General features: G+C 40.6%; 5 protein-coding genes across 11 annotated transcripts; 3 read left to right on the plus strand and 2 right to left on the minus strand.

Annotated features, from left to right (window-relative positions):
- Positions 1 to 19,859: 19,859 nt before the first annotated feature.
- LOC129702944 (uncharacterized) lies at positions 19,860 to 34,606 on the plus strand. Its single transcript, XM_055645050.1, has 5 exons — positions 19,860 to 21,445; positions 22,028 to 22,360; positions 22,460 to 22,534; positions 32,311 to 32,406; positions 33,639 to 34,606. The coding sequence occupies exons 1-5, from the start codon at positions 21,391 to 21,393 to the stop codon at positions 33,764 to 33,766; spliced, it is 687 nt and encodes a 228-aa protein (XP_055501025.1). The 5' UTR covers positions 19,860 to 21,390; the 3' UTR covers positions 33,767 to 34,606.
- A 42,074-nt stretch (positions 34,607 to 76,680) lies between these two features.
- On the minus strand, positions 76,681 to 88,298 carry n6amt1 (N-6 adenine-specific DNA methyltransferase 1). 7 transcript variants are annotated; one of them, XM_055645053.1, is made up of 7 exons: positions 88,273 to 88,298; positions 83,740 to 83,847; positions 83,173 to 83,259; positions 82,549 to 82,639; positions 79,097 to 79,180; positions 78,431 to 78,572; positions 76,681 to 77,379 (listed from the first exon to the last, which is right to left on the minus strand). In XM_055645053.1, the coding sequence occupies exons 1-7, from the start codon at positions 88,281 to 88,283 to the stop codon at positions 77,273 to 77,275; spliced, it is 630 nt and encodes a 209-aa protein (XP_055501028.1). In that variant the 5' UTR covers positions 88,284 to 88,298; the 3' UTR covers positions 76,681 to 77,272. The 7 variants fall into 7 exon arrangements, with proteins under 7 accessions (XP_055501028.1, XP_055501033.1, XP_055501032.1 ...); XM_055645058.1 differs by lacking the exon at positions 88,273 to 88,298 and adding an exon at positions 87,544 to 87,660; XM_055645057.1 differs by lacking the exon at positions 88,273 to 88,298 and adding an exon at positions 87,045 to 87,576.
- On the plus strand, positions 87,764 to 164,691 carry urb1 (URB1 ribosome biogenesis homolog). The gene is made up of 39 exons (XM_055645051.1): positions 87,764 to 87,977; positions 91,530 to 91,669; positions 93,013 to 93,164; positions 94,761 to 94,893; positions 97,580 to 97,676; positions 98,108 to 98,193; positions 98,394 to 98,520; positions 99,961 to 100,087; positions 101,840 to 102,035; positions 102,599 to 102,736; positions 104,489 to 104,662; positions 105,951 to 106,095; positions 108,087 to 108,209; positions 109,805 to 109,917; positions 110,733 to 110,852; positions 111,621 to 111,737; positions 115,970 to 116,108; positions 117,781 to 117,951; positions 118,525 to 118,724; positions 120,528 to 120,752; positions 121,008 to 121,178; positions 123,017 to 123,881; positions 125,670 to 125,877; positions 129,081 to 129,267; positions 129,373 to 129,431; positions 130,048 to 130,238; positions 133,719 to 133,829; positions 135,229 to 135,292; positions 138,433 to 138,601; positions 138,747 to 138,831; positions 147,735 to 147,895; positions 150,781 to 150,892; positions 155,206 to 155,312; positions 156,194 to 156,337; positions 156,478 to 156,587; positions 157,421 to 157,576; positions 158,477 to 158,718; positions 160,476 to 161,060; positions 164,420 to 164,691. Exons 1-39 carry the CDS (start codon positions 87,842 to 87,844, stop codon positions 164,623 to 164,625), a joined length of 6,792 nt encoding a protein of 2,263 aa, XP_055501026.1. The 5' UTR covers positions 87,764 to 87,841; the 3' UTR covers positions 164,626 to 164,691.
- Positions 164,692 to 177,376: 12,685 nt separating this feature from the next.
- Positions 177,377 to 201,001, minus strand: LOC129702948 (melanocortin-2 receptor accessory protein 2A-like). The gene is made up of 3 exons (XM_055645059.1): positions 197,014 to 201,001; positions 187,205 to 187,304; positions 177,377 to 178,909 (listed from the first exon to the last, which is right to left on the minus strand). Exons 1-3 carry the CDS (start codon positions 197,147 to 197,149, stop codon positions 178,675 to 178,677), a joined length of 471 nt encoding a protein of 156 aa, XP_055501034.1. The 5' UTR covers positions 197,150 to 201,001; the 3' UTR covers positions 177,377 to 178,674.
- Positions 201,002 to 204,216: 3,215 nt separating this feature from the next.
- mis18a (MIS18 kinetochore protein A) lies at positions 204,217 to 213,238 on the plus strand. Its single transcript, XM_055645060.1, has 5 exons — positions 204,217 to 204,469; positions 206,340 to 206,403; positions 208,258 to 208,380; positions 212,062 to 212,161; positions 212,675 to 213,238. Exons 1-5 carry the CDS (start codon positions 204,268 to 204,270, stop codon positions 212,753 to 212,755), a joined length of 570 nt encoding a protein of 189 aa, XP_055501035.1. The 5' UTR covers positions 204,217 to 204,267; the 3' UTR covers positions 212,756 to 213,238.
- The last annotated feature ends 23,535 nt before the right edge of the window (positions 213,239 to 236,773 follow it).

A 236,773-nucleotide genomic window follows, 5' to 3' on the forward strand; every position in this document is an offset into this window, starting at 1 on the left:
CATTTCCTGCGGTTGCAAGGGAAAGTACCAGGGGAGGAGGTCGTTTGGGTGGGAAGGGACAAATTGGCCAAATAGTTACGGAGGGAGCGGTCGGTCTCTGCCAAAAGCCGAAAGGGGAGGAGATGGAAAGATGTGGCCAGTGGTGGGATCCCATTGGGGGTGGTGAAAATGTCGGAGGATAATCTGTTGTATGTGACGGCTGGTGGGGTGCAAGGTGAGGACAAGGGGGACTCTGTCCTTGTTATGAGTGGGGGGAGCGGAGCTACGGGACATAGAGGAGACCCTAGTGAGAGCCTCATCTATAGTCGAAGAGGGGAACCCCCATTCCCTAAAGAATGAGGACATCTCCGATGCCCTGGTTTGAAACACCTCATCCTGGGAGGAATTGGGAGTAAGGGATAGAGTCCTTACAGGAAGCAGGGTGGGAAGAAGTGTACTCCAGATAACCATGGGAGTCAGTGGGTTTGTAATAGATGTCGGTCAGTAGTCTGTTACCTGCAATGGAGATAGTGAGGTCTCGAAACAGTAGGGAGATGTCCGAAATGATCCAGGTGATTTGAGTGCCGGATTGAAGTTAGTGGCGAAATGGATGAATTCAGTGAGTTCTGCATGGATGCAGGAGATAGCACCAATGCAGTCATCAATGTAACGGAGGTAGAGTTCGGGGATAGGGCCACGGTGTGCCTTATTTTGCTTGGGTAGCTTACAACCTAGTGGGACGAACATTGAATTCTCTCATTTTAAGTAACTTCCACCTACACAACCATCCCCTTGAAAATGCTTCCTTGCCCCCTTTCTCCCCCCTAGTCAGTTAACCAGTTCCTCAGCTCTCCACACAGTATCCCTTTTGAGATGACACCTCCCCTGGCCAACAATAGGGCCTACCGGGGCACCAACCTGCCAGGGGTCATTTACAGTACGACAGGCGCTGATCACTCCTGGTCTTTTCTCGCATCCAGCTCTTCACGGTGTCCTGACCCAAAACGTCACCTGTCCTTTTTCTCCAGAGATGCCGCCTGACCCACTGAGTTACACCAGCACTTTGTGTGAACCAAAGGGCCGTTTCTAAGCTCTATAAATCCGTGTGATTATGACAATGTAACATCCTCCTCCCCTCCCATCTGGAGAAATAAGTAGAAGTTTATTCTTGCTTTGACATTTGGGGTAGATGGATAATGATGTTGTTATTGTTCGATTTTGCTTCATGAGAAGCAAACACCAATTTATTTAATGGAGTTAACATCAATTTGATGTTATTTCTGTCCAGAATCTATTCAAGACAATTGTGTTTAATGATGTTGTCTCTTAAAAATGGCTGAATAAAACAATTTTCCCTGTCCAGCTAATCAGTGCAACACGATTAGCAATTTAGATTCATTTAGAGAATAGAATTATAAACAGATGCACAGAGTTTTAGTTGCTTAACTTTATTCTTTTGAGAACTGTCTGATAGGATAAAAGTTCTGTTTGAAGATATCTTTCAGAGTTGGTGAATTGAGAAGTCATGACGTTGTAATTCCAGCAACAGTTTTATAAATTATAATTTTCTTTATTGAACATCCATAATGATTTCCATTATATATGTGATCAATCAAAGAACATTCAATAACAACTTTCAACCTGTGGAAAATATTTTCTAAAATTCCAATTTTGTTTCCTTTTTCAGCTTTGAAAGAAGATATATAATTTCAAGAATAGTGTAAATGTGACTGTTAGGCATGACATCCATTAGTACAATGAATCCACCTCAACCTGGTTTTCTTTCGTTGTCGGATTGGAAATTGTAGAGAAGATGAGAGTATTGTGCTGATCTATGTTAAGTGCAGCTCTGGCCCATGGCAAAAGGCACCGTATAGAGAAACAATTTGCACCTTCCAAAAATAAATCTCTAATAAATAGTCTGACAGTGAGAATGTTGATAAATCAGGAAAGGTTATCACCCTCTCAGATACAAAGGGCTTCCACTTTCTCGAAAGGAGCATTCTGGCCTCCAGTGCTGTTTATGGGAGTTTGCACGTGCTCCATGTGACCACATGAGTTTCCTCAAAGTTGCTCCAGTTTCATCCCGTGCATCATTGATGTGTTGTCTGGCAGGTGAATGGTAAAAGCAAGTCGCCACTGGTGATGATTTGAATGAACATGCAGGAGAAAAACAAGCGTGTACACGGTGCTTAATGGTCAGTGCAATGTGGTTAGCCACAGGCCTGCTTCCGAGCTGTATGGCTTTATGACTCTAAACCAGGTGGGCAACTGCTGCCCGCAGTGTTAGGAGAAAGCAGAGTGTTATATCTTAACATCTATCACCTTATATCTTAACATCCTCCAAAGCTGGAGGCTGGAGTTTCAAAGTTCAGATCATTTATGTATCCTCGTCAAGCCTGCTGAGTGCCCTGCTGCAACAAAAAACCTTCAGAGAGACCAACCAAAATGACATGCCAAATATCAAAACATTTGCACAAGGTAAGTCTCAAAAGCACTGTGATCCAGTTGGCTTGGAGAGCAACAATTACTGATTATATCTGCATTTCATTTGTTAGGACCTCTACTCTATCCCTCACTCCTAAGCTATTTTATTTTTAAGCCTTCAAATATGCCAGAGATCTTCTCCCTCTGATAAACCTTCCACCCTTCCTCTTCTCCAGTCCTCATTCCTTCTTCCTCATCTTCCCACCGGGCGAAAGGTACAGAAGCTTCAAAGTGTGTTTGAGTCACCTCCACTGTGTCCATTGGAGAGGATGAGATATAACAGACTTAAGAGCATTAGATAGACATAAAAAGCTGGAGTAACTCAGCGGGACAAGCAGCATCATGGGAGAGAAGGAATGGGTGACGTTTCGGGTTGAGACCCTTCTTCAGACATTGTTAGATTTTGTAAAAATTTATTAAGGTAATTCATCAATCTGAGATATGCCGTCAGTTCAGTTGCAGTAATGGGTCGAGGAGCATTGGTCATGACTTCTGCCTTCTCTTGAACCTTTAATGTCCACACAGTGCCCCAACTACTGTACTTCATTCATCAGGAAAGCACACTTCATTCATTTTAAAGCAGATCCGCATTTGCTGGAAGGTTCAGCACTTAATCCAGATTCTGCAGGTTTTCATGTGCAGGAGATTCCATAACCAGGACATCATTGAGTATATAGCGGCCCAAGCAATTTCTTGCAGCAACCCCCTCATGATTCTCTAAGAGATGCAGAACTCCACAGGGTAGTCCGTTATATGTGCATGTGTTGACAGTCCATTGCTTAAAACTATTCCCCTGTGCAACTACCCGTTAACATTCTTAAACTATTTGTTAATGTGCATGACTCAACTAAGTGAACTGCTGTTCTCCAGATAGAGCTGTGAATAAATTATCTGCTCTAGGAATGCAACCCTGTCCCAGAAATAAGATTTGATGAACAGTTGGTTTATAATCTCCACAAATCCAAAACGATCTGTTACACTTTAACATTAGAAGAGTGGATCTGTCCATTCAGATACTTGATGGGTTCAATTTTGAAAATCTAATTATCTTGCTACTTTTTTGATCCAATTTTGCTTTCAATGCATAGCTCACTTGCAGGCCTGCACTGGGCTACAAGGATCAGCTTGCATTTCATGTTTGGTTGCCCTTCAAAGAACGCGACTCATCGTTGTAAAGCGTCTCTTGAAAGGTTACAGCCTCAACCATTCTAACGAGTTCAGGAGAAGATCTTCCACACAGCCTGATCGCGACAAGATCAGCCCGGGCCCAGCAACATCTCCTAGTATAAAACAATAAACTGCCGGAGGAACTTAATGGGTCAGGCAGGATCCGTGGAGGAAAACATCCGTGAATGATGGCCTTTCATGTTCGTTTCCCTCCACAGATGCTGCCCGAGCTGTTGAGTTTCTCCATCAGTTTGTCTTTTACTCAAGAATGCCATCTCTTGCGTCTGGTATGATTTTAATCTGTCTGTGGTATTTCTCTGTCTCATTCTCCTTTTACACACTCCATCTACGACAACACTTCCACCTGGATGGGTTTTCAGATTTTAACTGTGCGTTTAGAAAGTCAAAAGTAGTGTTTCTGGTCATCCAACAGCATGTTCAATCTGGCTTGTCAATATAATGCTTCCCCACTGTGTCAAGACTTTGTCACTAACCTTCAGAAAAACGATCATTGGTTCTACTTTTGTGAGGTCAGCTTCATCCTCATTAAACATTATCTTTTTTTCAAGAATAACAAGGAGCTCATTCAGCCCTTCAAGTCCATGGCAGCTCACAAGGTAGCAATCTCATTAATCTCATACCCCCTCTCATGGAGTCATAGATAGAGTGTAGAGTCTTACAGGCCTATCCCACTTGGCCGTCATTTACGCGACAGGCCAGTAGTGACTGACGCACGACGGTCGCCGCGTCATCATGCGTCCGCGCAGCCGTCTGGAGCGTGTGACGTCATTTGAAGATGGACACAAAATGCAGGCGTAACTCAGCGGGACCGGCAGTATCTCTGGAGAGAAGGAATGGATGATGTTTCGTGTAGAGACTCTTCTTCAGTCTGAAGAAGGGTCTCGACCCGAAACGTCACGAAGATTTCCTACAGAACAAAATCCTGGAACGCTGCGCGATACCACGCGGAGCTCCACACTCCTCCACGCCACTCCATGCGCCCGTCCCTCGCTACCCACACGCTACCCACACGCTACCCACACGCTACCAGGTCCCGTAAATGGCATGCAAATTATGGCCAAGTGGGACAGGCCCTTTACAATGTGGAAACAAGCTCAACTTGCCCACACCAGCCAACATGTCCTACATACCTGTGTTTGGCCCATATCCCTCTAAACCTGTCCTATCCATGTACTTGTCTAAATGTTTCTCCAACATTGTTTCTTAAACATTGCAATAGTACCTACCTCAACTACCTCCTCTGGCAGTCATTCCATTCACCTACCACTCTTACCCCCTCAGATTCTTATTAAATCTTTCCCCCCCTCACCTTAAACCTATGTCCTCTGGTTCTTGATTCCCCTACTCTGGGCAAGAGATTCTGCACATTTACCCGAACTATTTATCTCATGATTTTATACACCTCTATAAGATCACCCCTTATCCTCATGTGTTCCAAGGAATAGAGTCCTAGCCTGCTCAACCCCTCCCCATAGTTCAGGCTCTCTCAGTCCTGGCAAAATCCTCATAAATATTCTAAGCACCCTCATACCCCTGTAAGCCTGCAACTTATTCTTTCTCACACATGATCGAGACCTCTATATTTCACTTGTTTCCATTATGTGGTGAGAACGGTTGGAACATCAGAAACTTTAAGCATCTTCTTTTAAATTTCTTATTTTCATTCTGTTGCTTTATGTTTATTTTCACAATCTCTGGTGATGTGGCTTTATAAACCGCATACGTGACAATTTTAATTTTGATGAAACAGCGTTTAGACGGCATATGCTTCCTCCTCTGTGCTAACAGCCTCTATTTACCTTTTTAAAATAGTGTTTAATTTTGTTTCAGAGCAATATGTTTTGCCACTTGTCCCAAGTGGCATGTTGTTATAAGAAACAGCAGGTCCCACTTGCAGGTTTTGCATGTTTTTAATATGAAATTCCACTGTTGGGAAATTTTCTGTGCCACCTCCGATAAAAGCTGCTTAGTTTCCAGCCATTGATGATGAACACTAATCTATTCCTTAGTTTCTCAGAGAGTGCATTGCTATAATTAAATGTGGGGTAAATTCTTCAATTTGCCTAAATATTCAGCCACTGTTTCGGTAGATTTTCCAGACTCTAAATCAAATTTCCACCTTTGCACAATTTTGAAGATACACAGTAGCGTATGTATTGTGCTGGTCAAAATATAGTTGTTACAGCATTACTGTTGCTGTAAATATCTATGGAACCAAGTTGGATTATCATTTTGTGTAAATATCTATGGAACCAATTTGAATTATCATTTTGTTAAATCAACCGAAAGTTCCAATCACACGTGGTTTTATTTTATATTCAGGAAAGTCCAAAAGCGGTGAAGGAAAATTAAAAATCCCCACCACCCTCCCGTCTCCCCCCCACCCCCCCACCCTCCCGTCTCCCCAGGCCAGTGATATGATGGACGCGGGGGTCTGGAACATTTGGGCAATCCCTTCCCCAGAGACAACGTGTCCGTTTGGTGGCTTTTTGACGTCATGTCCGTTCTGCGTATTGTCCTTTCGGCGTGGCGTCCGTTCGGGTTTGTATCCTTTCAGCGTCATGCCCTTTCGGTTATTTGGCTTTTCGGCGTCATGTACGTTCGGTTATTTGGCGTTTATGCGTCGTGCCCTTTTGGTTATTTGGCTTCTTAGCGTCATGTTTGTTCGGTTATTTGGCTTTTAGGCATCGAGCCCTTTCGGTTATTTGGCTTTTCGGCGAAGTTATTTGGCTTTTCGGCGTCGTCTCCGCTCAGTTATTTGGCTTTTCGGCAGTGTCCATTCGGTTATTTGGCTTTCTGGCGTCGTTTCCGTTCGGTATCTTGGCTTCCACTTCTTCGCTTCGGCTTCTCGTCCTTCGACGTCCCGTCCGCACACGAAATTGCACATTGTGCCTAGTGTGTAGGACAGTGCTGGTGTATGGGGTGAATGATGGTAGGCGCAGACACTTTGAGGCGCAGCCACTTTGGGCCGAAGGGCCTGTTTCCACGCTGTATCACTACAGTCTAAAAGTCTAAACCTTCATCTGACTGACTTTGACCCACTAAGTTCCCCAAGTTTCTCTCCATTTTAGCTCCAGTTTCTAACATCTGCAGATATTTTGTGATTCCTTATTTATCTTATTATCATATTTCTCCTAATTCATTAGGTTTAAACTCTATGCAGAGACTCCAATGACATTAGTCAGGTTAGTCCTCTGTTTATTTTCATCATCAATGTTTGCAACAACAAAAAAGTGCAAAATTACACTCATGTCTAGGTTTAAGAGTCAAATGCTGCAATGAAGTGTATTGTCGTGGCTAATCTTTCCCTTATAATTTTTAAAGTAAATAGATGTTAAGCTTTTCTTCTTTCTACTTTTTTTTTTGAAAAAGGTTTTCTTTTGAGACCAAGCTAAATACAGGAACAATTTTCCTATCACCAGTATAGTATATCTGAATGTGCAGAAAGATGGATGCCAAGTTTTCTCCTTCAGGGAGTGTGTTTATTTTTTCAAGCTCTCTGAGTACACTCGTCTGCCAACACAACTCATTTTGAGGGCAACACAATGGCAAAATGCCAAGGATTGAAACAGTGACATAGGTTAAGCCCACAAATACACCATGGCCACTGTTGGCTTGAAGGAGATCAACTTTCAACTATATACATTCAATGATAAACATTACACAAATTGTGCTCTTTACCGCAAAGAGGACTGGAGATTTGGATTGTGAAAGTATTTGTAGCTAACCAAGCAAATTCTGAGAAAGTTATCATCAAAGGGTCAAGGAGGAAAATGTATGAGGAAGCCAGTTAAAATGGTATTAGAATTATTCACACGAACAACCACTTTTCACTTGTGAATGGGAGTGGGGGCTGCAAACACCACCAACAGATAAATACCGTGTGTTAAACACATTTGCATTCTTAGGAAAGAGCCTTAGTTTTTAACAAAGATATGCATTCATCATATAGACATCAGGAAAACACTCATTGGAAGGTAAACTTCTGATTCAAGGAAGCATCAAGAAAAGAACAAAGTTCTCAGATGGCGCCGAGCTGACAGGAGATAAACATAAGAACATCCACTTCCTCCCGTGGATAGGAAGCCTTCCAACTCTGCTGGCACAGGGAAAAGTTTGAAGGTTATGGGAATGCCAGGAGTGATGAACTCCAGGGAGTTGCTGCTATTGCCAGAAAAAGTTGAGTGATCTTTCTTGAGTAGTTGTGGCAAGCATCACTCTGTCCACGATTACTCGTGTTACAGAGTTGCTTCAACTTGAAGGTTTTCTGAATATACTTCAGAATAACACATCATGCAAGTTTTGGGGGCATGTGTACAAACCTTTGGTAGAATGCTTTTCTTATTTCATTTCCAGCCTCTCCATTTCACTTCTGCATTCAAGCTGAAATCCAGGTTCACAAAACAGACAACCACAGTGTGGCTCAAATGCATTACCAGTCTTAGAGTCATAGAGTCATACAGCGTGGAAACAGGCCCCTTGGCCCAACTTACCCACACCGCCTAACATGTCCCATCTACACTTGTCCCACCTGCTAGCGTTTGACCCTTATTCCTCTAAACCCGTCCTATCCATGCACCTGTCTAAATGTATCTTCAACGTTGCGATAGTACCTGCCGCAACTATCTCTGGCAGCTCGTTCCATACACGCACTACCCTTTTTGTGAAAAAGGTACGCCTCATGTAATACTATCGTGCAACACTTGGTGCAACCTTTGTGTGACATTCCCAGCAATGTTCATATTGTTCATGTGTGTATCTAACTCACACAAATCATCTTACCTGAATGATAAGTCCAATGGTTCAATGGTACTATATTGTCACATGTACCTAGGTACAGTGAAATTATTTTTTTGTTTACACTTCAGTAAAATCTTAGTATACGTAAACGCAATCAGACGTAAGCACAAGAGTGTACGAATAGTAGATTACACTGAGGCAGTATGCGAGAGTCGCCATATTGCTGCCGCCATCTTTCATCATACACAAATCATTAGTTAAACCTGGCCAATGTGATGCATTACTTAGATCCACAAGTGATCTTGGTCCGTTTTTGATGGGACAGGCTGATATATGCAATCGCAATGTAGAGAACATTCATTACAATACATCGCAATGTAGAGAACATTTTTCACACAGAGAGTGGTGAACCTCTGGAACTCTCTGCCACAGAGGGTAGTTGAGGCCAGTTCATTGGCTATATTTAAGAGGGAGTTAGATGTGGCCCTTGTGGCTAAGGGGATCAGGGGGTATGGAGAGAAGGCAGGTACGGGATACTGAGTTGGATGATCAGCCATGATCATATTGAATGGCGGTGCAGGCTCGAAGGGCCGAATGGCCTACTCCTGCACCTAATTTCTATGTTTCTATGTTTCTATTAATTGAACTTGTTTTCATCAGTTTGTGTTTAGGCTGTCCAATGAATTCAAACCCCCTGCAGCAGTTAATTTTGAATTGCACTTGTTCCCTTTCAATATCATACCATGTTACAAAATAACAATGATCAGTCATAGTCATTGCAGTTACCATCACAACATTTAGTAGGTACTATCACAACATTTAGCAGGTTCTATCATAATTTTTAAGAAACATTTAGACAGGTGCATGTGTAGAAGAGGTTTAGATAGATATGGGCCAAACCCGGGCAGGTGGGACTAGTGTGGATGGGGAATGTTCGTCGGCGTGGGTCAGTTGAGCTGAAGGGCCTGTTTCTGTGCTTTACTAACGTCTACTATCACAATGCTTAAGAAACATTTAGGCAGGTACATGGATAGGATTGGTATAGAGGGATATGGACCAAACGCAGGCAGGTGAGACGTGTGGATGGGGCATGAGGGTCGGTATGGGCAAGTTGGGCCGTAGGGCCTATTTCCACACGGTATAACTATATGTCTCTCTATATCAATGATCTAAAGCAATCAGACTTTATTTTGCTGTCAGAGAGGATCGAAATGTATTGTAAATGCATTCCCGTTAACGATGGAAGGAAATGTGATGGGGCAAGTACACTTACACCCACTCATGGTGACTCCTCACGCAAATCATTTCCATCTGCGTTGGGGGAAAAACCCATCTCTCAGCAACTACAACTGTAGCTGATCCCCGTGGAACTGCCCGATGAGGGCAAGTGATGACTTTTCATTGGCACCTTATTCTTACATTGGGGGAAAAATGCTTGAAATTGGTGAAACAAGGCAAGTACTGAATAAAAGACAAGACACAAAACAGAGATGTCAATAGAAATATTGGGTCACACCCATTCATGAAAAATATAAAGAGACAGCGTACTTTTGCTTACCCTAGAAATGAGATTTTAATACAGTCCCTCAGTACATGTTAGAGAAATGTGGAAAGAAATATTTTTTAAGAACTACAGATACTAAAATGATAGAAAAACTCAGCAAATTCAGCAGCTTCCGGGCAAAGAGAAACGGAGTCAATGTTTCATATCAGCGACCCTTCATCTGGATTGCAAAGAAAAACATTATAAAAGGCAATTTGTGATGCGGGTGACAGGTTATGCAAAATGCCCAGCTGAGAGAAGTGACAGGGATTCACCTGAAAGATTATTTGATTTGCGTTTCCCTCTTTACGGGATTTTCTTTCTCCATTTTTAGATTTTTGTTGGATTAATCATGTTTCCACCGTTTTATGCTGCATGCCCCTCTACGTAGAATAGGGCATCGCTTCTTTGATTAACATTGTTTTCTAACCGTTAATGCTCAAGTCTTTGAGCAGTGCAGGTCTCTTGTTCCAACATCATTAAGAAAAATTGTTGACATACAAATAATGTCCGTCAGCATTCGGGGAAAAACCCATCTCTTCCTCAGAATTCATAAAATTTTCTTTTCCTCTACTCATGCTAAGCTCTTCCACTCCAATGTTTATAGCACTAGAAAATGTTGTACTGAAAACACCAACGAGCTGCTGGCTTATGCACACTGTTAATGAGCTGACCTGACCTGCCAAGTTAACATTTGTACATGCCAATTCCAAAGAGATACTCAAGCATTTTGCAGCACAATTGTCGACACTGAACAGCAAGCAGAACTATTTTATTTATTCTTTTTTTTTTAGGATTTTTGCATTGTTGGCATGGCCAGCATTTATAGCACATCCCTAATCGCCCTTAAGTTCTTGAATCATTCCATTCCTTCAGGCGGATGTTCCCCAACAGTCTGCTAGTTAGGGAGTTTCACAATTCAGCTCAAATGATGGCGAAGGACAAACAATCTATTTCCTAGATAGGATGATGTGCAATTTGGATGAGCACCTACAGTCAAGTAGCGTTCCCATTGCACCTCCTGATTTGAATGCTTTTTTCGAGATTGCTGATCTGTGCTGTCAGAATCAGGGATGTCTTGTTGAGGCTCTATAAGATTATGACAAGGCCACATTTGGAATATTGTGAGCAATTTTGGGCACTATATCTGAAGGATGTGCTGGCTCTGGAGAAGGACCAGAGGAGGTTTACAAGAATGATCCCAGGAATGAGTAGATTGACCTATGCTGAGTGTTTGTCGGCACTGGGCCTGTACTCACTGGAGTTTAGAAGAAATAGAGTAGACTTGATGGGCCGAATGGCCTAATTCTACTCCTGTTCCTTATGACCATATGACCTAATTAACTGCCATGAACTTTTTACAAAGTACACACTGGAATAGGGAATGAGTCCTTAGGGTGGGGCAGTTGTGTGCAATTGTGTTTACCATATTGCAGGAAAGATGTGGAGACTTTGGAGAGGGTCAGAAGACATTTGCCAGAATGCTGCCTGGATTAGTTGGAATTAGCTACAAGGAGAGGTTGAAGAAGCTTAGACTGTTTCCTCCAGAACGTCAGAGATTAAGAGGAGACTAGTAGAAGACATTTTTTTTTCTAGAAAGCATAGATAGGGTAGATAGTCAGACCCTTTATCCCAGGCTGGATATTTTAAAGACTAGGGAGCATAGCTTTAAGGTGAGAGGGGCAAAGTTTAAAGGAGATGGGTGGGCGCATGTTTTAACATGTCCCATCTACACTAGCCACACCTGCCTGTGTTTGCCTCATATCCCTTTAAACCTGTCATATCCATGCACCTGTCTAATTGTTTCTTAAACTTTGCAATAATTCCTGCCTCACCAACCTCCACTGGCAGCTCATTCCATCCACCCCACCACCCCTTCTGTGAAAAAGTAACCCTTCAGATTCCTATTAAAGCTTTCTCCCTTCACCTAAACGTACAGTATGTCCTCTTGTTCTCGATTCCCCTACTCTGTGCAAGAGACTCTGCGTACATGCGATCTATTCCTCTCATGATTTTATACACCTCTATAAAACACCCCTCATGCTCCTGCGCTCCAAGGAATAAAGTCCCAGCCTGTTCAACCTTACCCTATAGCTCTACCTCAAGACCTGGCAACATCCTCGTAAATCTTCTCCACTCCCTTTCCAGCTTGACACAATCTTTCCCGTAACATGGTGCCTGGAGCTGCATGGTGTCTCGCTTGCAGCAGAGATTCCCACAAAAGACTGCACCTTGAGCCAAGTTCAAACAAATATTGTCATTCCTGGATAGCCTGCCAGCATTCCCAGGGCACAGGAATTTCAGCCTTTATGTATCCTTTGTGGACATTATAGATCCCACGGCACTATTTAGAAGAACAGGGAATTTATATTTGGTGCCCTGACTAATATTAGTCTTTCTGTCTGCAATAACAAAACAAGTAATCACATTGCTTGCTACCTGTGGGAAATTACTGGGTGCATGCTGATTCCAGTCGTGAACTAGCCTTCCAGAAGCACTTTATTAATTGCAAAGAACTTAGATATTGTATGGTCGCAATATAATTTTACATCTTTCTTTTTCTTCTGATTGTTTTCGGTCGTAAACCATTGGAAGAAAAAGAAAGGTGTTTCCAGTAGCCTTCCAATAGTACAGTGGTGGCGCTAGAGACCCGGGTTCGATCCTGACCTCGGGTGCTGTCTATGTGGGGTTTGCACATTCTCCCTGTGACTATGTGCGTTTTCTCCGGGTGCTCCGGTTTCCACCCACATCCCAAAGACATGCAGGCTTATAGGTTAATTAGTCTCTGTAAATTCCCCCGAGCATGTGGGGAGTGGATGCGAAAGCGGGATAGCGTAGCAATGTTACAAAATTTTGAGATTTAAAAAATCAAGTCTGCAATTTATCCCATCAGATAAAGCATAACAATAAGTTTAATTTGACACCAAATTCACTTTCATATCTCAAGTATTAAAAATGTTATGACCATTTTCATACTCGGAAATTAGCATCTTGTTCCCTATTGATTTTCAATGGATATTACAAAAAAGCTGTGATCTTGGATAATCAAACGCCCATTTCTTAAGGAAAGATTAACATTTTTAAATAGCCTATGTGTCCAAAGATTATTCACAAATAATTCACAATATAACATGATTTTTATATCTAATTTACATTAATTTATAGGCCAAATGGAAGGAATTTAGTGTTCAATTGCTGTAAATAAATGCCCATTTAAATCGGCTTTCTAGTGGGTTCATGTGAACGCGCGCTGGTTTAGAATGTTGACATAGCGCTGGATTAGTGCCCTCAAATGCCGAGAAAAATACTGCGGGATATAAAAAGCCCAAAATGAACTATTCGTTATAGATAATTTGATATATAGGGTTATATATATGCCCCATTTAATGTAAAAATAAGGTACATACCTTTAATTGTTTGCTTTATAAAACCCTGGGGCTGCGAGAGATTGCGGAATTAAACAGTAATTTTAAAACTATTAGAACTATATTATCGAGGCCTATAAAACTAATAATACCTTTTGCGACCGGGTCTTGCAGCGATTTTTCGTTAATGATTTACTAGGCTGAACATGTGCGATTAGTACAGCCTAGTAAAAATCGCGTTTTAAACCCGCCCCCTCCAAACAGTGCCAAAATCGCCGACATGGCTGAGGGCAGATTCCCAATGGCGATTCAGGTAGGTTTTGTAACATACCTACTATGATAGCGTAGAACTGGTGTGATGGTTGGCATGGACTCGATGGGCCGAAGGCCCCGTTTCCATGTTATGTCTCTCTCTAAACTAAACAATAGCTCATTATATCATTAAAGGTTAGTCAGCATTCAATTACCGAATTTTAAGAAATGGTGAATGCATTTTTTGTAAAAGATATTTTTATACTTTTTTTCATTTCAAAATAATAACTGCTACTTTAAAGGTACTCAGAAGGGCGGCTGGGGGCAAAACAAATGGCATCTCAATTTAATGGGCTTCAAATCATTTCCTGGACACTGTTAATTTTTCCCAAAACCCCAACTAAAATAGTAATTGGTATATTAATTCACAAGATGTTATTTTCATCATTTCATAGAAACATAGAAACATAGAAAATAGGTGCAGGAGTCGGCCATTCGGCCCTTCGAGCCTGCACCGCCATTCAATATGATCATGGCTGATCATCCAACTCAGTATCCCATCCCTGCCTTCTCTCCATACCCCCTGATCCCTTTAGCCACAAGGGCCACATCTAACTCCCTCTTAAATATAGCTTTCATCATTGCAACGATAATAAACCTTCAAGATGTTGCTATCGATACCAAAACCATGCCTTGTAAAAGGTAAGTAAGTGGAACAATAATCATTTGGCTTTTTGATAATTGCACGATTCTCCATTGTTAACTTGCTGATTCAGTAACAAATAGACAAAGCATTTGATTCATCAAACCTACATAATAGCGTTGTGCAAATCATTCATGGTTGGCAGTTAGTCCTACTCTGAGTATACAAACCATATAAGCATAAACTGGTCATAAAATAATATGGCAAGAACTAATTATATCCACCCGCCTCACAATTTCCAACCACCATACCAAACTATAATTGGAACATGGTGCCCAAATAAGGCTTTCGGTTCGCCTACACATTTCCACATTTTAGTCAAAAAATTGAGATTGTCAAATCAACTCCTGGAATGGCCGTTTGCTAACATAATAATGTCAGAAGGTTAGAGGAAATCTCAATATTTTTGGGAGGTGATGTGATGTGCCTAAGCTGTTTCAGAAGAGTGCCACCATCCATGATTTTAGATTTTACTCTTTGGAGATGCAGCGTGGAAACAGGCCCTTTGACCCACTTGGTCCGCGGTGAACATCGATCACCCCCTACGCCAGCACTATCCGACACACTAGGGACAATTTATAATTTTATAAAAGCCAATTAACCTACAAACCTGTACGTCTTTGCAGTGTGGGAGAAAACCGGGACACCCAGAGAATACCTATGCAGTCACAGGAAGAATGTACAAACTCCACACAGATAGCACCCGAGGCCAAGATTAAACCCGGGTCTGTAGCGATGTAAGGCAGCAACTCTACCGCCTGGTCACCGTGCCGCCCATGGGGTTCCTTGTGTCTCCTGTTTAATGCAACATCCTGTTGCTCATCAACTTTCTATGCATGTTGCTGCTCCACCTTTTGGTTTCAGTTTTAATGACGCCTATTGTCAGGTTCTTTTTCAAACACCTTTCAAATATCTATATAAACATCAATTGAATTTGCCTCTATCCTGCTATCGCGTCAAACAATTGTATTAAGTAAGTTAAACACACCAACCACAGCAGCCAGAATTCCCCAATCACCCTCCATAATGTTTCATTTCCCCCTATCTGCACCCATGATCTATTGAAGAAGGCTTCTAATCTGATGGACCATCGATCAAACTGCCCGTGAGAGGAAACCCTCACATAAATGAACCTTGCAGTTATTTTCTGCAGCTTCTGAGGAGCACCTGTTTTGGTTTCTCAATTTCCTACCAGTCACCATGTACCTTAGTTTTCACATTCCCAATCCCATGTTTAATTCCAACCATAGCCTCCCTTCTCAAGTCATAAATTCATAGTCATATAGGGCAGAAATAGGCCCTTCGGCCCAACTTGCCCATGCCGACCAACATGCTCATCTACTCCAGGCCCACCTCCCTATGTTTGTTTATATACTTCTATAACCTGTCCTATCCATGTACCTATGCTTCTTAAAAGTTGCGATAGCACCTGCCACAACTACCTCCTCCGACAGCTGGTTCCATACACCCACCACCCTTTGTGTTAAAAAGTTACCTTTCAGGTTCCTATTAAGTCTTTACCCCTCACCTTAAACCTATGTCCTCCGGTTCTTGATTCCCTTACTCTGGGTATAGACTGTTCATTTACCCTACTTATTCTTCTCATTATCTTATACCCCTTTATAAGATCATCCTTTATCCTACTGGGCTCCAAGTCCAAGCCTGCTCAATGTCTCTCAAAAGCTCAGGCCCTCTACAAAGCTTCTCTGTACCCTTTTCAGTTTGACAACATCTTTCCTATAACAAGGTGACCAAAACTGAACACAATACTCTAAATATAGCCTCACCAACGTCTTATATAACTGCAGCATGACCTTACACCTGCTATACTGATCTCTTCTGATTTTCCTCAGACATCAGTTTGCCTTGCCACTGACATCCAGCCACCGCATTTGATAATTCAATCTCAAAAAAGCCTCCACCACACCAGCTTACTCTTCACTTTTTAAACCCTCCTCAGCACTCTTCTTTCTTATCTAATCTTCTTTGGCTTGGGATCCACTATTTCTCACTAAGGTTCTGCGAAGGCGTTTAAGATAGTTCCACATGATAAAATGCAAAACATTGGTGGTGTAGTAAACGTGAAAGAAAGGCTGTGCTACTAACCCAGATTTTCACACCAGATAGAGCAGAAAACTGAGAAAAATAGTTACTCTGCTCACAGCCCACAGTCATTTTCAAGATTTCCTCTCACTGACTGCTTCCACCTTAATACGGGCACACACACACACACACACACATTCAATAACCCATCTACAGACCAGGAAACGTCGTATGACACATTTCCTGTCATTAGCAGGAACAGCAGAACGATTGGCATTTTAAAGTGAGGAGTATTTAGCTGCAGCTACTTGGTTCTAAGGTTACTTCTGAGCGTACAGGGCAGACTGGAAAGATGTTGTCATGGGTACAAACGAGCGAGAGAGAGAGAGAGATGTGGCAAGACATGAAGGGCGTGTAGGCGAGGAACATACTGGGAAGAAGACACATGATAGGCGGGGAAGAAAGTCAGCAGTTTCAGTGATAGCGAGGATAGTTAGTGTAAGTAATGCAGGAGGCTTCAGAGTGTCGGCTTCTCGCTCTGCCAAGTCCATTATGGGCACACCCTCCACCCCAGCATCCAAACTATCCACATGAACCGCTGCCTACAAAAGGGGGCATCGATCATCAAGGGTCCCCACCATCCACGCCGTGCCCCCCACACGGGGGGGGGGAGGAGAGGGGGGGACGAGAGGGGGGGGGGTGACGAGAGGGGGGGAGGAGAAGGGGGGGGGGGGGGGGGGGGGGGGGGAGGAGGAGAGGGGGGATTGGCACACCTGTGACGGAGGGGGGCTCTGAGCGAGGTGGCCAAAAATGACGGCCGTAGGTGGCGGCGTACTCTCGGAAACCGCAGCACAGAAAGCCAAAACCGGTCAAGAACAGAGTTTTAGTAATATAGATATATATATATAAAACAAATAATAATAATAATAATAATAATAATAATAATAATAATAATAATAATAATAATAATAATAATAACATCCTATGTAGTTCAGAGCTTAATGGTTGCAATGTTTATTAGCCTGGTGGCTGTAGGGATGAAGCTGTTCCTGAACCTGGACGTTACAGTTTCAAGGCACCTGCACCTTCTTCCCTATGGCAGGGGTGAAATGAGAGTGTGGCCAGGATGGTGTGAGTCTCTAACGACACTGGCTGCCTTTTTGAGGCAGTGACTCCTGTAAATCTCTTTGATGATGGGGAGGTCAGAACTTGACATAACGTGTAAGGTGCAAAGAAGCTCCCAGCGAGACCAAGAACGGGTGGAGAGGGTGGAGGGAGTTAGTGATGGCGGCGGACGCAAACAAAGGGCCGTTTTCAAGATGGCGGCCGGGGAGGAGATGATCAGTGTCGCCAGGCAACGGGCTAAGACAAGACTGCACTCTTAAGAACTTTGAAACTTTGTGGGCGCCAGAAATGTGAACTGTCTTGTGAACTCTTTGTGAACTGTGCTAGTGAACAGGGCGATTGCTGGCCAGTGCGGACTCGGTGGCTGGAATTACCACACTGTATCTATACACTAAACTAAAAGGAATGGGTAATTGTGAATGCTAAAAAAGGAGTAATTCTAGTATTGGCCTGCTGGGTAATTTCATCATCAAATAAGGGGTCATCAGAACAAGCGCTGTCAATAATTGCTTACTCTGAATTAATCCTCTGTCCTATAACTCAATCTGAAAACTTGAAAATCACGAACAAAACTTTAAATCTCAAGGTTTTAATTCAATAAGAGTATATCATTAAGGGCCTGTCCCACTTTGGCAACTTAATCCACGAGTCCAGAAGAGTGCCTTCGACCTTCAAGCTTGAGGGCACTCGCCTGGAAAGCCTCGAGCTGGATCGACCGTCCGCATTGAAACCACGAGCTGGAGCAACCGAACCGCGAGCTGCTGCATCTACACACACACACACACACACACACACACACACACACACACACACACACACACACACACACACACACACACACACACACACACACACACACACACACACACACACACACACACACACACACACACACACACACACACACACACACACACACACACACACACACACACACACACACACACACACACACAGCGAAGGTGGGGCCAGGGACACCGGAGAAGCACTGTCTGCGCGATGAAGAGTAAGATAAACGGCTACAGAGTACCGTAAAGTCCTTTACAGAGCGCGGGGGGGGGGGGAGAAAGGGGGAGAGATGTAGAGAGAGGGGAGGGAGGGGAAACAGAAGTGGAGACAGGGGAGGAGAAGGGGGGGGGGGGGGGGGAGAGAAGGAGTGGAGACACTTTTAAGAAGTATAATAAAATTAGCGGGCAAATAGGTCTTCCTAGGTCGTGAAACTCCAATGAGCTAATCAAAATCAAAAATGCTATAGCGGAGCAAGATAGACCACTCCATCTAAATGCAATGGGCTGAAGCGGAGTAAGCAACGGAGCAGAACGTGGCCTTTTTTCTCATCAATTAACCAGTTTCCGTCTCCACACTAGTATCTTTGCTCCGTTATGGGACCTTTGGTGCGGAGACGGAAGCCGGTTACGGAAATGGGGCTGAAAATTACCCAATAATCTGCCCATGACCGTACTATGTCTTTTTCATCGAGTGATCTATCTTGCTTGCTATAGGTTCTTTGATCAAAATGGCCGTTCAGCGAAGGAGATGGCCTACGGCTGCCCACGAGTGCCTGTAAGTAAATAGCTACCCCACTCCACTGCACTACGAGTGAAAAAGACCCATGCCGACCAAATTTTACTAGGGGAAAATGTTTCAATATGCTGAAAATTTTTCCGCAACCTAGCTGAGGCCGCGAGTAGGCAGGAACCTCCTTCAAGCATGAAGGAGAGTTCCAGCCACCTCATACAACCTCCTAGGATCTCATGTCGACCATGCTGTGAGTTTGAGTCCTGGGCAAACTCTTCTAAACTTGCAGCTTAGGTCGCCCAAGTGGGACAGCCCCTCGCAACATGGACCCGTTACAATTCGCATACCGTCCGAACAGATCCACGGACGATGCGGTCTCCCAGGTTTTGCACACCGCTCTCTCTCATCTTGACAGCCAGAAGGGGGGGCTACGTGAGGATGCTGTTCATAGTTCCACCTTCAACACGATAGTCCCCACCAGACTGGCCAAGAAGCTACTGGAATTAGGGCTCAACACCCCCCTTGTGTGCCTGGGTCCTGGACTTTCTCACCGCCAGGCCAAGGTAATCAAGATGGGAGGGAATACATCGAAGTCCCTCACCCTGAGCACAGGATCCCCCCCAGGGTTGCGTCCTCAGCCCCCTACTGTACTCCCTGTACACACATGACTGTGTGGCTAGGTTCAGCTCCAACTCAATAATCAAGTTTGCTGATGACACTGTGGTGGTGGGCCTGATCTCAGACAACGATGAGAAGGCCTACCGGGAGGAGGTGGCTGATCTGGCACTCTGGTGTCAGGACAACAGCCTCCTCTTGGACATCAAAAAAACTAAGGAGCTGATCGTGGACTTTAGGAGGGCACATCATCCGAGGACGTACACACCATTGAGGGGATACTGTGGATAGGGTGAGCTTTTTTAAATACCTGGGAGTCCACATCTCTGAGGATATGACATGGACATCACACGGCGCAGCACTCGTGAGTAAGGCAAGGCAGCGCCTTTACCACCTCAGGCAATTGAGGAAATTCAGAGTGTCTCCGAGGATCCTCCAGTGCTTCTACTCAGCGGCTGTGGAAAGCATCTTGTCCGGAATTATTACAATCTGGTTTGGGAATTGCTCTGCCCAGGACAAGAAGGCTCTTGCTCGGCCGAACGCATTATGGGAACTTCACTCGCCCCTTGCAGGAGATATACATCAAAAGGTACAACTCCAGAGCCAATAAGATCATGGGAGACCCCTTCCACCCCTGCAACGGACTGTTCCAGCTGCTACGGTCAGGCAAACGCCTCCGTTGCCATGCTGTGAGAACGGAGAGGTTGAGAAGGAGTTTCTTCCCAGAGGCCATTAGGACTGTAAACTCCTAACTTCACTGTAGCACTCTGCTGCTTTTTAAAAAATTGTTGTTTTTTTTCCTTCCGCCCATAACATTTAATATGAAAAAGAATATGTGATTCTGTTCCATTCTGTTTGTAGTTTGTTATTTTTTATTGAATTTTTTAAATCATCAGAACAAAATCATATTGTAAATTAAAAGTGAAACCTCTTTTAAAATCCAATATTAATAGGTTTTAATCTATCTGAGAAGTAAGAAAAGGATTACACAAATAACCTTGCTTTATTGCTGGTTCATATAACTAGATTAAAAAGTTTCAGAACCAGCAGTTAGTGAGATGGATGCTGTTTTAAAATGCAGTACAATTCTGGTTCAATACCAGGTCAATGATTGAAAGTTGAATTAAACATTCCAGTGCAGTTGTGCAGCAAGTAAGCAGTGTAGTGTAAAGCATATTGAGAAGGTAACTCCTCATGATTCCAGATTCTCAATTAGTACGGGTGTCAGTGGTTATGGGGAGAAGGCAGGAGAATGGGGTTGAGAGGGAACGATAGATCAGTCATGATTGAATGGCAGAGTAGACCTGATGGGCCGAATGGCCTAATTATGCTTCTGGAACGTATGAACATGATTCCAGCATTACTCAGTTGTCAGTCTCAATCCGTGAACTGTTAGTTTTTGTTCCATTGCGATGGTTATTATTCTGATTTAAATATATTTAAAAATGACTTACTTTGGAAAAAAATGACTTACTTTGGAAAATGTGCATTCCTGTGAAAACATGATTCTTAAATTTGATCACGATGACACTTTTTTTAATTGACATTATCCACATATGGACTAGTTGGTAGTGCGGATTCTGGCCTGTGTGACATTACATTGAGATCATCGTTTCGGTTCTCGTTCTTTTTATAGCATACAGAGTTAACTTTATATTCCTTTCCCCTTGCAGAGAAACACGAATGGCAAGAACTAATCGCGCTGTGTTAATGTGTGGGTGAGACAGCGTCTTGACAAAGCTGGTCTAACCACACATGCACGCGTCAGCTTTACTAAAATCACCAACGTCGTTTTTCACCTTGTTTCAGTGCAGAACTGCGGTCTCGGCAGCATGACATATATAATTAAAGCTGTAATGTTCAAGCTCTGCATTTTGTTATTTAAAAGTAAGTGATAATTTTCTTTCTCAAAATCGGGGATTGTTTTTCCTTGGAGCAGAGAAGATTAAGGGGAAAATAGATAATATTTTTAAAAAGGAGGAAAGAGTTTAATGTAAGGAGACAACATTTTAAATGATTGAGGGGCACATAGTCAAAGAGTGCTGATTTAAGGTATGTGCAGGAAGGAACTGCAGATGCTGGTTTAAACCGAAGATAGACACAAAAAGCTGGAGTAACGCGACTGAGTTACTCCGGCTTTTTGTGCCTGTCGCTAACTTAAAATAATAGGCGAATGGTTCTGAGGGGAGTTAAAGAGAACTTTCTTAACACGGTTAAGTATTAAGCCCTGAATCTCTGTTTGAAAGCATGTGGCACAAACTTTGCCTTACAGTGTACAGCCACATTACTTTATCTGGTTTCTGCTTTCGAAATAATTTGATACAAATGCTGCATTTAGCGTTGGCAAAGGCAAAAGATGGTGTACACGATCGTATCACTTTGTCTACCTGTTGGATAATTAATTATTCTGATCTTTTAATCAGTAAAACCAGATTAAATCACAGCCGGTGTTTTTGTTTTGGATTGCAGATCAGATCGTGGCCCCATCGAAAGCCACTGAGACGGTAGAGCTGATCAACGCCACCATTGGAGGAAATGTGCTATTTTCTGTGAACTGTACATCCTACATGAATCGATCAATAGAATGGAAGATGAACGGGTCAATCACAAAAAGTATCATGGTCCATGACATCGCAGGCGGTCACACCATCTTTGCCGATTACGAGGGACGGGTGGAAGATTTTAAAAATTGCTCCTTTTTATTAACCAACATTCGACTAAATGATACAGGGTATTACACTGTGACACTGGTGGACACTGAAGGAAAGGTAATCACAAAAACAAAAAAGTTGTTTGTCACTGGTAAGTTTTTCACCTGTTTGGAATAACATTTAAAAAAAAAAGAGACTTTGTTTTTCCTGGGCTGTTCCAGTAACAGACGTCTATATCCTCTTTTCAAAGCAAATGGTCGCAAAGATGACCACTATAAGCATGAAGGAAATACGACCAAGGGCAACAAAAGTTGGAAATTCAATGGTATGTTTATTACATCATTTATTCAATCTGACTGGTACGGGGTGTACTTTGAATGGTACTGACTTAAGTTTCTCAGAATAATACAGTATAATGAACATTAGTTTGGTTTAGTTTATTGTCACATGTACAGAGGTATTGTGCAAATATTTTGTTGCGTGCTAACCAGTCAGCAGAAAGACAAAGCATGATTATGATCGACCCATTTATAGTGTATAGATACATGATAAGGGAATAACATTTTGTGCAGGGGAAAACCAGCAAAGTCCGATCAGGGATAGTTCGAGGGTTACCAATGAGGTAGATTGTAGTTCAGCACTGCTCTCTGGTTGTGGTGTTCAAGAAATTATTTAACTGAGATGTTTAAAATAATAACATTATTTTGTCTAGATAAACAGAGAAGGTTTATCCGCTGGAGAAAAGGAATAGGTGATGCTTTGGGCCGAGGCCCTCCTTCAGACTGAGAATCAGGGGAGAGCAAAACCAGATGTATGCCTCATTTTTATCTGGTTTCATACCTCTAGTCTCCCTCTCCCATCACTCTGAAGAAGGGTCTTAACCTGAAATGTCACGCATTCTTTTTCTCCAGTGATGCTGCCAGTCCCGCTGAGTTATTCCAGCACTTGAGTCCATCTTCGGTTTAAACCAGCATCCGCAGTTCCTTCCTACACAAGCTTTACCCGCTACTAGTTAAACCAACAAGACCATAAAATCTTATAACTGAGCTAGATTTTATTAAAATGTAACTAGATTTTATTTAAATCTTATAACTTTACAAGAATGTGTATTGGATTAAGGAGTATTAGGAGTTTAATTGTACTGTACACTGACAATGATTAAGGAGTATTAGCTTCAAGGAGAGGTTGGACAGACTTGGACAGTTTTCTCCAGAGCACCAGAGGTTAAGGAGTGTTTTGATAGAAATATGTAAAGTTATGAGAGACATAGATAGACAGTCAGAACCCTGGCCCTACGGTAGAGATGTGAAAGACTAGAGAGAAAAGTTTTAAACTGAGAGGTACAAAGTTTAGAGGAGATGAGTGTGGCATGTTTCTTTGCATAGAGGGTGGTGGGTGCCTGTAACACGCTAAGAGGGGTGGGGTGGAGACAGATACAATAATGGCATTTAGATCAGCACATTTAGATCAGCACATGGGTTATGCAGAGAATGGAGGGATGTGGATCATGTTCAGCCAGATGAGATCAGTTTATCTTGTCATCACGTCCGGCACTCTCATTGTAGGTCAAACGGCCCGTTACTGAGCTGCGTAGTAAGGAACTGCAGATGCTAGTTTAAATCGAAGATAGATATAAAATACTGGAGTAACTCAGCAGGACATAGTGTCTTGACCTGAAACACCACCCATTCCATCTCTCCAGAGTTTCTGCCCGTCCCGCTGAGTTACTCCAGCATTTTGTGTCTATCTTCTGTATTATCCAATGTTCTATGTTCTGTTCTAGAAAAAATGTTTCTAGCGGAAATCAGGAAGCACATTTTTACACAAATGATTGTGGTAGTTTGAAGTTCTTTTCTCAAAGAATAGTGGATAGGGGTTCACTTGAAATTTTCAAAATTGTGTTTAGAGGATTTTCAATAATTGTTTATCAGGACAACTAAATCAATAATACGTAAGCTGAGTTGAGACATGGATCAGTCTCCATTTAAGCAAATTGTTGGATAGCATTAAAGGCCTGACTAACATATTCATGTGCCTGCATTCATTTATATAAGCTAAATAAATCATATACAAAAACCAGATAACAAAATTAATAGTACCTTTTTTTAACGGTTTAAATATTTGCCACTTAAAAGCAGTCAGGGCTAACTTGCAAGTGATCTAGTACCTCCAGCTCAATATTCTGCCCACCCGAATGTTCCAAGGAATTAAATAACAAATGTGAATTAAATTAAAGTTTAGTTTGATACAAAGAAATATCCAGGTATTACCAAGAAAGTGATGTACATGACGGACCCAAGTTACTTTGTAGAAAATAATATTGCATTAAAGCAATAATGAGTTTATTTTAGTTCAATATATTAATGCCAGGTGTATCGAGCTACAGTGAAAATATTTTGTTTACGTGCTATCCAGTCAAAGAAAAGAGTATACGGGAATACAATCAAGCTGTCCACAGAGCACAGATGAAGGATAAAGGGTACAACATTTAGTACAAGATAAAGTCCGATTAAAGATAGTTCAAAGATCTCCAATGAGGTACCATAGATGAAGGTCAGGACTGCACTCTGGCTGATGAGAGGCTTGTTCAGTTGCCTGGAAGAAACTGTCCCTGAATCTGGAAGTAATTTATTGACTCAGATTTTAAAATGATTGACCATGCTTTACAGCCTGACATTAAACCAGGTATAACCTATGATTATTTTGTTTATTTACTTGGAGAAAGGCAATGATTTTTTTATCATTATTTTTCCACCGAATGGGGCAAATCAATGTCATCGCAGTTCATATAATGATAATATCATATTTCATGTTTTGAAATTCTCAGTGGAGCAAAGGAAAAGTGGATGGAAATTTCACTACCTGCTCAGATTCATTGTGAACAGAGGGAAGTTTGGGAATTTACATCCATGTGGAACTTCTACCTGCAGCCTCAAAGGAATAATGTTTAAACATTTTTAGCTGCTCAACAGTGTTACTTTGCTGATGGGGCATTGTTTACATTAGGCTTATTGCTTAAACCAGTCTGAACCTTTCGATACAACATAGAAACATAGAGTCATAATGGAAACAGATCCTGCAAACCAACTCGTCCATGCTGATCAAGATGCCCCATCTAATCTAGTTCCATTTGCTAGTATTTAGCCCTCTAAACCCTTCTTATACATGTACCCGCCCGTGTTTTTTAAATGCTGTTATTTTACATGTCTCAACTACCCTCTTCAGGCAGCTCGTTCCATATACCCACCACCCTCTGAGTGAAAACATTGCCCCTCAGGTTCCTATTAAATCTTGGGTAGGATGCTGGTTTACACCTAAGATAGACACAAAATGCTGGAGTAACTCAGCGGGGCAGGCAGCATCTTCGAGACCCTTCTTCCAGTCTGAAGAAGGGTCTTGACCCGAAACATCATCTATTAAATCTTGCCTCTCTCAATGTAAACCTATGTCTTCTGGTTTTTGATTCCCCTACTGTGGGTAAAGAACTCTTTTAATCTGGAATAGATAGGGTGAATTCAGGATAGAGTCTGGGATATTCTACAAGAAGGATTTTAATTTATGGAAGACTGGTGAATTAGGGTAGGAAGATTGAAAGATGGAGACACTAGAGACCGCAGATGCTGGAATCTTCAGCAAAACACAAATTGCAGGAGGAACTCAGTGGGTCAGGCATAATCTGTGGGTCAGCCGGGAATCTTCAGCAGACTGATGAAGCTTGATTGAAATACATTTAATTTTTTTTTTAAGCTTTAGGGCAGCACGGTGGCACAGCGGTAGAGTTGCTGCCACAGCGCTAACAGAACCATAGACTTGGGTTTGATCCCAACCACAGGTGCTCTCTGTATGGAGTTTGTACATTCTCCCCGTGACCACCTGAGTTTCCTTTCCTTAAACCTATGTCCTCTGGTTTTTGATACCCTTACCCTGGGTATAGACTGTGCATTTACCCTATCTATTCTTCTCGTTATCTTATACACTTCTATAAGATCATCCCTTATCTTATTGCACTCCTATCCTATTTACAATCAGATGAATCACTGGTTCAGTCTGAAGAAGGGTCTCGACCCAAAACATCTCCCATTCCTTCTCTCCAGAGATGCTCCCTATCCCACTGAGTTCTTCTAGCATTTTGTGTCCACCTTTGATTTAAACCAGCATCTGCAGTTCTTTCCTACACATCCTTGGAAATCTTCTCTGCACCCTTTCCAACTTAACAACATCCAGGCAAGTGGAGAGTATTTTGTTACACTCCTGATTTGAGCCTTGTAGATGTGTAGAAAAGAACTGTAGATGCTAGTACTGCATATAACCAATCATAATGCCAAGTATCTGGGTCATACAAATCCATTATTTTTAGTCAAAATTATTAAAATTAGAAGATTTGGTTACATTCAAAACAGCTCAGATAATGTCTAGGGCCAAAACTAAATATTTACCTGGAAACATTCAAAAATTATTTAACGAGCGTGTGGGGGGGTTACAATTTAAGAGGAATATTTAATTTTGAGAAACAAAGAGTCCGTACGACTAGAAAAAAACTTTTGTATTTTGGTTTGTGGAGTAGGAGTGTGGAACAAATTGAACGAGGAATTAAAGCAATGTACAAACATGAATCATTTTAAAATGATATATAAAAAAATAATTTTCAAGGGGTGGTTGACAAGTGGGGGTTAATGTTTATCTATTGCTTTACAATTGTTTACTTATGTTTGGTTACTTCATATATGAAGTTTGTATGTGTATAATAGTTGTATGTATATATATGTCTGTAGGTATTATGGGAAATTGCCTGGGGTAGTATTATTATTATTAATGAATTGATTTTTAAATATGGTAGAAGTGTTGGGGAAAAGGGGTGAGATTTAATAAGTTATTCTTCTTCTCACTCCTTTTCGAGCTTGTACAGACACAGAGTTGGACATTGGAAATTTGCTTTTTGTTCTTTTCATTGCTTGTAAATATTGATTGTAATGTCCAATTGTTTGATAATTTCGATTTTGTTACTATTAATGTCTTTAATGTCTTTACTTGTTCGGAATAAATAAATAAAATAAATAAATAAATAAATAAATAAATAAATTACCAAAGATAGGCATAAAGTGCTGGAGTAATTCTGTGGGTCAGGTAGCATCTCTGGAGAAAAGGGATGGGTGACATTTTGGGTTGGGACCCTTTTTCAGCCCCTTGTAGATGGTGAACAAACTTTGTGGAGTTAAGAGGTGAGTTACTCACCAATGTGTATGAAATAGCAACAGTGTTTTATTAGTAAGCTTCCCTGCAGTTGATGTTGTCAAATTGTAAAGTCAAAAAACAGCTTTACTAACTTTGCTTTTAAACAACTAGTTTCAAGAACGTTTGGGGTAGCTCAGTATTGTTGGCTTTGTGCTATGCTGAATATGACATATTTTAGTGTATGAAAATCAAAAAGTTGTACTCGTTGGAAATCTGAAGTAAAAACAGAATATGGGAGAAATCCTGACCAAGATGTTCTGCTTTAAAAACATAAAACAGTACAGCATAGGAACAGCCCTTCAGTCCAGCAGGTCTGTATCGAATATAATGTTCCAAGACCAACTCTTATCTATCTTATGAAGAAGGGTCTCGACCCAAAATATCCCCCATTCCTTCGCTCCAGAGATGCTGCCTAACCCGCTGAGTTACTCCAGCATTATGTGTCTGTCTTATCTATCTTCACTATCCCATGCCTATCCATGTGCCTATCCAAAAGTGTTTTAACTGCCTCCCTCCTATATGCCTCCACCAGCACCCCTGGCAACACTCACCATTCTCTGTATAAAAAAAAGGTTTGCCGTGCACACATCCTTTAAATTTTGCCCCTCTCATCTGAAGGCTATGCCCTTTACTATTTGATATTTCCATCCTGGGAAAAGGGTTCTGACTGTCTACTCTATATGTGCCTCTCATAATTTATATATCAGGTCTCCCCTCAACCTCCGATGTTCTAGAGAAAATAATCCAAGATTGTCTCCTTGCCGCTAATACCCCTAATCTAGATTTTTAATGTTAGGGTGTATTTTTTTTTATGTATAAAATAATAAGATCAATATCATCACCTGGTAATACGTTACTAAACCAAAGCAAGATTTCGTAAATATAAGATCCAAAATATTTGGAAGCTTCCAAGTCTTCAGTCTGTACTTTTGCTTTGACATTTACATTGCTAACTACATGAAAATCGCTATTATTTTCTTAATTCAATTCAATTCAATTCAATTCAACTTTAATGTCATCGCACAAAATACAAGTATCAGTACAACGAAATGCAGTTTTGCGTCAGTCCGTAGTAGTTGTACATAAAGAGAAAAAACAAGAGAAAAATAGAAAGAGAGAAGATACAGAATAATCAGGAAATACAGAATGATTAAACAAAGGGGGACGGAGGGACCAGAGAAGTCTATCGTCGGGACTCCGAGTTCAGCAGTGTGATTGTGTTGTTATAGAAGCTTTTCCTCATCCTGCTGGTACGTGACCTGAGGCTCCTTTGACATTAATTGACATTATTTTCACTAAGATTCACACAAAAATCTGGAATAACCCAGCGGGACAGGCAGCATCTCTGGAGGGAAGGAATGGGTAACTTTTCGAGTTGAGACCCTTATTCACTTATACACGAGAGTGTCTTAAAGCTCTTTTCAAACTATAATAAAATCGGTGTTGGTTGCATTATCTGAGCTACACGTCCTAAAAACATGCATGGCACATTGACACAGACTGTAGTAGACAGCAAGTAGAATCTCTACAAGCAAAGCTTGCGTAGGCTAAAGTAGACATAGAGTTGATATAAAGTATTTTAACATGAGGCCATCTTGGCTGGAAACATCACAATTTGGTTTGGGAATTGCTCTGCCCAGGATAAGAAGGCTCTGCAGAGAGTAGTGCATTCGGCCGAACGCACTATGAGAACTACACTCACCCCCCCTGCAAGAACCATACATCTGAAGGTGCAAATCTCGAGGCCACAAGATCATGGGAGACCCCTTCCACCCCAGCAACAGGCTGTTCCAGCTGCTACGGTCAGGCAAACGCCTCCGTTGCCAAGCTGTGAAAGCGGAGAGGATGAGAAGGAGTTTCTTCATGGAGGCCATTAAGACTGTAAACTCCTATCTCACCAGGGACTAAACTACTGTACCAATTTGCTGTTGTGTGGTGTCTTTTTAAATTGCTGTTTCTTCTTCTTTTTTTTCTCTCCCACAAATATGTAATTACTGATTCTGTTCCATTCTGTTTTGTAGTTTTTTTGCACAATCTGCAAGCATTGCCACTTTTCATTTCACTTCATATCTTGTATGCGTATGCGACGAATAAACTTGACTTGACTTGATCCAATCTATCTTGCTTATGCCAGCGTAAAATAACTATCCACTATAATCCCACCTTCCAGCATCAGATCTGTAGCTCTGTACATCAGAACTTTTCAAGTGCAATTCCAAGTACCTTTAAAAGATGAGAGTGTTTCTCCGTCCACTATCCTATCCAGTCTCTGGTTGCATTTCTTTCTCATGTCTTCTCTATTCCTTCATTTAATGACCTTAAAATTATATCCATTAATTTTTGAACCTCTCCTTAGTCTGGTAGATTTTCCTATATTTTATCACAAAGTCCTTCATAATTTTGAATTAAGTCTTTCCTCCCATGAAAGCAGCTCTACCTTAGCCAATCTTTCCTTTTAACTAAAGCTTTCCATTCCTGGTGATATTTTTATCAATCTTTACAAAGTTTTTAAGAAGATGTGCATGGCAAGTGTTTTTTATACACTGGCAAGTTTATTTTTAGTGCCTGGAACTCGCTGTCTGGGGTGGTGGTGGAGGCAAATAGGAGACTTATTAAGAGACTTTTGGATAGACATACGGATATGCAGGGAATGGAGAGATGGTCTTGGCATTATGTTCGGCACAGATATTGTTGGTAAAAGGGCCTGCTCTTGTGGTGTACTGTTCTCTGGTCTATGTCCTCTGCATGTTCTCCAGTACAATTACATCTCTCCCGTGAGGTAATGACAAGAATTGCCTGCAATATTCAATCTCTATACCAACTAGCATTGTATAGAATTATTTCATATCTTCCCTGTTCTTATATTCTGGGCCACGGTAAATAAAATAAAGTATCCAATTTGCCTTTTTAATTCTATTATTGGCCTGTCCTGTTACCTATATAGATCTGTGAACCTAACAATATAGTCTTTTAGTACTTCTCCAGAATTAAACAACTCCATAATCACAATAGTCAATGTCCCCCCCCCCCCCCCCCCCCCCCCCCCCCCCCCCCCCCCCCCCCCCCCATTTATTGTACATTACCCTGCTATGTAACACCTCTATACATGGAAAATTTCACATTTCCCAGATTCAATTCCATTATATTTCATCCGTATATCCCAGCACAATGCAACTTCCATCCTTACTGATGATGACACGGACGGTTATTGTATCATCTGCAAATTTCCTTGCCTTGCCCCTCTTGTAAGTTGAGTAGTTGAATTCAGGTAACCCCAAATATTACTTTAAAATTGGTCAAGATAATCAGTCAAGAAGTCATTAATATAAACTTATGAATACATTTTAAGTTCTTAAGGGATATGTGTAGATTTGGACCATTCGGCCCATCAAGTCTACTCCACCATTCAATCATGGCTGATTTATCTCTCTCTCCTAACCCCATTCTCCTGCCTTCTCCCCATAAGCATGGTGCTGTTTAATTTATACCAAGCCACGTAATAATCCAAAAATTCAAAATTCAGTTTGATGTAACTCTGAAAATTGCAATAATAAAGGAACATTTGAGAAGATGTCTTTTTTCCATCACTGGCTTTCTACAAATGCAACATGGATAGAGATATATAAATAATTTTCCAGTCATTGATCAAAGTAAGTTACAAAATGGAAAAGAGAGGCCCTGACCTGAAAAGTCACCTTTCCGTGTTTTCTGGAGATGCTGCCTGACCTGCTAATTTGCATCAGCATCTTGTGTCCTTTTTTTTCAAAATGTAAAGGTTTCATATAGCAGTCCTTCCAGAAACCCCATTTAAAATAATTAAAAAATTCAAATAATTTTCTAATCCAACTACTTTTAATAACAAAGTTTGACTGTAGCTGTTATCCAAAGTAGAAATGGAGTTTATGTGTAGAAAGGAACTGCAGGTGCTGGATTACACCAAAAATAGACGCAAAGTGCTGGATCTCAGCTGCAGGCAGCATGCAGCAGCTGCCTGACCCAATGAGTTACTCCAGCACTTTGTGTCTATCTTAGAAATGGAGCTTAGTTCAGCTCCATTCCTTCCATCAATGTGGAATGGTCTTGGGATATGATGTTTTTCTTAGCTTTTTGCTGAGGCAGTTAAGTGAAATATGGCATGGGATCTTCAGATCAATGCTGAAAGATAAGAATAATTACATGCAAATCCAGTGTATCAGAAGCTCTTTACATATTTCAGAGCGCTGAGTCCTGTATATCGGCAGCTGAGATCAGTAAAGGATTCTAATCAGTAAAGGATTCTAATCAGTAAAGGATTCAAGGGTTTTTGGGGAAAGGGCAGGCCAATGAACAGAAAATTGGCAGATCGTCAATTATCTTTTGAATAATGTAACAGCCTCAGGGCTGAATGGCCTTCCAAGTTTCATGGTCGTTTGCTCTTGGTACGATCAGGCTAATACACACCAACAATAAACTATGCCTTCAGAGTTCACAAATGCACACGCACTTAGGGTATTGCTAAAATGAAATTGTTATAATGTTTTTTCTTGTTTTCAACATTTGACGGGGACAATAAATGAATGAGTCATAGGTTGTTTCCACCGTTAAAGAAAATATAAAGAGTCTTTGCCGTTCTTTGAATAAGAGGAAGCATTTCTTAATCATTTTGGCACTTTTTGTTCATCTTGATAATAGGATGCTATTTATAACTGTTCCACTTAAGATCACCTATTTCCTTGGATGTCATTTGGTAGGACTCCCGAAACTTGAAGCTGCTAAAAAAATTTGCATCACTGGAAAAGCATTGCTGGAGTTTCAGATTTACTAATTTAGCCCTTAGGCACGCTATCTACTTTGTTTGCGTTGACATTGAATTTTGTGTCTCCCCCGTAGCCATTATCATTGGTGTCAGTCTGCTTGGAGCAATTGTAATCTGTGTCACACTTGCATACTTCATATGGAGAAGACTGCAGAAAAATACAGAGACTGGTGAGTCTTTCCAAACATATATAATGCCCTGCGACCTAATAATTTGTTTATATGGTGACATTTTAAAAATGATTTTTAAATCTAGTTTTATGCATTTGTGATGTGAGAGCACATATGCAAATTTAAATCTTGTGGCAGTAGGAGGGTTTCATAACTTCCTTTATTAATTTCTATTTCCACTGTTCGCTCATCTGTTTGGAGGATGGACATTAAGGTGGCCGCCAACCTTGGCTATATAATGAGATGTTAGGGAAGACACCACAAAGAAACAATCATTGTTGACTCTAAATGGGGAATACATATCACAGACTAGAGTGTGGATTTGCCACATGAGTGGCCAGGGTGGGGGGAAAAATGGTGTAATTTGTGTAAACTGTATTGAATGTATGTAAAGCCTCCGAGAATGTCGGATGGAGTTTTGTAAAGATCATGCATTGTATATATTTATTTCTCGATTAAGTCTATTTTGAAATTTAAAAAATGAGAGTTTGGATTTGCAAAGCGAGTCTGGAGAAGGATGCAAGGGTCCTTGTCACGGTATATCCCGAACATCTCCGCAACAGAGGGCTCTGATTTATGGACTGTACCCAGGGATACATTCAGAGACGGACGGCTTGTTGACCATCCAGCAGAGCAAGATGTCCGTCCAGGAATGCTACCAACTGGCCTGCTGCAGACTGCAGGAGTACGTGCTGAGGGACGCACTGAAGCTTGGTGCAGTCAACGGCAAGGCTCTGTGGGGGAGGACCACAGTCTAGGCTCCTTCTGCTGCTGCACATTGGGGGACAGGGTGTGATGAAGACACCCCTCAAAAAGTAAAGGGATATCACCCGCAGCCTGTTTCAGCAACCTTAACACCCAGGAACATAGGAGATTACATAAAGTGGTGGACACTGTCCAGTCCATCACGGGTACTGATCTTCCCACCATCAAAGGGATCCACAAGAGGTGCCATCTCAAAAAGACAGCCAGCATCATCAAGGACCCACAGCAGCCTAGCAACTCTCATTTCAGTCCTGCTATTGAGAAGGTGGTATAGGGATTTGAGAATTGTAACATGCAGGTTTAGAAACAGCTTATTCCCAATAACTATCAGACTATTGATCACTACAAATGATATTGTAATTTCAAATGATATTGGTCCTGAAGATGAACTTGGTTTCTACTTTGAAATCTAGATGTGAAGAGAATGATTACAATGAATTTCATGAATGTCATCATTTTTATTGCAGATGGTCAAGATGTGAAGAGGAACGAGAATCAAAATAGCTATGTCCCAGAGATTGTTTATTCAACCTATGTTGGTGCTTTTGTTAACTATGGGAAGTCATATCAAACAACTTCTTTGGATCAAACATGACAAGACAAGAAATCCACTGTGAAAATTATTTGATGAACTTGTCTGTTATTTAAAAGAGCACAGTAGAACGTCTGAGCACATGTGGACTCCTGTTATCCATCTTGTTAGTTATTCTACACAGATTTGTGTTGTGGGGCAGCTTAAATATAAGCACATCTGCCTGCCCAGCACCCACCTGCAAATGGATCCATCACCTCCCCAAAACAGCATAATAACTTTCTCCTCGGCAGTTGCAGCCAGCAATATCCACAGTGCTGAGATGAGCACAGTGTGCCTGTTTGAATGGGCCAATTTTTGACTGGTGTACTGCGCACACACAGGGGGTTGTTTCTATTCTAAATCCACCCAGAGAAGAAATCAGTGCGGTCAGATCAGCACTGACCAGCATTTTGAATCTTGTCATAAAGTCAATGGTAAGTAGGACTGGATGGTTAAAATGAAGAGACGTCAGCTCACAAGAGGATGCCAAAGGAAACATTAAATTGATGCTTCCTTCTGCTGTAACTAACACCACCCGTTATAGCTGAAGTCAAATATTTACCAGCACAGAACATGTTCATTTAAACAGGCAGTCTGTGCATTGATTTATATTGCCTTTCTACAGAGCTGATTTTAGAGTCGTAGAGTCATAGTCATGATACAGTGTGGAAACAGGCCCTTCGGCCCAACTTGCCCACACCTGCCAAAATGTCTCAGCTACACTAGTCTCACCTGCTAGCGTTTGGTCCACATCCCTCCAAACCTGTCCTATCCATGTATCTGTCCAACTGTTTCTTAAATGTTGGGATACTCCCAGCTTTAACTACTTCCTCTGGCAGCTTGTTCCATACACCCTCCACCCTTTGTGTGAAAAAGTTACCCCTCAGATTCCTACTAAATTTTTTCCCTTTCACCTTAAACCTATGTCCTCTGGTCCTCGATTCACCTATTCTGGGCAAGAGACTGTGTGCATTTACCCGATCTATTCCTCTCATGATTTCAGTGGGGTCACAATTGCTGCAGCCTCAGTTGTCTTTGTAGTTGGGAAGCTTATGGTTAGCACTGGAGAACGTATTTTGACCTATCCATTTTCAATTAGGATTGGAGATTTCTGATTAATTTTACTGATTGTATGCTCTTTATCACTTTTCTCTCAGTTAACAGCGATCCATTCTGCATTTCCTTATCTTCGTCTGCTTTGATATGTCGTTTTCAAACCTTACCCCTCCATAAGTAAGAACTCTCTCTCAAGTCAAGTCAAGTTTATTTGTCACATACACATACGAGATGTGCAGTGAAATGAAAGTGGCAATGCTCGCGGACTTTTGTGCAAAAAGACAAACAACCAAACAAACTGACTCTCTGTCTGAAGAAGGGTCTCGACCACAAAATAGAGAGAGTACAGAGGAGATTTACTAGAATGTTGTCTGGGTTTCAACAACTAAGTTACAGAGATAGGTTGAATAAGTTAGGACTTTATTCTCTGGAGCGCAGAAGGTTAACGGGGGACTTGATAGAGGTCTTTAAAATGATGAGAGGGATAGACAGAGTTGATGTGGACAAGCTTTTCCCTTTGAGAATAGGGAATATTCAAACAAGAGGACATGACTTCAGAATTAAGGGACAGAAGTTTAGGGGTAACATGATGGGGAACTTCTTTACTCAGAGAGTGGTAGCAGTGTGGAATGAGCTTCCAGTGGAAGTGGTGGAGGCAGGTTCATTGGTATCATTTAAAAATAAATTGGATAGGCATATGCATGAGAAGGGAATGGAGGGTTATGGTATGAGTGCAGGCAGGTGGGACTAAGGGAAAAAAAGTTGTTCGGCACGGACTTGTAGGGCCGAGATGGCCTGTTTCCGTGCTGTAATTGTTATATGGTTATATGGTTATATGAAATGTCACCCATACCATCTCTCCAGAGATGCTGCTGAGTTACTCCATCATTTTATGTCAATCTTCGAGAGTAAGGGAACTGGTCAGTGATCTGTTCAGTTTTAGGAAATATTGCAAAGTCATGAAGGAGGTTACTTGTGTTGAGCTCTCCGGGTCGAATTTGTAAAGAAATGGCACATTTAATATTTAAACCACTGATTAAATGCACCGCTTAAATTAAAATGTTTAGATTTAATGCCTGGTTACATGGGGTTTTTTTTCTCACCAAATTGATCATGTTGATGTTACCTTAGAATAATGAACTATCTTGTGACACACACAAATATAATGTTGCCTTATCTTGGCTGTTAGAAAGACAGCAAACAAAATGTAAAGTTACAATGCTGAAAATGAACATGTTATGCACACTAAAATATTCAACTATGTGAAAGAAATTGTGACTACATATAAAGTGGAGCAAAATGTGCAAAATAAAATGAGATTTTCATATTTTTATTGGTAGTTAACTGTGTGCTGTGTTATGAGATCTCTCATGTTGAAATATAAAGCAGGACACATCTGTTTAAACCACGATTAACACTTTCCAGTTTATACACTATTCACAAGATACAATAGAACTTTAGTGCCACACAAAACCGCAGCAGTGCATGTATAAATTGTCCCGAGTGTGTGTAGGATAGTGTTAATGTGCGGGGATCGCTGGTCGGTGCGGAGTCTTTGGGCCGAAGGGCCAGTTTCTGCACTGTATCTCTAAACAAAACGAAACTAAACTAGATTCTACCACTCACTGACACATCAGGAACAATTTAATATTACAACCCTGGAGTCACAAGAGGCTGCAAATGTTGGAACCTTGTGCAAAGCACAAAGCACTGGAGGAACTCAACAGGTCAGACAGCAACTACTGAGAAAATGGACAGACAACATTTAGGGTTGGGACCTTCTTCAGAAAAAGGGTTCTGACCAGATTCTGAAGTCTGTCCATTCCCTCCCCATATGCACCCTAACCTGCTGAGGTCTTCCAGCAATCTGTGTTTACAACATGACAAAATTGATGTCCTCGGAATGTGAAAGGAAACTTGGGCACACTGAGGAAAACCCTTGCGGTTACAAGAAGATTTGCAAACTCCCAACAGACAGCACCAGAGGTGAGGATTTAACCCGTGTCACTGTATCTAGAAGCAGCAGCTCTACAAGCTACAAAACTGTGCCACCTATTTGATCATGCATGCCCATTAACACCTTCAAGTTTCTCCCACCAGCCACCTGCACTCGGGGTAATTTACAGTACCCACCTACCGAATGAAATGTCTTTGGGGCGTGGGAGGAATGGACCACCGAGGAAAACCCAAGAAACCACAATGAATATATTATATACATGCTCAGTCTAGACGACAGCAGTGGTGGTCAGACTGAAACATAGGCAACTGCTGCTGCTAAACCAATGCACTACCAAGAACACTACTGAATTGTCCTAACCAATATATTGTTAAGATACTCCCTTTACTTTTGAACTCTCTTCCTGTACCCAGGAACTTATGTTCCGTTTTAATAGTCTTCTCAACGACTTCTACCATGTTCAGAGTCTTATATAAATAACGTTGCTAGGTCTGCTCATTCCTACACGTGCTGTAAAATTGTGCCAGTTAGTTTATAACTGCACTTTTTATTGTTCTGACTAAAATGAATCATTTCAAAATGAATTATTTCACACCTCTAGTTTAAATTGCACATTATGTTCCTGTTCATTCCAGTGGTCTGTTTATGACATTTGCTGTGTTCACAAACATTTAAATTCTCCCCTTTCTATCCAAATATACGTTTTATATATATTTTGAAAAGCTCCACATACCTAAAAAGGTCCGATACACTTGCTTCCATTTTTTTTAAATCGGCATCCATAATTTCCTTTCTCAAACTACAAAGCATTTATTGTTCCCTCCTGTCTTTTATAAATATGTATGGCAATTATTTTATTACAATGCAATACATTGTCTTAAAATGATTGGTTTTGGGTTTTTTTTGTTTAAATAACTTTATCCTTTCATAATAATAATTATTCATATGGCTTACTACATGAAATACTCCCAGCCTAAGATCTCGCGATGCTTTAACATTGTAAGATGATAAAATTGGAAAGTTGCCAAGACTAAACTATAATCCACTACTTCGAATGATTCCACCGTAGCTACACCAGGAAGTGGGTGGTCAATGAACAGGATGGACGTGTGACTTTAAACTGGAGCCCCGAAGGATATGGTCAGAATGTGCTGCAATTAAATATTATAAATGTTCTATTTTCCAGCTCCATTTAATGTGACACTTTGTCCATGGTGTCTTTCCATTTGAGGAAGGACACCCTTGCTATTGAGGGAGTACAGCGTAGGTTCACGAGGTTAATCCCTGGGATGGCGGGACTGTCATATGAGGAAAGATTGGAAAGACTGGGCTTGTATTCACTGGAATTTAGAAGGATGAGGAGGAATCTTATAGATACGTATAAAATTATAAAAGGACTGGACAAGCTAGATGCAGGAAAAATGTTCCCAATGTTGGGGGAGTCCAGTAACCAGGGGCCACAGTCTAAGAATAAAGGGGAGGCCATTTAAAACTGAGATGAGAAAAATCTTTTTCACCCAGAGAGTTGTGAATTTGTGGAATTCTCTGCCACGGAAGGCAGTGGAGGCCAATTCACTGGATGAATTTAAAAGAGAGTTAGATCGAGTTCTTGGGAATCAAGGGGTATGGGGAGAGGGCAGGCATGGGGTTACTGATTGTGGATGACCAGCCATGATCACAATGAATGGCGGTGCTGGCTTGAAGGGCCGAATGGCCTCCTGCGCCTATTTTCTATGTTTCTATAGCTTCCTCATCACCTAATCTTTCCTAAACCATCAAATGGCAAGGATACTCAAATATATTATTTTATTTACACCCATACAGTCATAATAGTCCAAGGTCTATTGTTGCAAGCAATCCTGTCACACCAGGTACCGTCATATTAGTCAAAACACGTACCCAGTCAATTTCTTTTATTGGCTATCCATTCATGTGATTAGATGAATGGCTAACAGAGTGAATGAATATTCCTGATTTCACTAAGACTGTTGTTTTCCTGCATAGTACTCCAAATAACTGCTTCAGAAGAAATAATCTCTTCTGCTGCATCTCTGATCAGTCTGGCTTTTCAGTCACATGCTCTCGATTGCAAACTGGTCATCTGACTAGGTTTCTCACATGTCAGATGGTGGCAACCTCCATTTTTATCAACACAATGCTGAAACCTAAGACTCCAAAGAGGTTTGTAGGTTAATTGGCTTGGTATTAATGTAAATTGTCCCTAGTGTGTGTAGGATAGTGTTAGTGTGTGGGGATCCTGGTCGGTGCGGACTCGGTCTTTCCGCGCTGTATCTCTAAACTAAACTGAACTAACAAGAAAGACTCTACTTTAGATTTTAGAGATAAGAGTTAATGTTAGTTTAGAGATACAGCATGGGAATAGGCCCTTCGGCCCAATGAATCTGCACTGACCAACAATCCCCATACACTAACACTATCCTACACAGACTAGGGACAATTGACATTTATACCAAGCCAAGGACAAGGCTTGCTGCAATGTCTGCCATTTTAAGGAGTAGAATTTCATTAAAAAAAATAAAAATTTACAAAAAAAGACTTGCACAATCCTACACATTCAGACAATTCACAATCTTACCACTGCACCATTGTGCTACCCCCTAAGATATGTGACTCAAGACAGAAGTCAGGTCCAAACACATCCACGTTATTTCTACTCTGGGTTTTATTGCTATTTCCAGTACATTTCTGAAAATGTAAGAGTCACATTTGCTCTGATTGAGTACTGGGCTAACTAAAAAATGCTTCTCTTGGGGTTACAACGTAGAAAACAATTGCCATTTGGTAAATGCCAAAGCTTATATTGAGTCAGGTCACATTTACGTTGCTAGCAATGGTTGAATGACTGGAATGTGAATCAACAATATACGGTATATTGGCAACATGATGGCAAATTAAATTTCTGAACTCTAGAAATTACAATAGTAATAAATTGAAAGACATACCTTGTAATGGCTCTTCATTAATGACTAATTCTTAAACAAACAGGAAATAATAAGTCAATGGAAAAATAATAACCACCCACAAGTGATGGAAAATAAGAAACTAGGATTAGTTATCGGCTAGTCATCACTTTCGAACTAATCACCAATAGTAGTCATTATTTTCTGTTAACGTATTATTTCCTATTTATTTCAATGGATGCTGATCTGTCTGTAATATTACCATTTTGGTTAGTAGTATTCCTCTTATATCTATATTCATCTGTGGTTCTGACAGAACATCTACAGATATTTATTTTATTTTGATAGGAAGTGCTTTAGAAAAGTTCCATGAAATAAAATCCTATGCAGAAATATTAGGTTTTATTAGTACCATGTTGTTAAATTAATGTATTTAAAATCAAGTCTCCGTTAACCATCATTTTCAAATCGATTACTGAAATGGGAAGAGAAGATACTAATTAATTAATGTAATCACAAACTCTTCACCCTGTTCTGACTCAACATTTTAAATAATATAATACCACTATGAAAATAGAAGTAAAGGTATTTCAGGTGAATCATATAAGTATTAATATCAGTATCTGATTTAGATACCATGAAGATTTATTACTAAATTCATGAGGTTGATTTTATTTATCAGTGTGAATGTGGTCGCAACATTAGTACATAAACAGCACATCGGATGAAAAAGGTTTCAGTTTCATCTTATTATTGGCTAAAGGATATTATTAGCATTTTGCATAACCGATACAATAATTTCTTTGTGTTTTCATCTATATCCAGCTTTGATGAATCATTGGCATCAGGGACCATCTTGAGGAACATCCACCAACTTACTGAGATCGCAAAGAAAGGGGAAGATACTGATGCCTGGCCAATTTGAGAAGACCAATACAAATGAAATGAGGTCAAAGGAGCATGATGGCATGTCAGGCCCAGTCCCACAGGGCAGCCAATCTGATAGACCGGCAATTGATTCTTAAAGGGTTGACGGTGGAAATGCAATGGAAGGCATTTAAAGACTGCATGGATGAACGACAAAAATTGTTCATCCTAGTTTAGCAAAAGAATAAATCAGGGAAGGTAGTGCATCCGAGGATAACAAGGGAAATCAGGGATAGTATCAAAACAAAAGATGAAGCATACAAATTAGCCAGAAAAAGCAGCCTACCAGAGAACTGGGAGAAATTCAGAGACCAGCAGAGGAGGACAAAGGGCTTAATTAGGAAAGGGAAAATAGATTATGAAAGAAAACTGGCAGGGAACATAAAAACTGACTGCAAAAGCTTTTATAGATATGTGAAGAGAAAAAGATTAGTTAAAACAAATGTAGGTCCCTTGCAGTCAGAAACAGGTGAACAAAGACATGGCAGACCAATTGAATAACTACTTTGGTTCTGTCTTCACTAAGGAAGACATAAATAATCTGCCGGAAATAGCAGGGGACCAGGGGTCAAATGAGAACTGAGTGAAATCCAGGTTCGCCGGTAAGTGGTGTTAGGTAAATTGAATAGATTAAAGGCCGATAAATCCCCAGGGCCAGATAGGCTGCATCCCAGAGTACTTAAGGAAGTAGCTGCAGAAATAGTGGATGCATTAGTGATAATTTTTCAAAACTCTTTAGATTCTGGAGTAGTTCCTGAGGATTGGAGGGTAGCTAATGTAACCCCACTTTTCAAAAAGGGAGGGAGAGAGAAAACGGGGAATTACAGACCAGTTAGTCTAACATCGATAGTGGGGTAACTGCTAGAGTCAGTTATTAAGGATGGGATAGCCGCACATTTGGAAAGTGGTGAAATCATAGGGCAAATGGAAGATAAATCATGTCTGATGAATCTTATAGAATTTTTCGAGGATGTAACTAGTAGAGTGGATAAGGGACAACCAGTGGATGTGGTGTATCTGGACTTTCAGAAGGCTTTCGACAAGGTCCCACATAAGAGATTAGTATACAAACTTAAAGCACACGGTATTGAGGGTTCAGTATTGATGTGGATAGAGAACTGGCTGGCAGACAGGAAGCAAAGAGTAGGAGTAAACGGGTCCTTTTCACAATGGCAGGCAGTGACTAGTGGGGTACCGCAAGGCTCAGTGCTGGGACCCCAGCTATTTACAATATATATTAATGATTTGGACGAGGGAATTGAATGCAACATCTCCAGGTTTGCGGATGACACGAAAATGGGGGGCAGCGTAGCTGTGAGGAAGATGCTAGGAGGCTGCAAGGTGACTTGGATAGGCTGGGTGAGTGGGCAAATGCATGGCAGATGCAGTGTAATGTGGATAAATGTGAGGTTATCCACTTTGGTGGCAAAAACAGGAAAGTAGACTATTATCTGAATGGTGGCCGATTAGGAAAAGGGGAGATGCAACGAGACCTGGGTGTCATGGCACACCAGTCATTGAAAGTAGTCATGCAGGTGCAGCAGGCAGTGAAGAAAGCGAATGGTATGTTAGCATTCATAGCAAAAGGATTTGAGTATAGGAGCAGGGAGGTTCTACTGCAGTTGTACAGGGTCTTGGTGAGACCACACCTGGAGTGTTGCATACAGTTTTGGTCTCCTAATCTGAGAAAAGACATTCTTGCCATAGAGGGAGTACAGAGAAGGTTCATCAGACTGATTCCTGGGATGTCAGGACTTTCATATGAAGTAAGACTGGATAGACTCGGCTTGTACTTGCTAGAATTTAGAAGATTGAGGGGGCATCTTCGCTCCATAGATGCTGCTGCTGCACCCGCTGAGTTTCTCCAGCATTTTTGTGTACCTTTAATATATGCGGGGATCACCAGTCGGTGCAGCCACACGGTGGGCTGAATGGCCTGTTTCCGCGTTGTACCTCTAAACTAAACGAATGAAATTCAAACAGAATAAGATTCTCAAAATGGCAAGACTCCAATGGAGAGATGTCTGCAACTTCTTTGCTGTGTTGTTACTGGAAGAAAATATATGCCATTGATTTAGTTACAAAATGTCAACCCTGAGGCACCAGGAAGTGTTTTGAGATCCCTGAATACTTCATTTGAAGTACATTAAACCTAACAATATGTGACAAATGCGGATAGATGAGTTTGCCAAGTACATAGAAACAGAAACATAGAAAATAGGTGCAGGAGTAGGCCATTTGGCCCTTCGAGCCTGCACTGCCATTCAATATGATCATGGCTGATCATCCAACTCAGTATCCTGTACCTGCCTTCTCTCCATACCCCCTGTTCCCTTTAGCCACAAGGGCCACATCTAGCTCCCTCTTAAATATAGCCAATGAACTGGCCTCAACTACCTTCTGTGGCAGAGAATTCCAGAGATTCACCACTCTCTGTGTGAAAAATGTTTTCCTCATCTCGGTCCTAAAAGATTTCCCCCTTATCCTTAAACTGTGACCCATTGTTCTGGACTTCCCCAACATCGAGAACAATCTTCCTGCATCTAGTCTGCCAACCCCTTAAGAATTTTGTAAGTTTCTATAAGATCTCAACCTCAATCTTCTAAATTCTAGTGAGTACAAGCCGAGTCTATCCAGTCTTTCTTCATATGAAAGTCCTGCCATCCCAGGAATCAGTCCTTCTTCCAGCCATGTTGGTTGGCAACACTCATAAAACTGCCTGTTGTAATGAAATACCATAATATTCAGATACTAAATGTTGAGAAGAAAGCAAAACGATCTGAAAATACTATTGTGCCTCAAGAACAACTGTTGAAGGCAGAATTTTCTCAAAATGGTGATGGTACAGAAAAACAACCCAACGGCATTTTGGCTCCAATTTGCTCTCTGGTATCACCACATCCATTACGATTATACTGCTGGATTTACAGAATTAAACTGTTGACACTTCTCCTCCTCCAGATGACTGCCGCAACTAATCTAATTTTAAAACCTTGCGTGTGAACTACGGAACAGGATTAAAATCAGTCAGAAGATGATAGTTTTATGCCACATTCATCTCTGTACTCTGAGCAATTCCATGTTGTTAGCCATCTATTCCATGTCAATGTTAGCTTTATTTTTTAGAACAAATAATTTTAAAGAAAAGTAAATAATTGATGAGAATAAAATGCAAGCGGAAATGCTATACCGTGACCATCAAATCTAAAATTCTGTGTTTATTTGCAATAATAGATACATACAATGTGAAACATATTAGCCAGACACGTGGCATTCAAAATACCACTTCTTGCCGACAAGAAGGAATTATACAATATGTCATAAACCCAGTATTATCTTAACCTAGATCTAGGTTTATACCATACAATTTCCTCTTCAGATCTTCTTTTAAGTAGGTCTACAGTTCCTGGGTTCACTACTTTAGAAAACGATACATTCCATTTGTTTTTAACCTTGCCTTGGAAAATGTTTATTCTTAACTTTAAACAAAGTTTCCTATGTTAGGGTCAATGTCTCTTTTCCAACATCTTGGGTTAATTTTGAAATAAACAGCTGCATTTTTCGAAAGTAGAAAAAAAAACAACCAACTGGAAAATCAATGAATGAAATTCTGTAAAAGCTTCACTGAAGGTTTTGAAGAGGGCTGAACATGAAGAGCTTACATTCATTTTTAATTTAATTGAACTGAATCTGGCTGTATGGAGGCACAGCAATAGAGTTACTGCCTGACAGTGCTTGCAGTGCCAGAGACCCGGGTTCGATCCCGACCGAGGGTGCTGTCTGTACGGAGTTTGTGCTTTCTCCCCATGATCTTGTTTATCTCCGAGATCTTCGGTTTCCTCCCACACTCCATAGACGTACAGGTATATAGGTAACTTGGCTTGGTATAAGTGTAAATTGTCCCTTAGCATGTATAGGATAGTGCTAATGTGCGAGGATCGCTGGTCGGTGCAGACTCAGTGGGCCGAAGAGCCTGTTTCCACGCTGTACCACTAAACTAAACTAAACTAAACCCGGAAATATCCTTTATCCTTCAAACCATTATATCTTGTTGCATTCCCATTAAAATTTTCAATTAATCCTAGTTCTATATCACACCATTTACCCTCGAAGAAAGAGAAACAAGCAGGCATCTTATGAACCTATCTCCCAACTCAAGACTGCCTGTGGTCAATAAACTTCCAGTCCATCACACCAGGACTGTCAAATCTTAATTATAATCATCATGATCAAGTGGGACAGGGGCATTACAGCGCCAGAGACCCGGGTTCAATTTGCCCACGGGTGCTGGCTGTATGTTCTCCCTGTGACCTGCGTGGGATTTTTCTGAGATCTTCGGTTTTCTCCCACCAAAGACATGCAGGTCTGTAGGTGAATTGGCTTGGTTTAAAATGTAAAATTGTCCCTAGTGTGCGTAAGGTAATGCTAATGTGTGGGGATCGCTGGTCGGTGTGGAATTGGTGGGGCAGTGGGACTGTTTCCACGCTGTATCTCTAAACTAAACTGAACTAAACTAAAAACATATCTTGAGGGGTTGTGTTAATTAGTCACTCTGAAATTGTCAAATCAAGCTGAAAATCATGGCGACAGGATGAACTGTGATCGGGATCTGAAGTCATGATAGAAGCTGAATCTATCAAATGGTATCAGTGGAGATTGCAGTGCTTGTAATGTTTTATTCTGGCTGATGATTATGATCTGCCATCTTCCAGCCGTTTTACCCCCTCCTTCTGATAATGCTATCAGCATGATAACATCACCCTGTGCCTTCCTTTTATTAACATATTTGTGAAGAAATTGTCTCAGGATTCACTATGCTCTTCCATAAAAGCCTTTATCATTTTGAGATAACATTGTTTCAGCTTGAGTTGGTGCACACAAAAGAGCTTCCATGCTGCCTGTTTCCCAAGTACGTTGAGAAGCGATGTATCATCTGCTGTTAAGATAGCTACGGCTCATTGGAACAGACGGGTAATTATCCCAATTCCCCGAAGAATAAATCTAGTTCAGTGAAGAAGCAAAACTGTAGGCAGATTCAAGGCAATTCAGAAGGACAAATATTTGAAGAAATAAATTTACATGCTATTTTATATTTGAGGATGACCAAGATGTTGAAAAAAAACATGAGTTGTTTTCACCACAGGGGTTTTGAAAAGTACCTTCATCAAGATTTATACCTTCAAGTAATAGTATCATGCACAAAAAAAATCCAGATTTTTTTAGGATAATTGTCCAATTTACTAAATCAGAATTTTTATTTAAACTGAAAAGTACTCTACTCCTTTATGAGGAGCCTGAAGATATTTCATTGAACTACGTTTTCCAAAGCACATCACTTAAACAAACCCAGCCATCTTTCTGTACACGATTACAAATTGTCTGCATATAAACACTTCCCATATATTGTATTGACATTATTGATTGATGAAAATACATCTATTGATGCTCCTGAACACACCATCAGTGATGTAACCTGGGGTCGTTGGGTGTTTCGGGCCTTTCAACATCAGATTATTATTTTTATTAGAGGCCGGTACATATCATATTAAAAATATTTCATGTATATCATTCCTACATTACTAATATTATCCATTGATATTAAGTCTGCTTCTAGTATTATTATTTTTTTTAATATAGATAGAAAATAAAAAAGAGAAATAAAAAAAAAGAAGAATGGAATAATTTACTAGAAATACAACTTTGGAGATAAGTTCGTAAATTATTAAGTATAACTTTTCATCTAATCCTTAATTCGAGTTTCAGTCAGGTTCACGTGCCGAGCCAGTCTGCCCCTTCAGGTAGTCAATGAACGGAGACCATATTCTGATAAAAAAGTTCTTGTTTGTCCATTAAGCCAAGTCTGATTCTTTCCAAATGTAAGGTCTCCAACATTTCCACAATCCACATTTTAATTGTGGGGGTAATAGGACCTTTCCAAAATTTGGATGTTCTTGATGGCTCTTCTCCTCGCCACTCCGTTGATGCCCAGTGCACTCAAGGCTTTGTAGAGCGATTGCCCTGCAAAACCTCTGCAGCCAACCTCGATGGGCATACACCTTGCCTTCCAGCCCTGCTTACGGCAGTCTATGACCAGCTCTTCATACTCCGTCATCTTCCTCTCGTGGGCTTCCTCCAGACGGTCCTCCAACCAACAAGACGATGTTTTTGGTCCCCTCTGAGACCAGGAAGATATCTGGCCTCAAGGTGGTCATGGCAATGTGCTGTGGGAACTTCAGCTGTTTCACCAGGTCTACAGAAAGCTGCCAGTCCTGTGCAGTCGCCAGGATTCCTGACGGATTCTTGGCTGCTGTGCTTCTTATCTTCTACATATAGTCACATCTTTTGGGCAAATTTAACATACAAATTCATGCCACATTTAGATAGAATTATTTTATGTAAACAGTTTACTGCAATTACAGGTTCTAGTCAGAAAATGGCACCTTTGAGGATAAGAAGATTAAAGAATTATTCTGTCTTGAAATTCCCCAGGGTCCTGATTCCAGCATTTCTCTGATATTCACAGGGGCCTTGTTTCTAATGCTCCCTTGTAAAACTCATCTGAATCTGTTTCCCGTGCTTCCTTGATTCTTAATGTAATAACAATGAACTGCAGATGCTGGTTCACACCAAAGATGGGCATCACGGTGGCGCAGTGGTAGAGTTGCTGCCTTACAGCGAATGTAGCGCCATAGATCAGGTTTCGATCCCGACTACAGCTGCTGTCTGTTTGTACGTTTGCCCCGTGACCTGCGTGGGTTTTCTCCGAGATCTTTCGAGGCGGTACAAGAGCCTCAGGTCACGTACTAGTAGGATGAGGAACAGCTTCTACAACAACACAATCACATTGCTGAACTCGGAGTCCCGACGATAGATTTCTCTGGTCCCTCCGTCCCCATTGTTTAATTATTCTGTATTTCTTGATTATTCCGTATCTTCCCTCTTTCTATTTTTTTTGTTTTCTTTATGTACAACTACTACGGACTGACGCAAAACTGCATTTCGTTGTACTGATACTTGTATTTGTGCGATGACATTAAAGTTGAATTGAATTGAATTGAATTCCTCCCACACTCCAAAGGCATACAGCTATGTACGTTAATTGGCTTGGTAAAACTAAACATTGTCCCTAGTATGTGTAGGATAGTGTTAGTATGCAGGGATCGCTGGTCGGCGCAGACCCAGTGGACCAAAGGACCTGTTTCCGCGCTGTATCTCTAAACTAAATTAAACTAAAAAGAAACAACATTCTGGGGTAACTCAGAAGGTCAGGTAGCATCTCTGGAGGAAATGCATAGGTGGCATTTCGGATTGGAACACTTCGTCATATTGTAGTTGGGGGGGGGGGGGGGGGGGGGGATGTGGGTGGGGGGGGGATTGGAAGCAAGAAAAAAACTAGGACAAATCGGGACCGGCACCAGATGATGTCAGGCAAGGAGGTTCCCTGATAGGCAAATGATTGCCTAGGGGCAGTGTGAGCCCAAAAAACTGTGAACTGAGGAACTGGTTTACAGACTTTTAGTAGAGGTAGGGGGAGATGGGGGGAGAGGGAGGGGAGGAGAAGGGAGGTGTTTGTAGAAGTTACCCAAGACTTGCAGGTTTATAGGTTAATTGGCTTCTGTAAATTGGCCCAGGCGTGTAGGATAGAAGGAGTGTATGTGTGATTGCTGGTCGGAGTGGACACGGTGGGTCTGTTTCCACGCTGTATCTCTAAAACTAAATGAAAGGCAGCCTCTCTCTATCTGCCACAGTCTGCTTTGATTTCCACTCACTCCCCAGTCTCAGCACAGTTGGCTTTGCCACCCAGTCTTACTCTTCATCCATTACTGACCTCCTTTCTCTCAGACTAATCAGAGTAAAAGCCATCTACACATGATCAGTATAAGGCACGAGAATGAAATATATATATTTTTGTATCCACTCTGTTTCATGGCTTTTCTCATGAAAGCCAAGATGCATCCTAAAATTTAATTTCACAAGCACTGTACATCACGCAACCTTAGTGACCATTTTCTAGCTGAAAGCACAGGCAATATCTGGGAAAAGATTATCGAACCACAAATCACTCCAAGGTCTAAAGCTATTCTAAATCAATATCATACATGTCTTCATCATCAAAGGTCACTTCAATCAGCACAAATCTCAACTCATCAAGACCAAGGACACTAATGTCAATTATGTTACAAGCAGTATCACATCTTTACTGAAATGGCATAGCACAAAAAAGCAACCATATCAACATGGTATCCAGTCTCTCTCTCGTAAGTTCATGTTGTAGGAGCAGAATTAGGCCATTCGGCCCATCAGGTCGACTCTGCCATGCAAACATGGCTGATTTACTGTATCTTTTGCTTAAAGATAGATTGAGGGAACCCTACTCTCCTGCTTTCTCCCCCTAACCCCAGACACCCTTACTGTTATCTTTCTCTCCATAATACCTGAGGATGATCTCCAGTGATTTCTATTAACTGTTTAGGAAAAGGGGAGAGTATTCTGTTACACTCCTGACTTGAGCCTTGTAGATATGTAGAAAGGAGCTACAGATGTTGATTTACATTGAACATAGACATAAAATGCGGGAGTAACTCAGCGGGATAAGCAGCATCACTGGATAGAAGGAATGTCGAGAAGAAGCATCTCAACCCGAAACATCACCCATTCTTTCTATCCAGAGATGTTGCCCGTCCCGCTGAGTTACTCCAGCATTTTGTGTCTAGCTTAGCTTTTAAATTTGCTGTTTTTTTAATTTTCAAGAGTGCTGAACTACTTCTACATGACAAAAAAGCCAAAGAAATTGGTAATAAACTTGATCCTCACCAGTAGACTGAAACAGGACACAAAAAACTGGAGTAGCCCAGCAGGACAGGCAGCACCTCTGGAGAGAAGGAATGGGTGACATTTCAGGTCGAGAATCAATGGGCCTGTCCCACTTAGGCACTTTTTCAGTGTACTGCCGACGACTGTCAAGTCGCTTGAAAAACGGGGATCTGGACCGGCCACTGTCAGGGTGGAACACACACACACACACACACACACACACACACACACACACACACACACACACACACACACCACACACACACACACACCCTCCCCACACACACACCCACACACCTACACACACACCCCATACACACACACACACCCCCCACACACATACCTCTCCCCCCACACACACACACCTCACACACACACACACACACACACACACACACACACACACACACACACACACACACACACACACACACACACACACACACACACACACACACACACACACACACACACACACACACACACACACACACACACACACACACACACACACACACACACACACACACACACACACACACACACACACACACAACACACACACACACACACACACACACAGCAACACACGGGGGGGCCCAGGGCAAGCGGGGGAGCACTGTCTAAAATTCACACGCTACAAAGCCAAGGTGATCCAGCCACACACCGCAAAGAACAGGAAGGTTGGTGCTGTAATTAAGATGGCTAGCACAGTGTACGGTAAGTCCTTTAAAAGAGTGGAGAAGAGGGGAAAGAGCAGGGGGGGGGGGGGAGGGGTGGAGAAGGGTGGAGAAGTGGGGGGGGGGGGAGAAAGGAGTGGAGACAACTTTTAGGAAACCAGACAACTTTTAATAAGCCAGAGATACACAGCTGTGAAGATCGGCGGACATTTAAAAAAACGGTCGTTTATCCTTGGTTCTGAAAACTCCTGCTTACTTTTTTTTCCCCCAATGAGCTAATGAAAATGACCGATCAGCAAAGGCGATTAACTAAAACTACCTACGACTACACATAACTATATGGCGACTGCACTACAACTGCACCTACAACTACAGGATTATCGATTTTCTCCATGGCGACCAAAATTTTTCAACAGAGTCTTCTGCACTCACCTAAAAAGTTGCCTAAGTGGGACAGGCCCATTATTCAGACTGGTTAGGGATAAGGGAAACGAGAGATACAGACGGTGATATGGAGAGATAAAGAACAATGAATGAAAGATATGCAAAAAAGTAATGATGATAAACGAAACAGGCCATTGTAAGCTGTTTGTAGGGTGAAGATGAGAAGTTAGTGCGACTTGGGTGAGGGAGTGATAGAGAGAGAGGGAATGCCGGGGCTGCCTGAAGTTAGAGAAATCAATATTCATACCACTGGGCTGTAAGCTGCCCGAGCGAAATATGAGATGGTGTTCCTCCAATATGTTAATTCTGGGGTCTCAGTTGGCAGGATGGATGCTAGGAGTTGTTTTCCATGTGGAGCAAAGTGGTGACAGGACTTCAGTCGGGGTGGCCTCTGATCAACGAGTTTGGTCTCGCCGATGTAAAAGAGTCCGCATCTTGAACAATGGATACAGTAGATGAGATTGATAGAGGTGCAAGTGAACCTCTGCCTAACCTGAAAGGACTGTTGGAATCCCTGGACAGAGTCAAGGGAAGAGGTAAAGTCTAACAAGGTGGAAGTAGGCCCTTTGACTCAACTTGCCCACGCCGACCAACATGTTCCATCTACACTGGTCCCACCTGCCTGCATTTTGCCCATCTCCCTCTAAACTTGTCCTATCCATGTACCTGTCCAACTGTTTCTTAAACATTGCAACAGTACCTGCCTCAACTACCTCCTCTGGCAGCTCCTTCCATACATCTACCACCCTTGGCGTGAAAACGTTACCCCTCATCCCCCTCACCTTAAACCTATGTCCTCTGGTTCTCGATTCCTGTATGCAGATTGCGTTATGTTATGCACAATGATTTACAGTCTAACATTAAGTAGGTGTCCAAGGCTTGATTTCCAATCTATGCTGAGTTTGCTCTTTGTTAAAAAAGCATTCCGGGAGCGAAAGTTAATCACCAATGGATGCCCTTTGATTGATGAGCAGTAAATTTGAAAAGCTTCCTCGTATTAGTTTCAGTTTTAGTTTAGAGATACAGCGCGGAAACAGGTCCTTCGACCCACGAAGCCCGCACAGACCAGTGATCCCCACACATTAACACTATCCTACCCACACTAGAGACAATCTACATTTATATCAAGCCAATTAACCCATGTCTTTGGAATGTGGGAGGAAACCGAAGATCTCGGAGGAAACCCATGCAGTCACGCTGTAAGCGCTGTAAGGCAGCAATTCGACCATTGCGCCACCATGCCACCCATTTGTTTGTAATGAAGATCATACAAAAAATGCAAAAGTAAGAGAAGAGCAATAATGATAGACAGGCACATTTGTTCAGCAATGCTGATATTGGCATTAATATGTGAGTGCAATCTGTTGTCTCCATTTTACATTCCATCTGTTACTAAACATCAGCAACATTTAGGTTGAATTTTCAAAATATTGTTCCATCTTCTGTAGTTAATAATTTCCAGCCCACATTTCACAGACAACTTTCTCACTCATGTGGTATAAATTATTTTCCTGGTACCAATAACAATTTGTGACATCCTGTTGCTATTAATAAAAAGTTTCTGCATCACTCGTCTTTGGCCCATTGGCTGCAAGACATTCATTAAATGTTAGCATTTGCACCTTCTTCAAAACTGTTCACATGGGCTTTTGTTTGCTTCATGAATTCAATAACACACTTTGATTATATGGATCTTAAGATACATTAGCCCACTTATTTTGTGTAAGTTGCTGTGTGTACATAACGTGCCTTATTGAATGCTTTTGCAAAAACCACCTGCAGTATTTGCATAAAATGCTGCCCCTGTGACTTAATTCCCACTCACTTTCAGGCCACTATCTGCTCCACTTTGATTAGCAAAACTGATCAACAGGAGTAGTGCAAGGGAAGAGATGCTGTTTGTTCGCACGAGAGCAGGCACATTTCGTGACTTGAACTGGAGTTTCTGAATGCCGACTACATTACATGACTTTATAGTAGGTGTAAAATTGCTGCTAAGTTTAATGGTTACAGCTACTTCGAACTGTATGTTGATCTTTGCGATTCTTTGAGTTTCTTTATTTCACGCTGTTTTGCTATTTACTTCCTATCTAAACAACAGTATCAAACTCAAGTTATTACAGCAAAACAGGCAAAATTGTAAATTGTGGTAAAAGTCGGTAGGCATCCTCATTTCCGGAAGCTAAACACACTAAACTATATCAATATTTTTGAGATATTTAAATCATGCTATTAAAATATGTCTAGGAAGGAACTGCAGATGCTGGTTTAGACTGAAGATGGGCAGAAAATGTTTGAATAACTCAGCAGGACAGGCAGCATCTCTGGAAAGAAGGAATGGGTGACATTTGGGGCGAGACACAAAACATCACCCATTCCTTCTCTCCAGAGATGCTGCCTGTCCTGCTAGGTTACTCCAGTATTAAAATATGTCTGTGGATTATTTTAGCTTGGTAACTCAAAGATTTTCTCATTGCATATCTCCTGGTGCTTCATAGTATGTTGCTAAAATGAGGGTGTAACTGGCTTTGACAATAGACAATAGACAATAGTCAATAGGTGCAGGAGTAGGCCATTCGGCACTTCGAGCCAGCACCGCCATGCACTGTGATCATGGCTGATCATCCAGAATCCATACCTCGTTCCTGCCTTCTCCCCATATCCCCTGACTATGCTATCTTTAAGAGTTCTATCAAACGCTCTCTTGAAAGCATCCAGAGAATTGGCCTCCACTGCCTTCTGAGGCAGAGAATTCCACAGATTCACAACCCTCTGTGTAAAAAGGGTTGTCCTCATCTCCGTTCTAAATGGCTTACCCCTTATTCTTAAACTGTAGCCCCTGATTCTGGACTCCCCCAACATCAGGAACATGTTTCCTGCCTCTAGCGTGTCCAAACCCTTAATAATCTTATATGTTTCAATAAGATACTCTCTCATTCTTCTAAATTCCAGAGTATACAAACCCAGCCGCTCTATTCTATCAACATATGACAGGCCCGCCAAACCAGGAATTAACTTCGTGAACCTACGCTACACTCCCTCAATAGCAAGAATGTCCTTTCTCAAATTTGGAGACCAAAACTGCACACAATATTCCAGGTGTGGTCTCGTTAGGGCCCTGTACAACTGCAGAAGTACCTCTTTGCTCCTATACTCAACTCCTCTTGCTCGTAGTGTCTGCTGCAGAAACAAGTAAGTCTTGGGTCGAGAATTGGGTGGAAGGGCAGTAAATCCTGGGAGCAGCTCAAAGAGAGCCCAGTGATCCAGGGCAGTAGTTGAAGTTTCCGTCACAAACTCGGGGACCAACTGAGAGGGTGACCAGAGACCCCAGGAACAGAAAAAAGAGAGATCACTCTTGGAGCAGCCAACGGGAATGCTTGTAACTCGAGATTTTTAGAAAGCATGTCACACACCCTGGGGCCTTCAGTATTTTGGATGATCTGATGTAAGCAGCAATGGCTTGCTACAGCACAACCTGTTACATTATAATTTAGGTGACACCTTATTCATATTCTTGGTTTAGTTTTAAGATGTAGCGTGAAACCCTGTACACATGTTCTATCCTATACACTAGAGACAACTGGATGTTGTAAGGCAGCAACTCTACCGTTGCAACACTGTGCCACCCCATTTATTGCAGTCATGACAATATCTCCTAAGCAGATAAAAAGGCAGAGATCTGTCTCTGTCTCTGTGAATGTATCTACATGTCTGGCTCAAATCAAATACTCAGAGTGAGTCCATTCCTCATTGTGCTGTCAGGCTGTTTGCTCTGAGAACCCCCCATCACATCCTTCATGTAAAGCAGAAGCTAGAAAAGTGTATTCCAGCCATGAACTGACAAATATTTCACACATATCTAAAATAACCTTTTTATGCTTTACTTTTTTTGTAAGCCAGCATTTTCAGTTGCTTGTGTCTCTCTCTACAATAACATCACTGCACCTTGCATGCCTTCTTAGCCACCTTGCTAGCCTGCCCTGCTACCACCACATGCTCACTGATTCTTCTGCTCCTCTGTATTTCACAGTATTCTTTCCTTTATTACATTATTACATTTGGGTGGCATGGTGGCACAGCGGTAGCATTTACAGCACTTGCATCGCCGGAGACCTGGGTTTCAATCCTGACTACGGGTGCTGTCTGTACAGAGTTTGTCTGTTCTCCCCGTGAACGCATGGGTTTTCTCTGAGATCTTCGGTTTCTTCCCAAACTCCAAAGACATAGAGGTTTGTTGGTTAATTGGCTTGGTATAATTGTAAATTGGTCCTAGTGTGTGTAGGATAGTGTTAATGTGTGGGGATCACTGGTCGATGCAGACTCAGTGGGCCGAAGGGCCTGTTTCCGTGCTGCATCTCTAAACTAAATTAATAATTATCCTTTATCTTATTTGCCTTTGCCAAATGCATTACTTCAGACTTTCTTTTGACTGAACTCGAGTTACTGCCTTTCTGTTCACCTAACCATTTTACTGCATTTGAGCTTTCTTCCTCACTTTCAACTACTTGGCCATATTTTGTATTATCTGCAAACTTCTTGATTATCCTTCATATACGTAACTTTCTGTCATTGATATATAATGAAATAAAACAAGTGACTGCGTGTTGCTTTGCAGAACACCACTGCTAAAAGCCTTTCAGACTTTAAAACTACTGTCGACCATAACATTTTGCTTCTACCTTGTAAACTCATTCGAAATCCCAATTACCGTTGTCCCTTGCATCCCTTCTCTTTTACTTTCCTGATCTGTCAAACCTTGCTAAAATCCCCATGGGCTACATTAATTGTGCTATCCTCATCAGCCATTCTTGTTATCTCCTCAAAAGATTCAATTAAGTTGATCAGATTCGACCTTCTCTGAACAATGGCTGTCCTTAATTAACCTGCTCCATTTTAAATTATGCTGCCCCAGAGGACTTTTTCCAATAGCTAGTCCTGCGATGATATTTATCCAACTCGTCCGTATTACTCAGTCTATCGCTTTCTCCCTTTTTAAACAAAGGTATACCCTTAACGTACCATTTCCAACCAGCACCATATCTCCAGTGTTAAGAGATTGAAAAATTATTGTCTGCTGTTCTCATTTTGTAATCTGGATATATTTAATTTGGGTTAACAAATTGTCTATTTACAAAGGAATTAATGGGCTCTTCTTTAATAACACGCCTGTATCGTCTTCCTCTTTAATGAAGACTGCGATTCTCCAGAATTCCCCAAAGCAAAACAATGGTAAAAGATTATAAGAATATACTAGACTAAGTGACCCATTGGGTCCCATGAGGGCTGGTCCCCCAACACAATATTCCACCTCTCCACCAATTCCAATATTGGTGGCCAGTGGGGGGGGGGGGGGCTTTCTGGAGCACTAGTATGGGTGTTGTGGGCCGAAGGGACTGGTTTCCAGAGGGCTAGTATGGACATTGTGGGCCAAATGGATTATTGGGCTGGCAGCTCAGTCACTCAGGCCTGGTGGGCTGGCAGCTCAGTCACTCAGGCCTGGTGGACAGGCAGCGCAGTCACTCAGGCCTGGTGGGCTGGCAGCTCAGTCACTCAGGCCTGGTGGGCTGGCAGCTCAGTCAGACCTAGTGGGCTGGCAGCTCAATCACTCAGGCCTGGTGGGCTGGCAGCTCAGTCAGGCGTGGTGGGTTGGCAGCGCAGTCACTCAGGCCTGGTGGGATGGCAGCTCAGTCACTCAGGCCTGGGGGGCTGGCAGCTCCTTAGTCACTCAGACCTGGGGGGGGCAGCAGCTCAGTCACTCAGGCCTGGTGGGCTGGCAGCTCAGTAACTCAGGCCTGGTGGGCTGGCATCTCAGTCACTCAGGGCTGGTGGGCTGGCAGCTCATAAACTGCCAGAAATTCTGCCCAAAACAGGTGAGAGACTCTGTGAGAGAGAAGGGGAAGAGGGTGGAGAATCAATTTTAGACATTTTTCATCTTTTTCTGCAGATCACAGCAATGAAGGAGGAAAGTCTATCCTGGCCTGGATCTCACAGGGAGCCAATGAAGGGAGGGAGAAAAATACTGGGCTGAGGTTTAATACTTGCATGGGGAATACTTACTGATGGGCCGAAGGGACTCCTCCTGGGGTAGTACAGGCCTGAGGCCGAAGGGGCTCTTTAAGAAAAAATCTGAGTGAAATCTCAGTGAAAGGCACTTTTTCTGGACTTTTCCTGGTCTTTTGAGCCAAAATGCTCCTCCTGGGCTAACACGGGCATTTTGGGCAAAAGGGACTTGTTTCTCGGTTAATAGAGGCCTTGTGTGCCGAAATTAGTGGTTTCGGTTAATAGAGGCCTTGTGTGCCGAAATTAGTGGTTTCAGGCAGGCCAAACAACTCAATGCATTTCATTTCCATTTCAATTTCAAGCACAGGGCAGGCCAAAGAGCTGATTGCATTTTCATTTCATTTCCATTGCCATTGCAGTTAAAAGCACAGGGCAGGCCAAACAGCTGATTGCATTTTCATTTCATTTCCATTGGCATTACAGTTTCAAGCACAGGGCAGGCCAAAGAGCTCATTGCATTTTCATTTCATTTCCATTGCCATTGCAGTTTCAAGTACAGGGCAGGCCAAACAATTCATTTCATTTTCATTGAGGGCTAATGAATCATTTATTGCAAGTACATTGCAGACTAACATTTCAGTTGATTCACAGCTTAGAATGAGAGTCATGGCTTCTCCCTCGCAATCTTGCAGAGTGACCGAGTCATGTTCAGGCACCTGGGGTTTTATAGTCCACAAAGGTACAATATCTCATGCACAAGAAGGCACAGTATATTTCCTTAAGCAAATAGCTCACTAATGACCTGAACTGGTACTTTACTAGTAACAAACTAGTCACAGCTGCATTGTTGTGGTGTAAACCAGTTAGTAACAAATAAAAAACAGAAAGTTTAACATCACTAACTGCCTACTTGGCATGCTTTATATTCCACAATATCCCATTTTCTGAGTAACACAAGTCAAAATAAAAGTCGAAAATTCACGAACTAAACTAAAGCTTTTAAACAAAACTTAAAATAAATATTTTAAAAACGTTTTTAACCTATTCAAAAGTAAAATATCCAGACAAGTGTTAAATATACTGGAAAATATGAAGTGGGTATCATTTGACAGGGCTTTTCCGACAATTACGCAGAAGTGCCGCCCTCCTATGTTAATATTGTGTGAAAATGTACCATGCAATATCTGGAAAATGAGCTGGCTGTTTACAAGCACTTCAATTCATTGGTGTAATATTATTTTCAATACTGCTGTTGATAGAGAAACTGTGACAAATTGCGGCAATCATCAATTCGGTAATGGAACTGTTTTTGAAAAATAATGACCTTAGCAGGCATGTCGTTATACAAAGTTAAACCAATTTCTGCAAACTTTTATGGTTAGCATTGTGCCACCCAGAATTGTCAAATGATCAGTTCCATAACGGGCAGAGAAGACAGTTCATGGAGCAAAACACCCCCAGGCTGTTCATTCATTCTTACTATACAAGGACTATGGAGTGTCAGTGAGCCAAATAAAACACATACACACTAAAGAGAGAAAATACTTCCATAGTAAAACAGAAGCTTCACTTTTTTAATATGTATTTCTGAAAAGAGTTGCAGGTGCAACTTGTTAATTCTCTGCACCCAAGGGTTTAATACACCCTTCCGATTGCAATCGATAGTAATCAAATGGAAATGTGGGTGGAAATAGTTCTGCTCAAGTTCTACACCTAATGAAAATAATTTAGATTTTCGATCACTTTTACACCCCAGCTGCAAAAAAATCCAACGAAAAGAACCAATAGATAGCTCTTTATTATAACATGTAAGTTCGGTCAAAGTGGCATTTTTGGGATGTTAACTCCCTTTCAAAGCCAGGTACATTAAGCATCGAAGAGAGACGCAAAATGCTGGGGTAACTCAGCGGGACGGGCAGACTTTCTGGAGAGAAGGAATGGGTGACTTTTCGGGTCGAGACCCTTCTTCAGAATGATGTCAGGGGAGTGGGGTACAGAGATAAAATGTGGTCGGAGACAGTAAGACTGGTAGGAGAACTGGGAAGGGGGAGGGGATGGAGAGAGAGAATGCAAGGGCTACTTGAAGTTAGAGAAGTCGTTTCGGGTCGAGATCCTTCTTCAGACATTAAGCATCTATAAGCTTGTGCTTGGATTTTAAAACAATTTAACAATAAGGGTGCAGGTTTCCCACAAAGGGTAAATGTTTGCAAGATTTTTTAGTTCAATTTATGCAGCAAGGCGGCATGGTGGCGCAGCGGTAGAGTTGCTGCCTTACAGCACCAGAGAACCGGGTTCAATCCTGACTACATTTACCCCAGACAATTTTATTTTGTCCAATTAATCCACCACCTTATCTTTTAGGTTGTGAGAGGAAACCCTAACACCCAGGGCATCCCATACAATCACGGGAAGAATATGCATCTCCACACCAACACAAGACCTGGAAGGCAGCAGCACTGTACTGCCCCTTTGTCAACCATTCATTTTTTTTTTACCAAGTTACATATTGGCACATTGCCTCAGCTTCATGTGTGGTTTTGCACTTTACTGATACAGCACAGAAACATGCGTGTCTGTGTCGACTGGTGACCACCCCTTCACTCTTTCTATTCTACACAGTAAGGGCAATTTGGAGAAGCCAATTAACCTACAACCCCGCATGTCTTTGGAGTGTGGGAGGAAACCAGAACACCCAGAGAAAACCCACGCGGTTACAGGGAGAATGAACAAACTCTGTACAGACTGCACCCGAGATCAGAATCAAAGGGTCTCTGGCGCTGTGAGGCAGTAACTCTACCGCTGTGCCACTGTGCCGTCTATTAAAAATTAATTTCACTATACCTCTCTGTACATGTGACAATAAAGAACCATTGGACCATCAAACCTTTATTTTGAAGATCCTCTTCCAAATAGCCCATGGAAACTCATAATTCAAACCCTTGGAGTGTGGCAGTCCTGTGTTAGAAACCTCATTCAAGGACAACTGAGGGTGATTGTAAAACCGCCATAAAGGGATTGAGGGATACAAAATGAAAAGTGATCTTAGCTTCAGGTACTGAAAAAATTATATGTTGGATCAGCCATTTCTGACCAGATTGTGCTATTGTATGCTGCCTGACCCACTGAGATACTCCAGCATTCTGTGCCTATCAGTGGTATAACCCAGGACCCGCAGGTTCTTTTCATGACGTTCTGCCCAGAATGTGCTGCATTCTGGCCATAGAATGAGCAGACGCAAGGTGGAGAACTGCCCACAATTCCGCCCCCTTGCCCCTCCACAGTTATCTTTACGCAGGCCAAGAAGCGCTTTCCCACAAAATCATATTTCCACTTTCCTGGCACAGAGGAAGTGTGGCTCACATGACAGAGCCCAGAATGTTACTCCTGCAGAGAGAAATTATTTAATGCTGTGTGGCAGGCAGTGTGGTGAGAGCAGGTTCTACTCTTGCTTTTGCATGACAGCAGGCTTTTACAATGTAATGATTCTTATCAGTTACATAAAATGTATGCAAGAGAATGTTAAACTATCAATCATCATCTATGTATCACACACTCATTTTTCCAGGAAATGGCAATAATTTGCAGTATAAGGTATTCTAAACATTTGTGGTTCCATTACAGAGACATTTCCTCCTACAGCATATAAGCTTTTAAGGCAGCACATTCAGCTCGCTCTGGCTTTGGATGTTACTGCTGGGAATATCTCCCAAGACTCTCTCCTAACAGCTGTACCTGAAAGTTACTTTTGCAGACTTTTTCAGTTTCTTTTCTCCATTTGTCCCCATTCTATATTGGAGGCTCTAGGGCTTGGATTTCTTTGGAGCCTGATGTGCTTGGACATTACAAGAGGGAGTAGGACCCTCGTGTTTTCAAGAGAGAGTTAGATATAGCTCTTTGGGCTAAAGGAATCAAAGGATATGGGGAGAAAGCAGGAACGGGGTGCTGATTTTGGATGATCAACCATGATCATATTGAATGGTTCAAAGGGCCAAATGGCCTACTCCTGCACCTATTTTCTATGTTTCTATGATTCAGAAATAAAGAATCTTAACACAGGCAGATGGCAGCTTGGATGTTCCATTTAGGAATACTATTGTTTATAACGGGAGACAGGCCTGATGAGTTAACGTCTTTGCCAGTAATTTTCAAGCTAACTACTAAGTGTGTAACATTATTAATAACCATAGATTCTGGCATACAGTTCAACTGAAGAGCTTAAACAGATGCATCAACTGCTTACCGACTTGGATCAAAAGGAATGCTAAACAGCATCAAGAAAATAAACAACTTGCTTTTTCATGATATCTACACCATACTCAGCACTCCATAAATGCATCAGAAAACAGTGTTTGGCATTAAGCTATGTATGTAGACAATAAGACCGATGAGATAATGTGGTTTTGGTTTAGAGATGCAATGCGGAAACAGATCCTTCGGCGCATGGAGTCCGCATCAACCAGCGATCCCCGTACACTAGCACTATCATACACACTAGGGACAATTTACTATTTTTAAGAAAGCCAATGAACCTACGTTAACTGTATATCTTTGGAGTATGGGGTGAAACTGGAGCACCTGGAGAAAACCTACACGGTTACCAGGGGAACGTACAAACTTAGTACAGACGGAACCCATAGTCAGGATCAGACCCAAGTCTCTGACGCTGTAAGGCAGCAACTCTACCGCTGCGCCACTGTGCCACCCTCATTTTGGTCTAGAGATAATGCTTAAGGAGAAATGGCGAGTTTGAGTGATGAGCATATTCAATATGGGAATCCAAAAACATAGTGGACAAAAACAGAAGGTGTTGGAGGAACTCAACTGTGAGACGGTAGCAAAGAGTCAACATTTCAGGTCATTTGTAATCAGAACTGGAAAAGTGAGAAAACAACACTGGGAAAGGGGTAAAGAAAAAAAAGCATCAGGGTGCAGTCTAAATTCGACACAGTTATCATTGCTCTGAGGACCAGCAGATGGGAAAAGAAAGCGAAGCAAAGGGAAATTTTGAAACTGAAATAGGCAGTAAACTACGTGAAGGAAGTTGAAAAACAAAACTTACTAGCCAATGGAAATTGCTGAATTTATTATTAAACCCCAAGGGCTATAATGTACCCAGATGAAAGATGAGATGTTCCTCAAGTTATTGGGTATCATTGGGTAGGGGACAAAGACACCATGCTTAGAGTAAGAATGGAATGGGGAGTAATAATGAAAGGCATTGGTAGCTGAACATCACCCTGGCAAACTGAACAGCTTTTTTTCCCTCTTCTATTCGAACAGGGCAATATCATGTTTTGCAATCATGAATGACATAATTTAGTATTACAGCACAGAATTAGGCCCTTTGACCCAATTCACCCATGCCGAACCAAGATGCTCAAGTACACTAAACCTGCATTTGGCCTATTTTCCTCTAAACCTTTCCTATCCATGTAACCATGTCCAAATGCCTTTTAAGTGTTGTAATTGTACCCGCTTCTACCATCTCCTCAGGCAGCGCATTCCATCCACCCACCTATGTGAGAAACCTGTCTCTCAGCATCCCCTTTAAATCTTTACCCTCTCAGCATAAACATCCCCTCTAGATTTAGATGCCCCTATGCTGGGAAAATGGACTAACCTTATAATTTCATAGAAATTCATGTGTTCGCCCCTCAGTCTTCTTTGTCTAAGAGAAACAGTCGCTGCCCATCCAAACTCATCTTATACAGTGCATTCAGAAAGTATTCAGACCCCTTCACTTTGTCCACATTTTATTACGTTACAGCCTTATTCTAAAATGGATTACATTCTTTTTTTTTTTATCATCAATCTACGCACAATACCCCATAATAGAAAAGTGAAACCAGGTGTTTGGAAACTTTTGCAAAGTAATTAAAAAGAAATAACTGAAATATCATATTTACATAAGTATTCAGACCCTTTACTCAGTACTTCGTTGAGGCTTGGCACACCTGAATTTGGGTAATTTCTCCCATTCTTCTCTGCAGATCCTCTCAAGCTCTGTCAGGTTGGATGGGGAGCGTCGATGCACAACTATTTTCAGGTCCTTCCAGAGATGTTCGATCGTGTTCAAGTCAGGGTTCTGGCTGGGTCACTCAAAGACATTCACAGACTTGTCAGGAAGCCACTCCTGCGTTGTCGTTGGCTCATTGGCTGTGGCTCAGGGTCGTTGGCCTGTTGGAAGGTGAACCTCCGCCCCAGTCTGAAGTCCAGAATGCAGGTCAAAGAGTTCAATCTTGGTTTCATTAGACCAGAGAAACTTGTTTCTCATGACTTTTGGCAAACTCCAAGTGGGCTGTCATGTGCCTTTTACTGAGGAGTGGCTTCCATCCGGCCACTCTACCATAAAGGTCTGATTGGTAGAGTTCTGCAGATATAGTTGTTCTTCTGGAAGGTTCTCCCATCTCCACAGAAGAAGTCTGGAGCTCTGTCAGAGTGAGCATCGGGTTCTTGGTCACCTCCCTGACCAAGGCCCTTCTTCCCCAATTGCTCAGTTTGGCCAGACGGCCAGCTCTATGAAGAGTCCTGGTGGTTCCAAAGTTATTCCATTTAAAAAAGACGGGAGTCACGGTGCACTTCGGGACCTGCAATGCTGCAGAAATTGTTTTATACCCTTCCCCAGATCTGTGTCTCGACACAATCCTATCACGGAGGTCTACGGACAATTCCTTCGTCTTCATGGCTTGATTTCTGCTCTGACATGCACAGTCAACTGTGGGACCTTATATAGACAGGTGTGCGCCTTTCCAAATCATGTCCAATCAATTTAATTTACCACTCGTAGACTCCAAACAAGTTATAGGAACATCTCAAAGATAATCAATGGAAACAGGATGAACCTAAGCTCAATTTTGAGTGCCACAGCAAAGGGTCTGAATACTTATGTAAATGTGATATTTCAGTTATTTCTTTTTAATTACTTTGCAAACATTTCTAAACATCTGTTTCTCGCTTCTTCATTCTGGGGTATTGTGTGTAGATTGATGATAAAAAAAATGTTTTTTTTTTAATGTTTATTTTTATTAGAAGCAATTGTACAAAGAGAGAATGATCGACATAACAGTTATATAATTTTCGTACTGCTTCAGTTTTAACATTTTATGAACTAATAACTAGATCATGAAAAAAAGAAAAAGGAAAAAAGGGAAAGAAAGAAGAAGAGAAAGAAAAGAAAGAATTTCAAGAAAACCACAAAAATGGAAAAAGGAAAACCCCAGAACTAACAAACGAGTGAAAGAAGCGGAGATATACCCCACTGCCCTTCCATACGACCGCTCACCCAACCCTAGCGTCGGTTTTGAGTTTGTGTTCAACCATTATGTTGTTGGAGATTTTCAATAAAAGGAGACCATATTTTTGAAAATTGATCTGGTTTGTCATTCAAGACAAGCCTTATTTTTTCTAGATGTAGTGTCTCGGTCATTTAAAAAAAAAAGAATTTATTCCATTTTAAAATAATGCTGTAACGTAACAAAATGTGGAAAAAGTGAAGGGGTCTGAATTCTTTCTGAATACACTGTATCTCAAGCCCTGCGCAGGCAGTGTTGCTGTGAATCTTTTCAGTACCTTCTTTAACTTCATCACATCCTTCCTACAGTATGGCAAACATAACTGTACCCGATACGCCAAGCGCAGCCTTTGCAAATTCTATTGTACATCTGCAACACGATGTCCTGACTTTTGTACCACCTTCAATTGGCAACTGCATAGAAGCAAAAGCTACATTGGCTGCATACTTCAGTCCACTGCAGAATGTGCTGCATCAGATAACTGCGTTCCATGTACAGGCACAAAGCAATCAAAACAATTGATCAACATTGCAAACTGTGAGACAACTAGGTGTACGAGATGAATTTTCTGATCTCAAGTGAGAACAGAAAATGCATGTCATTGAGGGATGCATATCAAACCAACAGCAATGGAAATATGTTGTGAAGGGTATCAAACTGTGCAAGCTAATTGAGTTCAGAGTATACAGCAGTTGAGGGAGAAAGACCACAAGGTACAATTATGAATAGGATCAGAGGAAAAAATAAACACCTAAGGCAGAACTTTTTTCACTTGAACCTGTCGAGAAAATAGTTGGTATCATCAAACTACGCAGAATCAAAACAGTGCTATTATAGTTGTGTCAGTTAACCATAAGAAATGTGGAACACGCAACCATTTTGCAAGAATTTTTAATTAAATCAGAAATCATTGGAACATGTCGTAAGTGTTGAAGCCAATACTGAGGTTGACAAGACGATCCTATGCATGCTTTAGTTTTCTGCTTCATTCATCAAGGCATAAGTGATTTTTTGCACCTCGGAAATCAATTGACACCTGTATCTATTAACCTGATGTGCAAACATACCTTCAACAGTCATTACCTTCATCCTATTCTATTCTAAGTGAGCATAGAAATACCAGGATATTTCCTTACAATAGTAGAGCACACCCTTAAAGGTTCTGAGAATGATTCGTGTAAATACCATTCAAATTCATGTGTTGTATGACATTCTATGCAATCTCGAGACTGTAATGCTCTTCTGAGTTGTCTCTGCTAGGATCAGTTCTTAACATGATTTAGATCATTTATGCAGTCTGTAAATGATTTCACGGGCTACGAAGCCAACAGGTTACAGAATAGCTTGTACAGGAGCACATTAGTTAAGAGACCTTGAAAGTATTATCCAAAATAATGATAGGAAGTAAGATTGAAGTTGCAATGAAGAACGTTGGAGCTGTATTCTTATCTATGGGGACGACAGATGGCGCAATGGGCTAAGTGTTCGGCTGGCGACCGGAAGGTAGCTGGTTCGAATCCCGCTTGGAGTGCATACTGTCGTTGTGTCCTTGGGGCAAGACACTTCACCCACCTTTGCCTGTGTGTAAATGTAATGTAATTATGTGAAGCACTTTGGGGTCAATGCAAGTTGACTAAAAATGTGCTATATAAATAAGATTATTATTATATTATTATTATGTAGTCAGTCACAGAAATGGAGACCGGTCACAGAAAATGCAACCTCTAGTGATACACTGCACATACATTGCCATGTTTGTACAAAATCTATGACAAATTTGCAAATGGTGTACCTCAAATATTCAGCTAAGTATTAATCACATCATCATGCCACAGTTGTTAACAGAACTGAACAAAGAAGACCGTCAATTAATTGTGAACACTAAATAATTATTATGGGAAAGGGTATGGTTCCTAGGAATTGATCGTAAAGATTTTTTTTTGAAATCAATAAAACATTCAATGTATCAATCATGATGTCAAATTTGCAAGAACTGATATTTGTGAATATTGTCAAAAGACCATTGATTAGTGTTGTATTAATTTTTACAGATTTATTTACAAATGATCATTTGCTTGTGAATGACAATGACTCTATTTGGTACTCTGTTGCACAAACTGACAACTCTTTTTCTTCAAAAGCTACCATTCAAAATCTTCATCACATCTTTGTGCTGTTTGATGCACTCAAACTAGCGATGGCAGATAACAGATTTATGTTCAACATTGATAAGCACTTTGCACATTTGAAAGACTTTGGAACATAGAAACATAGAAAATAGGTGCAGGAGTAGGCCATTCGGCCCTTCGAGCCTGCACCGCCATTCAATATGATCATGGCTGATTATCCAACTCAGTATCCTGTACCTGCCTTCTCTCCATACCCCCTGATCCCTTTAGCCACAAGGGCCACATCTAACTCCCTCTTAAATATAGCCAATGAACTGGCCTCAACTACCTTCTGTGGCAGAGCATTCCACAGATTCACCACTCTCTGTGTGAAAAATGTTTTTCTCATCTCAGTCCTAAAAGATTTCCCCCTTATCCTTAAACTGTGACCCCTTGTTCTGAACTTCCCCAACATCGGGAATAATAGAGAACAAGGGGTCACAGTTTAAGGATAAGGGGGAAATCTTTTAGGACCGAGATGAGAGAAACATTTTTCATTCAATATGATATAACATTCAATATGACGAACAGATATAAAGATTTTGGGGATTGATTATTCTTTTAATTAACATGGGGAAGGGTGAAGAGTTGTTATTATGCTGTGTCAGATCATTTTCCTTTGAAGAATGCCGCATGTTCAATATGAGCGCAGCGGTAGATTTGCTGCCTTACAGCAGCAGAGACCCGGGTTCGATCCTGACCACGGGTGCTGTCTGTACGGAGTTTGTACGTTCTCCCTGTGACTGCCTGGGCTTTCTCCATGTGCTCCGGTTTTCTCCCACACACCAAAGACCTGCAAGTTTGTAGGTTAATTGGCTTGGTAAATTGTCCTCCGTGTGTGTAGGATAGTGTTAATGTGCGGGGTGATCACTGGTCAGCGTGGACTCGGTGCGTCAAAAGGCCTGTATCTCTAAACTAAACTAAATTAAACTAAATCTAGCTCCTGGTCCAGTTACTTGTGAATGCTTAGGTTTGACAAATATTTATTTGGATGAAATGTTTGTTGAATAAGCGGTGTGTGGTTCAATGAAGGTGATGCTGGAATAGACTCGAACATTTTAAACTATTTAACGTTTAAACTAGGTCTTTATTTTCAGATGATGCAATGGTGCTCCTGGTTGAAGATGAGGAGATTGGAGATTAATTTAAGAATATCTGCAGTTGAGAAAAGATTTGAATGATCCTGCATTCCAGGAATGGTGAGCAGGTTTGGCAGATGTATTAGGGCTGATTGTACCGCAGCCAAATCTAGTGGTGAAAATCAGCCCTCAAAAGGGGCTTAATAGTAACATTATAACATATTCATAAGATCATAAGTGACAGGAGCAGAATTAGGCCATTCATAGAAACATAGAAAATAGGTGCAGGAGTAGGCCATTCAATATGATCATGGCTGATCATCCAAATCAGTATCCTGGACCTGCCTTCTCTCCATACCCCCTGATCCATTTAGCCATGGGCCACATCTAACTCCCTCCTAAATATAGCCAATGAACTGGCCTCAACTACATTATGTGGCAGAGAATTCCAGAGATTCACCACTCTCTGCGTAAAAAAATGTTTTCTCATCTCGGTCCCCCTTATCCTTAAACTGTGACCCCTTGTTCTGGACTTCCCCAACATCGGGAATAATCTTCCTGCATCTAGCCTGTCCAACCCCTTAAGAATTTTGTAAGTTTCTATAAGTTCCCCCTCAATCTTCTAAATTCTAGTGAGTACAAGCCGAGTCTATCCAGTCTTTCTTCATATGAAAGTCCTGCCATCCCAGGAATCAGTCTGGTGAACCTTCTCTGTACTCCCTCTATGGCAGGAATGTCTTTCCTCAGATTAGGAGACCAAAACTGTACGTAATACTCCAGGTGTGGTCTCACCAAGACCCTGTACAACTGCAGTAGAACCTCCCTGCTCCTATACTCAAATCTTTTTGCTATGAAGCCCGTAGTCCATAGACTGAATCCTTCAGTCTATCAAGTCTACTCCACCATTCAAACATGGCTGATCTATATATCCCTCCTAACCCCATTCTCCTGTCTTCTCCCCATAACCTCCGGCATCCACCAGCAAATATCAAACATAACCTCTGACACCCATACTAATCAAGAATCTATCTATCTCTGCGTTAAATATATCCACTGACTTTGCCTCCGCAGCCTTCTATGGCAAAGAATTCCACAGATTCACCACTATATTGTTAACCAGTTGCATCGGTTTGTCCTATGCCCTCAGTAATTTCCCAGTTTTACTACTTCCTCTTTTTCACGCCCAAGAAATCCACAAATGCAAAACACTACAGCAGCAGTTTACTCAACTATCTTAATCAATTACTCCCATCGTAGAAATTTCAGCCAATGTTCTTGCAATTCATATCTCAGCCATTTTCTGTTCTTGTAAATTGTTCCCCAATACCTATCCTTAATCAAGCATTTAATAATCCACTTCAATTCTTTATTGTATGAATTATTTTCCAAAAATAAACATTAAAAAATATATATATGTACAAAATAAAAATAGTGCAAAAAACTCTTTATACATTCTCAGTGTCTATGTATTCAATAGTGTCAATGTAGTGCTCACACCTATCTTTAAAGTTTGCATCCCTTGGGATAAAAGATGATCTGCTTTCATTCCTGTTCTGAGGAGACCATCAGTGAGGAACCCACAGGCTCTTCTACAGACGGGCAAGGACATGCCTGATAGAAGGAGTAGTGGTTTGTGAGACAATTTGCTAATTCTTCCATTAATATTGGATTTTCTGTGCGTCTGATGCATGCACAGGAAATTAGAATACCATCCTATAGGCTCTTATGATCGTGCACCAGGGATTCATAGGAGTCAGTGTATTCTTTTGCATTCTTTCAAGGAGACTTCGAGCACATCCTTGACTCTTTTCCTCCACCTGCTGGAAATATTTTCCCATGACAGAGTTCAAAATAGGGTATCCATTTCATAGTGTTCTTCACCTTATTGTTAATATTTACTTGATTACGGTTCTGAGATGCTGAGAAATTTTACAATATTACAGATACCATATCGCTACAAGATGTTTTTGTTTTAATTTGGAATGAATTTCTTCCCAGATAATTAGTCAGAAAACAAATCACGTGTGTTTATAACCTAATGTTAACTGTTACAGAGTTTAAAAATGTCATACCACTGTAATTCTCTATTAACTAGAAGGTACTAGAAAATGGTCTAAAGGACAGCAAGATAAATGTGGTGCAGTATACAGGAAACACTTCCATTTAAAAAAAAAAACAAGTGTAGAACAATTAAACCAGACTCAATGTGGGTAGCAGAAAGATATATTTTATTAAATATAGTAAATATAAGATGCAAATAGTTTAAGATGGAAATTTTCGATGACTGGAGAGCAAAGTTTACAGAAAGGATATAAATATTTTTAACGTGAAACCTACCCATGTTTTGGTGCTGCTTTACATGCCAGTTACGCCAGCATTTTGTGTCCTTTTGTGTTTTAGCTAGCAAATGCAGTTCTTTGTTTCTAAATAAAAGTGTGAGCTTCACTTTATAGTTGAAGGAGTGGAAAGTGACCAAACTAATGCAACACTGACAATTTCAGTTTTAGATTAGGAAATGGTGATGGGGTAAAAAGCTTTAATTTTCTTTATGTAAATCTTTCATTTATACACCTCTAGGAAACTATTTATGTAGGGAATAATGTCTTGTGGGATGGGCGAACACAACGCACTGCACTGCCTCAAAAAAAAACTTACAGACTACAGATAAAATTCATGTGGAATTAAACTCCTCTTGTTAGCACCTTGAAAGGAGCATTCTCATATACCTCAGTATCTGGCAGTGGGGGAAAACATTATTGGATATAAGGTATACACTTTATGATATTCTCTCTCTTTCCTTTTTCAATTAAGGGTCCCAAAAATGAAACATTTTCTCTCTCCATAGTCACTATCTGACCTGCTGAGTAATTTCAACACTTTCTGTTTATATTTCAGATATCCAGCATCTGCATTTATGTGATTTTGTTGTCTTTTTTTAGTCCCAAAAGGTAGAATTCATGATTTGTCTTCTGGGGAGATAGTTTTTTATGCATTTGATTTTCTTAATTGTTTTTAAGCATGTGAAGTACCAAAACCAAGTATCACCAATAGGATTATGATTTCTTTTTAATTATTGAGGTGAAGCAATCAGATGGAAAAAATATTGCATAGAATTAGTAAAACGAGGATCAAAATATAAGTAAGTAAACAATTATTGAAATTAAGGACTATTGAGAAAAAAATCTCAGAAGAAATTGCTAAACATAAAATTCTTAAGACATTATGTCCATTTCTTCTACAACTACAAAAAGCAAAGTAACACTTTTCTTTGGAAACTACTGTTGATTTTTAGTGCAGCAAGGCACAGCAAACAACTCACAAGAATTATTAACTGCTCTGTAAATTTTCCATTCTTTTTTTTAAAAAACGTGATACAGAAGCACCCTACAACAGACAAGCATCCACGCCTACACTCTTTTACGATTTTTGCTGCTGTTATCACTTTGCAAGCTGGAAAGTTAGTCTACCAAAGCAGTTATTTTCCATTATACTTTTTCAAATGGCTGATCCCTTGTGATAATTTGCTACAAACATCAATTTGTAATTTGCATTTTTAATGAAAATGCTAGAAAGAGCAGTTGAAATATTGCCTTGTCTTTGGACAATTTGGCTCCTTCTTTCAAGTAATCTAATTCTTAACATTAAGGATAACATAAATGAATCTCTAAATACTCAAACCTTACCGGACAAGTTGATTTTAATGAGAAAGGTTTTAATATCGCATCAGGGGACACACTATCTCGTAGATTTGCATTCCTCTTGACACTTCATGTCAACTAGTCATGTCCATTTATCTCAGCTAATCAGAACAAAACCAGTCTTTTCAATAATCACATCATATTGAAACAGAGAGCTCACCCTTGTCGCTTTTAGCATATATTGCTCCCTGCATAATCACCCACAACATGCTCAAAAAGTGGAGATAGTTTCAAATCGCTGAGTTTACTAATACTGCTGCTCAGTGGGAGTGAAGCTGCTGCACAAACCATAGCAACAATTGCACACTTTCACTCTCAGTAAGTATAAAAAAAACTGCTTCAGCCTGCACTAAATTTACTTTCAGAGTTTTGCAAATAATAATAGGATTATCAATGAATACATTTGTAGAAATGTATAAAATTAACTAAATTATAAAACTCAATGGAATAAAAACAAATTAACTCCAAAGAAGCAAGGTATGGCATATTTACAGTTTAGAAAATATAGCAGTAAATTCCAATTCAGTGACATGAAACCAACAACCTTCAGAACTGTTTGGAGGTGAGAATGGTAGAACGTGAAGGCATCAGCAGATGATAAAGGTAGCAAATCTGAGCATTATCCTCTCAATGATTCAATTCAATAATTGAACGATTCAATGAATCATCGTTCCTCTCGCTCCAAAATTCAAATTAATCCAAAACGTGAATTATCCATTTTTCTCCACAGATATTGCCCGACCCACCAATTTCCTCCAGCAATATATTTGTTGCTCCAAGTTCCAGCATTTGCAAACTCTTGCATCTCTATACCTATGATTATTTTCCCCATTATCAAATATCTCATGCAGATGTCCCAACAAATCCTTGGGAAATCTCATGCAAGCCATTCCCTCCCTGTGTAGTCTTTCAGCCTCAGTACCTCACCATATGTGCACCTCCACTCGTTGTTTTTAACTCTTACCATAACACTTATGTCTTTCCACTTCTTCCACTGTTTTGTTTAAGCTTTTTAGAAATCCATTTTATTGACCAAGCTCATTTTATAGTTCCACAGTATCATTCCATAACCACCTGTGTATTTCATGTCAAAAACAACTCTCCTCTGCAGCATTAATTTGCTCCAATGACAGCATTAAATTTGCCAACAGTCTAGTTTGATAATTCGAATGCCCAAGATCGAAGGAGGCTGTAGAGAATGCAAAGGCATTGACCTGTTCATCACAGGTACTGACCTCATCACCATCAAAGGGATCCACAGGAAGCGCCACCTCAAAAAGACAGCTAATGTAATCAAGCCCCACATATCCTGGCCACACTCTCGTCTAGATACTACCATCGAGAAGAAGGCACAAGATCTTGAAAACCATGATCTCCAGGTTCAAGGACAACTTCTTTCTAGCAACCATCAGGATGCTGAACACTGAACAAAACTAACCATTAGCTCAGCAACTGTAATATTCTATGGACTTTATTTTTGTCGCAGTATGGGTTTTTGTTTTTTCACTATTGTGGTCTGGTTACCTAGTATTGCTGATTATTAACTTATTGTATTTTTGATTACTGTATATTCATTTTAGTGTTACTATATTAATGGACCTGTAAAGGTGTGGCAAGTAAGAATTTCATTGTTCCATTGCCAGTACATATGACAAGAAACACTCTTGAACTCCGTCTTGGCCCCATAGCAGAAGCGTCCACGTCACAGGGCTGGAAACTGGAAGTATCCTGAGCTAATTCTGCTACTCCATCATCTATTGTGACAAGTAATGGCTTCCACTGATTGTCGCCTGAAGCTTGTGTCCTTTACAGGACGGAGGATGACAGCGAGGTCAACATTTGTAACAAGATAGGCATGAAAAGAAGAAGAGGTAGAAATCAGTTTTGCTCTATTTCTATCTCTTCTTCATTCTGGCTGGAATGTTTATAATTTTAGTTTGAGATTTGTAAGCCAGAGAGGTAGTTTGCCTTAAAGATATCCCTGTCCAATTGGTACCAAGGACAGGATATGGTGACATAATGCATTGCTTGATCTGTTTCCAGATTTTAGATTAGATTAGATTATTACTTTATTAATCCCCATATTCAGGGGAAATTCAGATGTCCTTGCAGCACACTAATAAAAATACAACATAGCATTCAAGAAGTTTAACATTAAAACATAAAACATCCCCCCACAGAGGTTCCCACTGTGGGGGAAGGCACAAAGTCCAGTCCCATTCCTCTTGTCCACCCAGAGTCGGGCCTATTGAGGCCTCCACAGTCGCCGTTACGTGGCCCGATGTTCCCAGCCGTTCTCGCCAGGTGATGGTACTCCGGCGTTGGTAGAACCCTCATCGGCTTGGGGTGCCAGGAACGGCCGCCCTCTTACCGGAGACCGCGGCCTCCAGGCCAACAGACCGCGCTGAACGAAGCTTCACACACTGGCGATCTCGGCGAAAGATCCCAGGCTCCGAGATGTAAAGTTTAGCGCCGCAGCTGACCGCTCCACAGAACCACGGCTCCACGATGTTTTAATCGGCGGTCCCAGCATACTGGAGTTCCAGCGCGGCGACCCAGGCAAGGCATCGCCCGCTCCGCCCGCTCCGCAACAGCGCTCTAGCGCTGCGCCGCTGCCAAGGCCGAGGTTCTGTGGAGTGGTCAGCTGCGGCGCTAAACTTTACATCTCGGAGCCTGGGATCTTTCGCCAAGATCGCCAGTGTGTGAAGCTTCGTCCCCTCAGAAAACGTCGCTCCAGGACCCGCTGGTAGGCTGCGAGGACAGGTCGAAGGTGCTGCTCAGAGGAAGGCAGCCTCACCGACCAGGTAGGGACTTGAAAAGCAGTTTCCCCCTTCCCCCCCACCACCCCCCACACATAAAAAGATTAGACCCCCTCGACTACACACTTTAACGCACTAAAAATAATAAAAAAGAAGTGAAGAAAACGGACAGCTGCAGGACAGGCAGCCGTACAGGACAGCGTCCCCACCGGTCATTTTCAAGCTGAGAAAGGCTTGCTTTGTCACAAGTATAAAGTAGTCATATCTCATTTACCTACTTCTAAGAAGCGCTCATATCCTTTAACGTTGGTGAAACCCAGTGAACCGTATTTTGGGTCTGGAACAAACTCTTTGTTTCAGAGCTCTTCTGTCATAAATAAAATTGCAATGAAATTAAATGAAGCCAAGAATATCAATACAGTTGGTTTAGGGTTCAGAGTGGTCTCATTGGATACTGAAGGATCACAAAACCCCACAGTGTGTCATAGCATTTCAACAGACGTGAGGAGAACAATCTTCAACTGGGTGGAAGATTAGAACTTCATTGCAGCCTCTATAGTTGTTAGGAGTGGTCAGGGGGGAAAGTAGCATTAAATTGGGCAGATAGCAGATATAATTTACTACTGAAAAATGTAGTATGATCTGATGAACAGTCTTTGACCATAAACGTTGTTTCATTTCCCAATGAAACTTTGTGCCAAGTTTTTCAGCATTTTCTATTTTTAGTGTCAGTGTTTTTAATTGTAAGTTACATTTCTATGTCCTGTGATCAGAGGCAATATTAATTTTATCAAAAAGGTAAATGGTGCAGCAATAGCTCCCTCTACTGGATTACTGAAAAGCAATATATTGTTATTTATATTTAGGACAACTATTCCCAAAGTATTCCAAATCTCTTTGTTTCTCTTGGGTTATGACGTGTGGTGCATGTCGTCCATGATTGAGCCCTAATAGGCTCTATCACTGTAGTCAGGGCTCATTTCATTAACTATTAAAGAAAGTTGACTTGGGGTCCTCTGACTACACATACACCACCACTTTGATATTAGACTGGACAAGCGAGATGCAGGAAAAATGTTCCCAATGTTGGGGGAGTCCAGAACCAGGGTCCACAGTCTAGGAATAGAGGAATGGCCATTTAAAACTGAGATGAGAAAAAATCTTTTTCACCCAGAGAGTTGTGAATTTGTGGAATTCTCTGCCACAGCAGGCAGTTGAGGCCAAAGCACTGGATGAATTTAAAAGAGTTGGAGCTCTAGGGGCTAGCAGAATCAAGGGATACGGGGAGAAGGCAGGCACAGGTTACTGATTGTGGATGATCAGCCATGATCACAATGAATGGTGGTGCAGGCTTGAAGGGCCAAATTGCCGCCTCCTGCACATATTTTCTATGGTTCTATTGACCATTTAGTGATTTTACTTGTTGTGGACAGATTTCTTAAAATCTCCTAACTGCAGTTTAGAATTATGTCATTATTTTTCTAACACAACAGCAAGACTAATCAGGGTTTTTTTCCACTCCCTGTACCACATTTCATTGTTGTTCGTGGAATATGCTACTTCATATAATGCATGCAACTTTGTGAGCAATTGCAAATTTGGCAATACAAGACACTGAAAATTAGAACCAGTTCTAAGATAATTGTTTACAAATTTAGCCTATATATGCGCAATCACATTTACCATGGAGGTGGGAGATTGCAACCTTCACGTGGTCTGCCCTATTTCAACGAATGCAATCAACCCTGGCGTGCACAATCAAATAAGATCAAATAGAACAAGTTGTCCTACAACTTTAGGCCGTGCATGCCATGCGCAAGAAGAAGAAGAAGAAGACATTTACATACCATCTTGGTGATTTCCATTTTAAAGCTTAGTATTTAAACTATTTCGATGCCATTCATGACTTCAGAATTAAGGGACAGAAGTTTAGGGGTAATATGAGGGGGAACTTCTTTACTCAGAGAGTGGTAGCGGTGTGGAATGAGCTTCCAGTGGAAGTGGTGGAGGCAGGTTCATTGGTATCATTTAAAAATAAATTGGATAGGCATATGGATGAGAAGGGAATGGAGGGTTATGGTATGAGTGCAGGCAGGTGGGACTAAGGGGGAAAAAAAATTTGCTCGGCACGGACTTGTAGGGCCGAGATGGCCTGTTTCCGTGCTGTAATTGTTATATGGTTATATGGTTATTCTCTTCCAGGGGATCTAGATGCATTGGAGTCTACAATGTCGTAGGTCCAACCATCTTCAGTTTGCCTCATCAGTGACTTTCCTTCCTTCACAACATCTAAAGTGGGGATGTTTGCACTGTGTTCAACTTATTTCATATCTCTTCAGCATATGGAGCGGTCTATGCCTGCACACCAACAGACTCAGACACTAAGGCATATCCCAACAAGTGGCAAGAAACATTGATGGCACCAAATATCGGACAGTGACCACATCCAACAACAGATTTGAACCACATACTTCCAAGATTCAATGACATTACCATCACTGAGCCCCCTGAGAAACAGATCCTTCGGCCCTCCGAGTCCGTGCCAACCACCTGTGCACTAACACGATCCTACACACTAGGGACAATTTACAATTTTTGCCAAAGCTAATTAACCTACAAACCTGTACGTCATGGTAGTGTGGAAGGAAATCGGAGCACCCGGAGAAAACGCCAAGAGGTCATGGAGAGAATATACAAACTCATACCCGTAGTCAGGATTGAGCCAGGTCCCTGGCGCTGTAAGGCAGCAACTTTACCAATGCACCACCGTGCCTCTCCTGTAAATTCTCGTTCAAATTGCACTCAATTTACAAATATGTCATCAGTCCTTCTCACCCACACTACTGTGGTGTGGCGGCAACGGAAGGATGGGTCATCATCTGAAGACATGCCTTTGACCTGAAACATGAACTGCATGTGGAATTTCAATTTCCACAGTTGTTGCTTGACCTCTTCTGTTTCCAGCATTTCCTCCATTTATTTACAGTTTATTTACGTTCATTTATTTAAGTTTAAAAATAATATATTTTTAATAAACTGGCCAGCTTTGTTGAATTATCCAAGTGGTGTAAGTCTTGGAAATATAATTTTGTACGTCGCCCTAAGGTGATGCAAAAATATAACAGTTAAGCAACTTTAAACCATTATTTTAGGTTTATTTTTCAACTAAATCATTTACTTTCATTAAGGAATATTTGTACTCAAACAATGATTGTAACTTAATTACAGTGCCCTCCATAATGTTTGGGACAAAGACCCATCATTTATGTATTTGCCTCTGTACTCCACAATTTGAGAGTTGTGAATAGAAAAACTGTCGTCTTTTACTGTTGTTGCTCCAATTAATTCCTTTGTAAAATGGACATGTTATAATAACTGATTTATTCAGGCACCGTGCAAGTTACCAATATATACTTTCTTTTGATTTGCCTCAAGCAATTTTAAGTATAATATGAAATCATTGACCTTCAAAACTTGCATTCAAAATTGCCTCTATATTACAAGTCTTCTGAGGAGCAGTTTTAAGTATCCAGTCATAGTAATGAACCATCTCCAGTTTTCCATGGAAATTGTTCTCGATGTTCAGCTGTATTTTAATTGGACTACAGCGCTCTGAAGTTATTGCTCAGATTTCCCTGGGCAGCCATAATGAAAGCAATAGTCCATTCCTTTGCAGCCTCGGTGAATGGTTTCTTGAGCTTTTGATGAACGGGGAAAACCAGAACTCAACAATCAGGCTTTCCAAAATTTGAGCACAGATAGACATTCTCGCCCAGCTTGCCTTGAAATAAACACAGTCCCTTTCAAATTAAAATTGTTCAACGACTCTATTATTTCCTCTGTAGAAAAAAAACAGCACGATTGAAGCAGTGCTTTCGTTTGAGGGAAGTATTTCCAAAGTGCAATACATAATTGGACACCCATTAGAAAGTGAGCATATTATAAAGAGAAAATAAACTGTGCCATTAAAGAACACAGACATATAGGTGATACAGTAAAATCTGAAGCAGCCTGAATTTGCAATTTAATTACATTATATATCTATGTTAAAAAAAATCATAATTTTCAAGGCACAGGTTAGTTTACATTTTTTTCATATTTATAGGAAATCATATGTAATAATTGTACGTGATACCATGTGGCAGCAAGATGAAGCATGGAATATTGGAGATGCACTTTACCACCCTGCTCCCTCACCCACCACCTTTGGATTTTGTTTTCATCTAGTGCGAAGAGAAGAATTTCCACTAGGAATGCAGCAAAATTATTCGGAAATAAGTCATGCAAATTTCCTGATTGAATTCTGATTAGTTGGAATCTGTCAGCTCACATCAACACACCACAATAGGCAATCTACGTCTGGACCAGAAGAAAGTGTTCATGATACCTCCTGGACAACAAGCTTGAGGGAATTGTTCAACCCACCAAGAGAGGAAGTTAAACCCACTGATATTATCTTCACTTGTTTAACTCTCACAAACTGCAAACCCCCCTTCCCCCCTTAGTCAACATCTTCTTGTGGTTATCAGTATTCACTCTGATAGACACAAGCAAACAAAAAAGAACACACCACAAACCACACCAAACATGTATTTATCTTGTCATTCCCCGTGTGAAATATTTGATTTTCACCTTGAGGTATCAGGTTGATTATTAGAAAATTTGTTAAGAATAAGCTGTGTATCTTTTCCACTGTAAACTTCTATCTTCCTTTCACCTAAAGCATTCAGTCACCATCTATTGACTGTTCATAAATGCATAACATTTATGCCCAATACTATTGAATTAAAAGATTATCACAGATCCAAAAGATTGAAACTGTTGAGTATATTTCCTTGCCTTTGTTTATTACAGTCTCTAAGAAATGAGCATGAATGCATATTCTCTCACCTGGATCATTCTCCTGAACTGTAACTAAATAAAATATTCCTTGACTGGACAAGAGGCTTGAGACTTGAGGAAAAAACCTATCCATTACTTCACGACCTCTTTCACCACCAGCCCAAGATGCCTCTATACCATGACTACCAACCTGTGCAGAAAAAACACAATAATATGGATTGGAACAGATAAATATTTACATTAGAGCCTTCAGCTTATTATCCATACGCTCTACCCATTCTACTTGGTTTAGCTCCATCCAATCCGATAATCATGTCCCGGCCTCGGTTGCTATCTCCACCCTTCCATCCCCCACCTAGATTAGTATGGGTGTCAGGGGTTATGGGGATAAGGCAGGAGAATGGGGTTAAGAAGGAGAGATAGATCAGCCATGATTGAATGGCGGAGTAGACTTGAACTCGAATGGCCTAATTCTGCTCCCATCACTTATGAACTTATGCCCATCAGTCTCTCCTCACCTGGATCTACCTATGATTCGCCAGCCCCTGTCTCACCTCTTTAAACAAGCTAATTTCCCACTTACACCCTCAGACCTATTGCAGGGTCCCAACCTAAAACATCAACTATTCCTTTGCCTCCTCAGATACTGCCTGGCCCACTGAGGTTTTCCACCCATTTGATTTTTGCTAAGTAATTATGCACTTTTATACTCACTTCTTCTGAGGGAGTTACAACATAAGGTGGGTTAAATATCAACACATCTACTTGATTTTGCAGTCGTGGCAATAATCCTGTGACCTGTTTTAAAGCAAAGAAAGATGAAAAGGATATTATAGGTTTTATGGTATAAACACCAGAACTAAATCATGAGGCTAACTTTTAATAGACACATAATGTTGGAGTGATTCAGCGGGTGAGGCAGCATCCCTGGAAAACATAGATGGACAATGTTTCTTCTGAAGAAGGGTTTTGACCCAAAACGTCGCCTATCCATGTTCTCCAGGGATGTTGCCTCACCCGCTGAGTTACTCCAGAATTTTGTATCTAGACTTGGTATAAACCAGTATCTGCAGCTCCCAGTTATTACATATTGGCTAATTTTTTTAATTGTTACTTTGAGGGATGGCCGAGTGACATGGGTTTTCAGCCTGTTTCCAAAATGAATTGCACTTCTGATAGAGCTGAGCTGCCATGAGACCCAGATAATACTCATTGGTCCCAAATGAATGTCCAGCCTCTCAATTATTTACATACAGGTATACAGGTGGCAGCCCAGACTTATACCAACAGGGGATAAATCAAGCTTATCAAAATGACAGTAGCAGGAACAGAAAAACCCAAATATATATATATTTTTTAATGTTTCAATAGGAGCTTATGCAAGGTCAGGAGTGCTTGACTTAGACCTCTGAGTAAACAATATTTAGCATTCAAGTAAAGAGTGTTTAATTGTCATATCCACTGGGAACAGAACAATGAAAATATTATAATATCTTTTACAGGCATTTATGGCAACATGACCATTGAATATACAATAAACAACAGTACAATAAATTATCAATTATACTAGATAACCAAACCATAATGGTAGAAACAAAGAACTGCAGATGCTGGTTTACAAAAAAAGACGCAAAGTGCTGGAGTAACTCAGTGGGTCAGGCAGCATCTCTGAAGAACGCGGATAGGTGACATTATGAGTTGGGATCCTTCTTCAAACGTCACCTCTCAATGTTCTTTCAGGCCCGTACGAAGCTTTTCAAAAAGGGGGGTGGCATGACAGGATTACAAAAAATTTATGTGAAATAACGTGCGCGCAGCTACATCACAAGCGCAAAGTTCCTTGCGGTCGGGGTCCATTCTGAGCCTTATTTTGGAGCATTTTTGCACCAAATTTATGACAAATATTTCAGAAATAATTTTGATTGAGTCAAGTGTAATGAGTGGGTGGAATGGGATGATTGGGATCATTGTTGCATACATTTTTAAAAATCAAGAATTGAAGTTGTCCTTGTTTTAATAATCAAGTTGTACTGTTGTAAAATGACATGCAAAATGTTATAAAGGAGCATGCAAAAACTGCAAATAAAATACTGTATGTTTTTGCTGTAAAGAAAACCTTTTTTTTAGAAAATGTTTAAGAAGGAACTGCAGATGCTGGAACAATCGAAGGTAGACAAAAATGCTGGAGAAACTCAGTGGGTGAGGCAGCATCTATGGAGCGAAGAAATGGGTGACGTTTCGGGTCGAGACCCTACTTCAGACCTGAAACATCACTCATTCCTTCGCTCCACAGATCTGCCTCACCCGCTAAGTTTCTGCAGCATTTTTATCAACTTTAGAAACTGTTTTGTGCGTTGATTTGATTGCCTGTTACTGTTAGACTGTGTTAGTGTGTGCAGTTCACCTTTAATGGTCCTCCTGATCTAATAACTTCACATCACATCAATTTCAACATGGAATAGTGATGTGAATACAACATTTAGATCGACTTCAATTTCTATCGTGAAAATTGAAGTCAAACTAAATGGTGCATTTACATTGCTATGATCGCTTTCAAGCTAACCTATTTTACTGTCATACTATTATAACAAATTCTAGTTCCATGATGACTCATAAACAAGATCACAAATCACATTTTGAATTCTCAAACACAATCGGTATTTCTCACATAAATGCAATACAACGTACTACGCAAGAACTGGATTTTTGAAAAACAGTATTTTGCATGCAACCTCATGTATTCTCAAATATCAGTATGCAATACTGAAAATCAGTACCAATAAATTGTGAAACCATTTTTGAAATGTGAATTTATGAATTCTTGATTTTGATTCAATAATATAAAAAAAAATACATATAACGCCTCCCCCAAGCTGCCGCCCCCCCCCCCGTGCTGCTGCCCCGCTCCCTTCCACCTCCTCTCTCTCCCCTCCTCTCTCTCCCTCCCCTCTCTCCCACCCTCTTTCTGTCTCTCCCACCGCTCCCTCTCCCACTCCTCCTCTACCCCCCTTCCTCCCTCTCCTCTCTCCTCCCCTCTCTTCCCACACCACCTTCTTCTCTCACCCCTCCCCAACCTGCCCTCCAAACCCTCCCCCCCTCCCAAACCCTCCCTCTCTCCCTTCCCCCCCTCTACCCCCCTCAATCTCTGTCTCTGCCCCTCTCTCTCTGCCCTCACTCTCTACTCCCCCCCCCCCCCCCCCCTCTCTGGATGCGCCTGTGAGTTGGGGGCTATGCGTCAGTGGAATGTGAGAGAGTGGGGGGGAATGTGAGAGAGGGGGGGGGATAGGCTGGGTATAGAGTAAAACGAGCCAATGAATAATATTAATATAATATCATGGGGGGTGGTTAGTGTGTGTGTGTGCGCAGGGGGTAGTTAGTGTATGTGTGGGGGGTGGTTAGCGTGTGTGTGACGCCGAAGGGATCAGGACCCAATGGGTCCCACTTGGCTATATATATAAATCGTCCCGCGGGCAGGAACCAGAATTTTGGCTAATTTCCTTCAAAGTGGAAACACTGATTGCGCTCCATTTTTCCTCTGGATTTTTTTTTTTCTGGGGAAAAAAGGGAGGTGCGACCACACCCATCGCGCACCCCCCTTCAGACGGCCATGTCTCTAGAGATGCTGCCGACCATTTGAATTACTCCAGATATTTGTGTCTTATTTAAGACCATGATGGTTCATATGTATGTAATGCAGCCCCTATACAAAGTTCTTAGTAATTCGGTGTTGAGATAGTATTCTGTTTAGTATTATACAGTATGGTTCAAGAGCCTGATGGTTCCCTGTGAGTCACCATTCCTTCTCTATCATATAAGTATATGATAAGAATGCAACATCATTTGGTCATACAATGGTATGCACAAAAATAGGCCCTGAACCCCATTGTATCTTTGCTGACCTTTTTGCCTATCTACACTAATATTATTTCCTCTCACTAGGTGTATACCTTTTATACATTGATGTTTAAGTGCTGTTTAAATTTCTCTTAAATGTAGTCACTGTATCCGATTCCACCATCTCCTCTGGCGATGTTCCAGTCATTCTCTGTGCAAAATATTTTCTCTCCTTTAAAACTCTGCTCTTGGTCTTAACCTATGCCTTCTTATTTTAGATATCCCTTGCATGCTTTAGAATAATTTTACTTTGGTTCCAATTCACAACTTACCAGGTCAGTAATGATTGGCTGGATGTTCACCCCATTTTGCCTGGCACTTTCCAACGTGCAAGCAGCAGCCAAGGAGTTAATATCTGTACAGCTATAAATCAAAATGTTTAAAAGGACACACATCAAGATTCATCTTATTCTACCATATCTGTCAGAAAATATCTCTTGAAGTTAAAACTTTGAAAAGCAATTTATTTTCTCTTCACTAATCCCTAACCCACTTGAAGTCATAAAGTGATATAATGTGGAAATTGGCCCTTCGGTCCAACTTGCCCACACCGGCTAACATGTCCCAGCTACACTAGTCCCACCTGCCCGCGTTTGGTCCATATCCCTCCAAACCTGTCCTATCCATGTAGCTGTCTAATTGTTTCTTAAACGTTGGGATAGTCCCAGCCTCAGCTACTTCTTCTGGCCGCTTGTTCCATACACCCACCACCCTTTGTGTGAAAAAGTTACCCCTCAGATTCCTATTAATCTTTTCCCCTTCACCTTAAACCTATGTCCTCTGAACCTCGATTCACCTACTCTGAGCAAGAGACTCTGTGCATCTACCCAATCTATTTGGAATTCACATATTTAATAATCTAGAACAAATAATAACGTGACAGATCAATTACTTACAGATATAATGAGGTAGGTCCAACCATGGAAGCAAGGAACACAGAGACAACACCAGATCCTGTTCCAACTTCAAGGCAAATACCGGGACTGGAAAAATATTGTTTCCATTATTTAGTACAGAGTAAGCAATGTTTTATCGTATTTATATATAACATGGCTTGTTCACAGAATCATTAAATAATACTTATTTATTGGATCCTGAAAATGTGGAATATGTATTTGGTAAAATTATGTATATATTCTGACATAAACATTGAACAAAACACAAGATAAATTTCTGTCTTTAAGTCATGACTTATTTTATCACAATCTTATCCATGAACAAAATATACTTTGTCTCACCTGCCTATGCCACACATTTAAAAATTCCAATGCCCACTCAAATCTTTTTAAACAGGCTTTTAGTTATTCCCTCCACAATAGATTGGTGCAAAATTATTGCACGTTACCATTATCCTTTTAACATATGATCTGATTTTAAAATAATAGACTACACAAAATGTAGTAATTGTACAGAAAATGTTTATGCATATTACATGTTTTGTTACATTTCAACTAACGACATACCAGAGCTTCTGTATTTCTTTCACATCTTTTTCTAAGGCATCCATTAATAGGAAGGTGTCCTCTGCTGGATCATATATGTCAGCATATTCTCCATGGCCAACATGGGTACTGTAAGGTGTTGAAAACATCCTCCTTTTTAAAAAAAAGAACAAACTACTCTCTTTAGTACTCACATTAAATCATATCGTGTGATTGTACATCTTCCTTACTACCATCTCGTCTCATGTTACCCTCTACATATTGAGCTATACTAAAATAAATCATAGCTTCAAGATTATATTTTCTAATATGGTACATTAAATATATAGTGAATGGAAGCCAACTGAATAAATAACTGATATCCAAAATCCAAATTGCAATTTTTTCCTCAATCCCTATCAAATAAATCAAAAAATCATTTTGAGGGAGTGCCATGTGAATGGAAATTTGGGCTGGTGAGAAGAAATCCTGAAAGAATGATTGGTGAGAAATACCCCCTATTGGAAATACATTCTTCCTGGCTCCAGAGGTTTTTTAAATGTTCAATTATTGGTTGAAGGAAAAAAAATCCCTGTGTCAGTCTTGTAATAGATATGAATGGAAGCCTCTGTTAAAATAGAAGACCTTTATTTCAATACTTTCAGCATTTGCAAAGAAGTCCGTCACTTCATAACTTCAAAGCCACAACTGAAACCTCACAATGCACTCAGAGTACAAATCCTAAAAACATGTTTGACAACTTCTTGTTGATAAAAAATATCATCAATTTCACATGTGGACAGAAGCAACATAGTTCATCTTGCAAAGGGTGACAAAAAAATTAGATCACAGAAATGAACTTTGAGAGATTGAGAAAAGTGGAAAGCCATGTGATGTGCATTAGGAATCTGGACATGTACATTTTCCTCCACCCTATCATTAACATTTGTGGCTCAAGCAACATACTTAAAAAACCCGAATGTACTTCACATCTCTTTTCACTTTTAACAGTATCTTAAAGTTAATCTCCGATCAAATTTAATATAATCCTTCTTTGCAGAAGTGTTCTTCTTTTCTCATCAAGTTTGCAAGGTTTGCAGAAGAGATTGCAGATGAAGGAATTTGGAGCAAAAAAAAGGGGACAAGCAGCATCTACACGCAAAAAAGTCAACAATTTGGATTCTGCATTAGGACTGAATGGAGAGGAATCAACCATGATCATATTGACCGGTGGTGCTGGCTCAAAGTGCCGAATAACCTACTCCTGCACCTGTTTTCTATGTTTCTATGATGCAGTGGGTTTAGACAGGAGCTGATAGGTGAACAGAGAAGGGATAAGGAATGATGTGCAGAAGAAACCAGGTGGGGAAGAAGGAGTGGTGGAGTTGGGGGACGGATAGATGGGTTTTAGGTAGAAACATGAAAGGAAGAAAAAAAGGGCAGATGGAGCCAAGTGGGGAGAGGGGAAGGTGAAGATGGAGGGTAACAAGTGGGGACACAATGGCTACAAGTGTTGGAATCTAATAAGTGATTATGGTGATAATGGAAGGTAGACAAAAAAGCTGGAGAAACTCAGCGAGTGAGGCAGCATCTATGGAGCGAAGGGATAGGCGACATTTCGGGTCGAGACCCTTCGCTCCATAGATGCTGCCTCACCCGCTGAGTTTCTCCAGCTTTTTCGCCTACCTTTGATTTTTCCAGCATCAGCAGTTCTTTCTTAAGCACATGGTGATAATGGAAATCATTTAAGGGAGAGACGAAGGGCAAATGGAACCAGTTAGGGAGACCATCCAGTAGGTGACATGTGTATGTTATTAGTGAGTTTAGTTTAGAGATACAGCACAGAAACAAGTAATTTGGCCCACCTAGTCCGTGCTGACCAGCGATTCCCACACACTAACACATACACACACTAAAGAGAATTTACCAAATAGACTAAGCCAATTAACCTACAAACCTGTACATGTTTGGAGAGAGCGATCTGGGAGTACAGGTGCATAGTTCCCAAAAAATGGCAAGTCACGTGGACAGTGTGGTGAAGGAGGAGCTTGCCATTTTTGCCTTCATTAGGAAGGTATTAAGTACAAAGATTGGGACATCATGATATGGCCGTACAAGTCGTTGATGAGAGACACTTGGAGTACTGCATGCAGTTCTGATCGGCAGCTATAGGAAATATATCATTAAGTTGGAAAGGCTGCAAAAGAGATCCACCAGGCAACATCTTTGGATGGAATGGATGAATGTTGCCTGACCCACATTTTCTCCAGCACTTTGTTGCTCAAAATTACAGCATCTGCAATGTCTTGTGTCTCTGACAAAGTTTGAGATTGCCACTGGGACAATTGTTCATGTTAACAAAATTGGAAACCCAATCCTTATTTATGCGAACAAACGCAGCCGGCAGCTTTCCCCTTCCCACATTCACATTTCTGTCCGAGGCCTCCTCAATTGTCAGAGTGAAGCCAAATGCAAATTGGAGGAAGGCCATCTCATATTTTGCTTGGGCAGCTTGCAGCCCAGTGGTAAGAATCTAATGTATCTAACTTCAAGTAACCCCACTCTCTCCAAATCTCCCCCAATCAAGTGGTACCAGCTTTAAAGTCGTCTTGTTGAGTCCCATTGTCTATATTCATTTCACCCCGACCACAGCTAACAATGGCCTGTTTCCTTTATCATCGTTACTTTTTTTACATATCTTTCATTCATTTGTTCTGTGTCTCGCTACATCACCGTCTATAGGGTGATTTCACCAAATGTCAAATGAGCGTAGATCGGGAATTATCGCGTTTGCTCGCTGAATTTCATCAAAAGTAAGTTAATAATTCCTTACTTTTGATGAAATTCAGCGAGCAAACGCGACAATTCCCAATATTTTGGATCTTTAAATCTCCACGGCAAATGTCTGCTGTTCACTTCCGCTGTTTTTCCACCTTCAGTTCCCTCTTGTAATTACCTTACTTTCTATCTTTTTTTTTGCCTGAAAATTTAGGTCGCTGTGCTTCACGGTCACCCCGACTAGCACAGAAAATTTCAGCTCAAAAATCGTCCGTTTCCCATGTTTTTAACGGGTGTGAAAGTGCCCGTTTCCCCATTCACTAACATGTACCGAAGTGACATATGTCCTCCAGTTAAATTTTTCGGTCACGTGAGGGGGGGGGGATCTACGCTCATTTGACATTTGGTGAAATCACCCTATAACTCTCATGTCCCTTTCCCCTGACTCAGTCTGAAGAAGGGTCTCGACCCGAAACGTCACCCATTTATTTTATCCAGAGATGCTGCCTGTCCCACTGATTTACCCCAGCTTTTTTTGTGTCCTTTAACGCAGCCTACAACTTGCTTACCAAATTGAGATTGATATATAGATATATATGTACGGTGTTTTGTCGGGTCGATGAAATTAGAGCACAGCTCCAAATTAAGTTACTTTTAACTTGTTCCTGGATAACTACGACTGGGGGTTTGGATTGATATGGATCATTATCTGCGGCGATGGTACAGTTGGCCTGAGGCGACCCACGCTGTCTACAGTCGGACACATGTGCTGCGAATGTCCCCGATCACAGGCCGCCCTTCCGTAGAGTGATCACCGACCACGACGGCTCATCGCCGGGAGACGCCGGTCGCTGACGGCTCCCCGGTAACTCAGCCCCAAGGATCCAGGAGGAGCAGCGATCCGACACCCGGGCGGGGCTGAGGCTTGGGCCTTCGACTGTCCTCTGCAGCCTCAGACTCCGGTCGCCAGGGCAACGTCCCCCGCGGTGGTTGTAAGCGAGTTACGTAGCGCTGTTCCCCCCTGAGTTACCCCAGCATTTTGTAGGGGTTTTTTTTTGTATTGTATACCAGCATCCGCGGTTTTCTCCAAAGATCCTATAGCGGAGCGATCTTTGTGGTTTTTCTCCGTGCGATTCTCCTGTTATCTTGCGTTCCGTGTTCAACGTGCAGGAGGAACAAACGCCAGAGTGAGCTGGGGGTTCCCCGCCGGAGTGCAAGCGGGGACGGACAGTTCCGGAGGCTGGGTCGGAGCATGTGAGGCAAAGATACGAGAGGAGCTCCTCTAGTGTCTTTGGGCAAAGATCTTCTTTGATCTTTGGTGTGAGGCGAGGGGGGAAACCCGCGGCGTCCACCCTCAACGATCAGCATGGAGAAGAAAAGGAAGCGCATCGACTCTCCAACCGATGCGGCGACGGCGTGGAAAACGACCAAATATATGGCCCTGGAAACCACCGGGACTGAGTTTAAAAACCTGCTGAAGAGTCCAGAGGGAGTGGAGAAAGGTATACACAGTAACGAGCTGCAGAACAATGATCCATTCTACATTTTCCTTGATTGCTCTTCCTCTTTCATGTCTCATTTTCACAGCTTACATTCCTTATCTCTGTGTCTCCCTCTCCCCCAACTCTCAGTCTGAAGAAGGGTCTCGACCCGAAACGTCTCTCCTGATACGCTGCCTGACCCGCTGAGTTACTCCAGTTTTTTGTGCCCATCATCAATGTAAACCAGCACCTGTAGTTCGTTCCAACACGATACTGAATGTAATCTCTTCCCACTGTGCTTTTTGGTGCATATCACCTTAATTTCATCGGCTTTGTCACTTGCATGAGTTGCTTTGTATTTTGAAACGAGTTCTTCCTCCTAAAAGTTGCTTAATACTGATTTATAAAGCAAAACATTTCTCCTGCCATGAGGTTTGAATCCTCTCCCTCAGCCCTCTGGCTCCTCCTCTTCCTTTCTTCTTCCCACCCCCACCCACCATGCATCAAAGATTATAGCTCCTCTATAATCTTTGCCCTGCAACAGTCTATAGAATGGTTTCGGCCCGAAACGTTGCCTATTTCCTTCGCTCCATAGATGCTGCCGTACCCGCTGAGTTTCTCCAGCAATTTTGTCTACCTTCGATTTTCCAGTATCTGCAGTTCCTTCTTGAACATGAGGTTTGAACCGACAATTTCTCGTGAATTTGGCCATCAGGCTGCAGAAAAATCAAAGCATAAGCACCAAAACGTGACCAAATTGTCATGGAGAAATTAGGGCAGTCACTTATCCCTCTCCACTGTATCCACCAGCAAACATTTTCCAGTGATCAGTTATTAAATCCTTCCATACTTGGCTGAGTGAGAATATCTAGAGTAATGCAGGGATGTAAATCATGCCATTCCTGTCAGTGATGCTCAGAGAGAGAGACACAGAGACATGCAATCTTGAAGAAAAAAAAAACGCAAACTGCTGGAATCTTGAAGGGAATGGAAAATTTACGGTCGCTTCAGTGAAGGGGGGGGGGAAACTCAGCAGGGGTAAAATCTCGATTCAGATTCAGATTCAATTTTAATTGTCATTGGCAGTGAAGTACAGAGGCATTTAGCATCTCCCCTGGAAGAGCGACATAGCAAACGATTTGACATTTACGGTCGGAACCCTTCAGTGATTGGGGGGGGATGGGGGAGGGGGGGGGAAAGAAAGGTGCTGGGGTAAAATCGGACGATAGGTGGATACCAAAGATTATAGAGTGGATATGGTGAAGGGGGTCCCGACTGATGGATGGAGTAAGTGAGCAAGGGTAGTTGTGAAAAGGAGACAAAATGTTTTCAGATAAGAGGAGGTGTGACATGTAAGGCCTTGGGGGGGAGGGATATGGATGGAATGGAACGGATGAGGAGAGGATGGTTAATGGTGAGGTAAATTTGGGACTCTGGGATGAGATACAAACATGGAGAAAGGGAAATGAGCAAGAGTTGTGGGAGAAATATGTGATTGGGTGGGGGGATGTGGGGTTATAACTTGAAATTGCAGAATTCAAAGTTCATACTGTTGGGTTGTAAACTACTCAAGCAGAATATGAGGTACTGTTCTTCCAGTTTGTGTGTTGCCTCACTGACAATGGAAGAGGCCAAGGACAAATGTAAGTTTGGGAATGGAATGGGGACTTAACATGGATAGCAACTGGGAGCTTCAGCAGGCCTTGATAGATGAAGTGCAAGTGTATGGTGAAAAGATCGTATAGGCTATGCTTGCTCTCGCCAATGCAAAGGAGGCCACATTGGGATATGATGTGATCGCATTGAATGTGGCGGATTTGTCAGAGATTGATGTGTTGGATTCAAAGGCTCAACACATTTTCCACTTGTGTTGCAATCTCAGGCAAGGCTACATATAAAACATATTTCAAGTCATACTTTAGTTTGATTTGTACTTTTCTTCTGTGTAGGAAGGAACTGTAGATGCTGGTTTTAACCAAAGATAGACACAAAAAGCTGGAGTATCTCAGCGGGAGTGCAGGACAGGCAGCATCTCTGGATAGAAGGTGTAGACAATGTTTTGTGTCGAGACCCTTCTTCAGACTGGATGAAGGGTCCCTCTCACTATAAACCTATGTCTTCTTGTTTTTGATTACTGATTTTGGTTTCTGTTTTTTTATTTCTGATCTTGGTTTCTGAAGAAGTATCTCGACCCGAAACGTCACCCATTCCTTCTCCAGAGATGCTGCCTGTCCCGCTGAGTTACTCCAGTTTTTTATGTTCATCTTCTGTACTTTTCTCATGCTCTTTTGGATTAAAATCCTTGTTTTACTTATCCTTGGCATAATGATTGATGTGTCAAGTAGACCATTTTATCAGAGCAACTAGGTATGGATAATTAATAAGCCTATATCTCTTGATCATATTTAAACAAAAGCAGCTAATTATTCATCCCTGTGAGTGATGGAGAACATGCAGGATGTCACGTAAACACCACAAACACTTTCTCTTTGGAGGACGGGTGGCATCGTAAAAATATTAGCGTAGGTCTTTTATTGGGACTTGTGCATCTCCTCGGAGATGGAAGCAAAAACATTGATAGCTTGAGGCACTTTCCTGCAATTCAAAGGAAAAAGAAAATACTCACTTGCCAACATTAGTTGCACCAAATCACAGACAGGCTTACGTTATTGAGGGAGACTTAGAAAATATGGAATTTTCCTAATTTAAGAGTTACTGAGTTACATAGTTGGGACAGTGACTTACAATGGCAAAAGTTGTAAGGGAAATTATAATTGCAGTTTGGTAATATAATCAATGAACAATGGAACAGAGCAAAACAAACTAATTTACTCGCCCAAACATTTGGTCTGGTTATGGGACAGATTTTTCTCCAGTAGTTCTTGGATGTTTGATGGATGAGAATATGTATTGAATATAAGATTGACCTGAACTTGTGTGAATTTGTGGAAATGAGAAATACTGAGACATACAATGTATTTTGTATTAATTTTGGAGTTCAAATATATATACCTTTTGATGCTGAAGATCCACTTTGAAGACAATTTAAGAGCTACTGAGGGTTGAGATAATGTTGGCCTTGTAAACATTGCCAGGTTAGTTACTACCATTGGTATATTACATTTGTTTCAAAAAATAGTGAGGAAATGCTTCACTATCCTCTTAAGGTCATAAGTGATAGGAGCAGAATTAGGCCATTCGGCCCGTTAGATCAGCCATGATTGAATGGTGGAGTAGACCTATCTCGCTCCGAACCCCATTCTCCTGCCTTCTCCCCATAACCCCTGACAACTGTGCTAATCCTAGACTAAAGTATGCAATATGGTTGGGGGAAAAACATTTCTTAGGACTGTTCTGGACAACTTTTCAGTCAGTGAGGATGTAATAATTTAATCTGAGTACCTATCCAAACTAATTGAACATTGTCTAAAATTGAAGTAAAATAGTGCAAGTATGCAACTGGTTTGTCAACAGGTAAATATGAAACGAAGCAGCCTATACTTAAAATGTGAACCAATGTAAAAATGTGAAAAATTGCATCTGCAATATTAAAACTCTTTATGTTTCTTTCAGGTTTAGAATATTTTATTCATATAGCCAGACAATTGCCTTGCTCTGAACACTATGATGTTGTGGAGGGGTACATAAAGATTTCAGCTGAATGTGCAGATATTTTTAAACTTCTTGATGGAGAGAAGAGGCCAGAAAATGAGGTAATTTTTTTTTGTGTTAAAATTTGAATAAAATAAAATATTTGAATAGCCAGTGCAACGAAAAAAGTTGAAACAAATTAGCTCTAAGTATTACCTATATTTACTAAATGAATGGGTCATCTTTTACAAATCTGCCAAGCCTGTGATAATGGGAGAAAAATGTGAAATGCCCCTCTCCCCAGCTAGTAGCGGCAGATCTACTGCCTTAAGGGCCTGTCCCACTTTCACGACCTAATTCACGACCTTTTTTACACGTGGACATTTTTCATCATGTTGATAAAACACCCCGACCTACTTGATGCCACGAGTGCCTACGACTAGCATCACGACCTACCTATGACCTCGTGACGACCATGCTGCGAGTATGAGTCAAGGGCAAACTTGGCAGAGGTCGTGAATTAGGTCATGAAGGTGGGACAGGCCCTTTACAGTGCCAGAGAACCGGGTTTGATCCTGACTATGGGTACTTATCTGTACGGACTTTGTACGTTCTCCCCGTGACTTGCGTGGGTTCTCTCCGAGATCTTTGCTTTCCTCCCGCACTTCAAAGATGTACAGGTTTGTAGGTTAATTGGCTTGGTATGAATGTAAAAATTGTCCCTAGTGTAATTTGTCATAATAACCATTTATGAGGTGTTTTGAGACGAGACTTTGCCTTCCAGCACAATGAGGAGGAGATTCACTGTGATGGATGTTTGTGTAAATTGTGTTGTGTCTTGGTTCTTTTTCTTGTGTGTATGACTGCAGAAACCAAATTTCGTTTGAACCTCAATGAGGTTCAAATGACAACAAATAAATTGTATTGTATTGTATTGCGCAGTAACCAACCAGAACCAGAACCATGCTTCGACCTGCCTAGCCCCTTTTCCAGCTTTCTTCACTATCTCCCCCCCCCTCCACCGTAATCACTGAAGAATGGACTCGACTCGAAGCGTCACCTATCCGTGTTCTCCAGAGATGCTGCCTGACCTTCTGTGTTACTCCAGTACTTTGTGTCCTTTTGTTTAATAACCAGCGGTTCTTTGCTTCTACTATACACATTTCACATTTCATACATCAAGTAAGAAAGATGTGATTATTTTACACCAAATTCTTCTGACCTGCCATGAAAAATGTACAAAGATTTACCAAATAATTATTCTTTTAAATATAGCAGTATTACACTTTTAAAATGATTTCTAGTTTAAACACAAGGTACTTTGCTTTATTTCTGTAATATCCTGTAAATATGTGGTTAATCCTATTCTTTGTAAGCAGTGCTATGGGACAGTCTAATAACTAAACAGGCATGTCTTTAATATATTTGATGGGAAGGAAAATTAATCTTTTCCATTGTCTTACAGATCATTTTAATTTTCCAGGCCTTGGAGGCCATTTTGCTGAGGACTGCCAGTGATCTATCCCATTTTAATGCAGTGGGAATGAACATAGTGAAGAAGTTGCTGAATACTTACATGAAGTCTATATATTCAGCACTTTACTCAGCAAATCTCAGGTTAGTCTTATAAGCTAACAATTATTAGCCAAGGATAGACACAAAAACATGAAGTAACTCAGTGGGACAAGCAGCATCTCTGGAGAGAAGGAATTGGAGACGTTTCGGGTCGAGACCCAAGGAGCTGGTATGGGAATTGAAACAATGAACATTCATTGTGACATGCAGTGGTTCTTAAAATAATAAGTTAGGTCTTGCAGAAACCATTTATTATGTTAAACCTTTCCCTTGTGATTCACTTTATTTGTGAATGAACTAATATATTTTGTAATCTTTTGAGTTGTGAAGCATATCACAAGCAATCAATCATTTTCTTCACAAAAGGACACAAAGTGCTGGAGTAACTTAGCAGGTCAGGCATCATCTCTGGAGAACGAGGATAGGTGACGTTTCGGGCCGAGGCCCATCATCAGACTAGACTGAAACGTCACCTATCAATGTTCTCCAGAGATGCTGCCTGACTTGATGAGTTACTCCAGCACTTTATGTAGTTTCCCTTTATGTAGCATATTTAATTCTTTGTTTCCACAATAATTTTATTTAATTATTGCCATTATCATTGTGTGAATGCAGCCATAAATTATCGTTGATGCTTCTGAGAATTGCCTTGGGATGTTTTATGTTATTATTATATGGCCTTAGTTTAACATTTGATCTCAACAACATTGCCTGTATTAGTTAAGTGCTCCAATAGTGATATGAATTTCTAACCCATATTAATCCAAAGCCTATGGCAAAATACTGGTCTTTTGTACTTTGAATAAAAAATATGTAGCGATAAACTGGAAGGCTTTCAGAGTGATTTAAAGCTTAATTAAAAAATAAAAAAGAGGTAGAAATATTTATCTGATACAAGAGGTGGGGGTGTAACAAGTAGATTTTATTGGCCGGAACACACAGGTTAATTGGGGTGCTCACACAGGTGTCACGGTCCATGTGTAGTAATGCTATATATTGGCTTTGGAAAAGACAGTGTAAATTAATATGTTAGATACAAGCATTTTGTCAGAAGTGTCAAGGGAAGATAGTTTAGCCCTTTTTATGAGCAACCAGATTTCATCTGTTAGTTTTTTTGGTGAAGATTTATTATACTCTCTGTGATAATCTTTTAAAGTTTTGATGCAGAATTTTACGTATAAATGATGCTTAGATTGAGAATTCAGACAAATAGAAACCAATGAGGGCACTGGGATCAGAATCTGGCTTGGGAGCTGGAATTACATAATGCATATTTTGGTGGTTTATCTAGTTGCATCTTTATAACCTTGTTTCATTGGTGATATTTTCAGAGAGCGTTTTTCCCTCCATTTCAGGAAAACCTAGTGGAATTTCCACATTGCTTGAACCTTGGAATAACGACGTGGTATTGTAGTTATAGGTCAGGAGGTGGCAGTGGTAAATTTGAAAGCAAGTTTATTTAATGAGCTGACCTATGTCATTGGCAGAAAATTAAATTGCATAATCTAGTTTTGCGTTTCACTTTGACATTCAGATTCTAATAGAGTACAACGTAACATAATTCTAGTGACAACAATGGCTATCCATGAAAATCCATGATTTTGAGTTCTACTTGATTTGATTACTCTTCTATTTTAGATGTACCAAAGTATGCCTTGCCTTATTGTCTGCAATGGTAAGCCAAGGTACAGAAGCCGCACGAGATTTCTTCGGCCACTTTGATTTCTACAACAAATTGCTCCCAGGCTTATTGAAAAAGAGAGATGGAGCAGTAAGTGTTTTCGCCTGTAAACTCATACTTATAAACTTTGAATTTTGTACTGATGATTTCATTCATGCTTTTTAAAGAATGTTGCCCAGTGTATTCCAGTCTTCTGGCATATTGTTACAATACCACGTCAGAGAACAGTGCAGTATTTTATATATTAGGTCCACAGTGTGTGGTATTATCTGGTGATATGGTACCGATGTATTAGTTTAGACTTGGTCTCCATCCCACGACTTAAAACCCTGTCCCACTGTATGAGTTCATTCAAGAGTTCTCCTCGAGTTTGCCCTGATTCGAACTCGGAGATTTACAGTAATGGCCCTCGTACGTACTCAGGGCTCTCGTGGGCATTTTTCAACATGTTGAAAAATCTTCACGAGTCTTCCCGAGCTTACCTGCCGTTAGCGAGCCTTCCCGAGTACCTTCTGTTAGCGTTACGAGCTGCTAAGAGACGTCCCCGAGCTCCGACGTACCCCCTACGTTCATTCTACGTGCTTACCACGAGTTTGATTTTTTTTTAAACTCGGGAGAGCATTTGAATGAACTCGTACAGTGGGCCAGGGCCATAAGCTTTATTTAGCTATGAGTGACGAAGGGTTTTGGCCCAAAACGTTGCCTATCTCCTTCGCTCCATGGATGCTGCTGCACCCGCTGAATTTCTCCAGCACTTTTGTCTACCTTCGATTTTCCAGCATCTATAGTTCCTTCTTAAACATTTAGCTATCATTATTGTGTTGAACTATGCAAATTCTGCTCCCAAACTAAACGATTGGGTTGATACATGCAATCAAACAATTCCTTCAGTAATTTAGTAAATGGAATAACATTCACAATCTCGATTAAAACACCTCTTCAGCATTCTCAGTCCCCTGTCGATGGATGGCATAATGGAGAGTATAGATCTTAGTGGTTCCAGGTTCATTCATTAACCAGCTGGAAGTAGGAGTCCTCTAGTTAGCCTTAATATGCTCGGACAGTTTGAGATCAAGAAGGAGATAGTGTTAAAGGTTCTGTAGAACATTAAGGTGGATAAATTCCCATGGCCTGATGGGATTTATCCCAGGTAATTGAGAGAGACAAGAGAGAAGATTGTAGGGTCCTTGACAAAGATCTTTGTATCTTCTCTAGCCTCTGGCATGATCCCAGACGACTGGAGAGTATCATGTGCAGGCAGAGGAGATTAATTTAACTTGGCACTATGGTTGGCATGGACATTGTGGGCCAAAGGGCCATTACTGTGTTGTACGGTTCTATGAGACACATTAGTAAACGCTGCATTTAGGCACAATTCCTACTCCAGCACACCAGAGGAGCATCACAGCCACGCAGTTGTTCTCTTTCCTTCATGTTCAGTTTAGAGATACAATGGGGAAACAGGCCCTTCAGCTCACCAGGTCCACTCCGACCAGCGATCCCCACAGAGTAACACAATCCTACTCACACTAGAGACAATTTACAATTTTTACCGCGCTAATTTGCCTACAATGCTATACATCTTTGGAGTGTGGGAGGTCATCCGAGAGATCTTGCCGACTCTGACCCATTGATGAAAACTGACACATAGTCTCCTGACTTCTCCTTTATGGTCAATAATTAGTTCCTTGGTCTTGTTTACGTTGACAAAGAGGTTGTTGATGTGCCAATATTCAACCAGGCGTTCTATTTCTCCCCTGTATGCTGACTCATCACCATGGGTGATTCAACCAACTGCAGTGGTATCATCCGCAAATTTGTAGATAGCACTGGAGCTGTGCTTAACCACAGAAAAGAGTTTAAAAAGAGTAGAACAGGGGGCCAAGCACACAGTTTTGAGATACTTTTGTTGATGGTCATTGGGGAGATGTTACCGATCCGCACGGACTAAGATCTGTCTATGAGGAAATGTTCCATCGGTACATATGACAATTATACAGGCTTGAGTCTTTTGACTTTTGACCAGCAGCTTGACATATGTGTTCCTGTTATCTAGAGGACTAGAGCATAATGGACAGCATCTTCTATTGATATGTTGTGGCACTAGGCAAATTGTAGTGGATCTGGGTCATTTCTGGGGCAAGAGTTGATTCACCGTCATATCCAATATCTCAAAGTAATTCATGATGGTGGATGTAACTGCTACTGGATGGTAGTCATTGAGGCAGGTCACCATGCTCTTCATGGGTACCGGTAATGATAGATACCTTTCTTTAAACAAGTGGAAATTTCAGACCCTAGTAGTGAGATGCTGAAGATATCCTTGAATTCGGTGTTTGGTAGTTCTAACTCTTGGTGCAATACTATCAGTATATGATCCAGTATATTGATAGTTTAGTTTATCATTGTCACTTGTATTGAGGTACAGTGAAAAGCTTTTGTTTGGATACTATCCATTCGCAAAAAAAGAGTTCACATGATTAAAATTAAGTCATCCACAGTGCACGGATAAAGGATACAATATTTAGTGAAAGATAAAGTGCAATCACATTAGGTATAGTCTGATTAAAAGTATAAAGCTGGAGCATTGTGTATGAATGCTTTTATTACTGAATATCTTTCTTTGTCATTCATGCAATAAATAGAAATGCTTTGAACATTTAAAAGTAAAAATGGTTAAATCACGTCATTTTTAATGTGACAAAGTATCTCAAACATTTTAATTCTATTCAAGCGATATAATATGAATAATCTAAGGTGATTTTGCTTGCTATAGGTAAGGATTGATATTCGCATGGCTTATATCCAATTTGCAGTTTCGTTTCTGATTGTTGGTGACAACAACACTATTACCCAAGTCCTGGAGTTAAAAGGTATTTTCAGTCTTGTAATTCCACCAGAATTTGAATACTGAAGGCTGCTTGTTTTAAATATATGACTTCTTGTTGATAAACCGCAGCGTAAACTGTAGAGCTGCATTGTTTGGGAAAACTGCCAAAGCTAAAGAAAAAAGGTGGAGTGAGACATAGACAAGATAGCTAGGGATATTTGTAAGAAGAAGAAGAAGCTGAAAAAGCTGATTTGATTTTTTTTTTTTGAGATCCTTCCACTGCGAAAGTTGTCCAAGTATTGGAACAAGCAATCAATCTTTATCCAAGTGCAAGTGATAGGAAGAGTGTGGAGTCTGAAGAGTTGGATGAATAAGGAAAAACGTTTGGCACAGTAAAGATCATGGCAAAATATTTTAGATAAAGTCAGTCATTAGTTACAATTCAAATTAACCTAATTTGTGTTTTATTTTAAGATTTTTTAACGGATATATTGACTTCTGGACTAAAAGAAGATCGGATTTCTGTCATAAATTTACTTCTGTCGACTTTGAAAACAAAGGTTTGTCAATCTAGATACTAAACTGTTACTTAGTTTTCAATTCAAGTAGCCAATGGCTGTCTAGAAATTACATTTCCCTCTTTGATCAAACGTTCATAGGTCATGTATTTTTGTTAGAAAGTTATTAATACCACTTGTGTTATGAATCAACATAAAAACTTTGGCACTTTTAATCTCTGGAAATCTCCTACATTATCTAGGTTGTCCAAAATAAGGCCATAAGTAAAACACAGAAGGTTCGTTTATTCTCAGCAGGAGTTTTGAATCATATTGCAACGTTATATCGCTGGAGTGGAAGTGTTGATGTAATCGTGAATACAAAGGCAAGTCTTTTCGGGGTAGGGGGTAATGATTACAACTCTGGGACTATTGTGTATGTTATAGAACTGCCATGTATAACTTCAGCTATTCCTGGTACTGGTTTAAAATAAAGATAGACAAATTGAGGATTTTCCCAAATGCTTCTACAATGGTTTTTGAAATGCTAGATGCTGTCTAGTAACCGCCATAATCTTAAAAAACTAGGTTCTCCCTTAAGGCAATGCTGATTCTGTCCTGTCCAATTTTCCTGCTCTTTGCAACATTCCTCTCTATTTAAGATAATATTTATGGACCAGTACTGTGATTAAGTAGATAAAGCTATTTTGATGCGCAATACCATTAAATGAAAAATAATTGCCTAACCAGCTGTTGGCAGTAAAGCTGGACCATGGAAACATTTTTTTACATAGTTATTGAATAATTTCTTGCTATCTATGAAAATTAAAACAATAGTATTATATAATACAATATATGCAATTAACTAATTTTAGTAGATATTACCTTCACTCTACATTAATAGCAAAGTCATTCCCCAATTTTGTTGTCTTTATTTTGAAACATGCATTAAAATAGTGATAAGAATTTCCTATATCTGGGATTGTATGCTGATATGCTGATATATGACATGACACAATTTACACTATATCTAAAAATACCACAAATATATAATAAAAGATCACTAAGTCTGAAGAGGGTCTCGACCCAAAATGTCACCAATCCATGTTCTCCAGGGATGCTGCCTGACCTGCTGGGTTACTCCAGAACTTTGTATTTTCCAGTATCTGCAGTTCTCAGTTTCTATATAATTAAAAATATCAGTTTTCAGCTTCTTGCTTCCGAATCTGGAGGTTATGAACTAAAATGCTACGTGAATTAGTCTTTGCTAGCAACCCGTTGTTATTTCGTCAGAGGAGCTGCTTTTAGGTTGATGTGAAACCTGGTTAATATTGTAGGACCAAGTAAAAACAGACAATGCTGGAAATACTGTGAGGATAATGCAGCACCTATCGATGAGTAGATGTAACACTAAGATCAGTAACCGGTTATCTTTTCTGATGAGAGATCCTGAACCTGAAATGTTAACCATGTTTCTCGCTCTACAGAGGCTGCCTGATCTGCTAACTATTTTCAGCAGTTTGTTTTTAATTTGGATTCACAGCATTTGGATCTCTTTTTGTTTTGCAATTGTAATACTGGGTTGATGTATTGTAAAAATTGTTGAGGAATTCAGGAACAACGTCTTGACTCGAATGTATGACGAAAACATAGAACTAGTTGACATGGGTATCCTTGTATGTTAAGGAGAGAGGGTGACAAATATGAGGGGGAGAGGAATAGAAAACTGGGATTACAGGGTGAGATAAAAATGCTGAGAGAAGTTCATGCACTGCATTAGCACTGATGTACTCTAAAAATGTACATTTGTACCTTATGATTGACAGGAAGACCAAGACTCGTCGGCAGCTGGAAGAGACTTGGTTCGAGAACTTGTGCACAGTTTCCTAATTGATCTATGTTGCTCTCTTAAACATGGCATCAATTTTTATGATTCTAGTCTGGGAACAGTGAAAAGGTAAGAATCCTGCTGGTAGCTTCGTCAAATTCACTCCGTACATATTTTCAGTTGGAACGTATGTTATTAAAATGTGCTCACCAGCAATCAGCTAACTAAATCATACTCATAAATATAATCATACATCATTTATGTTCATTTTAGAGGTTAATTGATGTTTGCTCCATGATATCAAAAATGGATTTCCCTTCTAACTTCTATGGGCCTCAAACTCAGAATTTCCAGCACTAGTTTTTAAAATGGGCTTTGAGCGAGAACTAGCAATTGAATATGAGAGGTGATTTCACTGAAACAGATATGATGCTGACTGGGGCATGAAAGGGTAAACATTGAGTATTTTCACTAGAGAGGGACTCCAACGATGAACATAGCTGCAAGATTAGGAGGTCATTATTTAGAACAAATGTGCATAGGACTCTTGCAGACAGTGGTGAATCTCAGTAGGGTATTGGAGCCTAGATCGCTGGTGATATTTAAAGAGGAAGTGTATAACTCTTTGATGGCCATGGAGTTCATGATCAGCCCTATATCGAATAGCCTACTCCTGTTATTTTTATTCATTCTTATGCTCTACACGTAGACATCAATAGTGTGCTGCTGATCAAACTGCAATTAGGCAATACTCCCTTCTCTGTTTGTGTATTGCGTTGGAGCCTTTTGCTGAGCCCATTGGGACGTTTGCAGGTATAAAAGAGGTGATAAACATTCAACTCAAAGATTCCCTAAACATGGGCAATATCATCATCTTTTGTTCAGATTTCCTCTGGGTTGGAAGATTGATTTACATCCGCAACCACTTCAAACTGGTTTTCAGACTAAACCAGTCAATTGTGGCATGGTGGCGCAGCTGTAGAGTTGCTGTCTCACAGCGCCAGAGACCTGGGTTCGATCCTAACTACGGGTGCTGTCTGCACAGAGTTTGTACATTCCTCCTGTGACCGCGCGGGTTTTTTCCGGGTGCTCTGGATTCGTCCCACAATCCAGACATAAGGGTTTGTAGGTTAATTGGCTTCAGTAATAATTGTAAGTTGTCCCTAGTGTGTAGGATAGTGCCGGTGTACGGTGATCATTGATCAGGGTGGACTCTGTGGGCCGAAGAGCCTGTTTCCACGCTGTATCTCTAAATTAAACAAACCTAAAATTAATCACAGCAAAAGCCAGGCCATGTTCTTTGGCAGCTGGTCCAACTAACCCTGTACCCCTCACAGGTCCAAGGTGGCTGGGTGTTAAGGTTGTTAGCATGTCTGTGGCTGACAATGCACTGTTTTGCAATACCCGTGCCCCTTTTGCATCTTATCTGGAGCTCAAAGATGGATTGGATTTGCAGAACCTCAGCATACAAATCTCGAGAAAAGTGGGGAAAAGATGGGACACTTAAACACAAATCAGTCAGGTAGTGGTCTACACAAAATGTCATTATAATTGGAATTAAATGATTGGAATGAAGTGACGTGATGAAAATGTTGACTTGAATGGTCTGCTCTACATCAATTTGGAATATTTATGAATCAAAGTAAATTTTATTCATCAATAAAGTATAGTTTGGGGGGGGGGATGTCTGAAAACAATTGCCTTCGCAAAATTGTTGGAGAAATCGATATAGCGATGCCACGGATGGTCATTAACATCAACTTGCTTTTGATTTGCTGTAATTTGTGCATTGCCTTTGAACTTACTGTGGTTCATTTATGCATCACGCACAGATTTAAATTAATACGTTTTGAAAGTTATGAATTGTGATTACATCTGCAGGGGAGGGAACGTGGTGCTTCTGAGATTCCTGCTGGGCTTAAAAACAGCCACAGAAGATGAACTTGTTGCTGACCTCATGCTGAAGATTCTCGGTGTGTGTCCGGATTTATTAAACCGATTCTTCAAAGAAACGCAGTATTCCTTTGTCCCCAGGCTTAAGACAGCCTGGCTAGACAATATGAAACTACTCAGAAAGGTAGAAAGCAAATAATTTCCACAAACATTTCAAATTTGGTTTGGTTCTGAATAGTTCATTTCGAAGATAAATGCTGTCAGTGATTAGGAATGTTGTGATAAGCATGAAAACTAGGGGAAAGCTTTAGCAAAGATTTGCATAAACCGAGAACATTTAAAATGAAGACTCAACTAATTAATGTGAAAAAATCTAATTTCAAATCAAAATAGCACAATTCTCTATAGTTGGTAGAATATCAAAGTAACTTTAAGTCAAAAGTTTATTTAGCATTTTCTCTGCAGCCGTAACACATTTTGCTTTTTTTCCTCTTTTGTGCCATCTTGATGTATGTTTGTATGGTATGATATGCTGGGATGGAATGCAAAATAATTTTTTTCACTATATCTATGTATATGACAATAATAAACGTACCTAACCCAAAGGGGGGAAGATTCTTATTATGGCTCATAAAATCAAAAATACCCATTAGTGTAAACAATAAGGCTTCTGTACATTCTAATAATAAACTTTGTCTCTAAGCTAGGATCTTAATATTTTATTTGCATGTTAAACTTTCATTCTAGATTTATGAAGCGCAGCCAGAGGTTTCCAAGGCTTTCAAGACAAAGGAATACATCCCAGTTTCTCGTCTCCTATCTATGGTGATGGTCACGACAGTACCTCCAGTAGCAACTAAAGCCATGTTTATTCAGGGAATCAGTGTAAGAAAAGACGTATTTAATAATTGTTTGACTATTATTCCACTCTGAAGAATAATTGTTCTGTCCGCGTATGTTACTATCTGCAGCCATTTTATTTCCTATCAAGGCTAATTCGAACTATGCTTCCATTGGTAACTTGGTGTTTACTGAATTTACTCTTAGCCGTGTACACCTATTGGCAGGGACTGGCCTTGTGACCTTCTGGTTGGTCTTGTAAACAAAAGTCAGAAACACTCAAGCTGTACTACTATGAAATAGAAAACAACAGTTTCCAGGCACCCTTTAATTTCCTGCAGAAGCAGCTATTGAATGTAACGTACTGTCACCTTTTTGGATTCTCCAATATCTGGGAATATCCTATTACTCAGTCTGCTGGCAATTATTCCGCATGGGATCCAGGGAGACTTAGATAACGGGATAGAAAATTGACTTCATGGAAGCCAATCACAGAGGGTGATGGTGGAAGGTTATTTTTCAGACTGGAGTCCTGTGACAAGTGGGTGCTTCAGGTATCTGTGCTGGGCCCATTGCTGGTTTGTGGTTTATATCTACGATTTGGATGAGATTGTACAATGCTTGATTATTAAGTTTGCAAATGACCATAGTGGGTGGTATTTCAGACAGCGTAGTGTAGGCTAGTGTAGATGGTCAGCTTGGTCAGCATGGGCAAGTTTGACCGAAGGGCCAGTTTCCTATACTGTATGACTCTGACTCCATCTCAGCTCAAAATCCCTAGAGTGAACCCAGAGTACGATAAAAGAATCTGAGACCGTACCGGCTTTTTACCTTAATTTTCCTAACTTGTGTTTATGGAAGACATTTCTTGGGATTATAAGAAAATTACCCTCGTAATATGCTCTGTTCTGATGGAGGATCTTTGCCTGAACATTAACTATTTCTCTTCCCACAGATGCTATCTAATTTGCAGAGTAATTCCAGCACTTACTGCTTTTGTTTCAGATTTCAGCATGAACATTTTTTTTTTGATTCCCATCATGTTCTGTTTCTTTGATAAATTACTGTATGACCACATTAAGTAGCTAGTGCTAACTAAGACTACCCTTCCACTGTAGTAGGCAATTTAAAATATAAAATAAAGTTAGATTCTGAAGGTTTGTTGAATTGAGTCTTCAGCCAACTAAAAATTTTAATGTTTGTTTCAGTACATCTGACAATAAAACACATCCAATGTGGAGAGGATGTTTCCAATAGTGGGAGAGTCTAGGACTAGAGGTCATAGCCTCTGAATTAAGGGACGTTCCTTTAAGAAGGAGATGAGAAGGAATTTCTTTAGTCAGAAGGTGGTGAATCTATGGAATAGCTTTGCCACAGAAGACTGTGGAAGCCTAGCCAATAGATATTTTTAAGGCAGAGATAGTTAGATTCTTGATTAGTACGGGTGTCAGGGATTATGGGGAGAAGGCAGGAAATGGGGTTAGGAGGGAGCGATAGATCAGCCATGATTGAATGGCGTAGACTTGATGAGCCTAAAGGCCTAATTCTGCTCTTATGATCTGATGAACATTCGTAACTCTCATGACTCAGTTTTTCACTGAATTATGAATCGCACAATAGCAGTTCCTTTCAGAATTTTTTTTTTGTGAGTCTTCTGGAAAAATACTAATTTAAATTCTGTATTTTGCTGTTATGTTTAATTTATATTTATCAGCTTTTAAACTGAAATGCAAGCCATTTACTTTTTTCAGTCAATATACAAATTGTTTTTAACAAGTTGTTTTTCATTACTTTCAGTTCGCAAATAAAGCAGTTCAACAGGCTACATTCTCTCTGCTGGCATTTGTTCTGAAGAGGGCACTGAAGAATATTGAGCATTGTCTGAATGAGGATGTGTGGCAATACTCTGAAATTTACAATCCCAAGACAATGGAGGACTTTACACAGCAGTTCAGAGAGAAACTCAGCAAGGTACCAAGGACAACAGGCACACCAGGCCAAATCGTCTCACCTGGATGAGATATTGTTATAACGTACAATTATATAAGACAGAAAATACTACACTGTTTTTGACACAACTAAATGGGTGAATAAAGGCAGAAGTAAAAGAGTGATGTTGCATTTTAGTGTAACCTGGGGTAATCAAAACTTGTATATGTTGCAAGAAGATACACAATGGTGGAGAGGGACATAAATTAGGAAGGAACCTCCAGAAAATAGGAATGAGAAGTTCAAAGACTTCAACTGGAGTGTCGGATGGAGAAAAACAACTGCATTGAAGGCCAGACTCAGAGACTGGAAAAATTGGACAGCGGCTTGAGACAGACAGAAACATTAGATATAAGATATCTGCAGATGGATTAGAAGGTGCACATTTTAAATTAATTGCAAGAAGATTCACAAATCTACTATAGAGTCTTCCTCCACTGTAGATGAGTTAGGTTGGAAATAATAGGGATGTGGATGAACAGAGAGCAGGTTGCAAGCAGAAGGTTTTGAGTGAAGTTGGAGGTATCAGATGAAGAAGTTGGGGGATTTGGTCAATCGAGAGGCATTGGGTGAGTACTGGATGGTATTCCATTAAGAAAGGCATCAGAAAAATCAATTATAAAGAAGAACAAATGTGAGTGAAATGCCATTCAAGGAAAGTTGACATTCACATTCGTTGCAATACTGGGAAAGTGAACTGCCAACTCGGGAATCTTAATTTGAATTTTAATCAACTGAAAACTCTTATTTCGTCTGTGAGAAATTAATTTGGAGTTGTCTGGTAATGGGCAAAGAAACTTTTATCCAAGGAAATATTGGTTTGTTTTTTGCTGTATAATGAGAGTTGGAGACTAGCACTCATTGACATCCACCAAGCTTTGAATAATCATTAGCTTGGCCATAGGAAATGAGTTAATTTGAAGAGGGATGTAAATAATATGCACAATGTTTGATAAGAGGTATTAAACTGACTAAATGGCAAATATCGTAAAGCTTGCACACTATTTTAGAAGTGCAAATGGCTTTTGGTGAAATATAATTACATTTACATAATTACATGAAATTGCCAACGATGCTTTACATTGATATCTACATATGGTATTTAAGCTGTCCTTTGGTGTTGGATCAAATTTAATCATTATTATAATTAGTGAAACAGTTATTTAATGCACAGTATACTAAATTACATTGACATTTGCATTTCCAAAAAAATTCCAAAGGAACAACTGCTTGACATTTTATTTTAATGCCTTCCCTCTTTTTAACACAGCATTTGCCAGACATGAATAGCATTGTAGCAACATGGCAATCACTTTTAAAAAATGAAGATAAAGATGGAAAGCAAGAAGAAGATGAAAAGGACCCAGAAATCGACAGTGCTGTCATGGAGACCTCCAATATTACAGAAGATCATGGTACCATTTTCTTCTTGGAATTGGAAGGGAAAGGAAATGCCTTGCATGAATTAAATTTAAAAATAATCAGTAGGCTATAACTCATAGCAAACAAAAACTGCATGTCAGTGGTGCTGACCATCATTTACTTTAATGATTTAGATGACACTGTGGTTAACATTGTTAGTAAATCTGCAGATTACAGCAAAATGTTGTGGTATTGTTGACAGTGTGGAAGGATATCTAAGTTTACAACAGGATCTAGATCAGTTTGGAAGGTGGGTCAAGGAATGGCAAATGGAATTTAAGTGTGAAGTGTTGTACTTTTGTATGTCAAACCAGGGCAGGGCTTGCACAGTAAATGATAGAGCCCTGAAGAGTGTTGTGGAACAGAGAGATCATGAGTACTCTGAAAGCCTCGGTTAGCGGGCCCTGCATAATGGGGAGAGCCTGGATAGGCAAGGACGTTTTTTCTTTGGCACGTAGGCGGCTGAGGGACGACCTTATTTAAGTAGACAAAATCATGAGGGGCATGGTTAGAGTGAGTATCGCAGTTATTTTTTTCTCCAGAGTAAAGGATTTCAAAAACTATCTGGGAAAGATTTAAGAGAGACCCCAGGGACAACTTTTTCACAGAGGAACAAAACGCTGGAGGAAGCTATGGAAGCAAATACAATTACAACTTTCAAAATATATTTGAATAGATATGTGGCTGGGAAGAGCTTGGAAAGATATGGGCCAATGTGGGCAAATTTGACTAGCCAAGAATGCCAACTTGGTTGGCATACAAGTTGGGCCAAAGAGGCTGGTTCCATACTGCTCATTAACTCTGATCATCATTATTAAGAGGTAAAAATGACACTAATGTGGGAGAAGTGAGATTCCATTTTTGTGTATCACCAAAAGATACAATGCATTGCTCCCTCTTTTCTCATGGTTTCCATTTGTTTAAACATTTATTGCCCATTAACTTTGCCAAAGGTTAATTTTCCCTTTAACAATATGAAAACTGTTAATGACGGCCACTCACTTTCAAAGGCCTATAACAACAATGTAGTGCTATTCCTTCAGACCTTGAATTATTGGAGGTATTTATAAATTAAATTAAAAATAATGACCGAAAATACCGAGGGGGGGTAGAGAGAAATAAAAGGGAGGGTGGGATAGTTGACATTATTCACCTACAATTAGAGAATTTAAACTACCCAAACGGAATATGAGGTGCTGTTTCTCCAATTTGCACAAGGCTTCATTCTAATGTCCAGAATAGAAAGATCAGTATGGGAGTGGGAAGGGAGTTAAAATGGTTAGCAACCAGGAGATCAAGTGGGCCTCCGCAGACTGAGTGCAAGTGTTCTGCAAAACGGTCGCCAAGATCTAATACCAAGTCTGTACTTGGTCTTGCCAATGTAAAGGAGGCCATATCGGGAGCACCAAATACAGTAGATTAGGTTAGGGGAGGTGCACATGAATCTATGTCTCACGTGGAAATATTGTGCTTACATAGAGTTTGTAAGATTGTGCTTGCATAGAGTGGATGGCACAGTGGGGCAACAATCGAGCTGCTACTTTTCAGCGCCAGAGAGCCGGGTTCGATTCTAACTATGGGTGCTGTCTCTATGGATTTGCTATGTTCTCCCTCTAGACTGCCTGTGTTTTCTCCAGGTGCTCCAATTTCCTCACACATTCCAACGACGTGCAGGTTTGTAGGTTAATGGGCTTCTATAAATTGTCCCTAGGGTGTAGGATAGAACTAGTGCACGGGTGATCACTGGTTGGCGCGGACTCGGTGGATTGTGCTCTAAACTAAACTAAAATTAAAATGACAGCAATGATGAAATTTGATCATTAGAATTTTGATAAATTTCAATCATGATTTTTAATCCTGGATATTTTTTAACATATCCTTTATTAATTTGAATCTTAAATATTTTTGGTATTATTAAACATCTGATTTGTACATTTAATTTAGTTTGTTTTATCTTGGTAAAGCTTGGCTTGTCTCTTTTTAGGTGACGATGATGCTAGAACCACTATTGTAAAGGCAATGGTGCTCCATATTATGTGTCTGTACCAGAAAGTGGTCCCTCATGTGGTTTCACAATGTGCATTTGATTTCAGTAAATTACTTAAAGGTAAGCATGCTGCTGTTTCAAAGGAACAGCAGCATGCTTACCTTTAAGTAATTTACTGAAAGGTAAGCATGCTGCTGTTTCAAAGGTACAGAGTTTCTGGAAATATTAGGTAATAAACAGCTGTCACTTGGAAGAAAATAATTAATTAGGTGCAAATTAGATATATTTTCTCACTCCATTTTATCATTCATAGACACTTGTCTGTTCTTGCATAAAAAAAACAGCTGCAGGTGATCATTCAGTGTGAAGATGTGGAATAGCATTTGTTTTATTCTTGCACAGAAGAAAGACATCACCAGCAAGGGCAGGATTTATGCTCATCCCTAATTGCTCTGGAAGGTGCTTATGACGTATTTCTTCATTCATAGCATCCTGTTATGAAGGAACTTCCAATGCTGTTAATTATGGAGATGCAGGGTTTCACCATTGCACCAGAGAGCACATAATGTAAAATGTGTTTGTTTTTCAGAAGAAAGTAAAATACAGCAAATTATAATTCTTGGTATCGTTACTATTTACTTATGTGGGTGATTCCAAATATATATTCTAGCCAAGAGCTTTGCGCAATAGTTTTTTTTATTTTCTTGTTTTAATTGTAGAATGTATTCCTTTGAAGCACACACAATACCAGTTAACGAGTATTTAACAGTGAGTTTAACAGACATTTTCAAAGGTCAGTGTGTTGTTGCACAAATGAGCTATATCATTCTGAGGGCTAATAAAGAAGAGGCTACAAATTCAGAAAAGTAAGAAAAAAAACGAATTCTGACTGTTTTATATTATACCTGCAATGCCCTTTCTCATAAAGGGTGGATTAGAATAATACTGGATTAATCAGATAAATTTTAGAAAAATCAAGTAACTGTAATAGTTCTAACCAAAATAAATGTAATCAGTTTTGCACTGTAGCATCGTGCTCCATGATACTATTTCTTTTTCGGACTTGCCAGCAGTTGAAATTAGGGTACATACTGTGAGTAGATACCGTGGGTCGACACAAAATGCTAGGGTACATACTGTGGATAGACACAAAATGCTGGCGTAACTGCGCAACAGGCAGCATCTCTGGAGAGAAGAAATGGGCGACGTTTCGGGTCGAGATGCAGGTGTTCTCATGCACCCAAACCCTTTGCTCTTGGTAGTAGAGGTTGTGGAGTTTGGTAGGGATTCTCACATTGAAACACATATTACCTGAATGTGTTTTGTGGATGATGCAAACTGCAGTCACTGCACACTGGTAGTGGAGGGAATTAACATTTATGGTGCTAAAATGCTATATTATGGCTACTTGAGCACTAATTATCCCAAAATAATTGTCTTTTAAGTTTTCACTACATCTCTAAGTTCATATTCGGCAAAGCAAAATTCGAGGTGGTGTTGGTCATCATTTTTCTTTGTTACAGTCCTTTTTGAGAACTGGTTAGAATATGTAGGCAGGTAACATATTATTAAATGCTTAGCTGGATAAACACAGGGATAAATGGAATAAATAGGTTTATGTTCATCAGGTCATATTTAGTGAGGTGCGTTTGCTAGTGTCTGAATGATGATATTGGGTTTCTCTCTAATGGGGGTGTTCAACTCCTATGTTTCAGGCATTGTGAGTGAAAAGGGGGTAAAAGAAGAAGTTGCGCCAGTCCTACAGCACTGCATCCTACAACTGGCTCTGGAGCTGCCTTCAAATAAGTTTGCATGGTTCAGATTTCAGGTACAATCTTATTTTGGAATTGTTTACTGCCATTTTTTCAATAGAAATAGCATTTTCAATAATCAGCTGCGGTTGCATATTTTCAGAAGACTTTAGAATTAAATCACCTCGATTCAGCATTAATTTGCAAGTGACATTTATATTTAGCCCAATAAGTAATTTTATTACAGGTATCCATTGATTTTCCGGCACCCTTGGTTCCAGAGCCTTGCCGGATTATCCAACAGAGGTCACATAATAATAATTCAACAATACACCACTGACCCACTAATTATACCCCTCCCATGTTTCTAAAGTACCATGGACTGCTAGAAAGTTAAACAAAAAAAACACAATTAACAGAGAAGTAAACAATTAACTGTTTCAGGGAAGAGGCACGCGTCGTCCCAAAAGAGCGTGCGCTAAACTTAATTCTCTTTTTTTGCCTGGATTGAAGGATGTGCTATACCATCAGATGGTGGAAAATTGGTGGTGGACCTGTATTATCATTATTGGTATCTCAGTTTACAACAGTGGCTGCACTGTAGAAGCAGTTCATTTGGTGCACAATGTTTTGGGGCATGCTGTTGTCATTGCAAAGTGCTATGTAAATAGACATCTTCTTTATTCACATGCATGTTCAAGTCTCAGCCAGAGACTTGAGCATAAGAACTAAATCAACATTTTGTGATAATATTAATAAATACCACATTGTTGGAGATGCTGTTCTATTTGGTGCTATAAAATTCAGCTCGTGTAGAATATTTTGGTCTGATTGGGTAGAGTACAAGAGCGCTGTCCAGTTCAGTTGCTGATTGGTGCTTATTTGTTTGTAGGATATCACAAACCTTGAAAAAAACAGTGGAGAAAAGTCAGTATTTTATTTGCTACTTAAAATGTACGTGACTTGTAAGAGCTCTCATCTGCAAACATCAACCAAACAACTTATTATCAAGGTGAGTTAATTATTTTTTTTATTGCTGTTAGATCTGATAATTTTAACAATTTAGATGCATGCTATTAGTTTTCAGATAATAATTGTGAATATATCATAAGCCAAACTATTTGGGGAATCTGAAACAAAAATAGAAAATGCCTGACACATTTGATGGGTTAGGCATGTGTGTCGCCAGTATGAAACGTTAAAACTCACTCCAAAGGTGCTGTTTGCCCAGTTAGCATTTTTCCATTTTTAGATTAGATTAGATTCCTTTAGATTTTGTTTATTACCCTATTTCTGAATTTATCATTAGTTTATGATTTATATGTAATATTTTGTGTGATGCTGAGTATATAAAAAGCATGCAGGCACATAGGCAGTTATTGTTTGGTTTAAATTAATTAGCAATGTCCTTCTGATTAATTTACTCTTTGTACCCTCCAACCGAGACCGCGCCGACCTTCGATCCCCGTACACTAATACCATCCTACGGACTAGGGAAATTTTTTTACCGAAGCCAATTAACCTACAAATCTGCACATCTTTGGAGTGTGGGAGGAAACTGGAGCACCCGGAGAAAATCCACGCAGTCGCAAAGAGAGCATACAAACTCTGTACAGACTGCATCTGTAGTCAGGATTGAACCCAGGACTCTGGCTCTGTAAGGCAGCAACTCTACGGCTACACCAACGTGCCACAAGATTCTTGTTCTAAATTTAACATCACCAACACGGATACTCCCTCCCTCAATATGTGACTTTTAAACCTATTTTATTCTGCCTAGGTTTTAAAAGACACTGGAATTTTTGAATACACTTGGAACGAACTAGAATTTTGGATGAAAGGTCTTCATTCTGTTTCCGAATCGGAACAAGAAATTGTCATTCTGTTTCTTGAAAGAGTAAGTATAATTAAGACAATGTTCATGTGTCTTGTACTCCATCTGAGCTAATAGTGGAACCTATGTATCTTTCTAGCTCTCAGTCAGTTCCCTTAAGCAGTCAGTCTAAATCCAGTAATTTACTGGGAAAGATCATTTTGGTGAAGTGATTTCTGAGCATTTATATGTCTTCTTCTTCTTCTTCCTCTTCTTCCTCTTCTTCTTAAGCCCTTTGCACCTCTAGAGAGCATAGGCCATTGACAAATGTCCTCCACCTCACCCGGATGTTGGCAGTTCATTCGAGTTCTCCCCAGTTGAGCCCACTCAGACATTTCTGTCTGGACACCTCTTCTCCAGCTGTTCCTGGGGTGACCTCTTTTCCTTTTTCCTTGGGAGTTCCATTTCAGGGCTTGCTGGGTGATGTTTGTGGCAGGTTTCCTGAGGCTGTGTCCAATCCAACTCCATTTTCTCCTTCGAATTTGTAAGTCAATGGGCTCCTGGCTTGTTCTTTTCCACAGGTCTACATTGCTTACTTTGTCTCTCCACCAGATGTTAGCCTATTTGTAGTGTGTTGTGTTGTTTTCCATGTCTCTGATCCATACAGCATCGCCTGTTTACATTTGAGTTAAAGATGCTTATTTTGTTTTTGATAGCCATAGTGTTGTCCTAAGCTGTCAAACGCTTTCTCAAAGTTGATGAAGTTGATGTACAGGGACGTGTTCCATTCAATAGGCTCATTGATGATGGTAATGTTGCTATGTGGTCTGTGCATGAGCGATCCTTCCTGAACCTGGCTTGCTGGTCCCGTAGCCTCTTGTCTAGAGCTTCCTGAAGACGGTTGAGGATGACCCGATTGAGAACTTTACTGGATACAGAAAGTAGGGTGATCCCTCGGTAGTTGTCACATTTTCTTAGGTCACCTTTTTTTGGCAGTTTCATGATGTATCTCTCTGCCCATTCTGTGGGTGTTTTTTCCTCTCCCAAATTCTCCCAAAAAAGCCATAGAGCATGTCTGTTGATGAGTCTATATCTAATTTCAGGGCCTCAGGTGGAATATTGTCAGGGCCAGCAACCTTGCCAGTTTTCTGGTGCTTGATTGCAGCCTTTATTTTTGATTTTGTTGGTCTGTCAATGGTTTTAGTGGTAATCTGGCTTTTGGAATGTAATAATAATAATAATAAATTTAATTTTTATAGCGCTTTTCTAAGACTCAAAGTTGCTTTACAATAGTAACAGACAATAGCAAACGGAGAAGCGGTGAACAAACAGCGCCAGCGTCCTCTCCGTGCAGCATATAAAGAAAGAATACAGACTTAACAATAATAAAGACATTTAAACATAAAAACATCCCCCCACAATGGTTCCCATTATGAGGGAAGGCACAAAGTCCAGTCCCCATCCCCAGTTCACCCATAATCGGGCCCATTGAGGCCTCCACAGTTGCCTCCACGGAGGCCCAATGTTCCAGGCCGTTCTCGCCGGGTGATGGTGCTCCGGCGTCGGGAGAATCCTCACAGCGGCATGGGAACCCTGGAACGGCCCGCTTCCGTACTGGAGACCGCGGCTTCCGAAGCCAACAAGGCCGCGCCGGATGGAGCTCCACAACTGGTGATCTCGTCGAGAGATCCCAGGCTCCCGATGTAAAGTCAGCGCCGCAGCTGGCCGCTCCTCAGACCCACAGCTCCGCGATGTTTTTTATCGCCGGTCCCAGCATACCGGAGTTCCAGCGCGGCGACCCGGGCAAGGCATCGCCTGCTCCGCGATAGCTCTCCAGCGCTGTGCCGCCGCCGAAGCCGTGGTACTGGGCGGTCCCCGACAGGAAACGCCGCTCCAGGCCCGCTGGTAGGCCGCAAGGACGGGTCGAAACTGCAGCCCAGAGAAAAGCTGCCTCTCCGATCAGGTAGGGACCCTGAAGGATAGTTCCCCCCCCCCACCTAAAGATAGACCACATAGAAGTTTAGACCTCCAAACAAAACACTTTAACTAACTAAAAATAAAAATAAAAAGATGAAGAGACAGACGGCTGCTGGCTGGGCAGCCATGCACAGGACGTAGTGTCTGTACAGCCGGTGGTGGCCTGTTCAGGACATCTTCGAAATGTTTTACCCATCTGTCAAGCTGCGCCTCCTGGGTTGAAAGCAGTTGACTGTTCTTGTCTGTAATTGGTTGATTACTATGCAGATATGTCCCAGACAATTTTTATATGGCTTAATACTCCTTAATGCTCGAGGACTAATGGTTGGATCATTTGCTTTTAAGAATGCATTAAGTGTCAACATTGGCTGAGATGGTGCTTCTGCCTCGCATGTTACATAGGTCATGTACTATGCAGTAACATGAGGGATTTTTTGCACCATCCATGATCTACTATTATGAATGTGATGTTGTAACAAATGTTATTGGAAATACATACTTTAAGATTGCTCCATTAATGACCTGGATAATTTTATCTGTTTTGCAATTGCTGAAATTATTTGATTATGAATACATTGACTTAAAATTAAAGTTGATGCATTCAGTTTGCGCAGTTAATGCCCTTCTCCTGCTGCGGAAAAACGGATAACTTAGTCCTAGAGTCATACGGCGTGGAAACAGACTTTTCCGCACACACTGACCAACATGTCCCATCTACACTAGTCCTGCCTGCCTGCGTTTGGCCCATATTCCCCTAAACCTGTCCTATCCATGTACCTGTCTAAATGTTTCTTAAAAGTTGCGATAGTACCTGCCTCAACTACCTCCTCTAGCAGCTCGTTCCATACACCACCACCCTTTGTGTGAAGAAGTTACTCCTCTGGTTCCCATTGGATCTTTTCCCTCCTCTCAACCCTGTCCTCTGATTCTCGATTCCCCTACTATAAGCAAGTGTGTCTACCTGATCTATTCCTCTCATGACATTGTATACCTATATAAGATCACCTCTCATCTGCCTGCGCACCATGGAATAGAGTCATAGCTTGCTCAACCTCTCCCTATAGCTTGTGGGGGTAAAGAAATCCCAAATTGACAACCCATGTTTCTGATCCACCTTTTATGTGAAGTCAGTCCAGATTTGACTGAATTAAAACTTTTATTTCTAAAATGACGTAGTGTCAATATTATTTAAAGGTATGAATCTTCTTTTCTGCATCCACTGATCTCCTCAGTGTTGTTCCTCTATAACTGAGGGGAAACCATAACTGACATGATCTCAGTAATTGGTGCTTTTGGATTATGCAGCTCTTGCATCTCTTTGCTTTAACTGCAACCGCATAGCCATCAGCTAGTTTTATAACCCAGGGATATCCACACACTAGGACTAAGAACATAAACTGAGCAGAGCAGAGAGACAGTCAGTAGACCTCCTCTTCGCGTGCCGCATGCTAATGCGATAACATATAGTATCTTTGTGCAAGTCATTGAATAACATCATGAGACATTCAACATTTAACATCTTTGAACCAGATACATCTAACAGGTTGTGTGGTTAGTATGACCTATGAATTTAAGGGATATGAGATTTGGATGTTACGGGACATTTATTCACCCTTAATTGCCGTTGAGAAGGTGGACCACCATATTAAATCACCTCAGCCCTTGTCTTGATCATTGTGAGGCCTAGGAAATCTTTATTGGTATCGATATTAGTTTGGTTTATGTCATATGTACCAAGATTTAGTGTAGAAAGCTTTAGTTTTGCATGTTATCAAGGTAAAATAAAAGCATCCATCCATGATTGCAATCAAAATACACACATGAGCACAAAAGGAGATAGTGCAAAGAGAAAGGAAACAGAGTGCAGAATACAGTGCAACAGTTACAGAAAAACTGCAGATACAAAAAAGTGCAAGGTACGCAATGAGGTAGATTGGTGGAGGGCAGAGGGGGTCAAGAATACAGCCCTTAGCTTGTAAGAGGTCTATTCGGGAGTCTGATAAGAGCAGAGGAGATGCTGTCTTTAAATCTGGTGTTATGTGCATTCAAGATTTTGCATCATCTGCCCAACAGGAGAAGAAGAAGAGGAAAACACTGGTGATTATGTTGGCTGCTAACCTGATGGAGCATAAAGTGTAGTTAGTAAACGCGGGGAGAGCTGGTTGGCGTGTTGTACTGTGCTACATTCACAGTGCTATAGAATATCTTACAGTTCGTTATGTTTAAACTAGTAAGATTTTCAATCTTCCTTGATTCAGAAATTAGCTATCATGGTATTCTATCATTGATACACACAACTATTCCATACATATGGTTTCATTTTGTGCTTTTTCTTGTAGGTTTTGATAAAGTTAATATCAAATCCATATCCTTACACTGACAAGATTTCAGATGCAATACAAGAAGCAAGTTCGCTGCAGGCAAACCTTGATGGGCAGGACTTGGATACTGTTAGTTTGCCTATCTCCTGTATTGATGGTGAGCAGGAAAAGAATTAAAAAAATGTTTATTCTTGTACTTTCATCTTACAAATATAGTAAGCAAAAGAAACATCAAGAGTTAATTCATTTTTCAGTTCAATGTTCCAAATAATACTGCCAGTCAAGTAACATAAATGGTATAATTGATATATGCCCTGCATGAAGTCGTTCTGATTTTCCACTTCATGATGCACTTCAGACTGCATAATGGGGAATTTAAAATCCACGCACATGATTTCCTGGCCAGCAATTTAACACTATGAAAATTATAAGCAAGATTTGCTGTATTTCTCTAATCTATTTCTAGCAAGCTTGGTGTATTATAGAGAACAATCATGGCTGTTGTAGTTAACTGTTCATGCACATTAAGATTGCTACTCATCCTTGTCCGTGAAACATATATTTCAGCATCAAGCCTTTCCAGGACAAATGTAGCATGGTTAAATGCAGATTAGAAATTCTACTCTAACCCCAGCAGTGAATTTAGATGACTTTAGAAGAGTGTGATTCCTTTTTGTTAAAGGTTTGACATTTTTTTTACAGCAGCTATCTGGGGCTTCTCGTGGTAATCCTGATAAAAAGGGGCAATGCTCCACTGAGGACCCATATTTAGCAGCAATTAGAATGTATTTATATACAACTATTTCATAGAAAACCCATTCGCTTTTGAAATGAAAGAAACCTTTTTTAAATTTTGGAAGTGCTGTCTAATTTTGAGAGTGACGAGTGCAGTCAAGCATGACAACGTGACCCAAGTCCAAGTGAATTGAACTATTTGTACATGTGGTAGAAATAAGGAACTGCAGATGCTGGTTTACAAAAAAAAAAACTGCTGGTGAGAAACGTCATCTATCCGTGTTCTCCAGGAATGCTGCCTGACCCACTGAGTTACCCTGACACTTTATTTCATTTTTTTCTGTTCACATCTGGATTAGGTTGGATATCAAATAAAAAAATGTGATTGATTTGTTTCAAATTACCCATGATCATAATTTTTCACTGGAGTAGATATCTGGTGCAATATCAATCCTTCCTCCAATTGAAATAATCTCAATGGAACAAATAATATGGGTGTAATAAAAATGTATTTAGTTATTGCACAAATCCATTTGAACCTATGAAATCCAGCCATTACTATGGTGATTACTATGGTACTATGTGTTCTTGGTTTCTTGGTTTCTTGGTCCTCCAAAATATTCCAAATGGAATTTAAACTGGAGGTGGTACCTCATGGTGGTACCCCATCTCCCCCCCCCCCCACTCCTCCTCCCCCCCTCCCCTCTCACATCCCCTCCCCCCCCCTCTCCCCCTCCTCTCTTTCCTCCCCCTCTCCCTCCTCCCCCTCCTCCTCCCACCCCCTTCCCTCTCTCCCCCCACCCCCTTCCCTTTCTCACCTCCGCCCCCTTCTCACTACCCCTCTGTCCCTCTTCTACCTCTCCCCCCACCCCTCTCCCCCCCCTCCCTCACTCCCTCTTCCCCCCTCCTTCCCCTACCCCATCTCCCCCCCCCCCCCACCCCCACACCTCTCTCCCCCCATCCCTCTCTCCCGTATCCCATACCCCGTACCGTTTATAGGAAATAAAGCACACATGATTAACTTTTCAATTAATTTATTTTAGCCAAGTATATTTCTCTCTTGTTTATAATGAGTCGCTTTTCTTTTCTTTTAGATGTCTTGGATATGGTGGACGTTATTATGGAGACTAGCGAAGGTCTGAATGATGAGGTTGGGTTTACCTTAAGTGAGGATGTCATTACACAGACGTTTCCTTTCAGCGCAGTGGTGACAGCTGCTTTGGAAGCCAGGAACAAAATGGTCTTGGGAAACACTAATGAAACAGGTGACTTCCTAAATAGTCTGAAAGGACTTTGCTGTATGCGGAAAAGATCGTGACAGAGAAACATCATTACACCTCACCCTATCATTTCAATCTTGATGCTTTTGTCAAAATGTTGAGTTTTGCATGACACAAACTTAATCAAGATTGGTTCGTCAAACCACGGTGCAGAAGTTTCCATTCAAATGCATAAGAACTCAGTTTAACAATCATGTGGAAGTCTACAATTGTAATGATTTTGTCTTTCTCTTGAGTGTCATTTTTCTCTTCTTCAAAATGGCCGCCGCTACGTTGATCCACTCACTCAGAATTGTAACGACCTTATGCAATTCAAATAAGTTCTCTGTGGGCAGTCCCACTTGTCTTGCATACCATTGCGAAAATACAACAAAGATTTGACCACATAATCTGGTCCTGTTACAAATGAAAGCAGTCAAGAAATCTTAATAATGTTGAGTATATTTGAATAATTTGACTAAAGAGACTTTCTAAACTAACCTTAGATTTTGAACTTGAATGTAATAAAATGAATTAATGAGACATTTACTGATTCTTCCATTCTTTTTGCTATTTCAGATGCTGTTTTGCAGTACCTTTTTGCTACTCTGGTGGATATTCTACATGTGCAACAAAATCCATTGGCTTTGTGTTTAATACTACAAATGTATGACAAAGAACTTGATTCATTTTCTGAAAACCAAACTCCATTCAAAAATATTTTGCAGTTGTATACATATTACAGTCTTTGGATCCCACAGCAAGCCAATGAGACACTGGTAAGAAGTTGAATTTCCAGATTTGGTTTTACTCCAACAACTAGGCTTGACACTTGAGGATGGAAGCGCCATGTGCCCTACTGTGTATGTGTTGATAGAATTATTTTAAGCTTCTCCTCCTTTGGAGATTTGTATAGCAATGACCATTCTTGGAAATCTTCTATTTACACAACACAATCAACAGTTTCAGCGAACAACAATTTTTTTGTTATTTGAATTAATTAGTGTTGCAAAGAGTAAAACGTTGCCCTCGACCTGATCTCTGTAATGTGAAATAGGAAAGTTGCCCATTGTAGTGATTGGCATTTAGCCTTCTACTAGCCTAAACAAAAATTAAATGTCTGGTCTACACATCAAAAGATTTAATTGTCTGTTATGCATATTTGGGCTGCTTATGGGTCATGAAATATGCATTTTGTAATGAAAAGTTGAAGCAAAATATTACAAACTACAGAGCATTTGTTTTGACTGCTGTACTTTTCTCAAGCATTTTAATAGATAAATAATGTTATACAGTGGGAAACAGAATCATAAGCATTATTAGAGTTTTATAACTTTTCAGTGCCCCAGAATCCTAAACTCTACCTAAAAACTATGAACTATGCCACTTTGGTGGCAAAAACAGGAAGGCAGATTATTATCTAAATGGTGTCAAGTTGGGAAAAGGAGAAGTACAACGGGATCTGGGGATCCTTGTTCATCAGTCACTGAAAGTAAACATGCAGCTACAGCAGGCAGTGAAGAAAGCGTATGGCATGTTGGCCTTCATAACAAGAGGAGTTGAGTTTATGAGCAAAGAGGTCCTTCTGCAGTTGTACAGGGCCCTAATGAGACCACACCCAGAGTATTGGTCTCCAAATTTGAGGAAGGACATTCTTGCTATTGAGGTAGTGCAGCGTAAATTCACAAGGTTAATTCCCAGAATGGTGGGGCTGTCATATGTTGGATAGAATGGAGCGGCTGGGTTTGTGTACTCTGGAATTTAGAAGGATGAGGGGGAATCTTATTGAAACATATAAGATTTTTAAGGGTTTGGACAAGCTTGACGCAGGAAACATGTTCCCGATGTTGGGGCAGTCCAGAACCCGCGGCAGAGTTTAAGAATAAGGGATAAGCCATTTAGAACGATGAAGAAACACTTTTACATACAGCCGGTTGTGAGTCTGTGAAATTCTCTGCCTCAGAGGGCAGTGGAGGCCGGTTCTCGGGATGCTTTCAAGAGAGAGTTAGAGCTCTTAAAGATAGCAGAGTCAAGGAATATGGGGAGAAGGCAGGAACGGGGTACTGATTGTGGATGATCAGCCATGATCGCATTGTCTGGCTGTGCAGGCTCGAAGAGCCGAATGGCCTACTCTTGCACCTATTTTCTATTGTCTATTGTCTAAAATATAAGAGGTACTTTTCATGGTACTTAGACATCTTAATGTCATAACCAAATGTTATGAGATTACCAGTTACAAAAATAGGATAGTTGCACAAGTTTAACCTGGTAATGGAATAAAAATTCCAAAGGGAACTGCAATAAGATGACAATATAATTGGTATATGCAATTGAAGTTAACATTTCCGAGACACAAGTCTGCAGATGTTGGACATGTGAGCAAAACATGCAGTGTTGGAGGAAATCAGCAAGACAGGCATTGGTTTTGGCTCACAGCATTGGTTGTTTGTCACAGACAGTCCAAAGCCATTTGATTTTTTTTGGAAAATTGAAGCGTGTTTCCCAGATTAGATGTTAGCTTAATCAATTAGCATTGCAATTGGCAAATTGTACAAAACTTTTCTTCTGAAACTTCTCCACAGTTTGAACGATCCGTTATGGATAGAACACATTCTGTTCCATTGAAACAAGCTTCGTTCTGCGGTCTTTTGATGGGAGCGTATGAAATGGGGGTCAGCATCCTCCTCAGAGATGATGTTAAAGATATTCTGAAGCATGCAGTGGCACAGTTGCACCTGTGTGAGGTTGTTCTGGCTGTGAAGCAAGTGATGCTGTACATCCGGACGTTTGTAGAAAACTTTAACAAAGTAAGTATAGTTAACCAACAATGCCTGATCACTGAAAACTGCATTTATAATCAGATAATATTTGTCGTCTTGTTATTAAAGTAACCTTTCAACTCCACGTGACAGACCTCATAAAACGTTTATATATAGTAATGATGAGGTATGTCACATGGAGTCTTTTGGTTGTTTATTTTTAAAAGAAGAAGTAACAGGAGGTTTAGAATAATGCCTTGAGATATGCTAGTTGTTCTCATGGTTGTTAATCTGTTGTTTCAGTTAGGAAGAAGCAATGGTATAGGACTGATTGGATTATGTATGGATCTCTTGAAATCACTGCTGCGGAAATGTGAAGAGCCTGAAGATATTGAGGAGAAATTGGAAAAACATGGAGAAAGTGAGCTTTTTGTTGACTTCAATCCTGCCATGGGTGAACTAATGAAAGAACAGGTATTTCCTCAAACGTTTTTGTTCGGCTTTGATAAAGTACATGACTGTAATTATTTGAATTCCAAGCATAAATGTGCTCCATGAGCATATTTCAACCCTTTAAGAAAAATTGTGGATTTTAGCACTGCAACAAAACTGTGTTTTAACGTTGTATTTCCCCTATTCATTGCATTGCTGCGTATATTGATTTTGTGTGGGGGGTATGGAGTTTCACCAAAATGGTCATTATTCAATTGTGAATTTAGTGAACGTCATGCTTTATTAATGAAATATTGTTGCTGTAAGGGTCAACATTTATTGTCCATCCCTAATTGTCTGTGAGATGATGTTGGTGAGTCATTTTCTTGAACCACTACATTTGTGGGTAAAGTATTCTCTTAATGCTGTTGGGATAGCATTTAGATATAGCAATGCAGATGGAACCAATTTCTGTGATGTGTAATTGGAAGGAAAACCTGCAGGTGGTGGTGTTCCTGTTCTCCAGCTCCCCTTGTCCTTCTTGCTAGAGGTGGCTAGTTTGGAGAGTGCTTTTGGTGTAGCTTTGGCCACAAAGGTTTGGCTTTTGATTGTGACGCTGTTCTTTTCCATCATTTATATAGCTCTACCTCAAGCTGGGCTCATTGGATAACAAGAGATCATTTATCATGTTACCATTTTATTCTGGTAAAAACAGTTAGTAGGTCACTAATCTCTTTGTGTCTCGACGAGTGTAGCTGGGACAAGTTTGCCGGTGTGGGCAAGTTGGGCCAAAGGGCCTGTTTCCACACTGTATCACTCTGACTCTGGATGCTGCCATGACCTACTAAATGTTTTGGGCGTTTTCTGTTTTTATTTCAGATTTTCACCATTTGAATATATTTTTCAATTTTAAAATAGAAGGCAGAGTTACCTACACATTTTTGAAAAATTGTTTTTACTATTAAACAATACCAAATATTAGTTGGTCATTAACATCATATCTCATATTATTTCTGAAATTAGCAAAGTAGATTGGATAGCATTCAAAGGAGTCAGACACTCCTAACTTGAAGAGTCAGACACTCATAACTGCAGCCTGAAGTCAATTTTGTAACTGCGTCAGTTCCAAAATAGCTTCCAGTCTAAAACTAACTTTACTTTCCCTTTCAGGTGCTGTTTCACTGCATGCATTGGCAGTATTCACTGTTTCTGCTTCAAATGTTTATTTTCAGCCAACAAATACAAACTGCTGAAGGAACTCAGTGGGTCAGGTAGCATCAGAGGAATTGATGGCATTTTGGGATGGGACCCTTCTTCAGACTTGTAAAAGGTCATGTTCATAAGTTGTAGGAGCAGAATAAGGCCATTTGGCCCATCAAGTCCACTCCGCCATTCAATCATGGCTGTTCAATCATTCCCTCTCAACCCCATTCTCCTGCCTTTTTCCCATAACCCCTGACACCCGTGCTAATCGAACCTCATCCAAAATCCTTTAGGATCGAGATGAGAAAAACATTTTTCACACAGAGATTGGTGAATCTCTGGAACTCTCTGCCACAGAAGGTAGTTGAGGCCAGTTCATTGGCTATATTTAAGAGGGAGTTAGATGTGGCTAAAGGGATCAGGGGGTATGAGAGAAGGCAGGTACAGGATACTGAGTTGGATGATCAGCCATGATCATATTGAATGGCTCGAAGGGCCGAATGGCATTATCCTGCACCTATTTTCTATGTTTCTAAAATGTAATCCACCCATTTCCATCCACAGGTGCTGCCTGGACCATTTAATTCCTTGAACAGTTTTGAGTTTTACTGAAGATAGCAGCATCGATAGTATCTTCTACTTATTTTGTGCCTGTTATTCTCCACTGTTTATTTCAGGTTCTGGAGAGCACAGCGTCAGCAATTTTTAAACACCCCACACTGGAGCAATGGTTCATGGCTTTGGAATTGCAGGCTCCACCAGCCCACAGTCTTAACCCCATCAGCTTTAAAATGGTGTCAGCTCGCCTAAGCTCTGGTACCCTGAGCCTCCTTGAACTAACCGTCCCATCTTTGCAGAGACTTGGTCGCATGGATATAGTGTTGACTTACTTTAAAGTTATAGTGGGATGTGTTTTGAAGGAACTTGAAATGAAAAAGTCATCTACAGCTAAGTCAGCAGTGACGGGTAAAAAACCCTTGCCTTTCGAAGCCTTGGAAAATTTAAACGCCTACTTAGGTATAGCCTCGCTGAAAGAAATTGTGGCATCCATGTTGGAACTCCCAGAAGAATGCCTCGCCATCGAGAGTAAACCAGATAAAGGAGATAATAGAGTGAAACAGCTAAGCTTGTATGGAAAGACTTTGGTAAAAATTCTTACAGAAAATTATCAGGAGGCTCCAGACGTGGATGATCTATTGCTATCGTGTGACCATTTCAGTGCAGTTGGAACATTATTGCAGTACTCCAACAGTGAAGAGCTGGAGAAGGTGCTTCTTCGAGTCCTCGTGAAAGAGCCAGTCTTTGCGCAGGCTGTGAGACCAGACATCTTTCTTGATTGCTTGAATCGCATGACTGAAGACTCTCTTTCTATCTGCAAGTTTCTACTTCAGCACAGCAAGACGACCCTTTTGCAGTTTGAGCTTTGGTGCTTAGAATCGGGCAGAATGAAATATCTTCAGAAAAATATGAATGCTTACCACTCGCTTCTTAATACGTATCTAGAGTGCCGAGAAAGGAGTAAAAATGCACAACCAAAGAGAGGTAAATAACTTTATAATTATTGTTACTTTTCATCCTTTTGATTCTATTTTTTTTAGAAATTGTTATTTGGGGGGGGGGGGGAAATGGTAGCCTGAAATTGCAAATGCTCATTTTCCTGTGAGTATTATTGTTTGCAGATACCCCACATATAATATAGCATCTTTTATTGGCAAAAAATTATTCCATCATATATTAAATAATTATATAAAACAGCCGCAGAACAGTATGAATGAGAATGGATAGTGGTTGTGACTTGTCCAGCTGGCTTTGCAGTACATAGAACATGGAACTGTACAGCACAGAAACAGACCATTCAACCCACTATATCTGTGCCAAACATGATGACAAGTTAAACTAATCTCCTCTACCTGCATGTGATCAACATCCCTCCATTCCCTGCATAACCATGTGTCTATCTGAATGTCTTTTAAATGCCACAGTTGTATCTGCTTCCACCATCACCCCTGGCAGCACATCCTGGCACCCACCACTCACTGCCCCACATACCCCCTTTTAAACTTTTTCTCTCTGACCTCAAAGCAATGCCTGACATTTCAAGAACGTTATAAGTGCTGTTGTTTATCTGAGGAGGGTGACTAGGTCCATGAGTGGTAACCATTGTGGGGTTACCACTCATGTTTTTTTGTGTGTAAATTATTATTTCATTCTGTGTCCAAGATGGCTGCCGGAAGGGAGAGTGTACGCTGCTCTCTCTTCGTATTGTGTTTTTTGATTTTTGTCTTTGGATTGAATTCTGTCTTTAATTTGTGTACTAGTGATGTCTTTACTATTTATTTCATTCTGCTTACATGTTTTTACTCTATTTGCTAAATTTTGTAAGGTGTCCTTGAGACTCTTGAAAGGCGCTCATAAATAAAATGTATTATTATTATGAGAGTTTGTCCTGTTGCCACTTTTAATGCCTATGTTATTTGTGGAGAAGAAAATGAGCAGTAAATCTGTTTAAAATATTGATCAGTGTAACACAATATCTCGTTTGGTCTTGACCTTGGGTACTGCCTGTGGAATTTAAATTGTCTCTGTGTGATTGATTAGGTTTGGTCAGTGTGCTCCAATATCCTCCCACGTTCCAAAGACATACCCGTGACATAATTGGCCACTGTGAATGACTGCAGGTAAATGGCAAAAAGAATCACAGATTGACGCACATGTAAGAGAGAATACGTTGCAAAGCTGTAGGGAAATAAGGAGAGGGGTATCGGCACAAAAATGATTGTGTTGTTGGGGCTGGCATGTACTGATGATTGCCTCTGTCATTATAAGCAAGTATCTTTGGATGTTCTTCTATAAAAATATACCCAGGTGAACTCCCGCTAATGCCTCAATTATCATTAAATATTCTCAACAGAAATAGCCAAAAAGAATTAGTGGCGCAGCGATAGAGTTTGTGCCTTACAGCGCCAGAGACCCGGATTTGATCCTGACTGAGTGCTGTCTTTTCAGAGATTGTACGTTCTCCCTGTGACCACCCGGGTTTTCTCCAGGGGCTCCGGTTTCCTCCCACATTCCAAAGGCGAACAGGTTTGTAGGTTAATTGGCTTTGGTAACAAAAATTGTAAATTGGTCCTAGTGTGTAGGTTAGTGCTAGTGTACGGGGATTGCTGGTCGGCGCGGACTCGGTGGGCTGAAGAACCTGTTTCCATGCTGTATCTCTAAACTAAACTAACTATTTGTGGCAGCAGACAATTTGTGATGTTTGTGACTTGTTAGTGTAATCATGTATTTTACTTTTCAAACCATAAGCAATGTTTTCTTTCTTTAATCTAGTTTTTGCAGATGCTCTCAAGGTCATCAGAAATGCCATGTGGAAGACATTGGTCAGCAGCATTGTATCGAATGACCCATCTGATGTACTTGATTTACAGATGAAAATACTTGCTAGATTAGTGCAACAGTTGCCATCATCACGAGAAGATGTGGCATGTATTGTGGATCTGCTACCTCCAGTGCTGGAAAAAACAGCAAATCTATCAAGGTAGCTGCTTTCCTTTACTTTGCAATGAAGCTGTGCACTATATCATGTTCTCAGCATAGGAAAAACAATTCATAATGATGTGCAAGATGGTGAAACAAAGTATGAGTTATTTGAGGGACAAGCTCGGGTAAACATACTCTAGACTGGATAAATGGACATGAAGGCTGATCGTAAAGAAAGGAAGAGATGTTGGGGTCTTCACGTGGGAAATTAAAAAATCGAAATCACTGGATTTTTGATGCTTTTATTATAATCTTAATATGCAACGTGCTAGTGTTAAAATGAGTTATTTTTGCCAGTCTAATTCAAGAAAACTTGATTCAAACCATTGCTGCTAAAATCAATTCTTTATTCTGACAGCGCTGGATAATTCTTTAAACCTTCCAACACCGAGTTAGAAACTCTGGAGCAGGTCGAAAGAACTACTGACTTTGGCATAAATGTAACACATTATATAGGTAAAAGACAAGGATAGTACAAAAGGAGTAGCAAACTATTAACCAATCATTATGGTTTACCATACATTTAACTTATTTGCATTAACCAATCAACTAAATCCTTTCCATTGTTTAAGAGGGAACTGCAGATGCTGGAGAATCGAAGGTTACACAAAAAAGCTGGAGAAACTCAGCGGGTGCAGCAGCATCTATGGAGCGAAGGAAATAGGCAACGTTTCGGGCCGAAACCCTTCTTCAGACTGATCGGGGGCGGGGGTGGGTGGGGACAAGAAAGGGAAAAGGAGGAGTAGCCAGAAGGCTGGGGGATGGGAGGAGACAGCAGGGGGGCTGAGGAAGGGGAGGAGACAGCAAGGACTAACAAAATTGGGAGAATTTGATGTTCATGCCCCCGGGGTGCAGACTCCCCAAACGGAATATGAGGTGCTGTTCCTCCAATTTCCGGTGCTGCTCGCTGTGGCCATGGAGGAGACCCAGGACAGAGAGGTCGGAGGCGGAGTGGGAGGGGGAGTTGAAGTGCTGAGCCACCGGGAGGTCAGCTTGGTTATTGCGGACCGAGCGGAGGTGTTCGGCGAAACGATCGCCCAACCTCCGCTTGGTCTCACCGATATAGATCTGCTGACATCTAGAGCAGCGGACGCAATAGATGAGGTTGGAAGAGATGCAGGTACACCTCTGTCGCACCTGGAACGATTGCTTGGGTCCTTGAACGGAGTCGAGGGGGGAGGTAAAGGGACAAGTGTTGCATCTCTTGCGGTTGCAAAGGAAAGTGCCCGGGGAGGGGGTGGACCGAGAGGGAAGGGAAGAATTGACAAGGGAGTTATGGAGGGAGCGGTCTTTGCGGAAGGCAGATATGGGGGGAGATGGGAAGATGTGGCGAGTAGTGGGGTCACGTTGGAGGTGGCGAAACTGACGGAGGATTACTTTTTGTATGTGACGGCTGGTGGGGTGAAAGGTGAGGACTAGGGGGACTCGGCCCTTGTTGCGAGTGCGGGGATGGGGAGAGAGAGCAAGACTAGGGGGACTCGGCCCTTGTTGCGAGTGCGGGGATGGGGAGAGAGAGCAGACTAGGAGGACAAAAATCCTTTCCATTGATTGACAACATGTATAGTCACATGATTTTCCCTTTTCCAGCCCCTTTACAACCTTCTTCCCTCTGTGGTTTCTTCAACCTCTTTGCTCAAAATCATTTTATTTCAATAAAGTAAAACCACAGATATAAAACTAATTCTCACAGAATACTTTTCAGAATATACACATAATATAGCAATCACACAACACATGCATACAAAACATATTTTCACTTTTGGAAAATAAAGTTATTTCTAAAACTTCCGATTTAAACAAAGTCTAATACTTACAATCGTAATTAAACACAATACACTTCACAATTAATTTCCTTACAATCACTTAGTTAAAATACAGTTACTTATGGATTACAAAGATTAAAGATGAGTTTTGCCCCATTCTTACAAAGTGGTAAAGACAAAGTTCTAATCACACAATTCCCAACTACAGACACATAAAGGCCATTAATTGTCACACTTGATTGCTTCTTCCCAAGCTCGGGTCTAATTTCATTTTGTATTACAACCTCCATCTTCTATCTCTGGAGGAAAGGAATGTAAGGCCTCTTTACAACTTCTTATCAGTAACATTCCACACAGCAATTTGAAGATTACAATATGCAAACCCCAATCGTTTGGCTTAGATCAAAACAGAGTTACATTCTCAGTCTTCTATAACATAAGAAATCCTTTTGCAAAGGTCACACAACCATCACCTATGCCTTATCTCTTATCTCAACATAAATACATTTAAACAGCACAAACCATCAAACAGACTAGTATCTACCCTTGGTGCCTACAATCCAATATAGACAACCATAAATCGCCCTAATGATACACCCGAGCTCGGAAGATGTGTCACAAAGGAAGAAGGATGGTGCCCATCAGATGAACATTTCCATGTTGTGATAAGCCATCTGTTCTCCTGTGTGTGTTCTTTGTTCTTTATTTCTTTGTGGAGGCATGTATTTCTGAAAGCCCCAACTCCAAGCTTTTCTCTTGCCACTTAATACAAGTTCCTTAAGAGCTTATCATTTGAGCAATTTTATTATATATTTCCTCACTAGTAAGTATAGTAATAGGAAGATAGGACAGATAAATGGTAGCTGGTGCAAGAAGGAGGGCTTCACATTTTTGAATCATCGGGATCTCTTCTGGGACAGAGGTGACCTATACAAGAGGTACGGGTTGCACTTGATGTGGGAGGGGGCCAATATTGTAGGGAGGGTTCGAACTGGTGCGGCAGGCATGGGATCTAGAATGACAACACAGTCAGCTGGCTTGTATGTAGAAAATAGAACAGACATGTCCCAGAGGGAAGAGTAGGTAGAGACAGGAAGGGATACATGAGAGGACTGGTAGGTTTAATTTACAATGGCAGTATAGATTTTATGCCCAGATATGTGGAATGGGACATGAACACAAACATTCGACTTGGAAGCAAGAATATCTTTGGTCAAGTTTAACATATTTTGTTGCTGAACTATATGCATTTATTAAATTAATGGTTTTATTACCATAAATCTACACCATTATGTATGAATATTAAATGTGATAGATATGTAAAGAGCATTTTTTATTTGTCATTGGGCATTCAGCGCCAGTTCATGAACATGTCATTTTTCAGCATTCGCCTCTTTAAAAAAATTCCTTTCTGAAAAATGAAGTTGTTTAATTGCAGGTGGACTTTAGCCGATGCAATCACAAATGTTCTGGAGGAATACCCTGAGGACAAACAGTCCTGGAGGAAATCCCTGCTGAAGGCTTGCATTCGGTGGTTAGTTGCCAACTATAGCAGCTGCAAGGTAGAGGAAGAGAAAATGAAGGAGACAGAATTGGCATTACTTGGCAGACTACAGGAATTATTGGTCAGTTTCTGTTTATTGCCTCATTTAGGTGCAACACAATGAAGTGTTATGTTCGTTTTCAATATATTAAAGCCATTGATGCCAGACTATGTATTATTTTTGCAGGTCTCGGTTGACGAAGTCAATGCAGACGATTGGAATAAGTATATAAAGAATGGGCTTAAGTAAGTAAAAATGTTTGTTTTATTTTGACAACCTTAAAAAAACGTTGTACATCTTTGTAATATTTAGCAGTCATGTTTAGCATTTGACATTAAAAGCAAAATGAGGTCTCAGTGCAGCCGATTCTACCTCAGAGGTACATAATAATGCAGATTTGGAACAGTCAGATACCTCTTTAGAGTTGGATGACGAGAGGAGTATTGCAAAGAAAGGAAGGATTTGAAAGCAATTTTAAAACTGAAGTATAATTTAATGTAGACTATATTGATGGACAAGACCTGAGCAGCAACATTTAGATCATCCTCAAATCCATGGATTAGGCAAGCAGAATTGAGCTGCAATGGTCAAACCCAGAGTCAATAAAGTTATGGATGAGGGTTTTGGTATCAGATTAACTGAGGTATTGTTCCAGAAGTATACTGTAAGTAGATGGAATAACATATTTTAACCTGTTGTCTGAAAATCATCTCACTGGCACAAAAACACCTCAAGTTGCAAACAAGCTGATTTAGTTTTGATCATTTTGCCTGGGAGAAAGATGGGGTTTGTGGTGATAAAATGGAGTTTGGAGTAGGGAAATGTATGTTCCTGGTTCTGATGGCCCCTTTATAATGGCAGGTATCGCTATACAGATGTGGGATTTTTGGAAGCCCTCCATAAGTTCATACCAGCATTGTATGAGAATGAAAAGCTGATTCAAAACTTGGTCCCACTGCCTATGATTCACACTATGGTAACAAATCATTCTCTCTTTCTGCCAACCATGCTAAAGGACAGAGATGATTCGGGTGAAAGTGCAAGAGTAAAAGGTATGACCACAATTGGAAGAATCATTTTCTTCAGGAGTTCCCAGCTTAAACAGTGTGTTTGTATATACAAAACCAAGGTTAATAACTACGATGTGAACACTTAATTAACCTCTAGAAAAAAAACGTTTTCAGAATTTTAAGTATAATTTTTCTGTCTCTAAACTATTCTGTTTGCTGCAACATGTGCTTGGTTCTTCTCTTTAAAATAGTTAATTCCCTTTAATTCTCACTGCAACTTGATTTTTACCTGCTACTCAGGATCTTCTCAATCCAAATGAAAACCATGTTCTAGATATTGTTTGTACATGTCTAAGACTTTGCAACTTGTCTTTTGTATACTGAGTTGTTAATTCTTACCAGTTGGCCCCATTTTAGCCTTGATCTGCTGTCCTAATATTGTTAAGTGTCATTGAATTGAATAACGATGCAATATAAGTGAAAGGACAAGTAAAAGAGCAGCAAGTTCAGAGTAAGGTTGTAAAAGCCTGGAAAAGTTTCACGTAATAGAGAAAATGATAAAAATCTAATTCTAGTTTAATGGAAAGCAGAATGATAATTGAAAACCTTTTGGTACACGAAAATGCTGGAGAAACTCAGCGGGTGCAGCAGCATCTGTGGAGCGAAGGAAATAGGTAACGCTTCGGGCAGAAACCCTTCTTCAGACTGATAGGGGGTGGCAGGGAGAAGGAAGGAAAAAGGAGGAGGAGGAGCTCGAGGGCTAAGGAAGGGGAGGAGACGGCAAAGGCTAACAAAATTGGGAGAATTCAATGTTCATGCCCTCCGGATGCAGGCTCCCCAAGCGGAATATGAAGTGCTGTTCCTCCAATTTCCGGTGTTGCTCACTCTGGCAATGGAGGAGACCCAGGACAGAGAGGTCGGATTGGGAATGGGAGGGGGAGTTGAAGTGCTGAGCCACCGGGAGGTCAGGTAGGTTCTTGCGGACCAAGCGGAGGTGTTCGGCGAAACGATCGCCCAACCTCCGCTTAGTCTCACCGATGTAGATCAGCTGACATCTAGAACAGCGGATGCAGTAGATGAGGTTGGAGGAGATACAGGTGAACCTCTGTCGCACCTGGAACGACTGCTTGGGTCCTTGAATGGAGTCGAGGGGGGAGGTAAAGGGACAGGCGTTGCATTTCTTGCGGTTGCAAGACCTTGATCTGTTTGAAAACCTTTTGATATGTTGTCATGTGTTGATTTGGTCTTTGTAGAGAGAAAGGTGCTTCCCTGCCTTCCTTCGCTGAAACAATTTTCTATGGACTGTGATGTTTCCATGGTTTAAGGGACCGAAACGTGTAACCTTTCATTGTCAAAGCTTATATTGTACAACATCCATTATGTTTCAACATATCTGGGAAAGGGAGAAAAACAACTCTGAGAGAGACAGTCATGGAGAATTAAAGTGGCAGGTAGTAAGAAACTTAGGATTGCGCCTGGTAATTGAATGTAGGTTCTTCACAAATCAATATCTACAATCTTCAATATATATATATATATATATATGTGTGTGTGTGTGTATATATTAATATAGTATTAAACAATGTGTATATATATATCTGGTCATCTCACTCGGTTGCAATGTGTGTGTGTGTGTGTGTATATATACACACACACACACACACATACACACATATATATATATATATATACACACATATATATATATATATATACATATATATAAACACACACACACACACATATATCATATATGCGGGTCCCACTGGCCAGTAATATTGGAATTGGTGGAGAGTGGAATATTGCGTTGGGGGGGATTCCGTGTGAGGCTGGGACCCAACGGGTCCCACACACACATATATAAATATATGTGTGTGTGTGTGGGACCCGTTGGGTCCCAGCTTCACACGGAACCCCCCCCAACGCAATATTCCACTCTCCACCAATTCCAATATTGCTGGCCAGTGGGAGTGGGGGGCTTTCTGGAGCACTAGCATGGTGCTGTGGGCTGAAGAGACTGGTATCCAGAGGGCTAGTGTGGACATTGTGAGCCGAATGGATTCTTGGGCTGGAAGCTCGGTAACTGAGACCACTTACTCACACTCACACTCCCTCACACACACTCACACACATACACTCACAAACACACATACACTCACACGCACACTCACAAACAAGTACACACACACTCACAAACACACGCACACACTCACACACATACACAAGCACACACACATACATACATACACACAACCACACACATACATACACACACACACATACTCACAAGCACACACTCATAAACACATACAGACACACACACACTCACACACACATACACTCACAAACATACACACTCACGCACATATACACTCACAAACATACACACACACACTCACAGACTCATGCACCATATATATGGGAGTAAACCTTGAATACTCACGGCTGAGTGTGGCCGCTCCATTTTGTGGCTTCCCCAGTAAACGGCACTTCCGCAATCAGCGTGACCTCTGAACTTACTAGAAATTATGCAATAAGCAAGACCTCTGCACTCACCGGAAATTACGTAATCGGTGCGGCCTGTCCACTAAGCGGAAGTCACAAAATGAGTGGGACTTTTGAACCAAACACAGTTGGACCTAATAAAGCATTTATTCCTTCCAAACACAGTCGGACCTAATAAAGCATTGCAGTTTCAAGCACAGGCAGGGCAGCAGGCCAAACAACTCATGGCATTGTCATTAAGGGCTAACAAATCATTTATTGCAAGTACATTGCAGACTCACAGTTCAGTTGATTCACAGCTTAGTATGAGAGTCGTGGCCTCTCCCTCGTGATCTTGCAGCGTGACTGAGTGACATCCAGGCACATCCGGGGTTTTATAGTCCTATCCCCACCCCCCACCCCCCGGGAAGGGGCATTACCTTCATCGCGGTGATTGACAGGAGAGAGGATCTCAAGGTTTTTTAAACACTCATAACTTTTTTATTTTTCATCGATGGAAAAACTCCTCGGGGCCTGCTCAGCGGAGGAGGACTGTGAGTAAGATGGCCAAAAATTACCGCGATATATGGTTGCGTTTTTTTTTTTCTAAAATCTATATACAGCGCAACCAGGAAGTGGTCAAGATGAGACTTTTAATTATATAGATATTGAGCATGTTTCCTCATTAGGCCTGCAACATTGTTTCCTGGTCTTTATAAAGTATTTTTCTAAATTTGCTTTAAGCTGTTTTGTTCTGGGATTCCCCTAGCAAGATGCTATCATGTGACCTTTGGTTGAACCAGGCTTTTGACCTGCTTGTCTCCAAATAATGTGATGCATTTTTTTCTTAATCTCTCCAAGCCCCAAATCATCATAGTGAATCATCACTGCACTTTATGCAAAGACGTGTATGTCCTTTGAGATTCTGGGTTGAACATTGAATTCCTGCAAATTTTGTTCAGCTTATCAATTTATATAAAATTAACCTCTTTTGAACATGGTTTTATTAAGATTTTGTGTTCTATTTCTTTTCGGTAGATGCTTTAATTGATGTGTTACTGGTTTTGGTCAGACTATGTCCATCTGTGTGCAACAGCAACCATTTTGCTGTAATGCTGGGAGCATATGGAGCAACACTCAGCATCACAGGTATGCATCCTATTTTTGTGACTAACATAGAAACATAGAAATTAGGTGCAGGAGTAGGCCATTCGGCCCTTCGAGCCTGCACCGCCATTCAATATGATCATGGCTGATCATCCAACTCAGTATCCCGTACCTGCCTTCTCTCCATACCCTCTGATCCCCTTGGCCACAAGGGCCACATCTAACTCCCTCTTAAATATAGCCAATGAACTGGCCTCAACTACCCTCTGTGGCAGAGAGTTCCAGAGATTCACCACTCTCTGTGTGCAAAAAGTTCTCCTCATCTCGGTTCTAAAGGATTTCCCCCTTATCCTTAAGCTGTGACCCCTTGTCCTGGACTTCCCCAACATCGGGAACAATCTTCCTGCATCTAGCCTGTCCAACCCCTTAAGAATTTTGTAAGTTTCTATAAGACCCCCTCTCAATCTCCTAAATTCTAGAGAGTATAAACCAAGTCTATCCAGTCTTTCTTCATAAGACAGTCCTGACATCCCAGGAATCAGTCTGGTGAACCGTCTCTGCACTCCCTCTATGGCAATAATGTCGTTCCTCAGATTTGGAGACCAAAACTGCACGCAATACTCCAGGTGTGGTCTCACCAAGACCCTGTACAACTGCAGTAGAACCTCCCTGCTCCTATACTCAAATCCTCTTGCTATGAAAGCCAACATACCATTTGCTTTCTTTACTGCCTGCTGCACCTGCATGCCTACCTTCAATGACTGGTGTACCATGACACCCAGGTCTCGCTGTATCTCCCCCTTTCCCAATCGGCCACCATTTAGATAATAATCTGCTTTCCGTTTTTGCCACCAAAATGGATAACCTCACATTTATCCACATTATACTGCATCTGCCAAACATTTGCCCACTCACCCAGCCTATCCAAGTCACCTTGCAGTCTCCTAGCATCCTCCTCACACCTAACACTGCCCCCCAGCTTAGTGTCATCCGCAAACTTGGAGATATTGCCTTCCATTCCCTCATCCAGATCATTAATATATATTGTAAACAGCTGGGGTCCCAGTACTGAGCCTTGCGGTACCCCACTAGTCACTGCCTGCCATTGTGAAAAGGACCCGTTTACTCCTACTCTTTGCTTCCTGTTTGCCAGCCAGTTCTCTATCCACATTAATACTGAACCCCCAATGCCATGTGCTTTAAGTTTGTATACTAATCTCTTATGTGGGACCTTGTCGAAAGCCTTCTGGAAGTCCAGATACACCACATCCACTGGTTCTCCCCTATCCACGCTACTAGTTACATCCTCGAAAAATTCTATAAGATTCGTCAGACATGATTTACCTTTCGTAAATCCATGCTGACTTTGACTAAATTTCATACAGTTGAACAACAGGCATATTTATTCCCATTTTATTATCTGCCTTTTTTCTTCATAAAGATCAGAAGCTGCTGCTCCTTCTACAGTCCTATGAGAAAAATGACATAAGCCTTGCTGAATTTGGGTGAGTTTTTCCATGTATTTGAGTTGTCACAAGCGTTGAGCATTTAATGCCCATTAATAATTGCCATTGAGAAGGTAATTGCAAATATCTGCCTTGATTGATTACAATTTTTAGGGTGAAAGTGGTCCCATGGATTGGTTTTACTGGAAAAAGGTTTCAGCGACTTTAATAAGATGTGTGACTTTCCAATGCATCTGGCCCCAAGCCTTCCTTCGAGATATAGATCGCACAGTTGACAGGTTTGGCAAGTTGTTCCCTTTCACAACCAGGGAATGAACCAATATACTTTATACCCAGTCAGATTTTGAAATATATTTAATTTTGTAACAAATGAAAATCCAAGTTATGCATAGTGGAGTTACACAGACACAATTAAGATAATCAGTTGGATGCAGTGATGCCTTCAATGTATACTTATTGGTCAAGGCACCAGAAGAGCCTCTCAGTTCCTGCCACAGTGCCTTTGTTTGTTGGTATTTTATTGTGATGGATTGGCTTTGGTTTTAACAGTTCATTTATGAGGAGCGGGAACTGAATTATCACATGTACAATCATAAGCCCAGCAATGATTCATGTCTACCGTGGATTTATTTTCTCTCTTTCCCTTCACAGTATGGTTGTCTAATGTTTCAGTCTGTTATGTTATATGCCGTTGCTATTTAAGCAATATTTTTAAATAGGTAGAAAAACAATTTAATTGGACAATTTCACCGATGAGTATTGGACATTTTCACCCATAAGAACCAGTATACCACATAGCTCACAAAAGGCTCCAGTTCAATCTGTACCTAATTAACTTATTATAGAAGGTATTGTAAGAATATAGACCCAAAATGCTGGAGTTACTCAGCAGTGCAGGCAGCATCTCTGGAGAGAAGGAATGGGTGATGTTTCTGGTCAAGACCCTTCTTCAGACCGAGTCTTCGGTTTAAACTAGCATCTGCAGTTCCTTCCTAGACGTTAGGTATTAGGGGAAAGAGTTGACTGTTGTGATTCAGGGTAAAGGATGGACAAATTGCCTGGAATCTATTTTATGCTGGATATAAGTTAGAAAACTGATCAATTCAAGAACACCACATATACAGTGCCCTCCATAATGTTTGGGACAAAGACCCATAATTTCTTTATTTGCCTCTGTATTCCACAATTTGAGATTTGTAATCAAAAAAATCACATGTAGTTAAAGTGCACATTGTCAGATTGTATTAAAGGCCATTTGTATACATTTTGGTTTCACCATGTAGAAATTACAGCAGTGTTTATGCATAGCCCTCCATTTCACGGCACCATAATGTTTGGGCCACTGCAATGTCATGTAAATGAAAGTAATCATGTTTAGTATTTTGTTGCATATCCTTTGCATGCAATGACTGCTTGAAGTCTGCTATTCATGGGTGTCTTCTCTGGTGATGCCCTGCCTGGCCTGTATTGCAGCCATCTTTAACTTGTGCTTGTTTTGGGGGCTAGTCCCCTTCAGTTTTCTCTTTAGGATATAAAAGGCATGCTCAATTGGGTTCAGATTAGGTGAATTGAATTCACCACTCAAGAATTGACAATTTTTTAGCTTTGAGAAACTCCTTTGTTGCTTTACCAGTATGTTTGGGATTATTATCTTTCTGCAGAATGAACCGTGGGCCAATGGGTTTTGAGGCATTTGTTTGAACTTGAGCAGATATGATGTGTCTATATGCTTCAGAATTCATCATGCTACTACCATCAGCAGTTGCATCATCAATGAAGATAAGTGAGCCAGTACCTTCAGCAGCCATACATGCCCAGGCCATATCACCCCCACCACCGTGTTTCACAGATGAGGTGGTATGCTTGGACCTTGGGATGTTCCTTCTCTCCTCCATACTTTGCTCTTGCCATCACTCTGATATAAGTTAATCTTCATCACATCTGCCTACAAAACCCTTTTCAAGAACTGTGTTTGCTCTTTTAAGTACTTCTTGGCAAACTGATCTGACCATCCTATTATTGCGGCTAACCAGTGGTTTGTATCTTGCTGTGTAGCCTCTCTATTTCTGTTCATTAAGTCATCTGCGGACAGTGGTCATTGACAAATCTACACCTGATTCCTGAAGAATGTTTCTGATCTGTCGGACAGGTGTTTGGGGATTTTTCCTTATTATAGAGGGAATTCTTCTGTCATCAGCTGTGAAGGTCTTCCTTGGCCTGCCAGTCCCTTTGCTATTAGTAAGCTCACCAGTGCTCTCTTTCTTCTTAATGATGTTCCAAATAGTTGATTTTGGTAAGCCAAAGGTTTGGCTGATGTCTCTAACAGTTTTATTCTTGTTTCTCAGTCTCATAATGGCTTCTTTGACTTTCATTGGCACAACTTTGGTCCTCGTGTTGGTAAACAGCAATAAAAGTTTCTAAAGGTGATGGAAAGACTGGAGGAAGGACAAGATGCTGAGAACTCTCATACCTGCATTAAGGAGGCAATTAAACGCACCTGAGCAATTACAAACACATGTGAAGCCATGTGTCCCAAACATTATGGTGCCCTGAAATAAGGGGACTATGTATAACACAGCTGTAATTTCTACATAGTGAAACCAAATTGTATAACATTGTATTTTAATAAAATCTGATAATGTGCACTTTAACCACATGTGATTTTCTTTTTTCTATTACAAATCTCAAACTGTGGAGTACAGAGGCAAATCAATAAATGATGGCTTATTGTCCCAAACATTATGTAGGACCCTGTACCTCCATATATGAAGCAACTTGATCTGAATAGAGATATCCAAACAAGAACACCACTTTTAAGGAAAATGAATTGGAAAATTGGATGGAGAGATAATTATTGTAATGCATGGAGTGGTCAGAAAATGTCTTGCTTTATTTTGATGCAAATTATGAGACGTATTGTGTGGCAAGATTATCCTGTTTACCAGTTAATATTCTTTATCGAACACTTGGTGGAGAAAAATATGTAAGAAGTGATCGGTAGAAGTCATATTTTATTTTGAACCAAATTATATTTTGTGAGAACTTGCACAAACCTGGGTTTAAAAAGAATAGAATAAAAAAGCAGGTTGACCAGAAAAAGTACAAATTGGATTGTTTTCACAGAATAGAAGAATATAGACATTTATATGTAGTTACAAAGATGTAACATCCGTTTTTAGGCAGCTATTTTGGGGCCCAGCTGCTGTCGAACATCACAAGACTCGCAAGAGCTTGGGGAAGTCCTTGTGGCAACAACCAAGCATGGAAGAAATCTTGTCATTACTGGACAGGGAGAAAATGTTGCTGACAATCATTAACTTTCCACAACAAAGACGTATATTGCCTGAGGTATGTTTAGTTTTAAATTCTTCTGTAACTCAAGGACATATGTAAGCTGACGCTAATTTACGATAACAATCAGTTCGAACTTGAACCGTTTTATCCGTTCAGTATTTTATGACGGGTCCATCAATGTTCTTTTTGTTCCCTTCAGGGAGGAAAGGAGATGCTGTTCGAAGGGAAGAACCTTTATGACCCGTGTTTCCTGCTACCTCTTTTCAGTGGGTTAATTACCTCAGGTATGCCAAAGTATCCAAAAATAGGCCTGTTTTCCCAACTATGAACTTGTCACCTTATCTACGTTGAAAATGTTATGGGGAAAGTTTCAAATCCAACTTTTTATTGGAAAACATAACCTTAAAATCAGTCATTTAAACTTTATTCTTAACAGTAAGATGTGGTGTTGCATGCCAGCTATTAATTGGTTTTAGTGCTTCAATTTAATTTCTTGCTTTATTATTTCTCATATCTAAATAGTCTTCAAAAGAGATATCTCCTCATGAAATAATGACCTATTTGCAAAAAAATCATATTTTTTGTAAGCGGACAGAAGAAGGGTCTGTCTGAAGAAGGGTTCTGACCCAAAACGTCACCCACCTTTTTTCTCCAGAGATGCTGCCAGACCCACTGAGTTACTCCAGCACTTTGTGACTCTCTTTGGTATAAATATTCATTCAGTATCTAATCTAGGAAGTATGTGACCAACCAACTCTTATCTACCCTCTGAAATGATTTAGCAATTCACTTAGTTCAGGGACCAGTTCAGGATGGACAGTAAATAATGGGTTGTTGACAAAGTTTATATCCTGTGATAAATAATCCAAAGAAATTGGTATGGCATTGGTGAATTCTGTGGTGTAATGCTGAACTCCACACAGACACGCATGTGCCACAGCCAAAACATGTCTTTGTGTAGGTAAATGGTAACACGTTCTGAACCCATCAAGAATTATGCCCTAGTTTTGTTGTTTTATCTCTTCCTGGACTAGGCCACCAGATGGCAAACTGCTCACCTCTAACATCAGAGGAGCAAATTGGCTTCTCCATTGAGTGGTTCCATAACCATATTATCCTGATGTCCAACTGAGGTATCAGGTTAACTGCAGACCATTGGATAGGTGGGAAAGGTCAAAATATTTACGTTTTCTTTTTCGATTTAATTGATTGAAAAATGCAGCATGGAAACAATCCCTTCGGCCCACTGGCTCCATGCTAACCATTGATTCTCCATTCACACCACTTTTTTGTTACCCCACTTTCGCACCCACTCCATATACACCTGAGCAAACATATAGTTCAAACCTACACGTCTGTGAGATGTGTGGGAAAACTGGAGCACCAAGAGGAAACCTGCGCAGTCACAAAGAGAACCTGCAAACTCTACACAGACATCACCCAAAATCAGGATCGTACCCAGGTCCCTGGTGCGGTGTGGCAGTTTGTACTTTCTCTTTGTGACCGCATGGATTTCATCCAGGTGCTCCGGTTTCCTCTCACACAGCAAAGACAGACAGGTTTGTAGGTTAATTAGCTTTGGTAAAAATTATAATTTGTCCCAAGTGTGTAGGATAGCGCTAGTGTATGGGTTGATCGCTAGTCAGCACAGACTCGGTGGACTTAAGGGCCTGTTTCCGTGCCATATCTCTAAAGTATCTCTAAAAGTGTAAAGACATTTAAACTTTATTTCTGTAGAAATCCGTGTTTTCTTCGCACTCTGTTTTGCAGTTCCCTTGACTTTTGTGCTAGTGGAGTTTAGTTTCTGTTAGAGAATATAATTATTGAAAGAAATTCCATTAAAATGTGTAAATCTAAAACCACGAAGACCATCATAAATTAATCAGTTTACAAGCTTGAGGCTATTTATGGATCTGATGAGCATTAGGACACCTAAACCTTTTATTTTAACATCATAATTACACAGTTAAAATTATATGATCCTAATTCCAAAATTCTCCCGACATAAATAGCCCACATCACCATCTGGCTGGATGTTAAATAAAAATGTGTTGCGTTGTTTCAGATGCTTGTATCGTTGCTTCACAACCAGGAGTGACCTTGAAATGTGAAGGAAATCACAGTTGTCTGACACAAATCTGTCAGTGAAATTCTCATTATTCCGAGATGAATTTGACCTTGGCAAGGTTAATAAAAGTAATGACCGGTTTGCAAGAGTAGCTCAGAGTAAACTTGTCCTACTCAACAGCGCAATCTCTCTCTCTTTGGGAAATATGTTTGTTTTTTTATAATCAAGAGGGTTTGCATGACAGCTTCAGTGATAATAACGCATTGCAATGTTTTTCACTTTGGTTAATTTGTGGGCAACGTTAAAATTTCCCCCTCACAGCATAGATTCTATCCCACTGAGAATACAAAACCGTCTGAGTAGGAAATTCCTCACAATAGGTCCCTTTCTGGGAACACAATTTAATACAATTTGCCTTTCTGTATCAATATACGTAATCTGCTTTGGAAAAGGTGCAGAGGAGGTCTACCTGAATACTGCCTAACTCTCCCTCTCTCATTACCTGAATACTGTCTAACCCTCCCCCTCTCATTACCTGAACACTGTCTAACTGTCTACCTCTCATTAGAGGATTTCGGCTACATGGATAGGTTGACTAGATGGATTGTTTTCTCTCGAGAGTTAGAGATTTAGGGGAGACTTGACAGAAGTATATAAAATTATAAGAGACAGTCAGAATCTTTTTCTCAAGGTAGAAATATCCAACATTAGAGGGAATAGCTATCAGGTGAGAGGGAGAGAGTTTAACAGAGATGTGCAGGGCAAGTTCTTTACACAGAAGGTGGTGGGGACATGGAGTGTATTCCCAGGGGGTCATGGTGAAGGTAGATACGATAGTGGAATTTAGGTAGGCACTTGGAAGCGCAAGGAATAGAGGAATATGGATCATGTGCAGGCAGATGAGATAATTTCAGATAGGTATTTTGTTCGGCATAAACATTGTGAAACGAAGGGCCCATTCCTGTGCTGTACTGTTCTATGTTCTAACCAGCCTAACTTGTTCAAAAACAGAAATTTTATCAAAAATTCAATGATGCTCTTGAACTTTATCATGTAAGCCAGGCAGATACTGGATATAATAGTAAGGGAGTGCTACATTGGCATCTTTCAGAAGGGTTGTTTTAAACCAAATCTGTTCCAGTGATTTTTCGATGGCTCTGCTCAGGGTAAAAAAAACGTTCTCCTAATGTTCTGTTCCAAATGCTTCTTCCGAGCGTGATAATTTAATTGGTTTCCATCTGTTTGTCGAATCTTGCTGTTCATAGAATAACTGCTGCATTCAGCTGCATAGCAATAATGATATTTCAATGTATAGCGCTGAGTATATTGTGGATACTCGATATAAAAATGAATCTCAATCACTTTGTTGTCACTGGATGCTTGATTGCTGATTGAAGATTACGAGACTGTGCTAAGAGCTAATGGATATTCCGCTAATTATTTAGTCAATACGTTCTGAAGAGTTGTCAAAGTCTTGTACAAAAAATCATGTTAAAAGGAATGGAATATGTTTACATTTTGGCATCTGGTGTCAGGATTAGCATGCCACAAAAACATGTGTAAATGATGTGTCTCAATCACACGAGGCGAGCATGTTCAGCTCCATTTGGAAATTTGTTCAATATAGCATCCTGTAACAGTCATAGCAACTTGACAATGATTTGGTAATATTTCTCCTCATTGATGTTACTTGACTTTCCAATATTCTGTAACATACCTCGACCTCACACACTTCATCACCTTGGACCATGACCGCACAGACAAGCCTGAGGCCATTATCTCAAGCACCATCACTGGCTTCAACGCACGGCCCGATTCTATCCTCTCCCCAAATTCAACAAAACTGACTGTCCTGGCAGACCCATTATTTCTGCTTGTTCTTGTCCCACCGAACTTTATCCACATACCTCGACTCCATCCTATCCCCCCCCTGGTCAAATCCCTCCCTACCTATGTTCAAGACACCTCACACGCTCTTCGACTCCTTCATGACCTGTTTTCCAGGCCCCCACTCCCTTATCATCACCATGGATGTCCAGTCACTCTGCACCTCCATCCCCCACAAGGAGGATCTTAAATCCCTCCCTTCTTTACTCAACCACAGAACCAACCAATCCCCATCTACTAATACTCTCCTCCGTCTTGTCCTTACCCTCAACAACTTTTCCTTTGATTCCTCCCATTTCCTCCGATTCCAAGGCATAGCTATGGGCATGTGCATGGGCCCCAGCTATGCCTGCGCCTTCGTAGGGTATGTCGCACAATCCTTGTTCGAGGCGTACCGTGGCCCTATCCCCGAACTCGACCTTCGCTACATTGACGTCTGCATTGGTGCCACCTCCTGCACCCATGCAGAACTCGCTGACCATCTATTTCACAACTAATTTCCATTTGACACTCAAATTCACCTGGACCATTTCCGACATCTCCCTACTATTTCTAGACCTCACCATCTCCATCGCAGGTAACAGACCACTGACCGACATCTACTACAAACCCACTGACTCCCATGGCTATCTGGACTACCCTTCTGCCCACCCTGCTTCCTGTAAGAATTCTATCCCCTACTCCCAATTCCTCCGTCTACGCCGCATCTACTCCCAGGTTGAGGTATTCCAAACCAGGGCATCGGAAATGTCCTCATTCTTTAGGGAACGGGGGTCCCCCTCTTTGACTAGATGAGGCTCTCACCAGGGTCGTCTCTATATTCCGTAGCTCCGCTCTCACTCCCCATCCCCCACTCGTGACAAGAACAGAGTCCCCCTTGTCCTAGCCTTCCACCCTACCAGTCATCACATACAACACATATTCCTCCAAAATTTTCGCCACGGGATCCCACCACTGGCCCCATCTTCCCCCATTTCTGTTTTCTGCAGAGACCGTTCCCTCAGTAACTCCCCGGTCAATTCGTCCTTTGCTTTCCAAACCACTCCCTCCCCTGGTACTTTCCCTTGCAACTGCAGGAAATGCTACACTTGTCTCTTTAACTACCCCCTCGACTCCATCCAAAGATCCAAGCAATCTTTCCAGGTGAGGCAGAGATTCACCTGCACCTCCTCCAACCTCATCTTTTGCTGTTCCAGGTGTCAACTGCTTTACATCGGTGAGACCAAGCGCAGGCTTGGCAATCGCTTCGCCCAACACCTTCACTCAGTTCGCAATAACCAATCTGATCTCCCGGTAGCTCAGCACTTCAACTCCCCCTCCCATTCAGAATCCGACCTTTCTGTCCTGGGCCTCCTCCATGGCCAAAGTGAGTCCCACCGCAAATTGGAGGAGCAGCACCTCATATTTCACTTGGGTAATTTACACCCCAGCGGTATGAAAATTGACTTCTCCAATTTCAGGTACTCCTTGCTTTCTCCCTCCTTCCCCTCCCCAGCTCTCCCACATACTACTGGCCCTGCCCCTTTCTTTCATTTTTCCCCCTCCCCCGACATCAGTCTGAAGAAGGGTTTTGACCCAAAACATCACCTATTCCTTCGCTCCATAGATACTGCCTCACCCGCAGAGTTTCTCCAGCATTTTTGCCTACCTTCCAATATTCTGTATTTATTCCTGTGTGTTCTATTCCAACACAATCCTCAATCCCCTTTGCTCTAATTATAATAGCCTCTTGTGTGATATTTTTGTATGGTGTTCTACAGAAAGTCCTCATGGGGATGTAGACAAACTGAGTGAATAAGCCAGATGACAGATGGAATACAATGTAGAAAAATGTGTTGTCATCCATTTTGGTGGAAAATAATTAGTATTTATTTAGTGTCAGTATGAGGTTTGGGGATATGGGGATGTGAGAGGATGTTTTTACTGGTGGGAGAGTCCAGGACCAGAGGCCATAGCCTCAGACTAAAAGGATGAACCTTTAGAAAGAAGATGAGGAATTTCTTTAGTTAGCAGGTGGTGAATTTGTGGAATTCATTGCTAGGGACTGCTGTGGAGGCCAAATCATTGGACATTTTAAGGCGGTGATTAATAGATTCTTGATTAGTATTCGTGTCAGGGGTTATAGGGAGAAGGCAGGAGAATGGGGTTGAGAGGGAAAGATAGGTCAGTCATGATTGAATGGCGGAGTAGACTTGACATGAATTATAACATGAACTTCTGATGTATCCATTTTCGGCCTCAATCATTCTTAATTGTTAAATCAAATAATTCCTCTGCTCATTCATAATAAATCTGTTTTGGGGAGGCTTCTGTGTTTTTTCTGTAAATGTACACAACACATTTGATTTGTTTCTCTATCATGTTCTTATTCTGCAATACAATTCTTCCTGTCTTGTAAATGTAACGGACCAGCATCAACTTTTGCTATACCATAACTATTTATGTATCTGCAGAAGCTTTTTCAATCATTTTTCATGCTTCGGACAAGATTATTCTCATATCCTACGTGGAGAAGGGAAAACTATAATCTCTCCAGCCCAATTATACCAGATTAGTTCACTGAACCAAAAATAAAGAGGTATTTTTAAATCCTGTAGTGATTACTTCCTGTCCTTACTTCAGCAAATGCTCTGACTCATCAAAGTCCACACTCTGCAGATGCTGCACTAAATGGGCACTGCATATTGTGCTAAAAGAAGTTTAGTTTTGCGATACAGAGCGGAAACAGACCCTTTGGCCCACCGAGTCTGCGCAGACCTGCGAGCCAGCACACTAACACCTTCCTACACACACTAGGAACAATTTACAATTTTACCGAAACCAATTAACCTACAAACCTGTACGTCTTTAGAGTGTGGAAGGAAATGGAGCACCTGCAGAAAACCCACGCAGGTCACGGGGAGAAAGCACAAACTCTGTACAGACAGCACCTGTAGTCAGGCCCGACCCTGAGTCTCTGTCACTGTAATGCAGCAACTCTACCGCCGCACCACCCAAAAATTTATATTTTCAGGTTCCACAACTTCAGTTAATCTGTTCCAACTTGTTGCCTAATTACTGAGAGATTAAAAGGCAACTTGCTCATATCTAATAAAAATGACATTCAAAAGTTTGAGAAAATGTAATAGTAAAATAAAATTGAACAAAGAACTGTTTAAACCAAAATCCACTAAACTCGCCAAAGTCTGAAGAAGGATCTCGACCCGAAACGTCACCCATACCTTCCTCCAGAGATGCTGCCTGTCCCACTGAGTTACTCCAGCTTTTTGTGTCTATCACCAAAGTCTTTTCTCTATGGCGCTGTAGTCCATGCAGCATGCAGGATCAGTTATATTTTTCCAAATAAGGATGATGTTACTTGAAGGTGAAGTTAATGTTGACAGCACTAAACATGTTACCACGCTTTTGAAAAACGGCATGGAAGCCTTGAGAATTGCTACATCTGGTTGATCCTGTTGCTGGTAAATACTGCAGTCATGGTTGGTGGGGTCCAATAATACAGGTAACTTTATTCACTACGTTAGTAAGGTTCTTTGGTAGGTAGGTGGAAGGCATTTGATCACTTCTGCTTTGAGGGTGACAGAAAGGTGGGAATCAGGAGGCAAGTCACACACTTGAACGGGTTCAGCAGGCTGTTGTTCCTCAATCACAACTCGGCATTCATGCCAACATCCATTCCAAACTCATTGTCAACATCCATTCCAAACTCATTGTCGGAGAACTGGGTCTCTGCTCCTCCCTATGCAACTCGCTCTTTGGCAGACCTCAAACCTACAAGTTGCAAACAATACCTCCTCACTGACCATCAGCACATGGGCACCACAAGGATGTGAACTCATTCCCTTATGATAAGACAAAAGGGGTGAGATAGGGTTAGAAGATGTGTAAACTGTTAAATCAGAGGAAGAAATATAGGTAGGACGGGACTGCAGATGTCTGAAAGATAGTTGCATGCGAAAACTAATAACATTCCAGCAATAACATTACTTAAAACAAGTATTGACTGGATGTTTTGTCCAGTGGTGAAATTAGATCAGAGCATGGGTGCCTTGTGATCATTTTCCTGACTTTGACATTTTCCTCTCTTTAAATTGCATTATCAATTTTATTCTTTTATTCTGCTCGAAATAAAGAATTAGATAGATAGATAGATAGATAGATAGATAGATAGATAGATAGATAGATAGATAGATAGATAGTTGTGACTGTGGAGTTTTTGTTTAAATGTGTCTGCCTCAGAAGCTTTTTACGATGGACGATTATTACAGTGTATCAGAACACATTTTAGAGTTGTATCTGGTCTCCCGATAAAGCCTTCACAATAAATGCTATTTCAGTATTAAAGTAGAGTAAGAAAATTCTCTTTCAGTTTTTTTTTAACTGCAGATGCTAGAAATCAGAAATAAAAACAGGAAATGCTGGAAACACTCAGCAAGTTAGGCAGCATCTAGGGAAGCGAAACAGATAATGATTTAGGTTGAAGTTTAGAGAAAGTGTCTTCAACCTGAAAACATAACTTGCTTTCCACAGAAAATGCCTAACATGATGAATGTTTGCAGCAGTTTATGATTTTTCTTTTTACTCCATGTTTTCCATTAGTCCTACCAATGTGTTAGAATCATAGTAATACAGTGTTGAAACAAGTCCTTCGGCCCAACTTGCCCACAGCGGCCAACAATGTCCCAGCTCCACGAGTCGCATTTGCCTGCGCTTGGTCCATAACCCTCCAAACCTGTCCTTTCCATGTACTTGTCTAACTGTTTCTGAAACGATGGGATAGTCCCAGCCTCGACTACCACATCTGGCAGCTTGTTCCATACACCCACCTCCGTTTGTGTGAAAAGTTACTCCTCGGATTCCTATTAAATCTTTTCCCCTTCACCTTGAACCAATGTCCTCTGGTCATCGATTCCCCTACTCTGGGCAAAAGACTCTACCCGATCTATTCCTTTCATGATTTTGTATACCTCTATAGGATCTCCCCTCATTCTCCTGCGCTCCATGGAATAGAGACCCAGCCTACTCAGACCCAGTCTTCTCCAATTTAAACCCAATAGTTGATCACTCTTTAGTATGGTAGTCATTTTGTGGAGTTTTGTACTGAAATTACAACACCTCTAGAGAATAATAGTGACTGCTTGAAATTAATTCTTTGTTTTTGAAGCACTGTGGAATACTTCACAATCTCTGGGGTCAGCTAAATTAATATGTCAATAATGTTTATTTCTGTAGAGAGTGTGGTTGACTGCTACAAGTTTGTGGACGTTAATGCTTTTGGATTAACTGTGGCATCGCTTAGCAGCTATGATCCTAAAATAAGAGCTGCTGCTTATCACATATTGGGCAATTACCACATGCATCTGGAGGCTGCTCATTTTAAAGAAAAACGGCAAGTAAGTGGAATATAATTTGCAACAAATCTTTACAAGCAAGTGGAAATCTCCTAAATTAATGTATTGAGTCCATTCCTCACAAATTTTCAACCCATTGTCGACCTTATCTTCTAGGTCCAGGAATGAACTGTTAACATAATTATTCAGTTTTTAAAAAGGAATGCTTCTCTTGGATTTTTGATTCCCAAAATGAACTAATGTAGACATTTTCTGTAAATCATGCGCTAAGGGATCAAAAATACCAAACAATCCTTTAAAATCTCACTTCACGGATCTCCAATAAAATGATAAATCTTTGCAACGTTCAGATCAAGACTCAGAATTAGGAAAATCATTGCTGATTAACAGAAGCCTTCTTTCTGAAATAGAAGGTTGCTAAATCAAGGTAAATCTAAAGTTTCTTTAAATTTCCTCTGAGTTAGATCCAGCCGGTCATTCAAATCTGACGAAGGGCCCAAGCCCAAAACATCACCTATCCATGTTCTCCAGAGATCTGTGTTACTCCAGCACTTTAGGTCTTTTTTTGTAAACTAGCATCTGCAGTTCCTGTGTCTCCATATATTTGTATCTTTTCCTCTCTCTGCCTTTACACTTCCACATTACAAGTTTCCATGGGAAAATCAGCAAGATCTAAGCTACCGTGACCTGGTATGTCATTAGCAATATGCTAACACTCAATCCAGTGGTCAGTTGTAAACATTGAACATTTTAAAATATTCATTACTGTCAGCGACCTTATTCAATTCTTGGCGCATATCTGACCGCTACTATTATAACCATGGGATGTTCTAGAAAAGGGAAATTCTTTCGAGAATCGTATTTCAGAGTATGCTTTGGGGTCTCTAAATCAATTCCTACTTTAATTTGAATATGCCATTCACCACCAGGCCATGAAGAGGAAAAATACTCCCATTGGAAAATCAGTCAGAATAGGGCTTCAAGCTGGCACTAATTGTGAAAGATAAGAACCAAGGAAATTAAAAGGAGAGAAAAAAAAAAATCATGGTCCAATTTGTTTGCATTCTGTTGTCCATTGAGCCATTTGCTTCAACAATGATGGTGTTTTAGTTTGATCATGTGAATTAATCTCTTCTAATTAGTTTATAGTTTATTAGTTTACAGCAGGAAGAAAATACTAGTATTAAAGGTTTTTAGAAACAAAAGATTAAAAGTCAGCAATTTCTTCCAAGCAAATATGTCTCCACTACCTTTTCTGCAGTAAAACAACCTAATTTCCATTTAATTTTATTCATTGTAATTGTTTCCACAATTGAATCTGTTCCATATATTGAATATTTGTTCCTTGAAATCTTCTCTCCCAAGCTTAGTTTTAAATGTATCCTTGTAGCCACAAAAGCTACATGTTGCTTCTTTTCCACTGAACAAAGTGAAATAGCTGTCATGTTTACATTACCGGTGTAAAGATACATCGTCTAGATGCGCTGTGACGCATCCTCAGTGATGTGACCGTGGGTCATCGGGTGTTTCGGGTCTCACAACATCAGACACCCTCGCCCAGGCGACCCAGCCGGGGTTGGTCAAGCCCCGACTTGCGTCCCAGCAGCAACCGCCCACGGATCAGCCCTCTTAACATAGAAACATAGAAAATAGGTGCAGGAGTAGGCCATTCGGCCCTTCGAGCCTGCACCGCCATTCAATATGATCATGGCTGATCATCCAACTCAGTATCCTGTACCTGCCTTCTCTCCATACCCCCGATCCCTTTAGCCACATGGGCCACATCTAACTCCCTCTAAAATATAGCCAATGAACTGGCCTCAACTACCTTCTGCGGGAGAGAATTCCAGAGATTCACCACTCTCTGTGTGAAAAATGTTTTCCTCATCTCGGTCCTAAGAGATTTCCCCCTTATCCTTAAACTGGGACCCCTTGTTCTGGACTTCCCCAACATCGGGAGCCACCTAGTGGCTTTCTCTGCGGCTTCGCTTGCGGATTGAATGGCCCTCTTCTTTGCTAGCCCCGTAATGCCCAACTGGTTGAGGACTTTGCAGAGTGAGGGTCCTGCAAAGCCTCTACAGCCCACCTCTATGGGCTCATAGTATGTCTACCAGCCGCTGTCCTGGCACATCTCCACCAATTCCTGGTACTTTGTGCGTTTCCTCTCCTTAGACTCTTCAATACTCTCTTCCCAGGGCACAGACAGCTCCAGAATGATCACATCGTAGGTGATGAACATGTCTGGCCGGAGTGATGTTGCTGTGATTTGCTATGGAAATTTAAACTGTTTGCCCAGATAGACGTGCAGCTGCCAGTCAGTGGCTGAGTAGAGGAGGCCCGTCCTTGCTTTTTGGTTGTGGTCGAGGCTTCTCTCCAGCTTTGACAAATGTGATTGATTTCTTTGGGGCGTGGCTAATCCACTTTAGAACCATAAAAACAAATAATCATATTACCTTTCAAACTTGTTTTTAATGCCAGTTTGTTTAATTGTTAGTGGAATTCCCCACCAGTTTTTCAACCTTTTCATTTTCTTCCATACCTTTTCAGTAGGTTTTAATCTCTCTGCATACCTTAACAATCAGAACTGTGTACAATATTAATATATAAATAGTTTATGACGGAAACACGACAGGAAATGTGGTCTCACCAATGGTTTAAAGTGTCACAGTGCTACCTCATTATTTTTTTGCAATATCAACCTTTTCTATACAAAGTAACTTTTTTGTGTTACTATCACTAAACTGGTTTTAATTTATTAATCATTCATGACTCTCTGATTCCTTTCATGTTCTAGTTCATTATTTTCTCTGCATTTCTGTAATTGGGCTTATGGTTTTGCATTCAGCCAAAGCTGAGTGCCTAACCTTCAAATATTGTCCTGCAAATTTATAATGATGGATGATTTCTCTTTTCTCTCTGCTGTCTAGCTACTGTATCTGTTGGATGTTGTAAAGAATGGGATCCGGCAGCCTAATGTCAGGTTAACCTTTTGCTTGGTCTTTTATATTGCTAAAGTTGCACAACAGATGCTGAAACCAGGTTTGTGAAACTAAAGCTTTCAATGTTCTGCTGTTTATTAGTGTGTGTGATAATATGCCCACTCCCAAGTCAGTAAATGATATGGGACTGGTGTGCATTGAGGCAGAACTAAAGTATTTTCCACTTTCACTATGAGGGAAGGTCTCCAAATAGTACTTTACATAAATGATGTTGTGAAGATCTCATAGAGCCAAACTATGTTTGCTTCTGACCTCAGTCTCTGCACATTAAATTGCTGATCATAGCCGAAATAGAGGTCAAATACGATCATATCTGAGTGCCTATTAAGTTCAGTGGGAGAGCACTAAGGTCCTAGGCTAATTGGGACTTTGATGCTATTGTATGCTTGTGTAGATGTCCAAAAATTCCTGGCTCTCAATGTATGAAAATGCTGGTGGATTTGCCAGGAATTAGCTGCCAAAATATTTCCATTGTCAAAATTCATCAGTAACATATATTTTGTAAATCCTTCATTAAGGATTGGTACCTTTTCAAATCCCTGTTGATCAGAATTCTGAGCAGATATTTACCGAATTTAACAAAGAGTTTACACAGTTTGCACAATACACAACTGCAGCCATGCGAGGTAGAAACAAAATAGAGCATGGAAAAAAATATCGACAAATACTAAATTTGGCCTAAACAAAATACTGCAGAAGCTCAGTTCATTGACCTGAAAACATTATGTTCTGCTGTAAAGTAATTGGGCTATTTTCTCTCTATATAGGTTTGCCTAACCTCCTGAATATTTTCAACATTTCTGTCTTCTAATATTTTATTTTATTAGAATCAATCTTTGCAATCTAATAAAAGTTCACTGACAATCTCGTAAAGGTCAGAGGCAAAATTGAAATATTTAAGAATTCAAGCGTTCTTTGCAAATAGTGGGGATTTTTGCAAATTATTTAGATGGCATTCAAACAAGGCCCAATCATTGAAGGAAATCTTTTTTAAACAACTGCACACTCAATACAGTGTTGTTTTATTACCCCTAGAGGTTCAAATTCAGCAATATTTACAGGCACATTCATTTAGCTAAATTTATAAATTGGTAACCTCTGCAATATGTTATGTGGCATAATTCTCAATATTAGTTGTTCCATTGCCATCTGTGCAAGTTCTTAAGGAGAAGGCTGTCCTTCAAGTGTGCTTTAACTGATTATTAATAACTTGTTCTACAAAATTTTCTATTTTAATCTCGTATAAGACATGATCCTGAAAGTAATGAAAAGTATAAATTTAAGTTAACAATCTCACATCTATGCTATTCAAACTTCATTGATCACCTTCTACAAACAAATTTCCTAATAGTTTCAATAGAGTTGGAATCTATAATATTTCACTGGGGTATCTTCATCCACATCTTGCATCTCCCATTTCTCTATGTTCCCTTTCATTAATAGTATTTGGTTGAAATCTGTCCGAATGTCATGGTTGGCCCTTTAAAGATGTACTTGTTTAGTTTCATGCCTCCACTTTCCGCATATCCCTGTAATGGTATGGTGATACAGGTGCACAACCTTTTATCCGAAGTTCCAAATAACGAAAACCTCCGAATAGCGACATTTTTCGGTCCTTGAAGAAAGGTCCTTGAAAACGTTCACCGAGGGCGGCCCGCAGAGGTGACAGCGGAACCTCCGGTCGGTCCTCGAAGAAAGGGGAACTAAATCCCCATTCATAAAAGAGAAGGTGAGGGTATATTGCGCGAGGGTTAATAATTGGCAATCTGCTGCTGCCTGCCCGCTGAGTTAAAAAAGTTCCCACGGTAGACTCACGATACACAGTGTATCGTGAGTCTTGCATGAGAACTTTTTAACTCAGCGGGCAGGCAGCAGCAAATTGTCGCTCCCTTAAGTTTCACCCCACCTACACCCCTCTGCTTCCAGGCCATGTGTGTGACCCCTTCCCTCCCCTCTCCAGCTCCCCGCCCATTGCACCGGCGCGGGGGTTTTGCACTGTCTTCACGTCGGAGCTAGTGCCAATCACCGGAGACGTCAGGACCAACGGGACACCGGCCCCCAGGCCCACTGCAAGCACGGAGATCCCAGAGACCCACAGCCAGCAGCAGCCCAGCCCCGTTCCAATTCCAGAGGAACACGCTCCCCGTAGGGACCGAAGCTGATGGTGTGCAAGGTGCGTCTTGGTCTTGAGGTTGCGGATGAGGGGGCGCAGCTCGGGCTGTGACGTCTCCGGCCACCCCCCTGTACAGGAGCTGAGACTGGGAACTGTGGGGTTGTTTGCCGTTGCAGAGGGAGGGGGCAAGGGCGGTACAGTTCCCAGTCTCAGCTCCATTCCAGGGGGTGACCGGAGACGTCAGGACCAACGGGACACCGACTGCAAGCACGGAGATCCCAGAGACTCACAGCCAGCAGCAACTCTAGCCCAGCCCCGCTCCAACTCCAGAGGAACCCGGGTTGCGGATGAGGGGGCGCAGCTCGGGCTGTGGGCGAACTGCCACTTGTCGCCGTAGCGGCCCATCGGGCAGCGGATTCCTCTGGAGTTGGAGGGACAGGGAGACACAGCGGCTTTTGAGAATGGTGGGCAATCACTTCCAAAGTTCTGCCCACACAGTCAGTACACCTCTCCTACACTTGTCTCCCGCACTAAGATCATCTCGCAGAGAATGATCCCAGCCTAACCCTCCCTATTCTCTCCTATTCTGCAAGAAAAAACTACATTGAAGACTCAAACTCGCGATCGAGTAACTGCCGGGATCGAGGCGCAAACTCGCGACCTTGCGGATACGAGCCGAGCACTCTACCACTGAGCCAGCCGTTAAAATCTACGCTAAAAATCTTCCATTCCGAAAGCCGAAAAATTCTGAATTACGAAAAATGTCTGGTCCCAAGGCTTTCGGATAAAAGGTTGTGCACCTGTATATATATATAAGTATATTCATTCAATTCCTTTTTTGAAAAATACCATGGTATCTGCTTTGACTACTCAAAATATAGAATCTAAATTATAACATACCGCAGTGTGAAACCATTCTCATCACTTCCTCGGTTCTCTTAGCAAATATCTTAAATCTCTCTTCTGGTTATCAATTCTCCCAGTAGTGAAACAGTTACTACATCTGTATCCCATAGAAATAGCTCAGAATTGTCATTGTTTAGTGTAGTTGAGTTTAGATTAGAGATACAGTGTGGAAACAGGTCCTATGGCCCAGCAAGTCCTCATTTGTATTCAGAATTGTAGTCTTGAATAATTCATATTCAATTATAGTCCATAAAATCATTTTTTTATTGATTTTAATATTTTGGAAATGCACTAAATGAGGGGTTTGGGGGCAGACAATTAGTCAATGCCCATAGACTGTAAAAGCTTTGCATAATTACATGTCAACATGTAAAAAATAAATGCTTGAAAACCAATAATGTGTACCTTGTCTGCTACAATGGTTATTCATGTAGCAATTATATTGCATTCAAATAAAATTGAAAGTACAAATATGACCTTGGGTTGTCTGCTCACTACTGCCCTGGTAGAATAATGTTGCTGTACTGAGGGATAACCAAGCCTATCCCCCATAGCTGGCAGCTGATTTACATTCTCTGGCGGGGTGACTAGGTCCAGTGTCACCCTTGCAGACACTTTGCTGGTAGCAACATTCTACCAGGACTCGGGTCCGGTCCCCAGGGAGGGAAGACGGAGCGGCTTTCCGCCGGGGCAGCAGGGACAGTGGAGTTGGCCGAGCAAAGCCACTCTCGTAGCGACTGCTCCGCGGAACCTGCCACGCCTTCGACCGTGGAAATGTGTGAAGTGGAAAGCGGCTGTGAAAGGACAACGCCGCTGGGGGGGGGGGGGGGGGGTTCCTTTCCACAACGTGTGGGGAGTCTGGCCCGGGTCAGCATTTTTAAGTGATTCTTGAAACATACAATGTGCCTAATTCCACTTGTTTTCCATTGTCGCCATATTAAGTACAGTTAACCATTTACATTTTGTGAGTAATCACCGCTGTGTAAACACAGTTGTACTAATTGTCTGCCACAAACCTTGGTCCTCAACATAAATGTCAATGTTATTCTAAATATTTTGTAAGGAATCTCATACTCGTGTATCTTCAGGTTTCAAAAATTATTTTATTAAATTCACTTTAAAGCAATTTCAAATACTGAAAGACTGTCTTTAAAACTGGAATAAAGTTCAACAAAACAATCATCATTTATTAAAGATAACTTAGTTTGCTATTAAAGAGGAAAAATCAAATCCAGGAGTAAGTGTTAAGTTTAAAAGTTAACTTTTCTATTTTCAATATTGGTTTTTCTTGTGAAAATAAAATTGTGTTTTTATTTTCTTTCATTTCCCAATAGAGGAGCACATGTATATGAAGATTAATCATTTCCTTCTGACACATCAATATTTGGACTTAAAGAAAGTGCCTGGGTTTTTTAAACTTTTCTACAGCTTTAATATGGAGGTAAAATTATTTTACTTTTTCTAAATAAGCATTCAAAAAAATTGACAAAACCTTTCTGCAAATGTATTAAGTAGCGTGGCAATGTGTCATACATGTATAGAAAATCTCTGATTCAATTCCTTTAAATCAGATGAGAATCAATGTTTAAAGAAAGATAAATCATGGGTGTTATTCTTATGTCATATAATAATTCATCCGGATGTATGTATTTAGCAATGGCTATTGGAAGAGTAAGAGATTGAACTTGCATGTATATCCTATGTCCCACTCCTGTCATTGAGAAGGTATAGGCATATGAAAATTGTGACCTCCAGGTTCAGGAATAACTTCTTCCCAACAACCATCTGAACATGCTGAAACACCAACTAAACTATGAACTGCGAATTGTCTTGGTTGCACTTGAGATTTTTGGCTTTTTTTGGGCTAATATTGGGTTGCTCCATTTTTAATCAATCAAAATTTTCTTTTGTTTATTGTGTTATCTATTAGTGCCGTGTTTAAAGACCTGTTTTTTAATGACCTGTTATGATGCTGCAAGTAAGAATTTCATTGTTCCGTTTTTGGTACATACGACAATTAAACACTCATGACAATAGGAAATGCATCCACTAAAACTTATTAGCAAAGCCTATTTGTAAAGAGTGACTTCCAAGTTTATTTCCCATTATACGTGAAACCACGCAGAATTATTAATGATTATAACCATGAATTACACATACTGGCCAAATCAAAAAGTAGAACTTTCCATTTTCAGTGTTTGATACAATAGGGGTGTACTAGCTATTGAGCCAGCAAAGCGATCTAAATGACCTCCTATATCTAAACCTCCACAGTGGAAAGTGTGATTGCACCTTTCATCCCATATTTGTGTTATTTTACAGCATAAGATTGAACGTGAATGGATTCTCGACCTCCTTGTCAATAGTTTAAAGGACAAGCATTGCTTCGAGCTTTGCGACCATCAGAAAATAATCCATGTCCTTTTAGGCTTTTTTAACAGCCCATTGTGCGATGAGACAGCAGAGGTAAGATGATGTTTCTCTTGGAACTATAATAGCTAAAATAGGTAACATTTGACTTCACAGTGTACTGCAACATGAGGAAGTAATTGTTATATTTTGCTTTGTGTTTAAATGTCTCTTACTTTGTTTTTGTTTTTTTAAAGCATCAGATTATCCAGATTTTATTACGTGCAGCACACATCCCAAAAGCAGCATATCAGCTGATCAGAGACCACAACCTACTGACTTGGACATTGCACATTTTACAGAGAAGGTATGTTCATACTCTACAGCAACAGCAAACAGCTCTAACTTTTGAAAAGATACATTTTAATAAACTCGAAAAATAATTTGTCAGGCTTTAAATTGTTGAACTGATTTATTTTTAAAACATTGCTCTGTGAAAGTCTGTGTTTCACTTTTATACACCATTTGCATTGGTTCCATTTGCATTTCACGCTGCCTCGACAAGGCCACTAGCACAATCAAAGATGACTTGCCCCAGTCACTTCATCTTCTCCCCTCTCCTATCAGGCAAGAGGTACAAAAGTGTGAACAGGCACACCTCCAGATTCAGGGACAGTTTCTCCCCAGCTGTTATCAAGCTCCTGAATCATCCTGTTAACAATTAGAGAGCTGTCCAGAGCTACTATCTACCTCACTGAAGACCCTCGGACTACTTTTAATCGGACTTTACTGGATTTATCTTGCACTAAATGTTATTTCCTTTATTATGCTCTGGATGGCTCGATTGTAATCATTCCACCAGTCTGGCTGTGTGGTCATTAAAATACAATCCAATACAATTCTCCTGACTGGTTAGCACACAACAAAAGCTATTCACTGTACCTCGGTACAAGGTTCAATAAATTAAATTATGTACTAATCATATGTAACATTTGATCTTATAAACAGCTGTGTGAGAACTACACATGATATACTTCTGAGATTTATTATCCTTGTAGTGAGATTTAGCCATTGCATTCATTGGTTTACATTACTTTAATAAATTGTTTATCAAACATGTTGATTTTATATGTGAAGTTTGCACTGTCAGTAATTATCTTTTGGATATTATTGGAACTGATTTGGATTTTCTTTTCCCAGGGTTTTAGAAAACAGACTGATGTCTGACTTAATATCTCTCCTCCACACCTTGTGGCTTACTAACCTGGGAAACAAAGAAATGACTCGGACGTTTCTACCTTTTCTGTTTATAAATGAATTTCTGTTTGTTCTGACTATTCTGGTACAACATATTTGGTAAGAACTGTGTGTTATTTAATGGCGTTCTGCTGAAAGTCTATTACTGATGTAATGGTTGTGTTTACCCACCATTTTGCTTGTTGAGACATTTGAAACCATTATGGTTATGAAACAAAATCTAAGCAACAAACATATATTGAATGAATAGCCAACCTATTTTAAAGTGATATTTTTTGAAAGATGGATGTTTGCATTATTGTAGAAGATTTCTTGTTTGTCAATGATGACAGGGGATCTTCAGTATTCAAACAGAAATCCATCTAGCATCATGTCTAGATGGATTGTTTCCAACAGTGAGGAGCTGCTTCGATGTACCATCAGCATGTAAAACAAGCTTCATATGATTAAGCCTTTGTGAGTGTTTGGTCAATGGAAGAGAATAAAAGGAAATGGAGCATGCTTCCACCCAAATTATTTGTTAAAATGTAGCAGGGCAGTTTGTGTTTCTTTTGTTGACGGGACACCTAGTTATAGTCATAAAGCATGGAAACAAGCCCTGCGACCCAATTTGCCCACACTGGCCAACATGTCCCAACTACACTTGTCCTACACTTGTCGACCATGTCCCTCTAAATCTGTCCTATCCATGTACCAACGTTTCTAAAACACTGTGAGAGTACCTACCTCAACTACCTCCTGAAAAAAATTACCCTCAGGTTGCTATTAAATCTTTTCCCCTTCACCTTAAACCTATGCCCTCTGGTTCATGATTCTCTGGTTCCTGGCCATTCTACTCAGTGAGAAGATTCCAAAATGTTCACAAATCTCCAGTAGCATGTTATGATCTGACTCCAGCCAGAATATCACAAGGAAGGTAGAATAACCAGTCAGAAGGGGATTTGTTCATCTCCATTCAGTATATTAACTAATACCCCAATGTGCTTCTCTTTTGGGCAGGATAAAAATGGAGAACAGAACATTTTCCAGATTTTTGCATACTTTAGGTTCTGTTTTACAACACCGTGCAGGTGCTTTTGACGACTACAAAGAGAAAGGATGGATTGCCCTAAATGAAAAAGTTGTGAGCCACACAGAGATATTGTTATTATTACATAAGTGGAGTGTTGTCGGAGGTGAATCCCAAACACAGGAGCTCTTACAAAATCTGGCCCACAAATACAACATCAAGGAATTGCAAAGTAAGTTATTACTTTTCCCTGTGTTCCTCAAACCTGAAACATTAACTCGTTTGACCTGCGCTGCAAGGTGCAAAATCCTAGCCCGCCCAACATCTCCATGTTGCTCAGCTTCTTTAGTTTTGACTACATACTTGTAAATCATCTTTGCACTCCTTCCTTCTTAATTACATCCTTCCTATAGCAGGATGACCAAAACTGAATGAGGTGCTCCAGGTTTGGCCTCACCAACGTCTTGTACAACTGTAGCACAACATTCCAACTTCTACGGTAGACAAAAATGCTGGAGAAACTCAGCGGGTGCGGCAGCATCCATTTCCTTCGCTCTATAGATGCTGCCGCACCCGCTGAGTTTCTCCAGCATTTGTGTCTACCTTCAATTTTCCAACATCTGCAGTTCCTTCTTGAACATTCCAACTTCTACACTCAATTCCCTGATTGATGAAGGCCAATGTACCAAACCTACCCGCATTTAAAGAAAGTCTTCAGGAAAGGGCACCTAAATCAGTTGATATTAAAGAATTGATTGATTATAAATTATAATCTGCTGGGACAGGGTGGTACAGTAGCACACCTGACAGAACTGCTGCCTCACAGCTCCAGAGACCCAGATTCAATCCCAACCTCCTGTGTCATCAGTGTGGTGTTTGCTAGTTTACCCTCTGACTGTGCAATTCCTCCAATTGCTCCAGTTTCCTCCCACATCCCAATGCACAGTTGACAAGTTATTTGACCGCCATATATTGCCCCGATATGTATGTTGGAGAGATGATGGGCATACGCAGAGAAGAAAATGTATAAGTAGGTGTTCAATGAGGGTGCAGTCTTGATGGGCCAAAATTCTTCCTGTATTACTCAGTATACTTATATTTTTTACTTTCTTTATCAATTTTGTTTTTGTGTAGCTGTCATGGAATATTCAGCCTTTGTCAGTTTATGATTTGGGTACTATAGGAATAGATAGTTTGTTGCACTGTAGCACAATGGAGATAATTTACCACACTGATATATTGTTAACATTACACTGGTTTCATTATGATAAATTTCTAGCACTTTTGCAATTTGTATTCCAGTTTTATTATATGTGCTGAAAATGCATTTACATGCAGAAATAATTCCTCTGATCAGTTTTATTAATGAGCATAAGCTGCTGACAACCGTTTATAGTTATGATATTAGCTTAGACAGGGCGGCACGGTGACGCAGCGGTAGAGTTGCTGTCGGCGCCGGAGCCCCGTGTTCGATCCCAACTATAGGTGCTGTATGTACGGAGTTTATACGATCTCCCCATTACCGCGTGGGTTTTCTCCGAAATCTTAGGTTTCCTCCACACTCCAAAGATGTACAGGTATATAGGTTAATTGGTGGTGTATGCATAAATTGGCCTTAGTAGTAGGAAAGTGTTAATGTAAGGGGGTCGCTGGTCGGTGCAGACTCGGTGGGCCGGAGGGCCTGTTTCCGCGCTGTATCTCCGAACTAAACTGAGCAGCCACTAGCTCTGCTGAAATATCCAGCAATAAATTACATTTCTTCTTTGTATTAACATCATAATAAATAATAGTTTTTCAAAGGCTTCCGGTTGCTCAAAAGAAAGGAGAAAAATTACAGAGTTTTTAAACATGTTAAGCTATTGGAGGCAACATAAAGCATTAATCTATTTAGATGACTATCACAAATATTTAAATGGGTTGCTTGTACCCACATAAATTGTGTCTTGTATGCTACTACTTCCTGATTTTACCTTTAATGAATCTTTACAGCAGTTATTAAAGAGAAGACTAAAGCTAAAGGACTTGGTTGGGGAATGACTCGGTTTGGCAGAAGGAAGAGAGGGAAGATGCAAGAAGATACAGAAAATGAAGAAGAAGAATCTTGTTTGGAGGAATGTAAAATTTCACTGAGGTCCATATTCAGTAACTGGGATGCAGAAATCACAGTTGAAACTATCGACCCTCAAGAAAGTAAAGAGGAAGTGGAATGTGCTGTTAAAGCAACCGTATGCATTGTAGCTCAATGGGTTGTCAAGTCAGCAATTGAAAATCCAATTAGTGACTCTCAAATGTTCTTGTTGTTGGGATGGCTTCAGAAAAATCTCCTGCCTCCTGGCACTGTGGCTCGAGAACTTATGAGAGACACTATATTCCGGCGTCATCTACTACAGCTTTACTGTAGAGTTACTAACAATGAAAATGAAGATGGCTTGATAGAAAACCATTTGCACATCTTCACCTGTATCATGCTTCAGCTGCTGGAGGGCCAAGGCTTGGGGGACGACTGTATCTACAAGAGTGTTATCAAACCAGTCTGTCTTCCTGTGTTAAAAGGACAGGATGATGAAAGGAAAGGTAAATATATATTCTTCCCTCAGCCTTTTACCAAGTTCTTTGCTGTGTTTCCAAAGTTAGAAAGATGTCCGGAGATGATTTAAACTTCCCTTTCATGTTATTTTTTCCATATCCAGTTACAGTCATTCATTATTGTAAAATATGTTGTTGCAGCTTAGCAACGGTATTGATGTTAGAACATAGAACAGTACAGCACAAGAACAGGTCCTTCGGCCCACAATGTCTGTGCCGAACAGGATGACAAAACCATCTTTGATCTATCTGCGCATAATCCCTATCCCTCCATTCCATGTATATCTATGTGCCTATCCAAAAATCACGTTATTGGCTGCTGTGTCTCTTGCTCCCTGTGCTTGTTAAAACCTAAAAAGCCAATTTAAATCCACAGTACCATGGATTTGTTTTCCCTTTATGAAAGCATTTTGATGTCAGTATTTTAAATAATATCAATATTGCTTTTTGCTCAGGTTTTTGAAAAGTTCCTTATTATCTTCAGATATTTGATTTATTGCTTCCAACCTACTGGCTGAAACTAATGAAACATGAAGTGGATCGAGTTGTTTGAATGAAATTAGGGTTTTTAATTTAAGTCATTATTTCCAGGGTATAAAAAACAAATTTCCTGCTGATCAAAAATTGAATCCGATAAGTTCTTTAGAATTCATTTGCACATTTAATTTTAATTCCTTTTTATGCTATTTAAAAAAAAACTGATTTATTCTTCCATGAGTTATTTTACTTTGTGATAATAATGTCTGATGCTATTAATTATTATTGTACAATATGAACAGATGTGGTTGATAGCACATTTTTTAAACATGTTTAATTTCCTGCATGTTGATTCACTGGATTGAAATTGAAATTGTACACACAAAAATTACAGACATGTTAACCAATTCCTTATCACAGGAAATTAATTTTTTGAAGTTTTTTTAAAAAAAGGTAATATTGTAAGTTTAAGAATCATTGCTATAACATATAGTTGTGTTTCCTAATTATCCGAAACTGTAGCAAACCAACATCTATTGTTTAAAAATCAAGAGCTCATTTTCATGTTCTAGCTTTCACCTATGATGTTTCCACAATTACCAAGATAAAGCATTCTTTCTTTAACATGTAGCACCTGCAATTTAGATTTAATGTAGCATTTGAAGCCAATATCATTGAGGGTTTACTGTTCCTTGCTTATTGGTATAGGGTGATTTCACCAAATGTCAAATGAGCGTAGATCCCCCCTCACGTGACCGAAAAATTTAACTGGAGGACATATGTCACTTCGGTACATGTTAGTGAATGGGGATACACGCACTTTCACACCCGTTAAAAACATGGAAAACGGATGATTTTTGAGCTGAAATTTTCTGTGCTAGTCGGGGTGACCGTGAAGCACAGCGACCTAAATTTTCAGGCAAAAAAAAAGATAGAAAGTAAGGTAATTACAAGAGGGAACTGAAGGTAGAAAGCGGCGGAAGTGAACAGCAGACATTTGCCGTGGAGATTTAAAGGTCCAAAATATCGGGAATTATCACGTTTGCTCGCTGAATTTCATCAAAAGTAAGTTAATAATGCCTTACTTTTGATGAAATTCAGCGAGCAAACGCGATAATTCCCGATATTTTGGACCTTTAAATCTCCACGGCAAATGTCTGCTGTTCACTTCCGCTGTTTTTCCAGCTTCAGTTCCCTCTTGTAATTACCTTACTTTCTATCTTTTTTTTTGCCTGAAAATTTAGGTCGCTGTGCTTCATGGTCACCCCGACTAGCAGAAAATTTCAGCTCAAAAATCGGCCGTTTTCCATGTTTTTAACGGGTGTGAAAGTGCGTGTTTCCCCATACACTAACATGTACCGAAGTGACATATGTCCTCCAGTTAAATTTTTCGGTCACGTGAGGGGGGATCTACGCTCATTTGACATTTGGTGAAATCACCCTATTAGCAGTCAAGTTAATGATTAATCTTGCTTGCTATCCATCTTTTTCCTAAGACTGTACTTTCTGCAGTGCCGATGGTCAATTTTACCATAATTTCTCATCACCACAGCCATCCAGTAAGGATCCCAAAGCCTTGCATCTGATCATTTTCCTGACTTATTGACAGTGTGACACTTTTGAACTGCTGTTTCGTGCCTGATGATTGGATAAATTAAAAAATAAAATATTAAAATAACAGTGAAAGCACGCATAACAAATTCAGGACAACTTCTTCCCTCCATTATCTGACTTCTGAACGATCCTTCCATAAGCTAGGGTGCTGTCCAAATCGCCTCTACCCAATTGCGGACATTGGACTTTGTCTAAGGAACTGATCTGCCACAATGTCGAGAAGTGCATCCTGCACTCTGTCTTCCTCTTTGCTCCATCTATTGTACTTGAATCAGACGTAATTAGTACAGTATATCTGATTTGTTTGGATAGCATGCAAAACAAAGCTTTTCACTTTACCCTGCTACACTGTGCTAGTAATAAACCAAAACCTAAATCAATTCAAAATGATTTAAATTGTCAAAAATTGAATATCGATATATTATTGCACCCACTTTATATAATTAAAAATACCAAAATTATATAAAATAAAGAAGATTAAAAAACAAACCACTCCTATGCGTAGTTTTTCATAACTCCAGCTCTTCCTGCCATTAAGTTGAGGGGGGCAGAAAACAACGTACCTGCAACTTCTCAGCCCAGCATGTCTCTCTCCAGAGCTCAGTGCTGAGTCCAGAGGTGCAGCAGGAGATCAGATGTCCTGGCATCAGACCTCGCTTCTGCTTTGCAATGTGCAGATATGGAAGCCAACCATGAGCCGATCCACATACTACACCAAGCAAACAGCTCTCTATCTTACTACCATCTAGCCAGCAACTTGATCCCATCACTGTTTCTTTATCTGGTGTTCAGATTAACTTTCATATTGCCATATTCATCAGATATTTATTCTCCTTTTTTAGACTGACACTTTTTAAAATATGTTTCATATACAATTTCCTCCCAGAAGTAATACATTACATATATATTTAAATAAGAAAAAGTATTTCATTAACTTAAATCAAATAGATGGATGAGGTAACATGTTATATTTAAGAGGCATTAAGAGCACCAGGAAGTGTATCCCTAATCTGTACAGTGGCAGAGAACAGTAAATCAGATGAGTTGAACATCTATCCCTGTGCAAGGCACCTATTTTAACAATGTTCTCTTTATGTGATGCTTTTAACATGGCAAGTGCCATGAAGACATGACTACAAAACGCAACACATGCCACAAGTAAAAAAGGGTATAAAAAGATCATATGTAAAATTCAATTTGCTCTGTTATATGCAGCTGATATTTTTAAAGCTATTTAATTCTGTCTTCTCTCACAGCTGCAACGTTGCTTCTTCTCTCTGATTATTTGTGGGACGTGTGGCTTGGAGGTCAGAAGCCTCAGCTCTTCCTGTCTCATGTAAACCTGATCCTAGAAGCTGAAGAAACATCAAGGTTTGGCAAGAGTCTGAAAGAAAAGCAGAAGCCATCTAGTGCCATTGTCTCGCTCTGTAAAGACATCCAGATTCTTATTGAAAGACAGTAGGTGGAAAAACTGTCGCTTTTAATTGTGCCTTCAAATTCAATTTTTATTTGCCAGAGATTTATTAAAGTTTGAAAAATGTATGATCACGTAATTGAATATTCTCAGCATTGTCAATTCTTACAGTTTGTCATTCTGTCAACATTGAAAATATATTAAAATATTTTTAATAAATTGTTCTTTCTTTATAAATACTAGTTATTTTGCAAATGAATAATGACCTTACTTTTAAAGTAAGATGGGTCGTGACCCAAAATGTCACATTCCTTCTCTCCAGAGATGCTGCCTGACTCACTGTTACTCCGGCATTTTGTGTCTTAAATTGCAAATACTTGGACAGTGAAATAGTACAATACTGTCATTTAATTAGGTGTAGGAGGCATGATGTAAATGCTACATACAAATAACAGTATGTCCTTTTAAAGCATCTGAACAAAGATTGATAATCCCTGATAGTTCACTCCTCCAACACTTTGTCTTTGTACCAGACTGTTGCAAAGAAAGCAACTTTTTCACAATCAACCTATCATTTATTAGCTGTAATGAATCATGTGTTACTTCCCTGTATCAAACCATATGTCCTGACCAGTTCCAGTGTGATTATTGCAAAGCCTACTCCTCCCACGTCCTCATTGTTTATTCTGTTGTTTCTGCAAGGACATACCTTTGGCCAACTTTAGCTGCTGGTCTCTGTGCTGCTTTACAGCAACTTCATCCAAAAATACAGTGTCAGTTTCTACATGTGTGTTAAAAATACCAGCTCTGATTCACTTTCACTTCTCTGTGCTTCATCCACTCCTTTCAATTCCATTGTATCAAAACTGTCAGACTGTTTATTCAATATAACCATTGGATGAGCTAATAATCTTTCCGATTAAGTATTAAAGACACTGAAATTATTGTCATCACAAATTCCATCACCATTACCCACATGGTTTCCTGGCAACCTGTTTCATCGCTCTACCTGGCAGCTATATGAAACTGAAGCAGACTGTTCACAACTCTGGCGTCATTTTTGACTAAGACGGACTTTAAGATGTAAAGTTTTCCTATTTCCATCATGGTAATATCTCCAAAAGCAGTCTTGATTCAAGCAATCTGCTGTTGAAACCAACAATGCTTTTAGTATTTTCATGTTTGATTATTCCAATGCACCCCTGCTTGACTCATTTGTGTTCTAGCCTCCATATTCCTTGTATGTGAATACTTGGCCAATAAACATACTTACTTACTTACTTATACGTTTCTCATTCAATGCTCTGCACCTTGTACTCTAATTAGGACCAGATGCCCCTGTTCTTGTTGACCTACACTGGCTCCAGGTAAAACACTGCCTTGACTTTCAACATTCTTATCCTTATTTTCAGAACTTTCCATAGACTCGCCCTTCCCCGTGTCTATAATCCCTCCAACCAATTTGGACCATCTGAGTTATCTTCCAATTCTTGCCTCGTGAATATCTCTATACTTAACACGGGACGGTGGCGCAGTGACAGGGTTGCTGCATTACTGCGCCAGAGACCCAGGTTCGATCCTGACTATGGATGCTGTATGAAGTTTGTTCATTCCCCCCGTGACCTACGTGGATTTTCTCCAGATACTCTGGTTTCCTCCCACACTCCAAAGATGTAACACTTTATGGGCTAATTGGCTTGGTAAAATTATAAAATGTCCCTAGTGTGTTTAGGATAGTGTTGGTGTGCGATGATCGCTGGACGGCGCGGACTTGGTAGGCCGCAGGGCCTGTTTCTGCGCTGTATCCAAACTAAACTAATATCACTGGTACCAGTCATATTCACTGACAAGACGCCAAGCTATGTAGTTTCCTTCCTTAACTAATGTCTAAAAGTCTAAGATAGACAAAAATGCTGGAGGAACTCAGCGGGTGAGGCAGCATCTATAGAGAGAAGGAATCGGTGACGTTTCGGGTCAAGACCCTTCTTCAGACCGAAGAAGGTGCTGGGAAGTCACAGAACTACAGAAACCTCTAGTTGGGCAATGGATAGAGTGCTGTGTGCATCTGAGTGCATGAGCCTTTAGGAATGATATGAGAGCAGCATGGTGGGGGTTGGGAGAAGAGAGAAAAGATTTACTTGAAAGTTGCTAGAGCTGTAGTGTGAGTAATGAGGTGAATCTGACTCAGCTGACGCTTCTTTTTGTAACTTGGAGAAGATTTAATTAAGGTGTTTAGAACTGTGACTATTGAAAGAAAGACTTCATTTCTCTGTAAAGGAATTAGTACTCGGGGCATATATTTAAGTTAATTAAATTAATTAATAGAAGGATTTGTGCAAAGTTGAGGAACGCCTTTTAACTGGAGGTTGGAATTTATCGATAGGGAGGTGAGAACTGATTTAAACACATTTATAAATAGCTCAAATGTGCAATGAAACCGTTATAATCTACAAGGCTTTCGACCAAAGCCTGGGAAATGACAGTAATCTAAATGGCATCTTCGGCTGGCACCGATGCAATGGGTGAATGGCTGTGTTCGGTGCAGTAAGTTTTAATGTTGGCCACAACACCAAGAAATCTACATTTTTGCTGAAAATAGTTTCATAGGATTATTTGCAAACCATCTGGAAACACAGACCTTAGTTTAGCTTTCCCTTCCAAAGATGGCACATCTCACAGTGCAGCAATTGATTACTGTTGCACATAATTGCAATCATGTGCTCAGATCTATTGCCTAGAAATTGTACTCCCAGCATTTTAGTTCAGTGGCAGGAATACCATCAATGAATCAATTGTTCAGGGGTGGGGCTGGATTCCCCTGTCTTAGTGCAGAATTCAGACAACAACTTGGCAAACATTTGCATTAGTTAAGTTTAGTTTAGAGATACACACCGACCAGCGATCCACACACACTAACATTATCCTACACACAGTAGGGACAACTTTACATTAATAACAAGCCAATTCGCCTACAAACCTATAGGTCTTTTGAGTGTGGGAGGAAATTGTATTTCCTGGAGAAAACCCATACAGTCACGGGAAGAACGTACAAAATCTGTACAGACAGCACCCATAGTCAAGATCTCTGGCGCTGTAAGCAACAACTCTACCGCTGCGCCACTATGTTGCCCCTAAAGATTTATAGTTCTAGTTTTGATGTATAGAACATGCCAAATGTTTGTAAATAACTTTGTGGATAAAGCTTTGACATTGGGAAATGAGAGTTGAGGAAAGCTGAGGGAAAAATTGAAGCAATTTGTAGATTAAGGTGATTATTACGATTATGATACAGAGGAATAGAAAGCTTACGCAAATCAATAAGAAGGGGTGATTGGCAAACCGTGGGATAGGCCATATGAAGTAAAGCTTTTAATGTTAGTAGAAACAAGGAACAACAGATGCTGGTTTACCAAGGAAAGACACTAAATGCCGGAGTGACTTAGTGGGTCAGGAAGCATCTCTGGAGAACATGAAAGGTCCCGACCCAACACGTCACCTATCCATGTTCTCCAGGGATGCTGGCTGACCCTCTGAGTTACTCCTCAACATTTTGTGCCTTTCCTTTTTAATGTTGGTGTTTATAGGGGATAAAGGACGCTAAACCAGGAAAGAGGATGTTAGAGCAGCCTAGTCTGGTTTAAAGATAATGTAAAGCCCCAATGAAAAAGGAAGTGAGGAAATGTGTTTACTCAGTCCACAGATGAATGTAATCAGATTGCTGATGAAAAGGCTCTGACCCAGGGTTGAACCAGATACTGGGACTGTCAGTAGCATGAATTGGTTTGAGAGAGGCTGGGAGAGGTGACAGTCAGTAGCTAAGGAGCAGACTTTGCAGTGGGTAGCAAGGCAGTGGCCTCAGTCTTCTTAACACTGTGCTGGAGAAAACTGTGACTAATACAAGACTTGATGTTAGACCAAAGGTCTTAAGGGATCAAGCGAAATGGGGTAAAAATAAAACCATGTTAGATTGCAGCACTGAAATCAAATCATCTAATTGTCTCCTTGCCAAAGCAATCACACTGTCCCATTCACATGTGCTTGATCCCTGTTTCAAATATTCAGTCGTTTTTTAATTCCTTAAGGAACAAATAGCCCCAGGCTCAATTATTAACAGGCACTCCTGGCTTCACTCCTCAAACTAGTGAACCCTTGTCACTGAGGTCCCAATAAAAGTATCGCCCTTCTGAAAATGTCTTTTAAGACTCTTTGCTCTCTTTGCAACAATAGATGTGGTCTCTGAACCTCGTCCCTTTTCATCGTTATTTTCTATCCCTAAAAATATAATTAATAGTAAATGTGGTAAAATGAACTCTCCTGATACTTTTGCTGTTGTTTTATATAGTTTTATTATTATTCTCTCACCATTCATTTAAGCTGGAAATATGGGTTGTTTCAGCAGAAAGCAGCGATTGGACGGAGTTGACGACTTGACGTGACTTGAGATTAAAAACAACAAATGCTGGAAACAATAAGCAAGTCGGGCAGCATCTGTGGAAAGAGAAAAGTTTCCGTTTAAAGACCTATTGTTTTGATAAGAAAAAAACAGGAATGAGTGTCTGTGAGGAAGGGCAGAAAAGTAATTTCTGGAGAGATATTGACCATTAGATCAATTGGAATGGATCTGAAGAAGGCAGCATAGTGATGCAACGGTAGAGTTGCTGCCTTACAGCGCCAGAGACCCAGGTTCGATCCTGACTATGGGTACTGTATACACAGAGATTGTACGTTCTCCCTTGGTTTTCTCTATGTGCCCCGATTTCCTCCTGCACTCCAAAGAGGTGCAGGTTTGTAGGCTTCTGTAAGTTATAAATTATCCCTAGTCTATTGCTTGTCGGAGCGGACTCAGTGGGCCAAAACGCCTGTCTCCAAGCTGTATCTCTGGAGTCAAAAGAGATTCCCCTAGCATCTAAACGATAAAAAGGACAATGAACCCGACTATACTAAATGCTGCAGAAAGGATTAAGGGGGATACTTTATCTCAGTCACACTCATTTAAATATATCATTTTTGATTACTTATTCAATATGTTTTTATGACTGCTCAGAGATTACAAAATGTAACTATATTTTGGGAGGGGGGATAAAAGGCAAAAAGTGTCGGAGTAGCTCAGTGGGTCAAACAATATGGATAGGTGAATTTTTGGGTCAGACTTCTTCAGACTAATGCCTTCTTTGAAGTTCTCTCTCTCTCTGACGGTAGTTCTGTGAGACCCTCTCTCACTGCTCCACCTCTGATTCCTGCTGCTCTGACGTTGTTAGCCCATTTACTCCAGAGGTACTGCCTGAATCACCAAGTTACTCCAGCACTTTGTGCCTTTATTTTGTAGTCATAGCCTGCCCAACCTCTCCCTATAGCTCAGGTCCTCAAGTCCTGGCAACATCCTCTTAAATCCTATCTGCACCCTTTCCTGCATGATGACATCTTTCCTATGGCAGGGAGACCAAAATTGAACACAATACGCTAAATGTGGCCTCACCAACGTCTTATAGAACTGTAACATGACCTCCCAACTTCTATACCCAATGTGCTGAAAGCCTTTTTGACCACCCTATCTACCTGTGAGGGGGGGGGTGGTGGGGGAGGGGGAGGGGGTGGTGTGGGGGGGGAAAAGGGGGCGTGTGGGGGGGGCAGGGACTCCACGGCACCACACAGACTTCCCGGCTCCACTCAGCGGCTTCCCCGACTCCACTCTTGCGGGCTCAATCAGCACGGCTCATGGACTCAGCCCTGCCTCTGGGGTTTTATTCTCCTCGCACGGTGATTGACAGCGGGTGTCGGATGGGTGTTGACTGACTGGCGAGAAGACCAATCTGCTGATCTCACGATTTGTTAAACCTTCATAACTTTTGTAATATTCCACCGATCGGAACAAAACTTGGTGCGCTTGGAGCAGAGGAGAACGGTGAGTAAGGTGGCCAAAAAATCCGAGCGATATAGGGTACCGTTTTTGCACAAATTTAAAAATAACACAAACCGGAAGAGGACAAGATGAGTGTTTTAGTAATAGTATAGATAGCTGAATAAATAATATAAGAGCATGATTAGACCCATTCCAAAATTCAATTCGATTGAACTTTATGTGCACCATAACTCCCTTTATCTATCTTGGTTTAAATAATCCCTTAATATCGTTGCTCATTAAAAATCTTCTGGTCTCACTTCCAATGTTTTTCATTGATCCCCATTTATTTTGAAGGGTGTTCTTAGTTTTTAATAACCATTATATGAAGAATTGCTTCCTGCCTTTAGTCTTGTAAACCCTAGCTCTGATTGTGAGACATTCTGTGTCCTTATCTGCCTCACTAGAAGAAATGGTTTCTCTCTTTCTACCCCATAAACTTTATAACTGATTACAATACTTTGAAATATTTATGATTTGCATCATGAGAAGCTATTTTGTTAGCTCAGCATAGTTTCTGTAAATCTATTTCATTACACTGAAGTTATTTGTCCTCTAAGAATGAGTTGAAAATTGCTATTCTTTTGGTTAATTTAAAGCAAACTGCACTGAGTTACTGTAAATGTTTTGCATGTGTACTTGTTTGTCTTCAATGTTTGTTTTCTTCTTTTGCAGAGTGTGCACGTAAATCTCTATTGCACCCATTACAGTGAGTAGTTCCATGTGATGGATTCCAGGCATTTTTGGTGGGTGTGGACTTGCTGAAAGTTGTTTAGACACAGCTTTCTGCTGGGCTTTCATACAAAAAACCCAGGGCTGAAGGTGTTTACCCAAGTTTAGTTTAGAGATTGTTTAGATACATTATGGAAATAGGTCCTTCAGCCCACCGAAACCACTTGCGCTTCCCGCTTTTAGCCAATTAAACAGAGGTTTTAAATGTTATAAAAACAGAAAATGCTGGATAGACTGAATATGTCTCGACTTTTTGTTATTCCATATCATTTCAACATAATTTTAAAATGCAGAAGATGAAACAATGCAGCAGATGAACGGGTTTCTTGGCTCCTCGATGTCTGCATCGGGCAAGATGTCAAATTACATTCATCCCTTCTGCCTGCATGTGTCCATATACCTGCAATCCCTGCATATTCATGTGCCTGTCCAAACCCTCTTAAACACCACTCAAATGTACTCCATCACCACCCCTGGCAGCTTGTTCCAGGCATCAGCTTTCCCCATCTCCCCGTGAGGCTATGCCCTCTTGCACTTGGTAACTTCATTCCGGGAAAAAGGATCTGACTATCTGCCTTATTTATGCTTCTCATAGCTTTATAAACTTCTATTGTCTTACCTCAACCTCCAAAGCATCAGAGAAAACAGTCCAGGTTTATCCAGCCTTTCTACATATTTGATACCTCTAATCCAGACTGCATTGTGGTACATTTTTTCAGTACCCTCTCCAAAACCTCCACATCCTTCCTGTAATGGAATGTCCAGAACCGCACACAATACTCCAAATGCAGCCAAACCAGTTTTATAACGCTGCAACATGTTGTCCTGGTTCTTATACTCCATGCCATGATGTAAGCATGCCCACTACCTTCTTTGCCACTCCATCTTATCGCCTTAGGGTCCTATGAGCTTGAAACTTAAGATGTCATATCAATGAACTATCATAAAACTACGTAAATTAAATCAACAATTTTTGCTGCAATTTATTGGGGAGTAGTAATCACTTTGCGAGCTCCAGTAGGTGATCTTAAAGGGAAAAAAAACAAATGTAATGAAGGTGGTTGCATTGTCAGAGGAATCGTTTATTTTATGTGATGTAAAGCCAAGATCTTGCCTACACTGCCAGGTGAATGTAATGATCCTATTCTGAAAACCATTAGAGGTGTTATCTCTTGCATTGCCAATATTAATCTCACAACCAACAACTCAAAATAAAATAATGATTTGTCCAATATTGCAAAGCCATGGTGAGAGATGGTTGTATGCAAATAGCAGCTTACATTAAAGCAAGGTGTTCATTTCAAAACGAATTGGTTTTAAACTGCTTTGAGATGTCTTAAGAGCATTAAAAGTGCAATATAAATCCTTACTTTGTGTCCCTTGGGTGTAAGCAGATCTGGAAATCTTCATAAACTCAAGGCTCAGGCCCATATTATTTGAATTATTTCAAAACAGAAATTCATATAGCAATAAGCACACTACTGCCTTACAAATATTATCATTGTCATACCTTTATTATATTACAAATGTTATTCTAAAATTACATGATCTTAATGAAGTAATCAGATTTACGAAAATTGCAGAGAATTAATTTATTTCCTTCTCCTTTAATTGCGAGATTTTACTCTCTGATTTTTTTCCACCATATATCTTTAGTGGTTTCTTGGGTGCAGATGTTCCCTTTGCCTTCCTTGATTTTGGTTTATGTTTTAGCACTTCAGTTATCTTTTATTATTTTATGAATATGACAATGTTCCATATCAAAAAAGTTTTATCCAGATTTGCAGAGCAAAAATTGTTAATAGCAATGAATGGTGTTTAAAATATGACAGTAAACAGTTGTTCTTGATAATTATATCCTGTTTAGTTGTGTATGGAACATTCACATAAATTGAGAGATGGTGGAAATAGTAAATTCCCCCTTAAATCTGTGAAAGATTTTTTTTTAACTTAACATTTTCATTTATAATTTCTACTTGTGCTATAATGTACTTGTGTCTAGTTGTGCTATAATGCAAGGAGTAAATTATCATTACATTGTTTTATTTTCAGTGATCATCTCACTCATTCTTTTTCCTCATCTAACTGCTATTTATATTGCACATATGTTTTATGGTATTGTCTTACTGTGATGTCTCTTTGTCTCAAATCTTGCCCTTTGTCTCCAGTTTTGCCCTTCCACCCTTGTATGCATATTTTCTATCTGATTGATTGACTCTCAACATGATGTAAGTTCATGAAACAGGGCAAGGAGAGGATAGCCTTCTAGCCTGTTTTTGTTCTTTAATCCAGAAAAATATTACAACTCCAAATACAGAATCAAAGTGCTTCTTGAGTCTGAAGAATGGTTTCGACCCGAAACGTCACCCATTTCGTCCCTCTGGGGATGCTGCCTGTCCCGCTGAGCTACTCCAGCTATTTGTGTCTGCTTCTCGAGGCATTCAGGGTGTTTGTCTTGAAGTTCATTCCAGGTATAGACCATAGTGCTGTACTTTATTCCTTGGGGCACAGGAGACTAGGGGTGATCTTATAAAGGTGTATAAAATCTGGAGGTGTAGATGAGATGAATGCAGTCTCTTTCCCAGAGTAGAGGTATCAGGAAACAGATGGTATAGATTTAAACAGTGAGGGAAAAGATTTAATAGGAACCTGAGGGGCAACATCCTTCATATAGAGGGTGGTCAGTACATGGAGTGAATTGCCAGAGGAAGGAGTTGAAACGGGTACAATAACAAAATTTAAAAGATACTTGGACAGTCATTTTGACATACATGGAATGGAGGATATTAGAGAGATATGGATCAAACGCAGGCAAATGGCACTAGCTTAGATAGGCATCATGGTGAGCATGCATGGACAGGTTGGGCCAAAGGGCCTGTTCCCACGATGTATGACTCTATTGCTAATCATAAAAGGCAACAGAAAATCAGTTCCCCATCAAAAACCTCTATGGAGGGACGGAAAGCCGAAGGAAATATAAAATCATTTATGAAGTTTCTTCCAACATATTAGACATTTTGGGGAGTGGAACATTATAAGACAATTAGAAAATAATATCTGCATTAAACATAATTGCCTTTCCTTTCATCATTGTTTTGATTTGCTTACTCAAATATATGACTGGTAGGATTGAAATCTGTAGATGAATATTGAACACGGAAGATACATGAAATACATCTCTCTACGAAAACACCTCCATCTATAACATTTGTGGCTCTATTATGAAATAGTTTATATGCCGCTTCAGAATTCTCACATCTGACCATAACATAATAACCAAGAAATTCAATTAGGTAGTACCTGTGTTTCATGCACAAAATTGATTTCAAGATCAAGAGTGTGTATTTGTCATTTGCACTGGATATGAACCTGAACAATTATATTCTAACTTTACAGGCATATTAGATGCAACGTCAACAGTGGTAAGTATACAATAAATTATCAATTGTTCTAAGTAAATCAGACCATGATAGTGCAAAAACCAAATGACATTGAGCAACCATAATAGCGCAAAGTTCTTTGTAGTTAGGTTGGGTTGAGGTGGGTTATTGGTTAGTTCAAGAACTTGATGGTAGGTGGGTAGAAGCTGTTCTGGAAGCTGAAGATAACGGTTCTCAGGCTCCTGTACCTTCTTGCTGAAGGCGGCAGTGAGATGAGTGTATGGCCATGGTAGTGTGGGTTTTTGATGATATTGGCTGACGTCTTGAGGCACTTATTATAGGTTCTTTCAACAGTGGGGAGGTCAGTATGAATGATGGATTGGGCAATGTCCACCATTTTCTGCAGCCTCCTTTATTTTTGAGCATTAGAATTTCCAAACCGGTCCGTGATGAAACCAGCCAGTGTGCTCTCCACCATATATTTGTAGAGATTCGATCGAGTATTCAGCAACATGCTAAATCTCCACAAACCTTTGAGGAAGTAGAGGTGTTGATGAGCTTACTTTGCGATTGCATTGTACTAAAAAAATCCAATCACTCAGCGGATATTTTTCTGAACTCATCAGCAAAAATGCTTTATTTAAAATATATATATATACAGTCAGTAATGCTCGAACACCAGAGTAGAAATTAACCATTGCTCCATTTGCATTGGAATCATGCACACTTATCAATCCCCAGTCACAGACCAAGAAGCATTCAATTCAACCTGCGTCTTGGTAGATTTATTTTGGTAACAGAACAATAATTAGATGTCGATTTTATTTTAATCAATCTATTATTTGTGTGAAATAGTCAAAACTGGAAGATGTCCCTGTTTCAATATTGTTTTCACAGTGTTGTTTTCAGAGGGCAGTGGAGGCAGGTTCTCTGGATGCTTTCAAGAGAGAGCTAGATAGGGCTCTTAAAAATAGCGGAGTCAGGGGATATGGGGAGAAGGCAGAAACGGGGTACTGATTGGGGATTATCAGCCATGATCATATTGAATGGTGGTGCTGGCTCGAAGGGCCGAATGGCCCACTCCTGCACATTGTCTATTGTGTAGATCAGAATTAGTGATTGTTATGGGCAAAATAACAGAGGATATTTGTGTGTATGTGTAAGCGCATGTGAGTGCTAAGAGTCGGTGTGTGTGTGTCTGCATGTGTACGTGTCTACATGCATGTGTTAAGCAAGACTTTTCTGTTAATCCAGAGCTTCCACCTCAGGCAGTCAGAAATGTAGCATTAACATGATTCAAGTGAAATTGTACTTTTTAAAGAAAGTAATGAAGGCACTGACATATTTGCATGACATTTCATAGTAGATATTTCAAAGCTCTGCAAATATTTCCAGAGAAGAAGAAAAAATTGAAACATGGACCAACACAAATGCTGCAAAATCCTGCAAATACTGGGAATCAGGAAAATTTTGAAAAAGATCCTGGAATCTTCTACTGGGAAAACAGGAAAGGAAAATCCTGGAAATAACTCAGCAGGTCATGGCAATGTATCTCAGATTTGGAGAAACAATTTATCTTACAGTACAACTGATGAACCTTTGCTCCTTCGAACTGGCAAAAAGCTAACATACCATTCGCTTTCTTTACCGCTTTCAATTCAAGATTTGACTTTTTAGGGAAAGTAATGAAGGCACTGACATATTTGAGAACGCAGTGAATTTCAAAGTCTTCAAATATAGAAAAAAATTGAAACATGGGAGGTAAATGTTGCAAAATTGCATATAAGGGAATCAGGAAAGGCTGCATTAGTATTGTGTTCAGGAAAATCCTGGGCAGCAGGTCAGGCAGTATATAGGAAGACATGCTGTCAAGTTGGAAAAGGTAAAGAGAGAAAAAGATTGATGGGGATGTGTGCCAGGACTCAATATAGGTTGGGAGGTCTGAGCTATATAGAAGGTGAGGTTGAGTATTGTGTTCAGTCTGGGATTCTATTTCTGTCAAGTGCAAAAGGTAGAGAGAAAATTTATGGGGATGTTGCCAGGACTCGAGGGTCTGAGCTATAAGAAGAGGTGTATAAAATCATGAAAGGAATAGATCGAGTTGTGGCACACACAGTCTCTTGCCCAGAGAAGGGGAATTGCGAACCAGAGGACATACGTTTATGGTGAAGGGGAAAAGATTAAATAGGAATTTGAGGGGTAACCTTTTTCACACAACGGGTGGTGGGTATATGGAACGAGCTGCCAGAAGAGGAAGTTGAGGCAGGGATGATAGCAATGTTTAGGAAGTAACTAGACAGGTACACGGATAGGACGGGTTTAGAGGGATGGGGGCCAAATACAGGCAAGTGGGACTAGTGTAGATGGTACATGTTGGTTGGTGTGGGAAAGTTGAGCTGAAGGGCCTGTTTCCATGCTATATGACTTTATGATTCTCTGGTGTTGAAATCTGCCGGTGGAGCAGAAGAAAGGCTTGCTCTGCTTCTGAAGCATCTTCCTCTGCCCTCAACTGAGAATTCCCCACTTTCATCCATTCTATTTCTCACACTTTGTTCTTGGAAGCACAATGTAATTCCCCTCGCTCTCACGTTCCATTCCACCAGCCCCTGCATTCAAAGAGTTATTCTCTGCCCATTAGTGATAACCCCAACATAACATCATCACCAAACACCTCTTTCCCTCCAGGCCTCTACAACATTTTGAAGAGATTATTCCCTCTGGGGTATTGATTTACTTGTCCTTTGCCACCAAAATTAATCCCCCCCCCCCCCCCCTCCCTCCCCCCCTTTCCCATGCTACCTACCTCTGCAAATAGGGCATTCAACATCCTTATTTTAAGTTTACCTCTGGAGATAGACATTGCAACTTGGCCTTTTACCTAACATCCTCTGTGCCCTACACACTCTCCAGGTCACTGCTTGTATTGCAGTCTCCACAACATCATGGAGACCGAATGCAGATTTGCAAACTGTGTTGCGGAATATCTCCGTAATTCTTCCATGAGAGGAATAGTTTGGGTAAGCGTGCAGCGTCTTGCCCAGAATAGGGGAATCGAGAACAAGAGGCCATAGGCTTAAGGTGAGGGGGGAGAAGATTTAATAGGAACCTGAGGGATAGCATTTTTACACAAAGGGTGGTGGGTGTATGTTACTATTATATTACTATTGCAATGTTTAGGAAACATTTAGACAGGTACATAGATCGGATAGGTTTAGAGGAACATTGGCCAAACGGAGGCAGGTGGGCCTAATGGAGATAGGGTATGTTGGTTGGCATGGCCAAGATGGGTTGAAGGACCTGATGCACGCCGTTTGATTCTATGACTCTATTTCTGTTATATCACAAATATATATCATATCACAAATATGCCCCCCAAATTCCGTTTTCAGGCCTCCCAGCACATACCCAACCCGGATTTCAGATCATTGCAGTCAATCCACCGTTTCTTACAACAGTTCTTTTATCAAGCCCTAGGTTCTACACCCTCTGCCGGCACCAGTAGGCCCTCGCTCTGTCTCTCCCACAGCTCCAGAAAGAAAACCGTGTGAAGAAGGGTCCTGACTGAGAACGTTACCTATCCATGTTCTCCAGAGGTGCTGCCTGACCCTTTGAGTTTCTCCAGCACCTTGTATCCTCTTTAACCCCAAAATTCTTATTCACTCTCTCTTGATTTCTGCTCTCCCAACTCCCAATCAGATGTATCCACCTTTTGCCTTCTACACTGTTCCAATGAAGTTCATCGGGCACTGGGGACATTGCAGCCATTGCAACTCAAGAATAAGTTTGACAGCATTGATGTCTGCCACTTCTGGGAATGACTGAGCCAAAGCAATCAGGTTCACAATTTCTGTTCCTCTTGCTACAGACGCTGCCTGGCCTGCTGTTCTGTCGTTTCAACATATTCGTTTTGGTCTCCAGTGATTTTTCGCTCGGCATAACTTCAACAATTCCAGTTAAAAATTCTAAAAGTCCCCTTGAACTATTGAAACATACATGAATGATTTTATTTCAGACCATATAGCTAAATATTGTGATGCTACAAGTTTACCCCAGGACAAGGAATTGGCAATTTATTGAAGATCAGGGCTAGTCTGATGATGGAATAACCTTGCCAGGAATTACAATATTTTCCAGCAGTGTCTGTGGTACCGCTGAGGCTTCAGAACACTTCTGTTCATTGTTGAGGTTGGCATTTACTGCTTTTCCAGAGACAGTTGGTAGTAATGAAGAAATGACACAGCTGGTCGCATTCTCTGCTTGCTCTTGATGACGAACATTCCGAGTAAACTTTGTTGCTGTCTTTCTCCGTGAGCTTTCGATTCTGCAAAATATTCAAGAATTCAGAATTGCCACGATGTAACTGAATAAAATATATTGCCACGATGCAATGTAATCAGCTGAATTACAGTAACATTACATAGAATTAATGCACAACTGCAGCCCATTCCATTGAACTGATCTGTGCAGAATTTATGCCTCCTCCAACATTCTGTACCTCAGTCAAGGATGCAGATATATGTTTTATTTACTTTGCCAGTGTCCCAGGTCAGCGGCAAAAGAGGCAACAAAGGGCTAGAATGGGTTGAGAGGGGAAAGATCTGACAAATTGAGTAAATTGTGGAAATATGCAAAAAGTGCCCACTTTAACAGGAAAATAAAGCTGCATTTTAATCCAATTAATAAGTGGTTGCAGAGGTCTATGAGAGATCTGCATGTCTAAGCACATGATTCACAAAATGCTGCTATCAGGTGTATGATGTTAGAATTTGTTGCTAGGAAAATTAAATACATACAAAAGCAGCAAAGTTATGCATCAATTATATAAGGTATTGGTGAGACCACAGATGGAAACAGATGTAGAGTATTGGTCTCCTTATTTAAGGAAGGATGTTAATCTGTTGGAGTCAGTTTACTAACTGGATATGTTGTCTTGTCAGGAAAGCTTGGACAAACTAGGATTGTACCCACTAGAGTTTAGAAGAGAACAGAGCTGTTTGCAACATGTGAGATCTGAGGCATGAGATCTGACATGGCAGATAGGCGGAGGAGATTTTCTCTTGTAGGAGAATGTAACACAGGGGTGATTATTTAAAAAATAAGGGATCGCACATTTAAGATAGAGATGAGCCAATTTTATGTTTCGCTTCGGATCACGAGTCTTTGGAACATCGCAAAGTTGAATGATTTTAAAATAGATAGATGTTTGAAGATCAAGGGATGAAAGGTGACTGCAAAGGCAAAAAATGGGGATTTGTTACGATCAGATCAGCCATGATCTTATTAAATGGTGAAGCAATCTCAAACGGTTGAGTGCACTTAATGCATATGTTTGTATGTCACCAATACTAACATGTAGCTCGTTGTGGAATTATGCATGTTTCAACTCCAGTGCAGTTTTTTGAAGTGATTTATTCCATTAAAGATGCTATAGAAATGAAACATCTTGTTGCTGCTATTGTTTAGGAGATGCGATGGAGAATTAGCAAAATAGATGGAAGGGGATGTGTCCCATTCATGGGTCTGTAACTTTTTCTGTCAAGTGAAACTGCTGTCTGAAGACTAATTCATTTCCAATGGAGAAGTCTCCATTCAACAGAGGATAAATGATCACTGCTTGAACTGAATAATATGCTACTATTTTAGCCAAATTTGATTTGTTACATACTAAAGCGCCAACCATTCTTTAGAAGGCTTCAATCAAGGAGCAACCTGCATCTCCCTCCGAGTTATCCAGATTTGTAAATAAGAACAAGATAGGTCATTATGTTTGTTTGCCACAAAGCATAGACCTTAAGGCAGCACAGAGTCATCCTGCAGGCAGAAGCTCCAATGTTGCCCATTTTATAACTATCTCTAATCAACTGAAAAATGTGAAAAATGCCCTCTGGCTTCCTAATGCAACAGAACAGCTACTGTTTAAAGATTTAACACACTGGAGGCAAAATTAGATCAGGTTGTAGTCAAAATAAAACTCTTGTTAGACTACATCAAATGCATTTAAATGGATGCATGGCCTTCAGCAAGTGATTCAGTATTATCAAAAGAAGCTTATCTGATGGAAAACGGCAATCTTTGTCAACCGGCTTAACAAATCTATCCGATTAAAAAATGTAACCCAACTGACCCCATTCTCTGAGAAACACCAGCCGTAAATAGCATAATGATCTGTCAAACATGTCAATGTGAGCAGAGCCTCTGAATGTTACTGAACATAGAGTTATAGAATCATACTAGACTAAGTGGGAACCGTTGGGTCCCAGTTTCGCACGGGATGGCTCATCCCCCAATGTAATATTCCACCTCTCCACCAATTCCAATATTGGTGGCCAGTGAGGGGGGGGGGGGGGGTGAGCTTTCTGGAGCGCTAGTATGGGTGTTGTGGGCTGAAGAGACTGGTTTCCAGAGGACTAGTATGTAAATCGTGGGCCAAATGGATTCTTGGCCTGGTGGCTCAGTCACTCAAGCTGGTGTGCTGGCAGCTCACTCACTCATGGCTGGTGGGCTGGCAGTTGACGGCTATTCCTTGAAATTTCATTTCAAGCAGGGTGCAACGTCACCAAATTCAAGTGCAGTTTCCTACCACTTCAAGCAGGGTGCAAGGCCACCAAATTCAAGTGCAGCTTCAGACCACTTCAAGCAGGGTGCAAGGCTACCAAATTCAAGTGCAGTTTCATACAATTTCAAGCAGGGTGCAAGGCCACCAAATTCAAGTGCAGTTTCATACCACTACAAGCAGGGGGCAAGGCCAATAAATTAAAGTGCAATTTCATCCCATTTCAAGCAGGGTGCAAGGCTACCAAAGACAGAGAGTCGTGACCTCTCCCTCCCCCATCTTGCAGAGACTGCGCCACGCCCACACTTCTGGGTTTTATATTCCCTCCCCCTCCCACCGGAAGGAGCGTGGCCTTCACGGTGTGATTGACAAGAGAGAGAATCTCAACATTATTTAAACACTAATAACTCTTTTAATTTTCATCGATGGGAAAAATCCTCAGTACCTGATGAGCTGAGGTAGACTCTAAGTAAGATGGCCATAAATCACAGCCATACGTGGTAGGGTTTTGTTTTTAAATCAATATACAACGCAAACAGGAAGTGGTCAAGATTAGACTTTTAATTAGAAAGAAGGCAACACCACTTTTCAATGAGGCAACACCACTTTTCAATGAGGCAACACCACTTTTCAATAAGGCAACACCACTTTTCAATGAGGCAGAACCCAACACCATTTTTCAATAAGGCAAAACCAACAGCACTTTTCAATAAGGCAAAACCAACACCACTTTTCAATAAGGCAACACCACTTTTCAATAAGGCAACACCACTTTTCAATGAGGCAGCACCACTTTTCAATGAGGCAACACCACTTTTCAATGAGGCAACACCACTTTTCAATAAGGCAACACCACTTTTCAATAAGGCAACACCACTTTTCAATGAGGCAACAGCACTTTTCAATGAGGCAACACCACTTTTCAATGAGGCAACACCACTTTTCAATGAGGCAGCACCACTTTTCAATAAGGCAGCACCACTTTTCAATAAGGCAAACCAACACCACTTTTGTATTTTCAAACCAAATCCACTTTTGCATTTTCAAACCACATTAAAGGCGCTCACAGGTCAGTAAAATCACATTCAGTTTAGTAGACATGTGTTCAGTGTGTATTCACAGCTCAGACTGAGAGTCGTGACCTCTCGCTCCCCCAATCTGCAGAGACTGAGGCACGCCCACACATCCGGGTTTCATAGTCCCTCCCCCTCCCACAGGAAGGGGCGTGGCCTTCATAGCATGATTGACAGGAAAGAGAATCCCAACATTTTTAAAACATTAATAAGTCTTTTATTTTTCATCGATGGTAAAAATCCTCTTGTCCTGCATAGCAGAGGGGGACTCTGAGTAAGATGGCCAAAAATCACAGCCGTAAGGGGTAGCGTTTTTTCTAAAATCAATATGCAGTGCAAACAGGAAGTGGTCAAGATTTGAGTTTTAATTATATAGATAGCACAGAAATAGGCCCTTCAGCCTGACATCCTTGCCAAACAGGACGGCATGGTGGTGCAGCGGTAGAGTTGCTGCCTTACAGCATTTGCAACGCTAGAGACCCGGGTTCGATCCCAACTACGGGTGCTGTCTGTATGGAGTTTGTACGTTCCCCCCATGATCTGCGTGGGTTTTCTCCGTGATCTCCGGTTTCCTCCCACACTCCAAAGACGTACAGGTTTGTAGGTTAATTAGCTGGGTATAAATGTAAATTGTGCACAGTGTCTGGAGCATTAATGTGCAGGGATTGCTAGTTGGTGCGGACTCTGTGGGCCGAACAGCCCGTTTCCACACTGTATCTCTAAACTAAACTAAACTAAGATATCCTAACTAAGCTATTCCCTTTTGCTTGCATTTAACCCTCTCCTTTGGAAAGATGGTTGGAAAGGGTAGGATGTACAAATTTATTATAAAAATGAAGTTGTCATTGTATGATACAACTATGTTATCTATCAGTTAAGAGTCTGATGGAATCATGCCATCCAGGACAGAGCTGATTGGCTCGATTGGTACTCCATCCACTGGCCTAAACACCTATTCTATCAACTACTGATACACAGAGGTTGCAGTGTGCAGCATCTACAAAATGCGCTGCAATCACTTACTTACCTTATCCTAACTCTTCGGCTCACCATGTCCCTGCTGACCATCAAACACATATCTAACTTAATTTTATTTACCAGTCCTTGGTCCGCGGCCTAATATATCTTGGTAATCTATCTGTATAGCACTCGTTGGTAGTTATCTAGATGATTAAAACAGTGGCAAGATGAAAAACATTCAGCATGTGTAATTTTGTGGATCATATACATTCAGTGATATTGTGCAGAATGACACATATCATTTATTATCAAATGGTAAAGAAACCTCCGATTCATCTTAAAATCACTACCTAAAGGCTTGAAATAAGTTGGATCAAGGTTCATCTCGACCAAGGGAAAGACAACACTGCTTATTTCTCTACAAAGTTTAGTGTTTTGAAATCAGGACATGGCCTAACATCAATCCAAGATGGCAAAAAAACGTTATTTGGTGTTAGGAATAAAACTATCTAGTTTGTTGTCGTCTGCTGTGGGTTTATTATGATGAATGCTGTTGACTACATTGCCAGACAGTCAAGCTGAACAAGATTTTAATGTGTAGTGTTTCCTTACAGTCATCTGCTAATTCTAAAAATAGTAATTTATTTAAACGATAGATTTGATGATTTTCAAGCAGCTGACAAGCTATGCATCTATTTTGTCTGCCTGTTTAATAATCTGCAAATAATCTTTGGTTTTATTTTATCTCTTCAAATCAACACAAATATTTGTGGATGAGGCAAGATATCTCAGATACTGATTCTAGGCAGATGAGTTCAAAATATATCTGCATTAAATCACACTTAAAGAATGTGATGTCTCATTTAAGGTGGAATAAAATCATAGGAAGTAGCTCTCTAATATATTTCTAGAAACATAGGATTAGATAGATGTTGTTGCTTACCACAACAGTATTGTTTTCAGCCTCTGGGTATCATTGCCTAGGATAGCATTTATTACCTGCCCTAATTATCTTTGAAAAAATCCTTACAGTCATTCAGGTGAAGCTAATCGATGGTGAAGTTAGGGAGGGATTTACAGGATTTAAATCCAGCAATGATGAGCAAGATAAGAAATGTCATAAAACCTGCACTTACTGTAATAGTGTCCCCAATCACCTGTTGTCTTGGCTTCTCTTGTGGTGCAGTTCATGGGTGTGAGAGATGCTGTCAGAGTAGCCTAGGTAATTGCAGTGGTTTTTTGTCTACAGACGGAAATCTCTGTGCATCAGTAGTAGAAGGAATATAAAGTTAGCACAGTGGGTGGGATACCAATCAAACAGGCTGGTCTGTCCTGGATGCCGGTGATTCTATCACATTCCTGACTTGTTGATGATGAAAAGGTCTATGGATTTGAGAAGGTGAATCACTCATTGCAAGAGCCAACCTCTGAATTTACCTTACAACTATGGTATTTAAATGCATGGTCCAGTTGAGTTCCTGGTGAATAGTGACAACTAGGACATTAATGGTGGAGGAGCCAATAATGGTAATGTCTACTAATGTCAAGCAAGGTAGTTAGAATATATTGTTGGAGATGCACATTGACTATGTATTTGTGGTACAAATTTGCCTGCCTATTATTAGCCCATGCCTGAACTTTCCCGAGGTCGAGCTGCATGCAGAAACATCCAGTAGGCACAACCATCTCCTACCAACCACTGTTATATTTTCCTCTTGATGTTCATTGACTTCAATTTTACCAGGACTCTGATTTTAAGGGTATTCATTCTCATCTTGTCTCTGGAGTCCATGTTTGGACACATCTGATCCAGAGATGAAGCTCAATCCCACTGCCCCTCAGCATCCAGGACTCCAATGCCATTGCAGAACATCTACTGGTGCAATGAACAGGCCCCGTCCACAAAACTGCCTTGAAAGCTTTGACAGAAAGCAAAGTATGCCCACAGCTTTGATGGAAAAATACACCGAGTACTCGTTGACACTAGTTCTTTGTTATCCTACTTTCACATCTGCTCCCTACACACGGGGGGCAATTAACTTACAATTCTGCACGTCTTTGCAATGTGGGTGGAAATTGGAGCACATGGAGGAAACTCACGCAGTCACAGGGAGAATATGAAAACTCCACACAGACAGCACCCAAGGTCAGGATTGAACCCAGGTCGTTAGTGATGTGAGGCAGCAGCTCCACCAACCGTGCAGTTGTGCTGCCCGTTGTTGGCTATAAATGCCACAAGGGATGCTACAAGGATTTGTTGATAGCTTTTAATAATACTGACATCTACCACTCATTAGCAATGGTAACTTATTTTAAAAACATTTTAAATATATATATTTTTTGAAGAAAAGGTAACTAAAACTATGCAGTAACACATGAATAATTAAAGACAATAAACTAAAACAAGATAATAAGACAAGATAATAAGACACAGTTCATATTTGCAGCGTATGACCCCTGGTGAATCTCTGGAATTCTCTCCCGCAGAAGGTAGTTGAGACCAGTTCATTGACTATATTTAAGAGGGAGTTAGATGTGGTCCTTGTGGCTAAAGGGATCAGGGGGTATGGAGAGAAGGCAGGTACAGGATACTGAGTTGGATGATCAGCCATGATCATATTGAATGGCGGTGCAGGCTCGAAGGGCCGAATGGCCTACTCCTGCACCTATTTTCTATGTTTCTATATAAAGCACCCCAACCCTTACTGAAATTGATTTTGGTTACACTTCTCCCATGTTTAACTTGGTGCGGGAATCAATCCACTGGGAAATCTCAACAGGATTTGGTGTGCAATATCTGTAAATGAATCCTAGATTATCTGATTGCCAGCAGAATAAAAACACATCCAATCAATGAAGGTACAGCTCTGCTGCTCTGGAAATGAATGTTCTTTGAAATTGATTTTGGTTTCACACTTCTCCCATGTTTAACTTGGTGCGGGAATCAATCCACTGGGAAATCTCAACAGGATTTGGTGTGCAATATCTGTAAATGAATCCTAGATTATCTGATTGCCAGCAGAATAAAAACACATCCAATCAATGAAGGTACAGCTCTGCTGCTCTGGAAATGAATGTTCAGTTCCACTGGGTTTGTGGGTGAAGACTCAGCTCTGCTGGTCCTGGAGGTGAAGGGTTCACTCTGCTGGTCCAGTGGGTGAAGGGTCAGCTCTGCTGATCCAGTGGGTAAAGATTTCGTTCTGCTGGTCATTGTGGGTGAATAGAGTGCTGCTGGCTATTTATTGCAGTTATCCCTGTCAACCTACTACCAATTCCTAGCATTAAAGATGACAGTCAACATTTGATGACGGGTTTGGCAAAATCTGCTGGAATCCCAGAGGAGTTCTCCGGTCATATATTCCTAAAGGACGATTGCTACATTTCCCAGCCACCTTCACATGGTTCTATTTATATCATGAGGCTGAATCGGAGACTATAGGGACTTAGCTGATGTCCTCAGACTGAGCGTTGAACTCACTGAGTAATTCCCAAGAGTCATGGAATATGGCCTGAACTAATGTCCTGTAATGAATGAAGAAACTCTTGCAAGACAAATTTATCACCTACGAGCTACAATGTAAATTATTTAAGAACATTTTTTGCTACTATTTAACAGCAACAAATCCAGATTTGAATGCTGTCTGATAGAAAGTTGTTTGTGCGTCACTGATTTTCTGATGTTTGTGGAGTGAGAACACTCCAATCCCAAAAGGCTAGAATTTTAAATAATTTGCTAATATTCCATCTATTCCTATCCTTGTGCTGACATTTGCATTGGATTTCCTGCAGAAATTAATCACAGTTTTAATTATTCAATCACGAGGGGTTGGTTGGCAGTTTTCAAAATGTTACCTTACCCTGTTTAACACCTACCTAAAATTGGCAGCTGACGATATGCCTTAATGAGGTGTGGGTTGACCGACAACATGCTAGAAATGTGTAACTTGTTAAATAAAATGTACTTTGACAAGTAGAGTGAATCAAATAATCACTGTAACTAAAAATGAAAAACACTATTAAATCCACTTACTGTGCTGGTGTTGGACCAGAACGTGACATTAACATAAGTATTATGAAGAGAAATATCATAAAGACAGCAAGACCAACCCAGAAGGCTATTACAATGGAATCTGTAAGAAGAGATCAGAATTAGATATAATACCCCAATAATTGTTAAAAAAAAAGTACATTCAACATGATCAAAGTTTGCATTGTTAAGGGACCATCACAAGCTCATAAGCTTAAATTTATATGTAAAATTAGTAATACTGAAATCCATTCTACATTCACGTTAAAGTATCTTCCCACAAACGTGGACAGTATTAGAGTCTGCAATGGCTAATGCATCATCTGAGAAGATGTCTTCTTGGTTTTTGGTTGCACTCTCCTTCAGATGTCTTTTTTTATTTCAGATTTTAGTCTTCCAAAATTTAGGGAGAACAACAATGAAATAATTTGCTATTGCTTGCAAAATCTGAGATCCAAGGATTTGAAAGATCATGTGGTTAGTCTCTCTGACTAGTTTCCCATGCTCCAATCCTTATACCCGAGTTGCAACATACCTACAAAGCTACAATGTCCAGTGGTTTATATGAAGTTTTCTGCATGATTGCCATCTTGCAGTATTAATTGATTGACTGTGACCAAACTAATTTAACCTTGCAGATTTTTTTAATATAATGCTAGCTCTCTATTCTTTATTCATTGTACTCTCTACCACAGCGAGGTGGTTCCACTTGTGTGGGCCTCAAAATGTAAGGTTGATTTAATTTTGATGCCTGATCCCACCATTTTTTTTGTTTCAATCCTCCAGGGAAGCACAAATTCACTTCCAGTTTGTGCACTGCATTTATTGCACATGAAGAGATCCCCTTTACCATTTTGCAGAACATAGTGTACCATTCAGTCTGTAAGGGTGACCCTGAGTTTTAATTTATCACTTTCATTCTCTGCCCTAGTATCACTTTCATCTCTGTGTCTTTGTTCCAATGATACCCGATGTAACCTTGAAGATCGGCATTTCATCTCCCAGCTGAGCATGTTGTAGCCCTTGAGACTCAATATTAGGTAACCAGAGATAGACACAAAGTGCTGGAGTAACTCAGCGGGTCAGGCAACATCTCAGGAGAAAAAGGATGGGTGACGTTTTTGGTCAGGACCCTTCTCATAACGAGTTGTGTCTTCATTTCCACAGATGCTGTTGGATATTTCTGTTTCAATTTACTCCTTTGTTTCATTTTCCTTCTGTCACCAATTACCTTTTTTCTAGTAACCTTTATATATTGTTCTGAACCTCTCACAGGTAGTCCACCAGTTCCCCCCTCTTACTCATTTCCTTACTATTCTAGTTCTAATCACACATCATCGACACAAATAGTTGTCTCTGTTTCTATCCCCAGAGACGACTGAGTTCTTCCACAATTTTCAGTATTAATTCAAGGCATGTTGAACCCTAGGAAGCTGGATTTAATTTCACTGCAGTGACATTTCTTTTCCAAATGGAAATTGTTATTTCTAGCAAATGATCATTTCAAAAGTGTTTTTTGAAGCACACCCCTTCTGCAAGTGCTGGCTTCCAACATTTCAATTTATTAACTTAATTAGAATCAGAAAATATTATAAATCCAGTGGAACGACAGATTGTCAGTGTGAAATAATTTGGTTTAGAAACTCAAATGTATATTTTGATTTTCTGCTTAGAGCCTGATTAACTGGTGCTGCTCACTATCGGCAAGCTTTTATTATTTCTTAGGTGTAACCTATTAACTACTATACCATTTTGCTGATTATTTTATCCAATAAATTAAACTCTAATATATACATATTTACCTGGAATGGATAGATGACATTATTTGATAAATATTAATTTCCCTTTTGTCATTTGTTAGAGCTTATAATAATGTGTACTGCCTTAAGGAATCCAAACAATAATTGACTTTTAAAATTAGAGCATCATAAAAATTACGTCTTTTCAGATTTTAATGTAACATGTCAGTAGTTTTAGTCAAGACTTTAACAAAGGTGAGAGATGCAGATAAAGATTTGAAAAGAAGTTAGAGTCGTAGAATCATACAGCATGGAAACAGGACCTTCAGCCCAACTTGCCCAAGACGATCATGATGCCCCATCTACACTAGCTCCACCTGCCCGTGTTTGGGCCATATCCTTCTAAATCTTTCCTATCCATGTACCTTTCCAAATGCCTTTTAAATGTTGTTATAGTACGTGCTTCAACTACCTCCTCTGGCAGCTTGTTCCATATACCCACCACCCATTGTATCAAAAAGTTGCCCATCAGGTTCCTATAAAATCTTTCACCTCTCACCTTAAATCTGTGTACCTCTTAATTTCCCTATTCTGGGTTTTTAAAAAGCTCTGTGCATTTACCCTATCTATTCCTTATTTCCTAAGTTTGATGTGTTTTTTTTAAATAATTTGATCCTTAATTGTTATGAAAAGGACTGAGTCTTCATCTTGAAACTCTGCCATCCATGTCCTGTAGGTTCTAAACAGGGAGTTCCAACATTTTGACCCATCGTGCAGTATCATTGATGTATTTTCAAATCAGTGAGGGGGTATGACTTGCAGGGGACCTACAGGTGGCAGAATTCTCCACATGCCCAGTGCCCATGAACATCTAAATTGGGAATTGTTAATTGAAAACCCTTGGCAATCTAATGCAGTGCACTTTGCAAATGAGGCACGTGGTGGTGATGATGTGCCTGAGGTTGGTAGTGTGAAATTTCAGGTGGGTGGATAGGATGCCAGTTTGCTTTTTATGTGCTTGGCCTTGAGTTTCATCAATATTCCTGGAACTAACAGATGGCACAGTGGCACAGCTGTCGAGTTGCTGTCATACAGTGCCAGAGACCTGCGTTCGATCCTGACCAGTACGGGTGCTATTTGTACGGAGTTTGTACGTTCTCCCCGTGACCGCTTGGGTTTTCTCCGGGTGCTTCCTCCCACACTCCAAAGACGTACTGGTTTGTAGGTTAATTGGCTTTGGTTAAATTATATATTGGCTCTAGTGTGTAGGATAGTGTTAGTATACGGCAATCGCTGGTTGGCATGGACTCTGTGGGCCGAAGGGCCTGTTTCTGCGCTGTATCTCTAAACTAAACTAAAACCAAACCAACAGAAGGGGAGGGTTCTGGTACATTATGGTAGCAGGTATGTTATGGTACAAACTTTATAAAACACTGATTAGGCCACATCTGGGGAACTTTGTACAGTTCTGGTCACCACACTAGATTGAACTAGAGATAATACAAAGGGAATTCACTGAGCAATTGGAGCGAAGGAAATAGGCAACATTTCAGGTCAAAACCCTTCTTCAGACTGTTTCCTTCGCTCCATAGATGCTGCCTCACCTGCTGAGTTTCTCCAGCATTTTTGTCTCCCTTCGATTTTCCAGCATCTGCAGTTCCTTCTTAATCACTGAGCAATTGTCTAAGTTAGAGGATCTTAGTTACTTTGAGAGTAACAATCATGTGGTTTGCTTTTTTACGTAGATGCTGTTGAGTTTCACGAATATTCCTGGTGCCAACAGAAGCAGAGGGTTCTATTCACAATCCAAGGTTGTACCTCTTATTGCTTAAAAAGGCTTTGGTTGCAAAAGGTTGAGCCAGTCACCAGCTGGCACCAAGTCTCGAACCATCTCTTGCAGAGTATTTTTATGGCCCAGTTATTGGTGAACCCAAGACGTTGCTGATGATCTAGAGTGATAATGCCATTAATGATCTTGCCAATCTTTTTGAGGAACCCACTTTGTGTACGTGTTGACAGAGATCATGTAATATCTTTTCAAGATCAGGGCTTTGGAGTTCACTAAGTACAGTTATTTTAGTCCTGTAAAAGAACAGGGAAGTGAACTAAAAGCTGAATTGATTTTTTTTAAACTGCTTGGATGAATTGGGCAGTAGGGATCACATGTGCCTTAATGAATGGATGTCTCTATGGATTTAGGAAATTATGCATGCCTGCTAGAAATGGGCAAATGAATCAATTTGTGTGTTTTAGTAAGGGGGCACAGTGGGATAGAGAAGATGAATAGACCTACAAAATGGGTTGGGGGTGGGGAAGCATTTAAAACATCAAGATTACAGTTTAAATTGTATAATCCAATCAACTGGCCGTTTACCACAGTTTCTAATGTTCCATGGTTCTATATTTATATTCAAATAATCGTAAAAACCACAGAGCACAGATGAAAAGTATTCAGCCAATCCTAACCCCTGAAGAAATGGACCTTAACTTCATCCTATCTCCCAGCTCTTGGTCCAATGACTTGAAGGTTAAATTTCTTTAAGTGCTCATCCAAGTACTTTTAAAATTGTTGACCCATCCCAATGACAATCACAATGGTATTTCAGACTCTAGAACCACTAAAGTAGAAATAAAGAACTGTTGGTTAATACACAAAAGGACAAAGTGTTGTAGTCTCAGCAAGTCTGGCAGCATCCCTGGAGAACATGGATAGTGATGTTTTGACCCCAACCATCACCTATCCATGTTATCCAACAATGCTGCCTGATCTGCTGAGTTACTCCAACACTTTATGTATTCAGAGCCACTAAAATCTTTGACCTCTAGACCTCCAATGAATTTAATCGATTACCACACATTACATTTACTTCACATCTTATTTCACAAAAACTAATATTTATTTTACCTTTCTTTTTTAAGTCTCATGATTTTAGACTCTGCACACTCATTCATGTGTTGATTTGTTAACAGCATCACCAAAGAAATAATATCTCAAAAACTAATAATCTTTTAGAAATGTGCTTAATGCTGCAGGGTAACCTTTCCAATACTATTTATTAGAATAAACACATTGCCAGTATCATGCAGTGCTGTAAGAGAGTATATTACAACTTGGGTCTGGCACATCAATTTGTATAAACCTTGTAAGTTGAAGAGAAAGTAACAAAATTAAACAGAAATAATTGGACTAACAAACAAAAGATCAGCAAAACGCCAACAGCAGGATTTCCCATTTATGCATCAGTTTAAAAGTTACAAAAATATCCCAAAGTCTTCCACGGGAAAGTTGTTTGGAAATAAATTCCAAAGCATTTTCTAAGTATATTAAAAGTAAGAGGCTAATCAGTAAATAAGTAGATTCTAATAGGAAAACAAAATATTAGACTTCAATGTTAGACTTTCGGCTTTAGAGAAACAGCATGAAAACAGGCCCTTCGGCCCACTGAGTTCACGTCAACCAGCAATCATCCTGTACACAAACATTATCCTGCAAACCTATTCGTTTTTGGAGTGTGAGAGGAAACCAGAGCACCTGAAGCAAATCAACACGGGTCATGGGAAGAACATACATACTCCATACACACAGCACCCGTAGTCACAATCTAACTCGGGTCTCTGGTGCTGTAAGGCAGCCACTCTACTGCTGTGCCACTGTACCACCCTGTCAGAGGCTGCAGGCAAGCTCTTAAAGTATTACTCCTCATGTGTACTTGCTAAGGAGAAGGTCATTGTAATTGATGAATCTGGGGATGAGGACAGTGAAATTCTGAGGCATCGGATAGATCTATACTTGGAAAGACAGGGATAATTAGCTCCTTGTTCAGGGGAAATGCCTTTCTGGCCAATTTGATTTAATTTTTCGAAGAGTTAACAAAATGTACTGATGAGGACATTACAATTAATGCAACCTACGTGGATCAATCAGGCAGAGACAAGGAATTGCAAATGCTGGTTTACACAAACGGACATCAGAACTCATCAGAAGAAGGATCCAAACCCAAAATATCCCCTATCCATATTCTCCAGAAATGCTGCGTGACCTGCTGAGTTACTCCAGCACTTTAAGTCGTTTTGGATCAATAAGGCCTTTGATAAGACTCCCATGGGAACTAGGCCCAAAATGTTAAATCTCATGGGATCCAGGGCAAATTGGATCAATAATTGGCTTGGTAGAAGGCTGTTTTGTAAATGGAAACCTGTGAGTGCTGATGTGCCACAAGGATCAGTACTGGAACCTTTAGTGTTTGTTGTGTACTATAATTAATTCCATAATGTACAAGGTAACATTGGTGTTGTTGATAATGCAGAGACTCGAGAATGATATTGATCAGTTGTTAAAAAAGGGAAAAGTAATGGGAGAGGTAATTTTATCCCAATAAGTATAACATGGTGTACTTTGAAAAGTCTAAAAGTTAGGATATACTCAATGACTGATAAAATCCGAGGCAGTTTTGAAGAATTGAGGGCCTCAGTGTACAGTCCAAGAATTCATGATGTTGGTAGCTCTGGTAGGTAAAGAGATACATGGCATAAAAGAGAACAGAAAGTTATAGTACAACTTTATTAAAAAAAAACATCGATTAGGCCATATCTGGAGTACATTGCAGAATTCTGGTCACTACACTAGACAGCACTAGAGATAATACGAAGGGAATTCATTAAGCAATCAATCAATCAATCAATCAACTTTTATTGTCATCTTGCAAAGCAACAATTGTACATTGCAAAATGAGAAGACGTTTCCCAGGGAATACCAGAGCATCGCACATAAAACAGCTGTCTGAGTTAGAGGATCAGTTATATGGAGAGACTAGATTAGGCTCTGTCTATTTTCATTGGAGTGAAAGAGGCTGAGAGAGGAGCTGATAAAAGTATACAAATTTATGAGTGGTATAGAAAGGAAACTAGCTGATACGGCAACAAACTCAATAGTAAGTTTCAAGATATCAAATAACTGCTTGAAGGAGAATAAAAACTGGGACCTTGTGAAAGCTATGACAGGGTTATACACTTATCCTTAAAAAAACAATTTATCCTTGCTGGATATCTTATCTCAGGATAAGAGACTCAAAGATGCTGCTAGACCCGTTGAGATCCTTCATCTGATTATTTGTGCCTTGAGATAAGAGACTGCCACCTAAGACTGAAATAAATAAATTCTTCATCAACATGTTACCGAATTTTTGTAATTCTCCACCTCAGGGGGGCTGGTTGCTTTGTATATTTGAAGTTCAGATCATTAGATCTGCGGATACTATGGGAATCGAGTAGTCCAAAGATTGTGTGGAAAGGTGGACCAGAAGCCAGGCACAAGCCATGATCTTGATTAATAGGATGAGCTAATTTTAGTTTAGTTTAGAGATACAGCGTGGAAACAGGCCCTTCGGCCCACCGAAATTCTCACTGATCAGCAAGCCCAGCACATTAACACTATCCTACACACAATAGGGACAATTTACATTGATACCAAGCCAATTAACCTACAAATCTGTAGTTCCTTGGAGAGTGGGAGGAAACCAAAGATCTTAGAGAAAATCCACACAGGTAACGGGGAGAACGTACAAACAAGCACCCATAGTCAGGGTCGAACCCGGGTCTTTGGTGCTGTGAGGCATCAACTCTACCGTTACGCCATTCTCATTTTTCTTAGTTTTAAGATCCCTTAAATTATAATAAAACTTTAAAATATTAATAAAGCTTTGAAATAGGAACAATGGAATAAGGGAACACCATGGAATTCTGCTGTTTTGATTCAGACAGAATCCTAATATCTCATATAACTCTCTCATCAATCAGAACATAGGAAGTATATATATCCTCTCCACAATGTAATTGAACAGACACAAAATGGAGTAACTCAGCGGGACAGGCAGCATCTCTGGAGAGAAGGAATGGCATTGAATCTCAATCCTGTGATTAAGGAGCGTGATATGAACCATCGACTTTAATTAGGAAGTGTATAAAAATGACACTGCATAATTCATCTAAGGTAATTCTGCAAATATGTTATTAACTCTAATTTGCACTATATACATTTTTTTTAAATGTTTTTCATGCAGAAAATGCTGTGTTCGTTGTGCATTCTTCACTCAGAAGGCCAGTATGTCATTTCAGAGACATCTCAATTTGGCATTAATATTGAATGCTGAGTGTAAACTTCCTCTCCTAATGATAAAGATATTATTCTGTTATTTTAAACTATACTTTCTCACTTGCCACATAAAACACTCACAAGTTCCCAGCTATAGGAGTATAAGTTATTTGGCCCATCGAGACTACTGCACCATTCAATCATGGCTGATCCCTGCTTCCTAATTCAATTTTTCCAGCTTTCTCCCCATAACCCTTGACAGCTGTTCTAATCAAGAATTTGTCTATCTCTGCCTGAAAAATATCCATTGCCTTCACACTCACATCACTCTCATCCCGTCAACTGTCAATTTAAAATACATTTAACCCAATTTCATTCATCCACTTTTCTAAAGATACAATCATATTGAGATTATATCCATGCAATCTGGTCTTTGTAGTTGAAGGAATGGAACACAAGAAGGCAGAAATAATGCTACTTCATCTCTGGGTAAACTGCACTCAGATACTTTGACATCAACATCACCTACAGTATCTGAGTGAGACATAGCAGGGAGAAAATGGCCAGTTTGAAGAACAAGGTGAGGTACACCTTTTTCTGAAGACCAAACCAGAAAAGTAATATCATCTTCACAGGGTGAACTTTGAATAATGAGCTAGTCAGACATCTCGGCAAACCCCTCAGCACAATTAGAGAATGCCTTACAAGTCTTTGGTTTGATCTGAAATGGTGCAAAGTGAAGAATATAGATGATATATCTCAATTTTTGAGAATCTCTAGCATGTGTACTGGGAACACATGGAAACTGTAAAGAGTAGGAAGACAAGCCTCACAAGCTTTCCAAACACCTCCTGTACCATCAGGTGTCTTCTCTCCCACCAGTGGAATAATCTGTGATTCTTATTTTGGCTTCATCAGTAACTCCAAAACTCACAAAACTGAAGTGGATGCTGCAAACCATGCTTGATTCTGAGTGACTGCGTAAGAAGGCAGCCATGCATGGAGAGTAGCGAGCACTTCTGGGCAACACGGGTTAAGAAAAATATATTTTAATTGAAGGGAGTTTGGCATAAATGTTCAAAAATGATACCTAGACTACAAGGATGAAATTCCACACAAAAGACAACCGAAAGGAGGGGTGTGTTTCCTGGAATTTTTGTTCAGGGAAGTGTTGATTATTTTTCAATATGTTAAGGAGAATTCACGATAGACCAATACAAATTATTTTCTACAGGTTTCGGAGTTCAGAATAAATCCACAAAACAAATAGTCTATGGGAATGGCTATGCGATATTAAAAAAAAACATCTATGGAGGGAATGGATAGGCGATGTTTCAGTCTGAAGAAGGGTCCCGACCTGAAACGTTGCCTATTCACCCATCCCTGCACAGATGCAGCCTGGCCCGCCAAGTAACTCCAGCACTTCGTGTTTCGCTCAAGATTCCAGCATGTGCAATTAATTGTATCTCCATATATATACGATCAATATATTGTTCCATCAGAGCATACCAGTGGGTTATGGTTAGCGTTATCTCGCAGCACCTTTAAACATCAAGTATCCATCCTTAGCTGATCCAATTCTACTCTTCCGTGCCATTGTAGTTTGCAACTATTCTGCCGCACTTAACAATATAGGTACACAAAAATGCTGGGGAAACTCAACGGGTGCAGCAGCATCCACTTAAAAATATAGAGCGGGTGAGATGGAAAAACAAGAATATTGCAAGTTAAGGGTGTAACATTCGGCTTTGAATTGCAGGTTCCTTCAACCGCTGTTTTAAAATCCGCTGAGAGAGTCTCACTTCAGTTTGAAAATTAAATTACTCAGATTAAAGGTTACTCAGAGGACAATCTTTTGTAGCTTTTTACTCTAAAAGCGATCAACCGGTTACAGATCTTGCCATGGCCAACTGATCTTAAATGTCATGTTGCCGTTAGGTTCTCCTAATTAAAAATCCATGCTAGTTTACGGAAATACTCACACTTATTTGCTTTGAGTCCATCAAATGAAATATCAAATTCGTAATAGTCGTATTCGAACTCGTAAATCGGGCCGCTGGTGAGCGCTGCATCGGAAGAGTTTCCAAAAGCGGCAATATCTTCAACCTCCACCATCATGTTAATGCACAAATGAAGCAGGCGGGGAGGGGAGCCGCTTGCTGTTTAATACTGCCCGTCCGCTTCAGTTACCTAACTCGATAGATAAATCCCAACCCCTGCCAGAAAGTCGCCGATGCCGTAGCTATCATTGTGCGAGGTGGCAAATGATCTCCCTCTGCTGGCTGCCAGTCACTGAAAATCAACAACAAAACTGCCGTGCTGGAAATCCGAAACACAAGCAGAACACGTCGTTCACATGCAGCAGGTCAGACAGCGCAACATCTGTGGTTAGACAAACAAAGTGACAAGTCCAGGACTTGTTTCACAGACAGGGACAAACCGTGCATCTGACCTAACCATCGGGAATACCTGGAATGGATTCCCAGGTACTGAACAAAATCTACACACCTCCAGATAACATCACTTAAAATACCTTTTCGTGTTTCAAGCGCAGCATCATTGTCAATAGTCAATAGTCAATAGTCTATTTAATTGTCATTTGGACCCCTGGAGGTGTATGCATCGTCGTGATTTAAACCATAGATACGGTACATATTTTTAATCGTAACCTTAATTTCTAGTCCGCGTTTTTTAAATCTGCTGTCCTAATTTGTATCCCACACGAAAATAACCGGGTAATCTCACATGTAATTAAAAGTATTTAAACGCTTAGGCGCAACTGAGATTACAGATATGTAAACAAAACAAATGTTTCACTTCAGTAAAATAGGTACTAGGAACAAAATGAGAACACGGAACAAAACCCACCTGAAAACTTTGAAAGATCATTATCTGTAAATATGGGAATGGGGCGATAATGTTCTAACTATTTTAATTGAATTGCTGGGCCTGTGGAGATACTGAAATAAATTTAAGATGTTATTGTGCACTCCTGTGCTTTATACTAAAGGCAATCAGTTTTGCTTACCAGCACTGAGCTTGGTCATTTGTCATCACCCAGCTTCATAAAACTATAGAAACATAGAAAATAGGTGCAGGAATTAGGTCATTCGGCCCCGAGCCAGCACCGCCATTCATTGTGATCATGGCTGATCGTCCCCAATCAATAACCCGTGTCTGCCTTCTCCCCATATCCCTCGATTCCACTAGCCCCTGGAGATCTATCTAACTCTATCTTAAATCCATCCAGTGATTTGGCCTCCACTGCCTTCTGTGGCAGGGAATTCCACAAATTCACAACTCTCTGGGTGAAAACGTTTTTTCTCACCTGAGTCTTAAATGGCCTCCCCTTTATTCTAAGACGGTGGCCCCTGGTTCTGGCTCGCCCAACATTGGGAACATTTTTCCTGCATCTTTCTTGTCCAGTCCTTTTATAATTTTATATGTTTCTAAAAGATCCCACCTCATCCTTCTAAACTCCAGCGAATACAAGCCTAGTCTTTTCAGTCTTTCCTCATATGACAGTCCCGCCATCCCAGGGATCAATCTTGTGAACCTATGTTGCACTGCCTCAATCACAGGGATGTGCTTCCTCAAATTAGTAGACCAAAACTGTACGCAATACTCTAGATGTGGTCTTACCAGAGCCCTATATAACTGCAGAAGAACCTCTCTACTAAAACTGAAAAACACTACTTAATAAGGCACATACACTCACATATCCTCAAATATCCCCGAACGCACTCGCAAATCCTGAGTACACAGTAGAGCATACCGCTGGATGTTTCTACATACACACACGTAAACCAGTACACACTCGCAAACTCATCATAGCATGCCACAGGATGTTTCATTCTTGAGAACCTGGCACTGTTCGCGACATGGTCGAAGGCTGAGGTTCTCTAACAGAAAGGGCGCCCAACTCCAATCTTTATGGCATTTCTTATCAGAGCAGACCGTGCCGCTGTCCCCTCCCCGAGCCAATAAGCCCCCCTTGTCTGCAACGTTTCAGCACTACTTGCGCAGGGGGCGCGGGTGGTCTACCCAATTATTGATGTTTTGTTGTGTTTGCCAATGTTACGCTTTCCCATAGAATGGCCTGGGAAAGGCTGCGTTCCCAAGCAATGATCACAGGTGCGAGGAGATAATGCGTCTGGAAACTTGTTTTCAAAAGGCTATGGAATGTAGGGCTGTTAACTTAGCTGATAACTCCATTTCACATTTTAGCTGCAATTGTCAGTTTAACCCTTACACTACAATAAACGAGTTTGGTATTCTGAAAAACGCAAGGAATCATGGGATTTGTCAAAGGTCACTCAAAGGTAAACATTCTTGGCAACTGTGCTGCTGCATGAATACAGACCTGCCTTTCATCCTTAGACTGGATCGAACCCGGGTCTCCGGTCAAGCGATGTTGAATTGCTGCTGATCCGTTCCCTCCCCCTCCCGAGTGTCCCATCCCTGTACGGTGGCCGGAGTTGTCCGAGGTGACCCTGGACTGATGGGACAGGCCCAGAGCAGTGGCGACCCAGGCTTACAGCCAGCGCGGAGAAGAAGCGCTAACTCCAGCTCAACTCTGCCTGTCCCGCCAGGTTAACCGACAGCCCTGGACTGGATTGCATTGGGGGTAGCATTTGTGAGTAATGGGAAATTTTAAAAAAAGAGAAGGAATTTAACAGAAGAAGTGAAGGCTAGGGTGCACAATATAAAAAAGAGCAAGAAACCAACTGCTTTTAATCAGCAGAAGATTAATAAATATTGGACTTTTTAAACAAAGGAAATGGTTCAGAAAAGTATGCCATGGGTGGAAGTTCATTAACCCTAATTAACATGCATCCAGGGCCACTGAAAGAGACCACAAAAAAATAATCACAGATTTATAAATGTTTCCACAGTTGGTGATCACTGAGTTTATTTGTGTTTGGTTTCCCTGAAGATGAACTATCATTAGAACTGAAAGATTCTTAGCAGCCCAATAATCAGTGAAGTTGAGTTAATATCGTTATACTCTGCATCAATCATAATCTTTCACAAAAAAAATGAGGAGGAAATATTGGTGGTAAACTTTCAAACAATACAAAACAAAACTATATCATATTTCCCACAACCTCAAGATATCTCAAAAATACTGCAAATGTGGAAATCCATAAAAAACCCAGATTTTGTTGGAAATATTTACCAACCATGATCTGACCTGATAAATACTTGTGGCATACATGCTATTTTTGTTACTACTCAAATAGATTTAAATAACACAATTTAAAAGTCTGTGAGTGTATGAGAAGGTAAAAGAGAAGAGGCTATACTCGACCGTAACTTGGGAAGGGAAGCTGGGGAAGGGGTAAAATACCAATGGGAAGGATATTGGGAATAATTATCATAATTCTGTGAGTTTCAAGCTAATTATGGAAAGGCATTAAATTTATCCACAGGTTAAAATCCTACATTGGGGAAAAGCTCATTTCAGGCCTGACAAAAGAGACAGGCAGCATCTCTGGAGAGAAGGAATGGGTGATGCATCACCCTTTCCTTCTCTCCAGAAATGCCGCCTATCTCGCTGAGTTACTCAAGCATTTTGTGTCTATCTTTGGCTTAAACCAGCATCTGCAGTTCCTTCCTGACAAAAGAGAATGCTTGTGGGTAAAACAATATCCAACAAGTCTGAATCTCTTAAAAGTAAGATGTCGAGAATTCAGGACCGAGCTGTTCCAGTCAGGGCAAAAGGCAAGGATGGTAAAATAGGGATATCAGGTTGACAAGGGAGAGTGGGGGTTTGAACAAAAAAGTAAGCATATGACAAGTATAGGCAAATGAAAATAATTTAGTTCCTGGAGGAAGATGGGGACTATAGGAGGGAACTTGGCGGGCAAAAAGAGGCCAATGAAATACATCTGGAAGGAAAGATTAAGGAGAATGTTAGGACAATCTATGAGATGGCATAAAGTTATGGGGTAATTTAGTGGGTCAGACAGCATCTCTGGAGAACATGGATAGGTGACTCTTCTTCTTCCGTCTGAGGAAGGGTCCTGATCCTGACCCAGATCATCCCCTATCCATGTTCTCCAGAGATGCTGCCTGACCCGATCAATTACTCCAGCACTTTGTGAGGGTTTTTTTTTGGTTAACCAGCATCTGCAATTCCCTTTTTTTACATTCTTTATGATTATTAGGAGCTAGAGAAAAAAGTAGGCCTACTTACAGACCAAATAAATAATCTATGTTTAGTTTAGAAACTGACCCTTTGACCCTCCAAGTCCACACCTACCTGTGATCACCGATACACTAGTTCTATCCTACACACTGGGAGCATTTACAGAAGCCAATTATCCTACAAACCTGCACGTCTTTGGAATCTGAAAGGAAACCAGTGTTTTCATAAGTTTACATACTCTGTTGTGCGGCTGCACAAAATAATTTAAGTGTTATATCTGGGACAAATGACAATAAAACGCTCACCACCCCTCCCCCTTCCCAGTTCTCCGACCAGTCTTACTGTCTCCGACTACATTTTATCTGCCTGTTATTTATAAGTAAGTGCTGCCTGCCCCGCTGAGTTACTCCAGGTTTCTGCGGCTATCTTACATTTTATCTGGTTGCTTTGTTGTTACCTTCTCCCAGCTAACAATGATCTATTCTACATTTCCCTCCATTCCCTTTGGTCCTGCTTTCACACCTTACACACTTCCTTATCTATGGATCTCCCTCTCCTCTGACTCCCAGTCTGAAGAAGGGTCTCGACCCGGAGTGTCGCCCATTTCCTTCTCTCCAGAGATGCTGCCTGTCCCACTTAGTTACTCCGGCATTTTGTGTCTATCTATATATACTTATTATGTCTCATCTTGTGTGTGTGTGTGTGCGTGTATGCATGTGTGTGTGTATGTGTCTTTCTATCTTCGTCAAAACACCACGGGCTAGCGCAAAACATTTCAGATTATTAATCACATTAACCTCGTCGACAAAATAAACTGCTTCACTTCACATTTCATGCTATATTTCACACGTTATAGTGTTATAAAAATAGCTAAGTATTTAAACGGCAAACTTCCTTCAACCCGTTTCGAGTGACGTCACAAAGCGGGGGTGGGCGGCCACTAGCTTCCAGTGACGTCAGAGGGAAGGCCGCATTTAAATTAATGTTCCGCTTTTTCTGACCCAGGCCTCTACCGCGACGCCCCGGCTGGGGTTTTATGCAGCCATCAAGGAGGCATCGAGACCACAGCCGGTGAGGCCTCGTAACGATGGGGCCACTGGGGAGGTGAGGTGATTGAGGAAGAGGAGGGGGTTGGAAGGGTAGTTACGTCTACACTCCATCTCGCCACCTCCCTCCCCGTCTCTACTCACTCCCACCCTCTCTACCCCCCTCCCTCCGTCTCTCTCTACCCCCTCCCTCTCTACCCCCTCCATCTCTAGGGATTGAAGAGGTAGGGTGAAGAGGAAGAGGAGGGGGCGCTGGGGATGAGGAGTAATGAGCCGCGCTTGCGCAGTTGGGGCTATGCGTGAGTGGTGGAATGTTGCGTTGGGGGAACGGGTGAGTGGTGGAATATTGCGTTGGGGGAGTCTGCACTTGGTCTCGTTGACAATAAAACACTCTTGAGTCGATGGTACACAAAAATCAAGTTCAAGTTCAAGTAAGTTTATTGTCATGTGTCCCTGTATAGGACAATGAAATTCTTGCTTTGCTTAAGCACACAGAAAAAAAATAGTAGGCATTTACTACAAAACAGATAAATGTGTCCATATACCATGATATACCATATACCATAGACCACATCTATGGAAAAGCCCAGCAAAGGCTTTTCCATCTCCGACAGCTCAGGAAGTTCAGAGTAAGGTCTCATCTCATGCTCCGCTTCTATACAGCCATCATCGAAAGCAGCCTCACTTCATCCATCACAGTCTGGTTCGGCAGTCTCGACTCAACTCTCCCGGAAGAAATTACAGCGCATCATCAACAGAGCATCAAAATTTATTGGCTTACCCCTACCATCCCTTGAATCACTTTATCACAAACGGACACTACTCAGAGCCCGCAAGATCATCTCTGATCCTACTCACCCTGCACACTATGCCTTTCAGCTACTGCCCTCTGGGGGGCGTTACAGGACAATTGCCTCCAAAACAAACCGCTTCAAAAACAGTTTCATTCCCACTGCAATTAACATTTTAAACTCTGTACGGTGAGGAATAAGAATAAGCATGGCCCTTATGTATTATGTAATGTGTCTGTCTGTATGTATATCTATGTTATATGTTTAATGTTGATGAAATGTTGGAACCTGTACCGAGCTGTACTGATAACAAATTCCACCAGCCTGGCTGCGTGATCATTAAAATACAATACAATACAAATAAATATATACATACATGAATAAATAAACTGGTAAAGCGCAAATAACAGAAAGTGGTTATTAATAATCAGAGTTTTGTCCGAGCCAGGTTTAATAGCCTGATGGCTGAGGGGAAGTAGCTATTCCTGAACCTGGTTGTTGCAGTCTTCAGGCTCCTGTACCTTCTACCTGAAGGTAGCAGGGAGATGAGTGTGTGGCCAGGATGGTGTGGGTCTTTGATGATACTGCCAGCCTTTTTGAGGCAGCGACTGCGATAAATCCACTCGATGGAAGGAAGGTCAGAGCCGATAATGGACTGGGCAGTGTTTACTACTTTTTGTAGTCTTTTCTTCTCCAGGGCACTCAAATTGCCGAACCAAACCACAATGCAACCGGTCAGCATGCTCTCTACTGTGCACCTGTAGAAGTTAGAGAGAGTCTTCCTTGACAATCCGACTCTCCGTAATCTTCTCAGGAAGTAGAGGCGCTGATGAACTTTTTTGATAATTGCGTTAGTGTTCTCGGACCAGGAAAGATCTTCAGAGATGTGCACGCCCAGGAATTTGAAGCTCTTGACCCTTTCAACCATCGACCCGTTGATATAAATGGGGCTGTGGGTCCCCCTCCTCCTACTCCTTCCAGCAGCATCTATGGAGCGAAGGAGATGGGCAACGTTTCGGGCCGAAACACTTCTTCAGACTGACATAGATGCTGCTGCAATCGCTGAGTTTCTCCAGCATTTTTGTGCTCCTTCGATTTTCCAGCATCTGCAGTTCCTTCTTGAACTCTCGAGTCGACTCTTGGCTGGTCGCCGCCTCGCCGACAGCGCATGCGCAGTAAGCGTTGTCGCCGCCTGCTGCCCGTGTGTGTGCGCGCGCGCATGCGCGGTGGCGTCCGGCTGTTTGAAAGATGGCGGGAGTGACTGTGGACCTGTTAACGGACGATGAGGAGGAGGAGACCCTCGTCAGCACCACCAGGGACTCGGGAACTTTCATCAGCGGCGACTCGGAGCTGCCCGTGGTTTTCCTGTGCTCACAATGCCGGCTGCCGGTCGGGGACTCGCTGGCCTGGGCGGGAGCAGACCCGAAGGACAACGTCATCTACCTGAGAAGTAGGTGCTGCAAAGATGGCCCGAGTCATGTCGCAGGGAGGCAGACACTGAACGTTGGAGTAACTCGGCGGGACAGGCGGCATCTCTAGAGAGATGGAATAGGAGACGTTTCAGTTCCAGACCCTTCTTCAGACTCGACTCGAAACTTCACCCATTCCTTCTCTCCAGAGATGCTGCCTGTCCCGCTAAGTTACTCCAGCTTTTTAGTGTCCTTTGGTATAAACCAGCATTTACAGGTACTTATCCACACTGTTCTCACTTTCCAGTACCCGGCCTGTACTTTTCTGCGCCTTGGCGTTTGCAGTACTCATTGAAATGTTTCATAAGTGTCTCCGCTTCCTCTAATAAGCTCCAGAAGATAAACGCAAAGAGACGCTGCCTGTCCCGCAGAGTTACTCCAGCTGTTTGTGTCTTTCTTCGGTTTAACCAGCTTTAAATTTAATTTTAAATCGGTTTAAAGCAGTTCCTTCTTACACAAAATGCTGAATGTTGATTTCTCTAACTTTAAATAACCCTTGCTTTCCCTCTCTGTCCCTCCCCCACCCTAGGTCTCTGACTAGTTTCACTGTCCTGATTAATTTTATTGATGTGTTTAAGAAGGAACTGCAGATGCTGGAAAATCGAAGGTACACAAAAATGCTGGAGAAACTCAGCGGGTGCAGAAGCATCTATAAGGCGAAGGAAATGGGCAACGTTTCGGGCCGAAACCCATTGTTTGCCTCCTTGTCGCCTTCCCCTAAGTTAACAATGAACCAATTCCATTGCATTGTCTGCTTTGATCTGTCGTTTTCTCATCTTACCCGTCCATATCTCTAGACTCCCTCTCCACTGACTCTCAGTCTGATGAAGGGTCTCGACCGAAACGTCACCCATTCGCTCCAGAGATGCTGCCTGTCCTCCTGAGTTACTCCAGCATGTTGTGCCTATCTTTGGTGTATGACCAACATCTACAGTTCCTTCTTATTAATAAGCTCCAGGTTCAATTCATCCTCCATGTTATAAATAAATCTTCCTCAAGTTCCTCCTTCCCTTAATCTTTTCACTATACCTCGGTAACACATGACAATATATAAATAAACTAAACTAATCCTCCCTCTGGCCTTGGAAACCTCCATTAAGGTCAAAGCACTGCATACACGAGAGACTGCAGATAGTGGAATCTTAAGTAAGACAATAATTACTGGAGGAACTTGTCGGGTCAGGCAGTTTCTGTGGAGGGAGATAGACGGATGATGTTTTAGCCTGAGACCTTCATGAGTACTGAATTTGCCTTCAGTTTAAGTCTTAATTCCTACTATTGAAGCATCATTTGCATGCAGTTGAAAAACATTCTGATATTGGTATTAATTTATTATTGTCATATGCACTTCCATGAACCTATTGCAACAGTGAGTGAATTGCAGTGGATCGATGCTGTCTGGGAGGTAGGAGTTCATGTGTACCAGGACCAGCCTCTCATGAAGGTGTATGTTAGAACCACTGGATGGTGGTCATGCTACTCTGCATTATGACCGTAGTAGACTTCTTAAAGCAGAAGGGAACCTCAAAATGGAGTTAAAGATGTCTCTAAATGCTCCTGTCAGCTTAGCTTCACAGGATCTGAGGACGTGGCTGGGGTTTTAATCTGGGCTAGTTGCTTTACGTGACAATGTGGGGGGAGGGAGGGGGGCAATAAACAAGTGTGCCTATAATGGTTCATCATGAATTTAATTTATACTGTTGTTTTTTGATATTTGTTGTTATTAATTTATCTTCTCTTCATTTTTGAAACCAAAGATAGAAATGAGGCATATGCATTAAGATAATGAACTACAGAATTATAAGAATAGTAAGAATGACTACAGAGTTGTAACACATCTTTTTTATATAGATGTCACAAAGAATATCCTTATGGACAAAGAACAAAAGATAGACACAGCCAATGATTCTGGTTGGTAAGTTTGTGAAAGTTATGTTTGCAACTTTTTATCAAAGCCTTTAAGTAGAACTTTTATTTTGTGTGCATTATGCAGTAATGGCCTAGAATTTTGAGAGAGTGCCTTATGTTGAAATTCACCCAAGACATCACCTGTCCATGACCTCCAGAGATGCTGCCTGATCCACTGAGTTACACCAGCACTTTATGTTCTATGTAAGATTTCAGCATCTCCACTGTTCTTATTGGTTGGACAGCAGCTTCCAATGATTGCACAAGCAGTCAGATGCAGAAATTCATTAGGTATATCTGATGTTGTTCTTCCACAAATTTCATTACATTGTTATCAAACCAGGAGATTCCGCATTATAGTACAGGGAAGACGGAGAACATGTTTATTTTAAATATGTTTAAAACAACTCCTTCAAAATGAGTCATTTTAATATATAAACATGTTTTTAGGATGCCAAATTTCAACAGTACATTTGGTATTCGTCAATTGACAGTGGGCATGCAGTCCCTCTTTAGTGGCTACATGGTGGAATATGTGAATTGATTTGAATACTTACAAAAAAAAAAAGCTAATGAATAATTCTCTGCTATGGAATAGTCATTCCTTTGAAATATGATGCAAAGATCAATATGGACTCCCTTGAATTTTATAAACATAAGATCTCATAATCATACTTTATTAGCCAAGTATTGTTTTGTAACATACGAGGAATTTGATTTGTCATACAGTCATACCAATAAAAAGTAACTAAATGCCCACAATACATTTTAACATAAACATCCACCACAGCGACGACTCCATATTCCTCACCGTGATGGAAGGTGGGAAAAACTTCTTCCCTTCTTTAATCTTCTTCCCTTCTTTGTTCTCCCATGGCGGGGGGGGTCTTGAGCCTTTCGTTGACGGGACGATCTTGCCTCCCGTAGCCGGCGATCGGGCCTTCCACGTCGGGGCAATCAACCTCCTGCATTGTGGGGATCTTGGCTCCCCCACACCGGGCGATTGGATCTGTAGTTTATATTAACAATGATAAAGCATAAAAGAACAAAATCTCTCTTTCTCCTTCCCTGGAGTTAGGGAGGGGGAAACTAAAGGTCTGGGAAGGTACAGAACAAAACAGCCTGCATCGACGACTCCGGAAAGGTGGAGCCCACAATGGGCCATTGTTGGCTAGGGAGGAGGTGATAAGGAAGGAATAAAAGTGAAATTATCAAGAGAACTAGGATAGGGAGGAATTGAGAGAGGGAATGCAAGGGTTACTTGAAGTTAAAGAAATCAATGTTCATGCCGCTGGGTTGTAAGCTGCCCAAGCGAAATATAAGGTGCTGTTCCTCCAATTTGCATGTGACCTCACTTTGACAATGGAGGTGGCCCAGGACAGAAAGGTCAGTATGAGAGTGGGAAGGGAGTTAAAATATTTGGCAACTGGGAGATCGCATAGGTCAAGGCGGACTGAGCGGAAGTGTTCAGTGAAAGGGTCGCCCGGTCTGTGCTTGGTTTCATTATTTCATTATTTTATGGACCTCAATAGTATATATCAATATTCTATTGAGGTCCATAAAATAATGAAATAATTAGTCAGTTTATGTGGGTTGACTCTTCCAGCTAGATAAAATAAGATCTGAGGACATGCATGTACAATTGTCGGGTTAATTGCTGGGAGCTTTTTGATCTCTGAATACAGATTCTTGAATACAAGTGTTGTTGCATTGCCCACGAGGTTGTGGCGGTTAGTTTTGTGCACTGGAGATGGTGCACAGAAGTCACCTCACTAGATGCAGGAATGGGTCAATCATCAGCTGACAGTTTTCTGTACTTTGTACTTTCAGATTTTTTACTGTATTTTTTCCTTTTTTCTAGCATTTATGTTTTGCTATCCTGTCGTGGCTGCTCTCTTTTGCTGGGTAGAAGGTACCTTTGCACTCCAGTCCATCTTGACTTCAAGCGGAACGTGTATTGCTTGGCTGTGGCCTATATTGAAAGGCAAGTGTGTAAATATGAAATTAAAATTGATCACAAATCTGTGAAATGTTAGTGTATTTATCCTGTTTGTCAATTTATAGATATTTGTAAATGCTTCTTTTACATGGCTGTTTATGAATAAATTTCACTACTTGTAAATTGTATAAATGTTTTAATTGTGAACTGTTAATTTGTTCGATTTTTGGTGAAATGTTTTTTTAATCGCATATTAATTTCTGTTGTGGGATGAACTCTGAATTTGTAAAATGAAATGCATGCATAGTTTTATTTGTTAGTTGAGTGTCTGGCACAGAGCCTTATTACCCTGTGTGTTCATCTCAAAAGACCTGCAGAGTACTGTAATTTGCTTTTAGCTATAATTCCAGTAGCGGGTAACCTTATTCTGTTGGATTTTAATGTGCATTATCTTGCATTGAACAATGTACCTGTGTGAATGAATAGAATATTAATATTGATTCCAGCATCTGCAGTCTCACAAGTCTCCATCTGCCTATTTCTATTGTGCTTGTGTTGGCTAATTCTATCCGCTCCCTAATTAATCTGTTGAAACCTCTGCCCGTCTATGAAGGCCATTTGTGCGGAGTTTGTCTGTTCTCCCTGTGACTGCGTGGGTTTTCTCTGGATGCTCTGGTTTCCTCCTACATTCCAAAGACATGCTGGTGTCTAGGTTCATTGGCTTCTGTAAATTGTCCCTGGTGAATGGGATAGAACTAGTGTACCGGTGTTCAAAAGTCGGCATGGACTGGGTGGGCTCAAGGGCGATCGGATCAGTTAGGAAGTGGCCGTTCCAGGTGGCCCAGCCGCTGAGAGGATTCTCCCGACGCCGGGGCAAGACCACCCGGCTAGAACGGCCAGGAACATCGGGTCTCTGTAGAGGCAATTGCGGTGGCCTCAATAGGCCCGATTTTGGGTGAACTTGGGGTTGGGGACTGGACATTGTGCCTTCCCCCACAGTGGTATCCATTGTGGGGGGGATGATTTTTTTGTCTGTAAGTAATCCTGTTAGTCTTTGTCCAAGATGGCTGTCGGAAGGGAGAGTGGACGCTGGCGTGCTTTAGCTGCCGCTGCTCTCTTTTTCACATTGTGTTTTTGATTTTTTGTTTTTGGACTGAATTCTGTTTTTAATTTGTGTTTCTGTGATGTCTTTATTATTTATTTTATTCTGATATGTTTTTTATTCCTGTTAATCTCTGTAAGGTGTCATTGAGATTCCTGAAAGGCGCCCTAAAATAAAATGTATTATTATTATTAAGGGCCTGTTTCCAACCTGTACCTTTAAACTAAATTAAACCGACTGAAGATCTGAAGATTCTTCTAAAGCATTTTGACTGGTTCTTTGTAAATTTGGAATCATTTAAAACGACTCATTTTAATTTCTATTAAGTTCTGTTCACTTATCCTGCCTTTTGCTTGGTGACTTACTATATCCCAACTGGGTTATGGCTTTTCAGTTTTAAACATATTCACAACCTTGTTTTGAAAGCTTTTTTCATGGTTTTGTCTCTGAAAAATGCAAAAATTTTCTTCCTCGCAGCTTAATTATTTCATCTTAATTATTGCATTTGATAAGGTCCCACATAGGATATTAGTGGGCAAAATTAGGGCACATGGTATTGGGGTAGAGTGCTGACAGCGATAGAGAAGTGGTTGGCAGACAAGAAACAAAGAGTAGGGATTAACAGGTCCCTTTCAGAATGGCGGGCAGTGACAATGGGTTACCGCAAGGCTTGGTGCTGGGACCGCAGCTATCTAAGTCAAGTCAAGTCAAGTTTATTTGTCACATACACATACGAGATGTGCAGAGATGTATCTATAATATACATCAATGATTTGGATGAAGGGATTCAAAGTAACATTAGCTAATTTGCAGATGACACAACTGGGTGGCAGTATGAACTGTGAGGAGGATGCTATGAGAATGCAAGGTGAATTGGACAGGTTGGGGGAGGGGGCAGATGCATGGCAGATGAAGTTTAATGCGGATAAATGTGAGGTTATCCACTTTGGTAGCAAAAACAGGAAGGCAGATTACTATCTAAATGGCGTCAAGTTGGGAAAATGGGAAGTACAACGGGATCTGGGGTTCCTTGTACATCAGTCTATGAAAGTAAGCATGCAAGTACAGCAGGCAGTGAAGAAAGTGAATGGCATATTGGCCTTTATAACAAGAGGAATCTAATATAGGAGCAAAGAGATCCTTCTGCAGTTGTACAGAGCCCTAGTGAGACCACACCTGGAGTATTGTGTGCAGTTTTGGTCCCCTAATTTTAGGAAGGACATTCTTGCTATTGAGGGAGTTGCAGCGTAGGTTTACAAGGTTAATTCCTGGGATGGCGGGACTGTCATATGCTAATAGAATGGAGCAGCTGGGCTTGTACACTCTGGAGTTTAGAAGGATGATAGGGGATCTCAATAAAACATATAAGATTGTTAAGGATTTGACATGCTAGAGGCAGGAAACATGTTCCCGATGTTGAGGGAGTCCAGAACCAGGGGCCACAGTTTAAGCCATTTAGGACGGAGACGAGGAAACACTTTTTCTCGCAGAGAGTGGTGAGACTGGAATTCTCTGCCTCAGAGGCAGTGGAGGCAGGTTCTCTGGATGATTTCAAGAGAGAGCTAGATAGGGCTCTTAAAAATACGGAGTCAGGGATATGGGGAGAAGGCAGGAACGGGGTACTGATTGGGGATGATCAGCCATGATCACATTGAATGGCGGTGCTGGCTCGAATAGCCGAATGACCTACTCCTGTACCTATTATCTATTGTCTATTGTAATGGGGTTTCACAAGATATACCTATTGTCTATTATCACTGATAGCCATGCAATAACTCTTAAACTTTTAAATGTTGTCTTGTAATCTTTTCCTTCTCTTCTCCCTCCTTTAAGAATCGCTTTAACCTACCTGTTTGTCTGATTTTCCTATGTGGATTAAAGAAGTGTTTAAGATAATCCTCCAATGATGCAACCTGGACTGCTGCAATAAAAATAAATAGAAATTATTATCATCATCCGAGGCAACTGGGCAATATTCTGAACTCAGAGTTCTGAACAACCGCACATAAATTGCCAGATACATATTTTGGTGGTGTTGTCTTGGGAATATGTATTATCATCATCATTGAATATTTTGTGAACACGTAAAGGGAAAACCTCATGTGCAAAAAAGACCTGCAGATGGTTGTTTAAAACAAAGGTAGACACAAAATGCTGTAGTAACTCAGCAGGACAAGTAGCATCTCTGGAGAAAACGAATGGGTGACGTTTTGGGTCGAGACGTTTCTTCAGATTGAAGATGGGTCTCGACCCGAAACGTCACCCTTTCCTTCTCTCCAGAGATGTTGCCTGTCCCGCTGAGCTACTCCAGCATTTTGCGTCTACCAAGGGAAAACCACATGTTGGTTTTTGTACCTCACCTGCAATATAAAAATGAATCTTGCAGTGTATTTAAACCCATGAATTAATTCATAAGAGGGCTGTAAAACCAGGACTGACGGTACTAATATTTAATTCAACCAGTATCATATGCTGAACAAACAATAGTCACATTGGAACAATTAAAACTGATTTATTCTTTATCAGTTTAATGTTACAGCTGTATAAGACTCCAGGAAAATGTCTACCCAAATAATGATTTGCTTTCCAAGTTGAAAATGCCAATCTTTTCTTTATTTTCATAGTTATGTCCTTGGCTCCACTACAAGTGCAGAATTGACAGATTACAATAAAAAGCCAGTTGTTCTAGAAACACAATCTGAAGTCCTCAAAGAACTAGAAAAGGTAACTTCTGCATGATATAATTTTCATATTAATATTGTTTTCAATATGTTTTCTTTGCCTAAAATGTTTAAATAAGCTAAATTAGAATGGGTCAGTTCAGGAAACCAAATGTCGACAGTTGAATATTTTATATGTGCAGATCATTGGAAAACCTTTTGAATTTTTCACTAATATACTTAGAAATTGCATTTTAACATGTTAAAAGTTAAACGCAGGTATTTGTAACTTGCCAGAGTAAATGTAGCTAAGAAAAGGCTTTTATTCTAGAAATTGAATATTTTGATTAATCGCTCATAATATCACTTTTGAAAAAGGAACATTTCACATGCTATTTTTGTTTTATTTAATAAATAATCATTTGCAATTTTAATTCTCATTAGATTTAATTATTGCATTGTTCTTTGAAAAATGTTTAAAATATTCCTGTGAGAAACTGCCCGAAATTTTCAGTTTTCATAGCACTTAGTGTTACCTTTGCATTGACAAATGTATGTTATGCTATTTCTTTCCAAGTCTCAAATTGTGCTGGATATGATGATTGAAAGACTCTCTGCTGTCGAAGAAAAGATACTATCATTACAGGGTGAAGGATGATTCCAATATATATTACATGACTATTGATGTTGATGGAAACATCACATTTTGGAAAATATCAGCAGGCAACAGGTTCCCACTCTGTTAATTCCAAGCAAATGTCTTCCTTTTGCTGTGTGGTGGGCTGTTGGCTTTGGTCCAGAGTCGCAAAGCCTAACTCATGTTTGTCAAATATTGAAATGATACATGGTATTGTGCCAACCGTTGAATTTAATTCTGACTTCATGTTTTATAGAAATACTGTTAATCAATGTGTAAAATTCTTGTAAGCTACCTTTAAATGTTTGTATAACTGATCAATTAAAGTTTAAACCAAGATATTCTGAAGCCATTTCATCTTGATATATAATTGTCTTTGCTAAATTGCTTTAAGTGCATTTTGTATTTTTTTGTTAATTGGATTAGAGTGGAAAATGCAAATGTTTGTATAATTTTAATACTTTTTTTAAAGTGCAATATTAAAGCCTCATTACTATAAATCTACATTTAAGCAATAATATCAAATATCGATTTCCTGCAAGGTATAAATTTAATCCAGGGTTTAAAATGGCAAAGTACATATATTCAAATGCATATTAAACAGTAAAATTATGCAGTATTAATGCTTAACACTCTCAGCTATACCATATGAAAACACTGTATATTTCCATCTGTAGAGGGCACCCATGATCTGACTACACAAATGAAACCAAAGGAAAAGTCTCCTTTAAAATGTGCACTAATTATTTCCCCCACATTTGCTAAAATAGGTATGATTACTCTTCAAAACATGCCTTCTCAGATTTATTCAACTGTGAAAATGTTGCATGACAATCCTATCAATACCTGAGGTATTATCCAAACAGAACAGGATCTGGATGTAGGGAATGTTTTCCTGTCCTGTCAATGGATATTGGATGATTTTTGGGTGTGAGCTTTAAATTGTTGAGGAGAGTAGGATCACTGTTGCTTAGTTGTCCATGAGGTTAAAACTGTGATCAGTGAACACGTTTTCAAACAGAATTTTGGCATAATGAGGTTGGTGGTAAATTTTGATCCGATGTTTGTCTTTAGTGAGAAGTGACTTTATTTGGAAGCGACCATAGATTTCAGTGTTTAGTTTAGAGATACAGCATGAAACAGGCCATATGGCCCACTGAGTCTACACTGACAATCGATCACCCATTCACACTACTTCTATGTAATCCCGCATTTGCATCTGCACCATACACACTAGGGGGAATTTCATAGAGTCAAATAACCTACAAATTTGCGCGCCTTTGGGTTGTGGGAGGAACCCCATGCGGTCACAGTGAGAATGTGCAACCTCCACACAGCACCTGAGTGATTTGAACCCAGGTCCCTGGCACTGAGGCATGGAGCTTTACTGTTGCGAGAAGGTTGGCAGTGAATCTGGATGTTCAATGTCTCATTCACGCATGCTTAAGGGATTAATTAATGATGATCTAGAGCTTAGCCTCTGACCATCTATGTAGAAAAGCAATATTTTTCAATGAGCAACCTGTCAGTAACGACAAAGCTACTGAATTAAGAATTTAAGAATTAAGAGCAGAAAGGGTCATCTTGTCTTTTTAGCCTGCTCTGATAGTCATCAAGATTATGTCTAACCTTGTAATGCCACTTTCCTGCTCTGTCCCTGTGACTGAAGCTGCTAACAATTTCAAAGATTCACAACTCTTAGAATACATTTTTTTCTCTTTTCTGTTCTAGGTGGCCTACCACATGAGATGTGTCTTATTCTAGTCCCCTTATCCAAAAGAAACATTCTTCCTGCATCTACCCTGTCATGCATTATAACATTTTGCAAATTTCAAAGAGATAGTTTCCCCTCTTTTTCAACCATTGAGGAGATTAGTCCCATTTTCACCATCATTATCCCACTATTCCAGGATCCAGTGTGGTGAATCTTCATTCTACATACTCGATGGCAAGTACATCACTTGTAAGGAAGGGAAACCAAAAATCTACACAGTACTTCAGGTGTGGTCTCACCAAAGCCTTTTATAGTTACAGTAGGAGTTTATTATTCCTGTTGAAATTAGACACAAAATGCTGGAGTAACTCAGTGGAACACGCAGCATCTCTGCGGAGAAGGAATGGGTGAAGTTTCGTGTCAAGACCCTTCTTCAGACTGATGAAGAAGGGTCTCGACCTGAAATGTCACCCATTCCTTCTCTCCAGAGATGCTGCCTGATTCACTGAGTTACTCCATTTTCGATTTAAACGAGCATTTGCAGACCCTTCCCACACATATCTATTATTCGTATTGAAATCCCATTATAATAAAGCCTACCATGTTTGCCTTGCTAATAATTTGCTGAACCGGTATGTTACATATCAGAACATCTAGGTTTTTTTGAACAGAGATTAATAATGTCAATCACCATTTTTTTGAAGAAAAGTTTAGTTTTTTTGTGTGCAATAATGTGTTCAGGCAGTGTCACAAAATGTGTCAAGGAGAATGTAAATCAAACAGGATTATGTTCTCAACATGTAGATCAAAAGCAATAACATCAAATCATGCACATTAGTTTGCTTCAAAGCTAAGCTGCTCATGGTCAAACAACTTTGATAACATAATGCAAACGTGAATTTTACATTATGTTATTAACTATCCTGATGAAAATAGCATGCAATGGAATGTTAACCATGAGTACAACATCCTATTCTAAATCCAGTCTGAAGAAGATTCTCAAGTAAAGCATCACCTATATCTTTTCTCTGCAGAGGCTGAGTTACTTCAGCATTTTGTGCCTTTCCTTGGTGTAAACCAGCATCTGCAGTTCCTTACTACACATCTTATTTTGAACTTGGTTTCCCTTGAGGAAAAATGTGCCACTTTGTGCAATTGAAATTAGATTTATGGTTCGGTGGCCCAGTTTCATCATAGATGATATTAAGCTAATGTTTCATGCACAGAAATTTAGTTATATAGCACCACATTATCTGCCAGATACCAACTGCATAATTATACAGTGCTAATCCTAAACTTCAACAGTGCATAAATATGCATAGCATAAATCTGCACATGAGCACATGGGAAATGTTAACATTGTGACTGATGTGACAAGGAAGGGACATTGATTCTAAGTTGTTGCTAAAGATCTTTTACAACTCTTTATAGGATAATTATGTTTAAAGAAGATGTTCGGGGCAAGGTTTTTTAACACAGGGTGGCGAGTGCCAGGAATGTGCCGCCAGGGGTGGTGGAGGTAGATACAATAGAGGCATTTAAGATACTTGTAGATAGGTACGTTGATATGCAGGGAGCGGAGGAATATTGATTATGTGCAGGCAGATAAGAGTTGGTATTGGCATCCTGTTAGGCACAGACTTTGTGGGCCGAAGGGCCTGTTCCTGTACTGTGGCATAGACCTGGATTTGATCTTACCTATGGATGCTGTCTGTATGTTCTCCCTAAGACCGCATGCGTTTTCTCCGGGTGCTCTGGTTTCCTCCCACATACCAATGTACGGATTTATAGGTTAATTGCCTTCGGTAAAAAAATTAATGCAGTAGAAAATGTGTAAGATAGTGCTAGTGTACAGGAATCACTGGTTGGCATGGACACGGTGGGCCAAAGGGCCTGTTTCTGCACTGTATTTTGAAACTAAAAATTAGGGTTTCTTATCATCAAAGACAGACCAAAAATAAGCTTGTGTTGAAAGCTTTCATTTGTCCACAGATTATTAAAGTCACATGCTAAACACCATTTGTGGCCAAGACAATTTGCAGGTAAGCTCCACTTATGTCAACTGAAAGTGGCCATTTTCAAATTTCCTTTACAGATCAATTGAGGAGCTGTCATGGTCTGTACTCAACACCAAGTAACAGAGCTCAGAATGTGGAAAGCTGCAGATCCAAATGTAAGACCTGTTCTTACTAATTATTTATTCTCCTCAATGGTCCTTTAAATACCACTACTGGTATAGATCATAGTTTAGAGAGTAAGCATCCCAGATTCAGATTAGATTATTGTCATATATCCAAGAGCATCAACATTTTTTGTTCACAGGTAGCTCATCGAGTAAACACTAAGTGATAAATACACCAATGAATGAAAACAGCAGAATGCTGCAGTGAATCTACAGCAATCTTAAATAGTGCAAAACAAACTAATGTACAATAAGCTACAGGTTATGTGGCAGCACCTTGGGGAAGGGGTGTGAAAGAGTTGATTGGTTCAGGCGTCCCAACTTCTATAGTCAATGATGAAGGCTAGTGTACCAAATGCCTTCTTTACCGCTGTATCCACCTCGGGCACCACTGTCAGGGAACAATGTACCAGCTTCAGGATACCTTTGCTCTACAACACTCCCCATGACCCTATCATTCACTGTGAAAGTCCTTTGAAGCATTTTGACTTCCCAATATGCAACATAGGCTGTGGGCCGAGCATCAAAAATGTGTCTAGTTTTCGTGACCCAAGTCAGCAAACTACATTAAAATTTCCACAGATTTAGATGAAATATAATTGAGAAGGAAGTCATAACTCGTCATTGCCGAAAGTTGCACATTAATTAATTAAACTAATTAGAAAATGAGATCGGGAAAGTAAGCGCCATCTAGTGGCCAATGCCCTTATTACACGATGGGCAGCCTATTTCCGTGTTGCATTCCATTTAAACTATATATTATTATACCTATATATATATATATTCCAGATAGTAATATAGGTATAATAATATAATATATATATATAATATATAATATATATTTATTATAACTATATCAATTCCAGATAGTAATATAGGTATAATAATATAATATATTATTATACCTATATATATTCCAGATAATAATATAGGTATAATAATATAATATAATATATTATTATACCTATATATATATTCCAGATAGATATATTCCTCCGTTTTCCAGGAAACGGCCGCTACGGACGGCATTATGTACGCCCCCCGCCCGCGGAGAAGATCCGCGGCTCCGAGTTCGCGAATCGGCCGCTTTTTAATTGAGACCGCGGTTTCACTATGTTAAATACATAGGCCCCGCGATCGGAGCACCTTTTCCCAGTAAGTTATCGCAGGCAGCTCCGAGATTAGATGATTAAGACTTATTACTCTACAACAAGCTGGCATTAGTGGAAATGTTTAATTTACCTTGTTATTGATACATATAGTTTAGGTCCTCAACTTCGTGAATGAATGTGTGAGTGAGTGAATGATTGAGTGAGTGAGTGAATGAATGAATGAGTGAGTGAGTGAATGAATGAGTGAGTGAGTGAGTGAATGAATGAATGATGAGTGAATGTACAGCCTCCAAATCTCATTTTTTCACATTATAAAGGGTGCAATTAAATTAATTAAAGTCCATACAGATTAATTTTCATAAATTCAGACTTTAGATCTTACCTTTCAGTTCGTTGATTCACAAAGTTTGACTGCAGCACCTCAGCAGGAACTTTGCTTTCAAGACTTTCTTCCACCTATCCACTTAGCTGCACATTTTTCAGACTTCTTAATGCTTTTCTGACTAAATTCAATTACCCTGCTGCAAGTTTCTATGACAAAGAACCTTCATCGGAATCTCCAGTAAAACAGGTATCAGTGAAGCCCTCTCAGCTATGATGTGTGCTAGCCTGAAACAAAGCGTGTGTTTTGGCCAACTGGCAGACAACTTAATGTTAAACGTGCTTTGATTGGATAATAAATTAAATGTGCAAGTCTTGTTCATAACGAGTTTCAGGGGTGATTTATATAATTTCTTTTACACAATATGTGAAAATTTCATGTAGTTCCGTGACTTGGGTCATGAAACACTGGAATAAAGCTCCTCGGCCCACAGCCTAACACCTCACATTGATCACCCCTCTCCTCCCACCACATTTCTGTCCCTAGCTTCACAATTCTTCAATCCGTTTGTGTCACATCTGTCTTTTGATCGCTGGACCTTTGTTCAACCATCTGCCTATCAAGCTCCCCTTGCCTGTATCCACCTATTACTTGCCAGGCTTTGCCGTCCCCTTCCTCTATTCCAGCTTCCCCCCCACTTCAGCCCCCACCCCTGTCAGTGTGAAGGAGCATTCCCAACCCAAAATATCACCTATCAATGTTCTCCAGAGATGTTGCCCGAGCCACTGAGTTACCCCAGAATCTGCTGCTCTTTCTTTCTACTGCACTGTTGTAGCAAGGTTTTAATCTATTTGCTTTCCCAAAAACATCAGTATTCTCCCTTTGTGCCTACCATATTTTTTAACATTAACAATTTAAACATCTATTTTATTAATGCTTCAATCATTTTTTCCCCTAACTTGTTCATTTTTTTCCTTACAGTTCTGGTATCACCCTTGTGTATTTTTATTTCTCCCAGACTAATTATTTAATCTGGCTGGAGAATTCATAAGAGGGGGAGTGGGTCAAATATTTTAAATGTCATTAAGGAAGAAATGTACCTACATTTATTCATGTTACTGTGTTGTTGGAGGTCGGACTACTTTACCGTAGACAATTAAGGTTATTAAATAGCTTAAGGGAGCAATAGCTAATATTTTAAGCAAAGGTATGCACAGAGATATGGGATGTGTCAGTGAAGTACCAGATGGTTTGGACATTTTCAGCAAAGTCACAGCAGGTAAATCTGTTCTGTGGTAATTAGTTTAGGACCTTCTATGCCTCTGTTGCAGTGGGGTGTGAGCTGAACATAAGAACTGCTGCAGCAGTCCATGTCCAGTGAAACCAATGCACCTAATTACTTTTTAATTCTATTGCGGTGGAAACAAAGCTAATTATTTATGACCATTCTGCTTTTCTACTTTCAATGATTAGTGCATTTGCACTTCTTACTCCCTTAGATCTACTGCATTTAAATGTTTTGTTTCCAAATACTTTGAACTTCTTATTTATAAAATATGAGGCAATTTAAACCATTAGGTTAAAGAAATAGAGGCAGCCTTCTGAGGGAATAACATTTGGATGGCACCCCCAGGCACATGTCCTTTGACGTCTGAAGCACGTTGACTTCTGAAGCATTGATCATTTAAATTCCTTCTCTGTAGCACACACCTTAGTTAATTTCTCAGTTATTAGCAGAATCCTGATACAATAATTGTATTTTATTGATTTACAGCTTAACATTGAATGTTAACGAATATTTATGAAAAAAGCGAATTGACTTAATCTTGCCTTGATTTTTGTTTCCCTTCAAAAATGTGACACCCCTTATTATTTTAGATGGTTACAATGATTGTGACATTATAAGCTGATGAAATATTATACTCCTAATAATGCATAAATTAATGGGACTATGTTCCCTGAGGTCACAGGAGGCTGAATAGCAATTTAGTATGTTATTTTTAAATGTTTTTTTTTTTTAAGTAAATAAAGGAAGGTTATTTCATTTGGCTGGAGAGTCAAGAAGAAAGTTATCAATAATTTAAAACTCATTAGAGAAAAGGGTTAGCATGAATTTATATCTGTTGAAATTATTCAGAAAATGCAGTCCCTTAGGGTCGTAGACATATACTGCACAGAAACCGGCCATTCAGTCCAATATTTGCATTTGGCCTACAACCCAACCTTTCCTATCCATGTTCCTGTTCAAATGTCTTTTAAATGTTATAAATGTACCTGCCTCTACCATTTCCCCTGGCAGCTCGTTCCATATATCCAACACGTCTCTGAAAAAATTGCCTCTCAGTTCGCCTTTAGATCCTTCACCCTCAACGTAAACCTATGTCTTCTAGTTTTTAGCGTTCCTTACGTTGAGAAAAAGACTGCGACTATCTGTCTTATGCCCCTCGTGATATTATAAACCTCTCTATAAGTTCACTATAGAAGAATATACTGGGACTATAGAAGAAGATAGGTTGGGACTGCTTTACTCCAGTGAAAGAAGTCCCAGCCTATCCAGTCTCTCCCTATAATTCAAGCCCTCCACTCCTAGCAACTCTCTTGTGGGTATTTTCTGCACTCTTTCCAGCTTAATCACATATTTCCCAGAATATGGCGACCAGAACTGCCCACAGTATTCCAGGTGCCGTCTCACCAATGTCTTAAATTATGTTTGTGTGATGAATAAATAATCTGAAGTAGAGATAGACACAAAGTGCTGGAGTAACTCAACGGTTCAGGCAGCATCTCTGGAGAAAAAGGATGAGTGATGTATTGGGTTGAGATACTTCTCCAATCTGAAGAAGGGTCCTGACCTGAAACATCAGTCTGTAGAAGGGTCCTGATGCAAAACATCTTTGATCCTTTTTCTCCACAGATGCTGCCTGACCCAGTGAGGTACTCCAGCACTTTGTGTCTATCTTTGGTATAAGCCAGTATCTGCAGTTCTTTGTTTTATAAATAATTTGAAGTGATGTGGGAAGATGTCAATAGGGTTGAATATTTTCAGGATAGTTGAAAAAAGACGTAAGAGGATACATGTATTCATAGTAGTGTAGTTGAAGGAGGTTCTTTGTATATGATCGTACCAAGGTTAAATGAAAAGAGAAAAAAATCAATGCTGGAAATCTTAACTAAAAGGAAGAAAAACTGGAAATAGCAGATCAGGCAGCAACTGTGGAGAGAGAAACAGAGCTAACATTTCATGTGAATGGCCATTCATGGGAACTGGATCATGGCAAATCCTTTTGATACATTCTACTAAATGCTTACATTTGGGGCGAATACACAACTAAATTAAATGTTTAGTGCACATCAGTTTACAGAAACCAATTTATCAGAACAACTTTACTCTTCTTGTGTGTGGATCTGAGACTTTACAAAACTTCTCAAGGGGAGAAGCAACATTTGGTTAGAGAACTCGAGAAGATGGCAAGCAATGATAAAATGGTGACTAGAAGGTCAATACTGACAATGTTGAAATAAATCTGTGGAATTGTTGTTCCATTAAAGCAGGATTCTTATTCCAATCTTCCCAATTATTATCCAGAGGCAGATTTGAATTCATTCAAGAATTATATAAAAGAAAAGTAAAATAAATTGTAAAAAAATGAAAACATGTTTACATTGAAAATCTACTTTACCAATAATGAAAAGCACTTTAAAGCATGCATAATCAATCCAGTGCTCAAATGATTCGCCATTACAAACAGTAGGCTCATATCGAGACAGTGCTGAAAGAGTCCCAGTCAGGTTTACTTCGGATTGATGCTTATATTTATTGGTGAAAAATTCCCCCTTAAAAGATCATCAATTGTTAACTCTGTTTCTGTCTCCATTGGAGTTAACAACAGTGTCAATGAGATTTGGCTAATTGGGGGGGGGGGGGGGGTGGGTGAGGCAATTCGCTGGATTGGATTTGTCCTAATTTTTTTGTGAATTGGATATATCTGAGCAATTTATATTTGTTTGCAAGAGTCAGGTTGCTGGAGGCACTTGGCTGTAAGTCCATACATTTGGACAGGCTGTGTACCCAGGAGTGTGAGTTCAAGGTCCCCCGGATACCCCATTATACGATCCCTTCTTTGTATGCTCATTGAATTCCTCCATGGTTTTGATCTCTTCAATGGCACTCACCATGCCAACAGAGCGACTCCATTGCGCTAATCAATTTAGCATCAGCTAGAAATCATACTTGAGGCAGGGCCAATGAAGGGAAAGTGTGAGTTGGAGCAGGGGAAAGCACTTTTTAGAAAAGTAACTAGTTGATTCTGTAAAAAAAAATGGGGGGTTGATGCAGAATTAGTGTAAAAGGGTGCATGATAGTTCGCACAGACTCGTTTGGCAAGAATCTGCTTCCATGCTCTATTTCTGATTGTGACTCCAAAACCCTCTGCAGAAGTCTCTAGATATTTTCCTGACAGGGAAATGACAGGATGTGAACAAAGATGTCTTGTTTTTATATCTCCAGATATAAATTTCCTGAATTATCTTCCTGACATTCTTTAACTCATTTTTAGTTCCGACTGTAGCCCATATACTAAAGGATGCTGTGTTAACACCAATTAAACAAAGCAATACTTCATTGTGTTAATACATGACAAAACAATCTAAATTTTGAAGTTATTAAATCCATAAACACTAGCTCCCTAGATCATGCCTCTACCTGTATACCGTATCTGTATTGTCAAAGTGCTTGTTCAACGTCCATTCTTGGATAACATAGATATTTCATAAGTTCATGAGCCAAGGGAACAGAATTAGCCCATTGAGTCTACTCCGCCATTCAATCATGGCTGATCTATCTTTTCCTCTCAACTCCATTCTCCTGCCTTCTCCCCATAACCTTTGATACCCTTACTAATCAAGAACCAGTAAATCTCCACTTTAAAAATACCCAATGACTTGGCCTCCACAGCCATGCATGGCAATGAATTCAACAGATTCACCAACTTCTGTCTAAAGAATGCAGTCTGACCAGTGCCCAATAAAGCCCCCAGCGTTACATCCCTCAGAAATGCATATGTGATGAAGTCCCTAATGATGACTTGTACAGGGAATGTTCCTTTAAGAAATGCTCTTACTTTTGCTAAATTCTGTCTTTCTGATTGAGGCCCAAACATTTCTCACCCTCATGTATCCACACCTCAACCTTGTAAGAGTGAAATTATATGAATGCTGCACAACAATTTGACGGCACTGCAATGTGCCCACTGATCTCCATTCATTTAGACACAATACTAGGATTCGTATAGAAGTATGAAACGCATACCTCCATATTCAGGGGCAGCTTCTTCCCAACTGTTATCAGGCAACTGAATCATCCTACCACAAGTAGAGAGCAGTCCTGAACTACAATCTACCCCATTGGGGAAACCCTTTCTTTGATCAACCGAGATCTTGCACTAAACTTTTTTATTCACACCAATACACTCTAGTGGTGAATCTCTGGAAGCTCTCTGCCGTTGACACAGGGTAGTTTTCCTCAGGCCAGTTCACGTGACAATATTTAAGAGGGAACTTAGATATGGCCCTGTGTGTAGCTAAGGGGATCAGGGGGTATGGAGAGAAGGCAGGTACGGGATACCGAGTTGGATGATCAGCCATGATCATATTGAATGGCGGTGCAGGCTCGAAGGGCCGAATGGCCTACTCCTGCACCTAATTTCTATGTTTCTATGTTTCTATGCATACCTCCATATTCAGGGGCAGCTTCTTCCCAACTGTTATCAGGCAACTGAATCATCCTACCACAACTAGAGAGCAGTCCTGAACTACAATCTACCCCATTGGTGACCCTCGGATGATCTTTGATCAGTCTTACTGGCTTTATCTTGCACTAAACGTTATATATTCCCTTATCATGCACCAATACACTCTAGTATGGTTCAATTATAAGCATGTATTTGTCTTTCCGTTGACACACAACAAAAGTTTTCCTCAGTACCTCAATACACGTGACAATAAACTAAACTGAAAACTGAATTCTTATTAAGCTGTGTGCAGTAGGAAGTACCAATCATGGATAGCAATGTTTTACAGTTCAGGTGCATGGCATAAAAAATGTGCATGAGCTGTACAAATGAATTTCTAAATGTTAGTGCTTCCTCTTTGGTGTGGACAAATGTGATTTATTAACTGAAATCAAATATAAACTGGCATCACGTTTGTAAGCCTTAATAAGTGTTTGCGCTGCACTTTGGCACATTATTTTGTAGTCAGAGACCCTTACCAATGAATAGTGCTATTACTGAGCAGTGATTGCCTCTCGGGTCCCCTGTAAATCCTTCCCCTTCACCTTAAACCTACGTCTTCTAGTTTTTAGACTGAGAAAAAGACTACGACAATCTATATTAGTTATGCACATGATCATTTTATAAACCTCTATAAGGTCACTCTTCAGCACCTATGCTCCAGGGAAAGTGTATCCTATCCGGTCTATTATAATAGATAATTATAATGTCCTATCCTCTCTCCTTATAATTCAAGTCCTCCAAAGTCGGTGGATATTTTCTACACTAGTTTTTTTGTAGTCCCATAACAATGAAAAAGTGCTGTTACTGAACAGTGCAGCTTAATAGTTCAATGATAATCGTTGACATATTAAACATGCTTCTAGCACCCCACTGGTCACTGCCTGCCTCCAACGAGGCACTTGCTGATTTAACAATTCAAGTCAAGTCAAGTCAATTCAAGATAGTTTATTATCATGTGTCCCAGATAGGACAATGAAATTCTTACTTGCTGCAGCACAGCAGAGTATTGTAGGCATAATACAGAACAGATCAGTGTGTCTATATACCATAGACCATATATATACACACATAAATAAACAGATAAAGTGCAATAGGCTGTTGTAGTTCAGAGTTTGTTTGATGTTGTGTCTTATAGCCTGATGGCTGTGGGGAATAAGTGGTTCCTGAACTTGGATGTACCAGATTTCAGGTTCCCGTACCTTCTACCTGATGGCAGCGGAGAGATGAGTGTGTGGCCAGGATGGTGCGGGTCTTTGATGATGTTGGTAGCCTTTTTGAGGCAGCGACAGCGATAGATCCCTTCGATGGTGGGGAGGTCAGAGCCGGTGATGGACTGGGCAGTGGTAACAACTTTCTGCATTCTTTTCCGCTCCTGGACGTTCAAATTGCCGAACCAAGCCATGATGCAGCCAGTCAGCATGCTCTCTACTGTGCACCTGTAGAAGTTTGAGAGAGTGCTCCTTGACAAACCGACTCTCCGTAATCTTCTCAGGAAGTAGAGGCGCTGATGTGCTTTCTTTATAATTGCATCAGTGGGCTGGGACCAGGAAAGATCTTTGGAAATATGCATGCCGAGGAATATGAAGTTCTTGACCCTTTCCACCATCGTCCCATTGATATAAACGGGATTGTGGGTCCCCATCCTACCCCTTTGTATTAAAAAAACACTATGAGAACTTCTCAGGAACGTAGCTTCTCTCTTCACTTTATCTGCTGGTGCCACTGATTTCAGGAACAAAAATCACAGTCATGTTTCTCCTCATTAATTCAACTACTTCTGGTTAATTGATGAGCTAATTGTTACCTGAACATTCCATGTCCCCAAGTGCAGAAAAAACGTTCATTGCTCTTAACAGGGGAACAGCAGATATTTTAGGGATCGAACAGTAAATGGGTCTGCTGAAAGGTCTTGACCTGAAACATCACCTACTCCTTTTCTCCAGAGATGCTGCCTGACTCACTGAGTTACTCCACTTACTTGTGTCTGTCATCCAAAAACAATTGCCCTCTAGCAGTAGAATAGAAGACAGGACAGTATTATCTCCTAATCTTTTGTCTGTGATAACGTTCAGTTCTGGCTTATGTGGCCATTGAAACTAATCAGAAAGCATATACCACATAGCTTGCAACAACCATATGCTCTGATATCCCTGAGGATGGGGAGGTGGAAAATGCATATGGAGGGTTGGGAAGGGAAGGCTAGGAAGGAAAATGATGCCATTGAATCGTACATTTTCAGGACAGTTTTCTAACAGTTTGCGAGGGCATCTGTTATCGGCAACATGTTCCTTGCAGGCATTATCATTCCTGCTGGCACCAGACAATACCAGTTCATATTTAATTTCAGTTAATAAATCTCAGTTGGCTAATTTTAGGTAGATGTGATCATCTGTGCACATAATAAATGTCAAGTGTAATGTTCATCATGGATAATGCAACTTGTCTTTTCAATTTACTGAAGATGGCCGGCTATATATTTCTAACATTTACTACACTTACATCATTGTGTGGCTTTAGCTTGTTGTCTGACATAAATGGATAGTTTGGTGTGATATCCAACTAGGAATCATATCAATCTACATGCTCTCAGTTTTCCTTTGGTTTTGTGAAGTGTACTAAACCCCTGTGCCTTGCTTGTGTGCTCTGTAATGATCCCAGGCACAGTTCACCCTTCAGTCCAAAACAAGGACAGGTGGTTGCAGGGATGGGTATTGACAAATGTGCAAGGCAACGTGTTCCTGAAATGGCAGCATTGTGGTGAACATGTCTCTTCATGAGCTGTCATTTACAGCTAAAATGTGAAACAGAAGGCTGGTCATTAGACCAGAGTGCCATCACGCGACTTGCTACTCTGTATTACGGTGCTATTATTAGGCAGCAGTTTGAAGACTAATGATAGGCAATTTTTGCAGCTGGCCCTTCATCTTTCAGATGCATATTGCAAATAATTTAAATTGCAGCTTAAAGTCAGTATGCATGTCCATTTCAATTATTATTTCAATGATTCCCCTCCAATTTAAGTGTAATCAAAATCAGCTAAACAAAAAAAAATGACTGACCTGAATGTTGCCTGGAGCAACATGCTAACCATAGGTTCACAAAGTCTGATGAAGGGTCTCGACCCAAAAAGATCACCTATTCCTTTTCTTCAGAGACGATGCCTGACCCGCTGAGCTACTACAGCATTTTGTGTCTATATTCACAAAGCTGTTATTCTTCATATTTTCAAAACAAAGCTAGGTCATCCATTTTTACCTCACAAATATATTCTCAGATTCAGAAACATCCGTGTTTAATTCTTGCACAAGAGTTGAATCACTTCCCAGTTTAGGATGGTGGGTTTACCGGCTCAGCAGTGACAATGAATTCTATAACTTGAGTACATAATCTAGTCAGTCACTTTGTAGCATGAATGAGGGAGTGTTAGTTTGTTAACTATTTACGGAAGTAAATCCTGGCCTTAAGGCTTTTGTCACACTACTCAAAAAAAAAAGTTTAGTTTATTGTCACGTGTAGTGCTTTTGTTGCAGGCTAACCAGTCAGCAGAAAGACAATACACGATTACTATCGAACCATCAAATGATTCTGTTAGATGGTTAAAACCTTTTTAACCAGGGTGGAAATATCAAAGACCAGAGGGTATAGCTTAAACTTGAGAGGGGGAAAGTTTTTAAAAGATATGTGCGGGGCAAGTTTTTTTACACGGATGATGGTGGATACTTGATATCCTTTGCCAGTGATGGTGGTGGAAGCAGATATGATAGTGGTGTTTAAGAGATTTTACTATAGGCATTGGAATATGCAGGGGATGGAGGGATATGGATCACATGCAGGAAGAAGTGAGTAATTTAATTTGGCATTGGGTTTGGCACAGATACTGTATTAGTGGGTTTGTTCTTATGCTGCAATGTTCCATGTTCTATGATCATTGGCCAACATGCATTCTAGGCCATGAATCAACACTAGCAAAAGTGGTCATTTATTTGGTATTTTTTTTGTGTTGCATGAAAATAGTTGCTCCATTTGCCTTCATAACAACAGTTATTTGCTTCAAAGCAAATTATAGTTTGTGGAATTCTCAAAGGTTTTTGGGGAAATGTAATCAGGTGCTATACCAAATACATTTTTACTTTTTTCGCTTTGAAATAAACTTTACACACCCGATTATTCAGTAACATCTGAAGGTTTCCTGCATTTTAATCCATTTTTATAATTTCCACAGAGCGAGGAAAGCAATTGTCTCCTCTAACTTTCTGTTCAAATAAAATTAAAATGGTGCATGGGCACAATTGTAAAATAATTGGTTTCTCATCAGCCCTTCCAAGTTGTTTCAAAGATTTTAAAAAAGGTAATTCCGTTTGTTTGCCATTTCTTTGTTCCCCATTGCTACTTCTGTTAACATCCATCAATTCACAAACTTTAAATCCCAGTGTGGCAGTGTAAAATGGAAATGCATGACAGGAGAGCCTAAACTTTTAATATTGTAACTAAAGTACTCCATCATTTATGCATAATAGCTAGTTGAAATTGAAGTACAATAAGCAGACAAATTCAAAAATCGTGTTGCGAGATGCGAACCCGGTCATGACGTGTTGTCAAGCCGCCTGTCCGCTATGGCGACTTTGCTTAACCGTTTCTAGCGCATGAGACGTGGTCACCCTGTCACTACTTTGTTTGCCTTTCGTTTCCAAGGGGAAGGATATAGATGAGATATGCATGTGCCTTTAATATAGTTACCTCATCACTACTCCCCATATCACAAGTATAATTACAACCTCCCCACCCACATATCGCTCTCTAGCTTCCGTCACAGACCACATACAGCTAGTGCTCTTTGTATAAAATACTGTATGAATAAAATGAAGTAAAGTTACAGTGTGTCGCCAACACATCTTTACGATATTGAAAACCAAATGAGCTCTGGCCTTGTACTTTTATATCATTAACAGCCACTTGATTCATTTACTGTCTTGTATGTGCTTATGTGTGTGCTTTGCAATCAAATAAAACTCAACCATGTGGTTACTTAGTTCATTATTTTATAACAGAATCACTAAGAGTGGGAGATTCTGCCAGAAAGCCCACCAACAGAGATCGGTAACCATATTCTAAATCCACTCTCTATTTCAACATTACCAGGATTGCAGAAAGCACTTTTAAAGACTATTCAAAACCTTAAGCATAATTATACATGAGGATTTGACTCCATGTGATCAATGCTATCAAGATCCTTTAACTTCTCGCATAAGGTAGAAGAGAGAAAAATGAATGGCCAGGGAGGCAGGCATTCTTAATGATACTTCAAGCCTCACTGATGCAATGCACTGTGAAGATGGACTACTTGGAAGGAAGTGCCAAGCTTGCGATGGACTGGGCTGTATTCACTACCATCTGAAGATTCACAGAGCCAAGACCAAAAGCAGTTGCCATATTAGGCAGAGATGCATTGTGTCAGAATACTTTCTATAGCGCATCTGTAGAATTTTGAGGGAATCCTCGTGGACATGCCGAATCTTCTCAGATGTCTAAAAAAAGATATGTCGATGCTCTTCCTTGATCACAGCATCAATATGAAGGGACCAGGTTAGGTGCTGGTGATTTGGATGCTGGGGAACTTGAAGCTGTTGACCATCTCTGCAGCAGTTCCACTGATGAGGATACAGTTTTGTTCACCTCTTCATTTCCTTGGTCAGCGACCAACTTTGTGTCTTGTTGAAGTTAAAGTCTAGTTTGTTGCCAAAATCCAGAAGATTAGGAATGATCTTAATTAATATTAAGGCTAATATTTATCCTGGACATGGAGGGCCGGCCGGAGGCAGTGTCGATTGACTGTTTGAAGCCGGCACACCTGGACATTGACCAGCCGGTGCTGGTTGCCCAACCTCGGCCTCGAGGGCGCCCCCCCCTTCACGGCTCCCTCCGCCTGTCACTCCATCTGTCCTCCCGCTGGTCCCTCGACCATTCCCTCGACCTGTCCCTTCACCTATGCCTCCGCAAGCCCCACGATCGGCTGACTTCCGCACACGGGCCGGCCGGGTCGTGCGCCCGCTGGTGCGTTTCGTGCCTCTGGTTCTGGGGGGGGGGGGGGGGGGGGGGTCCTGTGGCGGCTCCCAAGGGTTGTGCCATCATACTGTCGAACCCCTCGGCACGGGAGTGGTTCAGTCCGGAGGCGGCCCTTAGCCAGAGGGTTTAAAGGCAGGGGTTTGGGTGCCATCTTTCTCTTGTTTGGTCTTCCCTACAATCGGGAGGAACATAATAAAAGGTGCCTCTCAAAACACTGGACTTCGTGCTTCCTTTTGAGACCCACGCACTACAACTGTGTAGAAGGCTGAACTGTAGTTAATGTTCTCCAATATCAATTATAAGAGAAAACATAGAAGAAGAAATGGTGGCACAGTGGTAGAGTTGCTGCCTTAGAGCGTTAGTGACCCGGGTTCGATCCTGACTATGGGTGCTGTCTGTACGGAGTTTGTACAAATTCCCATTACCACGTGGGTTTTCCCTGTGTGCTCCGGTTTCCTCCCACACTCCAAAGACGTGCAGGTTTGTAGGTTAATTGGCTTTGATAGAGATTATCCCTAGTGTATAGGATAGCGCTAGTGTACGGGGATAGCTGGTTGGCACAGCGGGCTTGACTCAGTGGGCTGAAAGGCTTGTTTCTGAGCTGTATCACTAAACTAGACAAAATGTAAACAAACCTAGGACACCATACAAGGGGAGGTGGAGGAAGCAGATGCCATTGGCAATATTTAGGAGGCAATTAGACAGTCACATGAACAGGCAGTGAATAAAGGGATACAGACCATGTTCAGATAGATGGCATTAATTAGATCGGCAACATGGTCAATGCAAGCATGGTGGGATGAAGGACTGGTTCCTGTGCTCTACTGTTTTATGTTGTACCATGGATAAATCATGAAGGAGTCTTTGCAAACTGCACAGCAGATGATAATTTCAGAAACCTGCCTGAGGCCAAAGTCTGGCTGTAATTCCTCCATTTCACTTCAAACCAAATACAAAACTTTCCATATATGTTGTAGGTCTTTTTAGAGATCCAGCATGGAAACAGGCCCTTTGGCCCACTGAGTCCGCACCGACCAATGATCACGCATACACTTGTTATATCCGACACAGCACGGACAATTTACAAATGCCAATTAACCTACAAAGCTGCACATCTTTGGGAGGAAACCAGAGCACCTGGAGAAAACCCACGCGGTCACAGGGAGAACATACAAACTCTGCACAGGCTTAAATGTACAATCTATTATGTGCAAGTGTACACCTCTTTCTTTGAGAATAATAAATCAGCTCTTCCAGCAAATCTGGTCAGTTTGTTATTCAGGGATTTTTTTTTAGCTTTCAAATTGTTTATTTTGGCAACTGATGAAAACCAGTTTGAAGAATTAAAATGAAAAACCTTCCACGTTCGAATCCTATTTCTTATTTGCTCTCAATATGTATTTTTACGTGCTATTTGAAACTTCTCTAGTTTAAAAAAAAATCTTCCTGGGATCAAGTTAAATTGCTGGTGAGTAATTATAGTGTAGGGGAGCATGGTGGTTTGGTGATTAATATACAATACTGGTTTAGAAATTTACTGGGGTCAGATAATTATCGAGGGACACAAATTGACACCTCCAATGTTGCCTGGAGAATTAAGCTTTGTCTTGGTGATGTTGACCATGACCATGCCAGATTGCCATTAAAATGAATGTCTCTAATGTCTTTCAGAGAAGGAAGTCTGCTGTCTTTATGTGATTCTATCTTGAGGGATAATTAATTGAAAAGAACTATGTTGTGTGCCCATTGATTGCTGTGCTTGCTGATTGAAGAGTAACGGCACTCTATTCATTTGGTGAGATGTTTTTGACTGTGGACATGAATGCAAGTTGTTTTTTTCCCCCCATTCAGGGCTCAAGTGGTGGCAATTCAGCTTGCCAGAGTGCCTTGAGGGTTTAAAGGAAAATTCAGGAATCCCACACTCCCAGTAAGAAACCACACAAGAAAATTGTGAGAATTTGAATGGAGGCCAGAATATAGTAAAAACTGTTCCCTCTGACTATGGCTCTGGATGAAAGCATGAGATTTACGTACTAAAGATATTGTCTCCCTTGTTCTCATGTTAATCAATGATTAACTGTGCCTCCATCCCGCATGCTAACACATTAATAAATCATACCTCTCATGCTATAACCTAAACTTGGATTAATTAAATAAAATTAAAATTAAGCATGGGCACAATTGTAAAATAATTGTTTTTTCATCAGCACTTTCAAGTTGTTTCAAAGATAATAAACATTTCAAAAGTAATAGTATTAAGGCGGCTTAGTTAAGTTCCTGCCTAACAACACCAGAGACCCAGGTTTGATCGTTACTGCGGTTGCTGTCTATAGGGAGGTTGCACGCAGTCAAGGTCCCAACCCGTGACCCGTACTGTTGCCACGCAACGCCAACTGGAGTACATGCGATGAACTGCAGGTAAGCATTTACTATGGCTACCAGCACAGCTGGCCCTTCCTCTGGCCCAGCATCCGGACCCCGGGCCATCGAACCCAGCGGCTGGGGGTGGGGGGGTGGGGTTGAGGTGTCGGTGTAGTGCGGTCCCCAACTCTGCTGCAGCTGACGTTGCCCGGAGCCGTGGCCCCGCCCACCTGGCTCCGTTTCACCCCGCACCGCTCCACCCGGCCCCGCTCCACCCGGCCCGGTGTGTGGGCACTGCTGACCCACAACCCCGACAGTGCGGCCCACAGGGGGAGACAGTCAGATGGCGGCCGTGGCCGGACAGCGCTGACCCCAGGGGGGAGAATGGGGGCTGTCCCGAGGGATGCGCTCCTTCGGTTGCTTACACCTTGGTGCACGGGTTCAGAGCAAAGATACTAGAGCATTTGGTTCTGAGCGCTCAGTCACCCAAAATAATAACCCCACAATATTGCAATCAAATTGCTCTCACTTTGAATACACTTTATATGGCGAAGGCTTATCGAGATGGTGCTCTCTCTCTGGACACGACAATGAATGCGGCTATTATTCGCGGATTGTAAAAGTTGCTACACCAAGAGATTAAACCTGATACCTTCCCGCTTTCAATGACAGCACCTACAATTATTTACAGCACAAATAATTATAATTGTGGCATTTTTTAACAGGTAAGAAAGTACGTGTTTCGTGTGTTAACAGTGTATACCGAGGCCACCATGTCCTCCACATGGATTGAGCTGCCCTGTGCGTCATGCCCTTTGACCCGACAACCCCCCTACTCTCCCCTTGACCGCATAGGTTTTTCTCCGGTGTTCCGGTTTCTTCCCACACTCCAAAGACATATAGGTTTGTAGGTTAATTAGCTTTGGTAAATGATTCCATGTGTATGTTGGATAGTGCTAGTGTACGGGGACCGCTGGTCGGCACAGACTCAGTGGGCCGAAGGGCCTGTTTCCGCTCTTTATCTCTACAATAAACTAAACTATTCTCATAATGTGACACTGAAATCAACATTCAAAGCATTTACACAATATTATGTATTCACAAATTGTTTCCTCCAGCCTTAATCCCATCAATTGCCTGACAAAGTTGATGTTAATTTGAGAAGGCACCTCATTTATACCTTTTTCCACAAATTGTTTTCCTTCTGAAATTAGTATTATTTTCATGCAATTCAAGTCCTTTGCTTAAAAGAAAAGGCATACGTCACTATTTATAGTGACTCATAAGTGCAATAGCCTTAAAATGTTAGACATTTTGGGGATCACGCAGGCTTGGATAGAGTTGATGTGGAGAGGATGTTTCCACTAGTGGGAGAGTCTTGGACTAATAAAGGTCATATCCTCAGAATTAAAGAACAATCTTTTAGGAAGGAGATGAAGATGAATTTCTCTTGTCAGAAGGTGGTGTATCTGTGGAATTATTTGCCACAGAAGGCAAAGTCAATGGATATATTGAAGGCAGAGATAGGTAGATTCTTGATTAGTACAGGTGTCAGAGGTTAGGGGGAGTAGGCAGGAGAATGGGATTAGGAGGGATAGATCAGCCATGATTGAATGGCGGAGTAGACGGACCAAATGGCCTAATCCTACTATCTCGTATGATCTGAAGACTGATCAAATAAAACTGAATTTAAGCTAAGGGTGTAGTCCCGATCTTCCAACCTACCTCATTACAGGCCTTGTACTTTTTCTGCACTTATTCGTTATCTTGTGCTACAACATGCAACACCACATTCTGCACTCAGGTATTTTTTTCTTTGCTCTACTTGTACTTGTGTTTGGCATGAATGTATTCATGAAAAGTATGATTTAATTGGATAGCAACATTTTCCACTGTATCTAGGTACATGTGACAAAAACAAGCTAATACCAATATCAAGAATTGTCCAGCAGTGCTTTTTTTAAAATATTGAATATGATTCTCTATTCAGAATGCACTCTTTTCATCCAAAATATTGCACATAGAACAGCTTTTGGAAGTAGGAAGAAGTCCCCAGAATTAGAAAATTGGTTAAAACATTATTGGGGCAGCACAAAGTTCAAATGATTGCTGTGTTATAATGCATTTTTTATTATATAGAAAATAGCTTATTCTAATCACATTTTATTTTCAACAAGAATAGCAGACCTTTGACTTTGTCTTGTCTTGTTAAGCCCATGTCCCACTTAGGAAACCTAAACGGAAACCTCTGGAGACTTTGTGCCCCACCCAATGTTTCCGTGCGGTTCCCGGAGGATTTTGTCAGTCTCCCTACCTGCTTCCACTACCTGCAACCTCCGGCAACCACCTGCAACCTTCAGCAACCTTGGGTGGGGCGCAAAGTCTCCAGAGGTTTCCGTTCAGGTTTTCTAAGTGGGACAGGGGCATAAGGCTTAAAGGTAATGTGAAACTATTATAATAGTGTCAGGCTGAAACCATATGAAAAGTTAAGATGGAATAACCCACAGATGTTAGTTGACATCTGATCAAATGCCTCATTCACCTTTGTAGATATTATCTGCACAATAGAGGAAATAAACGTTTCTTGAATTTATAGGTGAATTTCATAAAGACTCCATATAAAAAACTATTAGAAGAAATAATTAAGCTAAAAAACAACAGAACATTTATAAAATAACATCCATATCCTCAAGATGTACAAGACATTGGTGAGGCCACATTTGGAGTATGTGTTCAGTTTTGGCCACCCTGCAATAGGAAATAAGTTGTTAAGCTGGAAAGAGTGCAGAGAGGTTTTATAAAGATGTTGCCAAGATTTGAGGGCCTGAACTCTGGGGAGAGGTTGGGCAGGCTAGGACTTTATTCCTTGGAGTGCAGGAGGATGAGGGGTGATCTTATAGAGGTGTATAAGATCGTGATGGTGCTAGGGTAGATGCACAGTCTTTTACCCAGAGTTGGGGAATCAAGAACCAGTGGGCATAGGTGATGGGGGAAAGATTGAATAAGAAACAGTGTGGCATGTTTTCCACACAGGGTGGCAGAGATATGGAATGAGCTGCCAGAGGAGACGGTTGAGTCCAGCGCAAAAACAACATTTAAAATGTATTTGAACAGGTATGTGGATAGGAAAGGTTTAGAAGGATATGGGCCAAATACAGGCAGGTGGGACTAGGGTAAATGGGACATCTTGGTCAGCATGGGCAAGTTGGGGCAAAGTGGCTGTATTCATGCTACATGCTGCCACAACTCTATGTTGTACAGAGAAGGTTCACCAAACTGATTCCTGGGATGCCAGGACTTTCATATGAAGAAAGACTGGATAGACTCGGCTTGTACTCACTAGAATTTAGAAGACTGAGGGGGGATCTTATAGAAACTTACAAAATTCTTAAGCTGTTGGACAGGCTAGATGCAGGAAGATTGTTCCCGTTGTTGGGAAAGTCCAGAACAAGGAGTCACAGTTTAAGGATAAGGGGGAAATCTTTTAGGACCTAGATGAGAAAAACATTTTTCACACAGAGAGTGGTGAATCTCCGGAATTCTCTGCCACAGAAGGTAGTTGAGGCCAGTTCATTGGCTATATTTAAGAGGGAGTTAGATGTGGCCCTTGTGGCTAAAGGGATCAGGGGGTATGGAGAGAAGGCAGGTACAGGATACTGAGTTGGATGATCAGCCATGATCATATTGAATGGTGGTGCAGGCTTGAAGGGCTGAATGGCCTACTCCTGCATCTAATTTTTATGTTTCTATGTTTCTATGTCCTCTAACGTGTTTTAATAAGTAACACACTTGTGTAGTGTATGCACTGCTCTAGTGTAGATTGCAGATTTTGCAGATGTAATGGTGGACACATTGCCACTCTTCCTACATTTGCACTATGAAATTGATAGCAATTTCTGTTGTGTATGTATATATATATATATATATATATATATATATATATATATATATATATATATTTATTTATATATATATATATATATATATTTCAGTGTAAAAATCCATGTTTCCGTCAGTGGCTATCTTGCATCACCATAGCATATTCGTGGATGGAAATCCTTTGAAATCTCTGAACTGATATGAACTTCAATGTCTTACACATCATTCCTACGGTAAAATCTTTTGAACATGTTAAGTCTTGATGAAAGAGATGTATCTGTTTACTGCCCAGAAAACCAACCAAATGTACAAAATTAAATTGCTTTCAAGGGAGAAAATTGTGAAACTCATTATGCAAATAAAATGTGTTTCTAGTTTTAATGTGTGCATTAATCCAAATCAACTTGCAATTTGTCCAGAGGCAGTCATGTGCTAATCACTGTGCTGCCTTTCAGTTGTGCCTGAAACTGGGAATGATTATGCAAAAACTGACCCAGGAAATTTATCATGCATTTTTAATTAGAAATGCAATCATTCTGTACCATTTGGAATTGAATTACACAAGTGTACATTAACATCTCCCATTTATATCTATTTATTGTTTCTTTTATTTC

Source organism: Leucoraja erinacea, chromosome 13 (genome assembly GCF_028641065.1).
Source record: "Leucoraja erinacea ecotype New England chromosome 13, Leri_hhj_1, whole genome shotgun sequence".
Lineage (NCBI taxonomy): Eukaryota > Metazoa > Chordata > Chondrichthyes > Rajiformes > Rajidae > Leucoraja > Leucoraja erinaceus.

Coding starts and splice junctions, on each gene's coding strand:
- LOC129702948 (XM_055645059.1), bottom strand. CDS start 197,149: ATGATGGTGGAGGTTGAAGATATTGCCGCTTTTGGAAACTCTTCCGAT. Junction 187,305..197,013: donor TGGACTCAAAGCAAATAAGT/GTGAGTATTTCC, acceptor CTCTTCTTACAG/ATTCCATTGTAATAGCCTTC. Junction 178,910..187,204: donor TCTGGTCCAACACCAGCACA/GTAAGTGGATTT, acceptor AATATTTTGCAG/AATCGAAAGCTCACGGAGAA.
- n6amt1 (XM_055645052.1), bottom strand. Junction 83,260..83,739: donor AAAGAAATACAGAAGCTCTG/GTATGTCGTTAG, acceptor ATATTTTTCCAG/TCCCGGTATTTGCCTTGAAG. Junction 82,640..83,172: donor GGACCTACCTCATTATATCT/GTAAGTAATTGA, acceptor TTTGATTTATAG/CTGTACAGATATTAACTCCT.
- mis18a (XM_055645060.1), top strand. CDS start 204,268: ATGGCGGGAGTGACTGTGGACCTGTTAACGGACGATGAGGAGGAGGAG. Junction 206,404..208,257: donor ACAGCCAATGATTCTGGTTG/GTAAGTTTGTGA, acceptor CCTTTTTTCTAG/CATTTATGTTTTGCTATCCT. Junction 212,162..212,674: donor TCCTCAAAGAACTAGAAAAG/GTAACTTCTGCA, acceptor TTTCTTTCCAAG/TCTCAAATTGTGCTGGATAT.
- urb1 (XM_055645051.1), top strand. CDS start 87,842: ATGGAGAAGAAAAGGAAGCGCATCGACTCTCCAACCGATGCGGCGACG. Junction 118,725..120,527: donor AGCAAGCCAATGAGACACTG/GTAAGAAGTTGA, acceptor ACTTCTCCACAG/TTTGAACGATCCGTTATGGA. Junction 138,832..147,734: donor CAGTGGGTTAATTACCTCAG/GTATGCCAAAGT, acceptor TTATTTCTGTAG/AGAGTGTGGTTGACTGCTAC.
- LOC129702944 (XM_055645050.1), top strand. CDS start 21,391: ATGACATATATAATTAAAGCTGTAATGTTCAAGCTCTGCATTTTGTTA. Junction 22,535..32,310: donor CAAAAGTTGGAAATTCAATG/GTATGTTTATTA, acceptor TCTCCCCCGTAG/CCATTATCATTGGTGTCAGT. Junction 32,407..33,638: donor GCAGAAAAATACAGAGACTG/GTGAGTCTTTCC, acceptor TTTTTATTGCAG/ATGGTCAAGATGTGAAGAGG.